This window comes from Crocodylus siamensis, chromosome 2, assembly GCF_052110815.1.
Source record: "Crocodylus siamensis isolate JL-2025a chromosome 2, ASM5211081v1, whole genome shotgun sequence".
Taxonomy (NCBI): Eukaryota; Metazoa; Chordata; order Crocodylia; family Crocodylidae; genus Crocodylus; species Crocodylus siamensis.
The window spans coordinates 185,526,834-185,755,002 of record NC_143396.1 but is presented as its reverse complement, the minus strand read 5'-3'; the positions used below and the strand labels follow the sequence as shown (position 1 = coordinate 185,755,002).

General features: G+C 43.0%; 3 protein-coding genes and 2 non-coding genes across 11 annotated transcripts; 1 reads left to right on the top strand and 4 right to left on the bottom strand.

Moving 5' to 3' along the window:
- Window positions 1-17,615: 17,615 nt before the first annotated feature.
- Window positions 17,616-21,512, bottom strand: RPS13 (ribosomal protein S13). Its single transcript, XM_090032587.1, has 6 exons — window positions 21,390-21,512; window positions 21,217-21,265; window positions 21,012-21,090; window positions 19,682-19,851; window positions 18,458-18,558; window positions 17,616-17,694 (listed from the first exon to the last, which is right to left on the bottom strand). Exons 1-6 carry the CDS (start codon window positions 21,410-21,412, stop codon window positions 17,661-17,663), a joined length of 456 nt encoding a protein of 151 aa, XP_089888713.1. The 5' UTR covers window positions 21,413-21,512; the 3' UTR covers window positions 17,616-17,660.
- LOC149871477 (small nucleolar RNA SNORD14) lies at window positions 17,972-18,064 on the bottom strand. The gene has a single exon (XR_016440876.1). It is a non-coding gene; the product is annotated as a small nucleolar RNA SNORD14 (small nucleolar RNA).
- Window positions 19,944-20,035, bottom strand: LOC149871476 (small nucleolar RNA SNORD14). Its single transcript, XR_016440870.1, has one exon. It is a non-coding gene; the product is annotated as a small nucleolar RNA SNORD14 (small nucleolar RNA).
- Window positions 21,513-28,826: 7,314 nt separating the features above from the next.
- PIK3C2A (phosphatidylinositol-4-phosphate 3-kinase catalytic subunit type 2 alpha) lies at window positions 28,827-129,317 on the bottom strand. Of its 5 annotated transcripts, XM_090032582.1 has the most exons (34): window positions 129,070-129,144; window positions 121,508-121,546; window positions 107,273-108,450; window positions 92,333-92,439; window positions 89,462-89,619; window positions 84,658-84,778; window positions 77,713-77,824; window positions 76,446-76,525; window positions 76,264-76,324; window positions 70,165-70,299; window positions 63,664-63,706; window positions 63,361-63,577; window positions 63,152-63,274; window positions 60,909-61,076; window positions 52,881-52,989; window positions 52,366-52,508; window positions 51,063-51,251; window positions 50,248-50,341; window positions 49,680-49,774; window positions 49,131-49,311; window positions 48,492-48,596; window positions 46,849-46,941; window positions 45,957-46,086; window positions 42,543-42,679; window positions 41,475-41,644; window positions 39,385-39,541; window positions 38,856-38,965; window positions 37,995-38,202; window positions 35,802-35,926; window positions 34,588-34,705; window positions 34,408-34,489; window positions 32,101-32,210; window positions 31,721-31,846; window positions 28,827-31,012 (listed from the first exon to the last, which is right to left on the bottom strand). In XM_090032582.1, the coding sequence occupies exons 3-34, from the start codon at window positions 108,383-108,385 to the stop codon at window positions 30,830-30,832; spliced, it is 5,103 nt and encodes a 1,700-aa protein (XP_089888708.1). In that variant the 5' UTR covers window positions 108,386-108,450; window positions 121,508-121,546; window positions 129,070-129,144; the 3' UTR covers window positions 28,827-30,829. The 5 variants fall into 5 exon arrangements, with proteins under 5 accessions (XP_089888708.1, XP_089888710.1, XP_089888707.1 ...); XM_090032584.1 differs by lacking the exons at window positions 121,508-121,546; window positions 129,070-129,144 and adding an exon at window positions 129,216-129,317; XM_090032581.1 differs by lacking the exon at window positions 121,508-121,546 and having other exon boundaries at window positions 129,070-129,189.
- Window positions 129,318-170,595: 41,278 nt separating this feature from the next.
- NUCB2 (nucleobindin 2) lies at window positions 170,596-225,884 on the top strand. Of its 3 annotated transcripts, XM_090032578.1 has the most exons (14): window positions 170,596-170,747; window positions 172,216-172,248; window positions 187,742-187,885; window positions 189,625-189,732; window positions 194,110-194,236; window positions 200,152-200,255; window positions 202,600-202,785; window positions 203,635-203,725; window positions 206,086-206,144; window positions 208,870-208,962; window positions 210,102-210,191; window positions 210,727-210,897; window positions 211,202-211,283; window positions 221,641-225,884. In XM_090032578.1, the coding sequence occupies exons 2-14, from the start codon at window positions 172,240-172,242 to the stop codon at window positions 221,763-221,765; spliced, it is 1,389 nt and encodes a 462-aa protein (XP_089888704.1). In that variant the 5' UTR covers window positions 170,596-170,747; window positions 172,216-172,239; the 3' UTR covers window positions 221,766-225,884. The 3 variants fall into 3 exon arrangements, with proteins under 3 accessions (XP_089888704.1, XP_089888705.1, XP_089888706.1); XM_090032579.1 differs by lacking the exon at window positions 172,216-172,248; XM_090032580.1 differs by lacking the exons at window positions 170,596-170,747; window positions 172,216-172,248 and adding an exon at window positions 181,244-181,380.
- The last annotated feature ends 2,285 nt before the right edge of the window (window positions 225,885-228,169 follow it).

Here is a 228,169-nt window from a genome sequence, read left to right as displayed (position 1 = left end):
GGTGCGGTTGGCCTTCCTGACTGCATCCCCACACTGCCGGCCCATGTTCATCTTGGCATCAATGATGACTCCAAGATCCTTTTCCGCCTCTGTACCGACAAGAAGGAAGTTCCCCAGCTTGTAGGTATGGTGCCGGTTGTTCCTCCTCAGGTGCATCACTCTGCACTTGTCAGTGTTGAATCCCATCCTGTTCTCATCCGCCCACCCTTGTAACCTGTCTAGGTCCGATTGTAGCCTATTCCTCCCTTCTAGAGTACCCACATCCTACCACATCTTAGTGTCATCAGCAAATTTGAACAGGGTGCTTTTTACCCCCTCATTCAAGTCACTGATGAAGATGTTGAACAGTGCGGGCCCGAGGACCAAGCCCTGCGGAACCCCACTGCCCACGTCCCTCCAGGTCGAAAACGACCCATCCACCACCACTCTCTGGGTGCGGCCCTCCAGCCAGTTGGCGACCCAATTGACTGCGTGGGTGTCAACACCACAGTCCCCCAGTTTGTTAATGAGAACAGGGTGAGAGAGAGTGTTGAAAGCCTTCCGAAAGTCCAGGAAGACTATGTCCACCCCTACCCCCGCATCTAAGGATTTGGTGACCTGATCATAGAAGGCCACCAGGTTGGTCTGACAGGACTTGCCACTAATGAACCCATGTTGGTTGCCCTTAAGCATGATCTCCCCTGCTGGCCCCTCGTGGATATGCGCCAGAAAAATTTTCTCAAAAAGCTTGCCCAGGATTGAGGTAAGACTAACTGGCTTATAGTTTCCCGGGTCCTCCGTCTTACCCTTTTTGAAGATGGGAACCACATTGGCCCTCTTCCAGTCCTCTGGCACCACACCAGAGCACCACGAGTGCTCATAAAGCCGTGCCAGGGGTCCCACAATGACCTCAGCCAATTCCCTTAGTACTCTAGGGTGGAGATCGTCTGGACTAGCTGACTTGAATACGTCCAGTCCCTTCAGAAGTTCCCTAACTAGTTCCTCCCTTACCCTTGGCCTAGGTGTGCCTCCCCTGGGGCCTGAGGGGGGCCCAGCAGAGGGGGTGACTGTTCCGGTCCCTGCTTTGGAAAATGGAGGCAAGGAAATCGTTAAATATGTTGGCTTTGTCATCTGGTGTGATGACCAAATTTTCTAACGTGTCCTGCAGGGGCCCCACATTACCCGGAACCTTCTTTTTATCCCCTATGTATTTAAAAAAGGACTTCTTATTGTCCTTAATCCGGGAAGCTAGTCCCAGTTCCATCTCTGCCTTGGCCTTCCTGACTGCCCCCCTGCATCCCTGAGCAACTGCAGTATAGTCATCCCTGGTGATGGCCCCTCCTTTCCACTAGGTATACTCCTCCCTTTTAGCAAGGAGACATTCCCAGATGCTTTTGGTGAGCCATGGGGGTTTGTGTGATCCTCGTTGGGATTACCTTCCTTTGGGCTTGGAGGATCGTCTCCTTAAGGAGCGACCACTCTCCTTGGACACCTGGCTCCCCTCCCCTCTGGGACCTCAGCGCTTCCTTGACTATTCTCCTTAGCTCATTGAAGTCCACCCTCCTAAAATCTAGGGCTGCTGCCTTGCTGCAGGCCTTTGCCACCTTGCGCTGGATTCCTGGTCAGTTTGCTCCAGGGATTAATAACCCCATGGTATCATCCCACTTAAAACTCCCCATAAAAATGAAAAGAAGGAAAAAGAGAGGGAGAGGAGACGAAAGGAGTCCCAGATCCAGACATTGTCTCACTCCCCTGTATCTGAGATTTTCCTTTTACGTAGCTCCAACTCGCTTCTCCAGTGAAGAGGGGAGAGACCCCCAATGGGGAGCAGTGCTCCTCAGTTGGCCTTCAGCTGTACAACACTCAGCAGCCCCCAAGAGAGAAAGAAGGCTGAGCTGAGAGTCCCTTACATACTTTGGTATGACATTGCTCTGGTTTTTCCAATCAGGGCTTGCCCTTCTTCAGCAACTTTCTTAGCCAGTTAATTTAAATGACTTTAAAAAGAACATTGCCCAGTTCAGCTACTCAGACTAGGGGTCTGATCCCTTTCCTAACATGACTGAACCCCATCCTCTTTTATTTACAGGGTGGAGTTTTAAACAAAAGCCACAGGTATGGGGCACCACAGGGAGTTTTACTGCCTGCATGCAGCCAGAGGAGAGATGGCCAGAAACACAGGAAGCACACAGAACAGAAATACATACAGCAAAAACAGATAGAAAACAAAAAAATACAAGCCTATTTAAACTCAAACAAATTACCCAGCAATGTAGAAATTAGAACACACTTTGGAGTACAAAATGGCTTGTACAGTTTGTGTGGGTTATACCTCCAAATGTAGTGTTTAAAAAAGAAAACCTCCTGTTTTTTAAGGTACTCTCACAATTTTTGGGAGTCTGGTTCCTGTGTGGGGCCTTTTTTAGTTCTTTTTTTTTTTTAATCATAGCATTGGCAGTACTATTTATATGAAAACAGGATGGGGGCATACTCTGTTCATTACTCACAGTGAACCTGAATGCTTCAAGAATGACAAGTGAGTTTAGGGCTGCCATCTCTGGTCCTTATGAAGTAACTGCCTGATAATAAAGACTTCTTAGAAATGGTCTTCTGCCCTCTCTTAAATTACTTTTCTAATTTAGAGCTTTAATAACTCAGCCCCTGAAAGAGAAGCATTAAAGGGAGATAATGAAAATTCTTTGGATCCTGACCACTAAGGTGATAGTTCTGAGCTTAACTGTGGCCTTGTACAGACATTCAGTTTCTCCAGGAGAAAAATAACCTGGGAACAGAGTTAAATCTCTTCCAAGAGAGTTTCTGCTTGGAAACTGAATGCCTGTACATGCTGACATCACAGTCTGACCACATTTGCAGTCTGGGTTAACCAATCAGGGCTGCCCGATGCACTTCTGCCATCTGTTGCCAGGCAGATGAAGGGAGCTTGTAGAACATATCTAGATGTGTGTGCGGGGCTTGGCTGCACAGTGTTAGCGTTGCAAGCTCTCCACTCTTCAGGGTGTCAGGACTCACATGTCAGAGAATCATAGAGTCATAGAGAAGTAGGGCTGGAAGGGATCTCCAGAGATCATCTAGTGAAACCTCCTGCCTGAGGGGTTCATCCCAAGGGGATCATCCATATCCAAACCACCCTATAGAAACCATGTCTATACATATGGCTCTGGGTAAGTTTTTCTACAACAGGAACACACCTGGGAGACTCCCAGAGTCTGTGACTTGTAGTTATTCTGCAGTGTGGTTCCTATGACTCAGGAGCCTTAAGTGCTACTGGGTGATGCTACCTGTAGAGGGACCTGGGCTGAGTGGCTACACTGGGATGGGGCCCATGTGCCACACGCTCAGCAGACTTCTCACTCTCTTATTCTCAAATCTCACTCACCACAACTTGGTGTAACCATGAGAAAGGTATCAGGAGATGATACTTGATTGGAGAGAGAAATGGCTGAGACTGGCGTGGGTTACGCTGTCTACAGATCTTCCATGGGGCTCCTCCTACCCTACACCCCACCCCTTTCCACTCCAGTGTTCCTGTTGATGCTTGATGTGGACATCTGGCCATACTGGGCATCTGGCCTCATTGTTCAGGCCAAAGAATCCAGAACAGAAAGAAAACTGTGTTTCCTGGAGTCAGCGTCTCTCGGCTGGGCAGGTCTGGGTCATCAGTGCATGGCCTACATAAGGAAATAAATAAACCAGTCTAACTAAAATATCAACATCCAAGGCTGCTTCAGGCCTTTCCTTGGCCTGGTAGTGCATCTTAGCCACCTTTCCTCAGGCAGCCTAAGTTCTTCAAGTTTTGCCCTGTACATAAGTTCAGCCAAAGTGAGCTGGTCCATCCTGGGCTGAACCCTTTAAGTAAGGTGGGGCCAGGAGTGTCACAAGCCCTGGAGTAAGCCTTAAAGGTACCTGGAGTAAGCCCTAAAGGTACCTGACCCTCCTGTGGTATAAAGATGGTCAGCAGCCCTTTCAGACAGCCATGTTGATCCAGGTCATCTGCCTCAGGTCTTCTACCTTCAGGTAGAAATGTGACAAGCCAGCCTTGCCTGTGCTTGCATTCCCCCATCCTGGAGCTGGTGTGTCCTTATGTAAGGCATTCCGGGTTGGCCTAAGTCAATCCAGACCCCTGCTTGCTCCCACATGCTCTGCTGCCACTGATAGGTGCTGGGAGCTCCAGATGGGCACAGTATCTCCTTCACCTGTCACCTCTAGGCCCTAGGTGATGCCTCCTGGGCCAGCCACTTGCTTTCGTCCCAGGCTGCGGCCCATGCCCATGGGGGGCTGGGGTTCTGACCCCATTCTGGGAGCGGAGCCTGGGGGTGGTGGTGCTGGCTGTGCTCTAACAGCCTGTCCAGCAGCACAGCAGAGCATGCCCTGAGTGCACAGGCTTGCTGTTTCTTCATGAGCCCGGCTAAAGATCTGCCGCCTGAGGAGTGTGCTAGCTGCCCTTGCCCCAGTAAGTACAGGATTCATCCTGGCCCCTTCTACACTACTTCAGGGAATATGTGGGAGGAATGTGCTGTGTCCTGAGTGCTCAGAGTTGGTATCTGAGCACTCAGGACACAGCTTGCCTTACTGATTGTCTTTACCGCTAATTCTTTGGAAAGCAATCTCTGTAGATTAGTTTATCCAGCCTCAGCTTCACAGGTAAGATCCCACTGAATGCAACAGGAACTGCATTTATATACAAGCAGCAAAGAACTTAGCATTTGATACAGGGGCATGCCCAAAACATTGTTTTCCCTGTTCACCCAATCACTGCCTGGGCCAAATTCATCTCCCATAGTCCCTTAACTGTTGTCTCTTCTTGGAGGGCACATCTACACATTCAATTCATGTGACTGAATATACTCCAGCTCAATTTGAGCCGGAGTATGGAGTAAATTAATCCCAACGTCATCATCTACATGTCCATTTAAATGCCACATACGTGGAGATGGTAATGCTTTAGTATGTAGCAAATTAGTCTTCTGCTCAGTAGAGCATCTTATGTAGATGCACCCAAAAAGTCTTGGAGGAAAATGCTCTTGCAGAGCTGAGTTAAGTGCTTGCAAATGATAGATGCTGTTTAAAGGAATGTTGCAGACAGACTGGAAATGGCCTGTGCTGTAGATCCAGCCATTACTAAGGAGGTAGCTGGATACACTTGCGTTTGTTAAGTCTCACAGAACTTCCTAAAATGCAGGGTCAGACATTACTGCAAACACAAGAGACATGGCAGCCAGGAACAGGCTGAGGGTCTGAAGCAAATCTGGGCAAACCCTTTATTTTGGGGCGTTAGAGCAGGAAGGGGGGTGGGGAATAATAAATTTGCCCAAAAGTGCAGTTTTGGGAGGCATGACTTTGCCCTCCACGCAGAGTAACAAACACCCTGCTTATTTAAAGGACAATTTCTGCTTTGGAGCCCCATGGTATGAGAGGTCTCCACTATTAGACTTTGCAGGTCCCCAGGCTAGACTCATGTAGTACCCAGGGTTCAAAATATGGGGGGGGCTTGTAGGGGCTGCCCCCCCCCACATAAGAGACAAGAGCCCCTGGCCTACCCCATGCCTTTCTAAGCAGCTCAGGTGGCAGTGGCTCCTTCTGGCTGCCACTGCTGCAGGCCGCCTTCCCCCCCCCCCAAGAGTGGGAGTGTAATTTGAACACCTGGTAGCGCCACACACAAAGGCTGCCTGAACGGAGGCCATGAATGCTAGCTTAGGATGCTACGCAAAGGGATGTAGGAGATAGCTCACAATGAACCTGCTTGTCACAAGTTAAACATAGGCTTCTCATGTACAAAGTATTATGCTCATGTCACAAACATAAAATGGACTAAAACCTTTATCTCAAGATGCACATTGAGAAAATTCTATAGCTAGCCTTCAGACTTGAAGAAAATACCTTCCTTTGGCTATTTTTTTGACAGAAGGTGGCCCTGGCTGAGGAGCAAAGCAAAGGTCAAGAAATAAGGAGACTCAGACTGTCTTCCTATCTCTGCCATTGATTTGTTATGTTACCTTGAGCAAGTGACTTTTTCCTGTTTGTTCCTTTGGTAAAACTGGAATTATGTTTCTTATCTGCACATTTTGGTGCCAACTTCAAGGCAAATGATTGACTTTACTGGGACTACATTCATAACTGCATACTTAAGGGTTTTTTTTGCTGAATCGAGGCCACAGAAAGCAGTCAGAAAAACCTTGATTTGGAAATCCTATGCACACACCGAGAATTAGAATTTGGTTTATAAGCCTGCCTGGATCCAGCAAGTACTTTCAACTGAGTGTTTAATATTTCAGGATACTGCAGACCAGGATCGCTCTGCACTACTCTTTAATAATGAACACTAAAACAATATAAATATTAGAGGAGCCACTTGCTATTCCATGGAATAAAAAGTTAACTAGTTCTTGTTTTTGAAGAAGCAGGTGCTCCTCTGGTCAAACGCCTGGTTACCTGAAGAGTTCTGAACTTCTGTATGTGGAAGGATCATTAATCACTCCAACGCAGAGCAGTCAGAGCCCCTGCGTGTTTTTTGTTAAAGCTTATCTATCATCAGTATCTGCAGTCTGACTCTTTTGATTACAGCCACTTGGAGACGAGCTTTCCAAGTGCCGTGGGGAGAACAACCACCTAATTGTCATTTAAGACCAAACACCACTGCAGCAAGATGTGATCCTGTTGCTCAAATACTATTGTTTCATTACAGGGCCCAGGCTGCTGCAAGGGATGGAAGCTTCCCAGGTCATAATTGGACCTCTGAAGCTAGTTTTTGGGTTAGATCAGAAGCAAGGCTGAAGGGGAACCAAATCTTTTTCTTTCAGAACAGTGTCTAAGCTAGTTTTGGGACTTGGAGAAACTCATGATGTCACTGCCATTAGTGACAAGACTGACATTTGCAACAGACAGAAGAAAGCCAAGATGAACATTTATAGAGGTACCTAAAGCAACCACAGTGTCTACAGAGGATCTATAAGGAGTTTTCTCCATGAGGTTCCTATTTTCTCTCTAGTTCAGGGGGCCTGATTTGGTATGTCCAAAGATGGGGTATATGGAAGGACAAAGGGACTGTGAGGCGCTCCACTGCTGGTTGAAGTCTGCCCTGAATAGAGACCTGCTCCATTGCCCCATGAGCATAGTATGGACCAAACCACAGCTCAGATTCACATCCTTTCTGCCCCTCATGGAAGAACTGAGCTGAGCCAGTCCTCCTGGTGCTGCTGCACTCCCTTGTATTGACGAAGGATGTCGTTTCCTCTTCCAACTGTGTGGGAGAGGGAGCTAGAAAAGGACAGCAGCTACTTTCACTTGTGATCCACAATGAAGATAGCCTGCATGTGGGAATAAGGAGGGCACTGGATGCGCCCACCTCCTGTGGGTTCGCTGGTAAGCTGGATCCCAAAAGAGCGTTCCCTGACTCCAGTGAGCAGCTTATGTTTCTCCCAAACAAGCTTCTTTAAAAGTCTATTTATTGCTTCTGTCTACAAAACTGAGCCCCGCTGATATAGAGCTCTCACATGGCGGCTTCTACCTGTAGACCTCAAAACAATTCTGCAAGGGGGGGGGGAAGAACCATCACCCCATTTTACAGATAGAAAAGATGGAGGCACAAGGAGGTGAAGTGACTTGCCCAAGGGAATCCATGAGATCAGTGGCTGAACTAAAAACAGAGCCCAGCTCTCCTGGGCCCCAGACCTGTGTAATCCTAGTGGGCCTAGCATAATCTACTAAATTATAGTTCATCTCCATAAATTGTGTTTGTCACAAAAAAGTGAACAAAATGAAACACACAAGTCCCTTAGAAGGAAAGTAAACTACCACACACCTGAGCCTGTAAGCCGAATACCCAGCAGCAAGATTTCTGGCAGCATCTGTGGGAGTTTTCCTTTGGCCCAGTCCGTACAGTGGGGGCTGGTTTGAAGTTTTTCAGCGGTGGGATCAGTGAGATTCCTGCAGAGCTCATACTAAAATATCCTGTGTAAATCTCTGCTAATTTACTCAGAGATGAGTATAGGCTCATCAATTTTTGGATTGAGGATTTTTTTTTAAATAAAATCAAGGTAATGGGATTAAATTTACTGCTTTCTCAGGGGAGATGTAAAAATAAAAACCATCCTGAGGAATTTAAAACTCACCTTCTTTTAGCACTTAGTGCTTCCAGGCAATCGGCCCTATGACCAGAAAGTAATAGATTTGTTTTATATGAGGGTGGTTCAGAAACTAAAGGCTGTTTGAGATGAAGCCATTTTGTGTGCAGTGAGTGGGAAACTGGGAAACTACACAGCAGCAGGGAACAATGATAGCAGCATTGTTAAAACACACCCATTATTTATGATTATGTGGAGAAGTGATGTGGTTCACTATGATCATTGTGCTCAAAATGGTTTTATTTTGAAATTGCCGTTACTTTCTGAAACACCCCCATATAATATCACTAGTCTTCACCATCCTGTATCTCTAGTTCATTTTTCCTCTTTTTAACTATAGACAACTGTATCTTGCTCATAGACTTACTGCTGGCTTTTATGTAGTACTAGCACTCTGAACACTTACATATCCTCCCTGCCTACTCAAATGAAATTAACAAAAAAGACTCTCTTTTGTCTTTGCGTGAGATGGAGATCACATTTGGTAACTTCCTAAAGCAAAAGACTGAGTGGTTCTCAAATGTTTTCCTACTGCGATCCATTTGCAAAGATCCATAGCCTGTTCTGACCCATAACCCCCTGGCCCTGCCAGCACCCAACCCCCAGTCCCCTGCCTCCATGGGCCATATGCTGGTGTCCCTCACTCCTGACCCACAATCCCCTGCCGCCCCAGGGGCCTCCATCCCACTCAGGCCAGAGCACAGGGACTCCAGCTCATGCGAGCAGCAGTGGAGTGAGTCCGGCCTCAGGATACACTGGAGGGAGGAGGAAGAGAGGCCTTTGGCACCGCCTCTGCCCTGGGCTGGGGCTGCCACGCTGCACCAGGCAGCCTGGTCATGGTCCCTTCCACCCCCGGAGCAGTCTTTCCTGGCCCCCCTACCCCCACGAGCATGGGCACTGGGCTCAGTGCCACCAGCCCAGCCATGTAGCTCTCCCCCACCTTCCTGCCTCACCAGAAGGGGCAGGCACCTTCCCCACCATCCCTCTGCCCTGCTGCAGCTTGACCCTTTGAAATTTTCTTGCAACCAACTTTTGAGTCATGACCCACAGGTTGAGAAACGTTGATCTAGCTCAGAAGAACAGGAGATGGCTTTATTAACTAAGGTTTGTAACACTTTTGAAGAACATTGCGTGTCTGGGACTACAGAAATATTGTGTCTAGCTAAAAGTGTAATACAGACATATTACTGGAGAGAGAAGCTTTATTGTCAACTGCGTGGGGCAATGGCCTGGGAACCAGAAGACCTGGACTCTAATCCTACTTGCTTCCACATGCAGGTGTCATGGGTCACAGTGAGGTTCTGGAGAAGGTGGAGTACTTCCCAGGCCTGGGAAGCCATCTCTTGTAGCAGGCTGACATCGATGAAGAAATCCAACATCGCTTCAAATGTACAAGCACAGCCTTCAGACACCTGAGAAAATGGGCGTTCAGAGATCATGACATCGGATCCGAAACCAAGCTCATGGCTTATCAAGCGGTTATGATCCCTACCTTACTATATGGAGCTGAGACATGGACAATGTACAGGAGACACCTCAAGTCGTTGGAGAAGTACCATCAACATTGTCTGCAGAAGATCCTTTGAATCCAGTGGGAAGACAGATGCACCAACATTAGCATCCTCTTGCAAGCAAACACCATGAGCATCAAGGCTATAATCATCCAATGTCAACTTTGCTGGGCTGGCCACATCAAACAGATGTCCAACTCCAGACTCCTAAAGCAAGTTTTATTTTCCCAGCTCAGTAAAGGCGTACACTCAAGAGGAGGGCAAAAAAAGCTCTTCAAGGACATACTCAAGGCCAGCTTGAGAAATGCAACATCACATCAAGTCATGGGAGACTATTGCCAAGGACTGCCCCAAATAGAGGAAGAGTCTGCTGTAAGAATCTCAGTGTTTTGAAACCTTACAACAGGAGATGGAAAAGCAGGAGCAGCAGAAACAATGTCACAGACCGAATCAAGAGTCCAGTTATTCACCCACAGTTGCACCCAGGATTCCTTTTTACCAAAGACCCCCAAGGATTGGCACGGCCCCTTGTCCGATTTGGTATCAAGTGAACTTTAGTAGTAGGCTTATTTCAAGATGATTATCCTTGCAATATGACCTGGCAAATGGTTCCTTAGACATTACAGCAGCGACCTTCAGTGTTACTGGCCTCAGATCCTCTGCTGGGTGTGTGGGATGTTAGTTTCAGGATTTCTTGTTACTCAAAGCAAGAATTCCATGGCTGCTCCCGTCTCCCCAGGGTGGCAACACAAACACACACTGTCTCTGTCCACTATTTTTGTAACTTCCTTATCTCCAATCCTCAAGTTTCTAACTCATCTGTTTAGATAAGGTACTCCAACCCTATTCCGTTTTTCATTTTCTTTCCTTTTAAAGAAGCAACTGTACCTGGTTAGCCCACTGTACCAATCACAGCACTCACTTTCCCAGTGCCTTATAAGGCACTCTGTACAATTTAAATTGCTTAGTCCTGGGAAGGCCTACAGTTATGCTAAGAGCCTGGGCATAATTCAGTTTCCCTGTTACACGCACCCCATGTGCCCAAGTTGCAACAGAGTCTGTCAGTCCTAGATCGGCCTCATCAGACATCTTTAGACCCACAGATGAGACATTCATGGAAAACAATCATCCGTGAGCAGGAGGGATTGCCAAATGAGATCAGGATTCACTCCAATTAAATTTGACGTGTGGGATGAAGCCAGTGTAAAAGCACCATCAGGGAGCTCAGAAACATGGTCAGTGTCAGAGCCAGGAATACCAGGAACATGGGCAACTCACATCACCTTTCTGTGCTTCATTTTCATGCCGCTACTGAACCTGTAAATAGGAGATGACCAGATTTATCTTCCTTTGCAAAATGTTTTGAGATCTCTAGATTACATGCCATGTAAGAGAGCCAAGTTGTATTATATCTACTGCCTCAGTAAGATTAATGTTTTCTAGTTCTAGATTTGTTTTTGCTGTTCCACAGATGTCAGCAAGCATGGGGGGCCAAATTTAGTTCTGAATAAAATGGCAAAAAAAGTTTTCCTCTTACCCAGATTTCACTTGCCCAAATTTTGGACGTATCCAAGTTCTCCGTGTGCTACAGACTCAGTGAGATAAGTTACTCAGATGATTTTCTACTCATTTTCTTCAGCACATGTGATAACTTACCTAAAGCAGAACTGATTCACTGTTTGACAGTTTACTTAACCTGAGCTTTTTAATAGCTTGTCATTTTCCCCATACAAAATCCAAGCCATTCTCTTCCTCCTCCAGAGCAATAATCGGGATAAGGGATCTATGGTAATGACTAATCTCTACCATAAAAAACCTGCAAGAACCATAAAAGAGATGGATCCCCGACAGCCCTGCACAACTTGAAAGCTCTTTTTTGGCTCTGAAGAACAAGAATTTTAACCTGAAAAAAGATCCCGAGTAAGGAGTCTCAAAGAGAATAAATGATAAATCCATACAACAGCCCAAAGGCATTCACTAGAAAGCCCAGGTGACCTTTTAATGTAGGCACAACTTCTGCCTCAGGTGCAGCCAAGAATAATTAGTCGTCTCACTATGTCTCAAGCAAACAGGTTGAAGTAACAGGTCACACCTCACTTGCTTTTGTGAGTAGCCATAATGTAGCTCTCTCAATCATTCCCCACTAGCTGCAGCTCTACAGAGCTGTTACCATTGACAGTAGCCAACAGAATGTGTAACAGTGCTATTAACATTAACCTTTTACATCAAGGGACCTCCTGTTACTTGATCTATGCCGGCTAATGTCTTTAATAAATCCTACTGGTGAAAGAGAGCAGCTCATCCTAGCCAGCAACACTGTTCATTACAGGATCATCTATTTCCAGAACAGTACTAGAGGAAAAAAATTGTCCCAAAACAGTTTGGAGGGAGGAGAGACTTTGCCCATGAGATCAAAATACAGCTAAAAAAAAAAAAAAATCAATGGGAAACAGAATCAGGGCAACCAGCAACATGTGCAGACATCCCATTTCTACAGTGAGTATCAGCAAAGCCTTCCCATTGCCACAGCGTGTGCTGGCAGAGGGGAAAACAACACATTGTTATGTAGATTCCACAGTTTTTTGCAAGGGATTGCCCAGCAACGGAGCAAAGCTTTCACTAGATGGATTCCAGCATTGAAAAAGAAACAAAACAGTTGTGGGACCATGCAACAGCATTGGCCCAAACTACCACCACTGGTAACCCCGGGAACTCGGAGCACAATCTCACCGCCACTTCCATCAATGGAAACAGAAGCAAAAGCATGCCCTGGAGGTACTGGGAGGTGCGTGCAATGCTTTTCAATTACCCTTCTGGGTGAGCCAGATAAGTGGCGCTGGCACCAGGAAGGAAGCCGTTGATCCCACACCCACCTGTCTAGAAGTGCTGGCGATAGGAGGAGCCAAAACCCAAACTAGCTCTGAGCACAGGGGAATTCACAGCTCTCATGATACATTCTGAGTTGACTGGCAGATGAGTCCCATTTTATACTCTCATTTATTAGCTAAGAATTACCTAATTCCCCAAAACAATCAGTGATCGGTTTGCCCGTTTGAAATCATTGAGTATTAATCCAATCTGAAGATTACTAAAGGACCCACTAGCAAAAATCAGGTTTGCAAATGCTTTCCTTGATCTTCTGCACTTTCCAGAGAAAGCAGAAGAACATAATTTAGAGCCTTGCCTTTATAAACCCCATTAATCTCCACTTGCCCTGTCTGGTTGTTGCAATTATCAGATTTCCTGAGATTGTTTTTAATTATTATTTTGGCAGGCACAAAAAAAAGTTTACTATTTTTCAGAAGGGCAGTGGCAGCAATACTTTATCATTGAGATCATCTGTGTTTGTGTTTCCTTACTCAAAATAAATTACTGGAGAAAAATTCATCTATTTTTCATAGACAGACTTATAAATGGAGCTCTGGCCAACTGTAAAGATTTGGAGAGATTAAAAAGCAGCCTCTCAGTTGGAGGAATGATTTTGTGTTATTTGTCTTCCACAGGGGAAGCATCCTGAAACAAACAATCACAGGCCACGTCCAGGATAACAGCAAACAAACGAATATTGAAACACTCAAACACTACACACATTAACCAACTGTGCCTTCTGTGGGGAATATTTCTTCTCAGAAGACCATGCCCTCTTTACTCTATTAATGACAGAGATATTTGCATGAGTATCAAGCAACTTCTGAGTGAGTTATAGCGATGAAAGACTTCATGCTTTGCAGCTACTGAAATGGTGTCTCAAAAGTAGACAGGTGGTTCAGATTTTCCAAGAGCTAGCATCTTCCTACTCAAATCCAGACTGAGCCATGGTCACCTCATTTTGCACCCACTACACAGCACTGTTTCAGTACATCGGGTACCACCTGTCCAGCAGCAATAGATTCTTCATGCTTTAGAGAAGAAAGCGTTCACCTCCTGACCAAATTAAACCATGAATGTCTTCATTGATGCTATACCAACTTGTGTACATCACCAAGTACGTCCGAGACCACTTCTCACAGCTCTTGGTGCCGCACCTCTGAATCTGTTCCACTGAGAGGAACAGATGGGAGGACTTAATTCCCCTGGCCCCTGGGACTGGTGAAAAAGCACTGGAAGAACAAGTCTCTAACAAAAAAAGGAGGCAGGTTACCAGTTTGAGTGACACTTTGGCTCAGAGCCAGCCAAATTGGGTCTAAACTGAAGAAAGACATGTGCATGCAGTAGGAAGGATAAGGCCTGTGCGTAATGGAAGAGAGGACTGAAGTCCCCTGCCACTCTAAGCTCTCCAGGTGGATAGGGAGCGGGACTTTGCAACCGAAGCCAAAAGGGCCCCAATGCCCTGGTGTACCTGTGGCCACATATTTCCTTAACCCATCACTATTCTTCCCCACTGAGTGCACCCAATCAATTGTAAACACTATGGATGATCAGAAGTTCCCCTGAAACACAAGCAGCGATCAACTGATACTTACATTTGGTTGTTTACTATGTAGCTCATACAATGCCAAGTGCTGGTCCTAAAAAATTTTTAATTTTTAAAAATAAATTACATGACAGTAAGTATCCTCTGCCATGTGATCAGTACTTGAACACCTGTGGAAAACAATACACACAATCTTTTTTAAACTTATCATGCCCATTTCCAATCATTCCAAAAATACGTCTAAATATAGAATTAGTATGTACAAGCAAACCCTAAGGTAGCTTGCAAAGGTAAGTGGATTTAGGAGGTTTTTTTCCCTTTCGACTGAAAAACTGGCTAAGTAGAAAGGAAATTGGCTGGGAGAGGGGAGATTCCACACTCCTGAGAAGCAACCAAAAGGACAGGTCCAGGAGAGGGAATTTGTAATTCAAGGCGGCTAATCCTAACCCTGAAGAACATTTCAGTTCGGTAGGGAAACAAGCAGGGAATGGTGTTTAGGTGTTTTAAATGTGGCAGGCGCCAACCTTTTTGGCAGATGTGCTACAAGATAAACCCTGCCCCTTCCCCAAGTGCCACTCCAGTCCCATTCCCAATCCGCTGTTCTGCTTTCCCCTCCTTGTCTGCCCTGTTGCTGTTCTTGCCATCTGATCTATTGCTCTGCTCTCTTCTGCCCACCCTGTCTTCTGTTTTTTCTGCTCCCTGCCAGGTTTGCTGCATGCCACACAAAGTGGCTGTACATGTAACTCATGGTACAGGTTGGCCACTCCTGCTTGATTGGTTTGTCAAGATCTGTGTTGCTCTTGCTCTGGCCAGATGGAAGAAAGGGTGACTTTAGAAACTGCTTGCAAAATCTGTGCTTATTTGCTTCAGCTAGGACCTGAACCTAAACCCTAGAACAGGGGGTGGGCAAAATAGGGCCCATGGGACAGATTCAGCCCACCAAGGCATTTAATTTAGCCCGTGTAAGGGACTGAGGGACCCACCAACCCAGGCGCAGGGGGCAGCTCAGACCATGGCATGTGTGGCTGGTTTTGCCAACCTTTGTGTGCATGGTGTGGCAGCTGGACTGGGCTTCCCAGCAGCCCCCGCAGTAGTGACTCACACTGTCTGGCTGCTACTGCCAGTCTGCCCTGGAATTAGTACCAAAGAAAGCGGGTAGGCAGGGGACCCGTGAAGACTGGCCTGGGACCATTGCAGTCAGGGCACACTCTGCCAAGATGGGGCCGCAGGCAGGCAGGGAGTAGTGTCCAGGATCACGGGGCCGTGACAGCTCAGGACCGGGGCCCAAGGTAGAGCCTTGATCCCTGGATCCCCAGAACAGGCATCTGTCACGGAGACATGCAGGGAGCGGATTGAGGCTCTGCCCAAGACTGGCCCATGCTGTCACTTTTCTGTGATCCATGCCTGCCTGCCTACCAAACCCCATCCACCCAGCTGAACATGCCCTGCCCATGGTGGGGGGGATCCCATGGAGACGCTGCTTACCTACCTGCTCCATCTGGTGCCCCTGGCTGTGGGTGCAGGGTAGATAGGACCAATTGCCCTTTCCCTCCTCATTGCACTGGGCTGGGTCAGCACCCCTCTCTCCTCAGCTCACAACAGAACTACTTATATGGCCCTCCAGTCCAAATAATTGCTCATCACTGCCCTAGATCTAGGTTGAAGCTAGGAGACAGAATACTCTTTACTTACTAGCCCAGGGGTTCTTACCTTTTTTGGACCCTCAGAAAATGCCAGGTCTTAGTTTTCACTCACACTTTCATAAAAATAATTCTTTTATTACAAAGAACTCAGAAAGTCCAAAATAGGTGAAAATGTTTTGACACTACAAATGTCTATATGATCTCTCTGGTTTTATCTTGTGAATCACATTTACACACCTAGCAAAAGCTAACATTGCACAGCACCCCAAAAAGATCTTAAGTCACCCCTAAGTGCCTGGTTCAGAACCACTGTGCTAGCCAGCTGTAGTCAAAAAATACACACCCCAAACATACTAGAAACCAAGGCAAAGTCTGGAAGATTGTATGAACCCAGCATCTTAGGACCCCAATAGAAAACTGAAGTAGTTCTGTGACATGGAATGTTTTATGAGTGCCAGAGAGAGCTAATCTATCATGGATTGAGACTACTGGCATTTTAAATCATCAACAAACCCATATTATGCTCACCCCCACAGAAGCTAGTTGTATTAATCTATTCTTCCTGCTTCCATAGTCAGTTGTCACACCAGAGGTCAGTAAACTTAACTTCTCTAACTCCATCAGCACTGCAGGTCCCCATCACATTTCAGGTGAAGGGGCTATGTGAAGGAATGAGGCTACATGCTGCACACAGGAAGAATTTAATGGGCCTTACAAACCTCCAGAAACTGTTTTTTCCCCCTCTAGTACCACCTATATAGAGATCTCATAACACCAGAAGCACTAGGTATGCCTCATGCAACCACTTGGGGCAGCAAGTCCAATACAGTATATGCATTTACCAGCCCTTGTAACCAACAATTGCATTTGTAACTCAAAAGTACACTTGCTATAAGTAGAACATACTGCTCTTCTAAAATGCAGCTAATTCTGACATAACAGGGTCAGGCAGGCAAACAGCAGGTTTAGAAAAGTTGTGAGAGAGGATATCAGCTATGGTAGGATTGAATTTATTTTTTTTAAAGCAACATACAAGGCTAAAACTACCACATGTCCAATAGGGGAAGAATGCATTAAATCAGGGTTCGAGCTACAATGGTTTCTCTCGTCTCCCCCAGAGATGATCACTAGCTCTCATATGAAATCAATAGGAAGAAAAAAAACCCCTCTCTAATAACATCACCCAAACCCCATGTTAGGCCACATACAAAAGGAAAAACAAATCTTTCCTTACCTGTAAATAACATGAATGCTTATTAGCAAATTTAGTTTATATCCGCTATAAGTCAATACACATTACAGCTGCTTACAGATGCAACTCTCCACCCCCAACCAGTGTTTTACTGTACAACAGAGCCCAGCACATGCCCCAGACGATCACATTAGTTGGACCTGGCTCACCCAACATCTGTATCAGTTGAGTGCTTTAGTAGGGCTTTTTCGTCGCTTTTATCCAATAGCCAATGGAATCAGCTTCAGATAAAAGCATCCAAAAGCCCTGCTGAAATGCTTGATCTATACAGACATGGCAGAGCCAGGTCAAACTAATATGTAAAACATGTTCCCCACTCCCTCCCTCTTAGCAGTCTATGTTACTAATCATGGACTAGAGAAACTGGACTTAGACCAACTTTCACTGGCACCACAAGCATGTTGGCAGCTTGTCAGTCTCTGTTCCGTTAAGCACTTCTGGTTCTTAACACTGACTGGATGGAGGGCAGCAGGAGCTCCACTCCAGATGCTAGATTCCATAAGAGGCTCACTTACTGAAGAGTGCCACGTATTAGCCAAAGAAAACTGGTACAAAATCTGGCTGACTACTTTTTTCACCATATTTTAATAGGACCTGTACCTTCCGTAAGATATATGGACCACTTCTGAAGCTTGTAGGTGTTTATTAAATGCCAAAAATTAAAAGCAGACACAGGACTTTAGTTATGTAACTTTATTCTTTTAAAGTAAAAGAAATCAACTCTTATGCGACCAGGGCAGAAGCTGTGGATGATTCACTGAAAAAAAGAAAGATAAATTAGTTGCTGTGGCAGCTACTCAAAACAACTGCCAAAAATCCAACCTCAAACCAGAGCCTGACAACATTAAAAAAAAGTGTCAGCGTTATTCATTATATCCTCAATTATCACCTACTCACTTTCCTTCATTCCTCTCACTGTTCTAAGGCTGCTCTCTTGAAACACAAGCGAGCTGTATTCTTCTTTTCATGGCTGTGCCATTTCAGCATCAGCAACCTTCAGCTTATCTAAAGTTACACTTTCCAAAACTAGAGGCTCACTCAGACATCCAAGGAAGGTTTAGCCAACACTAAGGAACAACTTTTCTGGTGGAAACTGCAAATGGTTGGAAAGTCAAACGTCACAGTGAGCAACCTCCATTTTTAAACAAAACATGCACAGCTGACATATGAACAAGGATGACAGGAGGTTTCAGACTCTGCCTCGTTAGAGATGCTTAATACAAATAGAAAAGATTCCACTATTATACTGTAAAATGTTACTCTAACATACAAACTTATGTTTGCAGGATAAGCCCGAATTTAACTCCACTCTGCTATTGGCCATGGATTGTCCAGCATTTAAATATAGTCAAATTTGGACCACCAGCTACTGCTCTGCTTCCTTATTTAAGTATACATTGATCATATAAAAATGCTATCCTAAGATTTCGAGCTTTAACTTCACTATCAACTATGGGGCATGGGGAGCCAGGGGGGATTCTCCATAGCAAAAAAGGAGGAAAAGCCAATTAAACACTTACTACTTCCAATTGGGTGGTAGCACTCTCTTGGTCTTGTAGTAGCGAGCCAGCCTGTGAATTCTGCTCTCAATCAGAATCAGGCGGAATTTAGCATCTTTATCCTGACAAAACAAATAAGAAACAGTCAAGTAAAGAATTTCCTCTTTGGCATCCAAGATAGTCTATTTACAAGATAAGCTTTAGTGAAATCCAAATGTCCACTATTGTACAGGCTGGTATTTCCCACTTTTAGATTTTAATCCTGATCATGAGACACACCAGCCTAGTCAGCTGAAATGCATATGGATTCTCTGTAAAAGCATCAATAACTTTGAGACCAGCATTAACCTGGAAGACATTATCTACAACAAAAGAGCTAGTTTTTATTCAGGCATGCCATTTACATTTTATTAAGCTGAATAGCCAAGTTTTCCTCAACTGTACTGAGAATCTCTTCTCAGTGAAGTTGCTCTTCATTTACTTCTCTGCAGAACAGAGGTAATGATACCAAACACTCTCTTAAAAACAGCTCTACCAACTAACTTTGTAGGAGGTGGGTGGCATTATTTAGATGCCTGAACTTGACTTCCACCTGGAATCAAAACCAGATCTTTAGCTTATAAAACTAAATTTTATCCTGAAAACTTGCAACAATATCCAAACAAATAGACAAACCAGGTTTATCTTCGATATCAATTTCAGTTGACAAAAAAGTGAAACCACAAAAACTTCCATGCACAAAAAATAAAAAGAAGTTTTTAAACTAACAAACTAGCACATGTAGTTTCTAAGTACCGCAGCGGTACTGAATCCAAAGACTTCTGCGGCTAGCAAAGATTTTTAGGACATCTTATTTTCATTTGTCATAATGTGCCATATTTGTCACCTTTTGCCATACAAAAACCACTAGTCGTCAGGGCAACATGCACATAATGCGCTTTTAAAAGCGCCCAGTGCTGCATCTCATGTTTGTATAAATGGTAAAAAGCACATCAGCACTGAGAAAATGGCAGCAGTGCTCTTTTGACCTAACACATCGAAGGTGTGTTAGTTTCAAAGTGCACCGCTGTCATTTTCTCAGCGCCAATGTGTATTTCACCATTTATACAAACATATGAGATGCAGTGCCGGGTGCATCAGTCTGCATGCTCCACAGACTAGATAAATCAAGTCTGCTCCAATGTGCTGGATTTCCAGTCCATCAGGGCAGACAAAGGTATGTGTATAAATGCTGCAGCAGCTTACTTTTCTGTTCCTCTCAAGATGTTTGCGAACAGCAACGGCCTTCTTGATCAAATGGTACAGATCCTCTGGAAGGTCTGGAGCAAGTCCTTTGGATTTAAGGATCCTCAAGATTTTGTTGCCAGTGACAAAACGAACCTGGGCAACACCATGAGAATCCCTCAGGATGACACCTAAAATGGACAATCAAGTTTAGATAAAGGAATCTTTAAAAATCAAACAAGAAAACAACAACAACAACAACGAGCCCCACTATTCCACAGGCTCACTCAGACATCCAAGGAAGGTTTGACCAACACAAAGGAAAAACCTTTCTGGTGGAAACTACGAATGGCTAGAAGACAATCATCACAGTGAGCAGACTATTAGGAAACATTGGATCCAGAGAACTTCACTGACGACTCATCAATCCACCTTATTCTGTAGATTAAGAAATATTGTATAACTTACTATTGCATGTTTATGATAGCAAGTTATGTCATACAGTACCATAGAAATAGGTCTTGTTAAACCAGCTTTTCCTCTGTAGGCAAAAAAACTCTCTTTGAGATGACGCATATTTTTGAGATTGTTGAACTTAACGTACATGCTTCAAACAAAATACTTAAGAGGCAAAAAAATAGGTTTTGAGATGTAAGTTTGGCAGGGACACTTTACCTAAAGCTTGTCAAATTAATTTTAGTCCAAGCCCACTACCACTATTTTGAAGGGTGGGATCACTTATAGGATACGGAGGCTGGCTGGAACACAGCAATTATCACGCTCCAGCAGACCCGATTCATCAAGTCTGCTCCAACATACTGTAATTACAGTGCATCGGAGCAGCCTCCTGGCTCACGTACAAGCACTTTACTGTAGTAGCTTAAAAAAAACAGACAGACAGACGAGCAGAGGAGCATGCCTAACTGCAATGGACTTAGATAGGGACAGGAAAGTGGCCTCTTAAGCAGATGGCTCCCTGCACACACTTGGCCTTTATTTTTTTTTTGCAACTTAAGTTTCTGAGAAGGGAGTTTACCACTTTGGATAGCAAAGCAACAGCCACAGGGACAGGAAAGCAGACTATCCCACGGTCAGATCAGTATGGCCCGTGGGGGCATTCTGCCTTCTGTAGAAGCAGGGGACAGGGGCTCTACTGGGGACCACTGAGAGCATTTCACCCAGGCAGGATATGGTCTGCCCCATCCCCCTGATTTCCCCGGGGCAGAAGGGTCACAGGAAGAGGTGACATGAGGGCTAGGGCGGGGCTGGCCCTGCCTCGAGATCTTCTCCCCGTGGCCCCCTCAGCTCCGTGCCCCGTGAGAGGAGGATGGGTGCCGCACACGGCCCTTACCGATCTGCGAGGGCGTCAGCCCCTTCTTGGCCAGCTTGTAGATCTGCTCCTTCACGTCGTCCGACGTCAACTTCAGCCACTAGGAGAGACCCGAACCAGCTGCAGCCACGACCCGCCAGCACGTGGCAACCTCCCGCCTTCCCTCCCCGCTCCCCAGGGCGCGCGCGGGGCGGGGCCGCGCCAGGGCACCCGCAGCGGTACTTACGGTGGGGACGCTGCGGCGGTAGGGCAAGGCCGACTGCGACAGGCCCTTCCTGCGGGAGAGACGGCGAGCAACATGCGTGAGGCAGCGAATACCAGCCGCCCCCTCCCCCCACTCCGGCTCCGGCCCCGGCCCCGGCCCCGGCCCCGGCCCCCGCCCGCCGGCCGCAGCCTCACCCCGGAGCGTGCATGCGACCCATGATGGCGCCGGGTAGCAAAAGAGCGAGCGGAAAAGGTTCGCGGCGTCTCCCCCTGGCCTTACTTCCACCGGAAAGAGCGTCACAGCGCCATGCCACACCCCTTCCTTCAACCGCCTCCTGCCGCTCGCCCCCGAACGAGACTACAATTCCCAGAGGCGACTACGACTCCCGCCATGCCCTGGGACAACCCGCGGAAGGGACCCGCTCCGCCTTTAAGCATGACCTCAGGGGCGTTCTGTATAGCTGGGGTTGGGCCAATCAGAGGCGACGCAGGGGCGGGTTGGACTCGGCTGGCGCCGAGCCCGGGGGAGGGAGGGGCACATGCGCGGGTGACCGGCCCGCCAGAGCAGGCCGTGCGCCTGCGCGGCGGCTCATGTTGCGTATCAGTGCCGGCCGCAGGGAAGCGCGGGCGCCGGGGGGGAGGGGTGCACGGAGCCCTTGCCTCTGGCTCTGTTGCAGCACGCTCCCTGGGACCCGTGTTCCTCTCGCTGCAGCTTACGGCTGCCTCTGTGCGCACACGTATGTGTGTATGGACGTGTGCGCACAGGCACGTGCAGGTGTGTGTGCCTGTGCCGGCACGTGTGTGTACGTGTGCGTAGGCGTATGTGCACATATTCATAGCTGTTCATCTACATGTGCACCACCCCGCTGCTTGAGTTAGCTTGGAAGGTGCAGCCATCCCCTGCCTTCTCAAGAAAACAGCTCCCCTTCCTGTGGTGTGCCCACCCTAGTGTCTGCCAGGCCGCGGCCTGTCCCAGTAATTCGCCACAGAGGGTTAGGAGCTGGCCTCCTCCAAGGGCCTGGGCGGCGGAGGGGCTGATCTCCAGGACATGAATTCTTCCCAACCTGGCCAGCGTTGTGACACCTACAGAAATGTTCAGTTTGTTTTATTCAAATGTTTCCCCCCCACTGATAAAGATCCTGACATGGTCTGAGCACGTTGGGTACTGCGCACCTGAGAGATTGCCAGCTGAGCAGAGGATTCTACAGCAGTCGCATGAGTGGTGGAAAGAGGTAAAGGAAGCATCCAACATGAGTGCGTTTGGAGATGGAGACTTGGGGGCAAAGGACAAGCATCGCCGCATGGGAAGTCCAGGTTGAAGTTCCTTTTCTTGCAAACCAGTAGCAACCACCTGTCTAGAGAAGGGAAGTCAGTGCTTTAACGTTGTGTCTTAGGGCAGGCCTGTCCAACCTTAGGGTGACTCCAGGCTGCCCATGGCGTAGGCCCTGCATGGGCAAGCACACCCTGTTACTGCTACTGATCCCTCCCCTCCACCTCTCCTCCCTCCACCATGCTAGACAAGCCTCTAACACTGCCACCCTGTGGGGGCTTCACCCCCCTACTGCCTTATCACACAAGGGAGCCCCACGCCTCAGGAACACCCTTGTAGGGTTACTATATTTCCAGGTCCAAAAAAGTAGGTCCACTGTTAACTTTCTAATCCGTAAATCATAGAAATAAAGAGAGCCTGTTTGTCAGTATGAGAATGCACAGGGTGTCCCGGCCCACTGTGCTAGGAACAAAGTATACAGTAGCAGTAGATATAAGCAGCAAATCCACATGGCTAATCAGTGTCATAATCCATTTTTTCACTAAAGTGTTTCACAGTGTACTACAGAGATGGGATCTACGTATGCACAAGAAGCTTATCTAGCCATTCACCTTCAAACCTCTGCATGTCAGTCACCTTATTTCAGCTGTGCTATCAGTATGAGACACAATGCTAATAAAATGGTTTTGTAGGGACCCAAACCTCAAAGCCTCCAAGTGCTCATGGCTCTGGGAAATAGTATTAATATGGTGTACACAAAATCGGAGCACATACTATCATTCTACTCTGTTTGAATGACTAGTACTGATTAACTTGGAAAGAGAAACCACAGTCTGAACCCTATATAATCCTCAAGTCCAGTGCTTCATCACTGCTGAGGTAAGTGGAAAGGGGATGCTGAGATAATATTAGATACATCTTTACTGGGCTTCCCTTTGCACCTTACCTAAACACGTTGGGAGAGCACAGGCAGAGTTCTGAAAGTTCAGAATACAGAAAGCATTACAGAGTTAAACATCAGGGCTTTTCTGTGTAAAACTATGACAAGCAGGTGTTAATAGCTTCCATTCACCTTTCAAAGAGGGCAATATACAGTGTCTTAGGAAAACAAATATTCCCCGCATGGTACCGAGAGCATAGTAAATCGTATTTAGAACACTGAAAAACTCCTAAAGTCAGTTGAATATAAATTTACTTCTGTTCTTGATACAGCATTTCTGTACTGTTTGTATTACATATTTAAAATGATATGCAAGGTTTAAACACAGCATGTATACTCCTATGTTTTGGCTCACCCATTTGGCTTTCCAAAGACGATTTCTTAACCTGTATAATGTGGCCATGATATATAATGCATGGTGATCAGAATACATCAGATCCTGAGAAGAGTGGCCTCAGGATTTTTCCTTATACACCACAAATTTATCAGTAAACAAATAGGCTGTTTACTGTTATTGGTAGCACTGCTCCAGCTCTTTGGTTAATGAATAGCCTATTGGTTCTCAGGTGGTGGTGAAAACAGAATAGCCCTCCTAACAGACACAGGACCAAGAAGTGTCTATCAGCCAATCTCCCCATGCACCAAAGTCCTCTGACCAGGAAGTCTGCCTAAAAGAGAGCACCAGGTTCATCACCAGTGCCTACTGTCAAGCACTTGATCTTCAGTAGGACCCACCACTGACATAATATGGACAGGTGTGAGTCTACTGGCCTCTCTTTATAACATTTCTTTTCAACCCCATGCTCTTGATCAAGTTTTGGAGGTAACAATGTATGGCCTGCCATAAAAAAAACCACTCATGAGCCATGTGCCGTATCTGGATAATTTTGGTCCCCTCTAGATGAGTTATCGTATTTATTCAGTCCTGTCTCCCTGCTTCTGTCTCTTTCCCCCTCCTTTGGTCCAAAGTTGAATGCTGTAGTGTAAAAACTTGGTTGTTACATAACCACGTCTTATGTAGTTACCAAACGTGACCTCCGACAGACCAATGGAAGAATCAAAATGAAAAATCATTGTAACAAGAGAAAGCCTTACCGTTCCCACTGTTAGCTTTTGCAAACCCAGCTGTGCGTATTAAGGAAATGCCCAGTACAGACCGCAGCCCCATACTCAGTGTCCTGCAAATAATGAACTCACAAAACTCAAGACCATCCTGCCCTTTAGCCCATTTAAAAGTTCATTCTAAAGTTCCCAGTCAGAGCTGCTTGTGGTCTCACAGAGCTGCCACCCAGGAGGGCTCCTCCAAGGTGAAGGATAAAGGAACAGCAGGACTGATACTGTGTCACAACGTGGCACAAGGTTCCTTTACAATGTGCCCTGACTAATGAATGGCAGTGCCCAGAGTACAAACAAATGGGGGAAAGGTCCTATTTTCAAAGCAATCATATTGCACTTCAATGAAGATTTCTCCCCCCAAAAAGTTTTAATATACACACCTGTACCGGGGGTGGGGGAGGGGTGACATGCCAGCGCCCTGCCCATTTTGTTGCCCCTCACTGACAAGCCACACACCCCCAGCCCTGCCAGTGCCCCTCACTCCCAAACAGCAGTATCCTGCCCCCCACCCCTTGCTAGTGCCTCTCACTCCCAATCCACAGCCCCCTGGTTCTGCCAGTGCCCTGCATACTCAACCCAGTCACTTGTCCTATCCCCTATGCCCCTCACTCTTGATCTGCAGCCCCCTGCCCCCCTCCTATCCCTGTCAGTGCCCCTCACTCCCAACCTGCAGCCCCTGCCCCCCCAGCATTGCTGGCATCCCTCTCTGGACCTACAGCCTCTGCCTGCCAACCCTGCTGGTGCTCACTTGCAACCCGCAGCCCCCTGGTGCTGCCAGTGCCCTGTACATGAGGCAGCCCCTGCAACTCAAGAGCCTCTGCTCCCACAGCCCTGGTGCCCTTCACTTCTGACCTGCAGACTCCTGCCCACCCCAGCCCTGCTGCAAGAAGCAGCTCCCACAGTGCAGGTGAGCCTGCTCTCTCTCCCTCTGTTTATCTGGCTTGCTGGAGCCCGCACGGGGAGCACGTGACCCCCAATAGCCAGTCACCTTGCCCGCTGCTCCCAGCTCAGAGCAGCCAGCCCTGGAGAGCAGAAGACCTGGATAGTTGCTGTTATTTTAAAAACCTGCTTGGACACAGCACAGGAGACCAAAAAAAGAAGACATGTTCAGGAAATCCCAGACAGATGATAACTTTATGCAGGCAGCAAATTCACCAAGCCTCCTACCATGCTGCCCCATGCTGCTGCCGTAGCAGCCAGAAACTGGGAGCAGCAGTGGTCAGGGGGGAACCCAGGGGCAGTGTATTAGCCCATTGAGGGCTGGATGTAGGCTTTGTGAAGCTTTGCTTTTCATTAAAAGCACTGAAAAAATTAGCATGTTAAATTCATCTTTGGGGATAAACCCTTGAAAAACAAATAGGTATTATATTACAATAGCCCCTCTACACATGCAGGTAAAGGCATGATGGGATCAGATGTGCAATCTACAGTCACAACTTCTGCCATGCTACACATTAATGGCAGGAGGCACAACTGTCAGGTTGCGCATCAGATCCTAATTGTGCCTTATCTCAGGCTCCCCCCCGTGGCACTGGCAAGAAGCTCCTGTGGCTGGGAACCCCTTAGCTGAGGGTCTCCCACCTGCAGGCATGCTTGATGCAGCCCTGGGCTGAAAGACACAGCTGCCATCGAGCCTTAGGGGTTTCATGCATCCCTGGGACTGGAAGATTGTGCTAGCCAAACCCTGCTGGGTTCTCGCACTGGGAGGCACACTGAAGGAACCCCATGCCTGCAGCTATGGGACTTTTGAGTCCTAGCAGCTGAGGTGCTGCCAGGACCCAAAGGTGGTAGCTGCTCGGGTTGAGTCCTCTCAGCCATGGGGCTTCCAGCCTTGGCTAGGCATGGTGCACCCATGTGGCTGGGAGATCAGTTAGCTGACAGGGCTCTCAGCTGCAAGGGGGACCCTGCTTCACATGCAAATTAAAGCTCAATAGCAACCAGCTATAAATTTAGTACACATTTTTTGAGGTCTAACTTTATAGCTGGTTGAAACGTTTTCTGGTGTGATAGCTACTCGTGTAGCTGGTTTCAAGGTAATTCTGCAGTTAACCGGTTAATTAAAGAAATACCTGTAACATGTAGAGGGGACCTAGCAGTTGTCTGCTTAACAAAGTTATGCTTGTTTTATTCCAACATTCTCCTAAAAAGATCCTGACCTCAATTATGGTAAAGGAGTGGGAGAAATGCAAGAATGGTAATAAAGTATTGCCACAGTCTGAAGCATTTCAAGAATCTTTACTTAGTACTGAACTATCAGTGTTGCCTTCTTAATTATGTACTTTGCTACTGAAAGTCAAGCCACACAATTTAGTTCCCACTGATTTTAAGCGATTAAGGCATTTAAGAACACTTCTTAAAGCAGATGGAAGATCAACTAAGAGAAGATGCATTGACTTTAAGAGAAAAACAAAACAAAAACACACACACACTAATGCATGTAGTTTTAATTAAAAAAAAAAAAAAAGCAAAGCAGTTCTGAATGAGAGATAAAGGAATCCATCGTTTGTCAATCAATTGTAGCCTTTGTTTTTTTTAGTGTAGGGGATACAATATCCTGTCTCTGCTGGATATCTATTGACTGCAAATGTGCTGTGGAATATTTTTCTTCTGATATACTCTCCATCATTTAAAAATATCTAGATCATTCCAGTATTTCTCATGTAGAAATACTCTCTTGCATTTTATACCAATGTATCAGTGAGACCTCACATGTAAGTCACCAAAACAGTGAAAGAAAAATCCTGCTGCCAAAATTTGACATCCTTAAGGCTGTAACAAAATATGCATGCAAACAGATCACTTGCATTGCTTTGGACTTTTCATTTAGATGTTCATAAAACTTCCTGCAGTAGTATTAGGTATAATGTAATACCAACATGCTGAACACATCTCTTCTGCGTTTTAGCCATGTAGTCAAGCGCATCATCCCATAGTTGGAATTTTCAGTAGTTGGAGACAACTCAGTTATAACCGTCAGTATACCTCCTTTTGGTTACCAAAGGAAAGAGCAGTAGGACTGTGACTTCAAAAGCTTTCAAAACTCTTGGAGAGAGGAAAGAGACAGCACAAATTCTTTATTTCAGAATAGCATTTAATGTAATTGTAGGAGAGCTGAGTCACATTATGAGTCCCATTCATTACAGGTCGGTATTTGATGGCAATATCATACATCTTTGTTAGTCATTAGTATAAATCCAATTATTTGGTTTTGTAGAGATATATAGATAATGTGAGGCAAACTACATATTTGCTCCCAGTGAATTTCATCATCTATAAAACATCTGCACTAGGTAAGTCACAGTTTGAGAACAGATAATGTGCCAGGAAAATAATTTCCTATAGACTGAGTGGTGCAATATTGCCTGAATATATTTTCATTCTATTGAGCATGCATATTCTGCAAATACCAGAAATAAGATTTTAATTTAAAAAAAAAAAAATCCACAATACTAAAGGCCTCGCAGTCACTTTAAGGCAAGATACTGATATTTCTACAGAACCTTATTTTTTTAAAATAGAGAAATTAACCTTTTATCAAAAGATCGCACATGCTTCTAGATACAGGAAACTTTAGATCATAAAAAGGCAGTAATAAAAAATTCAGTGCAAAGTCCTAAATTAGATTATTTAATAGACAAAAGGAAGAGGTCACTGTTTGTAGAGCAAGCTGTTCTCAAATATCAAAACAAGGTCTGTAGAGAAAAATTCTATTTCTGGCCGCAGGTTACATGTGTTGCATACAACAGAATCCTTTTATTTGCATTAAACAAGGTATGCAAAGCTGCTAGAGTGTGTTCATTGCAACATAGATTAAGATACTGGCAAATTTAATCCAGATTGCACTATGCTCCTTTTTCCAGTTTATTTTGAATTCACTCCTTTGTGGATGTAATATGTTAAAAGGTCAAGTCTTCATTGCTAATTTTTTTCCTAATCCATCCAGAATAGTGCAGAGAGGTGCAAACTTGGTGCTGTTTCACAATGTTTTTTTCTGGCAAGGATTCAAGACAATTTCATAGACCAAAAGCCCCACCAGACATGATCCTAAAAGTGTTGGCCAAAGTATATTTGCCAAAGGGAAAGGAAAGGCACAGAAATGAGTTGCATTATGAAGAACATTGCTAAACAGAAGTTCAGGACAAGTGCTAGCAATCATACAGTACTACGCATCTTCTAACCAAAGTCCACATGACTGTTAGAGTTGCAAATACATTTTTTAAAAAACATTACATAATGTAATGCTTTTTAATGTTATGTTTTGTGCTGTAAGACACTGTGCTGTAACAGACTGCAAAAAGGCAGTACATATTGCTTTCATTTTATTGAACAAATGTAACATTTTACAAAAACAGTAGTCTATTTTTTGTGTCTAAGTAACTCGTGGTTCTGATGGAATGGAGTTAAGTCTCAAAAACATCAAGTGAGCAGGAAATACAATCTAGTTAGTTATAACATACATTTAGTACTATTTACATGCTATATAGTAAATAAAAAATTGTGTCAACTATAGCAAATCAAACTCAGATTTTGGATAGTGTTAGCTAAGCTCCCATTAAATAACCCAATTCTAAGAATCAGAAAAGTGTCGCTGGCTTTTTATTGTAAATCATTTTTACGAAACTGGACTGTGAATATTTTAGGCACCAAGAGATTGAAGTATATTTTTCATCTGTTCTTTTTCTTTGGTGGGGCAGAGGGAAATCAGTCACTCTGGATTGGGGGGGCATTACTAAGGAGCATTTTAATACTTGGGAACTAAAAGATTGTCCATTTCTGCACTGTCACCATTACAAACTTTAATGATCTTTGCTAGTGACACTCAGTGCTGATAGTCTATTATTGTCACTTCTTAAGAAAGTGTTTCTGCTTTAGTGCTAAAAACGTAGCGTGCCATTTAAACTCTCTTCATACAACTGTCAAGAGACAGGATTATGGTCACCCTAAAAAAAGTGAGTTTAATAAGAAACATATGTATGTGCAGTACAAATCACACCCAAGTAACCAATTATTTTTATGGCAGACAGCAAACGGGCATTTGTATTCAATTCTCACCCTGAAATGTTGTTATCATCATGTAGGAAAATAACATTTATCATGCTCTTTGGAAAGTAAGGAACAAAACAATAATAGTAAGAATCACATTTACCACAAGCTCCTCCATAACACTCTGCTAATGTAACTCATTCTAGACTTGCAACTTACCTGCTATTTCAGCCATGTCTCTCAAGGAGAGACTATCAATTATATCGAGTTGCAGGGCAATAAACAAGATGTGCACAACTGTCATTTTGGACCCAGAATCTGAAACCCAGGTCTGGCACTCACTTATTGCACTACCTAGATCCTGGGAATTTAAAACTTGTTTTAAAATGTTGGAAAGCCTCATGCTTATTTGACATTGCACTGCATTCAAAGTCTTTAGCTAGTGCTCACAAATCATTAATCATGAAGACACAAATATTTCACTTATATAGATGGGCCACCTTAATCATGGTTGGTGTAACCTAAAAATATCTGGAGACTGAATTTTCTGAAGGAAAAATTCAGTAGGAGCTGCAATTTATCATATGAGAATATCTGCCCTTTTCAGTGGGAAGAGTTAATTACCCTTAGTTAATAGGCATAAGTTTTTAAATATCAGAAATGAGGTACAAAAGAAGGATTTGAATTATAAGATAAGGCACCATTATTTACAACTTCCGTTATTGGCACTCATGCTGATGTCTCTTAGAAAAGCATGACTCTCGGGATTAAATGCAAGGCTGAAGAATAGTTCCAGCTGTTCCGTCCAAGCTTCATTTCTGACAGTCTGTGCAACCTCTGACATTGTACTGGTTTCTGCTGCTGCAATGACTGCTGAATAGTGGGCATGTGGTCCTAAAACAACCCATCTTTCTTCTTCAGTGTTCCATGGCATCATCTCAGGTATGAAGCAACACAGGTAACAAAAATAAGTGAAAAGAAAAACCCTACTATATCCACAGGTCAAGTGATTAAATGTGGTTGAATTGATACAGCAAAGTCAAAGTATTAACCTGACTATTCTGTGAATGGTTTAAAACCTTTGTTTACCCGCAAATATTAAGAAATTCATTTACATTAATGCTGATATTGTCACTTAACCAGAAAACAGCAATGCAATCTAGAAATCCTGTAACTGAAGCTTTGTGAAGGTTGGTCCAACATACTTGTTGAAATGTAGTCTCTTATTTAAAATGTGCAAGTTATTTTCAAGTAGGAAAAATGCACAAAATACAGATGAGTACAATTGTTTCAATTCTGTTATTATGCAGGTGCAGAAATTTGAGTTCACAGATATGGCACGGCAGTCAGTCGATACCATTTAACAGTCTCCTTGCTCAAGTTGAAATCCTTCAAGGACAGAGTAATTCCACCCAGAAAGAAATTCTCACGCAGCGATTCTGCGCTAAGCACACTTAGCTGAAGCACCCTCTGTTTTAGTGTCTCTATGCTGTATCCATTGTACACGAGCTGCACAAAAAACAAAAACAGCAGCAGCTGAAAACTAAGAGTTTGCTGATTCTCTAGAAGTCAACTGCTGGCAGGGGGCCAGGGGATTGATAGGTGGGACATTAATTTGGCTTCCACAGTTGGTAGTGCACCTCTGGCAAGACTGAGCCTCACTTTACCCTGAGTGTCTGCTGCAGTGGTGTTGTATAAACTTAGCTGCCTTCAATAGCTTGGGTGGAAGATGCCATCTATGATCAATACAAAAGCTTTTAAACCTGACTGTTGCCCCCAGAAGTTCTGAGCCTCTACAGCGAATGAAGTGACGTAGATTACAGCCCAGGCAATTTCTGGATTTCAGTTTAATCTGCCGAGCAATATTTAAAATTCAAGGTTTTTCCTTCCTTCCCCTCCCCCTGTTTCCAGAGACTTGACCCTGGCCTTGAGAAGCTGTGCGACTTCACTTAAAATGACTGCTTTAATGTGATCGTGCTATTAAGATTTTTTTGGATTGTATGTTTAAATGGAAAGGGGTGGGATTTAATTCAGAAAAACAGGTGTGTGCATATTTTTAAGATAAAAAGCTTTCAGAGGCTAGTCCCTTCTCTTATATACATTTACAGATATGTATTTGAGACTGGAATCCTAGGTTTTAAAATAAGATTGTAAATACACACTGATGACCACAAAAGAAGGTTAAGGGATCTTTACTGGGGGGACAGATTATTTTACCATTTCATTGAACGTTGGGTTCCTTGTTTTCCGTGAGATTTTGGTTTTGCGTTTAGATGTTTTGTGTGTATCTGGAAGCAAGTATGTTTTAACATAGGGATTCGGATCTGCACCATCTTCTGTGACCTGCAAATAAAGCATACCAGTGAGTGAGGGTTTTTTAAATTTTTTTTAAATACATATCAATTTGTTTTACCTTCTAAAGCAATACACAATAAAAATCATGCTTAGCTCAGATTAATCATGAACTCTTTGGAGAGTTAACTAAAAACAGATTAGTCTTGGGAAAAATACTTGCAAAGGAGTGTCCTAACATACTTAAACCAACTTTTCATAAGTGGTCACACAAACATTACATTCCTGATTTCTACTTTACTTACCAGGTCTTTAATGTGCATCACCATGATAAACAGAGTGCCGTTTCTATACGAGATGGACAACTTTACTTCTCCTCCCACTCTGCCTGAGGTAGGACTTGATGGACATTCATCTAAAAAGACGTACAGGTATATTTCTGTCTATAATATTTAGAATGTGCGTTTTAACAGGAGTAATACTGTGCTACCAAATTATTGAAAATGGACAATACAAACACCATTACATTATTTCTGGTTTTATTTTTGATAGTCTCAGTGTACCAGGAATACCACAACACCCAGCCTCCAACCCAAATGGTGACAAGGCATGGAATCAGCTTAAAGCATGGGTCGGCAACCCCTGGCACACATGCCAGAGTATGACACACAAGGCCATTTTGCTCAGCACGCCACAGCCAACCCAGACTTGGAGCCCTGGCTGCTCACAGCAGGTGGCCAGGAGGCTGCAGGCCCTGCTGCCAGCAGCCTGGGCTCTGTGGCAGGCATCCAAGAGCCTGCAAACAGCTGTGCCAGACTCTGCAGTGGTAGCAGCTTCATGCACGTCTTGACACACATGGCTGGGAAGGGGCTTGGGGCAGTGCAACCCCAGCCCCTCCCCAGCTATCCATCACAAGGTGTGCACTTAGCCACCACTGCCAGGCCTCCAGACCCTGGTGCAGCTGTTTGCAGTCTCTTGGCTGCTTGCCTGCCACAGCTGGCCCAGGCTCTGGGCAGCTGCAGCAGGCAGGCTACAAACAGCTGCACTGGGGTCTGGAGCCCCAGCACTGGCTGCATCCTAGCAGCAAGTATGCATGCAACTTACAGTTTCATAGTTTGTAGAGTCAGAAGGGACCTGAGCAGATCATCAAGTCCGACCCCCTGCCATGGCAGGACAGAGTACTGGGGTCAAACGACCCCAGCAAGGCGATTAAGACAAGACTAGACAAAGACCCCCAAGGTAGGAGCCAGCACCACTTCACTTGGAAGTTGGTTCCAGATCCTAGCCACCCTGACCGTGAAGTAGCGCCTCGTTATATCTAGTCTGAATCTACCCTCTGCCAGCTTGTGACCGTTATTCCTAGTCACTCCTGGTAGCACTTGGGGGAACAGGGACTCCCCCAGTGCCTGCTGGTCCCCTCTGACTAGTCTGTAACAGGCCACTAGATCCTCCCTCAGCCTTCTCTTGTGGAGGCTGAACATGTTCAGCTCCTGTAGCCTCTCCTCATAGGGCCTGCCCTGCTGCCCCCTGATCATGCAAGTTGCCCTCCTCTGGACCCTGTCCATGTTGTCCACATCCCTCTTGAAGTGCGGCGCCCAGAACTGGATGCAGTACTCCAGCTGTGGCCTGACCAGTGCCTCAGAGGGGGAGGATCACCTCCTTGGACCTGCTTGAGATGCATCTGTGGATGCATGACAAGGTGCGGTTGGCTTTCCTGACTGCATCCCCACACTGCCAGCCCATGTTCATCTTGGAGTCAACGATGACTCCCAGATCCTTTTCTGCCTCTGCGCTGATGAGAAGGGAGTTCCCCAGCCTGTAGGTATGCTGCTGGTTCTTCCCTGCCAGGTGCATCACCTTGCACTTGTCAGTGTTGAATCCCATCCTATTCTCATCCGCCTGCCCAGTAATCTGTCCAGGTCTGATTGCAGCCTGTTCCTCCCTTCTAGCATGCTCACATCCCCCCACATCTTAGTGTCATCAGCAAATTTGAACAGGGTGCTTTTTACCTCCTCATCCAAGTCATTGATGAAAATGTTGAACGGTGCGGGCCCAAGGACCGAGCCCTGCGGAACCCCACTGCCCACATCCCTCCAGGTGGACAATGAATTTGGGGCTCGGGCAGCACCACCTCAGCCCCTCCTCCACCATCTGCCTGGTGACACCCATGCAGCTGCTGCCAGCAGCAAGGATTAGGCCCCTTGTGGCTCCCCTGCCTCTGACATATCAAGTTGAGGCGTGGCTCTAGTTTCGGGTATTTGGCATTCCAGCCAAAAAGATTGCTGACCCCTGGCTTGGAGGCTGAGTGTGAAAGCTTTGATTAAATTTCTTTGATAAAAAGGTAAAGCACTGACTAAGCAAGAAATCAAAACACATTGCACATAAAGTTTATTTATATCTCACTGAATCCACGCAGTATAGGATTTATACTTAATGATATTTTCAGAAGTAAAAATAGGAGACTTGGTATGACAAGTGAATATTTTCTGAAGTGGAAGTTATCAAACTAGAATTGGTTGAAAATAATTTTACATTGGCCAATACTGAAGTCCTTTACATTATATATTGCAGTCACCCAATTTACCACCTTACAAAAAAAGCTATATATCTACCTGCATGCTTGGCTATTCCATCTATTCCTTCAGCTTTATCATCACGAAGTAAAGGGTGGAAAAAAGTGTAAACAAGATCACACTGAATTTGGGGAAAAAAAAGTTACACATTAGTTTAAAATGTATTAAAATATCAGAGTTGAATGTTGAATTTCTTGAAAAAAATCTTTCAATATTCACCTCGGCCACCTCTGCTGAACCATTCATCAAACTTTGTATATAACTGTTTAGCTCTACTTTTCTTTTGGCTGCTACTTCCTTTATATGAGTTCTTCCCAGAACCATCTTGTTAGGAAAGCTGCAAGAGAATGACAGAATAGATTTTGCTGCTGAACTCTGATGTAGTTTAACCACACATTACATCCCAAAATGTTGATATCTATTCTTGATAAGTGAAGTCATAAATTGATACAATGCACATTCATTTTATTAAGTTCAATCTACGTATTAATATTAAGAAAGCACAGTTGTAGCCAGCACACAGAGTGACATTAGAATACATGAAGGTTGCAAAGTCAAGCACTTCAAAGTTCAGAAACGTTGGTATTAAAGTTGCCTGTGCAACCCCTGGCATTTGAGCTATAGAGTAACCAGCAAAAGTAGTAGATGGCTGTGCTTCATGAATAGCAGTCCTAGAGGGGAACGAGATATGGCCAATGTGTTTTTTGCTGTTATTTGCTGCCAGTTGTGGCATGGTGAGACTTGGGGTCTTGGGTTCCATTCCACACTTCAGGGGTGTCCATTCCTCCTAATGGGCACAGGCCATCGACATGGAATACACCCAAGTTGGACCCTTCTTTTTCTCCCCAGCTTGTCCCAGTCCCATCTTCTCCCCCCTAGCTCCTTATATCAACTCTATTCTCCACACATCAGGCTCATCACCCTAGTTCAAAACATTCTCACCCCTCTGAAGACCCCAAACTCCTCACATTTCCTGCTCCAACCACAGCTTCTCTCCCTGGGTTTCCCATTTAATCAGTGTCCTTCTCCACTCTGGTCTCAGTGTCTGACCAACCAGTCCTAGTTCTCCCCTGGCTTCTGGCCATGACACCCCTTTACCACTTTTGTCACCCCATTAAATTCTCTTTCCTTCCTATTCTCACTCCAGTTCTACTACTCTCTTCATTTCCAGCTCTCCTCTCCACTGCGTTCTATCTTTCTAACTGCCTGGATTTAGCAGGAGCGGAATGACAACTCAAGAAAGGCATTTCTTTGTGCCCCGAGTTCAGGGGACCCAATTTAGAGCAGTTCACAACTGCAATTACTGGGAATGTCCTGTTCAGCTCCAGGCTGCAACATGCTTGGTATGGATGGAATCTTTAGGGAAGATTGCTGTGAAACTCCAGCAAGCTTCTACTAAGCACGCAAACAAACATTAAGGACTTGGAACATACCCTGGTAATTTCCAAAGAGGAAAGAGAATACCAAGTTTGTTGTGGAATTCCTGGAACTCATCAAATGTTCGGAAGACAAATGCTGGCTCAGCTTGCCCTTCTCTCAAAACTCTCACAACATAGATCTGCCAAGAGAGACATAATATTTACATATTTTAACATCTCTTCCTCCAGTAAATCCTTTCTGGTGCAGTATTTGCATTCCAGGACCAAATCAGTTTTATTAGTAAAAACTATTATTTCTGGTAACACATTTTTTGTCTATTATGCACAATGTATATCCATGTATTAATCACAAAGGCTGAGAAAAATGCTAGTTTGATTCAACTGTTAGTACTTGTCCTTTCTAAGTCAGGAGGTTATGAGTATACATCTTCCACTAGGACTTGGGTGTGGGAAGACATACAGGAAGCCAAATTTAGTGTGTCAGTGCAGATATAACTTGCCAGAGATAATTTCCTATAACTTCAGAATGAAGGATCATCTATAGTTTAAATTCTTTCAGTACATTTAGGAGCTTTGTGAATCAAATAGTTAAAATCATTTTTGGAGAGATTGTTTATCAAACAGTATTTTACTCTATTCCTATCCAAATCTGACTCTTGGGGTCTATAGCATACCCCCTGAATTGCCCCATACAGCCCAATTCAAAGTGATTTTGACCAGACCTATTTTTTACCCTACTTTTTTCTTTTTCTTTTTTTTTTTTTTAATAGTCTATCCTACCCAATGTAGGAATGTCACCTCCCCTCAGTTCTCTCTTTATATGAATCTTTTCTGAACAGTACTTAATTCCAGTCATGACAGCTATTCTTGTTAAGCTTGTTATGCTTATAACATCCATTTTTACATCTACATCAGTGAATCAAGACCCTCCATTACACTGCACCCGGTTTGTGCCATGGCTGCTCATGGCCCAGCAGCATGGTGGCGGCCCCAATGCATCATGACTAGATCAGGCTGTTCTGAGCAGCTCTGTACTGTACCTGGGCTGCCCATGTGCACCTCTGCTGGGCCAAGGGCAGCAGGGGCTGGGTCACTGACACCACTCTGCCCCCCTCCCAGGTCAGGCTAGTCATGATCCATTGTGGCAGCCTTGCACTGCTAGGCTGTGAGCAGCCACAGCACAAACCAGATGCAGTGCAGGGCAGCATAGGGCTGCGTCCAGGGCAGAGCCACAATCTGCCTTCTGCATGTCCCTACGATGGGTGCTAGTTCCACTGACAGTGGCCAGGCACAGCTGCTTCCTATGGAACCAGCATCAGTTGCAGGGACGTGCAGGGAGAGAATCGTGGCTCTGTCCCAGCCCCAGCCCCAACCCCAGTCACTGCCTTTAAATCCTGGCCCTCCCCACCCATCTCACTCCTAGACACTGCCCCCCCGACCTGTCTGCAGCCCCATCCCAACTGCCCAGCTGAGAGTAACCTGCCCACCCTGTCTTAGATTCTAATCCCTCCACTTAGAAAAAACCAAGTTCACCCTTCCTGGAGAAATCAAAGAGAGAGGTGGTTTATTCTGTACATTCATAGAGCGCTACAGTACAGAATACTGAAAATTTTATTAAAACCACAAATTTCCACTTATAAAGCACCACTTCTTCCCCCATCAACTTATTTCTGGTCTCTCCTTCAGAAGAATACATAAGGTATGTGAAAATTTACATTTATACTGTCTTTAAAAAAGGGGGAGGAAGAGCTACTGCTTGGAAGGACACAGCAGATGCTATGCTGTAACTGCCGCCGCATCAACATAAGCCTAGAGTAATAGAAGTGTGCTAAAATCACCCCAACAGTGATCCTGGTTGATGCAGAGTTCAACCCAGGGCAGTTCTACTCCAAATATACATTTGTCCATATCCATAGTTCTATAGTTCAAAGAAAACAATATATTTGGTTGATATAATTAGTGGAGCTTATGCTATAATGCTTTAGTTCCTTGACAAGAACAGAATTAAGTAGCTGAGAATTACTGAACCAGTTCATGCTGAAATACATCTGTGTTTAGGATATTTTTTCAGTTTGTTTTGGGCTTTTGGAATCCAATTTAGTAGTCCAGTAGAATCCAGTTCACTGGTCAAGATAAGAATTGTTTTCCATGGAAGAAGGACATTTGAACAAAGCAAACAATGGTGAAGAGATATGGCAGTAGAAGCAAATACAGACTGAATTTTCATATTCAACAATATCCACTTACATAATGTTTATCTGGGTTGTACCTCTTTTGGTATGTGAACACAGACACTGCCTTAATTCGGCCATCTTGTTTGAGAGAGTACGTTTTGGGAGAAAATGAGAGGATGGGCTCATCATTGGAAGGCAGGCCTGAGAAACGCAGTTGAGCCAAGTTGTGAATGAAGAAGTTGAACTTTGTGGCAACGCTTCCCAAGCTGGATTCAATCAGCCTGCAAAATAAGAAAATATCTTCAAATATAAGAGCACAGTTACATACTCTGAATGCACAGCAATTTTGTTTTGTCAGTACACTACATTCCAAGAATGAAAGAAATAAATGAAACCCTTACTGAAGGCCTCAACATTAAATTTAGACTGAAAATGGTCACTGATCCCCAGTGACCATCGTACCTTATTTACTGAGATAGTATACATATTAACCAAATTTGACTACTGTGCATTCCCAGAAAACTCAACCATTTCTCTGTAAGAGGGTTCCGACTTGATATAACTTTAGAAGTCTTGCAATAAGCATGGAATCAATTTAGGGCATCTCTATTTCATTAACTGCAAGCATTATGGACAGATAAGGCTGAATATAGTGATTGACCTTTTAACGCATGCATTAGAATTTTCTGTATTAGATTGCTCACTTAACACACCACAGGAGCATTTTAACACAACACAAGTGTCTTTGAAATTGAAGTTAGGTATTCAACTCAGTAATGGATAATATTATTTTATTTTATGATTAAAGGAAAAAACTGTAATATTAATGAACTTTTATAGCTAAGTATTTATAGAACACTTTATTTTTATTTTAGTATCATAGTGCAGAATTTGAACAATGAGATTGTGTATTCAAGTTCTGTTTCACTTGTACCTTGTGAAGAAAATTGTAGCTTCTGCATCTGTAGTTTGGGGTTGTAGAGCATCCTGCACATATTTTAAATCCTGAATTCCAGTTAGCTCTGGTAACCCGGAAGAGAGCATCTACAGAAAGAAACAGAAGGTTACTATATTTTCACAATGGAAAATTAATTAAAGATTTTCATGTTTAAATACCACCACCATTTTGCATTTGTTAAAAATAGTTAAAGTTTTGAAATTCTTTAGATGTTACTTTTGATTTAATTTCTAGGTGAAATCTGTAAGTACTTTCTATTCTTAATTTTCGTGGCCCAAACAAAGAGAAACCAAATCCAATCTCAGTTACAACTGTTCCTGGCCTTTCCAAGGAAGCACTGCTAAGTTGCTGATTTATAGCAGCATGTGGTAAGAAATGCTGGTGTATAAGAGCCTACAATTTAGGATTTTCAGTGCAGATTTGATCCGTCAAAAGTAACTGGGGATTTAAAATACATGCACTGGGAGTTAAAACACAAGAACAGTGAGCAATAAAACATTATTACCAATGAAAGCAAGTTAAGAAAGAGGTTTGCACGTTTCCTTATTAAATTGTATGCTTGGCAGCACAGATCCACAAACAACTGGAAACGAATAGTAGGTTTTTCACCACCATTGATGACATAGGCCATATCTGATGTTAGCACAAAAGGAGCTCGATCCCTGTTTAAAGAGAAGAAACATTAACATGTTACCGTATTTACTTGAACACAAAATGAGCCTTCCTCCCCCAGTCAGCACTGGAAAAAAACCCCTCAGTTGCATACAAGGAAGCTTCATTAAATACATTGTCTATCTTTAAATTGCTGGCAAACCAGCATGTGCTCAGCAATGAAAATCAACTATGAAGTTGATTAAATGCAGCCATCACTGAACATAACAGTCAAATACATAGCACATACTAGGCAAATATGATGTTTTGCACAAAAACGTGTGGTTGTATACACACACACACACACTTTTATATATTTTTTTTCCTATAAACCCAAAGGGTACCAATGTCTGTAGATTCATAATGTAGAAGTTAGAGGTAAGAAGTTTAACACAATTTTAATCAGTAACACACTGAAGCCCCTGGCAGATGTTAATTTAATCCCACAATGGGGTCTGAGAAATTTTATCCCTGTCCCAACAATCACATGTCCTACTACACCAAATGTTCAAAGTCTACCATGCATGGTAGTTGGGATCTGGAATAAATTCCTCAGATCTCACTGCATGTTTGTCAGGATGTGCAGCTGTCTATATGAATTCTAAGGTTCAGAAAGCTCCCAGATCCCCAACTGCCTGCACCACATACCCTGAAATGATACTTGTGAAGACAGCCACATTCATGCTAGTGACACAGGCTGCAGGGGATGAACAAAACTTCACGGACTTGTCAGCCAAACATCTGGCTACATGGGTGCAGCTCTACATGTCCCCACATGTGGGTACAGCTTATCAACTCATACATGGGGACATTTAAAGCCATGCCACACAGCCTGATGCTGGAATGCACACTACACATTTGAATTTAAGTGCAATACAAGCCAGCTGGAAAGATGTTCCACATTAAATGAAGCATTAATGTTACATGAAGTGTGGAACATCTTTTGGGTCGATTTGCCGCTTTATTGCGGGATGTATTGGCTGAATGTGCAGCATATCACCAGCACAAGGAACTAACCAAATGTGAATTCTGTTCTTTACTTACCTTTATATTGACAGTAGAGGTGTACCAATGTATCAGTTGCATAATGGATTGGCACCGATGAGGGAAATTTACATTATAGGCTGTCAGCATATTTTGCCTGTTATAGCTGATAAAGTTCTCCAATAAATAATTAATTATGCCATCTGGCTGGGGCCCCCATATGCCTGGGTTCCCTTGGAAAATGGTGCATTTCCCCTTGCAGGTGGGCAGCATTCTAGCCTGCAAGGAGTCCTGCGTGCATGTGGCCAGGAAAACAGCTGGGCAGCGTGCTTACCAGCTCCCTGCAGGTAAGTCTATGGAGGGGAAGGGGCAATCCTGGCAACTGAGGGAGGATAGACAGAAAAAACGAGTGTGTGGGCAAGTGTATTCACCAAGGAAAAGCTATATGCTTTGCTAATCCAAGCATAAGGATTTTTTATACCAACTCATTGCTGTGCTACACCTATAAGACTACTATAAAAGGAAACTAACCACAGTTATACTGTAACGTGGAGATAAGTCATTTCAAAAATGAAAAACACCCAGCTTGAGACAATGCCATCATCCTTCTGAGAAAAATCTAATGGACAATGATTGAGGGGAACAACTAAGTTAAAGTCATGAAGGTGCTTTACTTGAAAATGCAAAGCACAGTCTGGAGAGGCAGCCATTTTTTACTGAAAATAGGAAGGCAGGGAGTTATGGCCAGGAGTTTACTACAACAGGGAGCCAAAACATTTGAAATACTAGACGTCATTACCAGGGAACTCAGAAGGCTTTTGGAAATCATGTAGTTCCAGGAAGTCACTAGTTTCCACTCTGAGGATAGGTGCTGACCAACATGTAGATATTAAATCCTACATGAGAGGAATTGGAAGTTGGCTCACATTTTCAAAAAAAATGTTTAGTCGTAGAAAATACCTTTTAAAGCTACCGAACATCTGTGCGTGGCCCAAAAACCTTCCAAAGTCAATATGAAACATATGCCCTGTGCTTCGAAGCATTATGTTGTCATTGTGACGGTCACAGATACCTAATACATATGTGGCTACACAGCATCCAGCGCAAGAATAGATGAAGTTTTCAGAAGCCTGAAAAAAGCAAAAAGGTCATGAGCTGAGTATGCCCTGAAAAAAAATCTTAATTCAGGGTACCATCTATTCAGGGTTTATTTCTACCAGTGGGGCTAAAGGCAGCTGCCACAGCCCTCAAGCCTTTTTTGTACTTCAGTAGTTACTAACTTGAGAAATATTCCATACGTCTTTCACTTGAAAACAACAATCCATTCAAGAGTTGTTAAAAGTGAAAGCTGGTAACAAAGAAAAGGTTGTTTAGGGAAACAAAACAAAATATATTTGGCAAACTGTATAGCTTTGTTACAGAATGCTGTACCCAAGGAAAACAGTTATTCACACGTCAAGCGGCAGAAGCCAAATGGAATGGAACACATCTCCTAAACTAGGGGTTCCCAAAGTTTTATCCCTGAAGGCCTATTTCAAAGGGACAGTCTTATGGCAGGCTGCAAAGGGGCGCATGTACCGCATCTGGTCTGCAGGCCACACTGGGAGCCCCCATTCTAAACGCCAGTTAGAAGTGGAGATCATACTTCCCTATCTTAAATTTGGAATAAATGTTTCTCTTTTACATCAAGTAGACATTACAGCTTCTTACATCTTAACAACTTAATCCTGAGCATTCAAGTTGCCATTTTCAGACAGATGTCTTTGCAATTCTACAGTCAGTCTTGAATTACCAATTTTCTGAAACTTACACAGCACACAAGATAGGATTTTGCAAACCTTTAAACACAAATATAATCTGCACATATGAACCATATATTTAGGACTCTTGGACAAAATACATACCCATCCCCACACAGACACACATTCATTCTTTCAAGAGAGTCAGAATAGAAACTGAAATTCTCTTTTAAAACGCAAGATTTACCCTTTTAGAATCTTCAACATTACGAATACTATTGGAAGTTACCTTTTCATATTCTTCCTCTGTAGGATTATATTTTCGCAGCCATTCCGCAAGTGGTTTGTCTTTGAAAGATCCTGTTACTCCATATTCCACTTGAATTTTCCTAAGTGTATCTGAAGCAGGAACAAGCTCCACCATACCTTTATTTAAAAAAAGATTGTAGAAAATATTTACTTGCAATGACTTGGGTTTAAATCTTGTTCCATATAACATCTTCATTCTAATTTATTATGAAGCCTCTTTATCTGATTTTACCAAAAAGGGCCCAACTCCAACGCAGAATATTTGTAAAAACTGAACTCTAAATCTGCTACGCCTATACACAGAAAATTAAATGAATATCACCAGTAATGAAACACATCCAAATTCATTTGCTTTAATTAAGGTTGATCGTATTATTTCGTAAATTCTTTGGTCTCGAATGTTAACTGATTATGTACAGCAAATATTGGTTATAATTAATGTTCTTCATTTAGGGAACTTAAGCACTTGTAAGAAAATGCTGGACAAGGATGGGTAGCTCTAAGAATACAGTAGCCTGAAAAGTGACCAAAACAGGGTTACTTGTGGCTCTGCAGAGGAAAAACAATCTATTACACCACATGGGACAAAGCTCCTTCAGCCAGAGTACAACTTGGGAAATAATCCCCAGCTGGACAGTAGGGATTCATTTTGCAGAGGGTCAGAAAAAGCAGTAGGCATAAGCAGATAAAAATAGAAGTGGTTTTCTGTTTTGTATCCTTCCAATTCTTTAAATGATAATACTAGCAGTGAAAAGGAAAAGTAAGGCAGTGACATACAATGTAATCTAGTGCGCTATTTTAAACTAGCTGAAACCTGCACCACATTTGGGATGAAATACTTTTTCAATAAAAATTTATTTAAATACAGGATTTTTAGTTATCCTTTGACCAGATACTTTAACAGAATCAAAACTTATCACCCTCGAAAAAGCTACATAAGAGCCGTCTGTGCGTAAACGCAGGGTTAGAAATATATATACATATTTTGTTTACAGTCTGACTTTGTGACTTGCTTATAGTCATAGAATAAGAGGGTCCTTGTACATGCGACTAAAAAGGCCCTTTTACATGAGGAAATTGCCCCTTTTAGTGGTTTATTACACAATTAAATAATTAAAAAGGCAATTAATGTACATGTTCAGCGGCGTATTTCAATTTAAATGACTGGTTTACGTAGCATACTAAAACACACCCCATGTATTTCAGTTTGCTACATTAACAAATTACAGTAATATTCCTCATGTATACAAGGGTTCCTATCCAGAGAATGTGGCAGGGACAGTGCACAGGAAGCCTGGGTTTGACTGGGGAAGCTCGGGCTTGGCAGGCTTCCAGTGCCCCATGCACTGTTCCCGCCACCTTCTTGCTGCCAGCGCACCCAGCTGCCTTCCTGCCACCTTCCTGGGGCAGCCAGCCTGTTCCCAAGTGGTCCCAGGCAGCAGGGACAGTGCACAGGGTGCTGGAAGCCTGCCAAGCCTGAGGTTCCCTAAGCATGCCCAGGCTTCTAGTGCTCTGTGCACCATTAGATCATGCGGGTGCAGCCTGCGAGCTGGGGCTGCACCTGTGCAGCTAGCACCCCGCAGCCACAAAGCAAAGCACCAGGCCCCCTCACAACTCAGCAGTTGTGCAATCCCACGGCAGTTTGCGTGGGCAGGTTCTACTGGGGACAGGGAAAAAGTAGTGAGGGGTCCGATTCCTGCCCCACCCCCCAGAGCCTGCCTGCATCTCCTGCAGCCAGGGAGCAAGCTGCTGGTGGGTCGCACAGCCGGAGCTGTGGGGGACCCAGATGCTTCCCTCTGTGGTGGCAGTACCCCTCCCCCCCCCCAAGCAGCATCCACCCACGAGCACCCTGCCTGGGCAGTCCCAGGGTGCACCACTACCACAGAGGAAGTACCGGGGCCCCCCTCGCAGCTCAGAGCCTACTAGCACTTGCCCCCTGGCTGCAGGAGAGATGGGCAGGCTCGGGAGTGCGGGTGGGGGGCAGCAGCAGAGAAAAGGAAAAAAAATTTGGACCCCCTCATCACTTCCCCCCCCCCCCACTTCTTTTCAATGGAGCCTGCCTGTTCTGCAGCAGGGGGCACCGGTGCTTCATTCTAGCTCCGACTTGCCTGCATGTTTGAAGTGCCTCAGGATCTTTTATAATAACATACTTATTATGACTGTCCGTAGCACTCCAATTGGTTGTTTCAATAAGCATTGTGATTGGCTGCCGAGACAATCAGAGAGTGCTCTGGACAGACAGAATAAGCCTGTTATAGAACAGTGCCTTCTGTATAGCCCAGAAGCAGATGACTTGACAAACAGGAATTTATTCTTAGCTAAATCTCTGCTTTTACCTGGATGCCACTATAGATAATGGTTAAAAAATTGTCATTTGTGCTTTTAAGGGGACCTAACCCAAGCACTGCTGAGAAAGATATCCACACCTCCTGACCTGCGAGTTGCAGATTCTCAGAACTGTTCAGGTCCACAATACATTAGTTCATCTGGTCAACTTCCGCAAATTATGTTCCATTAATTTAAGGCAATCAGGACTTATAGCAGAGAATACATCTTATTAGACCAACAACATTTTTGGGAAAAAATTCTTTAATTGCAAGCAAAATTAAATTAAAATTAAAGAAATCTTTTATTAGACCAACAAGATTTTTGCAAAAAAAAAAGCTCTCTCCTACAAGTCCTGATTGCCTTTTCCTCTAGACCAATATAGCTACAACCTGGATACCGTTAAATTAAGACATTTAATGCACTCAAATTCTGCAATCCAGAATGAACAAAACTTTAAAAAGAAAAAAAAAGTCTTCATGTTCCCCATGTAATATTTTACGATGCATAATATATATTTTTAATTGAATGTGTTAAAACAGGCAAGAATTATTTTTAACCTGCCTTCTGGTAAGTTTGACCAGCCTTTTCCACTGACACCATGAACAGCTGTGTCAAAGCACTGTAGCAGTTTGACTCTGACCTAAATAGGTTTTCTGAAATTATTTGGGAATAATTAAAACTGCAACTGTTCCCCTTCTCTTTCATGTTGAAACAATAACTAGTTTCTAGTACAGATGTCTGTACTGCATCTATTTTAACTGTTTCCATGGGTGTTTTTGTTCTATTAATCTCTGACAGCAGGGCTTATAGGGAACCTCAGTCTCAACAGCAGAAATGTTTTAAAACATAGCTCTAACAGGGACTTCATTAAGAAATTCAAAACAGTTTAATCTGAACCAAATACTTCTACCCCCAGGTGGTGAGCTTCTTTATGGGAGCTACTGATGGCCTTAATTATTTAATGGGTCCATCTCCAGGGAGGAACCTGTAGACATTATGCCAAAAATATGAGTGCAGCTCCTGGGAGGAGGAACAGGGGAATGCAGTGCTTATTGGGTTACTGTACCTCGATCTTTTCCAGTTGAGAGGCACTTAAAGATAACCATCCGCAGGTCCAGCCCCTCCTGCAGCCAAATCTTATCCATAATCTTTATCATTTGTAAAGCCAACATATCTTGCCGTAAGTCTTCTCCAACCTCACAAAAAAACAAAAACAAAACAACACACCTTGACAAAAGGATACACATTCAACAAAACTGAACTTGACAGGTTATGTTCCCTTGCAAGAAATAAATTATCCTTAATCAACAACTGACTTGCTTCCTTTTATCTGTAAGTTTATAAAAAAAGGACAAGTGGAAAGCAATGATGGAGCTTTTTACAGCATGTTCAGACATTAATTTACCCTTATGATTCAAATTTGAAAGAACTGTTCTTGTTACAATTTTTACTTTTTCTCCAAGAATGGGCAAGGGGCCACTTCAAAGGTTAAGGTACTATTGGAAGTCTTTGAAGATACAGGTTCAGTTCTTAATTGTGCTATAGACTCCCTGCATGACCATAGGCCAGGTCACTTGTGTCTCAAAGTTCCCTCTTTATAAACTAAACTATTGCTCCACTGAAGTGTATCATGAGAATAAATGTAATGAAAATCAAGGAGTATTTAGGTTATGGCCTTGAGAGGGGAAGGGAGGGGGGATTATAGAAGTACAACTGAAGTCTCCTACAAACACTAACGAGTCTTATGAAATTTGTTATTTTCATTCATCCAGGTACTTTTTCCATACTGAATCTTGTAAATCAGTTAAACAAACAGCATAGCTGAGATGCTGCTATTAGCCTGCAGATATAAGTCAAAGCTAGTCACTATTTTTGGAAGTAATTAACCATCAAAAAAAACCCTTGTAATTCTCCCCCCGCCCCCCAAATACACCAGGAAAGAGGAAAAAACCCCATACCTTAAACATTACATTAATTTCTTCTCCCAGTGGATCTGCATTCACCAATGCAACTTTTAGTGGTACTGCATTAGAACTGAAGAAGGAACATGCCTGCAAATGAATTTTAGGTTAATTATCATTTAGAAAGGCAACTAGTAAAATATTTATTAACACTCACACCAATATTAATAGTTTGTAAATGAGAAATTTGGGAAATATTACTAATTGTGGCTATTTAGTTACTAACATTTCATACATTCACACATTAACAATGAAAGCTCTGAGATTACTCGAGTAGGAAAATTAACATAAAGCGGTATCTCTATGGTGTGTAGTCTTGTACTTCCATTACTTCTGGAGTCTCAGAATCAGTAAGTAAAATTTGTTTAAGTCAGACCAGTAGGACTTTTCAAATGTGTTGAAAATATGCATAATCTACTACATATTTAAAAGAAAATGGATTTTAAAAGTCTCACTTGAATAATAATTTGAGTGCTACATGGCATGACTATTTTCCTGAGGTTGTCCCATGTATTCTCAAATGTATCCTTGCACGGTTATACACAATCAACAAAGTCTTTTTTATTAGCATATGTGTTTTAAAAATGAAACCATTGTTACTAAATGTAATACACAAATTATGTGAAGTACATAAAATCTAAAATAAGTCCGTCTACCAAGTATTAGCACACAACAAGTTAGTGCTCCAAATGAAAAATAAGAACAAACTAAATCAGCTGTCTCTCCTAAAATATGCCAGATACCATCCTATTATTCTGAGTCTGGTAACATAAGCGTGCCCAAAGCAAGCAAGTCCATGATTCTCATCAGCAGCAGTCTACATAATTTAGGTACCTCCACTGGAGTCCAAGGATCCAAACATTTTGGGGTAGAGGATGAGCATTCCCTGAACGGTCCCAAATTCTAGAATTTACTTCATTAGCTCAATGCTTAGTTTTACAACCCACAAATATGGTACACAGTTTCTCAGGCTTTTTTGCCATGGTGATTGTGGGGAATGTACCAGTATATGCTTACTTTGGCTAGGAGCCCTTGGGCTGACATTTATTACATTTTTGTACAGAAGCCAGTAGTGGAAGGTGGGGACTTTTCATAAGACTTAAAAATGAAGAATGAATAAAAACAGCCATGCAAATTTTAAGAGGTCTTTACAGATGGATTTAGTGCTGCCTCTTTATATTGTAGACTTGCAAATGTACAGAGAATACAAGTTTGGAGCTTTCACCACATCTCATTTGAGTATGCTTTTTCTGGGTTGTGTAACAGTAGAGTTTTTAAATCTACATTCTCTCCCAGACAATGCTCAAGAATATTCAGTTTGTCTGCAGTATCCATCTGGTTGTTAATTTATGATGAAATTGTATCATACTTTTTCATCCTTCCCCCTCAGGATACCCAAGATGACATAACAGGTTTTTATGATTCCTAGATTAAGGCCTCATCTCATTGTGAAATAACTAATCTGAAGGATCTTTGTTTCTGCTCAACTAATTTAAGTGTGTGTTAACTAATTCTAAAGTTTTACACATCAACCAATATAATCTGCTTTTCTACATATCAAATACATTTTCTACATACTGACTGCTCTTCCAGAATTTGCAAGTAGGCAATACTAGTATCAACAGCTATTAGTGTTGTACCTTAACATTTAATTCTTTTGCCACAAGGCTGGGATTGAGAGGCAAACGGCATTTGTTCCTTAGGAAGAAAGACTGCATACGTTCCATGCCACTTTGCAGGACATTCTGCAGACAAAAAGCACAACTGACCTTAACTGAAACATCTAAAAGGAAATTTTAAACAAAGAAATTAAGGCAGAAGAGTGAAGAGCAGGACAAATACCTTAATTCTTGAAGCATGTTGCTGCTTTATTTCTTATCCTAAACAGCAGGACAGTCCTAACACTATGCTAATTAATTTATTTCTGTATCAGCCAAGCTAAAAGTTACTTTAGTCTATAGAATTTTAATTTCATATTAATGGTAAGTAGACAAGGCTCTATAAGTTTCTGTGATGCAATGGGAAACATTTCTGCAGCAACACCAGTCTATTCCACTGCTGACAAATACCTTCATTCCCATCATTACTAACTATAGCTCTCAGTTAAAAAATTAGACATTGATAAAAAATGTTATGATTCTCAATATCTGCTGATGCTTTCACTGTGTTTTATGGGCTTTTATATTTAAATTTGAGAACTGTATCACTGGGTAATGAAAGCAGAGTCAGCAGTTTTATCCCTCCGCACAAATAGTATTTAAAAAATTAAGCTTACATACCTGCCTAGCAGATCCACTGGCTTGCTTTACTTTTTCTGCTGCTGTTCCCAGAAGCTGCACCAGTTTGGTCTGCTTCTCCAGCTCTTCCCTCAGCCCCTTCCCACATATTGAGAGGAAGGCACCAAGAATAATCTTGTACCTTATCCCAAACTTTGGATCTTGTAAGGTATCCTTCAGCAGCCTAAAATATCAGGTACTCAGGTTAGATTTTTCCCTATGAAGTCACATTTTCTGCAAAGTAAACATTTCAGACTGAGCTCAATAGGAAAGCTATTCAAAAAGCTATTAACAAGCAGCACTGCATAATACTATATGCACATCTGAGATTACTGGTTTACAGGATCTAATGAAATCCTGAAAGACAAAGTCACGTTGCTTTCATTAAACAAAGCACCACTTCGGTTCTACATACTCTTCAGAGGCTGCAACACTTGTTGATCTATTACATATTCATGTAATTTTGTCACTGAAACAGCAAATCATTTGTTACAGTAAAGTTGATATATTCAGAAATACATTATACAAAGGAACGAACAGATAAATTCTTACCAATACAAGTAGTGTGCTATTTGAATATTTCCCAATGCCCGAGCTAAAATGAACCTGACCAGAGCACTGTCCAAGTAGGTTTCATATTTCAATGCCTAAACACAACAAAAAGACAATTAAAAAAAAGACAATTATTTTCCAAGTTTCTTAGGTATTTAGTTTTAGGATTTAAAGTTACATGGTGACCAGAGATGTAGGGGCTCAGTAGAATAGCAAATACACCCTAGAATTTATAGCAGTAATCCAATAAGATCTGTCACAGTTTAAGTCATGAAGGAACTAATATAAAACCATACCTGAAGCTTCAATGCCATTTAAAAAAAAAGCGACTGTTTATTAGTACAGAGAATGAAGTCCAACACATACAGAAGATGTTGTATAATTTGCTTATTGTTCTACGCAATCCAATGTGTAAAGAGGTATTTAAGTCCACTAAAGATATGACTCCATGCTTCACCTGTCACTGATTAGTAATTAAAATTGATTATACACATATTGTGAAGACAAAAAACCCCCCTGTGAAATACCGGATAAAACCTACAAAGCAAGCAAGCAGTTGGTTCCTTACCTGTACAAACTGTGGGAGGAAGTCTGCTAACTCATCATCACTTATTGCCTCAATCCAATTAACAGCTGTAGTTCGTACTTCCTGATCTGCAAACCTACAAGGACATAAACAATTTTTAAATCATATATTTACTGAAGTGCCAGGCAGACATGAATCACCACCTGGTTTTGACAATATGACTCTCTCTTAAGACAGTATCATCTTGGGTTTAATATTGGTTAACCAGGCTGCTGTTCACATACTACCGTTTAGGCTGCAATTAGTAATCTCATTTTAGAAAGTTACAATGGCAGATGCGATTAAAGTCTGTCAAACTAAATAGTAAATATTTTCCTTCTTATGGTTTTGTAACAGTGTATATTCTAGTATATGAGCTAGATGAGAGGAGCTTTTAGATAAAGTAGACAGAAACATATTATGACATTTTCCAGGAGAAGGGCAATCAGAAAAATCTCTCTATGAATGAGAAAATAGGTCCAAAACAGATGTTTAAAAACTACTTTGGTAAAAAAAAAAAAAAAAAATTCTGGGCAGTTTTTTTAATCTTCTATCCATGCAGGTCAAGAGGGAAGACAGTTGACATGAATGGACAGTAAACAAAAACCAGAATGTGCAGTAGAGTTGGAAGTTAAAAGCATTTTGCAGAACAATAGAAAATGTCCAATCCATAGCTTTAAGAATTTATACAGGGACTTACCAAGAAGCATGTTATTTGTGATAGTGCAAAACAGATGGAAGTTTTAAAAGCACAAGTATTTAAAATATTGCTGGAATGCAACAGTGTGCATTTGTTCCTATTCACTGATTCTACTTACTCTGAATTCAGTAGTTCCAGTGCAGTCAAAGGAGGTAATGGAGGCCACTGCTGAAGCAATGAGTATATTTCAGGAAGGCTTGCACAGTCCCAGTGCGGGGCACTAGCTAGTATTTTTGGTAAGCTGTTTGTGCATCCATGGCAATAATGTCGTTTCTCCCACAAAAACTCTTTATCTTCCTTTGACAGGCTGTGGATAGTTCAAAAATCACATTTTTTTAATATGGTCATGCTGAATTGCAAAAACACTTGCCAAAGTAAATAAAATAAATCCCTTCTTCTGGGACTGAATGCAGCTTAAAAAAGGTGCTATCTGCTACCTAGAAACTTAATGCAGCCACAAGATGGATAAAATATTAGAGAAGCAGAGATCAGTACATTGCTACTCAGAACCCATTAGGTCAGAAACTGCAAGTGCTAGAAAACTTTGCTTTATGTTGAATCTAAACAGAACTCTTCATGCTACACTATAGCTTAAATTCAAATACAGATAAAACATAGCAAAATGCTACTTCCCAAAAAACACATGCCGGACCATTAATTTGCCATTACTGTGCCATAACCCAAGAAGCTCTAAGCAAGTACAGAGGGACAAAAAAAGAGTTTAATAGCAAGGGAAATGTTATGGCATAAAGCTGAGAAAAGTACAGGCAAATTTTAAGATATCCCCACCATTTTGTGAATATTAGGACCCTGGTGGACAACACATTTAAGATGTTACTGACTGGTTATAATCACATCTTAAGTAGTAACTGGCTCACATATTCATTCAATTAATGGTGTAGTAAAACAGAGAATAAGCCACAAAGTTATTACACAAAAGGCGTGTGATAACTTTGTGGCTGGTTCCCACCATGCTTTAAATTGAAGACATGGCACTCCCATGGCTAGAAGCCCCAGCCAGCTGACTGGTGCCCCTGGCCATAGGAGCTTGCTGGTACAGAGGGAGCCTGGAAATCGAGGAGCCCAGATCATAATCCTGGGATCCCCCTGTACAAGCAACATAGCACGATTGGGATGTGACCCCTGGTTGCACAATCTTATCTCCTGCCATGCACATATGGTATGGCAGGAGGAGAGACTATTGGAATTGCAGATAAGATCCCATTGCACATTTAATTAAACATCTGTCAGTGGCTTTATAGTTCAGAAGCTCTTGGCAAAGTCAGTCACAGAACTTCAACTGCATTAACACTTCAGAGCAATACATTTCATGAAAAAGCCTATGTACTTCATTCCTCCTCCTCCAAAAAGTCGTCTGCATGTCCAAAGGTAAAATAAAAGATAAAGCAGACAAAACATACCCCATGGTGCTGTCTTTTGAGAGAATGGCCAGAAGTCGCTCCTTTACAAGTTTTTCCAATGTTTCTACAGAATGGTGTACAGAACTGTTTGCAGCTTGGGGAATTTTATATACAATATCAAAAGCCAGGAAAGGAAAGTCAACCTAAAAAAAGATAAAACGGCTTAGTTTCCAAAACACACAAGAATACTTAAAGGAATCGAACTGATAGGGGTTACTCCCCAATTTTTTGTTTATTAAACAACATTACTTCCCCAGCTCTGAATTATTATTGCATTAGAGCTCAAGGATCACTGTTTTATACTTGTATTTTGGTTTTATAAAAGATGCAACTATCTTTCCTTCTGCCTGAAGTTAGGCAAACACTACAAACTACTTTTGTCTATTGCATGATAAGTTACCCCTTTTTCCACTACATACCTCCTATTACTAGTGACAGATAATTCTCAACTCTTTCAGCAATGAAACAAAACACTCAAATTGGGGGACACATTTAAAAGATCACATACACACTACCTGCAATACAATTCTTTCCATAAGATTTCCTCTTTTATGAGACATTCCTGATGTGGGACTCTTGTGTGAAGTCCAAAGGTACAAGAGCTTTGTTCCACAAGTCAATACACTAAATGGCAAAACAAGAAAAAAAGCATACTCTTTCAGTAGGCATAGAGAAAATTAAAAGAAAAACAAACATGAAGCACATCAAACATCCATAACAAAGGAGAAGGTAGCTCAAAAAGTACTAATCCGATATTAAACAGGTGTTGTTTAAATGGATTGTCAATGGCTCCCTCAAGGTAATACAACACAATGGGACAGAAACATGGGACTGAAAGAGGCCTCCCAGATCACCAAGTCCAGTTCTCTGTGTTCACAGGTAGTTATCCACTAAGGTCCATGCACACACGGGGCCGGGGGGGAATCTATTCCACACATCTAAATCACATTTTTTCCCCAATCCATCCATCTCCCCCAAACCAAAAAAAATGCCACATATAACGAGCATGGAGCAGGAGATACAAGGGCACCACCAATACCTTGCCACTGTAGTGTTATGAAAACAGTTAGGTTAAACATGCTTATATGATCCTAGGAGGTTGGCAACACTCCACATTCCAGAGAGAGGCAAAAAAACCCCAAGGTCCATTAAGCCAAGAGCACATCACATTTTATATGGTGCTCTTCTTTGAAAGGGAGACCTTTCATTGCAAAAAGATGCTCTGTATTTTAAGTTCCTGGATTCAGCAGAAGTGGCCACTGTGATTTTGAGTCATGAAGCAAAGAATGTGATCAGTACTACCCATCAATTCCACACTATTCTATCATTTTTTCATTTGAGTATTTTTCAAGTTCTCCAAACCACTTGGACTTGTCAACTGCTATTTGGGCCAACAGGTCCCAAACACAAAAAAGCTGTACTAGTGAACAACTGAAATCCACCCCCCTCCCCCATCTCAAACAGAAAAAGTGACATTGCAGTCAAAACAAAAATATGATACAAGCAACAAATAATGGCAGTAGGCATGGAGCATGATGCACAAGATAGTACTTTTATGATTATTATCCAAGTTTCAACAGCATGCTGGGTATTGTACAGAAGACAAATTCTTGCCCTTGGAGTTGAAAGTGTTATGTTGTCAATAGAATCCAATCTCATTAAATACTGGTTGCAGATCAGAGCTTTAGCCTGAGATGTACATTGGTTTTAGAGGCAGTGATAGTTCATTAACCTGAAGTTTAAAATGCAAGAAAACTTGCTTGATGTTACTGAAGCAAAACAAAATGACAAAGAATTACTTGAGTTGCTAAATGCTTTTTCAGATATCTATCAGAGCCATACATGGTTTTTATCAGACATGGAAAGCTGTATCCTCTCCAAACACCTACTTCATCATAAGTGCTCCCGATCTGGTGCTAGATTCTCTCACGGCACAGTAATGACCTTTGAAACGTCAATGTTCTAATTAAGTGCAATTTTTAGATGCCACTTGTAAGTTGATGTTATTTGGAAATGCAGCTGGAACATCTGGCTTGTATCCCTCAACCATTTTGCCCTGAATTCACTCTTATTTACTGATTTATTGCCAGTCTCTGCTGGCATTTCTATACCTACCATGAGCAAGTTCTTCATCCAGCTTTGGCTCAACACTTTCGATCTTTGTGTTTTATTAAGCTGAAACAGTTCTCTCATCCACACCTAAGAGATGTAGCCCTCTCCCCGCTCTTCAGATATTACTAGATTTTTCTCCGTGTTGAACAACATTAAGTCATATTTCAATCAACAACTTGACATTCAATTGAAGAATTCTCTCACGCTATAAAAAACCCAACAACCTAGCACTGCTTATGTCATCGGATTACACAGTATAGGATTCTCTTCTCAAAAAGGCTTCATGCCCCTAACCTAGGGAATCTTCCAAATGACCACCAAACTGCACATGGAAGTAGAAGCACTGCAGTTTGAATGGTCCCTTGTTGCCACTAGCAGCAGTGCCAGTTGCTTCAGCCTGAGAGATGATGTCAGGTGTGCCTGGGAACTGGCCTGACAGTTTAAGATAACAGAAGTGAAAGCTAACTTAAGTTCATTTGCATCACTCAGCTGCATCCCAAAAAATTTTGAATTTGGGCCAATGATTTCACTGATACCAAGTAAAATAATTTAGTAAACAGTAAAGTATCATATTTCCATTCCAGCAAAAACTCAGGAGGATATTAGGCAGCAACTGCTAGCTACCTCTAAAACCAGGTCTAGATAATTTGCATTCAAGAGTTTCAAAATAGCTGTCTGAGGAGTTCTTTGGACTATTAATGTTCATTAAGTTCAATAAAAGACATGTGCCAAGCTCTGCACTTAGGATGGAACAATCCCATGCACAGTACAGGCTGGGGGCTCAGTAGCTAAGCAGCTGCTCTGCAGAACAGGCCCTGTGGGTTACAGTGGACAATAAGCTGGATGAGCCAAAACTATTCCCTTGTTTTGAGGAAGCCTAATACCATACTGGGCTGCATTAACAGGAGTGTTTCCAGAAGATTGAGGGGAAGCGATTATTCCCTGTATTTAGCTCTAGTGAACCCATATTTGGAGTACCGTCTCCAGTTTTGTGTCCCCGACTACAGAAAGGATATAGATAAATTGGAGACAGTTCAGCAGAGGGCAACAAACATAGTTGGGGAACATGAGGAGAGGCTAAGGGAACTGGATTTATTTAGTCTGGAGAAGAGAAGATGGGAGTTTTAAGAACAAGCTTCAACTACCTGTAGGACATTTACAAAGAGGATAGAGCAAAACTGCTCTGAGTAGTAGAACAAGGACCAACGGTCTCAAGTTGCAAGGTAAGTTTAGGCTAGATATTAGGAAAAACTCTCACTAGGAGGGTAGTAGAGCCCTGGAACAGGCTACCCAGAGAAGTTGTGAAGTCTCTATCCTTAGAGATTAAGACCCTGGATAGACAAAGTCTTGGCTGGGATGATAATTATATAGTTGGGGATGGTCCTGCTTCGAGCAGAGAGTTGGACTAGGTGATCTCCAGAGGTCCCTTCCAGTCTTATTTTTCCATCATTCTATGATTTCTATGGGCTCCTATACACATGCAGGGAGCTTGCACTGATGTGCTGTAACAGCAGGGCACTGGAGCAGACCTAATTGAGTCTGCCGATGCATGGAAATTAACACACTCCAGCAGTCTCCAGCATCACATGCATCAGCATCTCCACTCTGAAAAATGGTAGTGGGATGCTTTAAACTAAAGCTCATTGAATGGTCTTTAGTTCAAAGTGCCCCACCACTATTTTTCAGTGTGGGGATGCTGATGCAGGTGATGCTTTGGGTGCTTTTAAACAACTTAACTCTCGGAGCTGCATTAATTAAAGTGCCCCTCCCATAGCACATGTATAAATGCCCTATGATTCTATAAATCAGTGCCAGTTAATATGAATATATAGGAAATGGATTTTTGTAAGCTTGCTATCTTTTTTAGCTATTGTAGGCTTAAGAGAGGAAGGTAATAGTGTTGCTTCTTAATTGTGTAAAGGACCTGACTTGATACTGCAAAGCATTCTGATTAACAGGCTAGAACGATACAAAATGAACATGGTATGTGCTAACTAAACACAAATACATCTTAAGGTTATTGTAAATGGAGAATCAAATGATTTTTGGCAAGTTACTGGAAAGATCATTTTCTGGTTCTCTATTATTTAACCTATATATAGGACAAGGGCCTAAATGTCAATGGCTGGATCCTTCACAAATCAGTGACCTGTTATAAATGATTAGGCAAGTAGTAAATAATGAAAAGAACAAATGTCAATGATGCAAAGTAATCTGAATTGCTTCGTGTAGTGCACATGAACAAACAATATGTATGTTAACAGACAATCAGTCATATCTAGAAACAAAGGATATAAACCATCCCCACAAGGGGGAAATTGGAGAAGTATCTTTCTGAAAAAGATGGGGGGGGGGTGTCTTCCTGGACAGTGAATTGAACATGAGCTGTCAGCACAGTACTGTGATCAAAAGGACTGCATACCAAGAGAATTTCTAGCAGGACTAAAAGGAGATTGTCTTTATTTAAGACTTGTCTAACCATTTCTGAAATATTGGTTCCAGGTCAGGTATTTATAATTCAAGGAGGATATAAAAAAAATGGAGACAATCAGAGAAGAGCCATACAAGTAAAAGACTGGAAAATATGCAGTGAGAGACTCTGGGAGCACAACCTATTTAGCTCATCTAAGGAAGGTTAAAGGGGTCACTTGAATAAAAAATGGGTTACTGCAAAGTAAACATGCATGTGGGGATTTACAGCATGCTAGCTACTCCATCTAACTTTTATGTGCGTGATATTGACCCCTGGTAAATTAAAGTTAATCACAGATATTCCAGAGGAAGAAACTGCTGAAGATTAGTTTTCATTTATTACAAGGTAAGAGCATATACACAGAAGTTAATCACCAAGTAGCTGGCACAAATTCCCAACCTCATTCATCTTCCAATAACACATTTGTATGCCCATGCCTACAAGCATTAAATGAGGAATATATTTGATAGTTGGTTCTTCAGTCTAGAGGACAAAGGCCTAGACTTCATTGGCTGGAATTTGAAGCTAGACAAGCTGAGCCCCCTAAACCTGGAAAAAATTCTGAGAACAAATAAATATTGGGAGTTGGGGCTGTGGAGTCAGTATGGAATATCTATCATTAAAAATTTTTAAATCATATTCTTTTTTAAAAAAAATACACACACACACACACACTCCAGATCAAACAATTAATTCACAAATTTCTATGACCCGTGTGTGCCACATTGGAAGTAAGACTAGCCAAGTGGTTCTCAACTTTTTTAAACTCAAGACAGCCCTCAGAAAATGCCAGCTCTTAGGTTTTCACACATTTTTACTACAGGTAGCAGGACAATTCTTCTGTTGTAAAGCTATCACAACAGATCAGAAGATGTGACTTTCCTATTTGAAGTCTTTAGTTTTATCTTGTGAATCATGTTTACGCATCTAACAGTGCTAACATTATATTGTATCCCATAGCTCCCTTGAAAGGATCAAGGCACCCCAGGGTGCCTCAACACTATGCTTGAAAGAAAATAAATAAATAAAATAAAAATCAATGGGTCAGATCACATTGGTCCCTTCTGGACTTCATGAAGATATGAAGTTGCACGTTTATGTTTATTTTTAAACATTAAGGCTGTTTTATAATCAAATCTTTCACTGGTTTGTTTCCTTCTACACTTTAGCCGAGCTCTTAAATCCTTTAATCTAGATTTTAAAAAATCAAACCTAAACTTCATCAAAAAAATTATGATGTAGACCCTTCATATTCCCACTTTTAAGACCAAATCTACTAGATCAGGAGTGGGCAGATATTTTGGGCGGAGGGCTGCTTACTGAGTTTTGGCAAGCCATCAAGGGCTGCATGACAGGCAGCCAGGGGCAGATAAATATTAATTTCCTAAATTTTTTTTAGGGGTCCCGAGGGCCAGATAAGGATGGCCTGGTGAGCTGTATCCAGCCCACGAGCCACATTTTGCCCACCCCTGTACCAGATGGTAGCGTCTGTTGAAAGACGCTCTATGATCCATCATGAAAATTTCAGTGGAATGTATGGGTGATGGCTCAGCCACCTCTCCCTACCCCTTGAACAGATGATGAAGAACTCCAGTTCTCGGTAGTCTCTCATTCACCTTACTTTCACAACTTGTTTTATTTTCAGTTAAAGCTGCCACTTCTCTTTATTAAAAAAAAAAAAACGGGATCAAAAAATATGCCATTTGACAGAAACGCTTTCTGTTCTTTATCAGTGAAGGTCAGCAGGTCTCTCTCAAAAGCCCTTCTGAAGTAGGAGGTTCTCCATGCCTAGGGAACCAAGTCATGCATCACACCCCTGGAGATTCACTCAGGTGGTAATTCATATTACTGGAACAACCTGATTGAGATGAAGTGTCACCATGTCTAGCTCATGTCTACCTCAAAACAAGACCCTGGATCTCAGCCAGTTAAAGTAAGGGTGGAAACTAGGGATGTGAAAGGTTAGACGATTAATGGATTAAGTCATTTGACTAATAAGCTCAGTGATATAACTAGTTAGCATACCAATTATTGTCTAGCCTTGGGCAGGCAGTCTACCAGGGAAAGGGGGATGGGAATGGCAGGAAGAAAAGCTACCTGGTACCCCAGGAGGAATCAGAAGGTGGCAGGGCAGGCAGGAGGGAGGGAGGAGCAAGGATTAGTACCCATAGCCTAGGAGGAAAACAGCAGGCAGCCTAATGACTCAAGCAGTTAGCTGCTCATTCACAGATGCTCCCTCCCTGCTTGAGGCTTCAGGTGGGCTTGTATTGTCTGGCTGGGTTTGCCACTGTCTCCTCCCCACCCCTTTGTCTTCTCCTCCCCTCCACTCCCAAAGGACCTGGGGGAATGAAAAGCAGCCATCTGAGCTGCTGTTTTACTGGCTAACCATTTAATCATTGTAATTGGAGGAGGTAAAGTTAATTTTTTTAAATGATATTTACATCCCTAGTAGAAACAGATGTTACTTTTGGTCAACTTTGTGCTAATGGAAAAAACTGTGATAGTGGTGGTAGGCCACAAAGAGACCAAGGCCATGCAAACAGCCTTGTTGCACTACAAATGCCCAAAATTTGTAGCTGTAACAAAAGGTGGTATTAATTTGTGCTGCTGTTTAGCAGCAGATGTTTATTTGGTTATTTGGTGGGAGAGCCAAGGTAGCCTGGAGCTGTTTGCACACTCCAGCTACCACAGGCAGGCTTTGGGGCCTTGAGGGAAAATAGGAGCATTTCACAGAAAAAAAATGTACAAGAGAAAATCATATATAATTTCTAAACAGCCATTCCCTGCTCCTTCAGCTTCTGTTTTAAAGTTCTGGGAACATTACAAGAGATAGTTTAATCAGTGGCATGGTGTCCCCCAAACACTTTAATATAAGCATAATGTTATATCAGAAAAAAATATCTGAGAAGGCCCCCTTTTCCTTGCATCTTGAGAATACAGTTTTTGATTATGATCTTGATAAAATAATTCCTCCTGCCTGAGTAAATTGTTCTTAGATAAACAAAATGAAATTTAGTTGCACTGGAGGGAAGGCCACTTTTCTGAAAGAATTTAGATACCTTGGAAAAAGAGGGAAGGTCTCCAATAGCTAAAAACTAAGCACCTTAATACATGTATTCCCCCCGGAACACTGTGAACAAACTACCAAGTTATTTCCTGACCAAGTTGTTGTTTTTTAAAAAGCAAAGTTGTTCCCAATTTTTCTGCCCAATATATGTATTGAATTTTTTCAGATGCACTTTGGCCATCATACTTGTTAGTCAAATGCCTGCTGTGGCTAATAAAATAGCACTCAGTGAGGAATGGTAGACAAAGTCACCTGGGAACACACTTCAGTATATGTAATCTCCTGGGTAGCAGATCCTATAGTGAAGGCTAGTATATTTCCCCTTCTCCTTATTGTGCTAGGAATGTAAAAATTACTGCCATTACATAGGCTGCTGCTACTATACCCTAATTTACCCACATTTCTAGGAAAAAATTACCAAACAGAATTATCATTGAGTTCACTCTTGATCACTCCGCTATGAATTAGAGTATGGAGACAACTGAACAGAAGCATGATAATGAGCAGATTTCCTTGCTATTAAGTTTCAGTTTTGCAGTGAATCTAGAAGTATCTTCTCAAAGTGCAATGGACAAAGCACTACCATAGTCTTATTGTATTCAACAGATTGGCAGAAAAGCAGTTTCTGTATCGGAGGGGACTGCTTAAGTCAAGGATGGGCAATTATTTTGGGCAGAGGGCTGCTTACTGAGTTCTGGGAAGCCATCGAGGGCCGCATGACAGGCAGCCAGGGACAGATGAATATACATTTTCTAAATTTTTTAGGGGCCGCACGAGCCAGACAGGATTGTCTGGCAAGCCACATCTGGCCCCTGGGCCGCATTTTGCCCACCCCGACTTAATTCCTGCTTGTATACCAAGTAAGTTCCTGTAAACAACTCAGATACTTACCGCCTAAAATCAAAGAGAGGTAAAGAAACCTGACCCAACATCTCTGGGCCCTTTCTCTGTTTATTTGAATCAGGAGAACTTCCACTATTTTGATTTAATATTCCAAATAGGGTAAGGCATAAGATAGATTCCAACGGCAACTGTGAAATCTGGATAGGAAAAATTATTCTGTAAAATAAAGAAGTATATAAAAAAACCAGTTAGCTACATAGCAAGTCAACTTTGACAAAATAGGTCTCATGTAAATAAAGCAGATGTTTAAAAGCTAATAAAAATTAAAATCTATTGACCCTGCAGGAGCAGAAAATGGTACCTGTAAGAGGAAGGCTAACTAAAAGAAGCTTAAGAATGTACAATTAAATTCAATAAACAAGTCATATTTACACAATAGATACCAGATTTATTTGATTACAAGACAAGGTCCACCACCCCCGCTATTTAACATATGGTAAAAAGCCCCCACTTTACAACTGAGCACAAGGCAGTGGATGGCAGAGGGTTAGGGCTGGAGTCAGTCACAACTGCCGACTGCCCCCAGCTACTTCTGCATGCCCAGCAACTCTTACTCCTGCAGCCACCAGTTTCTCCCCCCTCTCCCTCTCTGCCACACTCCTCACCTTTGTTTCATGGCAGCAGGCTCTGTCCTCGCTGCAGCACAGAGCACCTACTCCTGCCCAGACCTGCAGTAGCAGTTCCAGCTCTGTGCCACTGTTATGAGGCAGGGCTGGAGCTAGGGTGGCCACTAGTCCTGTTTTATATGGGACCATCCTGTTTTTAAACTCTTTGTCCCCTGTCCATTTCTAAGTGAGGAGCAGACTGCAAAAAGTGGTTTCTCAGGTTACTGGTGCAAATACACATCAATCATTTGTCCTTGCAATTCTATTGGCTTTGCCTACAAGTAGGGTGGTGCACAAGCATGAGGTGGCCTTTTTGCTGTGGCCCTGTCCCTTCCTGCTGATTGGCCAAGGAGGTTGCCAAGATCTTGTATTCTGGAGATGCATCAACAGCCACCCAGGATGGAAACTTCTTGTGCGGAGCAAAGGGCGGGGCAAGATAGGAGGAAGGGGGACAGTGATCTGTGGGCAGGTAGGGGAAATAGGAGAAGGGCAGGTAGGGGAAACAGGAGAAGGGGTGGGGGGGAGAAAAAAAAAAAAAAAAAAATCAGGACAGATTGAGGCTACAGGGGGAGCAGGCACAAAGGAAGAAGTGATAAGGGGGAGGAAGAGGGACAGGCAGCAGGGGGCAAGCTGCCTGCCTCTCTGCCTGCCCCCTATCAGCTGTCCCTACTGTCTCCTATCACCTGCCCAACCGCCTTCCCCAGTGTCTCTTCCCACACCATCTGCCCCATTACTGCTACCCTCATCACTTCTCCCCCACCACCTATAGTAGCCGGGGGAGGAATTTAAGATGATCCTCCAATAATTAGATTCCATACATGGAAAATTATAATAAAAGTTATACATATTCTATGTATAGAAAATACTTACTGGGGTGTGGTGTCTTAAATCCCAGGCTGTTCTGTATTTGGGCAAATACTGTATTGTTTTTCAACCTGGAATTTTTTTGTTTGTAGTTTTCAGTTCTATATGCCACACACCACTTGGCAGGAGCTTACAGTCATCCTATTCAGTTGGTTATAATTATAATTAGAGACCTACCTAAATCATGGCAGAAGTGTGCCGTCAGGAGGCAAAAGCCACAGCATATATAAAACCGCAATTTTTGCCTCCCAGCTGATCCAGCAGTAAACAGTGAGCAGTGAGGCTGCTGAGACCCCTTGGCCAATCAGTGGCAGGCAGGGAGGTTGGGATGGGGAAGAGGCACAAGGCAAAAAGAACTAGATTTAAGGAGCTGCTGTGCATTACACTTCCATCATGATTTAGTTAGGTCCCTAAGTTAGGTCCCTAGTTATAATAAAACCTGCCACATTAAATGACCTGTAAAATCACCCTATCAGAGGCCACTGGGATCACCTTATCCTGGCTTTTTTTTAAAAAACAAAAAAACAAAAAACTTTCAGCCTATTAACAGCAGACTCCATCACACCCGGCCCTTTAAAAACAGTCAGGCATAGTGCTATTCTAACTTATGCAAAGCAAACATGTCAAATTTGTTATCAGAGTCTACGAAGAAACTGCTAAATACTCAAGACAGCTGGAGGCTAGAATAACCCTCTCAGAGAAGTACAGCTTGAAAGAAAGACACTGGAGTATTTTAAGATCAGTTTCATTAAAGTCACTTACAGTTCATCCCATTTAATCAGATAGAAGAAATTTTTGTATGTGCCAACTTTCTTGGACTGCACAGGCTTAAATAAATCTTTTCCATTGTGGGTCAGAGAGCAAACCAAGTAGTATTTTTCATAACTGGAAAGGAAAAAAGTCATTTAATTAAAGTAAATCTGAAATAAATGTTTACAAAAGGTACATTTTTAGTTTGCTAACTGACTTACTTAGAAATCCAGGCAGGAAGAATTCTGTGAGCAGCAAATATCGTGAACTGGAGATGCTCTGTCGCAGTACATGCTTCTTTTGTGCTTCGACTATTCTTTGGAGTGATTGCTGCAGAACTGCTGCTACATGAATGCAAGTGGAGTTGAAGAAGAGCCTCAACTGCTCTAGTTAACTGGTCTACAGCCACCTGTACAGGGTTTTCGGGCTGCAATGAACCTAGATTATAATACATCTTTAATGCATATCTTCTTAAAACAATAATCTAAAACAAACTCTTCAATAGTATTAAGTACTTTACTTACCAACTGAACTCTTGTTAGCATCATCACCAGACTTTAAAGATACCTGCGCAGTAAATTATGACAGATTTTAGAAAAACAGCAACTTGTATGTAAAAAATCTCTTAGCTGCTATTCATCCCAATGACAAGCTTTCTACGCCAAGTACAATATGACTGTGTGAAACACTGGGACAGATTTGGGCCCCAGCTGTGGCCCTTTGCATTACTCTAAACACAAAAGGCCCATAAAAGCTACTTGAAGGGAGTATTTCAATATTCAAGAGAAGTTAGCACCAGAGGACAATATGGTCCAATAAGCTATGACTACCATAACTGTCTTGAGGGAATGTTATTCTTAAGTACCTAGGCTGCTCTCACCATTTAGGTTAAAGTAACTTAAATTGCTTTAAAACTTTAGGAGACCTACAGCTGAGCTACACTAGAGAATCAGGGCTGTCAGTCAAAGTGCACTGACAGGAATATAAATATAGTCAGGCTACTACTTACATTTCTATGAAACAATTTTGTTCAAAACAAATACTATCTTTATGGAGGAGCAAAAAGTGCTATTTCAAAGTTGTTTTTTAGGTCTCCAGGAGAGACGTTTTACTATAGCTTGTTCTTTTTTATTCAGTGAATAACTCAGGAGATTTACGGGGAGTAAAATCCTTAATTCCAGTGTCCAATCAATGATCCCTTTTAACAATGTGTGTAAAAGTCAGTGACAGGATGCCATATATACATACTCATCTTCCATAGAACATTGCCATATTATTTGAAAGTAGTGTTGTTATATCAAGAAAGTTGAGAGAAGCATCACATAACAGCTACAGTGTAGTTGTGTCACTTTCTTTGAATGACATGACAACCTTTGTGTGAGACTGCTCAGGTCAAATTCCAACCCTGTCCCGGTTTCATACCATGCTAGAGTTTTAAATAAAAATGCTTCTTGTCTTAAATTATTAGAACAGACAACGAACTGTTTAACTTCTGAAATTTAGCTACTTCTGGAACAGGCTGCTAGATGTAGCTAAAGCAGGTTTCTATATATCCCATGGACCCCCTCACAGAGGTATGAAGTAGTTTAGTTGTATACTAGGTGCAAAAAACCACATCAAGTGAAGCTGAATAAGATGCAGATTCCATTGTAAATACATGCGGAAGTTAAGATGACTATCACCATTAAAAATCTAAAGCTTGAAAAAGATGGGTTTCTACAAGAGCACTAAAGATATCTTTAACTGTGGAAAGACTTCCTTTCTCCATAATATTTGGAGGCCTTTGGATAACAAGTGCTATTTATGTACATGCCATCTCTGATTGATTTCCATCAGAAAGTCAACATGCAGCACCCTTCTATCAGGCTCTCTCTGGAATACTCCAACACCAACATCTCTCTCTCTCTTTTTTTTGTTTTTTTTTTTTTTAATACACACACACAGGTCACTATCCAGAATGGTACAACAGAGACCACAATACACAAGAAACCCATGGACCAACATACATATCTGCACAGAACCAGCAATCACCCTAAACGCACCAAGAAAGCTGTAATATACAGTCAAGCCCTCCAATATGACCAAGTTTGCATTGGGAACACCCGTGATCATCACCTCAACTTTCAAAAGGGCCTTCACTCAAAGAACACCCCTCTAAAGATATAAATTGCATTTCTGAGAGAGCCACCCAAATATCACATGAAGAATTGCTCCAGTACAGAAGAAAAAACCAGTGATGTGCAATTCATGGGGGTTATGACATAGCATCCCTCCCTGGAACCTATACAGAAAATCCTCAGAACAACTGCAACTCATACTAGAAGGAGACCCAATTCTCAAAGATCTTCCCAAAACCACCCATCTTATCCTTTAAACAAGCACTGAACCTCACCAACTTCAAAATCACCAGAAGCAAACTTCCTACAGCTCAAAACGCACCGAATGGATCAAAACTAGGGCTGTGCAGAACAGCTCTGTTCTGTTTCAACTTGCTTTTCAACAGAACAGCATTTTGTTTTGCATTTCATTCCAATTTGAAACTGCTGTTCTGTTTCATTTTGTCGAAACAGTTTTGACACTGTTTCGATGTTTCACCCATAGGCTATAAACAGGGAAACACGAAACAACCTATAACTTTGTCATTTCTAGCCTGATTTGGATGCAGCTTGCAGGGATGGTAGGCCCTTCTGAGGCCACAAAGCCTGGCAAGTTTCAAGGAGATAGGTGCAGGGGTTCAGGAGAAACTGCACCTCAAGCTGCAGACAAGCAGAACTCGTGACTTGGGTGACAGCGTGTGTTACGGCGCAGTGGGGTGACAGCTGCAGGCCTGCTAGCCCCTGCTTAGGCTACAAAGCCTGCCAGCTGTCAAGGAGATAGATGCAGGGTTTTTGGCGCCCTGCACCTCTGGCTGCTAACAGGCAAAACTTTTGGGGGGGGGGGGGGGGTGTGTGTGTGTGTGTGTGTGTGTGTGTGTGTGTGTGTGTGTGTGTGTGTGTGTGTGTGTGTGTGTGTGTGTGTGTGTGTGTGTGTGTGTTAAGATACACCCTCACCCAACTGACACCAAGGCCCAAAGTAGGGCAGTTCAAACAAGGCTGCTTTTTATGCAGCTTTTCCATCCCTCCCTAGAGCACTAGGATTGGAAGGGACCTCAGGAAAGGATGATGGTCACTGGCCAGCTACAGTCAGTAATGAGAGCACTCCTTTCCCCTCCCTCTCTTTACTTTAGTTTCTATTTTCCTGCAGGCAAGCCCAGCTTGAACTTTGAAAGGCGAAATGTTTTGACTTGCCTTGTTTCATTCTGAGGCTGTTTTGAAGCTCTCCGCTTCATTTCAATTTTGCTATTTCTAGCTCAAAATGAGTCGAAACAGCTTGAAAACGAAACTGACAGTGAAATTTCGCACAACCCTAATCAAGACCATGCCAGAACAAGAAATATAAAACCTGCCAACATATGTCCATCACCCCCACAGTTACTATCCCCCACAACAGAACCATCACCATTCCTGAATCTTATACCTGCACCTCCAGAAATGTAATACATCTCTCATCCAGTGCACCAAATGCCCCAATGGAAAATATTTTGGAGAAACCAAACAACACCTGTGTACCAGAATGAACGCACAATGAAAATCTATCAAAGACAAGAATACACAACTACCTGTGGGAGCACATTTCTCACAAGAAAACCACACTCTCCAATCTCAGTTCTAATCCTTAAAAGGGAATTTACAAAATACCTTCCAGACAAGCCTACGAATTTCACTTCATCAATCTACTGGATACAAAAAATCATGGACTACATATAGACATTGGATTTATGACACATTACAACCTGCCTGACATCCAACTCCTTAGGTAAACCCTCCACTTTTTTACCATCTGTTCTCATTCCCTTCCCCCCACCCTCCTGCCTCATCTTTTGACTAAAACCACTTTCATTTCCTCTTGCACCCCACAACTCTCTCTCACCCACTGACCACCTCAATTTACATTTTAACTGACTGGCTTTCTTGCATATATATTGGTCTCTGGCTGTTTTACCACTCAATCCAGGAAGAGCAGAGGCCATCTGCAGATACTTCCTCAGCCTGATGAAGGGTGTTTGTGCTCGAAAGTTTGCTAAAAAGAACTTTCCCAACTATTTGAGTCGGTCTAATAAAAGATATTGGATTAGGCAAAGAACTTTGTCTATGTACATGCCAAGCACTACTAAAACATAATGTATAAATTTTATGCAAGGATCTATTTACTATCTCTTTACTTTTGTGATAGCTGCCATTAACCACTCATTCGAAATTTCAGACTCCATTTTAGGTACAGTTTGCATAGAAACAGTTAAGTAATTTCTAGTTATTACTATTTGCTTGTGCAAAAGTGAACATTCACCCTTTCTTGGAAAGCACAGTCCAAATAGACATTCATTATAAGATAGTGATGGAAGAAATACAGACACTTTGTTAACTTTTACTGTGGGATTGTAGCAAAACCCCCAGTTTTTCTTTTTTTTAAAATGCATTCCCCCACCTTCCAACCATTTCTGACTTTCTCTTTCCCTCTCTATTCCCTATTGATAAGTATAAGTAAGCTAAGATGTAGGATAAGCTTTAACATTTTATTTCAGGTAGTAAGTTTTATTTTTCTCTCCCCTCTTTGCAAATAAGTACCCTGCTATTTTGATATAGATATCCACTGTTTTGTAAATGATAATTATTATGTTTGTATTGATTTTTTTTTTTTTTTACTGCTTTTATATTGTGTAATTACTGTTTTAGGCCTAAATATGTAAGTTAGCATAAGTCATGTCAAGTCTCCATCTTATCCCCATGCCTGGTTGTGTAACCTATGACTCATACTACGCCTCCTATGTAACTTGGTTCTTGAATGAATGGGGATGAATGAAGGCGCTTCAGAGACAATGGCAGTAGGTCTAAAAATAGCTCCCTCTGAATAACTGAACCATCAACATCAATACCTGGACCAACGACCCAGCCCTTGGAACCACCCTCAGCATTCAAGAAACAAAAGATGAGGCAACCCACCATTGTGCCAAGGCTGCACATGCTCAGTAACAATACCTGGAGCCCTCTAGAACAGGACTGACCTTGCGTGAATAGGCCCTCCCACAGGAGATCAGAGATAGTCTGCCCCATAAAAAGGGGTAGTGAAGACTGACTCTTTGGGATGCCCTCTCCATCTGGACCAGCACCATGCCACACCACCTATCCACCCAGAGATCCTGCTGGCAACAGCCCTCTGGACAACACCTACTGGACAAAGCCCCTTTCCAGCCTGAATAGGTAGCTATCACCCCCACTTCTTCAACCAAGGACTTGGACTCTGTTTCTCTTCCCTACCTGGACTCCAGCCCTTCCACTGAGTCTCTTTCTCCTGCTGCCATTGTGCGTGCATGCGTGGTCTGTTTAATAAACCTGTTATTTTGAAACCCCAATTTGTGTTTTTGTCTGTTTCCTGACTGTTTCCCCCTTGCCACCACTTATCTGGCTCCTCCAATCTAAGCTGCCAGCCTCAGTTTTCTGCCCCAAGCTCCCCAGTTTCTGCCTCTCTCTCTTCCCTGGCTGTCTCCTACTTGCCACAACTTATCTGCACCCCCCCGCCCATATCTGTCTGCCTCAGTTTCCAATCCCAATCTACCTTAAGTAACCCCAAGCCTTAGTTCCTCAGCCAACTTCTCCCTAGTCCACCAGTTCTAATCCTGGTTCTGGCAACTTTCACTCCCTACACTAACTCTCTCTCTCACCTTAACCTTCTCCCAATTACCCCAAGAGCCCACACAGTACCATTTAAGTTAGGCACTCACCTGTGTGTACGTTCATGCATGCTTGTATGTATGTGTGTGTCCAAGTGTGTGTGTATATGCATGCACCCAATCAATTTGTGTGTTTGTATACGTGTAACTGTGTCACACCCTCCTGTCTAACAGTGCAATACTGAGATCCTGAAAGTTGGCCTGACCCCACAGGGCAACAGGATCACAAATTTAAGTGACAGGTTATTTTGAAGATTTTTCTCCCTGTCCATCAAAAGCCTACAAAGCATTTGAAATGGATTCCATAACCTCTTGAGGAATATTTAAACTGTGACATTAAACAAGCTATAGATTTGCTGCCTTCCCTGGCAAGAATTTTGCAGATGAGGCAGTGGCTGAAAGGTATCTGCTGTGTTTTGTGGAAGACTCCAGATGAGCATGGCAAACTTTTCCCATCATCTTGTTAATAAATCTGGGAAGGTAGCTAGAACACAGTGGATGATATTAGCCAAGTGGAACAATAGCAGGAACAGCTTTACAAGAAGTCTTTTTTCTTCGTTTTGTTTTGCACAGTACTTAATTTTTTTTAATAAAAGATTTTTAATCCAATGAAGATGTATTTGACAAGGTCTGATTTGAAAATCAGCTCCACAGAAAATATGTTCGCTATAAGGTAGCTTTATTTTGAGAATTTGCACCATTTTGGAGGTTCTTTGGTCAAGCATTCAAGAATCAAAAACTTCCCTGCAACTTTCAGATAAAATTGGTGAGGAATGCAACTCAGTTCCAGAATGCAAAAGATGGTTTAGGATTTAAAAAAAAATTTAATACAAAATCCATTGGTATCAAAGGTCAGAAAATGAAGGCAAATTAACCTTACTGAAGTTTTCTGCAGAACATGGATTAATCCCAAGAACTTTACTCAGATTAATGCACAAGTGTGGCAAGCACAATGGATGCTGTCTATCAATCAATCTCATTATCATGCTGCACCAACATGTGCAAACATTTTCACAAATCACATTTTGAAAAATCTAAGACTGTTTAAACAGAACAAGGAGGCAAGAGTACACCACTGATGCAAATATTTTTGAGAAGACTGAAGAGGGAGGTTATTAAATCAAGCTATTAGAAAAGTGTTAGCCTACTTCAAAAGTTACAGGTAGCTTTAGTTATTACTTTTTTCTTTTCACCATTTGTAGGTATTTTATCAAAAGCAGTTAATCTGTGTGAAAAAAGGTGCAACAGGCATGCTTACCTCAGTACTCTTACTCCTTGGAAGATTAACAGCCCTCCTTAGCTTCTTTACAGATTCTGTTATTGCTGGAGTTTCTACACCATCCAATGTACAACAGATCTTCCTGACGCTCTTAATTACATGATCTACTTGTTTCTAGAGGTATGAAAGAAAAGTCAAAGTTATGGTCTTGATTTTGTCTACAGAAAGTATTACTGTTTCAGTCAACACATGAATATTTTAGAGGAAAAAACAGTAAAAAAAACCAAAAAACAAGAACTTAGACATTATCAATAGATATCACCTTACAGTAGCCCTCCAGAAAGACTCCCAAATTTTTAACCATCAGTTTTAAGAAGCTGAACATAAAGAACAACAGCAACCTCTTCAAGTTGGTTATGGCTTTGTTATCAAAAACGCTTTTGCATGGTATCAATTTTAGTGCAGTCTCCCAAAAAGAGTTTGCAAACCTTCTAGCTACGTTATCTTTCTACTTTGTTTTATAGGGAGATGTGAATACCTTGTCACAAAGTGTAATTAGGCCATATCCTCAGCTGGTATACACTTATGCAGCTCCAAATTAACGTATTTCATTGAATGTAACAGACGGATTGTACTACATGAATAAAGCTGCTATTCAGTTTTAAAGTGTGGGCTCAACCTTCAGACTACAAAAATGTATCTTCATAAGATAGTGATGGGAAACAGTTATTTTAATATTCATGATGCTTTAAGAACAAAAGCTCATATAATTGCATTTTAGGTTGTTTGTTCTCTTTGTGCTAATTAAAGAAACTGTTAGGAAATCTCAGCACTTTAACAACTGACAGACCCTACAGGTGTCCTGAAGAAAGATATTTCTCTTTGGCCATATTTGTCATCTGATTGGACTGCAGATGCACACAAAAGCAGCTTTAAAAAGTTCTACTTTGGTCTAGTATGCTATATATTTAGATCACAGTTGAAAAGGTTGTTTGGTAGGAACCTAACTGCTATTTGTAGATAATGCTGCAGCAAATTGTGATTTTGGTGAATGTATTGTAAAAAGACAGATACCCACAGTCAATACTTTTGAAATAAAAAAACATTCCCATTATCAGAACATACAAAGCATATTCAATTGTAGCATATTTCAAAGGCAAAAAAACATTTAAATTAGGTGCCTCTAACTTCCTTTTCCCCTCATTCGAAAAAACCCCTTCAGTTTTAAAACCCAAAGACATTCTAGAAATTCTTACAGAAACTATTATCTTTCATATAGAAACTGAAGTCCCTATTCCTTTACTTTTAATGAAAGCATGTATTAGTTGGGAAATATTTTTTGTATTTCCATACTAATGCTTCAACTTAAGACAAGACAAGCTTGTTTTCTAATGATCACTTACAAGTGTTTGTATCTAAATGCAAGCGTCTAATACCGTAACTTCCTGATAAAATGTGAATATTAAGACATCATGTACCATATAGAGAGTCTCATGACCATACTTTGAATGGATAGTAAACTTGTTTGTATTTAAAAGCGTTCATATTTAAAAGCCCCCTGGGCTTGCAGGGGCATGATGAGCTTCCACCCATGCGTCTCACACTGCTGCCAGACCCAAACAAACATTATGATTTCATAGGTATAATGGAGACCTGGTGGGACCCGACATATGACTGATACATAGGTACAGAAAGCCTACAGACCTTGGGAAGAGGGGTTGGGTGTGTAGCCCTCTATGTAAAGGAACAGTACACTTCCCTTCAAACCAAGGTTAGCAACCAAAGAGGGCTTCTTGAGACCCTCTGGGTTAAAATACGGGGAGAGCATGCAGAAGGGGATGTAACTGTAGGAGTCTATTACAGACCTCTCAATCAAGAGGAAGAGCTGGATCATGAATTCAATAGGGAACTGGATGAGGCTGCACGTTCCTGATGCTTGGTCATCATGGGGGACTTCAACCTCCCCGACATCTTGTGGGAATTGCACACAGCCAATCTTACTGGTTGCATAGCTTCCTCACTTGCACTGATGAGCTCTACCTAACACAAGAGGCCTATGGACCGACTAAGGAAGAGGTACTGCTGGATCTGGTTCTGGCCAAAGGGGCTGATTTAGTGAGCAATCTGAGGATCAAGGGAACGCATGAACTGATCACCTTCTCTGTCCTATGCAGAGCGGGCAAATCTCTCAGTAAAACAGAAATCTTCAACTTTGAGAAGGCTGACTTTCACAACCTCAGGAGACTGGCCAGTCAGGCACTAAGACACCATGGTCCCTTAGAAAGGGGAGTCCACGAGGAATGGTTGTTCCTTAAAAACCCAATCCTCGAAGCACATGGAAAGTCCATTCCATCCCGCAGGAAATGCAGGTGGCGGGCTGGGGTACCCACTTGGCTTAATAGGGAACTTTTGGACCTCCTGAAGCTGAAAAGAGAAGCCTACACTAGATGGAAAATGGGAATCACCAAAGAGGACTACACAACACTAGCTTGCACCTGTAGAGAGTGGACCAGATAAGCCAAGGCAAGACCCAAACTCAGGATAGCCATGGGAAATCAAGGACAACAAAAAGTCTTTCTTTAGATATGTGGGAAGTTGGAGAAAGAACAAAGGTAACATTGGACCCAGGCTATATCAAATGGGGAAGCTGACATCTGACACTCAGGAAAAAGCCAATCTCCTAAATGATTACTTTGCATTAGTCTTCCACCCGCCCAAAGGGGTCACACCCTGTTGGACAGGATGCAAAGCATCCAGAAGATGAGAGAGAGTCCCACAACTGATGTAGATCAAGTGAGGGAACACCAAGAGGCTCGACATCCATAAGTCCATGGGCTCAGATGGAATGCGTTTGAGAGCCCTGAAGGAGCTTGTGGACATCAGAGTGTGCCCTATGGTGAAGGTATTTAAGAACTGATGGCACTCAGGAGAGGTACTGGAAGACAAGAAAAGAGCCAACATGGTCCCAATCCTTAAGAAAGGAATATCAGGGGAATTACAGGCCAAATCAGTCTGACATCCATCCCTGGAAAGATCCTGGAGAAAATCATTGAGGGCTCCATCAGCAATGGAAGGAAACTGAGCGCCAGCCAACATGGCTTTGTCACTGGAAGGTCTTGCCTGACCAACCTTGTCTCCTTTTATGACCAGGTGATTCATTGCCTGGACAAGGGAAATGAGATTGATGTCACATCAGGATTTCAAGAAGGTTTTTGACTTGGTCTCCCATGATGCCTTCATGGTTAAACTGGAGAACTATGGCCACAATCCTCTCATGGTCTGATGGCTAAGAAACTGGCTCTGGGGTCAGCCCCGAAGAGTATTAACTGACGGGAGCAAATCAACATGGTGCAAGGAGACCGGTGGTGTCCCTCAGGGCTCAGAACTCAGGCCAGTACTCTTCAACATCTTCATTAATGATCTGGATTCAGGTGCCAGATGTGGACTGGCAATTTTGTGGATGACACAGAACTAAGGGGCAAGGCAGTCACGCTGGAGGACAGGGTGGTGATACAGGTCAACTTGGACAGGCTTGCAAGGAGGGCGGACCAAAACCTGATGGTATTCAATGTAAAGAAGTGCAGGATGCTCTACTTTGGAAGGAAAAACCATCAACATACTTATAGGCTTGGCAGTGCTATACTTGCTAGCACCACAATCAAAAGAGACTTGGGGGTCTTGATTGACCACAGGATGAACATGAGCCACCAATGCGATGCTGTAGCTGGCAAAGCCAACCAAACTCTGGCATGCATCCACTGATGCATCTCAAGCAAAAACCAGGGATGTCATCATTCCGCTTTACTCTGCCTAAGTGAGGCCACAGCTAGTGTACTACATCCAGTTTTTGGCCCCACCCCTCCCTCCTCACTTCAGGAGGGATGTGGATAAGCTTGAGAGAGTCCAAAGCAGAGCCACCTTAATGATCAAAGGCTAAGAGAGCAAGCCTTATGAAGAGAGGCTGAGGGACTTGGGACTCTTCAGCCTGGAGAAGACAAGGCTCAGGGGGGACTTGGTGGGAGCCTATAAGTAAGGGGCACGCACCAGGCTCTGGGAGAATAGTTGTTCACCAGGGCTTCCCAAGGGATAACAAAGTCTAAAGGCTACAGACTTCTGGAAGGCCAATTTAGATTGGACATGAGGAAAAATTCCTTTACAGTTCAAGTGTCCAGGGTGCTTGTCCTGCAAGCACCTACTCCGGACTCATTCAAAAAAGGAGCCTAGATGCATATCTTGCTGGGATCATTTGACCCCAGCAAACTTCCTGCCTATGGCAGAGGGGCTGGACTCAATGATCTTGTGAGGTCCCTTCCAGCCCCTAATGTCTATGAAGTCGATTAAATCTATATTTGGAGGAGATTTTCTGTAAATGCATAGGCAACCATCTAAAGTTAGTATGGAATAAAAGAACCTCTTGTCCAAAGATTAAATTAAAGTTGGAGAAGGTACTGTATTTTTTTTTTGAAGACCAAGAATCATTTATCTTAAAAAGTGCACTTTAAAAAGCTGTAAGATTTTAATATAGAAAATAGTTGTGTTTGTACTCTTTTGAAGTGGGATTTTTAATTAACTGATTTCTGATAGAACTAGAGAGATCCCAAAATGATCTGAATAGAATAGGTTAAGTTTAAGGAGGTTCTCAGAACACAATCAGAGACAAAGACAATATAACTATAAAGTTCAGTAACTGCTGTATTTGCATTAGTAGGCTGTATATTCGCAAGCTGAAGACATGGAAACATTTCATATCAACATTTAGCCAAATAAAAGGTGACAATACTTGGATCTAGTTGTACCCCTGAAAGAAATACATCTTTCATCTTTAGCAAGACTGAGTAAAGCACATAAATCTGAGCTGTGGTAGTAAACTGCCAACACTCCTCTGATTACATGCTTGGATAAGTACAACAAGCTAAACTGAAGCAGTATTGGAATAGCTAAGACAACAAATCACAACCAGCATCAAGAGGAAGCAACATCTTAGACCAGCAATGCTTCTGTAGCAATACAGAATTCAACACCACTGGTATAAGTGCATTTAAAGCTGTAGTGCTTAAAAAGATGTTTAAGTAACAGAGCTAATCGCGTGTTTAGACTATACATTCCTGGAGAAGTGATAGGCACTAGCCTTGATAAGAGAGTAAGTGCACAATTCCTAAGATTAAGTAGCTGCATCAAGATTGATCCTTTAAAGAAAATTACTGGGTCTATTCATAAACACAGTTCTTTTACAAATGGAATGACTCCTGGTGGCTTCTTATAAGTAACCAAGTTAAACAGTCTTTTTTTTCCTTTTTTATAGAATTTAAGAAACCTATATTTGTTCATTTCCTAACAGAGCAGATTACCTAGGATAAATCACATAAATAACTAAGCTTTAACCAAAAGCTCACAGATGGCCAAAAGCAATGTTGAGTATTCAAAACAGAACTCACTACTAGTTTTCTGGAGCACGCCTTGATATCAAGTATGACCTTAGCAGGGGGGCAACTACTACCTTTTGAAACCTCTCCAAAAAAAAAAAATATGCAAAAAGGGAACTCTGATTAAAATATGTAGCCTGCTACTTGCTTGTATTTTGATTTACTTTAATTTTAGAATTCTCTCTACTAATAAAACACTCATAGCTAGAATTGTAGTTTTTTTAATCTATCTTTACTTGTTCAGTCTTCCAAGAAATGGGAATAGTGACATATGATTAAGATTAGCATTAAACGCCCCTTAATTGACATCAAGAAATAATATTTGGCCCACCTCTTTTTCTACCCTAGCAGTGTTTATAAACATACTGGGGGCGATTATTAGTTTTCACATAACATTTAAAAAATACTCGCCCATTTATTCTGACAGTAAACAAGATTTTACTAGTCTGACTACACACACACACTAGGAAAAAGACAGGAAAATATAAGATCTGAAAATTTAGAACAAGAGATCCAGTATAATCGAGGATACCTGAAGGATCCCATTAGTTTAGCTGCCTATATTTCATTATTTGTCTTTTTGTAACTATATGGATTTAGTAGGTTTCTTCTTTATTTTGATTGCAGAACATTTTTCTTATGACCTGAAGATGACCAGTTGGGAACCAAGGAGGAATGGAAAAAAAAAAACCCAAGAGAAATGCATACACTTTACCTCATTTTTAAGAAACATGCCAATTTGATTGTGGTATTCCTTTAGCTCTTCATCAGAATGCCTGGAACAAACATTGGACACAAGTTTTCAGTGTATTATTTTAAGATTAAGGACAAATATGGTTTGCTTAAATGAGTAGCAGAGGGCTTGAATCACAAAGGCTGTTAAAAACACAAACTTACCTTGGAATATTTTCTCTAAAAGTCTTTTCTGATTGACAGATGTATTTTGTTATATGTGTAGGTGTCCTATCATCTTCTTCCTAGTAATAAAAAAAATACTGTTTATTCAATCTGGTTGCCACTATTCTCCTTAGTTTCCATTACCATGAGGACATCTCTCCACCTAATCTCTCAGGCGCTTGAGTTACTTTTGGACTGAGTTAACAGAAAGAGATAACCTATTTCCTGTCCGGCTGGTTTTCCACATTAGAGTTATAAATAAATAAAAAAGAATCTTAGATTGAGCATGAGATGCAGAGACTGATATACAGAACACCCAAGCCAAAAACATTAAAAAAAAGGATGTGTCCAGTTGAGTTCCTAATTCCTTATTTAGTCATTTCAATGACCTGACTTTTTAAGAGGTACCCAGCAGTGTCTATTGATTTAATCCACCTTTCATTGCATTTAAATAGCATCTTCCATCTAAAACCCTTAAAGTAGTCTGAATGCCTCAACATGCTTTTGAAGTAGGAAACTATCCTCATTTTACTGATTGAGCCACTGTTTCAATTTACCAAAGTCACATAGGAAACCAATTTTTCAACCCTGTCTTAGTCATAATACCATTACTTCTTGCTTCTATAGGCACAAGTGAAAAATAACAGGACATTTTTGCAATCAGTTTTTCCATGACAATACTTGACTCGAGGTTAGGATCTGCAGTTCACAAGAGCCATATTAATATTCATTTATTCACTATCTACTGTTCATGAAATTCTGCAATCCTAGCTTTTCTTTGCTTGGTTTCTGTAAATATCAATCAAGCCAATTCAACAGCATTTATATTTGTGATAAATACAATGCAAAACAAAAGGCTTTCTAACCTGGGGAATGGGCATGTGGAGGATAGGGGGTTAGAAATCAGGGCAGGAGAAGATAGTGAGTGAAAGAAGGCCACTTAACCCCTTACAAACCATCTTGAATTCTCTCAACTCATAGGGGAGCTACACACAGTACAATGAGTATTATTAGCTTATCTATTTAAAGTGATGCATAACTGAATGGATTAACAATTGGTTATTCATGTAATTAATTTATATAAATCTCAACACTAACCATGACAAAATCTGATATTAATTTTATTTACTTAAGCTCCTACAGGGGAAATGAGAGTTAAAGAGCTCTGTAAATCTTTGATAGCTTTTTACCTTCCTCAGAAACCCCCCCCACGTTCAGCCAAAGCAGCTGGATATCTTAATAAAATTTGAAGTTCACATATACTTACTGTTCGTGCCAGATCTCTGCACACTACACTATGGCTCAAGAGCTGCAATTTAATCTCTGCATCCCATTTTCGACAGTTCTGAATGTATTCATGACTTCCTACACAGTGTTTGCTGTTAAGATAAATACTTTAGTTACCCACAGTTTCAAAACTTGCCCATTTTCATGCAGCTGAAGTATTCAAAGCAATCCTGCTTTGAACACCTCTCATATCTGTATTCTCTCAAAAAAAGGCTTTGAAAAATCTAGGTTAAGTTTCTGAATCCAGCTTTCAGTCCTGCAAAAAAAATATTTGAATTAAGCCATACTACACTTAAAATTATACATAGGTTCTGTAATAGGATAAGTAGCGTTTAAATGCAATGGCTTTCAAAACTCTAGTAGTATAAACCGTTATAACCACAAATTCCAAAATTAACTAAACAGCATTAAAACAAAGCAGCCAGTTTTGTTTTGCTGGTTTTTGGAGGGGGGGAGGAGAGGGGGCGTTTGTTTGTTTTTTTTAATTCCTTCCATCTGTCTTTCAGATTCATTTACCAAGTTGCAGATACATACATGAATGGAAGATCAAAACCATGTTAACTTGTTACTGTAGCCTAGGGATAGGGATTTTGTTTGGCACGTGTGCCTCAGGACAAACAGCAGGGAAGTGACCAGGCTGCGCCATCACAACAAGGATCAGGCCCCTTACAGCTCCCCTGCCATCTCTTTCTGGAACACCAACTTCTTACAAGTTGAGGCTGAGGGTGTTTTTTGCCACTCTGCCCAAAAACATTGCTCACCCCTGCTATAGTCAAGATGTCCTAAAAGCCTGAATCTAAAAACTGCTCATGTTCATGGCAGAAGTTATGAGAAACAGCATGCTCTCATCTAAGAGTTTCCTTCTATAGTAGCACGTGAATGTGAAGATCACTGAGTTACAAACATTTTCTAACCTCTAAAACAGTAATTGGCAACCTTTTCAGGTTGGGCCCTGGAATGACCCAGTCTGGGTCACAAATGTGTGGGCAGTACAACCTGGCTGCCATTTTTCCCCCCCCATGACAGCCCAAGGAGTGCAACTATTACCAAAGCCTACCACCACCATATGCAGAATAAGTCACACGTCTCAGTGCCAGACCCAGCAGCTTTAATGGCTAATCCAGTTCGGCTCTGGAGAAGCGAGAGATGCGTGGGTGAAAGCCTGCCGTGTCCCTGCTCTCCCAAAGCTCCCCAGAGACCCCCCAGCAGCCCTGGAGCCCCAGCTAGAGGAGCTCCAGGCCACAGTCCAGAGATTGAGTGCCATCAGGGACTGTGAGCAGGAGACTGACTCCTACTGCCAGGCCCTTCTCCCCCGGGAGCCAGAGGGTAGACCATGGTCCCCCTCCAAGACAAAGGAGGACTCCGGGACCTCCCACTCAGTCCAGTCAGGGGCATGGACCAAGGTGGTCAAGGGCCCTAAGGCCTGCCGCACCAAGGCCCCTGCCCTGCCAGAGCTTAGCAACAGGTACACACCTCTTGCTGCTCCAGCAGAGCCTACTGAGTTGCCAGCTCCCGCAGGCAACACAGGCTCAACTGCAGCTACCACCACCACTCTCCCCAAGACAAAACATAAGGTGTTTGTTGTGGGAGACTCCATCTTGAGGGGGTAATCTGCCATCCCGACCCCTTAGCCCGGGAAGTCTGCTGCTTCCCCGGGGCCTGCATCCAGTACATTGCAGAAAGGATTCCCCAAGCTCCTCCAGCCCACAGACCACTATCCCATGCTCCTTATTCGTGTGGGCACCAATGACACGGCTCGGAGTACTCCCAGCCAGGTCATGAGGCGCTACAGGGATTTGGGAGCAGGGCTAAAGTGTCTGGGAGCACAGGTGGTGTTTTCTTCAATCCTTCCAGTCTCGGCATATGGGCTGAGGAGGGAGAGGAGGATCCACATAGTGAACGAAAAACTGCGGCGCTGGTGTCATCTGGAAGGCTTTGGCTTCCATGACCACAGCCCGCTCTTTGGCAAGAGAGGCAGCAAGCTGCTGGGAAGAGATGGCCTCCACCTCTCTCCGTTGGGGAGGAGGTTCTTCTCAGCCAGACTGGCTGACCTGCTCCACCAAGCTTTAAACTAAGCCTGCTGGGGGACAGGGGGACTACTGCCACTGCTGGCCCGCTGAGCAACCCTTGCAGAGCCAGCAGGCCAGGGCACTTAAGGGAACCCACCCCTGCCCCAGCCCTGGTACAAATCTGTGGGCAAGGCAAGAGCCCCCAAGGGGACACTTGTCTGCCTGTACACAATGCCAGGAGCTTGGGGAAATAAGCAGGAGGAGCTCGGCTTCCTGCTTAATGCAAAAAATTATGATGTCACAGGGATAAAGGAGACCTGGTGGGACTCCACCCATGACTGGACCTTGGGTATAGATGGCTATACCCTGTACAGGAGGGATCGTGCAGATAAGAGGGGCAGGGGTGTAGCTCTCTATGTTAAGGAAAGCTACACGTCCCTGCAAGCTGATATTGGCAACCAGGGTGGACAACTGGAGACCCTCTGGGTTAAAATCCATGGGGAACACAGCACAGGGGACACAACGGTGGGAGTCTACTACAGACCTCCCACCCAAAAGTCCTGAGCTTGAGCAGGAGTTCGCCCAGGAGCTGGCTGAGGCTGTATGCTCCAGGACCACAGTTGTCACGGGTGACTTCAATTACCCGGACATCTCGTGGGAGGATCACTCAGCAAAATCCGAGTGGTCGCAAAGCTTCCTCTCGTGTGTGGATGACCTCTACCTGACTCAAGTAGAGTATGGGCCAATGACAGGTAAAGTGCTGGTCAACCTGGTACTGGCTACTGGGGATGACCTAGTGATCAATGGGAAGCTGCGTGACAGTGACCACGAGCTGATCACCTTCATCATCCACCATAAAGCTGGAAGTCAGTCAGCAACACGGAAGTCCTTGACTTCAGGAAAGCTGACTTTTGACAAGTTCAGGAGGCTTCTCTGTGAGGCCCTAAGGGACCACAACCCCAGGGAGAGGGGAGTTCAAGAAGAGTGGTTGCTCCTCAAGGGAGCGATCCTCAATGCACAAGCTAATTCTATTCCATCTCGGAGGAAAGACAGCAAGAGGGCACAGCAGCCCCGCCTGGCTCTCCAGGGATCTAGCAGACCTCCTGAGGCTAAAAAGTAAGGCCTACAAAGGATGGAGGATGAGATTCACCTCTAAGGAGGAATATTCTGCACTAGTTCGGTCCTGCAGGGAACAAACCAGGAAAGCCAAGGCTGCAACTGAACTCCAACTAACTCTGAGCATCAAGGACAATAAAAAGTCCTTTTCTAGATATGTGGGGAGCCAAAGGAAAAAGCAAGGGCAACATTGGACCCCTGCTGAACCAGATGTGACAACTGACGCCCAGGAAAAAGCCAACCTATTAAATGGGTACTTTGCATCGGTCTTTCATCAGTCCCATGGGATGCCCATGCCCACCATGGGACAGGGAGGTTTGGGTGAGGGAGATCCCCTGCCCTCGTAAAGGAACACCTTGAGAGGCTGGATACCTTCAAAGTCAGCCAGCCCTGACAATCTACACCACAGGGTACTCAAGGAGCTGGCAAGCATTATAGCCCAGCCCCTGACACGGACCTTTGAAAACTCCTGGCGCTCTGGTGTAGTGCCCAAAGACTGGAAGACCACCAGTGTGGTGCCAATCTTCAAGAAAGGGAGGAAAGTGGATCCGGCTAACTATAGGCCCATCAGCCTGACTTCTACTCTGGGGAAGATCTTAGAATTTATTAGAAAGAGGCTGTCCTTAATGGACTGGCCGGTGCCAACATCCTAAGGGATAGCCAGCACAGGTTTGTTGCCGGTAGGTCTTGCTTGACTAATCTCATTTCCTTGTATGACCAGGTGACCCATCACCTGGACAAGGGAGAAGAGATTGATGTCGTATATCTTGACTTCAAAAAAGCCTCCAATCTGGTATCCCAGGATCACCTATTGGCGAAACTGGTCAATGGTGGCCTTGGGTCCACCATGATCTGCTGGCTTGGAAATTGGCTCAGTGGTCAGACCCAAAGGTAGTAATTGATAGAAGTCACTCATCATGGTGTCCTGTGACCAGTAGGGTCCCCCAAGGCTCTGTCCTTGGACCCATATTGTTCAACATCTTCATTAATGACGTGGACATTGGAGTCAGAAGCAGACTGGCCAAGTTCACCGATGACACCAAACTTTGGGGCAAAGCATCCACACCTGAGGACAGGCGGATGACCCAGGATGACCCAGACAGGCTCAATCGGGCAGACAAGAACCTGATGGTGTTTAACACTGAAAAAATGCAAGGTTCTCCACCTTGGGAGGAAAAACCTGCAGCATCCTTATAGGCTCGGCAGTGCTACGCTGGATAGCATTATGGAAGAAAGAGACTTGGGGGTCATCATTGACCATAAGATGAACATGAGCCTGCAATGCAATGCTGCAGCTAGTAAAGTGACCAAAACCCTGGCTTGCATCCATAAATGCTTCTCAAGCAAATCCCGGGATGTCATTCTCCCTGTGTACTCGGCCTTGGTGAGGCCGCAGCTGGAGTATTGCATCCAGTTTTGGGCTCCACAATTCAAAAAGGATGTGGGGAAGCTTGAGAGAGTCCAGAGAAGAGCCATGCGCATGATCAGAGGTCAGGAAAACAGACCTTACAATGACAGGCTGAGAGCCATGGGGCTCTTTAGCCTGGAAAAGCGCAGGCTCAGGGGTGATCTGATGGCCACCTATAAATTTATCAGGGTGACCACCAGTTTCTGGGGTAACACTTGTTCACCAGAGTGCCCCAAGGGATGACGAGGTCGAACGGTCATAAACTACTACAAGACCCCGTTTCAAGCTGGACATAAGGGAGAATTTCTTTACTGTCCAAGCCCCCAAGGTCTGGAACAGCCTGCCATCGGAGGTGGTTCAAGCACCTACACTAAACACCTTCAAAAGCAAATTGGATGCTTATCTTGCTGGGATCCTATGACCCCAGCTGACTTCCTGCCCTTTGGGCAGGGGCCTGGACTCGATCTTCCCAGGTCCCTTCCAGCTCTAATGTCTATGAAATCTATGAAATGGGCCAGATGTGGCCTATAGGCTGCCACCCCATGATCTAAAAAAAGTCACACTATTTCATATACTGACCTCTCTTTTTCCGAGATCAGCTCACTAAGGATTCAAACAGGAGAAACAGAATTTAGGCCTGAGAAAGTATGTTAAGAAACATATTAGACACTTACACACATGCAGGGAGCCTGCTCTGACACTGGAAATCTAGTCTGCTCGAGCACATAAACTGACATACTCTGGCAGCCTCACATATCATGTGCATCAGCGGCACAGTGCTCTGAGAAAGTGGTGGCAACGCACTTTGAACTAAAACACATTCACAATGTGCTTTACTGCAAGGTACACTGCTGCCATTTTCTCAGCATGGGGATGTGCTGTGTTGCTGCTGCACGCAACGTGCGGGGGTTTTAATTAGTGCCACTTGCTAATTAAAACTTCTTGGCATTGCATCAGAAGCACATGTAAAAATGCCCATTTTGACTATTCCCCCCCCCCCAAGTGAAGGAATAAGCATGTGCATTAGAATAGGGTTGTTCAATTAGCAGCCTGTATGCAGCTCACAAGGGGCTACGTTGCAGCCCCTCTGGCTCCAGCCTGGCCACTGCTATCCTCCTTGCTCCCACTGCAGCAACAGCCAGAGTCTCAGGGCTCCACCACCCTCCTCCAGCTTTCATTGCTTGTCCCCTGGAGTGGTACAGCCCAAGTAGCTGAGGATGAACCTGGTGCTATGCAGGCACTCAGTGGAGCCATGATGAAGGGACGGAGAGGGGTAAGCATTCATGTGATGCAGTGGTGGGATGCCTGTACAGGCACGTGATATATCAGGCAAGGGGCTTCCACAAGGTGCAATGGGAAGATGCCTGTAGTGTGCAGCCCTCGGGGGCCCATGGGACCCCCGGTGTGGCTTCTGCTGGTGCATCCTATGAGGCATTTGACCCCCACCACTTAAAAGTTGCTTTTCTTACATTTAATTTCAGTAAGAATGCCAACTATGACTTCCACTTTGACCAACATGGTTAGCTTAGAGTCCAGGGCTGCACCATGGCACCCGAGCCACCTTCACAGCTTAATATCTTGCAAATGAGTCCATGATTCTACAGCGCAGTCTGTTTGGACCATCCATGCTACAACAGTCTGATCCTTTTACAGCATCGTGGAACAGCCACTCAGGCAAAAAGGTCTTTATAACTCCAGAACCTGGAATATGTTTTGGTTATAAATTAGATTTTATTAAACTTGGCTGAAATGGTACAAGCAATATGCCAGCCCCTATCCACCACCAGTTTCTAATGAATGAAATATAAGGTTTGGGGTAGCAAAATAAGTCAAGTGCAAAAGCAAGTCCCAAGAGACACAAAGTACTTGGCTATAAAAATTAAGTGAATTCAATGCAAGCAAGTACTGCCATTCCAAAAACTAGAGTGTGTTGTCTATTTAGCAGACAGACAGAGGTAGCTAACAGTGTTGGAAAAAAGATATTAAAGAATGTGCTCGAGTATATTTCTATACATACTCCTGTCTCAACTGTGATTTGCCAACTTCAAATCTGGCAAACAAACTGCTACTGTGACCAAAATAGTAGAGGCTCAGAAACCACTAACTTTTACAAGGTTACTTTCCGAAGGAATTAAAAATAGAAACTGTACAGATCTCCAAATTATTTAATAGTGTGAAAGCCTAGTTAATATAGGACAAACAGATCTACAGACAAATAGGCACTTTAAAACAACTCCCCCCCCCCCACTACAAAAGGAACTAATGGTATTAGGACTAAGATATTAAAGTTAATTTGCAAATGTACTGTTATATATCAATGCATAAGAACAGGCTTTCTAGTAACTCTGATTTAGAATGAGTTAAACATTAATAAAGATAAAAGTTTACTTACTTCTGCAAAACTTCTTCTCGGCCACAGACTTTCAGGATATAGCTGCCAATATCCACTTCATTCAAGTCATCATGTACCCAGCAAAGTGCCTGCATTATTATAAGCTCAACAGGAGAACTCACTGTTTAGAAGAAAACCCAAACACATCCTGAAGTTAAATATCAATTACTGCAACTTCCTCCCTGTACATCTTAACTAATTTGAATCTAGCTGCTTACTGTTCCTGTTAGACAGGATTTCTTTTTATACAAACAGACAATATTTTCCTAAGAGATAGAGAGGCAAAAATTTATGGAGGCTTATCTCGATACATTAAAGTACAATACAAGAGACCTCTCTAATCTATACATTCTAAAACATATACCATGACACCACAGATGAATTACAACCTTCTGGCTATTTCATAAGGTATAGAAACTACATAATAGGAAAGAAAAGAAAGAATATTTTATCAATTAAAGTTTAAATGAATACCACTGGCATCTCAAGCATTAGGCAAGACATGGATTATCCAAATTAGAATCCTCTTAGGATAATCATGACCAAATCTGAATAAGAATTTTTACGAAGTGGCCAAAACTGCAGTTCTCATCTATAGGGTTCCTTTTACTGGGTGCACTGGATTAGTCCCAACATTGAAGAGAAGTGGTAGTCTAAATAAAAGTTCCCTGAAACATCTGTATGTTATTTTGTTTTAAGTACATATAGATCCAAAATGGAAATTGTTCAAGAACATCACAAGAATTAGTTAAAAAACCCAAAGACAAAAAAACCCTTAACATTTGAGAATGCAACTAAAAATCCAATAAGGTCTGGTATAATCTTGCATCACTGGCTGACATTTGCATGAATCAACTTGTCATGGCATACAGAGTATAATTTGTGCATGATAACACAATATGCAGTAAGATGCAAAGACAGCATAGCATAACAAACCTGTTTCCTACCATGAGCTGGTCATTACAAAACTATAAGAGTGTTGTTTATAGTTGAATATTTGGTGGAAAGAGCAGAAATCCAGGTACTTGGAATATAGTTACTTAAAAAGGGTATCACAATCAGAAACCATTATTTGATGCTCAATTTTTTTTGCAGCAGTATATGCAGACTACAAAGAAGTTTGCCCCGTTTTGAGGAATTCTTAAAAGTAACATAAATTTAGGGTAAATTGTGGAATCTACACCAGCAATTTCAAAACAAAAGTTAATTTGTGATGGGTGGTTTAAAGTGTGTTTTATTTAGATGGTATCTTTTTATGCTATAAAAATATATTTAACAAGGACCTCATACAGTACAAGAAATCCCAGTGTTGCTTTTACAAGGGCAAAAGTTGAAGTTTTAATTCCCAGAATTCAGATAACTTTCCAGATGGTTTCTGTTAGAAAGAACAACTATTTGTGCATTATACTAGACAGACAAATATTTTAAAAGTACCAGCAGTAAATGCTATCTTTCATTCTTTCACATAAGCACCCATTCTGTCAGCTACCAAAGAAACTCAGATCATAAGCTTTTTTAAAAAGCACGCATCTGTAAAATTGATGCAAGAAAATATTTAATGTGTAACACGGTACATCTAGAGAAACACTCATCTGTTTCACATATTAAGCTGCTGACACTAAGTTTCACAAAAAAAGTAAAGCAAAAAAAATTGGATTTAAGGAATGGGCCTTTAAAAAACAAAACAAAAAAAACACTGTCATCTGAATGAAGTCTTTGTTTAATATTAAAAGCAGTCAGCAGATTTCAGTTAACATGCATTGCCACCAGAGGTTTTCATTGTAGCCACTGTTTCTGAACAAAAAGTTCTTACCCTGACCATGTTTCTAAAGCACTGAGAAATCTTGACAAAACCCTCCTACAGACCTTGAAGAAAAAGCATCCTGATGTGCCATCTTAACTCTCTCACCCAGTTATCAAACCAGTTATTTCTTCTATGTAAATAAAAACTATAGCAATGTATTAAATGGATTATGTTATTTATCTACATTTTCCCCCTGCATTAAGAATGAGGAAAAATTAGCATGGCAGTTACCTTTAAAAGATAGACAGGGGAGCCTTGGCCACAAGAAGAAAAAATTACTAGGAACACTAGAAGACGTAAATTTTCATGACAACCTTTTTAGCAACAAGTTAAATCTAATTTTGTTAGCACAAATGTGTTAAGAAACCAAAATCTGGTATAAGAGAAAAAAGAAATGTGTTTTTGTTGTTTAAGCCAAGTTAAATAAATAATAAACAATTAAAAACGAACAATAAACTTTAGCTTAAAAAGCAAGTGAGGGAAATGTTTTAAAAACATTAAGCATAATAGCATACATTTGCAATTACTACACAGTTTATGCAGATATTGTAAGTAATTTTGAAATATCTTCCTGTGCAGAAAATATAAGTGCCTTATCAGAGCAACATTTGTATGCAAGTATATTGGTGGTACAGTCTGACACCTGCTGCTACAAACAGCAGAGGGAGCACAAGATAGTTTTGCATTATGTAACTGAGCTAAATGCTTCAGAAACAATGAGTTATTTAGAATATGAAAGATTTAACCTCATCTTCACTGAATTTAAGAGAAAGAAAATACTTACAAAACTAAGGTAATCCACTTGACTGAATTTCCCACACTTAAGCAGTATAATAGTAATAGTACAAGTCCCCCCCTCAATTTGCTGGGCATGACTATGAAATAAATTGACTTGGAATCCCTATTACTATTTCTGTGTTTGCACTGTCGTCTGTATCGTTTGGCTGCATAAGGAATAGCTCACTTCAAATGCTGCCAACACATTTTTTCTTTTTCTCCTTAATTCTTCAGAGCTGAGAAAGATTTGGCCCATGAAGCTCCTGGAGAAAATGGAGATGCAGGGGTGGAGTGAGCAGGGGCAGAGCCCACTGCTGAACTGTAATGTACAGAGGCCCCACTGGGGACACCTGATGAAGACAAGTCACTTGTGTGAATGCCACAGTCACTTGTCCTGCTGTCAGAAGTGGGTCCAGATCCATCCCACAAGGAACCTCTAGGACATGGGTGGGGAGGGAAGGTGGAAGGGGCAGAGGGAAGCAAGGGAGTTTCACACCCCCCACTATAGTTCATAAACTCTCATAAGAACTCAAAAGGGGAATATGCCTATAACTGTGACTTAATCCTTTCTGGCATACCTCTTCTCATAAGGATGAGCAATTAGCTTTAACTTATTTGCTTGTCTGACTAAAATAAAAGAGAAATCTCAAAATGAGTTTTTAACCTTACCCTATGGAAAAAAAATTAAAAAAAAAAAATCACAGTTAAAATTGTGTATGTTGTACACACCGATAAAGCCTATCCACTTACCTTAAATTTGATAGTTCTAAATCTACATTTAGATAGAAACCAGGAAGGCAGAAATTTTCAAAAAGAATTTGTGCAAGTATTTCACACTTAACCTAATGCTTCAGGCTTAATTACCATATTTACTTGATTAGAAGACAAGTTTTTTGCCTCATTTAATCTTGAGGGAAATGCCCCTTGCCTTACAATCAAGCACAAGGAAGCAAGAGGGGAAGGGTGGGGAGAGAGGCAGCTGCTGCAGCTCCGGCCCCAACCCAGGGTTGGGACTGGAGCAAGGACAAGAGACACAGCTGGTATCTGCCCCCGCCCTACCTCTTTATGCTCTGCCATTCCTACCCCACAGACCCCAGTCTCCCCATCCCTCTCCCCCTACTTTCCCTCTCTCCCCACCTCTGCTGCATTCCTTGTTACCTTTGCTTCATACCTGCAGACTCTGTCCCTGCTATAGCTTGAGGCTACATATGGCAGAAGCAGCATGAAAAAGGGGAGGCAGGGGGAACAAGGGAGCCTCTGGGCAACCTGGGGCTGCAGGGCAGGGGAAGGTGGGAATCTAGGTAGCAAAGGCAAGCTGCCTGCCTGCTTCACTGCCTGACCCCAATCACCTGGCCCATTACTGCCCTCCTTAAATCACCTCTCACTCCACCACCTGAAGTGGGGGTGGGGGCAAGATGCAAACAAACTGAAGATAGTCCTCCAATAATAAGAATGAATACATGGAAAATTATAATAAAATGTATAAATTTTCTGTCCATAGAATGTAATTAGGGGGGGTTGTCTTATATTCAGGGTCATGTATTCCAGTAAATCTGGTACTCCAGGAAGAGAACCCCCCCAAAAAATAAACTTATTCTATCAAATGGAATAAATCAAAATTCTTGTTGCCATGTGAGCCCTGAGGTATTAGCACCCATTTAATGACTAAAACATCTTCTAGAATACTGTATCCGATGACACTGGCAGGTAAATAGCAAAATTCTCCAGCAGCCTTTTTTTAAATTAAGGAATCATTTCCTTCAGATAATTACATACAGCTGCCACAGCTACTCCACAGCAGTAGAGAAAGTAATTGGACTATGGAAAAGAGCACTGTAACAGTTTTCTATTAGTCGGGAAGCATTTGCCTCAGCTAAAAAGAATCAAATTCTTAAATTTGTACAACTGGAGAACACTTTGCAGCATGTACAGGTGACAGAACCTTGTTAGTGAATTAAGGGATCCTTTTGGATTTGCATGTAGATTTAACTTATACTTAACAACATTTGTTGGCTCACCACCACCACCACCACAAGAAGGAGTTGTCATTGGAAGGACAACCTAACAGTACAATTTGATTAGGGGGAGAGGGGAGACAAGCCTGTAAGCTATTGCTTTTATTTATGTAAGCTTAAGAGAGCCCAAACTTGCACAGGATAAAGGAACAAAGACAGTAAATTAATTGCCATCAGCTTAATAGTTAGCTATAAAATGGAAACATACCATCGCAGGTAAATGTCACTGGCTGTTGGAATCCTTCAATTTCTATTGAAACCTTGATGCTGGCACACTCTCCACTTATATTTCTCTGTAGCATGACAGGACTCAACACAAAGCCTGGATTTGTGCGCTGATTGGTATAGGGGAACTTGGTCCGCAACCTGTGAACAAAAAGCATTCAATTTATGAAACACCAAGTAAGAGTCCATGTCCGTAATGTAGAAGAACGTAGTTTTCTGAAAGCAGTGCCCAGACCGAACAAACATGAATTACTTTGATTCTTTGCCCAAGCAGGATTACAGAAAACATTTACCCTTTCTTTGCACCACGAAATGGCCTTTTAACAAGTACAAAAGAAGGGGGAGGACTGCACTGACCCAAACCAGTAAGCAGTGGGTGCTGGAGCACATCTCTCAGCTTTGTTGGCCACTGCAAACCCAGCCAGATGGGGCCATCCTGGATCGACTCCCAGTACTTGCCATGTAGTCCCCTGCTGTACCCCCACAGGGGACTGAGGGGCCCCCTGTCCAGGTGCTGGCCCACCTTGAGGGAGCTTCCCCCTCAGAGAGTTCCTTGAAGCCTGAGTTACCCAGCCCAGGCAGCTCCAGGAAGCCAAGGGAAATTCCCTCTTTTCCCCTTCCCAGCTGCTTATCGTTTCAGCCGCTGCCACAGAAGGGAAGGAGGGAGGAAGGGAGAATCTCCCTACATTCTCTGAGGTTGCTACAGGCTATCCCTGAGACTGGCAGTACCCAAGGCAAGCAGTGGTAGGGTTTGGGAGGGGAAGCTCCCACAAGGCAGGGGCTCCCTGGTGTCCCCATTCTGGACTGCAGGACCAGGCATGCAGCCCAAAGGAGTTCTCCCTCCCTCCTGTGGCAGTGGTTGAAGCTATCGGCACCTGGGAAGGGAGAGTGGGGGGGAGAGTTCCCCTCAGCTTCCCAGGGCAGCACCTGCCTGGCTAGGGGACCCCTGGCCAGAGTGGAGGAAGCCCCCTGAGCTGAAGGCTCCCTGGTGCCCACACCCAGGGGCCTTGGTAACTTCTTCCCCCTCCCTTCTGTGGCAGGAGCTAAGCCAAGCAGCTGTGCAGGGGAAGGGGAGGTGGGGAATTCCCCAGGCTCCCCCTTACAGTGGGGAGGGCTGCAGAGGGGTAAAGAGTCCCCTTCACAGGGTCTCCCCCCCTACCCCCCCATGTGTTGTGTAGACCTGAACTAGGAGTGTCAGGAGGGGCCGCTCCCATCCCCCACCCCACAGGCTGATGGAGACAAGAAACCATGCTGTGCAGCCTCTACCTGCTCAGAAGTTGGACAGAAGTTGGACTTTGAATCCTAGCATCTTCGCCTCAGTATCTTATAGCTACAAGTTCCACAGGCTATCTAGGCAGTAAAATTATTTTCTTTTTTGGCCAAGATACATTACACATCCACATGGTATGATCCCCATTTATATTAAAAACAAAGGATAACAATAAACTAACAATAGCTTTCTTAGGGCTCACCTCTTTGCTAAAACAAGGAATTTCTAATATTTTAATCTTATATTGGATTATAATAGCACCTAAAAAAAGGTGCTGAGTGATTTCTAAACTCAAGAAAAAAGAAGTCCTGCCAGTATAGAGTCTTCCATGTCTCTAATAGTTTGTTTTGTTGTTTTTATCTTCACTGTTTTTGCCTTATTCCTTTTGGAATGAGGCAACTGTAATGAATACTTTATTTCATGGGTTGTCAACCATGGGTTAAGTATACCTCTGGGGGCACTTGGGAAGACCCTAGGGGGTATGCGTGAGCAAGTGCGGATGGAGTGCCACCTCCTACCACCCCACATTGCCACCTCCCAGAAAGAGGGCTGGGGGGGAGGGAGGGGCAAGCTCCAGATGAGCAGCTGCAGGTGCTGCTAGAGTAGGCACAAGGTGCTGGACAGGGGAGGAGAGCATTTACATCCTTGCTCGGGAATCTCACAGCACACTATTGTGACATCGCACAGCCTTTAAGAATCACTGCCTTAGTAGTTCATAGGAGCAGAAGGTTAGAAGGGACCCTCTGGATCCATTGTATCCATTCTCCTACTACCGTACACGTCACTTTCAAAAACCAACCGAGCACTGATCATATTCGTCTGAAGGAGGCTGTTGCAGCAAATGCCTTTGTCTGGAGTTACTGATATAAGGGATAGGTTGAGAGAAGTCAGCTGGGACAAGAAGGTGAGTGAAGAAATTTGAAGGACACTGAAAAGAATGAGGAAAGACAAAGAATAAAATGCAAATACAAAGTAAGTACAGGATAAAAGCCAGTGAGGTGTAGGATATGGAGAGAGTAAATGCGGGGTGTCAAACTCAGCCGCCCTATGGGCAAGAAAAGTGGTATGGCACCAGTCCAGGGTGGATCAGAACTGTGGACCCCACTGCATGCCAGATCCACAGCACCTGCTCTGGAATTAATGCTGCATGCAATACCCCCCTTCCTTCCCCTTGCTCCACTTTTCCCGCCACTAGTCCAGGGCAGGTGTTACTTGCAGCATATGTCAATTCAGACCAAGAGGCAGCACCAGGGGCCAGATAACCACTCACAGGCTGCATCTTCAATAACCCTAGAGTATGCCGATGAATCAAAAAATGCAAAAAAAACAAACTGTGAACTTAAGCCTATTACATAACATTGTGCCAACATGTTACACTGTATAAACCAAGTTAGAATAAACTGATGGGGGGGAAAGAGACATATACTAAAGTTGGCCTAAAGCAGCCAAATACTAGGACCGGACCTGTGAATATTACTTTAAAAATGTGTTATCAAGTGTGATGTTTTCAATAACAATAGCACACAATGCTACTTAGCCATTTATTTATTTCTGAAAGCTAATTTGAATTCAGTAGTTTCTTACTTTGTAACTGCTTGATAAAAAGCTGCCATTTCTTGGTTCTGCCCTTCAATTTCTTGGAGAAGTGCATTTCCTGTTGGCAAGCTAGTGGTCCCATTGTCTTTCTGCAACTCAAAGATAAAAACAAAATTGTACAAAATAGTTGAAAAATATTGCTAGAAGTCCCCATAAATGCATTCCTTTCATTAGCAAAGATTAAAAACTAATTTGAAGTTTGCTAACTTTACATTTAAACTACTAAGTGTGTTGTTACAGACCTATTACAGGGCCATCCAAGTCTTTAAGAGAATGTAGCAATTACTAAACATTCCACAGTTATTTACAGTCTTGGATATTCAACTCCATTTTGAGGCAGAAAGGAAGTGGCAGACACAACATTACAGTTATTCTGCAACACATGCCAGGCGGTAACTTCAACATGGACAGCCAGAGAGGTAGAATCAGAAATTAAGTATGAAAGGCAGTTTCTACATATAATGAAGACTGTGGGCATTTCCACGAGTTGAGCCCAGCAGCATCGAGCACATCCCACTCCAACCTAAGAGTGCACTGTGGTCATAAATTGCAACTGCCTTAAGAAAAAAATAGATGAAAATAAAATGTAAATTTACACCCAAGTGTTTGAATCAGCCCCACTATACTGAAACAGCATGCATGCAGGATAGTGTTTGTTCTGAGAGCATGTTTGAGCGACAGAGATGCATCATGTAAATCCTGGATGCAGCCTTTACAGGAGCCAGGAACACTAAGAGGCTGTCTGTTTTCTCAGTTTGTGCTAATGTAGCAATATTGTTTGGTTTTCACTTTCCTTCAGCTGAGGGTATTTTTCCTCACCCCACTATCTGATGGTTTTCCTTTGCAGCTAATAAGGCTTCAACAGGAGATTTTTAGGTGGTCTGGTTTCCTTTGCACTGGTTAGACAATGCAAAACAGAAAGGAAAAAAAAGGCAATCCGAATCTTCCCCTAACAATTGTGGCTCCTTATCTTATTTGAAAGAAGTACAACTCTCAGGTATGCCACTTGTCCAGTCTGAAGTGAGGTACAAGTCAGAGTGCTAAAATCCGTTCTGATCCAATAAGAAAAAACACTGGAAAATCCAAAATAAAAAAAGATCATTGGGAACTGAAACAGTATTCAAAATAGGTTACTGGATAGGAGAAGATTTTTTTGCAGGGATAGAAGACTTGTTTAATCCTTTTACCTTCTTTCCAACACTGAGTACAAATGAAAGAAGAAATGCCCACCAAATCTGTAGTTACTCCTGAAGGAGATCAAAACACTTAAGACTCACAGCTGAAAATATTTAAAAAAAAAAACTTCAAAATTTGTGGTTTCTACCTCAAACTTGTAAGTACTTTGTTGTGGAAGTAGATTCTGAATAAAGTATAAAAGAATGAACATATGAGTCAGTGGCACATTTTCCACTGATGTAGTAAAATCTTTGCACAAAATAATGACAGCTGTCATTATTTAAGTCTGGGTCCAGAAATCTTAATTCCTCACTCTGCAAGAAAATGCAAGCTTGCTCATTATAAGTGGATAAAGCCAATTCATATGCTTTAATAGGGTTAAGTTGATAGCCTTCTACCAATTATTTTAAAAATCACACATTCGATTGCAAGATAAAGTGCATATTTATACCACATGATCATAACACGGAAGTACTGTGCTACACATTTACTAGATTATTCGGTGTAAACAGCATAAAACTTAATACAAATAGTTGATGCTGTTCAGTGAAGTTAGACCAGGGGCAGGAAATTAATTTTGTCTTGAAGGCCACTTAATGAGTTTCAGTGAGTTGGCAAGGGCCACAAGGGTAGCCCTGCCCCTTGGTTACCATCTTGGGACCAGAAGTTCCACCCTTAACTCCTGACCTTTGCCTGTAAGTCCCACATCTCGCCCCCAGAAGTACTCCTTTTGGGAGGGGGAAAAAAAGCTAGGGGCTGTCATCTTGGAACCAGAAAAAAATAAAAAATAAATCATATACTAAAAGTCAAACACCTATTATTAAATAATTTGCCACAATCATTTGTATTTGCATAGTGTATATAGGATTGCACAACAGCTCAAAAATGGTCTTGCTCCTCTTGTGTATGGAGTGTGGTTGGGTGCATGTATGTGGAAGGGCATTGTGAAGGCAGGGTCTGGGTGAGAGGAAGGGTGGAGGGATGTGGGACCCCCTTACACACACTTCCCACCCATAGCGCACAGCCTCTGCTGCCAGCAGCAGTGGCAGCAGGCAGCCAGAGCACAGGGCACTTGTGGCCTATGCAGGTGTTGCTGCCCAGCAGTGCATGGCTCCAGCCAGAGCTGTATATGGCAGCAAGGAGCGCAGCCAGGCCAGCCTCCCGTACAGCACGGGGCTCCCTGCGGTGCATGTGCAGCTCCTGGCACTCGCACAACACTAGGAGGAAGCCCCACGCAATGGAGCCAGCTGCCTTCCCCGCTCCCTGCTGTGGAGGTCCCAGAACTCTGCCGGAAGTGGAGGGGAGCCCTACCTCCTGCTTGAGTCCCAGGCCCCGCCCGTGGCGACAGGGAGCAGGGAAGGCAGGCGGCAGTGCCTGCGTGGGTTACAAATGCCCCTAGGGCCTGCCTGCTGCTGCCGCCAGCAACAGGGGCTGTGCATCATGGGGTCCCCACACCCCACCCACCCAAGCTCCATGCTTCTTCTGCCCTCTCCCCCCACCTAGACACACACACTGTGCTCCTGCCAGCCCCAGCCATATGCTTCCTCTAGCCCCCACCACCCCTACCAATTCCCTACCTGCTGCCCAAAGCAAGCACTGCAGCAGGGAGACTAGGAGGAGCCACTGGATGTCAGGGAAACCAAGGTACCCTGCAGCTGCAGCAGCAGCCCTGCCCAGAAGCTGCACGCTGGCTGGGCCAGGCCCTTCCACCCACAAAGATGGGAGCAAGGTGTGGGCTGGGTGGGGTACAATTCATTGGTGGCCACCTATGAGCCAGATGAAATTGCCTGGTGGGCTGTATTCTGCCTGCCCCTGAGTTTGACAATGCCTATAAGAGACTGTGTGTGTGTGTGTTTGAGGGAGAGACCCATCCACTGGCTTCTACTTCCTGGAAAAATGTAACTATGCTTACTGGAAATATAGCCCACCCTGTGGACTAGCCCCCATGCCACTCTCTGGCCTACCAGGCAGATGAGTTTGAAACCCCTGGCTTACTATTCATATTCTGTATCTTACTGGCTTTTTTCCTATATGAACTTTATTTTGTGTTTGCATTTTTTTTCTTCTCCTTCTTTCCTCACTCTTCCCAGTGTCCTCCAAATTTCTTCATTCACCTTCTTGTCCCAATTGACTTCTCAGCCTACATGCATATGCTACATTTTGAGTAAATAAAAGCTAATAAATGGGTGTCAAGGTGGTTTCACTACAATATTACTTAACACTACCTTGGTCCATCTTACCCGCACTACTGCATTATTCTAGGTATTTTTAAACAGAGATAATAAAATTTTACAAGCAACACTAAAGAATACAAATTGTTCTGAAGTGGAAAAATCCCCTCATATACAAGTAAAGGTCATATTGCATATATGTATTCCATATTTTATAGGTCCAGGAGGTTTTACTACAATATCACTTAACACCGGCTTAGTCTGTGTTGCCTCTGCTATAGTGGCCCAAAGGAAACTAGAAGCAGGAAACTAAAACTTTTTCACTTCAAAAATCAGTAGTTACACTGAATATTTACAACCTGGTGGATTTTTGATAGCCTGTAAAATATGCTGAAATAAATGAGAGTCCCAATTTCACTTGTCGTGAATGAGCACCCACAAGTCTTACACAAATGAACTGTATAACTGGTGTCTCCAGTGTGCCACAAATTAAAACAGCATGTAGACTGGGATGTAAAAACTGTTCATTAGATCAATGGACAGGTCAGAACTGAGCCCAATTAGAAAACACTGGAATTTTGATACTGAAGCTGGCCTTGTCTTGCAAATAAAGGAACCAAGTCTTCATTTCTGTTGTGTTACTCAGCTCAGTTCGCATACATTAAGGCAATCATGTCCAAAGAGCCAAAAGTGACATTCACCACATACACTTCTTATACACCTTGCTTGCTAGCCTTAAGTTACTCTAAACCACTCGCTGTGTCTGCTTTAAACCACTCCATGAACTATCAGGTTCAGATCCTGGGGTGAAACATTCACAGAAAGGAGACTACAACAAATTTATATGCTGCATTAGTCCTGTTGCAGATTTATTCAGTCCAATTAACGCTAGCTTTTATCTTGCTGGGATCCTTTGACCCTAGCTGACTTCCTGGCCCTGGGGCAGGGGGCTGGACCTGATGATCTTTGAGGTCCCTTCCAGCCCTAACATATATGAAATCCATGAAAAAAAAACAAACCAAACACTCAACTGAAACAGCCTGAAATCAGACTTTCCAAAAGTAACCTAACACCACCCTCTTAGTGCCACATTTTTCCTCCCTATGCAGACAATATGAGAAGAGAGTAGCATGGGATCTTCTATAGAAGTCGCTGGCCCTGAGCTTCTCTTGCATGACCTAGTTATATTACTCTTGGAGCTAGTTTATGCTGACCAAGTATAAGGTCTTCAGTTGCTTTGGCTAGGGACAGAAGCTACATATAAACAGGTTTAATGTGGTCTGAAACTAGTTTAAGCCTGTAACAGGAAGAAGTTCAGTGCACAAACTGCCTTCAAAATGGCTGAAACCAGTTTAAGATCAGCCTGGCTGGATGTAGTATCAGACTTAACTGATTTAGGTTAAACAGGTTGATAGAATGTCTGTCCCAGATCCCTATGTTAACTGAGAAATAGGACAAATTAGTGAATTTACATTCCACAGCCAATTATCTTTTTATAAGTTATGGGAAAAAATCCCAATACATCCACAAATCCAAATCAGATGGTAGTACAGTAAACAATTACTATATTTACTTCAATCCACTAAAAGATTTCCCCCCCTCATTCAGCATGGGGAGGAAAAAAAACCCTGGTCTTGGATCCAAGTACAGAAGTGGAGGCAAGGGGACAAGGAAACAACACAGGTGACTGTTGTGGCTCCAACTTCAGCCCTGAGCCCAGGTCAGAGCCAGAATCAGAGTCATAGTAGCATCTGCCCCAATCCCCTGTATCCTCTTCCTCCCCTCCCCTTACTGTCAGGTGCAGTCAGGCTCCAGCTCCCTTCACTCCTGGAGCACATGGAAACACTGTCCTGTGCCTGGCCATTCAGCAGTGCCTCAACTCCAGGCTCAGGACACTGCTCCATAGTTGGGCAGGAGCATACTTGCATGTTTTTATGCCCCAGGAGGAAATGGAGCCAGAGCCACATCTCACAGTAAGAGGGAGAAAGATGAAGGGGGCAGAGATTATGTAGGCTACCGGGGGAAGAAGCCTGCCCCTCTGCCACTGCTCTCCCCACTGTAGCTGTGGAGGATATGAATTTAAGATGACCAACCAGTAATTAGATATACATCTAGAAAATTATAATAAAACTTTTAAGTTTTCCATGTACAGAATCTAATTATTGGCAGATTGTTTGAAAACTTCAAAGTAGTCTTGGATTCAGGTAATCACGGTACATACATTTCACTATTTATTCATATTCAAATACTGCATTCCTTCATTAAGTTATTCAAGTGCCCATTTTACTCATTTCAAACAGTATCAGCTGTGCATTAAACTGATCAAGTGAGCTGACAAAGTTCATATTTCAATAAAGTTTAACTTATAAACATGCACAGACTAGAAAACTAACAGTAAAAATGAAACTATGGTGAAGACTAGAATGTCTGCAGTTCAAAACTTTAGCGTCATGTATTTACTTTGCTTTTTTCCTCATTACTGTGAGCAGTTTAGTTGTATGGTTTGATCTTAAAAAGTCTGACTCTCCAATGCCTGATGAAGGGAGTTTGTGCCAAAAAGCCTGCAAAGAACAATTTTTTCACCTATTTAGTTGGTTTAATGAAAGATAATTTACCCAAAGAAACTTGTCTGCCTATGTCCTTAGACCAACACAGCTACAAGCAACAACCCTGAAACATACATAATCCTTAGGCTCTTGGCCAGAAAAATATTTTTTTTAAATTAGGTAATCAAGTCAGCAGAATACAAAACTAAATAATACATATGGAAACAGGAAGTAAGCAAACAAGTGGAAGGTAAACCCATGATAAAAAGTACAACATGCATTATGTCGACTCCAGTCAGGAAACATAGACCGTTAAGTTAAAATCAAAGCTACTTCCTCACTGGTTTAAAAGTGACAGAACACTATGAGCCATTTAGTAAGAAACTACCCAATACAACTACGTTTGGCAGAATTTGATTGTTATTTTTTAAAATAAATTTTGACAACTAAAAATTGTTGTTTATTTTTAAGCATTTATACTGATTTTTAATCTATTTGAATATTCAGCTTGTGCAAAGTTAGGGATGTTTTTCAATTTTTACTGATTTAAATTTTCAGGACTGCTCAAAGTTAAATTTCCATAAGTTTCAATTATTACTGCTGGAAATGTTTTCCCTTTGGTCTGTGAGTGTGAAGTGAAGTCAGCCTTTATTGATGTTTATTGATTAAAAAAAAAAATCTATATCTATATCAAAACCTGCCAAGCCCCAAGTATTTATTTGGTGTATTTCCTTGTTTACAACATGTACCGAAATAAGATACGCACCTTGTTTTGAAAAGCAGAATGAAGACAGGGTGGGGAGGAGAGGAGGTTCCTGGTAGCGATTAGCAGCAGCAACAGCAGGTTGAGAGCCAAGTCAGCTCCTTGTTCTACTTCCTGTGTGCAGACTCGACTTTTGGTTTCCCCCAGTAAGCAGCAGAAACTGCTCTTACTATGTCTCGCATAAAAAAAGTGTGTACAGGCATACCTCGGAGATATTGCGGGTTCGGTTCCAGACCACCGCAATAAAGCGAATATCACAATAAAGCGAGTCACACGAATTTTTTGGTTTTCCAGTGCATATAAAAGTTATGTTTACACTATACTGTAGTCTATTAAGTGTGCAATAGCATTATATCTAAAAAAAACAACGTACATACCTTAATTAAAAAATACTTTATTGCTAAAAAATGGTAACCGATGGAAAAATGGTGCCGATAGACTTGCTCGACGCAGGGTTGCCCCAAACCTTCAATTTGTAAAAAACGCAATATCTGCGAAGCGCAATAAAACGAGGTATGCCTGTACTCCAATTCAGTCAGTAGCTGGGGTTTGTTGTTTGGTTTTGGGGTTTTTTTGTTTGTTTGTTTTGGGGGGGGGGGGGAGTGTGTTGTATGCAAGAAAATACAGTATTTATTTGATTTTTATGCTATTTTGCCCATCAAACGCTCAAGGTATTGCAGGGGGAAGGGAGGAATTAAGTTTTCAAAAAAAGTTATCTTGCAGTTACTGTACCTTCTAACAAGCTGCATTCTATAAGCTATGTCAGGGCTTTTCAACCTTTATTTTAATAAGTGTACCCCCAGTGGCTCCCTTTTCAATAAGTTTACCACTGACAGTGGTAGTGCTGGCTAAATGTGGAGCAGGGGGTGGGGAGCAGTCGGATGTGGAGCGGGGTTGTGGCGAGCAGCAGGGCGGCAGCAGCACAGCGTCTGTGCAGCCCTGCTCTCGCCCCACCCTGGCCTTGCTCCTGAGGCAGTGGCACAGGGTGGCAGCACTCCAACCCTGTGTACCCCTAGGACCTTTCAAAGTACCCTCAGGGGTACACATACCAAGGGTGGGCAAAGTCTGGCCCATGGGATGGATTGGGCCCGCAGCAGACTCCATTTCCCAGCAGGCCCTACCCGTGTCATTGCAGCCAGCTTCCATGGAGACCCCAGAAACAGCAAGGCAGTGACAGCATGGAGCCAGGGTTTCCACAGAGACCAGCCCCAGCAGCACTGGTAGCTTGGGCAGGGTGCTGCTCCAGGACTGGGGTCTTGTGGCAGCAACAGTGCGGCCCAGAGCCAGGGCAGAGCCACAATACATTGCCTAGACAGGGGCATGGAGGCAGTGGATTGTGGCTCTGACCCAGCTCTGGATGCCCCATACATGAGTGCAGCTGCAGCACAGCAAGCTGGCAGCCAGGAGCACAGGCCGGCAGTATGGAGAGTAGCGTCCAGCTAGTAAAGTCTACTGGGGGGAGGGAAAATGGCATGGGGGGGGCAGGTTGAGGTCCCCCGTGGTGAGGGAGTGGGGCAGGTGCTAGCCAGTCAGGGTGGGGTGGGGGATATAGCTGCAAGCAGCACATCCAGAGGATGCGGCTCCTGCCACTGCATGCCCCCCAGATGGTTGCGGAAGGGGAAGCCAGGACTGCGCTTGGGGCAGCAGTGGCATTGTGAGAAGGGCTACAGCCACCCCAAAATTCACCCATCCCAAGCGCAGCCCAACCCAATTCCTGCTGGGCAGTGCCTGCCACTGCCCCTGCCCCTGCCCCAGCCCCACTCCCTCCCTCACTGCAGGGGCCGCAATCTATGCCCCCAGCCACATCTCTTCTCTCCTCCCCACAACAGACTTACCAGCCGGATGCTACTCACCAAGCTGCCAGGCCATATATCAGTAGTTGGATCGGTATCAGCTGATATGGCTCGTTAAAAAAAAAAACAAAACAGCCATTGGTCTTAGCCCCAAAAATCTACCGGTGCAACCCTAAAAATTATTTTTGGAACAGATACCAAAGGAAGTTCTAAGTAGGGAAAATAGATCTGCAACATTAAAGAAAAAGTCTGGAAATTGTGCCATTAAGGCTAAGTACAAACATTTGGGGGCATTAGGGGAAGTTAAATTGGTTCAAAATGGAAGCCCAATATCACCCAAGTCAGGATGAGGGGGAGGGTGGCAGGGGGTTGGGGTCCAGGAGGCATAACCTACAGGGTTTTGACAAGGTCCAATATAAAAGTTTGATACTACATAGATTCAAGTTTATATTATACTGGGTTCTGAAATTTTTAGACCCATTTGCATGCATGGAACTTCTGTGTAGTTACAGGTTTACACTGATTGTGGGTCACTGAGACTAAGTTCATAAGTATAAGATCAGCACTGTGATGAGCCAAATTTAAATGAAGCAGTTATTTTGAACCTCCCCAAATGTCTGTACTTAGCCTAAAGGAATGGGGAGGGGGGGAGGGGGTTGGAGAAAGGGTGCTAAAACTATCTGGACTCTGCAGCACAAACAAGAAATAAACTTAAAAGGGAACCAACAGCATGAATAACCACATCATGACAGACAACGACAGAAGAAAACAGAGAACCTACAAGACAACGGAAATAGGAACTTGTGAATAAAGCAAGCCCTGCCTTGAAGATCAAAAAGCAAGTGAAAATTCTCCTGAAGCAAGCTACGTTGGCTTTTATAGAGGACACCTAAAAAATCCTAAGAGCAAAAAAAGGTTGTTCAGCCATAAAAATAGACAAAGGAAAACAAAACAAAATGGGCTTCTTATGCAGTTATGGCAAGATTTTAAGTCAGGGCTGTCCAACTTCTAAGCAGTCAGGGACTGCATGGCCCATAAGCCACACAATGCTCACCCTCAGCTTCCCAGCTACAGGCTCCCCCACCGCACCACAGTGAGTGCTCTGGGCCACAGGGTCCCACAACACTACAGTTTATGCAACACTGCATCATCTAGCTCAACCCCATAAGGCAGGAGCACAAAGTAGAAGCTGGATGGGGAGGTGGGGCAGGAGAGAGCCCCCAAATAGGAGGATGAGATCATCTCCACCACAGAATTTTGAGAAGCACTAAGACATGAAACTGCAAATATGGCAAGAACCTCTGATAAATATCAAAGTTTGAGGTATTACTGTATAGTTGTAGAATAGCAAAACATTTATATACTTACTATAATCTCAATGGTATGCAAGGTTGTTGAGCTAAGTGAAAAAAGTAAAGCCATATAGGTAAATGGAAATGGGAAACTGCAACATGGGCTTAACAAAGATGGATCATACCAAATTAGCCCAAGCTCTTTAAGAAAAAGAACTAAATTTTCTAAATAAAGAAATGTAATAGCATATATTATATTCCTGAATACAAGATATACACCCAATTTCTAGAAGGCCCCAAAAAGGAAGGAAGGTTTTACCTTGGAATATGGTTAAGTACCTGATATATGGAGTCTCCAGTGGTGGGAACCAGGTACCACAGTCTAGGAATCTGTGAGCTGGAAGCCATAGGACATCCCAACCCCATGTGCTGGCTTGGTCCAGGCATGGTAGAGCCAACTAGATGAGGCTCCAGAGTAATGTCCCAAGTACGACCCAGAATCAGCATGCAGTCCCCAGACTCAGTGTACTGGATTCAATTTGGCATGTGGTTTCAGCAACAGGCCAATCATGTGTGCCAGCATGGGTCCAAACATTAAGTGGAGGAGGAGATATGGAAGTAGAGAAGAGGAGCAATTAAATGCTTTCATTGCTCCACACCAAGTGTCTTGACCGACAGGGAGGCCTTTTCCTTGTATACAATGCACACCTCAGTTTCCCCCAGCTGGTTTTGGGGAAGATGTGATGGTTTATATGTGAGAAACTACAGTAGATATGATCCAGATTTCAGCAGAACATTCTACACTGTCAAATAGGAAATAACTACTTATGCTGGAGAAGGTAATAAATTGATATAGGAGTTTTAAGATGGGCAAGGTATCCAAGTTGTAGCCATATTGTTCTAAGGAACTTGATTAAAAGGAGAAGTGGCTAAAAGTTGTGTTGAAAAGGGAACCATCAGGCCAGAAAAAGGTTTGTAATGAGTTTCTCAAGGATTGGTCTTGGGATAGATCTCATTTAATTTTGATTAATATCATTCTCCAAAAAGAAGGAACAGGCAAAGGGCTGAAAGTTGGAAAGCATAATTCATAGGGAGGAGAATCCAAATGCCATACTGGAAGAACCAGATGACCAGAACTCAGAAGACTATGATGATGTCAGAATTGATACACAGACATGCAAGGTCATACAGCATACTAGTTGAACACGGAGTGGCTACAAAATCACCAATTCGATGCAACAGTGAAAAAGAACAGATGCTATCTAAGTTTTCATCAGGGAAGATATTCTCAGGAAAGATAAGGAATAACTGTACAAAACACCAGCAAGGCCTAACATGGAAAGCTGCATACAAAATTCTGGTCTGCATATAAAATACATGTTCAAGATAGATATTTCAAATAGGCACAGGAGCAGAGAAGGCTACCAGGATATCAAGGAAGATAAAGTCCATCTTATGGGGGGGGAAAAAGCAAATGAGAGCGCACATTTTGGTTCTTTGGCCTAACAAACAAAGGCTGAAAGAGGATGATTTTAGCTACAGGATAAATACTGTCACAGAAACAGGTGACCATGAATAAATTCAGGGTGGAAATTAGAAGAAAGTTTCTAATCATCTCCAGCAGTGATGTTCTGGAACTTGGGCAGTGGAGGCAAAAAAAAAAAAAACCTACCAGTACAAAATGGTGCTTGTTCAGCTTATGAAAAGGATACCTCATGGGATAGCAGTGGTTGAACTTAATAACCCCAGAAATCTCATCCATCCTGATGTTTAAAACAGAGAATAGATCTGTTGACATGGACGATTAAAGTAAGAAAAAAGTTAAATGTTTAAGAAATCCAGCTCCCCCTCTGTAAAGCTAGCCTTGATACAGGGTCTGGAATTATAAACAGTATTAGGCATGAGACAAACATGTTGCATCTTTTTCAAACCTCTACATCCTTGCAAAAATAAAATAAAAAATTGATGGAAAAAACCTGCACTCCTGTAGTTAGTCTGTTTCTGAAATAATGAGAGTCAGCCCAGAACTGCAGGAAGCACTAAATTGAAAGACCAGGAATTTTACATCAATGGAAAATTATTTTAGCTACTGCCTGTATGATGCTTTTTTTCTGGAAAGCCCACAGTTTGGGCGTTAGCGAAGACATCAGGAAGCAAACCAAAAAATATCCTTGATATAACCATTTTAACTATCCAACCTAAGTCTAAGTAACATGAGCAATGCAGACTTATTGGTGGGAATTGGAAAGAGAGCTTCCAATAACCCCAAGTGAACAGATCCTCCAGTCAGTCTTGGCTGCCCATGCCAACTTGTGACAGCTCCTCCCATAGGACCTTATGGCTACTGGCACTGGCTGGATCCAACTGAGGAGTCCTGCATAACAAACCCAAGAGCTCACTCCAGTTCTTCCTAGATGTTTGGACAGGGGATGCTATTCAAATAGTTGCACTGTAAAATACCACCCTTCCCCCACCACCAAAAGCACTGACATTTTGTGATCCTTTTTTTTTTCCCTGCCATCATTCCCCTACTAGTTTACAGTCCTGTCCTCCATTTCTCTTCAGAAGCTGCAGCTTCTTGACAGGAATGAAAACAAATCTCTCAGTGAACCACTGCAGAAGTAACTGGTTAGGAAAGCCATTCTAGACACAGTAAAACTAAAGTAGTGGCCTTCTTTAGAGAACTCATTAACTCTGGCCAGTGCACGGTCCTAATAGGCAAATGTGGAACAATCTACACCCTCACAAGCTCATAAAAGGTCTCATCCCAAACCTCAATCAAAACAGACTTAAGCGAAGACACTGGCACAAGCTAACCCTTTGGGCTGTGCAGGCCATATATTGCTAACCTCTGTCCTACCAGAGGAAATTTTCTATGGCAGTGTTTGATTTCAGCAATTTTAATATCATTTACAGGCAGGTCCCGCTTAGCACCCTTAATTGGTTCCTGAAAAACTGAGCCTTAAGCAGAACTGAAATTATCTGATGACCCAAGATGGCAACCACGAGCGTTATAGTGAAACTTGCTGAACGCTAAGTGAAATCAGGTATCAATTTAAAATGACCATTATAGCAAAATAGCACTAAGCAAAACTGCGTTAAGCATGGGTTGCCTGTAGTCAATACTTTCATATTCTTAGTAGTTTAAAAGACAGACAAATATCAACTCTTTAGTATAAATAGGTATCTTTTGCTATCCAAGAACCAGGGCTTAGGCAGAAATAATACTGTGTAGGTAACTGATATTTATGTTTTCCAATAAGCCCTCAAACAAAAACAGGAAAAAGGAGATATGAAATTCCTACTTTCTTTTTTGATACATCAAGGACCTTTTCACACTTATTTTATATATTATAACACAATAAAGACGCAAACTTAGTATTTTCCCTTTGCAGGCATATTATGCGATATTATTCCTTTAATCTAGCTTCTTTCATTATAGTTCACTTAATCACACAACACTACTGGTATTAGAAATATGGCATTTAAGTTTTTAGCAACCCAGCAAACCAGAAGGATGTAGTTGCTGGTTTACATTAAGACTTTGAGCAAGTTTTGACCGTTCACAGCTCCAGTTAATTTAAATGGGAATTGTGGGTGCTCAGCAACTCTGAAAGACAGGCCAACAGCCTACATCACAGCTGTCCAATTTGAATAGCTGAGGGCTGCATGCTGTACTGGTCACAGACTCCATCATACAAAATGTGAAGGCTGCACACTGCAGGGGCCATGGTCCCTGCAGGCTGCCCAGGACTCCCATCACATAGGCAACAGGGTCCATCGGGTGCTCTCCCACTGTGTCACCTTACTCCCGAGACTTGTGGGCCACCAGTTGGACAGCCTTGGCCTACATTAGCAATTGCGTTCAATGCCCTGTCCTCCTCATCACACCCTTTGACTCTACACTGTGTGTTGCCTCAGCACATTTTTACCACAGAAACATTATAATATATCATTGCTCCATGGCATGCAAATGATGTCTGCATACAGCAAAATGAGTGTTCCTACACAACCATGAAAGTGGTGAGGGAAGCAATGTTTATTCCACAGAGACTGCAAGTTTTAATTCTGTTGTTTCTAACAAGATATTTAGAAGATTAAAATCTACTGGTTAGAGGCCTGCATTTGAAAAGGTCTACAAAAACAGACCTGAAATGTGTTTGTTTTTCCTTTTTTAATTCCCCCTTTTTTCTCAGTCTCACTATGCATATCTAGTTTGTCGTCCTGCTGCATTTACTGCTTTGTTCAAATGAACAAAGTATTATTTGGCATATATATATTATTTGGCATATATGTAACCAATTTCTAGTCGTCTTCTCATCCTTTAAAATGAAACCATATGGGATGCATGAGCAAAGTATTCCTATTGCAACTTAAGTATCTAGTCTTAGTTTTCTTTAAAATGAGGTCATAGGAGATACACTAGGATTTTTTACCGCTTCCTCTCCTCAAAACGGTCTTTTCAAAATTATACGTTCTGGGAAAGAATCAAGAGATCTGGCCATGCTTGTGTACACAGTCTTCTTTTCCAAGCAATGCTTTTAGTGCACTTCAAATTTTAAAGAGCAGTTTTGAACACATTCAGCTTTCCCTACTTAAGGCTAAGTGAGCATATTCTGCCTTGTTAGAATTTATCAGCTTATTACAGCTGCAGGGATAAGCTTTACTTCAACTAAAAAGGAAGAAATGCAATAAGATTATGGCAGCTATTCACTACTGTAGCCCTCCAGGTTTTCTTCCTGCACAGAGGGAAATATGATACACTTACCTGTATATAATGCTCAAATACTTTTGCTCCAGAAGCAAACAGAACAGTTTGACCACACTTGTTGTTAAGCAGCATAATTATGGAAGTCAAGTTAGTAACAAGATTGCAAATACCCCACCATGATCATCTTTCTATTCTGGGATAATGTTGGTGAAACATTCTAGAACTTCTTTGGCAAACCACAAAGTTTACACTGGAGCAATTAGTTTATTTAAAACCCCCTAATAGCAGTGCTGTAGATTCCAAAATTTGAATGCACATAGTCTAGTGGCTACCAGCTTATTTAGACATTTGTCTCTGCCCACACTTTCACATATTAAGAAGAAAGATAAAGATTTTTATCCAAGTCTTTCAAGTCACTGCAACCAATATTTACTAGTGTAACAAACAGTACAATTCAAAATACTGATTTACTATACCTGTGGTGTTTGGCCCTGTAACTTGGCAAGCTGAGTTGTTCGAATGTTTAAGGACTGGCTCCTTGTAACAGTTGCTCCAGAAGCAAGCTTCCCATTAACTTTTCTTTCAAGGTGACATGTTACTAGTGATCTTTCTTCTAGTAGTACAGCATCCCAGGGATCTTCGACAACCGAAACGGAAGTCACATTTCCATCATCCTCTGTTTTATACAAAGTCTCCACACCATCCACTTTTGGTTTACTTAGAGGATCCAAGTCTAGCCAATCAAATTTACTAATATCACCACAGTTTTCTGAATCTGACAGATTAGGAACTGCAGATTTAATGCCAGTCATATCTAAGTCAGTGTTTAACTTCCCATTTTTCAAGAATTCTGAGGTTCTGGCAATTTTATCAAACAAATTTGCCATTTCAGGTGTAAGCACTGGACAATACAAAGGTAAACTTCTCTGCGGATGAAAAGGTGCAGCAGCTGATAATGGATATGAAATGTATTGGGACCGTCCTGGAGGATGGAGATAGACAGGTTCTGCTGACTGATAAGTGGACATACTTGGATGGAAGCCATTCTGAAATACACCAGCTTGTTTATTGTGAGAAGCCACTGGGTTAATAAGAGGTAAAGTGCAAGTCACTGGTCCAGGTATTCCAGGTGTCCACTGTCCTCTTTGACCTGTAGGCTTAAGATACAGTTGTGAAGAAACCGATGGGCTCAAAACAGGAGTTGCTGGTAAAGCAGGTACTTTACTAGATTCAAAACTGTCATCCAGAAGCAGTTTCTCTAGTTCAGCACGAGAAAGTTTATCTATGTCAATGGAACTTATTTTGCCTTCCCCCCTTTCGGCATCAGACTCTGGGAACAGCATGAGATCATAATCTTGTTTATTATGAGTGTGTGCTTTATTTTTGGTGCTGCTTAAGGAACCATGAGTTAGTTTATTACTAATTGTTCCTTTCTCCTTTTGCATCTTAGCTAGTGCCTCAGCTTCCATTTGTAATGCCTCTTCTTTGTCCACATCTTTTGTCCTTGTGATCCCCAAAGAAGGTGATGACTGCTGGTTAAATCCATTGCTATCAGATACCTGAGCCATACCGTGAAAACAGAGGTCCATTTAAATAGTGAACCCTTCTTGTAGGTGATCTTTGGACCGTGACTATGAAAACAGATTCAGCAGATCTGTAAAGGGAAAGAAAAATGTGCAAAGGCATAATTTGTACACTTAACACATAACAGACGAACAACAATTTAAGCCATTAAATATGAACTAAGCATTATATATTAGCCAAATTTCCAAATTATGCAACTTTAAGTTTCTAAAAATCAAGTTTTCTTTTGGTTATCCTTCCTGACAGAACTTGTGCAAAGCTAGTCTAAACTCTTCTATTCACCAAGACCTACCTATTTTTCTTGTCAGTTCTATTATGCAATTGTTCAAAGAGTTTCCTTTGACTCTCCGAAACAATCAACTATGAAATCACCACTGTAATGCTAGGAACAGACATTTTAATTAAAAGGAGGAATGCTGGCTTGGTGGGTAGGCTAAGAATGAAGACACTACTTTGTCACGTGTGATCTTGGACAACTGATCTCAGGGAGTCTTGGGTATCCAGGAAACAGGGATGTAAGTCACTCTCATAGGTATACCGTGAAGATTAATTAAGGCAATACAAGTAACAAAGAGCTGGTTCTCTTGATACATATGGTCAGAAGACTTCTAATTTATCACCAGTACAATGCATAAGGTAAAAATGATGCACATCAGACTAATAATTACATTGTATTATAACATGAAATACCATAGTTACACTATTTCTTGCTGAAGGCTTTTTATTCTTTTAGATGCGTTTCATCCTATTCAGACATCATAATTAAATACACCAACAATAAACTGTTTTTCATGTTCAAGCAATGTACATATTTACATATGTTTATATTAATCCTCATAATGGCCCATGAAAACAGGTATTAGCCTTAGGAGACAAAAAGATAAACTAATGGAGAGAAGCTAAATCCAAAATTAAACAGCAAGTAAGAGATATTGGCCAGAATTTCCAATTCTAATCCTAAGCATTATTTATTGGATAATGTCTCCCTAAGGCTATCTAGTAAACACTTGCACCAGTTTAGAAGTTACTGCAAGGTTCCTCTCTGGTCATGTGCGGTTTTCATTCTTATGACAGTATATCTATTTCCATGTTTCACAGCAGTAAAATGGAAAAAGTACTGCTGGGTTCAAGACCTGGAAAAATCCCACTAACAGCCCTAAGCTGTAATGCAAATGGCAAGATACAATTACAAATGAGTTTCTACAAAGAAGTTATACAAACAGCAACAGAGAGCTTCAGGCTTTTTTCTTTTTTAAAATGGTACAACCTATTATTGCCACAAATCCAATTTGTTTCCCGTTTTTAGCTCTCCAGAACATATAATGTACAGATTAACTTTTATCTTACATTAGAATTTAGTCTTCCAGGATAAAATCAAAAGGAAAATAGGTAAATTAAAATCAGAAATTTTACTTTGGGGGGTGACTGAGGAGGGGACAAGAATGGATTTTTTAGTACATCCATTTACAACTCAAATTAGGGGTTTCATTACACCCATTTAATTTTAGTGACCAAAATGTTTGAAGGAAGAAAATTTTTGCTTAAGGTTCTACCATCCTCATGTTTCAGGTGAAGACTGAGAAGAAACATCAGCATCAGCACTGTACAATATTCAGCACAGCAAGATTGACATTCCTAATACTTCTGTGGTAAGAAAGAAAAAAAAAAAAGATGTTTTTTAAAATAAAAATCAGGTCCTACTTCATATAAAACTGCAATGAAAGAGTTGGGTTTTTGTTCTTCTTTACAGACTAACCAGACTGTAAACACCTAGAGGATCACCACTTGGTAAGTAGTAATCAAAATGGATCCATAGGAACACGCGACCAAAATCAACCTTGTCACCTTATGGTAGCTTCTTAACTAGTGAAAAAGCCTACAGATGGGAAACCCTTCCTCAAGGCTTTTGACACCATCTCCATTAAAATTCTCATAAACAAACTAGGGAAACATGGTATTCACTTAACTACTGTTATACAGGTAGACAACTGGCTGGAAAACCACATTCAGAGTAATTAAAACCGTCTTCCAAAATGGTAGGCTGCATCTAGTGAGATTTTGTAGGAGTTTCTCCTGACTCTAGTAGTATTCAATATTTTCAGTAATAAGTTTAACACCACACTGGACAATGCACTTAAAATTTGCAAGTGATACCAAGCTGGGACGAGATCATAAGCATGTTGGGAGGTCAGGATTAGAATTTAAAGTGATACTGAAAACGATAGGAAAGGGAACTGTTCTCAAATAGCAAAGATGCAATTCAATGAGGACAAGTGTAAAATACTACACACTTGATCAGAGGTCTAGGAAAAATTACCCATGAGAAAAAGGTTGAGAGAACTAGGATGGTTTACTTTAGAAAAGAGAAAATGGAGGGGAAACATAAGAATCTTCAAGTATGTAAAGGGTTATTGTGTACAGGGCCTAGGGCAAGAAATAATGCATTAAATTATAACAAAGGAGACTTAGGTTAGACATTGAACTTTCCAACTATAATAGTTAAGCAATAGCTACCTTCCTAGGGATACTGTGGCACCTCCATTACTTTTCAAGCACAGATTAGACCAAACACTGATCATGAAGGACTTGGGGACAAAAGAAAGGGACTGCATCAGCAGTTTGCAACTGTTTCAAGAAGCATGCCACAATGCCCCAGCTTGTGTCCATGGCTGGCCAATCTCAGGACTTGGCCACTGTCACCATTCTCACTTCTTTCTGTTGCTGCAGATGATGTGGCACTGTGTGATGGATCTGGCTGATGGTGTATGTTGCCAATTCCCAGACTAAGTTTCTCAAGATCCTTTCCAGCTCTATTTTCCCCATGATTTTCATCAAAGATATAAATCAAAGAAATAAATTTCCAGATAAAACTGTTTCTTTAGTACAGTACAACCTCATAAATCCAGATATCAAATACCTGGCACTTTTTAACATCACTAGATCACCCAATCTACGCTAGAGTGGGGAGTAGTGGTGGCCGGTCCCTGAGCAGCAAAGGGGGAAGCTTGCACGCAGCAGCTGCCGCCGCCATCCACCACCCACCACCCTGTGCAGCTGCTCAGCATGCGGCTGCTGCTCTGGAACCAACCACCACTACCCCCACTCCCACCCTCCAGGACTGGCCACTGCTCTAATTTAAAAAAAACCCAGAGTTTTCAAATTTCTGGCAGGTGCTCGGTCCCAAGCATTTCAGCTTCATGAGGTTATACTGTATTTCCTTTTGCTTTCCCATTCAAGCTATTATTTTACATTCTACTCAGCTTGAATATAGACTGTTGATTTGACTTCAGGTACTCTCATGGTGTTTAGATGGACAAAACCCCAAAGAAATGCTAAAAAAAAAACACTACAGTGAAAAACCTATAGTATTTGTGAAAGATATTCCTCTTTATATTAGATTTAGTAAGTCTCTCTCCAGCAATACCTAGTTTCCGAGTTAAACTCGTGGATGCTTAAAGGAAAGTTACATTGATCTTTCCAGCTACAAAGTTTAAGTAGTTTATTCCGGAACTCAGCAGTTTGGGCTTTGTCTACAATAATAGCAAATGGCGTGCCTGTGTTCTACCACCAGTGGCAGATATATGAATCTCCATGCTTATTGTAATCCACTGCTTTAAAATGGTACACTTTTATTATTTATTCACACTTCAGGAATAATTGTTGCAATGTCTGTTTTGTGAATGAAGTGTGAATGCCAGCAGGACTGCTACTCACAGCGCATATGCAATTAACACAAAGCAATAAAGTCCAGCACTTATTGTGCCGGACTTTATTGCTCCAGGGCACCCTATTTAAATGTGCACCTGGGACTGCATCACACTGAGCCTGCTCAAAGCCTACACATGCAAAACAAAATCCAACCTTTCAAATCATCCAATGGCAATTTAAAATAGATATGAAGCTTTAGTTCTTAACTCGCTCCTACCCACAAGGGCTAGAAAGAGGAAGTACTTTGTTCTTCTTCTTTCCCACATCAGAGAATGGACAGATGTATTCAAAGAATGGATAGATGTCCACTATTTTATTTTTAAGCCAACTGGTACTGTTTAGGCCTCTTATAAAGAACTTCCCCTCCAAGATTGCCTAAGCAATAATAGTATGAAATTGGTATGGTTTTCAACAGTTTTAATGATGCCTGAAACAGACGATTATCAGAGCTTGAGAAAACTATCAACACTTAAGTCAGATTAACTAGTACTATTCAGGGCTCTCTAACCACTAGCAATCATATCCATTTCACACACAAAAGTACTATGCAGTCACTTCCCAGTGTTCCCACAGCAGTGGGAAGAGCTTCCTGTGGCTTTTCCTGCTGTGGCAGCTCTCCATGCTGGCATCACAAGAAAGTTAGCTCATCTTGCTCCTCACTACAACAGGGTCCCATCAGGACTGTATACCAGTTCAGTGCAGCTAGGCAAGCTGTCAAGGAGCCAGCCCCTCTCCCTCTCTACTCCCTTGGAGTGGAGGACTACGAGACACTGGAAGGTCCTAGAGATACCCCCCGTAACCTTACAAGCAACTATAAAGTTACATGTAGTGCTACAGAACACAGAAATTCCTCTTTCAGAGGTACTATTTTGTAGCACTTTCTTCATCTATCACTAGAAACAGCTTGAAGGGCTGCACATTCACTTTACATAGTGCTATATGGGAGTATTTACTGCTACAAGTATAATGTTCATGGCCTCATCCTAACATTCTCACTAGCAGCAACACCAAGGCCAGCTGTTTAGGCTGTTTTATTTAATGATTTAGCAAGTTCAAGAAATAATGGATGTGCTAATAATTTTAATGCAATTAAATAAAATCAGCAGTGACTGCACACTTGGACTGAAAAATAATAAAAAAACCTAATTATATCCAATGCCAAGGCAGAACAGAAGTATGTAAGTGGTTGTCTGAGAAGTTCCCTTCTATTTTTGTTTTTGCTAGGTAGACATTCTGTCATTGCACTCATGCTCCATTTGATCACAGTATTTTAAGTTTACCCTCACACAGGATGTTCAAAAAGCCAAACCAAATGTCTGAACCTATTCTCAAACTTTGTAACTGGGTTGCAGTTTCTAATAGTTTGAAAAAAACCCCAAATAAACAAACCTGCACTTAATATGACTCCAATAGCTTTAACAGGACCTATTTCCTGTATGCCAACATTTTAGTGGTACACTCATATATCCAAGTTAATATTTCCTTGATAAGTTAAGACAAAACAGAATGTTCAATTAAGGTTTGAATATCAACTATATATCACTTGCTAACTTTTACTTTAAAAAATTAAAAAACCAGAAGAAAAAAAATCCTATAGCTTCACTCTGACATTTCAATTTGTAGCTAACCAAATTCAGAAATGGGCAATTAAGAGAATCCAGTTAAAACTACTGCAGTATTTGCAAACATAAGATTCAATGATCAGAATGAGACTAGTATCACTGCTGTTGCGAGTCATATTGTCTAAATATCCCTGAAAGATGCAAGATTGTTATTCTGCTCACAGCTTCTGCTATCTAGCCAACACTACAATTTAGTTTTCAGCTGTTTGCTTCAAGAACACAATTCTCCATTTTAGTACTTAAAGAACATTTGTCATATATTTCTTTTACAAAACTGAATTTACTGTAACAGTAATAATTATCCTCGTCTACTTTGCTGATTTCCGTTGCGTTTGAAACTGAACCATCACCCGAGTACTTTGTGTATTTTTAATTATATTATGGTATCTCTAGTAGTAGTTGTATACAGCATTTCCCCCAATGTTTGAAGGATGCAGACTAATGGATAATGTTATGGATTCATTTCAGATCTAATTGCTAACTTAGAATAAAAGCATCAGAAAAATACTTTATCTGGTTTCTTTGTTTTATGCTTCTGGAAGAAACTACGATCACCACCCTGTACCCAACTTTGAACTACTGCCATGCTTCCAAAAGGGAAACAAAGGAAGGCAAGGGAAAGGAAGCAGCAGTCATCTGAAAATACCTCCTAGCTAAGTATTATAATATTAACTAGCTGAAGGTGCCAGCATTTATTCACAGAATGGAACACAGTCTGCTAGGAATAAAAATGTGAAAAGCAGCATAAGAGTGGCTCATCCTGTATTGCCCAAATCACATAATCCTCATGTTGTACCTAGAGAGAAAATTCTGTGAAGTTGGGGAAAGCATGCCAGAAAAAATCTGACCTTCTAAGTCAAATCTGCAACTTTTGTACCTCTCCACCTACAGCCCTGCAGTGTTGTTGTTACTATCAAAAAGGGGGTAAACAAAATGGTCCAACTCTGTTCCTTGTCTTTGGAATAAATAGAAACAACATATAAAACCAGAATTTCACATACAAGAACTTTCAAAGATATAAACTGCTTTTCTGTAATAAGGATTAATCCATCCCTTACACTGAGAACTAGTAAACGTATTTACAGGGCATTCTGCTATTTGGTTAGATTTATAGTAAACCCTACATCTGCCAACTGTTACACAAGCTTTTTCATGGCTCCAATATAAGTTCTCCCAAAGCAGTACTTTTCCCTTATGTAACTCTAGGCACATATTTTGGGCAGAGTAAGAATTTAGTTTATTCAAGTTATCTTCTTATGGATCAGTTTATAAGAAATTTTGATTTCAAAAGCAGCTTTAAAGCATTATTGACAAGTCAAGAAGCTACAAAGGAACCATGACATTTTGTCTCCTACAGATAAGATCTACCAAGTAAGAACAAAAGATTTCCCCAGATCAGAACATTCTGGGTTCTCTTGGCCTAAAGCAACAATGTTAAATATTAATTTAAGTACACTAAATTCTAAAAGGAATATTGCCATTAAGAATGAAGCATTACCAAAGAGGATTACTCTGTACTTACCCACACCTGTAGAGAGTGATTGAGGGAAGCCAAGGCATAAACCGAACTTAGGCTTGCTACAGGAATCAAGGACAACAAAGAATCTTTCTTCAGATATGTGGGAAGCCGGAAAAAGAACAAGGATAGTTTTGGGCCCCTGACAGATCCAACAGAGCAACTGACTTCCAATAGCCAAGAAAGGGCCAAATCTCCTAAATGACTTTTTTTGCATCAGTTTTTCATGCTCCCAGGAGGATCAGACTGTCACGAACAGCACAAACCAATCCAGGAGCAGGCAACAGGCCTGAACCCCCCCCCAAAAAAACAAACAAACCCAATGCTGACCAGGTGAGGAAACACCTTGAGGAAGTGGACATTCATAAATCTGTGGGCCCAAATGGAACACACCCAAGAGTCCTGGAGGAGCTAGCAGACATCATTGCTTTCCCCTTGGCAGAGATATTTGAAAAAAATCGTAACACTCGGATGAGATCCCAGACGACCAGAAAAAAAGAGCCGACATGGTCCCTATCTACAAGAAAAGGGAGGAGGGATGACCTGGGGAACTATAGACCAATCAGTCTTATGTCTATCCCTGGGGAAAACTGTCAAGGGTTCCATCAACACCAGACTGATGGACGGTAAGCTTCTGAATGCCAGCCATCTTGGCTTTGTGACTGGCAGATCATGCCTGACCAACCTCATCGCCGTTTATGACCAGGTAACATGTGCCCTGGACAGGAGATGACATGGATGTCATACCTGGACTTCAAAAAGGCCTTTGACCTAGTTCCCCATGATGTCCTCATGGTTAAGCTGGGGAACTGTGGCCTTGATCATCATACACCTAGGCAACTGGCTATGGGGTCAGACCCAAAGCATAGTAGTTGACAGAGGAAATCAATGTGGCACAGGGTGACCAGTGGAGTCTCTCATGGCTTGGTACTTGGGCTGGCGCTCTCTAACACTAAGATGTGGGGGGACGTGGGTACATTGGAAGGATGCAACAGGCTACAATCAGACCTAGACAGGTTACAAGGGTGGAGAATAGGATGGGTTTCAACACAGACAAGTGCAAGGTGATGCACCTCAGGAGGAACAACCGGCACCATACCTACAGGTTGGGGAACTCCCCTCTTGTCAGCACGGAGGCGGAAAGGGATCTGGGGGTCATCATTGACTCCAAGATGAACATGGGCCGGCAGTGTGGAGAGGCAGTTAGGAAGGCCAACCACACCTTGGCATGCATCCACAGATGCATCTCGAGCAGGTCCAAGGAGGTGATCCTCTCCCAAGGATGGTGCCCTCTATGCTGGAGTATTGTGTCCAGTTCTGGGCGCCACACTTCAAGAGGGATGTCGACAGCATGGAGAGGGTCCAGAGGAGGGCCACTCATATGATATGGAGACAGCAGGGCAGGCTCTATGAGGAGAGGCTACGGGACCTGAACCTGTTCAGCCTCCAAAAGAGAAGGCTGATCTTGTGGCCTGTTATAAACTAGTCAGGGGGGGATCAGCAGGCACTGGGGGAGTCACTGTTTCCCCAAGCACCACCGGGAGTGACCAGGAATAACGGTCACAAGCTGGCAGAGGGTAGGTTTAGGTTAGATATCAGGAGGTGCTACTTCACAGTCAGGGCGGCTAGGGTCTGGAACCAGCTTCCAAGAGAAGTGGTGCAGGCTCCTACCCTGGGGGTGTTTAAGAGGAGGTTAGATGAACATCTTGCTGGGGTTATTTGACCCCAGTATTCTTTCCTGCCATGGCAGGGGGTTGGACTAGATGATCTGCTTAGGTCCCTTCCGACCCTAGAAACTATGAAATTATCTTAATGATCTGGATTCGGGAGTCGGATGTGAACTCACCAAGTTCGTGGATGATACCAAATTATGGGGGAGGGTGGTCACACCATAGGACAGGCTGGGGATACAGGCCAACCTGGACACACTCAAGGTGGGCCAATCAAAATCTGATGGTCTTCAATGCAGGGAAGTGTACGGTGTTGCACCTCAGTAGGAAGAACCCTCAGCATGCATACAGGCTCGGCAGTGCTATGCTCGGTAGAACCACAACCAAAAGTGACTTGGGGGTCTTGACTGACCACAAGACGAATATGAGCCACCAATGTGATGCTGTGGCTGGCAAAGCTAACCAAACTCTGGGATGCATCCACCGATCCATCTCAAGTAAAACCAGGAAGTCATCCTCCCACTTTACTCAGCCCTGGTGAGACCACAGCTGAAGTACTATGCCCAGTATTGGGCCTTCCACTTCAGGAAGGATGTGGAGAAGCTTGAGCGAGTCCAGAGGAGAGCCACTCATATGATCCAAGGCCTGGAAGGAAGGCCGTACAAGGACAGGCTGAGGGACTCTGGACTCTTCAGCCTGGAGAAGAGAAGGTTCAGGGGGGACTTGGTGGTATCCTACAATTACATAAGAGGGGTACATCAGGACATGGGAGAACAACTGTTCACCAGGGCTCCACAAGAGATAACAAGGTCTAACGGCCAGGAAGGCCGATTTAGACTGGATACAAGAAAAATGTTCTTCACGGTGTGTGTGTCCAGGGTCTGGAACAAACTCCCCCCAGAGGTGGTGCAAGCACCTACTTTGGACTCCTTTAAAAAACAGGTGGATATATTGCTTGCTGGAGTTACTTGATTCCAGCTGACTTCCCACCTATGGCAGGGGCGGGCAATTATTTTGGGCAGAGGGCCACTTACTCAGTTTTGGCAAGCCATCAAGGGCTGCATGACAGGCAGCCCAGGGCAGATTAATATTAATTTTCTAAATTTTTAGGGGCCCCACAGGCTGGATGAAATGGCCTGGTGGGCCATATCTGGCCCCCGTGCATTTTGCCCACCCCTGGTCTATGAAAAGCTAAGAATTAAATTTATTCCAACGGTTAAGGTAAGGAATTATTTCAAGACTGCCAACATGGAATATTAAACTTCTAATTTAAACTGAATACCTCAAAGGTGCAAATTAAATTTCTTAAATCACGTAAACTCATTCCTAGAGAAAAATCCTATTACCTCTTTTTGAATTAATCGCACCATCTGTCTATGTTACTATTAACATCCTTTATCTATTTATGTAGTTACACAAAAATTTCATGTGAAAAGAGAGACACATTTTATTAATATTATTTATAAACTGTTTACAGCGTGGTACACAATAAATAAACTCAAGCATGACATATACGTTATTTAGTGTCATTTTAAAAAGAGGAACTTTACAGCAGCCAGCAACTGGACTGTGCAATAAGCTGCCTAAAATTCCAGCACTAAATACAGAAGTGATGATAACACATAGGCCCACTTCCAACATTCCTTTTAAAGTACTACCTTGACAAACAGTAGCCAGTTTCCTCAAGACAAAAGGGGCTGTTTTTAAATAACTCCCAGCACTTATCTTGCTCTTAAAAGAACATAAAATCAAAACTAGTATACTTGATGAACATCTAATGATGGCCTAGAGGTTGAATGTAGAAAATGAACTGACTGTGTCGTCAAGAAAAGGCAAAGAAATAATAATTCTACAATGTGGAAGAAACAACTTAAGTAAAGTGAAATATAGCAACCACATGCAGGGTGAAGAATACTGGCCAACTAGCAAGAACTTTATAGTACAACATTCCCCATAGCAGGTAAACTCCTTAAAAAGCAGCATAAAAAAGGTCTGATGTTCAAAAGATAACCTTTCACCCTTACAGATTCCCAGATTACTAAAAACTGAGAAACTATCAACCAGGTGCTTCAGCATGAAAATCTACAAGCACATGATGATTGCTTATAGAAGCACTAGTTTCAAATGGAGATTTTAAAATAGTTTAAGGGACAAGGATGACAATACAGGCATGATTAGACAGGCTAAGCCAATAGTTCTCACCCCCTCCATAATTTTTTAGAATTTCACTGAGTCTCATTTAAGAACTACTTTCATTCCTATAGTGGACCCTGTGACATCTTTAAAAAAAAAAAAGTCTCCTGGGGTGGCAGAGTAGGCAGAACCTTTCCATAATGTGCTTTTTCTGCCATCAGTCTGTACCTGAGGGGTGAGCATGTTGCTCTTGGATATAAATGCCAGCAACTAGAATCACCCTTTCCCACAGGACTTACCTCCTTGCATACGGGCTGGGCATTGAAGTGTCCTCACTTGAGAATCACTGGCATAAGCAAGCAAGATTCTGAAGGTGGAATCACTGCAAGGGGTTTCTTATGCATGACAAAATGGTTCAGCCTGCCCACCCAGGGCTGCTCCAACCTGGCTCAATGTGCTGTGCGTGGAGAGGCTGGCTGGGGCATGAGGGCGCTCTAGTGTGGGGCTAGCCAGAAGGCAGCCCCACACTGGGATGCTGACGTGTAGCTGGGTCAGCAGCTACACATGCATTGCTGAACACAAAAACTCCATGGCAGGATAGTACTTATATTTACAAATACTATCCTGCTGCAGAGTTTATCAGTTTCCTGCGGCTTAATAGGATCACAAGTCTAGATGCCAAGACACTGCCAATATGTTGACTGTGGAGTTAATTAGGCAACTCTGCGGTAAACATCTCAGGTAGATGTGCCCACCATAGTGCAACAAGTTAGACTGTAGCTGTCTCTCCTATACATCAAGTGAAGTCATTGAACTATACCTAGTTTCCTTGCAGACAGGCCTAGTATTTGTCTTTTTACAGTTTTTTAAAAAGCCATGCCTGCATATTAATTCTTAGGTTTACTGATGCATACCTTTCTTCTGCACACACCTTATCTTCTCCCCCAGATGGTGGGTATTATTCCCTAGGATGAGGACTTTACTTGCTTTGGGACAATATTTCAACAATTTATCTACATTCATCTTTTGGTGTCTTCAAGAATTACTTCTGTTCCAAGGTTTTTGCAATTGGGACGTTTTAGTAATGAAAGAACTGCCCTAGCAAGTTAGCTTTCTACAGAAGAAAAGGGAAAGAAAAACAAGATGCTTAAGAATTTCCACCAAATTTTTGGAATTTGCAGGAAAACTCTCTTTTCCTGCCTCCAAACCAGAAAGTTTGGGCAATTTTTTTCAATACTGAAGGAAAGTGCAAGTTCTAGGAACTAACAGTTAAGAACACATTTGAAATCCAAAAACAGAGAAGAGAAGATAGTGAGATTCATATTATTCAGAGTTGTGAGGAAAAAAGGAAGATGAATTGTTAAGCAAGTTACACAGAGATAAATAAATGCAAATGTTTAAGCCAAAACATGGAGGAACTATCAGAAACTGAAGAGATGAGAAGAAAAGAACACAGGACTCTCCATGAACATTGACTCAGGTTAAGGGAAGTGCTGTTGATACAAGAGAAATATCTGCCTTTAGATACATTTTAAGGGGCTGGATCTATTTTTAAAATATAAAATTTATGACTTAAGTTAGATTTGTTAATAACATTTTTAAAAATGTATCTAAATTAATTATTTTTGGAAATAAGAATTTGTGAAATTCTAGAGGGGAAAAAAATCAATTTAATTTCTAAAGGAGCTCTTCACCCAACACTTAAAAAAAAATGTATTTTAAAACCTCTTTTACTCATTTAAGCAGTTTCTCCCATGTCACTTTGGGAGTTTTCCTACTTCTATTTTTCTAACAGATCCTTGAAGCTACCTTACATTTCTTAGTGTATAAGAACAGACGCTTCTATCTGCAGTAACATCAGGAACACAGGTCTCCTACTTTCACAGTTATGAAAGACTGGTTCCAAGAGATTTCACATTAAAAAAATTAAAGGTAAGAGTTGAACTGACAGTTTTCTAACAGCACATCTAGAAAATTCAGAAACTGACGTCGCATAAATTTAAACTATAAGTCTACTCAAATATATTTCAGCCAAAGACAGTACCATGGTTTACCTGGTGCTGATCCCAATCAACACCAGTAGGCCAAATAAGTAACTTTTATATACTTTCTACAAATTTATTTTAAAAATATAGGACAGCTAACTCTAAATGAAAAACTGAACTCATTCTACTTCAGTTTGTTCCTGTAGAGGCCTGTCTCCAGATGACAGCTATACTGGTTTAACTGAAGGCATACCATATTTTCCCTCACATAAACCCACACCTTTTGCCTAAAGCCTGTTGGGGAAGATTGAGGTATGCATTACATGCAAGGAAAAAGACTCCCCTGGGTCCAGAAATTTGAGGGGAGGGGCAGAGTACTGACAACATTAACTATGCCCAGCTCCCAGCCCACTCTCATGGCAGTTTCCCCAGCTGCAGCAGGTGCCACCCCCCCCCACCACCATTCCAGAGACCCCAGACCTCTAATACTTACCCATACTCCAAGAAGCCTTTTTGTTTTCCTTCTTGGGGCCTTCCAAAAATAGAATAATGCAGTCAAAGGTGTGTAACATTCAAGAAAACACAGTACTTTTAAAACTGGCACACTAGTGTTCATTTCTGTCAACTGGGAAAACATTAAAATCCTAAAAAACCCTGCCTGTAGGGAGGGTGTTGCACCTCCTTATACTGGTTATAAAAACTGATTTATGTTGAACAGATGCAACACATCAGCATTCTGACAGGCTTCAAACTTTCAGGGCAGGTAATGTTTATGAGATCTATGAATAGTCTAGCTTGGCTAATACTTGAGTGGAAAAAAAAATCTCCAAGCCCACACCTAGATAATGCAGTACTGAAAATTCAACAGATGTTATAACCAAATTAAACAGAGAATCAAAATATTGTGGTGCTGGATAACTGGTGAGGGGTGCGCTATCTGAAATAAAAAAAAAAAATCAAGGTCCTAAGAATTTCCATAACACTTTGCAAAGGACAAAGTACTGAACTCAGTGCCCCAGCCAAATTCCCACATGGGTAACTGTTTTCTACTGGGATTTCACCTACATTTTTGAGAGCTACAAAGTCATCTCTTCCCTTCTTAAATCGTTGGTTTCCCCCCATTAAAAATGTCAGCCCACTCCAGTGATAGTAATACCAGTTTTACTTTTATCCACATCTATGGTTTGTGAGCTCCTTTGAGATATTTTAAAATGAAAAATACTAGCTTAAATATAGAGTACTACATAACAATTTATAATGACTACTTTCAATGCATATTTATCCTTTATTTCATGTTATGAAAGCAAGATGTCAAGTCACCTTAATTTCTCATCCAATACACAAAATGCTGCTCCCTTGGTCAATTAATTGGCCTGCAAATATGCTACCTTTTATAGATACAAAAAGAGTTCTTCAAGTATTGAGACAAACATACACATTTGCCCTTTTAATGGCTATTACTGGAACATTAGACCAACCTCCTTCCTTTTGTTTACTGCTTCCTGTACATAGAACTCTTCCCTATTCTGTTCCCAGGACCGCTAAAACTGTACCTTTGATTCTGTTCCTACACAATGCTTTCCCAGTTGAATCACCAGAAGCAGCAGCATCATAGTGAAACTAATGGCATCCTAGTCTGTTGCACTTGGATGCATTTCACGCTACCACGCCTGTTACCAGCACTTCTTGGCAAAGTCTATGTGGCAACAGAACCAAATTCCAATATTTCTTCTGTAGAAGCAGTCTCTCATATCCCCTTTCAACCTCATCTCTGACTGCACAAAAAGAAGCTATGCTCCACAGTGTTCCTTTCTCTTTCATCCAACTTTCTGCATTTCTCCATACCGCCCTTTGATTGAAACAATGTGTGAATCAACTGCTCTCTTCCAAAGGGCAACTGAAAACCCACATGTTCTCCAAAATATTCCAGGCAAACTACATCGTTTCTGCCCAATGTTATTGAAAGAGCCAAATATCCTCTGCTATTGAAGAATGAGCTTTATATTTCACACTTGCAAGTAGAATTTCAGTCCAAAATCCAATCTTTTATTTATAAAGAATGGCCAATTATCTATTCAGCATCTTATATGAAACCAATCACTATGAGCATACCAGGTAGCCTATATGATTTGCAAAGACTCTTCCTATGATATGTACCTGGACTCCTTTCCAAACAGGGCACTGCTACTATGCCCAACCCATAGCAGCAATATTACCAATAGAGCACTGATGTTCATTCAGTGTAGATTTGCTAAAGGTAGAGAGCACTGTCTACACTAGCACTCCCACCATTCCTAACACAAGCAAAAAGAAACAAAAACCAATTATCTGATTCAATAAAATAATTCTATTCTTAAAAATGTAAGTATGTGTCTTGATCTACTCTATACCATGACCCTTCTGCATTCAGCTGTTCAGTACAATAGCCACTTACTATATTAAGCCAGAGATGCAAGAGGGTGCAGATGCACCCCTCCAATTCCTGCTCCAACCAGACTTTAAAACAGAATGCCCAGGAGGGGCAACAGCACTTCTATTCAGGCAGTGCCGAGATGACTTCATTGTTCTACCATTTCCCTCCCCCCCATTCCTGCTAATCTCTCTTCACAAGGTGTTAACAACCCTGTAACTTTTTTAATGGTCTTGATGTTCCACTACTCAAAGTATCATTCCTCCTGCAATTCTGCTGTTAGCCCTTCCTGGTTATGTCTCTATTCTATTTCACAGCCCTGCAAACTGTTTTCAGTTCCAGCTAATAGCCTTAACTCAGGTGTGGTAATCTCAACTCTGCTGTAGAAATTACTAACTGTGAAGTACTGGACGCAGGTCAAGACTCAAGGCGGCTAGATTTTGCATGATGAATTTGAATGAGACATGCACTTAACTATAATGCCTGTAAGACAAATGACACAATATCTTTGGATTATTTTGCCTAACGTATTGTCATTTTAAAAAGACTTTATGTGCCATCCAGCAAATTCCAGAATGAGCACTCATTTATTTTAAAATGTAAAGATTTACATTTGCTTTGATCTTAAACTGAATGATATAGTAGTGCTAGCTTTCTAGCATATTAGTAAAGCATCTAAAATTCTTTTTAATTAGAGAAAACTGTCACCTAATATATGTGACCATGGGCTACACCATCTGTACCCCACCCCATTTCAAAGTCTTAGAACCATTTATGAACAAGGCTCTTTTCAGCAGCTCTTCTGTTCTTTGCTGCTGCAGTTGTTGTAAGGTACACTGAACCACATAAAGAAAACAGACAGAAGGACACCAGTTCAAGGACAGCAGATGTTGAATAGCCACAGTCCTTCCCTGAATTTCAGTCCATACATAGTAGTGCACCAAATCAGACAAGACAGACCTTGCAATAATAGTTAAATGTCTTCTACCTCTTCAGCAGACAGTGTCCTTCAGGCAAGAAGTTTACCCAGTGGCTCAGTTACAATAAGCAGATGCTACAAAAGTCATACAGCCTTGTATTCCTATAAGTGTTAAATAGTATTTTGGCAATGAACTCATAGAAAAAGTACACAGTTTAGTTACCTATTACTGAACATTCAGTGGCTGTGAGGTATGCTGCATATTCAGCCATTTAGACTAGTTTTCTGCATCATACAATGCAATACAGAACTGGCAGCGCAAGCGTCAATACACTGCTTTGCTACTGTGCCTCAGTACTACCTACACACTGACACAGGGGTCACTTTAAAGTGAAGTGTACATTGGCTGTTATGATTGTGATTGGTGCCTTTGCTAAGATTGCTAATAAAAGTACTCATTGCCACACTGAGATGTGTGCTACAAACTCATCTGAGACTAATTCTTTTCAGCCAGGTCAACTTACAGTGACAACTTTCTATCAAGTACTAACATCTGTAAAATATCCCAATGCAAATGCTGTGCCATTTCTATTCACTGAATATGGGTTACAGACTACAAAGGGCCAATGTTTTTCATATCATGCAAAATTAATGCCAAAAACCCTATTAACTATATTAATATGCAAACTAGATTTCTTCTTCATCCTCTGTTTAACTTACGGGATGAGTTACAGGGCTTGCAGGCAGCTATTTAGAATAAAACTTTGCACATTTCACAGGAAATGATTACAAGATTCTTCACACCTTGGCTCCGATCTACAACATGCTTAACAGTATAATATTGAACTTTTCCACAAAAATTCTATCATGTGAGCTTTCAAAAGCAAATCTTTATCTCAAAACATTTACAGAAAGTGTAAGGTCTACCATTCCAAGTACATTTAGAAAACACTTCCTTCTTCACTTACTTGCCAAGGCTGGAATGCAGACTTCTGCATTCCCCCATAATCACTGATACCACAAGCACCACCCCATGCATAAAGTAACAAGCAAAGCTGTAAAAAGGTGGCTGATGTCATTGACAATTGCAGATAAACAATGGAATTGGCAAGTAATTAAAAACCCATTTCCGCTTTCTAAAATGTATTTAGACCTGGACTACCATTGCCACAACAGAGTTCTGGTCTTTAGCAAGTTCTCATTAAATTTCTTGTACCTTTCTCTAAGCATGGAACTCTAAGAAGACTTGAGTTAATACTGGCACCTATAAGTGGTGCTAATGGAATTTTTTTATTTTAGTAAGTTAAATCCTACAATTTTATTTTACAGAATTTGATTTTCTACAGACAAGACTAATCTGACTACATACTACAAGTACTGCTCACTTAATATCGTCCCAGTTAATGCTGTTTTGGTATTACGTCGCCAATCTATTAAAAAACTACTTGTTTAAAGTCATGCAATGTTCAGTTATAACATTGTTTGGTCACCACCTGCTTGTAGGCAACTACTCTGATGTAACTGGATTCACTTAATATCATTTCACTTAAGGTCGCATTTTTCAAGGAAGTAACTATGACATTCAGCAAGGAGCAACTATATATTGTTACTCCTTAAGTATATTGTTACTTGTAACACTTTAAAACATAGTTTGAAAACATGTGCTGTATGTGGCAAAAGCTCAACTATACATACCCATTACTTTCTGATTGGATTTTAGTGAACCTCACACTAGGAGTTGAAATGAATTTCAAATGCAACATTATGCGTTCAGATGACAAAATGGGACCACTAAGAAACCTTGCCAAGTAGGGGAGGAAGGGGGAAAGACTACAAAAAAGGATGGAAGGGAACCCTTGATTTCACCAGCCAGTTCTGGACAGTAAATTATAATCCTGTATTGTGATAGGATTAATAGTTTTAATTTTACTTGCTGAGTGGGATGGCAGAGATACTTAGCTCAATTTAACTAGTAATCTAGGATAAGTAATACCATCAATCTGAAAACTAGTCTCTTTAATAGGGAAAGATATATTCAGTCCTGTTTCAGGTACTACCTCTGCTTTTGTGGTTTCCTGCCTTCTATATTAAAAACATGTTTTGCTTCTTGATTGCTGTTAGAGACCCACACGAAAACAGAGGAAAGAATAAAGAGAAAAGACTAGAGTCCTAGATCCTACATTTATGTACGAGGACTACCCATAGTGGGGAACTTTTATGCAACATAGAACCCCCAAGAATAACAGAAGTAATCCGTGAGGATGCAAACACCTGAACAGGCAGATCAATTTGCAGAACTAGAATTTAAATTAAACCCAAACTGACAGTAATAGTAAACCAACTGGACAGAGAAAAACAGCTTTCCTCTAACTTGGAGAAGATGCTTCCTAGGTTTTATTACAAATAGCAGCAGATAAAAAATTCTCAGACAGGAAGCATAACTTTTGACTCGCAGTTAGATTGCCAAACAAAAATTCAATACCTCTCCAGTTTAAAAAGCAAGCATTCATTTCTTTTTTTCCCAGATCTAATCTACTCTTCAGAGCCATTTTTCATTCTGTGCACTTTTCTTGTCCCATCACTCATTCCTATTACTCTTTCCTCATCTCACTTGGCTTCGCTTTCTCCTGGTTTTGAGTATCCCTTCACCCATTTTTGAAGACTCCAAAAAAGAAACCCAGTTTAACAATTTCTCTCCCTCTCAAAACCATCATCATGGCAACCTTTCTTCTGGCCCTGTGGCTGAAAGAAAGTGACAGAGGAATAAGCAAGTTGCCTCTCCCAACAATGCAGCACAGAACTCCATTCTAAACAAACGAGGTTTGTTAGTTGATCAGCTTTTTCCCTCTTATACAGTTTATTTCTTCCCCCTTGGTTTCTCCTCCCCATCCATTTTCTTTAATCACGTACAAGTCTGCTGCTACTGAGGATGAGCTATAGGCAAAAGAGAACTACAAAAGCTCTTGAATCTTAACTAGTGCACACAAATTGACTCCCCAAGCTTTTCTCTTCTTCAGTTTCCCCAGGATAGGAAACTCCCTCACACAACCAGATTAGTCAGGTTTACACCTTAATATTTCTATCATAGTTTCATAGTTTCTAGGGTCAGAAGGGACCTGAGTAGATCATCTAGTCCGACCCCCTGCCATGGCTGGAAAGAGTATCAACAAACAATCCCCCACAACTTGCAGTTCACTATTTTTTTGGAACATAGTTAAATATGGTGCTCCAGAACATAATTCATTACCTCTTGTGTCCACCTTCAAAGTGTTATTTTCTTTATCTGTGCTGCTTATTGCTAACATCCTCTTCCCTGCCTCTCTCCTTCTCAAGGAATTGGGGAAAAAAACAAACCCTTATTTATTCTTCAATAATTACAGGTGCATATTCCTTATTAGGACATTAGTACTAAACAAGAAGTATATAAAAACATTTTTTAAAAATGCCATTTACTGGGTCAGATGAGATCGGGGATGTTGAAAGGGAAAGTGAACTCAGTATGTCCAAGGTTTTGCCACCCCCACACTATTCCTCTTCCACTTGAGACATGCAGACTTTAAAAGGTCTAGGAAGCTCTGATTCAGAGGCTGTGCCCCTAATTCCCACACTCAATAGCTCCTGATGCCCCTTTCCTCCACAAAACGGCCCGATCCCTTTCTGAACATAGCAGAATATGTACAATCCAGTCCCACATGTCCAGAAGTAAAAAGAAACATTTAAATACTAAGGTATTTTCCAAGTCATCAGAAACAAGGACACTAAAGAAAAAGCTTAGGCTAAAAACAAACAGATGATCCCTTCTCTTCTGGGATCCTACAGCCTCACAAGCCCACTGTCCCACCCCTGCACCTGGGAAGTACCTGCCGACCGGTGAGATAAGATTTTTCCCAGCAGCAGTTAGCTCCTGCCTAGGAAAGCTGGGGGGGGGGGAACACAATCAAATCAGCCCTGCCCTAAGGATTTAAGTGTGATATTTGAACCACCTCCTGCGGGCTGGAAACAGAGACGGCAGGTTTGCTTCGGATCCGAGCTGCCTGACCTCACGGTGAGCTCCAGCCCTTCCAGCCACAGGGGAACTACCCGCCAAGGATCCCAAGCTGCTCTTTCAGCCCCACATGTAAACAAACAGCAGCTTCCCGGGTCCTGTTTGGAGGAGTGTGAAACCCCACATGGTAGATTCAGTCTGTGCCCCTTTCTAGCCCAAATGAAGCTGCTCCCAGCCCAGGCCCAGGCCAAACTTCCCCTATGATCCCAAACGCACCCCTGCCTCGACAGCCCCCCCACACGGGCAACCTGCCCAGCCCAGCCCAGCCCCCCAGGAGACTTCAGATGGATGGCACCAAAACAAGCAAGCAGCAAAGCATGTTTTTACATAATACAGATATATGTATGTATATTTTTTTTAAAAGGCAGGAAACCACAACAGCAAATGTAGGTGCTCGAAACTAGACTGAACGCCTGCTTCCCTCGGAAAGAGGCGAGGTTTCAAGCGGGTGGTATTTCTTACCCTGAACCGCTGATTACATGACGATTTAAATATCCCGGTTGGCAAGTCACATTAAAACCATGACCCCCACCAGGATTAGCGTTTGCTGGTGAAGTCAGCGCACGGCTGCTGGTATCTCAGCCCCGTAATGGCGCGGGCGGGGGGGAGCGGGAGAACCAGGGCTCCCGGGCTGCTCCCCCTCCCCCTACACAGTCCCGCCCCGCCCCGGGCCCCCCTCACCTCGGCGTGCCTCCGCCGCAGCCCCAAACCCAGCCATCGCCCACGGCCGACGCCGCCGCGCACAACGCAACGGCCGAGCTCCAGAGCCAACGGCCGCTCCGCCCCGCCCCACCTCCTCCGCCCGGCCCCGCCCCTCCCTGCCTCACCCGCGCGCTCACTTCCGGCCCGGCCCAGCGCCTGAGTAGAGCAAGGGATGAGATCTGCGGGGAGCGGGCGGGGGCCGCGCATGAGAAGAAAGGCTGTGGGCGGGTCCAGCAAGAGTGGGCGGGGCCAGCGTCTCACGAGAAAGCGAGGGCAGGGCCAGCGTGGAGTGGGCGGGGCCCGCGCCTGAGGAGAAAGGCGAGGGGGTGGGGCCCAAGCCTAACGGGGGAGGGGGTGGAGTTACGGGGTTCTCACTGGGTGGCGAACGGCGTAAGTTGTTTCTGAAGGCCTCGGTGAGATCACAGCGGGGTTCTTACGTCATGGTTCATTGCACACGTCTCTGGCAGTGCCCGCGTCACTTGCCCTCTGGCATCAGGTGCCACGTGAGCCCCGGCTGTCCAAGGGCCGCAGCCCTCACTTTGCCCTCGTGCTGGAGCCCGGCGGTGCTGCCCGGCCGGGAGCGGGGAGGGGGCTGGTTTACGCGCCGCCTGCCTGAGGCAGCACTGGCAAGCGGCGCATCCGAGAAACCCCTCTTGAAGCACGAAGGCACAGGTTCAGGGGGAAATGCCCCTGTATCTCTGTCTGGCACCCACGGTTATCGGTCTATGGCCATTCAGACGTGAGAGACACGAGGGAGACGTGTATCCAGTGTCGTACTGTGTCGGATCTTGCTCAAAAGACTCCCTTTCATTTCAAAGCATGTGGCCAGTTTGCCCGTACTGCTCAGAAAACTGGATACTGCTGTGAAACTGAACTGCCATGTGCCTGATGAAGGGTGGTTGCGCCACAAAGCTTGCAACGAAACATTTTTTCCAATTATTGAGCTGGTCTAATAAAAGATACCACATCTACCCAAAAACCCTTGCCTGCCTATTATTGCCTGATCCAAAGAAGTTTGAGAGATGGTGGGGGGAGTTGTTGTTCTTCCTCAGTTCCTCTTATTAATGATCTTATCTACGAAAGAACATTTAGATTACTGGAAGCTTGCACAACAGCAAAAAAAATGTGCTTCTTATGAACTGGAATTCAGCAGCAGATACAATAAGCTTCCTTTATTGCAGGCTGTGGAGGAAGGGTACAGAGTGTGCCCCTAGGGAAGAGAAAATAAAGCACAGGAAACGGTTGTGAATGAGGCTTAAACAGAATCCCATGGAGCTTACAATTTCTAATTGCAAAACAGTAAATATTTTAAATCCGTTGTTACTGGACAGGCTAATATTTTTTAGGAACAGCATTCTCTACATAAACATGCACTTCAAATAATTTTACAAGCTACTTCATAGGCTCCCAAATGACCAGTAGCTGGTAATGTTGAACCTTCCCGCCTTCTACAATCAAAAAGAAATAAATTGTTTGGCTTGGTTTGGCACAGTCCTCGGTGTCTGAAGAGAACAAATAATTTGGTGTGCCGTCAAGTGTATTACAAGTGGCATTTGGGGGAAAGCTTAGATAATCGCTTCTTAGCCTCTTGTGGGCAAAGATCAAGTGCAAAGGCACAGTGTGCTCTTTAACAACGTATCCTTTTGCGTTTCATTGATCACTGCTGGATGTTGTAAAAGAATTCCAAAAAGAATGACATCATCTTCCCTCAGCGTTAGCTTTTGTCACTTGCAATGAACAAATGAGTCAGCGCATGACTACTGGTATTTTAGCCTGATAACAGCAAACTTTTGACCTGTCTGGAAAACCCTGCCAACACACATAATCCAAATGAGATGGTACATAAAAACCAGTCAATCTAGGCACCACAATACCTACAGTACTTTAATAATACTGAAGAAACAACTTGTATTATATTTTTCCAATATTGCTAACATATTTAATGACACGATGTAGGCATTTATCACTTAATCCCTGGTTCTGTGTCACTAAATCAACAAGAGCCTTGCCATTCACTTTAATTTACATATGATCAAGATCTTGAGGCCTGATATTTAAAGCACTCTGCACCTAGAACCTCTATAAATCGAAGGCTTCCAAGACTAAGCTTCCAATTACTCTGCATGTTAAGCACTATGAAAATGCTAGTTTGCATTATCGTAGTTGACCCAAATGGTTAGATTGTTTTCTGGGCCATGCAGGTTTCATAGTTTCATAGTTTGTAGGGTCGGAAGGGACCTGAGCAGGTCATTGAGTCCGACCCCAGGCCATGGCAGGAAAGAGTACTGCGGTCAAATGACCCCAGCAAGGTGTACATTTAGCCTCCTTCCCCAGGGTTAGGAAGATAAATTGATGATGGAGTTGAATGTTTTTTGATGTATTTGTGTTACTTTACAAAGAACGCATGAAGAAAGTTTCCCTGAACATAGTAGGAATTAAACAACATGAGGCAATTTATTTTCTCCTAATTCCAAGCCTTTTTTTAGTCAGTACTTTACAGCTTTTTCTCAGGCCAAGCACCACACTGTCACATTTTCTGGCTACCAATTCTGAGTCCTTCTGTGGTGTCTCTGCTGCTTTCTCACACATACATACACACAACTGCAATTAATTGCTTCTATCTCCTATCCCTGCATTTGGTATAGGACCTGTAGAAAAATCCCTGGACTACACGACTCGGTCACTGACCAGGTTTGCATAGGGTAGGTACTCGTTCCTCATTTAATTTGAATGAAAGGTATCTATCACACCCAGCAACTTCAACGAAATGGTGTGAATGCCCTACCTCCAGCACAATAGCATCTCCTAAAAGTTTACAATTTGGAACCAGATCATATATGAATCAAGCAAGTTAAACATAAAAAAGGACCGACTGGCACTTTCCTAGTACAGTCCTAGTTTGAATACATATCAATAGGATCTTCTGTGACCATTTCTTGGGAAATTATTCCTATTCAATACAATAGGTTTCACTTTCAGGAAAGTTTTCTACATTATTTCATTTCATCCTGTCATTTCTAATTATATAACCATCCATTCTAATCTTGAGACATGTTTAAAAATGTGCATTCCTAAGATGTATAGGAGTTTATTTCTTTGTATTACCTTGGACTAGCCCATCAGTGGGGGACAGTGATCATGAAATGATCCAGTTTGCTATTCAGAGGAAGGTGGGGAGGGTAACTAGCACAGCACAAATGCTTGACTTTAGGAAAGCCAATTTTGACGTGCTCAGAGTAGTAGTCATGGAGGCACTCGCAGCCCAACGTGTAGCTAGTTTGGGGGTCCAGGAAGGATGGTCCTTCCTCAAAGAGGCTGTCCTTGGGGCACAGCAGAATGCAATTCCACTGCACAGGAAGGCAGGAAAAGGGTCCAAGAAATCTTCATGGCTGAGTGCAGATAGCCAGGCTGGCCTGAGGGCAAAGAAAAAAGCGTACTGGTGGTAGAAGCACGGGACAGGAACAAAGGAGGAGTACACCTCCCTGACCAGAGCTTGTAGGGATTTGGTAAGGGAGGCTAAAGCAGCACTGGATATTAGATTAGCTTCTGGGATTGAGGATAACAAAAAGTTCTTTAAGTATATAGGTAGCAAGAAGAAGTCTTGGGGTAACCTTGGACCCCTATGAGGCAGGGCAGGGCAGTTGGTGATGGATGCGCAAGAGAAGGCAGAACTCTTCCACAAGTTCTTTGCCTCCGTGTTCCTGTCTGCTGACAATGGGGTGCTCTCGGGTGGTAGCATAGAGAGGCCCAGGAAGGATGCGAGTCCCCCGACTGTTAGTTCAGACCTAGTTAAGGATTACCTGGAGGGCTTAGATATGTCCAAGTCGGCAGGCCCAGATGACCTTCATCCGCGGGGGCTGAGGGAATTGGCTGGTGTCATGGCGGAGCCATTGGCACGGCTGTTCGAGGACTCCTCGTGCTTGGGCCAAGTCCCTGAGGACTGGAAAAGGGCCAATGTGGTCCCTATTTTCAAGAAGGGGAGGAAGGAACAGCCTGGCTACTTCAGGCCAGTCAGCCTCACTTCTATCCTAGGGAAGGTCTTTGAAAAAATTATCAAGGGCCACATTTGTGAGAGCCCTGCAGGGGAAGTGATGTTGAGGGGTAACCAACACGGGTTCGTGCCAGGCCGATCCTGACTGACTAACCTGGTCTCTTTCTATGACCAGGTAAGAAAGAGCTTAGATGGGAAGGAGGAAGTCGATGTCATCTTCTTGGACTTCCAGAAGGCCTTTGACACAGTGTCCCACCCAATTCTGGTGGGCAAGCTGAGGGACTGCAGCATTGATGAATGCACAGTCACATGGGTGGCAAACTGGCTCTAGGGGTGCACCCAGAGGGTGGTGGTGGATGAGTTGATGTTGACCTGGGAGGGTGTGGGCAGTGGAGTCCCCCAGGGCTCGGTCCTTGGGCCGGTGCTGTTCAACACCTTCATTAGTGACCTGGACGAGGGTGTGGAGAGTACTTTGTTCAAGTTCACTGATGACACCAAGCTATGGGGTAAAGTGAACACACCGGCAGGCAGGGACCGCATCCAGGCAGACCTGGATAGGTTAGAGAAGTGAGCGGATCTGAACAGGATGCGGTTCAACAAGGACAAGTGCAGAGTCCTGCACCTGGGGAGAGGGAACCAGCATTATGGTTATAGGTTAGGGGCTGGCCCTCAGCAGCACAGAGGCAGAGAAGGATCTTGGAGTCAGGATTGACTCCAGGATGAATGAGTCGCCAATGCGATGAAGCAATAGGCAGAGCCAACCGCACCCTGTCATGCATCAATAGGGGCATCACTAACAGGTCCAGAGAGGTCTTGCTCCCCCTCTGTGTGGCACTGGTCAGGCTGCAGCTGGAGTACTGTGTCCAGTTCTGGGCGCCGCACTTCAAGAGGGACGTGGAGAACCTGGAGAGGGTCCAGAGGAGGGCCACTCGTGTGGTTGGGGGCCTCTGTGACCAGCCCTATGAGAAGAAGCTGAGGGACTTGAATCTCTTCAGTCTCCGCTAGAGGAGACTGAGGGGGGATCTTGTTGCTGCCTACAACCTTATCAGGGGGCACCAGCAGGGACTCGGGGAAAGTCTGTTCACCAGGGCCCCCTTGGAGTCACCAGGAACAATGGCCACAAGCTGAGGGAGGATAGGTTTAGGTTGGATATTAGGAATAACTACTTCACTGTAAGGGTGGCCAGAGCCTGGAATAGGCTTCCCAGAGAGGTGGTGCTCTCACCTTCCCTGGAAATCTTCAAGAGGAGACTGGTAGGCACCTGGCTGGGGTCTTATGACCCCTCCCCTCCAGTGCTCATTCCTGCCCATGGCAGGGGGTTGGACCAGAAGATCTGTCTAGGTCCCTGCCCACTCAGTGATTCTATGATTCTATGATCATTTCCATTGTTTTTAGATAACTCTAAACATGGTGTTGTGTGGCTCTGTGTTGATATCCACATTATAAATGTCCCCTGATCTGTTATTATTAGATGTACTCTGAAAGTGGCAACAGGCAGTTTTTAGAAACTGTATTTATGTACATGCAATGCTACTTCACCAAGAATCCTTTTTTTTGAGCCAGTATGCACTGACAGGCAGATCCAACAAAGGTAGTACTGCATCCAGATTGGTAACTACTTAGTATAAGAAGCCCAGCTTAGAGATAGAACAAAAATATCTCTTTCTTATATGAGCTAATGAGAGAAATAAGGACACAGCCTGAAGGTTTGTTTATAAATGTATAAGTATAATACATTATGCATGCCTTGAATGAAGGAATGATGTCAGCCTTCAAGTATGTATCATACAGGAAGTTATTGATGTGAACATTTCACAAGGTATACGACTCAGATTCTCATGAGTGTCACTGTTTTATTACTCTGTTTTCTGTGATATACTGATCAAATATCCTAATTGTTCTGTACTTTTTCAGGGATCATTTTGCAAACATGTAATGACAGAGGCATGGAGAACATATTGTAGATAAACTGGCAGTAAAAGCAGTTCCTTCATTAAATAAAAATGGAATTTTCAAAACACACATACATGCACAGATACACATAACTTTTTCACTCTAGACTTCCTTTGAATAATGGAAACATGTTTTGAATAATAACTCAGGAATTGCTATGCTCACAATCCTTGACATTTTGGGGACACTTTACAGGTACTCATGCTTGGTTCTCACCTATACTTTGGTGTAAGCTGAATATTTATTTTCCTTTGGTTCTGTCTCCTTGCTATTGTGTTACCTTCTTTTGAATATCTGAATGTAGTTATATTGTAGGAAAATTCATGTTGGCATTTTCTGATATATTATTTACAATTACAAATGCAGATGTGTGAATTTGTAATTAAAGAAATGTCCAGTTCCGTTGAAGTATAGTAAGAAGTATAGTAAGTTAATAGGGTGAGTTCTTTCTACATTGGGTAGTGGAAGTTAGATTGCATACATAATCAGTTATTTTGTGACTTGCACATTCATTATTGACTAGCATATTATTAACACAGGCAAAATACAGTATCTTATAACACGCTATCACAAGTGTATGCCATATTGTATCAAACTTCTAAAAAATAAACATTTAATAAAAATATCATATGCAAGAATACTTTCATTGGTTTGTGTTCTTATCAGTTCCTGTCTGCAAATACTTCCTGGTATGTGGCTTTAATTCTTGGCTTAAAAACGGAGAGGTTTCTATCTCCAGATTTATATCTGTATTTTTTAAAGCCACACTACATATTTGAGGGTATTTAATCTGGGCAATCTGTTTTTGTCCATTATATAAGTAGGAATAGCTGTAAACCTTATATTTGGATCAATGGATCTGTCTCTGAATTTCTTATGCTGATAGCTGGCTCTGATCATTAAGGTTAGGCCTAGCTCCTGCTCAGTATAGTTTCAGGTTCATCCACTTCACAGAGAATTTTTGGCATAAAAGTGTATAAAAGCAAATAACATTTTGCAACTAATTATATTAATACTGTTATAGCTGATAATACATAGTAGGGCTGGAATACTGTAGCTGTCAACACATCTAGGAAATATGCAAGAAGCAAGATTTTTATGGTGATATTTTTTATTGGAAAAATTGTATAGTTGGGAGAGATGTTAGACAAGGTTTTGGCCACAAAGTGCTCTTCTTGAGAACGTTGAAGATGACAACCACAAGCTTGTCTAACATCTCTCTCAACTATACAGTTGGTCCTGTAAAAATTGTTTCCAAAAAGCATTGCTTCTTGCAACATGATAAATCTATTCACCTTGTAAGTGCTCATCTTCAGACAATATTTAAGACACAATTAAGATTTTGTGCAAGTCAAATTCAAAAGGGCAAACTGCATGCATAACAAAATGTATTTATGTTAAGATAGATTAAAAATAAAAACCTATAAAATTATTCTTCACTAGCTTTTAATCAGTTATTTATAAACTATTCCAGTAAACATGGTCTTAACTGTATTCTCTGCATGGCTAGAAACTTTTAATTAAATAGTGAGAACAAATTCCAGTTCTAGTGTATGTCAGAACACACTAAACTGATGGGAAATTTGTAATAGTGACATACTGGGCATGTCTACATGAGATGCTGGACTGCCCAATGGCTGAAAAATACTGTGCAGTAGTTCATCACAGCATGAATAGTGCTAAATGCTACTGCGCACTATTACTAGGCTACTGCATAGTAATGTCACCAGATACTGCACATTTATTTAGTGCTCACTAATGCAAGTACTAAATAAATACACAGTAAGGACTGCACAGTAACATCTTGTGTAGATGCGCCCACTGAGTATTAGGTATCTCAGCCTGTTTCTGCTGAAATGCACAGGAAAGGGGAGCATAATGTAAAACACCTTATGTACTAACACTAAGATGTAAATCAGTGGCTGGGAACAACTGGTTTAAAAAGATGGGGTCAGATCGATGGAGCAATGCTGATTTATGCCACGTGAGGATTTGTCCCAGTACAGTTTTGGGGGAAAAAACAAAGATTTGGTGCAATGTTGTTCTTCATCTGTTTGTGTAATTTCCATCTAAAGGAAAATAAGGGTAAATCTTGGTTTTGAATAATAAAATAAAACATATTGCTTTATTTGTTTGATTATTTGTGTGAAGGAAAGGTGTTAAGGTCCATACAAGTAGCTGGAGGATCAGGGAATCATTCAAGAAAACTATAAGATTCATTTACATTTGAACTAATGGGTGTAGAATCCAAATGTACATAAAGTAATTTTATCCTTGCAGAATTAGATATTCAGAGCATTTATTTAAAATAGTTTGAAGAATTATTAGCTAAAAAGGCATAATAGGTGCAACTGACTAATTTAAGTTGAAATCATATAGTCCTAGCTCTTATTAGCATTCCTCACATGAAGGTAAGCAAAATTTAAACCTTAATATATTTGTAATAGGTTTGTTAGGACTAAAAAAAAATAACAACTCTGTAAAACAATTTTAATGTAATTCCTGCAGAGGGAGACAGGTTGGTTTTGGATTCCTAAATTAAAATAAAAGATTGCCTTATTTTATCAAGAATATGCTTTAAGGACATTTGGGTATTTTCATTAACTAATCTCTTTGAATACCTTTTCTTGAGTCATCTTCAGCTTTGTTACTAACATTCTTTTTGCTTGCTCTCCAAAGTGACTAAATATTTGTTCAGGTTAAATATCTGGTGCTTACAAGTTCAGCTGTTTATTCAACAGAGTGCTACTGTTAATGACAGTGTTGGTTTTCTTTTGGGAATATGAAGCATTGATACCAGGCAGCTTGGCTGAACTGGAAAATAGTTTGTGATTATACCATGTTACAATCTCATTGTTATGCAACAAGGTTCATAGCTTTTATTAGCATTACCGCCTGTATGTCTGTCTGTCTGTTTGTCTATCCATCCATCCATCCATCCGGGGCCTTTATACAACTTATCCAAATGGTAGACATGAGAGATATTTGGGTTGGCCAATAGTGAGATGTATTATGAAGCAGCAAAAAAAGTAAAATCCTACTACGCAGTCAAAACAGAGTACTGTCGGATTCAAATGGAGGTAGGTTTAATAGAATGAACATTCTCTTGAATATTTGCATAGGTAAATCACTTAGATGTTTACATACACGAACACTCTTTTGTGAACAGTACATTGCCATATAGAATTATAGGACCAATACTGGGTAACCATAGGAGTTTGTCCTCATTTTGCGCAATATTTAACCCAAATAATTTGCCTCAAAGGATTACTAAATTGAAAGCTAGCGGCAAAGACAAATAATTAAATACTTTTATCCTACCTCTTAAGTAATAACTAGTTAATTGCCATAAACTTGAATTATAATCATCCAGCTCATAAGGCTTTTCATGTTATTTGCTTTTTCAGATGTTTCAACTTAAAAATGGCTAATAAAGCTATGACTAGAACAGCAGCTAACTTGGACAGCAATGAAAGTTTCTCTCTCCACTATAGAGATGGGCAGAAAGGTACATTACTTAAGGGCTCTTATTAAGAGTGCAGCTTCTAGAGTGGAAAAACTTTGAATATCGCATTAGAACTGTAAGAGTGGCAAGTTATATTTAATTACACAAAAAGCTTTGCAATGACCTGCAACTTAACAGGGATATAACATTAAATATTTTATATACTATATTTTTACTTTGTAAGGATTGCCAACACAAAGATTATCCTTGGGAAAACCTGGTGGAGGAACTGTGGACAACAGGATGCATAGCTTGGAACACATGCTATGAAAATAACACACATTTTTTGGGCACAAGTAATTGGCATAATTGGAAGGCTATTGGCAAATTAGGAATTAAAATTCCAATCCTAAGAAGTAATGCTTTGATTAGACACAAATAGACACAGGATGGTAAAACCCAGTGCTGATTTAAAAAAACTGGCTCAAATGATCTCTTCCCACAGGAAAAAAAATGGCAGGTGTTTTAGTCCAAGATTTCTATGATGAATCCTTTGCTGAGATATAAACACATGATTCCATTGCAACAGATTGTCATGGAAAGGGGTCAGGGGTTGGGATAGGACTTAAATTCTCTTGAGAAAAAAGCTGCAGTGGCCATCTTCAACCATTCTGATCCCTGGATTTCCACAGGAGACCAGAGTCTATACTCAAATGTTGCAATTCCAACCTGCTGTGGCCCATTTTACCCAGCTAGCTGATCGAAGCCCCTGTCATTGGTGGCATTACTCCATTTTTGGCTTCGTTCATTTTCTTAACCACTAAAACTCAGTGGAAATATTATTAACAAATCCCAAAGTTTCTTTGTAATAAGTGTAATTTTAATCACATAGCATTCATTTCTGTAACAAAAGCATGATATCATGCGTATTCAATGTTTTATTCAAAGAGAGGCTAATGTTCTTTTCCTTATTCAGATTTAATGCAGCAATAAGCTTGGCCCTTAACCCCTGTAATTTTTTAGTTTTCACAGAGGATTTAAAAATGTGCAATATGATTCCAGTAGTTCAGCCGCAAAAGGTAATTTTTGTGGTTGGGGTGAATTATTCAAATTCAGCACTGATTTTTATCTAAATGGTTGTTCTGAAAACAGTAGAATTAATTTGAACAAATGAAATGCTCTTCAGGGGGCACATCTACATAAGACGTGTTACTGTACAGTTGCCTAGTTTACTGCACAGTAAGTGTGCGTGTCTACATGTGTGCACGCTTTCTGCACAGTAAAAACCCTTAATCGTGATTAAATTTGCATTTGCAGGTAGCAAATTTAATCACAACTAGTTAATGCACAGTAACTCACATGTAAACACAACCCAGGATGCTGTCCTAGGCCTGACAGTCCCATTCATGCCTGCTGGTGCCCAGCCCCCATCCCTAGGTCCACAGGTTCCCTGGCAGCCACCCACCACCCTGCAGCAGGGCCCCTGCTTGGGCCTGGAAGGAGGTCCTCTGCCACCTCAGTCTCCATCCTGGGTCCACCACCACCCAGCCCCCCTGCCTGAGCCCAGGTCTGCTGCTCATCCCAGCTCCACACAGGCGCAGTGCCAAAGCAGCCAGCAGTGGGGACAGGACCACAAGCCAGCCCTGCTGGCCATGGACAGTCCCTAGCAGTGGGGGGAGCTGCCCACACCAGAGGACCAGCTACTGCTGTCACCCTGGGGTGAGCCCCCCACCCACCACATGCACCACGGCACATGCACCTGTGAGGAGACAACCAGACACCAAGGTGCTGGCCATCTGCCCCCAGACTTTGTCCCCTAGACAGCCCCACCCCACAGCTTCCCACTCCAGGACACCAAAAACCCCTCACTTTGTAAACAGTTTTCACTGGGAAGAGGGTTTTTTCTTGTTGGTGGATGGGGTGGGTATTGGAGGGGTTCTGTTTGTTGGGGAGGGAGGGGGCTTTGTGTGTTGAGTAGGGAGGGAGAGAAGTGGGGGTGGTGATGTGAGGGGAATAGAGACTTGTTGTTCACATACGTATTTGCAGTGGGAGCGGTGCTGAGGGTGGGAAGGGGCAAGGGGGTCTGCGGGCAGCAGGGCAGGGGGGCTAGAGCATGGAGTGCAGAAGGAGGTGGTCAGCTAGAGCCTCCTGCACCCAGTGCCCTGGCCCCTGCTGGGGTGTACACAGCTCTCCTGGTACTTCAGCAGGGGGTGGGACCCATGGCTGTCACTACCACCACAGTTTATGATCCAATTGCCAGGTGTCCTCTGCTCACCATGCCTTCTTTGCCCAGGCCTCATGGAACAGCTCCTCCTGGGCCTTGCAGATGTTATGCAGCACACAGGCTGCAACGATGACCCAGGGGAATTTGTTCTCAGTGACCTCAAGGTGGGTGGTGAGGGAGCGTCAGCAGCCCTTGAGGTGGCTGAAGGTGCACTCAACCAGGGTGTGGGTCTGGCCAGGCACCAGTTAAAGTGGGCCTGGCAAGGGTCAATGTGGCTGGTGTAGAGCCACATCAGTCAGGGCAGGAGCAAGTAGGGAGGTTCCCTGATGAGCACAGATGGGACCATGATGGCACCCAGCTGCAGGTCTAGCACCCCTGGTGTAAAGCACTTGCTCTCCAGCAGCCCCACCAGTCCAGAATTCCGAAACACATAGGCATTGTGTGCACTGCCCACCCAGCTGGTGTTCACATGGGTGAATGTGCCCCAGTGATCCATGATGGCCAACAGAAACATGGAGGGAAATCCTCTACAGCTGTAATAGGGATAGCCTCTGTGGGATGGGCAGGTGACTGGGAGGTGGGACCCATCCAGGGCCTTGATGCACTGGGTGAATTCCAGTGCCCAGAATCCTGCCACCACCACCTAGGGGTCGTGGACATGGAGCACATTGTGCCCCAGCATGTCCTGGAGAGCCTGCACACCTCCAATATGGCTTCTTCAGTGGTGGCCTTACCCACACCGAACAGGTGTCCAACATACTGGAGGCTGGCAGGCGTGGCCAGCTTCAGAAATGCTAGGGCCAGCTGGGTGTCATTGGGAAGAGCCGGGGGCATGCTGGTGTCCTCCTACTCCAGGTAGGGCCACAGCTGCTGGAGCAGATCCCAGGAGGTAGCCTGGGTCATACAGAAGCTGTCCAGCCACTGCTCATTTTTCCAGGTCTGCTGGATGACATGCAGCCGCTAGTCCCAGCTGGCATGCTGGGCCCAGACTCAGTGGGGCTGGAGGCCCAGGAGGGCAACAGCGACCCTGGTGGTGGACTTCTGCAGCCCCTTCTCAGAATCCTTGGTGGCGGCAGCTGTGCGGTGGTGGCCCTGGGATGGCAAGCTGTGGGCAGGTAGGTGGTTGCTGGGCATAGAGGAGCTGGGGGGCGGTGAGTTGGCCATGGACCAGGTGGTGGTCAAAGTGGCAGGCCAACAGGGCGATCACAGTGGCCAGCAGGATTGCAGGGCACTGGCTGTTGCTGCCATGGACAGCGGCTGGAGCAGCCATAGCGTGGGGAGGCAGAGTAGCCACAGAGAGAGCTGCCACATGCTGCCCCTGCACTTGGCACATTGCTCCTGGGCAAGAAAGAAGCTAGCTAGAGAGTGGGGCTGGCTTTTAAAGATGGCTGCTGGGTGCTGGCAGCTGCAGATGGAGCCTGGAGCTTCCCCTGGTGGCTGCAGGGGCCCATTGCAGGGCTGCCAGGACCTGGGAGCAAATTTTCTCCCTAATCTTTCTGTGTGTAGACACCCACCCAAAAACCCTTACTCAAGTAGCTTACTGCCCAGTAAATCTAGGCTGGAGTAAAGGCATGTGTAGATGTGCCCATGTTGGCTTATTTGGTAAAGCAACTTGTAATATTAATTAATTACATTTGGTTTATTGTTAAACAGGACTTAGAGCTTTGTCCTTGCTGTTTTTATTGGAGCATAGAAAGATGGCCATAAACCTTTGGACCAAAAGCTTCAGTTCTTACCAAGTCCTCATTCAGCCAGAACTCCACTGGGAAAATTTACTGTGTAAGGACATAGAAATTGGTTCCCAAGATAAACCATTAGACAGGATTCATACATATTACCTGGCTTCCAAATAATTTAAAATAAAGCTTGCACATGTGTGTATGTCTGTGGACACACAAGTGCACTTAATAAAGAAATTTAAAAATTGTGTTTACTAATATGCATGCCCAGTTCCAATCTCAGCCCCAATGCTACAAAACATTACCTATGTTAGCAGTTTTCACTCATAAGAATAGTTCCATTTAATATAATTGGAATAATGTCATAACCAGTAATTCCCCACCTCCATAAAGACTTGCAGGAGCAGGTACCTGAGTGTTGTTTACACTCACCCAAAACTAGTCACACAGGGCTTATCCTGCCAAATTTCTTGTGATCCATGGTCATGTCTCTACAGTAACGTAAGTGTCACATACAGAATATGGAGAGACTCTGTGTTCATCATGACTCATAGGAACATATGAGGAGCATCAACAGAATTCCCAAACCCAAGGTTAGTACTAAGTGTAAAGTTATGTGTGTGTTTATATATATAATTACTACATTGTTTTAAGTGGTAGTTGGTCTTTGCTCAGAGGCAATATCAAGGGAGCAGCTGAAAAAGACCGTAGGTAGAATTAGCCCATGAGACTATGAAATCGATGTTGAAATAGGCTTATTTTTCAAAAACAAGTGCTGCAGTCTGCACTTCACCAGCTGCCTGTGTTCATACCATAGATCAGTCTTTTTTCCAACGACGTTCTATAGAAACGTGGGGTTCCATGATATGTCACTGGAGTTCTGCAAAGAGATTGGGAATAATGGCAGAGTCAGCCGGTAGGCGGTGAGCTGCCATTGTGGGACTGGGTTGTTTGGCTTTTCATCAGGCTTTAGGACAGGGGTTGAGGTTCTGTGGCAGAAGAAGTAATATGGAAGTGTTCCAGAACTTCAGGCAGGAAAGATTCTTTAGGTAGATGTGAAATGTTTTATTTAGACCAACTTCCAAAACTTTAGGAAGTTTGAAAACCACTGCCATAGATAAACATAATAACTGAGAGAGTAGACTGATGAGTCTTTCAAAATTATATCATGAAATATTCTTCAGTGCATCACTTTTAATTAACTCCCAAATCTTTCAGGAAATGAATTACATTGTATATATGCCACTTAAATGAATTACTTTGGTTGCTGTACTATGCATTCTTCTTGTAGGGATCCAAAGTAATTTCCCCTGCAGATCATGAATCACTCCGCAGTTTACCGGGGTTTTAAGCATTGTGCTACCCTACCTACCAAATATGGTCCTGTTTCCACCTAACTTGATGGAAGGTCTGTGTCTGCTTAATTAATAACAAGATATTGTTTGTAGACTGGTCTGACCAAATGTCGTTTTCACGTCACTCTGTTGATATCAGTGAATGAATTAAGCTACAACATTCTGTATTTTACTGGTACCCTGAAATCCTTGACCTTTTGCAGATTATGGACCAAAATAGTTATCAAAACAATGAAATGTTGGCCCTGCTACTTGTTCATTCATATTCCTTTCATGAGATCATCTTGTCCTCACTAGTATCACATGTTATTGAAAATAAGCCCAACTATGTCCCAGTCAACAGATTATGCAAAGTTTAAACATTTAACAAAAATAAATATCTCCTGCCTAGTACAAAAACCTCAACAGTTTCACAACCTTTAAGTCAGGAAAAAACAAACAAAACCATCTGCCAGGATCTCTCTGTTTAGAGATATATTTTTAAACAACAGTTAATGATTTTTTTTTAATTAATTGAAAGTAAAAAAGAATGAGCTGGCCTTATGATTGTACTCTGCTCTGCCTGGCAGAAGGGTAATGTACATTTAGTTCCCCAGGAAGTATCTAGTATTGCTCAACAGTGACCCTTCTGTCTGACATAAGTAACCTATAAAGGTTAAAAAAAAAACCCAACCAACGATGCTTGTGCCATTCTTTTGTTTTGCAAAGCAAACGACCTATAAAGAAGTCACAAGAGGATATTTATTCTAGGATAGGCATTTTTTAAACCTTGGAAATATTAGGAAAGTCACATCTAGTATTTCTTGTTTTCACTGGACAACTCTCTGGATGCCTCAGAGTATGTGTTTTGTGCACTCTTACAGCTTAAATTAAAGGATACAGTTTTGAACAAAGGTGTAAAATGCTAGGCACTAACATTCAATCAGTATTAACTAAACTAGAGTGCCGAATATTTTGATGGAAAATTCCTTTCTTTCAGTTATTCAGTCTCTAACCTCTTGGCTCTTCTGATGTCACAATTTCACCATGTCTTTAGTCACCACAGAATCTTCCAGACTAGATTAGATCTGGATAACCAATGTAAAAAAAAATCAGATTTTTGTCAGCCTTTTAAAACAGCAACAAAATATGATATATCATAAATCAAAAGGAAGAATAAGTCCTAGTTTTACCTTTTAAAAACTTATTTTGAGTATTTTGACAAGCTTGAGCACTAATCATTGTCATTCATTGCTGGCCAGAGGATAATACTAGGGTGGCCACCGACACATCCCCAGAATACAGGACATCCCTTTAGTGAGGGGGCAGGACCACCAGCCCCCTTGGCCAATCAGCAGTGAGGGGCAGGGCCACCACAAAAGCCAGTCAGCAGCAAGGGTGGGGCCATCACAAAAAGACTGCTATCCGGTTCATGAACTCCATGCCAATGAATGCATCACTCCCTGTGAAATGAAGGAGAACAAGTGGTAGGATCAGCAGCAAGGTTGTGAGCCTCTGCAGTTCAGCCAGCAGGGAGCCTCACCTTGCTCTCCCTGCATCGGGATTTCACATAGCCACAGCTCTCCCATTCTCTCCAGACAATTCAGCCTTGAGAAAACGTGGCATAGCAGGTGGGAGGGTTGAGCACCCCCTCCCTGCACTGGGATCTGGTCTCACTCCAGCCCAGCTCCACACTTGGGAGCCAGGGGCACATACTGCATAGGGACCTCACCTCCTTCTCTATCAGCATTCAGCACAGAGACTGGGCACCCAGGAACCTGCCCTGGCCACGTTGTGGTCAAAGCTGGGTGTAGTGGGGTCGGTGGGTGTTGGATGGGTACAAAAGACAGTGACAGGGCCCGGGCACACCTGCACATGCCCAGCCCAGAGTCGGGGAGCTCAGGCATGCAAACAGTGCATCAGCTCTTGCTGTGTCTGCACGTGCATTGCAGCCACAGCTTCTCACACAAGCCCAGAGGGTCCAGCCTCTGGAATCCTCTACCGCCCTCCCTCCCTGCACCTTCTGGCTGTGCGCTGCCCTACCTCTAGGCACAGCCAATAGAATTGTGAGGACAAATGATTGACATGTATTTTCACTAATGAACTGAAAAACAGGACTTTTTACAGTCTGTTCCTCATTCAGGAATGGACAGGGAACAAAGAGTTTAAATGCAGGATGATCCAGTATAAAACAGGACCAATGGCCACGCTAGATGGTTCCTATGATACAGAGCCTTGAAAGGGCAGGAGGAGGAAAATTCAGGGGTCAGAAGGACTTATGTACTTTTCTCATCAAATAATAAATCAATGAAGAAGTTACATCATAAAGTCAAGAAAGAAATAGAGGTAAAAAATATGATAGATTATTATTCAGCATATCTAAAAGGGTAATAACTAAATTAATTTAAAAGAAGTTAAAGGTAAAATGTAGGCAGAATATTAGGAAATGTTTCCCAAGGTGATTTTATTAGCACAAAACCTTTAAATCAAAACAAAAGGTAACATATTGCTTGGGAGATTTCAACTAGCTGTTGTCAAACACTAAGACCCAAATCTTATTTTGCTCCTAAGGCACCTAAGTACATGGGCAGATCAAGGAGAAGAGTGAGGGTGGGGGCACAGCCACCTGCCCTTTGGCTGTGCAGTGCATAAGCAATGAGCTCTTAGAGCTCCTGGCTGGTCATCGTGGGGAGTCCTACAAGACCTCTGCATGTGTGAGTTCACTAACTGGCTGCCGTGGGCATTTGTCAGAGCCAATGCTTTCATGAAGCTCCAGAGCTCAGGGTGAATGCTACTGCTGTACGCTCCTTCACCCTTTTCTTTGTGCTCAGTTTGGGGTTGGGAAAAAGAAAGGGTGAATGTGAGCAGCATTTCCCTACTAGTAGGAGTCTGCGCTGACCAGCTGATGAGATAGAGAGCTCATTGCACATGTCAAACACAACAGAAGTGGGGATGCAACTGTACTGATTTATGTGTAACTTCTGTCCCTAGCCTAAATAACCTTAGTTCTTTCAGCCTTTCCTCTTAAATCTGGTTTCCTAGGTCTTTAATCATTTTTGTTGCTCTGTGCTGGACTTTTTCTAAATTGTCCACAACTGTCTTGAAGGGTGGGACCCAAAACTGGACACTTCAAATGTAAATCGACAGATGGGCAGATAGGTTCTCCTCCCCTTCACAAGTTTTTGTGACTTCTTGTAAAATAAGAATGCTAAGGTAATTGTTTCAGGTGGAATGAAATATGGAGAAGCAATAGCATAATCTGCAGGTAATATAATCCTTGCTGGCTTTAAAACAGCTCATATTTTAGTTTTTTACTACTTTATTTAATGCTTGATTCAGAACTGTTTAATTATAAACCTGCTGAGTTTTTTATTGGTAATCCAAGAGTATCGCTTAGATGCACTGTGTTTAAATAACACATAAGCATAAATGAATGAGTCTTGCCTTGGCTTATTTTTTGTCATACCATCAGTATTTTCAGCTTCAATGAAAGGATCCCAAAAAGCTTTACAAATATGGGCTTTATTATTCACAAAATACAAATGAGGAATATGAGACAACAGTAGATAAACATCAACATTTTTACTTGAGATACTCAGAGCTACACAAGAAGATCATTATTGCCTCAGCCAAGTGGTTGTAGAGCAGCTTTGCAGCCTGCTGGGTGATTATTCCTTTTCTCTGTCTTCCTTCTGCATAGCTCCTTAGCTCACAGTTCAGCTACAATGGCTGTACACAGGGATCCAATTTATCTTTATCTGATGGAAAAATCATTGACTTACAAATAACTGAAAAGTTACAAGGTTGATCTGCATTTCTTGTGGATACAGTGTCCTTTGCCTAGTAGTTGGACTAATACAGTAGTCAAAAGGGGAAGTTGGGATTTAGTATTCCATTTGGTTTAGTCAATATCATCACTAGAACTTTAGATTACTATTAATTCATTAGATTTCTATGCTGTCCTCTTCAAAAAGGCTTATGGCAACTTACAGTAACAAAGTTAGAAAAAACAGATAAAATAATACAACAAGAACTCTTTTTAGTAGTTCAAAGTTGGAAAAAAAAAAGGACATTTCCAATATAATTAAACAAAAAGAGTACATGCTAAATGAGACTGAGGTGCATCTGCAGGTGTGAAAAAAAGGGGTGCACACATTGTTATTTATGTAGGCTGTATACAAACATGGGCATTCTCTCCCGTTGCGGCCAGGTCTCCCAGCTGGGCCCTTCACCTGCATTGCATTTGGGCCCACCTCGCCAGGCCCCTCGTGATTCTAGTGAGCCTGTGCTTGCCATACATCACACCTCCTCACCTACCAGAACACTATTTTTTAGGAAAACCACAACACTTAAAAGTCAGTCTGAGGAGCAGGGGACTTCCTGGAGTAGGTGTAACAAATCCATGGGGCAGGCTGGCTAAAGTGGGAATTAACTGTGGGAAGGAGAGGGGTTTGGTTTGATAAAGCAGAGTGAGAAACCCATAAACCATCACTGTCACCCTAATCCTAGATCCTAATTTGAAAGTCACTGCCACATCCCACTATACAAAGTGAATCGCCTCTCGTACTATAAGCCTCTGTGAGATAATAGTCTCATTCTTGAACCCTGATGAACTAATACTTTTGCAAACAAGTGATTTGAAAGACCAACTGCTTGTCGAATGGCAAAAGCTAGGCAGATGTGCCAACAGAGGTAGAGCTTATAGTGAGAGCTCATCCTTAAACTAGCATTAATAAGCTTTTCTGGTCTTCTGATTTTAATCACAATCACTAAGACTCTGCCTATTGATGACTGAAGCAGTCCCTGAAACTCTGGAATTGAAAAAATATTGTATTCCATAGAGAAAAATAGGGAGAGATCAACTTGAGTGTAAGATTTTACCTTGCTTGGCTAACTGTGTCTTCCGCTGGAGGATGTAAAAAGAACTTACAAACATTAACTACAAAATCATTCCAGCACAATCTTGAGGTCAACAATACTATTATCAAAGTTCAGTTGGGTAAACTGTGAGTCTGAGTGCTTAACAGCAGGAATTCAGAGAAGAGCATCCACACTTCCAAAAATTAGGCCGCAAGCAATATTCCAAGGTCACAGAATGAACCATGGTTAAGAACAGAATGCAGGTGTCCTGGTTCCCACAGTCTGTTCCCACAACCACTAGGCTGTTCTCCTGTAGGTAAAACAGCTTACGCTTACTCCTAGCCTAGATGACTTTTTCCTGAATGGCTTAAGAAATCTTCTTGATCTTCGAATACCTTTCCAAATGTCAAGCCAACCTGAAAATTCAGTGAGTCTCTTGAGAAAGATCATTATAATGATATTATTCCATTGTTAGATTGCTTGAATGAAACAATTCTTAGATAAGCATTAAATTACTCCGTCACCTGGATTTACTGGGATATAGGTTACCTCATTTTACAGGGTCAAAACAGAAACTATCACTATCAAAGTCCCTGCTACTCATGAGTAAACATTCAAAAGCAGTAAACAATAAATGCTGTTTTATGCTAAGAATGGAGTATGCACAAAAGGGAATATGGTACATGCATGCCAAAGAGGACTCAGAGAATGACTAACATGTTGCAAACAAGGGATTTCAAAGACAAACACAATCCTAAGCTAATGGCAAATGGCAGACATATGCTAACAGAGGGACAGCTTAAAGTGTAAACATTTTGAGAATCCTCCCTTAAGCTGTATGTCCTTCTGTCCTCATTAAGCACAAGGATGAGATCTTTGGACTGTTCTCGCGGATGAGGATTTGAAAAAAATCTGACACACATTTGATTAGTGGGCACACAGAATCTCAAGGGATAATGTAAGAGGATCTTCCCAGATGCAGCCTACCATTAAGCTTGTATCACAAAAGTCAGAACAGTCCTGTGTCTATGAGACAGCAGCTCCCTCCTAAATACAATGAACTCAGTCCTGCAGTCCTTATTCAAAGCGGATTTTTTTCTCAGGACTAGAAATCAGGCCTTATGATTTATCTGAGCAACTAAGAAGAGTGGACAGCAACCAACAGACCTGTGGGATAATTTCAGCTGGAAAATTTCTTGAATCTTCGGAGAACAGCATCAAATACAATAAATATATATAGCTATGTTGCAATGTTTGTCTCCATTTCTGCAGATAGAGAGATCCTACACCTTTTGGAAGCAGCGTGTTTCTCTGTGGGGGCGGGAAAGGCACTGTTTTGGAAGTATTTGCAGGAGAAGTCTGTATCTATAAGGCAGTATTCTGTATGTTGTTGCTCAATAAGACTAGAGGTAGGTATGAACAGGCTGGAAAAAGGCAGACACAAAAGACTCATTGGATGTGTCTACACAAAACACTTTACTGCACAGTACACTAATCACTGTGCAGCAAAGCATCACCGTGTACCCGAGCACACATTTACTGCATAGTAAATTAGTCTACTATACAGTAAGCTACTATCTGTAAATACAAGTAGTAAACTAACTGTGCAGTAAATACTGTGCAATAACACATGTGTAGACACTGACTGGGAGCAATCTGGGTCAGTGTAGGCAGCAGGAGGCCAGAGGGGACAGGGAGCTCTCTGTCTCCAACTCTGGTGTTGATCAGCTCCCTGGTTCCCCCCAGGACCTGGATCAAGCATTGGGACTGGAGACTGCCCTGTGTCCGGCCTCCCAGGAGGAGCTGGTAGGTTTGGGGGCTGGGAATCCAGCTCTTGCCCACCCCACAGAACAGCTCTGTGAGGTGAGGAGATGGCTACTCTTAGGAGCAGGCAGCAAACTGGGAATCCAGCCCTTGCCTGTCCCCTGGAACAGCTCTGTGCAGAGCAGAGCTGGTTGTTCTGGGGAGTGGGCAGGGACTGGGAGTTCAGCCCTCTCCTGTCCCCTGGAGCAGATCTGCATGGCGCAGAGCTGGCTGCTCTAGGGAGTGGGTGGGGACCTAGAAATCCAGCCCTCACCTGTCTCCTGGAGCAGCTCCATGTGGCACTGAGCTGACTGCTCTGGGGAGCAGGCAAGGGCTGCATTCCAGCCTGCACGCACTCCTAGTTTCATAGTTTATAGGGCTGGAAGGGACCTGAGCTGATCATCAAGTTCGACCTCCTGCCTTGGCAGGAAAGAGTACTGGGGTCAAACGACCCTAGCAAGGTGTACATCTAGCCTCCTCTTAAAGACCCCCAGGGTAGGAGCCAGCACCACTTCTCTTGGAAATTTGTTCCAGATCCTAGCCACCCTGACAGTGAAGTGGTGCCTCCTGATCTCTAGTCTGAATCTACCCTTTGCCAGCTTGTGACCATTATTTCTAGTCACTCCTGGCAGCGCTCGGGGGAACAGGGACTCCTCCAATGCCTGCTGGTCCCCTCTGACTAGTCTGTAAACAGTCACTTGATCCCCACTCAGCCTTCTCTTGTGGAGGCTGAACAGGTTCAGGTCCCGTAGCCTCTCCTCGTAGGGCCTGCCTTGCTGCCCCCGATCATGCAAGTGGCCCTCCTCTGGACCCTCTCCATGTTGTCCACATCCCTCTTGAAGTGCGGTGCCCAGAAATGGACACAGTACTCCAACTGAGACCTGACCAGTGTTGCATAGAGGGGGAGGATCACCTCCTTGGACCTGCTTGAGATGCATCTGTGGATGCATGACAAGGTGTGGTTGGCCTTCCTGACTGCATCCCCACACTGTCAGCCCATGTTCATTTTGGCATCAATAATGACTCCAAGATCCTTTTCTGCCTCTGCACTGATGAGAAGGGAGTTCCCCAGTCTGTAGGTATGGTGCCGGTTTTTCCTCCCCAGGTGCATCACCTTGCACTTGTCAGTGTTGAAACTCATCCTGTTCTTCTCCACCCACCCCTGTAACCTGTCCAGGTCCAATTGCAGCCTATTCTTCCCTTCTAGCATGTCCACTTCTCCCCACATCTTAGTGTCGTCGGCGAATTTGAACAGGGTGCTTTTTACCCCCTTGTCCAAGTCGCCGATGAAGATGTTGAACAGTGCGGGCCCAAGGACCGAGCCCTGCGGAACCCCACTGCCCACGTCCCTCCAGGTTAAATAAGACCCATCCACCACCACTCTCTGGGTGTGGCCCTCCAGCCAGGTAATGACCCATCTGATTGTGTAGGTATCAACACCACAGTCTCCTAGTTTTTTAATGAGAATGGGGTGAGAGACAGTGTCAAAGGCCTTCCTAAAGTCCCTGGAGCAGCCAGCTCCGTGCCAAGCAGGACAACTGCCGGCAACCCCTGTGCCCCCCCTACCCAACAGGAGGCTCACTGGCAACTGCCCTACACCTGGAATAGCTCCCAGTAACCCCTTGCTGGGCAGAGGGCTTGCTGGTAGCTGTGTATCCCAATGGGCACAGGGCCAGGAGAGCTCTGCCTGGTGCAAGGGCAGCTCTCTCCTGGCCCTATGCACATTAGGTCCCCTTCCAATGTGCATGAGGCCAGGAGTTGGCTGCTGCCAGCAGAGCTCTCCTCTCCCTGCCCCATGTTCCTTGCCAGCTCCTGGACTAGCACCTGGGAGAATCTGGAGCTCCCCCTGGCTGTTGCAGGGGGACTGAACAGGGTGGGAGCAACCCTGTACCGGACTGTTCCCATTGGAAGCAAATCTGGTCCCAAGAGGGAGCACATGTAGACATGTTCCTGGGAAAGCTTACTGTGCAGTATTTTACTGCGCAGTAAGCCTACTACAAATTAATATCACATGAATGTGCACCCACTGATGTATAATTCTCTCCTCATTAGGACCACAGGGTCTATTCTAGTTCTTAAACTGAAAAACCAAATCTCTAACTGCTCCAGGCTTGATCCTGCAGTTGCAACATAGGCAGGAATCCCACTGGTGTCAAACTGAACAAATCAACTCTGTAAGACAGGAGTAACCTCTCTATCACCGAACTGTTATGAGGCTCAAAGGATAAAGTGGTTTGAGATCTGTTGAGTACAGCTACTCTGTTTTGTAGGGACTCTTGTGGAAGGAGGTGAGCGGGAATACGAATGTTTGCTTAAAGAGAACAAAGCTGCAAGGACTAAAGACAAATGTGTGTGTGGATAAGAGTTCTTGCTATATTGAGCTGTCTTAAGGCAGGTAAGTCATATCTATGTTGCTTCTGTTCTGAGCCCAGAGCTGAGGCTGGGAGTCAAGCACAGTCTACTTCCTCTCACTCTACACATGATGAAGACCAGAGTAGATGGCTTAGAAGTATCCTCAACATATGTCCCATTGTTGTCCAGTGCTCATGAGGCACAGGCAAAAAGCCGCACTGGGGTGCTTGCCCAGGACCCTCTTAGCTATCTATTCTGCCTAATTGCTAGGGTTGGGCACACATTGAATGAGTGTGAGTGGGCTGTGCTGGACTTCTGGAGCATGTCCCCATCAGTGGGAACATGCATTTCTCTGAGGACAAACAATATGTGCTGCTGCTGCTTGTCTCTGGGAAATGCATGTGCATGTGTGCTCTGGCATTCAGCATGTTGCCCTCAGTGGGGTAGGGGAGGCTGGCACCTAGGCTGGCCTCAGCAGCCTTACCGAGGGTCCTGAGGGCCTCTGGGGGCTACAGCTGTAACAATCTGGCAGCACAGAGCCTGCCCCATTTTAATGCATGTTTTTTTTGTCACTGGGATCTCCTGGTGTCAAACCCCCTCCCCATGCTGCAAATTAGCAGTGTGGGAAATGCCTGCATGTGCAGCATGTACAGTGCCACAGATGGGTCTGCAGTACTGCATACCGCACATCTGTGCTTGTCTGGATATACCCCTAGAGGTATTTCCAGGTTCAGTAAGGAGGCTTTATAGATGTGTCTAGATTATTGTTGGAGACTTCTCATACCTTATATTTCTGACAGTTACAGCAAGTCCCCACAAGAACATGGGATGCATTTGTAGCTATCTTTAGTAGGTAGATACTGGAAATAAGTAGAATCAGCACCATATGACCATCCATTTCTGTACGTCTCATTTATTTGTCCACAGGCCAGTTTCTGAACTTCTACTCCACAGGTTACACCAAGAGACTTGGGATCACAATTCTGGGCTTTCATTCCCAGCTTGTTCCATCTTATAGACCAAGTATGACATTACTAACTTTGTTGTTGCTCAGTTTACTAGTCTGTGAAACAGATAATATATCTATCATTTACAGAATTACTGTAATGCTTAACTCATATTGTAAAGCTCTTTGGATTAAAGGCATTTCTGAGCACAAAGTAAAAAGATAGTTAATCTGCATAATATAAAATAATCTCTTTATAAGCTTGCTTTTAATTTAATTTATACTTCATGCCTATTCAGGAAAACATGCCTTTACAAGTGACATTACATGCTTCAGTTCCAGGAGCTCCTTTATTTTGTTTCTGTAAATGTTTTTTGATGTCTTTTCCCTGTTGTTGGTGTGTTTCTCTCAGGTTACACTGATTTGCTGTTCATGTCAGCAACAAAACTTCTGTACAAATTATGTATGCTTGCCAGAATTAGCAGTTAGACAGTACAGTAAATCTCTATACAGATTTTCAGACTTTTAGAATAAAGCTAGTGCTATTCAAATTATGTCACATACATGTGTCAGCTTCCCCGAATCTGGATTTCCAATCTCATTTATGTAATATTGGGTTATGATTTATTTCCATTCCTTTATATTGGTGGAGTTGTATGTTTTAATTTTCTGGCCACACAGCTTGGCAAAAGCAAGTAAAGTTAGAGCAATGCTCCCTCTGTTTTTCCCTCTTTGTGCAGGATGAACAGCTATCAGAGTGCAAGCTTAATTCCTATTAAGTGTTTTGTGAGTGGGGAAAAATGCACAGAAATCAATGTCAAACAGACAGAGTAAGACTCAGGAGTTGATATCACATATAAGGAGGAGTAAAAACAAAGGGAAATAAATCCCTAGCCATTTGTGCGGGCTTTATGTGGGTCAATGTACAACGGGCAAAAGCCACCCCTCCCAGAACAACACTTATAGGAACCTCATTAAAATTCTGCCAGAGAACAAAAGGAATGGTTGGATTGATTTCCCTTCCTTAGAGATGATTGATCCTTGGACTTCATAACATACCTCTGCAACAAAAAAGTTGCTCCGGTGATGGAGATAAACTAGTTTAGAATAGTTAATATTCTAAAAAATGCAGGAACAGACAGAGCTCAGGGCCCTACAACAAAACCCTCCCTCCTTGCTCAGCTCAAATTACATACATAAATGCTGTACTGCATAGTTCCTACACTCGGCATTTTTTTCAGGAACAGCACATTTCCAGCAAGGACACTTAATGTGTTTTTGTCAAATGCTGTTTCCTCTCTTCCTGGTTATAGGAAAAACCCATCAATAGAGCCTTCAGTTTCTCATCAGTCCTCTTGGTGAATACATACTTTGCAAGCAAGCTGGACTGCTGGTTTCTCTGCTCCTAATTTTCAATATCATTTTGTAAATAAGAACATTATCATTAGTCCACAAATAATTGTCCATAAACTTATGTACAAAATATTAATGTACTGAATGATGCACTGGACAGTAAAAGGATTTCTGTGTTGTACAGTATTTGAAAGGGTTATCTAAGAGTCCTGAAATGCCTGCTTGTAGTGAAATGCTTCAGATGAACTAATTCTGAAAATTGATGCAAATTATCTAGAATACTATCAAGAAGACAAACCCCAAACCAAACCAGAATGCTGACTAGAATTTCTATACACTGGGTAAAGAAAATAAAAGACCACACTTGCTTGTAATCAGTGTTAAATCCTTGAATTCCTTGGTTTCTGTACTTTCCCTCCAGCACAGCATGTGGCACTGTTTTAAATGACGATGTGGATGTACTATGCAGACACATGTAAGAATTGAACCTTTCCAGAAAGTCACGGAAATATCTTTACAGTTGTGTGAACTGTTATGCCTCTGATATTAGGGAGAGGGAGAGTACTTGCACCTCTGATTCATGGCTCCCAAGGAATAGATGCCCTGTGGCTGTGGGTATATACACTTTTTTCCTTTCCTTTCTTCCTGAACATGAGTTCAGTCTTCAATAGCCTATGATTTACCAAAGTCCACAGTGTATTTGACTAACTTGAAGTGCCTGGTGTGGGTGGAGGGCTTGGGCCCACACTTTTCGGTTCCCAGGACTGGGGGTACATAATGAAGGCTATGGGTAAGTAGGGAGTGAGGATTACAGCTGGTTATTAGAAAGAAAGCTTTTATTGACCAAGCAAAGCAAAGGAGCTCATTCATAAAAAATGCCAATAAAAAGGAGAAAAAGAGGGGGTAGTTGAATTCTGGCTTCATACCACAGTGCTAAGTTACAGCAGTTTGTTGTGGGGGTTAGGAGCAATGCAGTATGGGATGCCTGGAGGACTGACCAGAACCATGTCACAGAAATCTTGGTGTCCATATACAACAAAGAATTGGTTCACAGCAGACCAGTTCAAATGTTTACCTGGAAATTCAAGTACTATTTTGAATTGTTCCAGATAGCTTCAAATCAGTGTAACAGGCTTCAAGTTTAATTGGTATTGAAATTAGTCTAAGTGTTATGTGGGCCTATGCCCATGGATTCAAGTTTAGGATAACACCAATCCAAGGTCTGGTCTTCAGAGAATGTTTCTAATCTTCTACAAAGTACTATACCAATTTATATAATTTTTTAGCAAAGAAGTAAATGTAACAACTTCCTCATTGGACTTGACATTTGAGGTTGTTATTGCTATGTCTTAAGTCACAAAGCAATAATTCAGTTATGAACAATATTTGGTCACATAAAGAACAATTTTAACAATGAGGAACTTAGCACAACATTCCCTTTAGTTACCATTTATCAGTACATAAACGTATACCAAGTGCTTCACTGATCAAAAAGATCACATTTCAGTTTGGAAAAGTTTACACTCTAATTCTGTAATCAGACCTGCATGGATGTAAATGCAGGACTGAGACTAAATAAAACGAGACAGACAAAGAATGAATAAAGAGGTTATGATACACAATTCATAATGTGGTTATGTTAGTCACACACTTTATTAATACCAACTGTTTTTATTTTTATTCCCCACCTCACAGGTGGGTCACCCATCAGAGGTAGTTGTCAACCTCCCTGCTCACTGTACCCTGTACTTCGATGTGCATCTGCTGTTCTGCCTTGCTCACACTTCAGATTTAAGAATGAAAGAGCCAGTCAACTGGATTATCATTGTACAAGTATATCCAATAGGAGAAAAGTTCAGATCATTCAGTTTTATACACCTTCCCTCTCTCCTTCCAATGCCTCCTTAAGCCTTTTTCTCAAATATCACCTCACCACTTCCTACATCTTTCCTTATTTATATTATAAGCTTTTTGAAGCTATGATCACATCTCTTTCAGTGTGTATAAAGGACATTGTATTTATATGGCAAACCACCCATGTCATAGCAATTTTTATCCTTATCAAAGTGAGTGAACATCAATAATAAAAAAACCTAGCTAACTGCCCATCAGGAATGATTGTAGGGGCAGGCAGGGACAGAGCACCACCAGCGCCACCTCCAAGGAGCCGGGGGAGGTGAGGGGGAAACTTGCATGCGGCAGTTGCCGCCATCACCCACCACCCTGTGCTGCTGCCGCTCTGCATCTGGCCGCATGCCCCCCCCGCCACCTCCCCCTCTGCTCCACTGCTTCCCAGGAGCAGGAAGCAGAAGCTTGCACATGGCTAGACATGGAGCGGCAACAGCACAGGGCAGTGGGTGGTGGTGGCTGCTGCCGTGTGCAAGCTTCCCCCTGCCCGCTTGTGGGAGGTGGTGGCGGTATAGGGTGGTAGGTGGTGGCACTCCATCCCCACCTGCCCTGCTCATTGTTCTTGACAGGGATTCTTGATGCAGCACTGGCTGGAGCCATGGCCCCCAAGAGCATTATGAACACACAGACAGATAGACTAAGCCTTTTACATAGATAGATAGATAGTGTAAATACACAATTACTATACACACTTACCTTCTCTTCCCCATTTTTTTTGCTTGACCAAAAGATGTAAAAATCTTGATTCAGCAATCCAGTCCTATTCACCAAAGCACTTCAGCACATTTTAACTTTAAGCACATTCTCAAAGTTATACACATACTCAGAATTAAGCATGCACTCAAATCTACTGATTAGCTGGGATAGATTTAAGTATGTGCATAAATGCTCTGCTGAACTGGGTAACAAAAATTTCTGCTTTCCCATATACTCCAGAAACTGATAAATTCAGATCATTGAAACTTCAGAAGAACTAAGCAGTATCTATTTCATAGATTTCATAGACATTAGGGCTGGAAGGGACCTCGGGAGATCATCGAGTCCAGCCCCCCACCCAAAGGGCAGGAAGTCAGCTGGGGTCATAGGATCCCAGCAAGATAAGCATCCAATTTGCTCTTGAAGGTATTCAATGTAGGAGCTTGAACCACCTCCGATGGCAGGCTGTTCCAGACCTTGGGGGCTCGGACAGTAAAGAAATTCTTCCTTATGTCCAGCTTGAAACGGGGTCTTGTAGTAGTTTATGACCGTTCGACCACGTCATCCCTTGGGGTGCTCTGGTGAACAAATGTTCCCCCAGATCCTGGTGGTCACCCCTGATAAACTTATAGATGTCCATCAGATCACTCCTGAGCCTGCGCTTTTCCATGCTAGAGAGCCCCATGGTTCTCAGCCTGTCGTCGTAAGGACTGTTTTCCTGACCTCTGATCATGCGTGTGGCTCTCCTCTGGACTCTCTCAAGCTTCTCCACATCCCTTTTGAATTGTGGAGCCCAAAACTGGATGCAGTACAAGGGGAGAATGATGTCCTGGGATTTGCTTGAAAAGCATCTATGGATGCAAGTCAGCGTTTTGGTCACTTTACTAGCTGCAGCATCACGTTGCAGGCTCATGTTCATCTTCTGGTCAATGATGACCCCCAAGTCTCTTTTTTCCGTAGTGCTAGCCAGTGTAGCACTGCCGAGCCTATAAGGATGCTGTCTTTTGGTGTGGATGCTTTGCCCCAAAGTTTAGTGTCATCACATGATGAGTGACTGCCATCAATTACTACCCTCTGGGTCTGACCACGGAGCCAATTTCCCAGCCAGCAGATCACGGTGGACCCAAGGCCACCATTGGCCAGTTTCGCCAAGAGGTGATTATGGGATACCAGATCGAAGGCTTTTTTGAAGTCAAGATATACGACATCAATCTCTTCTCCCTTGTCCAGGTGATAGGTCACCTGGTCATACAAGGAAATGAGATTGGTCAAGCAAGACCTACCCGCAACAAACCCGTGCTGGCTATCCCTCAGGATGCTGGCGTCGGCCAGTCCATTAAGGATGGCCTTGTTATTTCATAGATTTCATAGACATTAGGGCTGGAAGGGACCTCGGGAGATCGAGTCCAGCCCCCTGCCCAAAGGGCAGGAAGTCAGCTGGGGTCATAGGATCCCAACAAGATAAGCATCATTTACTCTTGAAGGTGTTCAATGTTGGTGCTTGAACCACCTCCAATGGCAGACTGTTCCAGACCTTGGGGGCTCGGACAGTAAAGAAATTCTTCCTTATGTCCAGCCTGAAACGGTCTTGCAGGAGTTTGTGACCGTTCGACCTTGTCATCCCTTGGGGTGTTCTGGTGAACAGACGTTCCCCCAGATCCTGGTGTTCACCCCTGATAAACTTATAGGTGGCCATCAGATCACCCCTGAGCCTGCGCTTTTCCAGGCTAAAGAGTCCCGTGGCTCTCAGCCTGTCATCGTAAGATCTGTTTTCCTGACCTCTGATCATGCGTGTGGCTCTCCTCTGGACTCTCTCAAGCTTCTCCACATCCTTTTTGAATTGTGGAGCCCAAAACTGGACGCAGTACTCCAGCTGCGGCCTCACCAAGGCCGAGTACAAGGGGAGAATGACATCCCAGGATTTGCTTGAGAAGCATCTATGGATGCAAGCCAGCATTTTGGTCGCTTTACTAGCTGCAGCATCACATTGCAGGCTCATGTTCATCTTGTGATGACCCCCAAGTCTCTTTCTTCTGTAGTGCTAACCAATGTAGCACTGCCGAGCCTATAAGGGTGCTGCAGGTTTTTCCTCCCAAGGTGGAGAACCTTGCATTTTTCGGTGTTAAACACCATCAGGTTCTCATCCGCCCATTTGCTGAGCTTGTCCAGGTCAGCCTGGATCACCCGCCTATCTTCTGGCGTGGATGCTTTGCCCCAAAGTTTGGTGTCATCGGCGAACTTGGCCAGTCCACTCCTGACTCCAATGTCCACATCGTTAATGAAGATGTTGAACAGTATGGGTCCCAGGACAGAGCCTTTAGGGAACCCACTGGTCACAGGGCACCATGTTAATAAACTTTTCTAAGATCTTTCCCGGGATAGAAGTCAGGCTGATGGGCCTATAGTTAGCTGGATCCACTTTCCTCCCTTTCTTGAAGATAGGCACCATATTGGCCTTCTTCCAGTCTTCGGGCACTACACCAGAGCGCCAGGAGTTTTCAAAGATCCGTGTCAGGGGCTGGGCTATGATGCTCGCCAGCTCCTTGAGTAACCTGGGGTGTAGATTGTCAGGGCTGGCTGACTTGAAGGTATCCAGCCACTCAAGGTGCTCCTTTACAAGGTCAGCATTAATGGAGGGCAGGGGATCTTCCTCACCCAGACATCCCTGTCCCCTAGCAGGCATGGGCATCCCATGGGACTGTTGAAAAACTGATGCAAAGTACCCACTTAATAGGTTGGCTTTTTCCTGGGTGTCAGTTGTCCCATCTGGTTCAGCAGGGGTCCAGTGTTGCCCTTGCTTTTCCTCTGGTTCCCCACATAACTGGAAAAGGACTTTTTATTGTCCTTGATGCTCAGAGCTAGTTGGAGTTCAGTTGCAGCCTTGGCTTTCCTGGTTTGCTCCCTGCAGGACCGGACCCATGCAGAATATTCCTCCTTGGAAGTGAATCCCATCCTCCATCCTTTGTAGGCCTTTCTTTTTAGCTTCAGGAAGTCTGCTAGGTCCCTGGAGAGCCAAGCGGGGCTGCTGTGCTCTCTTGCTGCCTTTCTCCCGAGATGGAATAGAATTAGCTTGTGTATTGAAGATCGCTCCCTTGAGGAGCAACCACTCTTCTTGAACTCCCCTTCCCCTGGGGTCATGGTCCCTTAGAGCCTCACTGACAAGCCTCCTGAACTTGTCAAAGCCGGCTTTCCTGAATCAAGGACTTCCGTGTTGCTGACTGACTTGCCAGCTTTATGGTGGATGCAAGCATTTACCTTTAAAAAAAAGTATAACATTTAAGAAATCTGAAATTTGGTAATTTGTGTGTCAATAGTTAACTAAGTCACCCTTTAACAGGATTTTTTTTTAATTATGAAAGTTGTACCATAATTAAAATGCTCTCTTTATTCTCATTCGTCCTTTCTTCTCAATTATAAGCTAAAAATGCATCTTTTTTCTTTATACCACCAAGAAATACCTACATCGTCTTCTATCATTTTAGATATGAGAATGTGTGGTGTTGCTTTAAATCTTGAAGAAGCAGCCAGGTAGGAACATGCTGGGAAAGGCAGAAACAGACAGAAAAAATAGCTTTAGATAATATGTTTTTGGGGACTGGGAACATTTTTCTCTTGTGTCTGTGTTGCTGAACTCTTTACAAAATAGAATCCTGATCCATAACTGTCTCTCCCAGGCACTGCTGTAATACAAATAATAAATTATAATAGTAAAGATAACCATTTCCATAATTTTAATAACATTCTTTGTTCAGTGATATGAGACAGTGAATAATGCCCATAAATCTCCAGGTTAAATGTGGTGACAAATTCTCTTCATTAGGTGCAATGAGTTGATACTAGCAAGTTATGCTCCACATTTTTGGCTTGGCTCTGTCAACATCATTTGGAAGATACCATATTTTCTCACATACGGCACACACCTTTTTTTCTAAAAAACATCAGGTGGAATTTGGGAAGTACATTTTAAATGAAGAAAGACCATAATAGCTTAAACTGCAGGAGCCTGGGGGGTGAGAAAGGGGAAGAGAAAGTAACATTGTGCATGGCGGGGCGGGCGATAGAGGGAGGGGTGGACAGCGACCCAGTAAGCATGCTGGACTCCCTAGCTGCTGACTATGGACACATTCCCCCCACCCCCCCCAACAGATGCTATGCTGCAGAAGTTGCTACTGACTCAGCAAAAGCCTCTCTCTTAGCATTCAGGGATCAGCTCTAGTGAGCAGATTCATGGGGGTGCAGTGGTGCACCCTCTTTGATTTCTGCTCCAAACAAACTTTAAGACTAACTGCCTGGGAGAGGCAACAGTACTTTTATTCAGGGAGTGCTCATTATCATCTCCCTGATTCCTATTAATCTTTCTTCACTCCACAGGTGTTAATGCCCCTCTATCCTTTTTAATGGTCTTGATGAAGCCCGACTGTAGAAGGACTGAAAACACCAGTCCTAAAGAAAGGCTAGAGAAAGAAAACAAATGTTCTCAGACCGCTTCTAAAAAGGATAGCAGGGGATATGTGAGGACTTGAGCACTGTTTGTTTGAAGCTGAACTGCACTAGGGGAACATTGTCGACTGAGAAGCTCAACCCACACCCTGCAGAGCAGGGTCCTTCAGCCCACTGGGCTCCCCACAGTTGTGAAAATTGGCACTGGGGGAGTGGTGGAAGCATTAATTTCTGCTCCCCTGCTACTAAATTTCCAGACCTATGGGGAGCCCTGAAGGCTGGATAGCATGGCCCTGTGTGCTATATCAGGTACGTGGGGCTGGGGGAATGTGGGGCCCAATCCAAGTGCACAGGGCCAGGCCAGGGTGGTATAGGGCCCAATCTTGGTGCAGGGAGCCAGGGTAGCACAGGCCTGATCCAGGTAGGGCCAGCTCCTCAAGGGCTCTGGCCTGCAGACAGGTCCCATACCACTCGTCCAGACTGTGGGGCCAAAAAGGTTCCTCTAGACCAGGGATAAGCAACCCTCAGCATGCATGCCAATTAGTGGCATGCGGAGACATTTTCTTTGGCATGCCAGGAGTTTTGAGGAAATTGTTTAAAAAACAAACAACACCCTCCCCTTCTTCTTTTAAGCTGCTGCTCTGGGCTCTCTGGAGCAGCCACAGGTCCCAGGGACATGGCAGGCACCGCAGTGAAGCAGGGAGAACACAGGCAGGGACACAGTCTGCGTTCTGCTGCCTCATCCCCTGTCCCAGGACTGCACCGCCCAGCCCGGCCCAGGGCCCTGGAGGGGAGCCGCAGGTGGGTGAGGGTGGGGCTTGGGTAGGTGTTGCAAAGGGCCTCTGTGCTGGAGGCTCCCACCCGGCTCAGCCCCATGTGCTGTCTACAGCGGCTGTTTCCAGGAGGCTCCTGCGGCCAGGTCCCACAGCTGGGCCTTTGCACTGGGGGTGGCACCGCCCAACTCATGCTGTGCCTAGTGCACAGCCAAGCCCAGAGCCAGGAGCCCCCTGAGCCCAGTGTCTTGACCCAGCCAGGCAGCATCTTTTTGTGGGCAAGGTGGCTGTGACCCATCCCTGAGGACCTTGTGGGCCAGGCCCCACCTAAGGTGCCACTGGGCTCCTCTACCTGCCTGTTGTGGCCCGAGTCTGTTGAGCCCTCGGGAAGCCACTCTCCTCCAGCTGCTGCTTTCCCAAGGGCTCCAGGATGGCCTGCCTGCAGCAGCTCCCTCTACGCCTGCTTCTCCCTGCACCACCTGGACCCAACCCTGGCACTTGATGCCCTGGTGCTGCCCCTGCCTGGGTAGGATGGGGCATCTGTCTGCCCAAATCCCAGCTGGGTCCTTCCTCCCAGCCTTGGGCCTAGGCTCCCCTCTGCTCTGGGACCATCAAGGGGCGGTCTGAGCACCCCAGCCCCAGTGGCTGTTGCTGGGGTGTCACTGCCACCTTCCACTGGACACAGCCCTGCACCACTGGGCCCAAGCCACAGCTGGTAGCAATGGGAGATGTGGGCAGCAAGGGACACACCTTCTCTTTCCTTTTTTTCCTCTTTCTTTGTCTCTCTTTCTCTCCTCTCTCCTTTTTCTCTCTTCCCTCTTTTGTCTGCTCTTTTCTCTCTCCTTATGTCCTTTTCCTTCTCCCCTCCTTTCTTTCTTTACTGCTTTCTCTCCCTTCCCTTTTTCTCTTTCTTTTTCTTTTTCCTGTCTCTCCTCTTTTTCTGTTCTCTCTCTCTTTCATCACAACATGTTTAACAAAACAAGAATACACAAGAACAAAGGTAGTATATGAAGTTTTATTTAGTACCTCCAGGTTTGGAATGTTTAAAAAACTTGGTATTTACTGTAAAAAGTGACATTTATGATTAACTATATTAATATGCAGCGTGTCCTGCCATGTGGCCCCTAGCCTGGTTTTGGTTTTTTTGGCATGCTGGCACTCTAGCACCTTACAAGGTAGGCACCGAGAATTTTTTGGTGCACTGGCCAAAAATGTTGCCTACCCCTGTTCTAGACATATGCTATTTCTGTCTGCTTTATAGTGGAGTTTAAGACATACTTATTATAGCTCCACTGAAGTTACTCTTTGTGGTTCACATCTCCCTAGTAAGAGGCATCTCCCTCCTAATACTTAATCAGTCACAGTTCTACTAGTTCATGCAGCATAAACTCATACTATCAACAATCACTGAGGGACTGAGTGGATAAGAAGAAATACTTCTTTATATTTCAGTTCCAACCTGTAAGTACTGATGAAAGTGCTTATTGTCTGGTAGCTGCTAGGTGGCATATGGAAAATTTGGCAGTCTCAGTTCTGTTCTGAGCAAACAATTGTGCATAAAAACCACAAAAAAAAAACCAACAGAAAACCAAACCAACAAAAAACCAAAACCCAAAAAACAAACCCCAAGCAAGTAGCTACTAACTGGCCCTTGACATGTCAGTAATAGCAGAAAAGCCATGTCTGTAACTGCAGGAAGGATGGACTCTTCTCACCTACTAGTGGTCTCTACTTCAGGACTGAAGCACACTGGTGACTTACTTGGCTGCTGCTCTATTCCATAAATAGGAGTATGAAAAGAAAAAATATTTTAGCAGCTGTAGTAGTTTGGAGAATTTATCATAATATGAGCATATTTAGCATCCCTCCTTAGTTTAACTGCCAATGAACAGGCCTTTCTTAATCTTTCCTGACTGCATGATATAACAGTAACCACTTCGGTTACAATATTGCAACACTTCTCACTACTCAAGCCTCAAAGGTACCTGCCTGTTGCAACCCAGGTCAGGGTGTTTTGGATATTTAATTTTGCTTTTCATTGGCTAAAAAACAAAACAAAAACACTCCCCCCCCACCTCGAGTACCTCTGAAACCGTGTGGAGATCAAAATTGGATATGGAACAAAAACTAGACAGGCTGAAAACTGTTGTAAATAAGAAAGTTTACAGCCATAGTGGAGGCAGCCAATGAAGGAAGAATCAATGTTAATAAGCGTAATATTGTTTTGTAGCCAGCAAGAGAAGATAAACAGTATAGAAATTAAGATGTGAGAACATAAACTGTTTTGATCAGTGCACTGAAGAAGGTCATTTTTAATCTTGTTCATTCAATGTGCAAAACCATTTTTTGTCTTGAATCCAAGCATGTTCTGGGCTTGTCTATATACTCAGAATTTGGCTGAAATCAGAGTCCATTGAGCTAGCATAGATGCATCTCCTTGGATTGCTAGTGTAGAAGAGACCCAGGTATTTATTACCAGGTGCTCTAAACCTGCTCCTAAAGGACTTGGTTGTCCAACTGGGGAAAACATCATCTGCAAGGCCCCATATTGCAACCATTAGCAAGTGAGAGAGACTGGTTTCCACAGAGGTTCTGTCATTATAATGAGTTGAACACAAGCCCAAACTGTCCTTGTAATCAGGTTAAAAAGTCCCAGTTGTGCTATAACTTTCCACTGTGCCCTAACTAGGTCAGGGGACAAACATGTTCTAAGCAGGTCACTTGAGTCAGTACAGCCAAAGTACAGAAAGAGCCTTACATATTCTCTTTTCTGCCTGAGAAGAGAGAACACAAGCTGTTCCACAGAATATATATGCCATGATACTGTTTCAGTGCCACATAGCAATGGTACCCTTCTGCTGGTGACCCCCGTGACATCCACAGATTCCAGTTACAATGGGCTGCTGGTTGACAGCCCTCATTTGCTGTGCAACACTGTTGCTTCAGCAGATAAAAGCACAGGGTTACAAATTAATAGGCTCCTCTAGACCACAGATTTAGAAGGACTGGAACATATAAAAGATACTTAAAATTCCGCCATTTTTTAACAGTCCATATCAGATGTACTATTTAAATTTTAAAACTATAGGTCATGTTTAATCATTATAGTACACATAAGAATACAAGTTTAATGCATGTTTCAATATTGGATTCATAACAGATTACAAGTTATAGTGCAATTGAATTTTCTGATAATGAAAAAAAAAGAACCATATTTAAATTAAAAAACACTTTGAATATCATGTTGCTGGTGATATTTTCCTTGACAGGTCTAGACAGCTCTGAACTGTTAGTTAATTTGGGGTTTTGTTTTAAGTTTTATGGTATAGGAAAGTTTCATTATATAAAGTTTATTCTTCTACTCTTCCTTCACATAAATAAAGATGAGGCTACCAGATACTTTAAAGCATGGTTGCTCAGCTTGGGCCAGCTGGCCAGATCTGGCCCATAGAGCCATGTAATCCAGCCTGTGGTGTTCCCCTGGGTCCAAAAATTTGGCAGCTAGGGAGTGGCAGCAATTAGTTGCTGCTCTCCTGCTGCCAAGTTTCCAGGCCTGGGGGGAACACTGCAGCCTGAATAGCATGCTCCATATACTAGAACAGGAGTGCAGGGCAGTGTTGGGGCCTGTTCCTGGCACATGAGACTGAGCAAAGGAAGCTTGTTGCCGGATTGGGGCGTGCTGGCCCAGGTGAGGGTGAGGGTGAGGCTGAGGGTGGCATGAACCAGACTGGAGTGTGCAGGGCCGGCTATGGGGGGGGGGGGGGGGTAGCAGTGGCTGGTGGGGCCCAATCCTGGCACATGGAGCCATGCAGTAGCAGTGCAGGGCCCAATCCAACCCATAGACTGGCCTTGCACCACTCATCTGGCCCATGGGGCCAAAAGATTAAGCACTACTGTTTTAAAGAAATATTGACTCTCAGTCCCTATTTTCCTTGGGTATCCAATCCCCCTGACCACTTTTGAATATCATGCCCGATTTAAATAGGTTACTGTGTACAAACCCACTGTCTTGTTCTTTTTATATCACTTTGCTAAAAAACTCACATTTAACTTAGTTGTGTTGCAGAAACACAGCAACATAAAAATAATTCAGTCAGTCTGATAAAAATTTTGCACTAATCTGCGCCCTACAATAAAGAACAAGTTCACTCCTATAGAAATTCCAGTTGAAAAAGACCATTCAAAGAATCTTGTTTCATTCCAGAAGTAGGTATAGTAATTATATTTACTTTCCTAATTTTAATGTGTCTACACAGAGTTATCCTGAGTAACACCAAGTACAAAAACTTATTGTAAAACAGGCATCCACAAAAGCAGTTAATCAGTAGCAGTTGTTGCACTTTAAATTCTTACCCTATTTTAATCCAAACCCCCACAATTCCACCCCCAAAACAAAAAAACAAAACCTTACAAAAACAAACAAAACAGACAGAAAACCAGAAAAATGGACAATTCCATTAGTTAAATGAGATCCTCTTATTTGTGTAGCAGGAGATGATAAATAATAGAGAAACATCCAGGATTTTTCATAGCATCATAGAGAAGTGGGCTGGAAGGGACCTCCAGAGGTCATCTAGTCCCACCCCCCTGCCTGAGGCAGGATCTTCCCCATCCAAACCATCCTATACAAATCCATTGTCCAATCTATTAGATGAACTACACAGTCAACCCTGACACAACACAAGACATAACACACAGACCTGCCACATGTTACGCAGGGTGTAACAGGGACTCAGGCAGGAGCCCTGTTACTTAGGATAGCTCTGGAAGGAGTGACCCCTGGATGCACCCTGCCAGGTGGAAAGGATTTCACACCTGGGGGAAGATTGGGTGATTATCCCATGAAAACCAGAGATAAAACTGGCAGCAGGACAGTTGCTGACTGCCTTTGGGCACAAGGTGATGAGCACAGGGGTAACTGAGGCCCAGACAGACAGACAGACAGACAGACAGACAGACAGACAGACAGACAGACAGACAGACAGACAGACAGACAGACAGACAGACAGACAGACAGACAGACAGACAGACAGACAAGAGATGTCTGACCTGTGACTTAGAAGGATACTGAAAGCACCTGACTTCTTGGAGATGCAACAGGTCAGACGCAGGGGGACATGGCTGCTGGGGATTGTGCCACTTGGTGAGTGCAGTGAGGTGCTAGGAATTGGCTCAGCAGGGAGCCAAGTAAGAAATGGCATCTCTTGGATGAAGTATGGGGAAATAGTCCCAGACAGGCCCTTACCTTGCCAGGACTACAATCACGTAGGGGATAGCCAGAAGGATTGTAGGGGAGCAGCAGGGAGCCACTCCTGGCATAAGCTGCAATTGATGAATGAAAAATGTGGGGACTGTGTTCCACTAATAAGGCAATTAGTAGCTTAGATTCTTTTAAACAATGTGTCTTAAAAGAATCATCCTGGAGTTTTTCCTCTCCTTCAATGCAGATTACCTTGACCAATGAAGTAATTGGCAAGGTTATTCTTCCTGTATCTGTTACTTTGTAAAATAAATCTACAAATTGAGTGGGCAACATCTAGGTGATATTTATTGATCAGAAACATTAAAGACTCACAGATCTCCTCTCTTTTCTTATTACATCCAAGTCATGGCAGGCAAGTACAGAAAGGAGACAAAGTTATTAACCAACACACTCACACAGGGGAACCATGGCAGCCAATGTCCTGCTTCTACAAATAGTTACTAACACATTCAAGACCTCCCAGGTAGAGGGCCATGCTCCCTGCTACAGAGGAAGTCAAAACTCCCAACAGCCCATACTAATCTGAACATGGGGTAAAATTCCTTTCTTTATTTTGTTCCTTTTTAAAGCAATAAGGGGAAAACCAAGCATCTTATTTCTCCATGACTCCACACATGCACTTCTGTTTGATTCTTTTTCTTGCACAAGAATAAGCAGCAAGCCCAGAAGAGACACTAGTTTGTTTGGTTTTTTTAACCCATCAGATTTAAAGGTTGCCTAATTTTCAGGATGCTGATACTCTGAGGGGGGAAAAAAATGGGCAGAGGGAGGTGGTTATACACTGCCTCACTTCAGGCTACATGGCTAATCAGAAAAATGAGGGTTAAAGGGACCTCAGGAGGTCATCTAGTCTAACTCCCTGCTCAAAACAGGACCATTCCCAACTAAGTCAGCCCAGCCAAAGTTTCATCTAGTCATGTCTTAAAAACCTCCAAGGATGGAGCTTCCACCACTTCTTTGGGTACCTTTTCTAGTGCTTTACTACCCTCCTAGGCATAGAATCATAGAGAATTAGGGTTGGAAGCAACCTTGGGAGATCATCTAGTCCAGTGTTTCGCAACCTGTAGGTTGCAACCCAAAGGTGGGTTGCAAGGATGTCAAAGGGTCATGAACAAACTTAAAAAAAAATGGATCAACAAACTTTAAAAATGTTTGAAGAAAATGTGGGAAACTGACTCTCTCTTTGCAGGCTGGCAGAGTTCCAGCCTAAAGTGGGCTGTTTCAGATCCCACCCCAGCCCCATACACTCATCTTGTGCCCCACACACTGGGGGTCTGGTGCAGTGGGACTGGAGTAAGGGGCACTGGGTCAGGACTGGCCATCGATGTTTACAGATGGATCCTGGTACAAAAAAAGGTTGAGGACCACTAACCTCCTGATCAAAGCAGGACTATATTATCCCAACCAAGGCTTTGTCTACCTGGGTCTTAATGGACCTCCAAGGATGGAGATTTCATAGCCTTCCTGAGTAACCTGTTCAAGTAACTTTCTTGCTAGGAGCACAGTAAGGCTTCCCCAATATCTAACTAAACTTCCCTAGCTGCATCTCAAGACCATTGCTCCTTGGTTTGTGATCTTTGTTTGCCATACTGAAAACGCTACTCAGAGGTGTTGGTTGTAGCCATGTTGGTTTAAGGACATGGACGGACAAAATGCTTTGGGTAGATGTGATTTTCTTTTATTAGACCAACTTATATAGTTGGAAAAATCCTTCTTTGCCAGCTTTCAGGTGCAAACAGCCATCATCAAGTGTCTGTACCCAAAAGCTTTAGGTGATGCTTCCTCTGCTGGAGTGAGTGCAAATCCCCTTCCTCAGAGGCCTCTCTAGACAATTTATGTCCCACTTCTGCATCTCTGAGCCAGTGTCGAGAAGAAGCCGCCTTGCCCTGCCTCCTGCCCTCAGGGAAATCCCATGTGCCTAAAGTAAACAAACAAAAAATAAATCAGACGCCCACAAAAATCGATTCCCTCCAGAAGCACGTGAAAAGCCAGTAGCGGCCTGAAGCGGCTTCTGCAGCGAGAGGAAAGCACAGCCAGAGCTTCCTCCCGCCAGCCCTGGGGACTGCATCTTCTCTGGGAAGTCCCAGTGCGTGTTTTGAGGGAGACCCCCGCGGATGCAGAGACAGCCAAGAGCGGATACAACAAACCAAAGAGCAACACAAGCACCAGAGCCAAGAGAAGAGAGGCAAAACGAGGCCCCGCCCCCCGACAGCGGCCACCGCGGAGCAGCGCCCACCAGCAGGCTCAGCCGTAGCCTCGCCTCCGAGCGCGCCTCGCAAGCCCCACCCCTTTCGCTAGCGCCACGTACCTTTTCTGCGCAACCAAGCTCGGCCCCGCCGCGCAGCCTATCACCAGTTGCCCCTTTTCCGCGCCCAATCGGAGCCCTCCGCGAGGGCCAGGCTCCGCCAATCCGCGCGCCCCGAGGGGCGGGCCCAATCGCTATGGCAATGGGAGCTGGGGAAGCGGGGGGGCTCGGCGGAGAGCGGCTCGTGGGGCAGCGGGAGGAGGGGTCGGTGCGAGTGCGAGTGCAGGTGTGTGTGGGGTTGCCTCTGGCTGCTGAGCCCCCGCGGCACGCACGCGCCTGTCGCTCCCTCTCCCCGGCAGGCAGGGCAGAGCGGCTCGGGACCGGAGGGCAAGGTAACCCCCTGGGGCACCGGGGGCAGGGGGGCTCCCTACTTGTTGCTGCGGCCGGGGCGCAGCTCATGTGGCTTTCGGGCAGCTCCGTCGCGTTCTAGAACCCCGCATTCTAGAACCCCACGTTCTAGAACACCGCGGGGCGTTCCACGCGGCGTGGCACCTGCCCTGGCCGGCCCGGACAGTGCTTCTCGCTAGCGGGGGGCGGAGCGCCCTCTCCGGGCTGCGGACCGGGCTCCTTGCTGCTGCCGCCCCACTGGAGTTAGTGCCCAGCTGGGAGTCTTAGATCATCAGGGCCGGGGGGTACCTCGGGAGGGCACCTAGTCCAGTCCCATGCTCAAAGCGGGGCTGACCCCAACGACATCACCCCAGGCAAGGGTTTGTCCAGCCAGACCTTAAAAACCTCCAGGGATGGAGTGCCCCCCACCCCCGCCTTAGTGTATGCCGTCTGACCCTTTGACATCACTTCCGTGCCAGTTTTTGCCTTTCTTTTCTCCCAAGAAATGAGTTGGTGGTGCCTGCCCATCTCTGCATAAGCAGTTAGCCCTAAATAGGGGGGCTGGGTGGCAGCTACCTCACTGCAGCACGGTGCTGAGGGACCGTTTATTGTGCAAGGGCCATGAGGGCTGTTTTGGCCAATTCTTCCGGCCTCTAAGAGGACCTTGTGAAAGACCAGATGGCAGGGTAATCCAGGGCTGTCAAACTCACCTGGCCTCATGGGCCAGCGTGGCTTGGGGTTGGGCTATGGGTTGGATCAGCTGTGGACCCCATGTTCCCAGCCCACATGCCTGATTCAGCCCAAGCCGCACCTGCTCAGACCAGTTGAGGATGCTGGTTTCAGCGGGTGCTGTGGGCATTGCTGCCAGGGACCTAGCCAGAGCAGGCACTATATGTCCTAGGCACTGTGCATGGTGGGAATCTGGTGCACTGAAAGAGGCAGTGGCAGGGGCTAGATTAAGGGGCATCATGCCCATAGAATCATAGAGAAGTAGGGCTGGAGGGACCTGTCTGAAGCAGGATCAGCCCTAGCCAAACCATCCTGTGCAAATCCATCATTTAGACTCTACATCTGTTAGACACCCCTGGTTTAATACACTGGGCCAAACCGCTCCAGTTGACAGTAGCACTGCTGGACTGTTAAGACAGAACACTGGAGTGTATTGCTATGGCAAGCGAGGCAAGAGAAGTATTTCACAAGGGGAAAAAAAAAGGAGTCATCCTTGTTGGAGAATAAATGCCCATTTTTCCAGCCAGCACCAGAAACATGGCTGTGCGGGGTTACAAGCAGTTTGGATTTGAGACGTGTTTCATTCAGTATGCATGTGCAGGTAGAACTGCCTCTACCCATGACAAAAATGTTTGCTATGGAAAAATAACGTCCAGCATTTTTAAGTTATGTTATCACAGTAGTAACAAGGCTGACACTGAACAAGGAAGGTTTACTCCCTTTTTCTCTTAATCACCCTGACAGGCCTGCATCAAGCTCAGAGTCTAAATGGGGCAGGTGAGCATGGAAAAAACTCTTCCCTGTGATGTGGCAGAGCATCTGATGAGTCACCCCCTAATGCTTACTTAAGGCCAATTTCTGGGTCATCCTCTTCTGTTCCTTACACAGCATCTCCCACAGACAGCAGTGGGTATTTTAACTCTATTTTCACCCCTTCATATTGGCTGTAACATAGGGAACTTGCAAGACTTCATGCAAGCAGCATACCTCTTAAACCAGTGGTGCTCACCCTTATGGCCCCACAGGGCCAAATGAATGGTGTGGGGCTGGGCTGCAGGACAGTAGTGTGCAGGGCCATGGCTGGTAGGCCTGTCCGTAGATTTGTGTAGAGCCCTGCAGACCAGATGACAAGTCACCAGGGGCTGGATCTGGCCGATGGGCCAGGGGTTGAGCACCCCTGCTGTAAGCAATAGAAGTGCACTATATTGACCATGTAGGGTCTCTGCACTCAAAGGCAAGGGCTACATTTGCCCCTTTATATGTAAATCTGATATTAAGACCAAAGAGAGAGATTACTAACTGTTTTTAAAATACAGGACTTGAATGTGCAGATTTATGTTTAAACAATGTGACATCAATTAACAAGATCAAGGAAATGCAACATTAAGGATTGCAGCCTCCCTTTGGTCTGCTCCTGACTTCCATTGCCATTAAAAGTTATGCATGACATTTGTGTGTCTGATTTATTTTCTGTTGAGGGAGGGTCTGATTAAAGAGCAGCTTTAACCTCAGGCACTAAAAAAAAAATCAGATATAAATTTGTTCGTTGCATCTTGATGCTGTAACTCACAGTGTTAGCTCATTTTTATGCAACTTCAAAAGCCAAAGAAAAGATAAGACCTGGGCCTTTAGTAATTTAAGATAGTATCTCCTTAAGGAAATACTTCAGTGAATTGTCCGCATAATACCAGCAAGTGTTAATGCAGAACATTAGCTAATATGAAGGAGGGAACAAGTTTATTTTAAAGATGATATTAGTTTCCTGTGGACATTCTAGGTCAAATGTTGCCTTAAATTACATACATACAACTCCACTATGGCTATTGGGATGGTAGTGCAGAAATAGTGAGGCCTGTTGCATCACACTTCTTTTACTTAATCACAGAAGTGAAAGTATTGACCCCGCGATATACTGACTAAATAGATATACATTATCATAAAGAATGAAAACCGTTCATTGTTAATTTAAAGGCTCTTATCTCAGTTGCTTTACACTGAAGTTGGGTACAACAAAGGTGTTTGTATAGCAATGTCTGGCAGTTCTGTCCTTTTTCTTGTTTGCTCAGCAGTCAAAAAAATTACAGACGCTCCTGCAATACACACATTATAAGGAAGCCTATTGTGTCTGGAGCAAAAGTCAAAGACACCGCATGTCATCTAGTGCCAAGTCCTGCTTGAATGGAAGTCAGTGGCAGAATTCACAGCAACTTCAATGCACAATATAATCATTTGGAGAATGAAATACAGTTGATATACAATACAGAATGTAGTTGATAATTGTTTTAATGTGATAAAAAAATCATCAACTCCAAATGTTTTCCTGCACAAAATAGTATTTGAGTAAATATAAGCCTACATAAACATGAACCTATTTATGACCGACAGTTCTCATCTTTTGTGGTGAGATTTTTAAGGGCCAGGGGTCAGATTTTAAGGGCACATAGATACTTAAAGACTCAGACAGGCTGCTAAGGAGATTTTTAAAAAAACTGAAGAACCTAAATCTCACTGGAACCATGTGAGTTAGGCAGGTAGTCACTTTTGAAAAAACTCATTGGATAACTATGTGCATCTTTAAGCATCTACATACCTGTAATAATCTGGCTCCAAACCCTACTCGTACAGGTAATCCTGCTGGGCCATGTTCTGTGGCCATAACTGACCCAGATGTCTTACTGAGGTCCTGATGAGCTCAAAGTTGAATTTGTGGTGTTTAAGTACGTTATTAAGGAACAGGTGGTATATATTATGTGCGGTTACCGATTGGAACCGCAAGCAATTTTGGGTTGGCTCTGAAGAGTATGTATTATTAGGTTGTTATGTTTGAGTAATGCTAGGCATTTCAAATTAAGTTGTTTTAGATGTCAGTGTTGATTGCCCTGCTCATGTTCACAGATAGGGAATGGACTTGTGCAGTCTTAACTACACAGGTGTTCTATGTAGAGAATATATATAGTACTCAGAACCTTTCTTTGTACCAGTACAAATCCTTACCAGTTCTCCAGAAGTGTTCAAAACAATACTGATTTTGGAGCCAGTTGGTGTTTTGTTCAAATAAGATGCACAAATCTGGCCAACTGAATTCAGTAAGACTACTTGCATATGTATTTGGCTCCAAATCTAAAGGCAAAGCTAATGATGCTGTAGGACGAAACAGTTTTTCTGATCTAGCTTTATTAGGAGGAAGTAACAGTAATTTGTATAAACTGTCTTGTGTAAGACAAAACATTACGTGATACTTCATGAGGTTGCCTATTTCTCAATTAATGAGACAGCCTCATGGGTGTTAGAGTTTATTGTTCAAAGAAATGGTGATAGAAAGCTAGTTGGAGAAAGTCTACCGCACAACATATTGGTATTAGGGATTTTTTTTTGTTAAGTAGTGAAACATTAACATTGTTATTCAGGTACCAAGAAAAAAACAAGCAGGGTGCACCAGTAAAGATTTTTTGGCAGATACCAACGGCCGATTATTAAACTGGCCATATTGGCCGTTACTGATCTGGTTGCTGAAGTGCAGTCCGGCAGCTTGGAGAGCAGAGTCCAGCCAGTAAGTCTTGTGGGGGTGGGGGCAGGGGAAGAAAGAGGCATGGGGGAGGACAGATTGAAACCCCCATGGTGAGGGAAGGAGTGGGGCAGGGGCAGGTACTGCCCAGGTGGGGCAGGTGTGGGGAATGGGAGTGGCTCCCTGCACTGTGCACACCCTGAGGGGGAACAGGTACACTTTGGATTTGTGTGGAGGGTGAGGGCAGGCTGCCTGCTGTGGTCTCTTCCCAGCAAGTGGGGCTGTGCTCAGGCTGGGTGGTGTGGGGCAGGCAGCAGCTGCACTGGGAGGGGGATTATAGGATGGGTTACAGCCACCCAAGAATTTGCCTTAGCTGCCTTGTAGCTCCCCCTCCCAGCACCGCTGCTGCCCACCCCATCCCTGCCCTGGGCACAGCTTAGTCTCCATGCCAGGAAGAGGCCAGTGCAGCCCCCGGCCCCAGCCTGCAGCATTCCCCTCATGCCTTCCCTGGGGGTGTGTGCAGGAGCCACCTTCCTTGTCACCTCCATGGACAATCCACCCCCCTTCCCTCTTCCACAGGCATAGCTCACTAAGCTGCCAGGCTGCACTCCTGGCATGTTGCAGCTGCCTGAATACATGTGGCATTTATCTGTGATGTTATCAGCCACATCGACCAAAAAAAGCTGATTGCCAATGATGTCAGTTTTCCTGTTAATTGGTGCCAATACAATATGGACCGATATATCAGTGCACCTCTAGGTGGTGATAATGCATACAAGGCATCAGAGTAACATTTCTTGAGACTTAGTATGAATATGAATTGCATACAACTTCACAAAATACTTCAGTAAAGGGAGTTATGGATGTGTCCTGTCCCAAAGAGCTTACCACTTATATGTGCACACAGATGTACATAGATACCCCCTTACCCTTCCATTGCTGCTGTCTAACTTTACTAAAGGCAAATAGAAGATGACAAGGAGCTGCATGAAATAGTGGGTTTTAAGAAGATATGAGGGAGGAAAGAAAGCTTTCTATTGCGTTCTATTTCAGGCATGATAGTTTTTATAGGCACTTCATTTTATATGTAGTTCATAGGCTTTGTACTTCTCCAAAGTACAAAAATAAAATAGCCATAGGATGTTTATGAATATAACCAAGAATGATAGCATCCGTAAACCTCTGAGTTGTACTTCTTGCCTGTGTAAATGCTTCTGTCAGGTTTAGCAGTTGTGCATCAATTATGCTAAAGCGAGACAGTGCCATTTTCAGGTCATAAACCTGGATTTATGTGCACATTTACAGTGATTGTATAATGTGAAGTTAGAGCTGGGATGCCCCGATTGTATGTTGCTTCTCCAAAAAGGTTTGTTGTACTGCTACAAGTAGCCCTTGCTTTCAGGATTAAAGCCATGTTTTCCCCCCCATTGGCTAATAGTTCATTAAGAAAATGAAGTGGTCAGGTTTAATGCTTCCAATATTTGGTATTAATAAACATTATGATGTACATTATGATGTACTAGTGCTGAGTTTACCTTGCTATCTTAGTGTCACCAGAACATTCTTTGGAGCCCCTGAGGATATGGTTAGTAATGATCATAGCTCTTTACACTTCCAAATATCTAGTCCTGCTTCACTGAAGTCAGAAGGAATTTGTCATTAACTTCAGTGGGAGCAGGATCAAAGTTGTTGGTGCACAGAATCTTCTTAGCTTCTAGGTTTGGGTTTTGTTTTTTTTTTCCCTGTTCACATAAGCACCGTAGTGGTTTCTTCCTTGGCTGAGCATCTCATTGTAGTTCTTTCTTTTCTTATCCTCTCCTGATGACTAACTGCCCAGTAGAGTGTCTTTGTTTTTACGGAAAGCTAGGAGTGTTAGCTTTCATCGTGAACTTTAATATTTGTAATTTTTATGTTACTACTTTTGTAAATAGTTTTTTTTTTTTTTTTGTGCGTGTACTTAAAAGCAGAAATCTCTATAGTGCTAGAAGGGTAAACAGATAATGCTTCATTAGTTTGGAAAGATAAAAGCTTTTGAGTTGACATCAAATGCTGATGATTCTTTCTGTAATAAAGTTATTTTATATGCCATTGTTGGCATAGTATTCTGTATATTTCCTTTTTTCCCCTTGTTTTCACATTTGTTCCTTGCTTACAAACTTCAGGCCATGTTCAGTGGTTAGCTTAATAAATAGTGCACAAATAGAACATTTTTTACCTCAATGCAACTGTTTTAATTGATTCTCTTGAAAAATGCTGAAAGCATTTGCTTACAAAACAAAGCATATTTTCTTAGCAATTAGTGATTGTGACAGGGGGCTATCTTGAAGCCTGTCCCATTGTCAGCCCACCCACCTGTTTAGGGCAGTCTGCCCACCTGACTCACCTGCCACAATTTTGTTGGAATTAAAGAGTTGTTCCTAGCTGGGAGGCTGCCCATTTAATGCCCTGACGCCAAGGGCATGATACATGGCTCCAAACCACCCCTACATCATGTCCCGTGCTTCGCAGATAGCATCACATACAGGTGACATTTCTCTTGGCCCATTACTGGGCTGAACTCAATCCTGCGCCAAGCCTCTTGTATACTACCCTTAGTAGGGTCACATTCACTCTGCCCCTTTCTTGGGCCTCAGTCACACTGCCCTACTTTGTATAGCCCTTCAGGACCACCCCAGCTCCCTACTCTGTGCACTCCTTCAGGCTTCATTTTTTGCACTCATGGTCCTGATCCCTTGCATACTTTCAGGCTACCCAATTCAGGCCCTACACTATGACAGGGTGTCAGGCCTACTGCCCCACACACTGGGTTGATTCCAGCCTCAGGCATCTCAAACTCAGTCTGCTGCCCACTTAGGCCTCAGGTGTCTGTCAACATGCCTGGATCCCAAGCCTGTCCCCTCTATGAGGTAACTACCAGGTCATGGGGGTTGAGGCTATATGGCACCCCATCCTTGCCTTTCACTGGGGAAGCATAGGTGTGGCATTTCCTGGAGACTGCCCCACCATACCATCCAACCCCAGCAGGGTGCAGTTTTCAGGTCTTACCCAGGACTAGGAACCTCTTCCATCCCATAGTTCCTACCCTGACTTCCAGATGTTCTAGGAGCAGCAGATCCCTGGCTAGGGAATGTTATTTCAGCAGCATCCCTGCAGCAACTGCCCATTGGGTTCTCAAGGCCTGGTCTTATACTTAGGCTTCCCAGCCCTCCACCAATTGGGCAGCCTCCTGGGTGCCATGTGACTACCTGATTGGGTCTGCTCCCACCTGCGGGCTGGTCTGCAGCCTGCTAAGGCCCTTAAAGTGGCAGGGCCCAAAGGTGTGCTGCCACAGTGATTAACCCTTGACACATAATTGTTCTGCTAATGCTTTTCATGAATGAAAGTCTTATCTGGTTCTTTGGCCATGTTTGATTATACCCTTGCTACTTAAATAAAGAACAAGGGTGCAAACTAGAGGCTTTTCTCTCAATGTAAGATAATTTACAAATGGTTTATGCAAATCTGTTTAATTAAGTGAGAATTGCTCTACTTTTGATAATTATCTTTCTGGTCTCTCTCTCTTGTGGTTAGCACATATACAAAGATGATCAAGAGGCTCTGATGGATCCACAAAGGGGCTTGGGTCTCTTAATATTCAGTGATGTGGCATATAACTAACTGTTACGTTCCTAGTCACCATAGAGGAATAAGAAACCCAAGTTAAGGACATGGATATATGAAACAGTGCAAACAATTTAAATGTGGTTTAAACCTGAAGTAGAAAGACATGAAAACTGGTTTAAAGCCATCTGCAGTTGTTCAGAAGTGTACTGGGGCAATCAAGTGCTATTTTGAACAGGTTCAAAGTTATGTGTGGACACCAAGCATTCTGCAACATAGGTCTGGTGGGTCAGTCCTCCAGGGATCCCATGCTAGAACTCCTCCCCCTGCCCTTCCAGCCCTCTCCCCATTTTCTCCCCCACCGTTGCAACTGGCTGCACTGGCATGCAGCTCAGACTTTACTTACCTCCCCTTTTCTCTTTCTTTTGTTACTTATTAATGAATAAGCTCCTTTGCACTGTTTGTTCAGTAAAAGCTGTCTTCCTAACTAGCAGCTGTCTCCTCTCTCTACTCAACTGCATCCCTTTATAATGCCTCTTTAATCCTTCAGAACCAAAAAGTGTGGATCCACGCACCCTCTCCCCCCAGATCCTTCTCATCTGCAAGTCAGGGAGCATACTCTAGACTTTTCCTAGTGCAGGTTGTTGCTATTTATTGAATTCATGTTTAGGAGAGAAGGGAAAGCAGACAAGTGAAGATGCCTCCAGCCACAGGTCACTCATCCCGTGGTATCCCCACAGCATGGATGCAAGCACTCTTCTCTCAGTTGCCTGTTGTGAGGTATGCTGGGCTGGGTGCTTACTCCCATGGCATTTTACGCAACCGTGACAGTTCCTAATCAGTGACACTTTGGAACAGTTCAGCTGCTAGTTGTGTTTGCACCCTTAGATTCATAGTTGTTAGGGGCTGAAAGGGACCTCACGATATCATCAGGTCCAGCCCCCGTGCACTTGGGCAGGAAAGACTGCTGAGGTCAGGTAACCCTAGCAAAGTGTGCATCAAGTCGTTTTTGACTCCTTCATTCTGTGGGCTATCACAATCCCCAGGTCTCTTTTAGTTATGGTGCTGGCAAGTATAGCACTGCCAAGCCTATAAATGTGTTGCGGATTATTTCTCCCCAGATGAAGCACCTTACATTTCTCCATGTTAAACATCATCAGGTTTTGATCTGCCCACCTTGCAAACCTGTATCTCCAGCCTGTCCTTCAGCTTGTACAACAGGGGTGGGCAAAATATGGCCTGTGGGCCAGATGTGGTGTGCCAGGCCATTCTATCTGGCCTGCAGGGCCCCTAAAAACTTTAGAAAATTAATATTTATCTGCCCTTGGCTGCCTGTCATGCAGCCCTCGATAGCTTGCCAAAACTCAGTAAGTGGCCCTCTGCCTGAAATAATTGTCTGCACTTTTGTACAGTATCTGAGGAGAGCTGGGCATGTAGGAAAGAAAGTCATGAAAGTTGGCATGCTGAGGAGACAGACACCTAAGGCAGCCAACATGTAGACTTGGCAGAATTCAATTTTTACCTTTTTATAATTTTGATGGATAATATCTATGTTTATTTTTAAGCATTTATTTTGAGTTTTTATTGATTTAAATTTTCAGGATCGCATGAAATTAGGAGTGACAATTTATTAATTTATTAGTGACAAATGTAACTACAGTAGGACTGCCACCAGCTGAATGGCAGAGCTGCCATCAGGCCCAGCTCTGCTCACTTATAGCTCCCTCGTTCGCTTTGTCACTTCCTCTTCCTTTGTTTCCAGTCCCTTGGGGTTTTCGGGAGTTTGTCCAAACTATAGTCAGCACAGTTCTGTAGGACTGCTCCCCCTGTTGTCTCACGCACTATCAGCCATCATCTTTTTCTTACGTCCCCTTTCTATACATTTCAGTTATTAACGATGGAAATATTTTTTCATTGATTTGAACGTGAGGTGAAATTGGTGTTTATCAGTGTTTACCAATTAAAAATGGCATCCTGCCAAGGCTATCAGTAGGAAATGCTGAGAGCAGAGGTGAGTGCTTAATATAGCAAAATATTCAGGGGACAAGAACTGGACCCTAGGTCCTGTCTCCCAGGTGAGTGTGTAACCAGGAGTTTGGAGTCGTGCTCACGTGTTCTCTCTCTCCCTATATCAGTGGTTCTCAATCAGGGTGTTGTAGTTAGGTGTGCAGACATGATTCACCAGATAAACCTAGAGTTTTCACATGGGAATTCACAGTGTCCAAAACATTCTGACCTGTTGGGGTCTTTCTGAGTTCTTTGCAACAAAGAATTGTTCTTACTACTTTTCTGTATTCGAGCAAAAGAGTAAAAACTAAGAACTAGCATTTTCTGAGGCATGCCACAAGTCTATTGAGAGGTTCCTGGAGTCTAAAAAGGTTGAGAACCACTGTCCTAGATCAAGGAATATTTAATTACTGAGGTAAAATACAACTGGCGGGGGGGGGGGGGGTGCGCACATGCGTACCCATCCTCCCAGTAGTGTAAAGTTTGGAAGATTTGATTTATGTCTACTGAATAATGAAAGCTCACTCCTTTTTGTGTTTTAGTCATAGGACTAAGATGATAGGGAGAGTTGCATTCATATTTTTTCTGGGCTTGAGTAAGGTGGAATAGAAGTAAACTTAAGTGCCTAAAAGGTGACAGGGTTTCGTCCTTTGTCTGTAGCACCCATCACAGCAACGAGGAGCAGAAATCTGACTTCCAAAATCGATTATATGATTTCTTTTTAAAAGGATCATCAGTCAGAAGGGCCATGAAGGCCCATGTTGATGTCTTTTGACAGAAAAGTATTTAAATAAAAGGTACATCTTTTCTTTTTATTTAATAGCTTAATGTCAGCTCTTGGTACCAACCTATTTTGTTCTTGCTGTATGTTACACAGTAGAATGGTTTTAGTGATTCATGGTAGTGATTTTTCCCAATCTGAGCACTGATTCATATCTTAGTCACCAGCTCTTATGCATGCCATGTTGATAAACATAAGCTTGGGCTATGACATGTCTATGCCAGATGACTGTTTTCACTTTGTTAGTTGTTCTGCAAAGCATGTTTCTAACTTTTAAAGCACAATTCAGGTGCCTCAAAATACTTAAAAGCAATTGAGTGCCTCAAAATTTCCCTGGAAACCAGCTATTAAAATGTAGAATTTTGCAAAGTGAGGACATTCCTGTAGGTTTCTGTTGATCCATGGCAGGCCTCTGACAAGTTGTAACTCTTCGTGGTACCCACGTGTTTTTAGGCTTTGGCTAGACTATTAACACAAGTATTGCAATGAGGGCAAATCACTTAAAAAATGTAAAGTGCCTGATCCATGAATCCCTGATCCTCTTCTTTTGATGGGAAACTACCAGAACATCTGGTTTTCAGAAGGCAGATGAGAGGGAAAGGGAGGGAGGGGGGAATCGGATCAAATGTTATCTGATAGCTATTTAAATTGCAGAAGGTGGAATTTTTGAGAGACCCTAACTTGCTTAACTACACAAGACCCACTAGACTAAATAGCCAGACTAAAAATGACCCATTGAGCATCCTATTTAAAATGCCTTTAGAATCTGAAAAGGGTTCTCAAGTCCACGGGTATATATCTACAAACTCTTTTTATCAGGCATGATTTGCACTAACAATATGTGCATCCACAGAATGAACTGGCGGTATAAATCTGAAAGGTTGTGTTGCACGAGCAACTACTTAAAGGTACACGCATTCATAAATGAATATGAATTTCAGTTGTTGATGCAAAAATGCATGTGAAAATCTTGTGGGTATCATGCCGAAGTGTATGTGCATTAGAGGTAGCCCTTCTTGAAAAACTGGATTAAATTATTTACTCTTATACTGTTTTTCCCATATAGGCTGTGTTGACAGTAAACAATTGTAAGATTCATCAAGGTCCTATTACACTGTAAGGTATTTTAGCAAAAATTGCCAACAAAGGAAGCAAATAGAACCCAGATTTCCATTTGTTGCTGTAAATGTCTGGATAATGCCTGTCAAGCCTCATTTCTCTTTGTTTCAGTGCCCTGTAGATTAGGCTAGTAATTGTACCAAACTCACCTTTAGTGTATGTGTATAGATGTGCATCTAGCATTTTAGGTGCTTAAAAGGCTGTACAAAGCAGGTGTGAAAAGGTCCCCATGTAGCAAACTATAGGCCATATTCTGATTTGAGATACAGCAATGTAAATCCAAATTCCACTAACTTTGATTGCATTGATATAATTGAGGGACAAATCTGCCTTTGTTCGTTTCGTTTTCGTTCTTCAGTGTTCCTGCATAGTTAAAGCTAACATGGTTCAAATGTCTCTGATTTCAGTGCTCAACCTGAGATATTTGGCCTAATTTCCAAAGCTTCTGAGCACCCTCCCATGATATTAGTTGCAACTGTGGAAAGAAGTGTCTGGATAAATAAACAGTACACACCAACGATCAAGGCCAGTGATGAAACTTTTTCAGCCTTTGTGATTTCCCCGAGGCCAAGGAGTGAGTCAGTGGCAGAACCAGAAATAGAGCTTGATTTCCTGGCTTCCAATTTCATGTTCCTCCCATGTGAGGAAACTTTAATCAGGTTCACACAGAATCAGTATTAGTAAATTGGGCGTTTGCAGCTTTTGAGAAATATAACATATGTCCACTTACGTAGAATGGAAACTAATGTTATGCTTGTATTGCTAAACATGCATTTGTATATTTGAAAACATCTTGGAGCAAGCAAAGTGTATGTATGTTCAGAGGTCCAAATTGTGTGCTTTATCATAGAAAATGTGTTTTCTTTCAGTGAAAAAATAAAAATACACATTTCTTTATAACCTTAAAAAAATTCAAATGATGCATTAGAGCAGCATTGGCCAACTGTAGCACAGATGCTACAGGTTGCATGGGCAGCCTGTGTGTGTGGCATGAGGCAGACTGGGAAGGGACAGGCAGGCTGCAAAGTAGTAGGATAGAGGGTGGAAAGCAGAGTATCAGATCAGGTGCGGAGCAGAAAGCAGAGCAGCAGTTGGTCAGGGAGTGCAGGCCAGGGAGGAGAAAGCTGCGTGGCAGACTGAGTAAGGGAGAAGGATTGAAGTGGCACTTGGGCAGGGTGTGAGGCTAATTTGTGGCACACCTGCCAAAAAGGTTGGCCCATATTGCATTAGAGCGCATTAGAGGTCCCTTGGCTTTCATAAGCTTTTGCTTGTCTTTAGCTTATGGTCATGGCTTTTCCTAGGATTCCTACTCCCTTGTTCCGTTCTGCTTGTAGGCTTGGGAGAATTCAATTTTTATTTTTTAATAATTTCAGTGCCTAAAATTGATGTTTATTTTTCAGTATTTATTTAGATTTGTATCCATTAAAAAAATTTGGGATTACACACAATTCAGGATGTGGGGTGCAGACAATTTAATAATGACAGTATACTGTTATTAGCTTTATAAAATCGTAGGTCAAAAATCAACACATCAACATTTAGTGATTAAAAAAAATCGACGCTTATCAACATTTAGTGATAAAAATCGAATACTGCCAGGCCTACATATATGTTATTAATATGCCTTCTCCCATCTTTTGAGGATTTTTTAATGGCATTTTCCTCTAACTGAAATCAAACATGCAACCAATTTTTAATGCGGATTAGAGCAGCAGGAGTTGTAAAAATTATGATACATAGTCTTGGTTTCATTTTGTAGTGTGGACTGGATTCTGCTTATCCCCAGGATCCCTGACACTATATTTGTAACGAAGAGTAAAGCAGTGATTCTCAACTGGGCTTCTCTGAGATCCTTTTAAGGATACCGGGGGGGGCGTGTGTGCAAAGAGGATAGCACGTGCAGGGGGGGCCAGGCAAGGGGAGGAGGAGCAAGGAGGTGGTAGTAGGCAATTGTCAATCCTTCTGGATCATGGTATATGCATGAGAAGTCACTAGGACCTTCGACACATGTGCCTACACAGGAATACAGAAGAATGGAGGCTGTCCAGACTTCCTATCTTCCCTTTAGACCCTTAAGACAGAATCCAAAGGCCAGACTGAGTCTGGGTGTCTGGTGGCTTGATAGCTGTAGTTAGATACACGCCTGGGAATCTAACCTGGTCATCCCCCTGGCAGACAAGAAATCTACCACTGAAAGTTTGCAATAAATTAGTTTTTGAAATGGGGTGATGGTAAATTCAGAAAAGTTATGGAGGGGTGGCTAGAGTCTCAAAAGGTTGAGAACCATTGGTCTAAGGCAGTGGTGCCCAACTTTTTCCCCCTTGGGCCAGGTGGATGGTGCTCAATCTGTCTGTGGGCTGGATTCAGCCAGTGGGCCCAATCCAGCTCACAGGGTGGTGAAGGGGGGCCCAATTCAACTAGATGGTGGGGGAGTGTGGGGTGGAGGGGTCAGAGAACAGCCCAGCTGTGACTGGGCCCTACGGAGGAAGGAGGCATGGCCCAGCTCTGACCTGGCTGTTTGGGAGGGACATGGCATTGCCCTGATCCAGTCCTGTGGAGGTTGGGAACATGGCAGTGGAGAGGCGTGGCAATTTTTTTTGCCACTGCCCCTGCCATTAAGTTTGCTGACCTGTGGGAAGACCCGTGGGCTAGATGCCATGGCTCTGCAGGGCCACATTTGGCCTGTGGGCTGGGGGATAAGAATCCCTGGGCTGAGGGGCTGTTGCTGTTATGAGTAAAAGAGTATCTCTCTAATCAGACAGCATTGTTATCTGCAATGCTTGCAGCAAACGTGGTTCAGGTTTTTGCACTTTCTTTTCATTAACTGAACCAATTTGGTACATTCAGACTTATTTTGCTGCCTGCCCGTGTTTGTATGTGGGAGATGTCTCCCATGGTACCTCAGCAGGAGAATAATGTGATAGGAGAACATATCTAAGGAGAGGTGCTAGTAATGTAGAGAGCAGTGAAGTTTAGGAGGAAGAAAGGCCAGGCAGCAAGGTGGCACAGACCAACATACCAGATCCTTTCAACATAGGACAGCAAGATTGCGAAGTGGTAACAGGAAGACAGATGTGCCTATGTAGGTGGCTGTTGGCATAGGCAACATCCTGTTAATTATTGTTGTGCTAAACAGATATTGGCATGACACAAGTCATGCCACTAACTGGTTACAAAACTGCTCAGTGGAAAGCTGTATTTGGGCTGGGTCACAGAGTAGTTGTTCTACCCAGACTGGTGATCATTTTCTTGGGGATGGGCCAGAATGATCCAGTTCAGGTTGAAGGAAGGCTGCAACAAGGATCTGGCTAAGGGTGAAGCATCTGGCCGCTGGACTGTAGTGTGGCACGGCACAGCGTGGCTAAAGCCTTCCACTGCTTACTTGCACCATAGGCTGGATCCAGTGGCTCTGCAGGCCAGATTTAGTCTGTGGGCTGTACGTTGCTGACCCCTGGTCTAATACACATGAAGAACAGGAGGGGAAATTAACTGCAAATCTGCCTGTCTTAGAACTACCTTTTATGTAGTTCTGATACCAGTTTATTATTTGTTTCCCCCCTTACTGAGTACAGTCCTATTGGAACGTGTACTGCTATGTACCTGCTTACTCACGCCTCATGCACAAGAATATTCTAGTGTCAAAGGTTGCTGAGTACTGATGCGTATGAATGCTTGTCTGCTAGACCATCACATTTAAGAAGGTTGGTAGAAACATTTGACTTGATAATTACTATAAGACTCTGAGATGATTCATTTCCAAATTATTTTCTTGAGATCAGGAAGCTGGGCAGAGAGCACTTCAAAATAATTTTGATCACCTTAATTACTGCATATTTTTGTAAGATCACAACATTTTAGTCTCTGATGTTAAGTCATGAACTCCATCATGCAATAGGTCTACAAACTCAGCACAGCCCTCTTGTTTTAGAAGCTGTCAGCTCTTTGCAGAGGGCTTGAAATTATCTCACTGATTCCAGCAGATCAATTCCATTTTATTTTTGAAGGAGGCAGCAAGGATTTTTTTTTTGCGGGGGGGAGGTGACACTTTTTTTCCGTATTACAATTAAAATATCAAGTTGGAGTCGCAGGCATCAACACTAGTTATTTAATGATTTTAACATTGCTGTTTTCATTTAGCTTGTCACTTAAGAGCCATCTAAGGTCAGGCAAAAGCATGAAGGTCTTATGAGTGCTTCATTTTACATCCAAGAAAATTGGCATTGCATGCTCTAATTCTAGCTCATCTCATAAAGATTTGCTGTCACTGGATCTCAATACTTTGTGATAGAATTAACTGCATGGCTAGCTAAATCACTCGTACAGAAATTGCCCTTGTAACAAATATGCTTCTTTTTGTCTGTCTCACTCTACATTCATGACATGCTTATATCTCTTTCTTTGATTTACCTAAGCTAATTATGCACTGACAATATTACATCAATATTTCCAAAGTCATCTGTATCACTGATCTAGCAATGAAGTCTGCAGCTATTTCATCATTAGCAACTGAGCTCTGAAATGAGTAAGTGTCCAAAAGCTGCTTCTGCAGAATATAAAACTTTGTCTTTTAAAGATAATAGCCAAAATATTTAAGGACCTGCCTACAGTACCAATAATTGACAACCTCTGGTGACTATGGCATTTTTCCCCTATTGATCAGGGGAGAACAGTTGGGGAGAGAAAATCTTTATTCCAAAATAGGCAAATATGCCACATCTCTAATCTTTGATCCATCTCCCCTTCATATCATTGTTTTTTTTTATCTCATTAGTTGTAGCATCAGGTCTTTCTTAATACTAATCGATTTTGCGCATCTGTAAAACATCTAAAATCCGTGTAAAGTTGCTAAATATTCTTTCATCCCAAACTATTCTACAGAGTTAAAATACATTGCAATAGAATAGCAGCTTTTTTAGAGCATCTTCATTTACACATGTAGAAGCCAATATCTTTGTAATGCCCCATTCCTGTCCTGACTGTGGTTAAAGTATTAGTTACATTACAAACACAAGCAGTGTAGTATTATTTCCACTTTTGTTGAGACCTACATATAATAACAAGCTGCTTCTTCTATTACATTTTTAAAGTCTTTGTACTTATTTGTGTTTAACCCTATTGGGTTCTTGATAGCAACAGAACAGGTAATTGGTGAGTTATTATTAGTGCATGCAGGCATGCTTGTTTGTACTGAATATTACAGCACAATAAGTTAGTTGATACTTAATTTTATGAGTTATATTTTTGATCTTTTATTTCAGATGAGGTGGACAGCTGTCATAGTACAACAGTGTGTTTTGCTGGTGACATACCTTCTAATTACTTTGGAAGCAGTGCCTATAGACATAGACAAGACAAAAGTGAAAGGAGAACCCCATGTAGAAGGAGAGAAAATAGAAAACCCAGTAAGTAAATTAATTTTAGTAAATGGAGATCATGTATTATGGTTTTAGTGCTTTCCATCTTGAAATGTAAATGCCTTTTTGTTGGAGTTACATATGGAGAGAAAAATAGTCAAATTCTGCACGTCCATGTGGGTATCAAAATCTCAGGTTTAGGCATTTAATATTTGCTTCAGACTCCTTGCTCAGATAGGACTAGCAAGGTAACTAAGGCAGTGCACACAGCTTCTGATGGGATGAATTGCCATTGTTTAATGTAGTCCACTGGGAGAAGTTTATCTTTAAAATAAGTTTTTACCTATTTATCTTTGCCGAGATGAACACAACTCCTAATTTGGTCTTCTAAAGTGAATGACAGAATGTTAGATTAAGTGAACACAGATTTTTTTCAGACACTGAATTTTCTTGGTAACAAAAGCACAATGTCTGTGAATGCAGTAGGTAATCATGTCAAAGAGACGGAGTTAAGACTGTGTGTGCACTAAAGTGGAAAATGAATTTTTGTCCAAAGTGTATGTAACAGGTTTTAAACAATAATATTATTTGATGCTCACTGCACAGCAAAGTACTGCTATCATACACAAAATCTTGGAAAGGGCTCATTCTGTTCCCAAAACGGTTTCAGTACCAGCAATCTGGACTCCTGGAATTGTTCTCTTTGCTAAAAACTCATAGGGAAAACAATGGATGTAAATGTAGCCTGATGCTACAAGAACTTTGTCCAGCTTGTGAAAACGCCCCTTTTTCACAATCTGGATTGTCTGTTAAATCCCCAGTAATGCAGTTCTGATACCCTGCACTTCCATTAGGTTCCCCCAGTCTGATTTACTTGATATTTAGAAGGCAAGCAGGGTATTGGACTCACATTCCTTGTGATTGCTTCTTTCAACATTGGAAGTGGGTGGAGAGAGGGAAGGAGGGAGGGAGGGAGGGAGGGAGAGAGATTTTTTTGACTTTTTAAATCTTTATTACACAAATATTAAAATCAAATGGTGCAAGTTCAAAGTGTATGGCCCTCCCAGGGGTCGATGATCATGAAACACTTGGCAGCGACAAAAAACACCATGTCACTGGAGTTTGAAACCCACTCTCCCATGCCCCTCGACAAGCTGTCTGTCTTCCTTGCAGAGGGCCACCTAGATGGCTCAGCACTGGACAAGGATGTCTGCATTTTGTTGCAAAGTGAAGTATCCAGATTCACATTTGACATGAACCTGGACCAGGAAGTGGAAGAGGTGGAAGACGTGGAGGGTGTCATTGGAATCAGCCAAGAGGGAGAGAGAGAGGTGGGGGGAGGTGTGGGTGAAAGAGAGAGAGAGAAGAATTTTGGGTAAATGTATCAAGTGGAAACTCAAAGCTTTTTTCCTCCTTGGGGGAACTAAAAGGATTTACAGAATTCTGAATCGCTTTGGCTTATTTGTCTAACAGGTGAATTATAAAAGCTCTCACAGTCTATTTGCATGATAAACCCCAACGGGTGTGATGTGCATTTTAACAGCTTTCTCTATTCCCCTGTCAGGTGCCAGAATAAAGCACAAGAATTTAACTTGTTATATTTTGTACAACTGAACAAAAACACAGAAATTCAAGTTTTATTGCTGATGCTTTGCAAGGCAGAGCATTATACCTTGGATGTGGCTGAGGTTTGAGATTCAATGCGATTTTTATGTAATCTTCAGACTTATATGAAACAAAAACATGTAACAGCGTATTTTCCTGAACTACAACTTTTTTTTCTAAAGGATACTGGACTTTATTATGATGAATATCTCAGGCAAGTGATAGATGTCTTGGAAACAGATAAGCATTTCAGAGAGAAACTTCAGACTGCTGACATAGAGGAAATAAAGGTATGTCAAAGATCAACAGCATTTAATTAACAGCATTTAGACAACTACAAATCATTGAGATTTTAAGACTTTAGCATATTGAAATTCATTTGTTTTACTTTTTTTCTTTTATGTTACTCTTCTCATTTGCCTGTATTTAAATTATTTGGCTAGATCTTTAGGTCTGTAGCTATAGGACAGAGTCCCTGTTTTTTAAAGAAATGGTGATGTTGGATATGGGAACTATATATTTCAGGACAGAGTTTCTCATTTGCTTTCTAGCTCAGGGGTGAACAAATTGGTGGATTCAACCGGCAGCCAGACTCCCATTTCCTAGCAGCCCCTGCCCTTGTCACTGGGGGTTGGTTTCCATTGAGATCCCAGCAGTGGCCAGACTGTGACAGCATGGGCTGGGGTTTCCAGGTAGACCTGCCCCAGCACTGCTGGCAGGTGCGCCGTAGGGCAGGGACCTGCTTCAGGTCTGGGGCTGGGATCTTGTAGTGGTGACAGCGTGGTCCAGAGCCAGGGCAGAGCCATGATCTGCTGCCTGCATGCCCCTCCCATGGTGTGTGGGCTGCAGATCATGGCTCTGGCCTGGCTCCCGATCACGCTGTTACTGGTGCAAGGTCCCAGACCCTGAGCAGCTCTCTGCCCAGTTGCACACCCTGCCAGCACTGCTGGGGCCAGTCTCCATGGAAACCCTGTTTCCGTACTGTAAGGCATGGCTACTGCTGGGGTTTCCCTGCAAACCAGCCCCAGTGACATGGTCAGGGGCTGCTTGGAAATCCCAATCCAGCCCACGGGCCAGACTTTGCCTGCCCCTGGTATAGCTACTATAAAGGAGCTAGAAGCAGATTTCTTGCTTCAGGAAATGCATGTTAGAGACTCTCCCCCAAAAGAGAACAGGAAGACTTAGAGTAATTTGAATTTTTGAATCAAAACTCAGTATTCAGTTTTCACAATGGTTTGATGACATTGGCAAGTACTAATAGTACAATGGGGGTCTGATCCCTCATCTCAAAATTGTGTGCCCTGCCTTGCACATGTGGCATGGTAGGAGTCATGATTGTTGAGACTGAGGTTCAGATTCCATTGTACCATTAAATAAATGCTTGCCAGAGACTTTCATGTCATAAAGCTAAAAGCTTACCTCTCACTTGTTACTGCTGGTCAGTCATTCAGAGTATTGCAAAGCCAATCACAGAAAGGCTCATCTACCCTCCAAGAAGAAAATAATATGCAACTCATTGTGGTGCCCTGTGACCAGTGGGGTCCCTCAAGGCTCTGTCCTGGGACCCATCCTGTTCAACATCTTCATTAATGATGTGGACATAGGAGTCAGGAGTGGACTGGCCAAGTTCGCCGATGACACCAAACTTTGGGGCAAAGCATCCACGCCAGAAGATAGGCGGGTGATCCAGGCTGACCTGGACAAGCTCAGCAAATGGGCGGACGAGAACCTGATGGTGTTTAACACCAAAAAATGCAAGGTTCTCCACCTTGGGAGGAAAAACCTGCGGCACCCTTATAGGCTCGGCAGTGCTACGTTGGTTAGCACCACAGAAGAAAGAGACTTGGGAGTCATCATTGACCACAAGATGAACATGAGCCTCCAGTGCGATGCTGCGGCTAGTAAAGCAACCAAAACGCTGGCTTGCATCCATAGATGCTTCTCAAGCAAATCCCGGGATGTCATCTCCCCTTGTACTCGGCCTTGGTGAGGCCGCAGCTGGAGTACTGCGTCCAGTTTTGGGCTCCACAATTCAAAAAGGATGTGGAGAAGCTTGAGAGAGTCCAGAGGAGAGCCACGCGCATGATCAGAGGTCAGGAAAACAGATCTTACGATGACAAGCTGAGAGCCATGGGACTCTTTGGCCTGGAAAAGCGTAGGCTTAGGGGTGATCTGATGGCCACTTATAAGTTTATCAGGGGTGACCACCAGGATCTGGGGGAACGTTTGTTCACCAGAGCGCCCCAAGGGATGACGAGGTCGAATGGTCACAAACTCCTGCAAGACTGTTTCAGGCTGGACATAAGGAAGAATTTCTTTACTGTCTGAGCCCCCAAGGTCTGGAACAGTCTGCCAGCGGAGGTGGTTCAAGCACCTACATTGAACACCTTCAAGAGTAAATTGGATGCTTATCTTGCTGGGATCCTATGACCCCAGCAGACTTCCTGCCCTTTGGGCAGGGGGCTGGACTCAATGATCTCCCGAGGTCCCTTCCAGCCCTAATGTCTATGAAATCTATGAAAGTGAATACAACATAGAAGAGAAACACAAAGGCTGCTTACAGACTTAAAGGAAAAAAAAAACATACCTAAACAATGCTTTAATTTAAACTTGGTGCACCCCCATGCCAAGCCCAATGCATGTCCAGAAGAGGCATCATATTAGTTGGATCTGGCTAGCCTAATGTCTGAATAGATTGGGCACTTCAGCAAAGCTTTTTTGGTACTGATTTAATCAGCTATTAGATAAGAACTGAAAAGCACCATTGGAGCACATGGTCTATGCTGACACTGTGGTCGAACTAACAAGCTGCCTCTTCCAGTAAAGCACTTTCTTTTTCTTTTTCTTTCCCCCCACCCCGTGTCTGTTGGTACCCAGAAAGTCTGACCTGTCTTGTCTGCCCTGCCTTGATGTAAAAAGAAGATGGAAAATTGCAGGAGATTGCCCGTTTAATGCCCTGATGACTAGGGTGTTATACACGACTCTGAACCTCTCCTTTACCCTGTCCCATGCCTCACAGATGGCATCCAATTCCACTATTACTCCCCCAGCCCCTTAACCGGACCACACTTGGCCTCAGGTGTCCTCAGACATGCCTGGGCCTCCTGTTCCCTGACTGAGGCCTCAACTATGGCTACTCTGGTCAGCGCATGTGCAGTCCTTTAGGCTCCATAAGACCCTACTCTGCCTCCTCACTGAGGCTGTGGGTCCTTACGTCCCTTAGGCCTCAGGTGTCCGCAGGTGTGCTTGGACCTCACTCCGCCTACAGCCCACTTAGGCCTCAGGTGTCTGTCAACATACCTAGATCCTTTCCCAGGCCCCACTCAGTGGGCTTGGGCCTCTGTGCTTTTTTATTAGTGTGTGCTTTCCTAGCCTTTCCCCTCCAGAGGTTAACCACAAGGCAGCGGGGTCTGAGACTTTCTGAGGCCCCATACTCGTCCTTCCCTGGGGAGGCACAGGTGTGGCATTTCCTGGAAGCTGCCTTGCCACAAGCAGCCCCACCACACCATCCAACCCCAGCAAGGTATAGTTTTAGGTCATTCCCCAGGACCAGGAACCTCCTTCACCCCTATAGTTCCTACCCTGTCCTCCAGGTGTTCTGGGAACAGCAACTGCAGCCAGGTATTGTTCTCCCTGCAGCAACTCCTGGCTCTAGTGCTCAGGGTCTGCTCTTATTCTCCAGCAGATAGGCCCTCCCTCCAATCAGGCAGCCTCCTGCTGGCCATGTGACTCTCCTGATTGGCTGTGCAGTTTTCTGCAGGCTGCTCTGCTGCCTGCTTGGACCCTTAAAGTGGCAGGTACCAAAGGTGCCCTGCTACATGGAGGATATGAGATTGAAATGGATTTCTTTCCTTTGCACAACTCAACTACATCAGGCCCTACTCCAAGCAGTACACTAGTGTTCTCCTTTTTTCCCAGCCTCTCACCATGATCACTTCTCTTAAGCCCTATTTCAACCCTGCATTCTAGCTGGCTACTCCAGATTCCCTCATGGACTGGCAATCAGTAGGGGATCAATGAGGGAACTTGATCTAAAGCAAAGAAACTAAGTCTGTGGAGAAGAGAGCACTACAATTAAGATCATATGGGGATTTAGGCATCTATCTTCCTTGAAATCAAAGGGAGTTAATCACCCAAGTATCTTGAGGATCTGTACCTAAGCCTCCATTCCTTCTGCATTACTTTTTGTGTCTGGTGTTGCAGCTAGTGCTTATGGCACCATATACACAGTGCAGTCCTTGGGGCTAGCATCAGTCTTTTGAATCACACTGGTAATGACTGATGGTGTGCTAACTGCTCCTCAGCTCTTACAGTTACCAGCAAGAAGGAGGAGCCTGCTGCATCATGTGCGTCTGTAGGTCCTCGTGGACCAGAAGTTGAGAAGAGCTAGTTTAGAAAATGTCAGTTTTGAAGAAATCTTTGAATACAGATATCAAGTGGTGCTTTAGGTCTTGGTTTAATTATGGTATGTGGAGCACCATAATGTTTAAAACATGTTTTTGTTCAGGGTCTTTCCTTGATTTTGTTTCTGTAAGTTTGTATCCTCTCTCTCAATAATATCTGAGATGCTTTTGATGTTGATAAAGACTTTAGTATTGCCAGAGACTGCCGAGAGTAATCCTACAACTGCATGACTGTCTTACATAAATCATTTACTCTGTTAACAGAATGGAAAGCTAAGCAAAGAGCTAGATTTAGTAAGCCACCATGTCAGAACAAGACTGGATGAACTGAAAAGACAAGAGGTGGCAAGGTTAAGGATGTTAATTAAAGCTAAAATGGATTCCATTCAAGGTAAGAATACAAAGAAGAATTTACAGGTTGGATTAACTTAACATATGGGTCTATAGCAGAGAGGGGCTCTGAATCCTTCAACTGGATCTTTCTCATAACAAATCGGTATTAATAACTAAACTAAGCTGTAGCAATGAGTGGGTCCCACTTCACATTCCTTAGCTGGAATAGCACTAGAAAATGACCCACTTCTAGGAAATAATGGAGAAGAGAGAAAACATCTGTCTTACAAGTTAAAAAAGCAATTGTTGCTAGCATTTTTAGCTACAACCACTTTTCAGGCATTTCTCTCCACCAGCATAGCAGTTTCCACATCCCTCATTTAGGATTAGTAACATGACAGAATTAAATGTATCAAATTTCACTGTTTGGGCATTTTCTATGCACAAAATAGCATTTTTGAAAATGTGTAGAAGAGTTTCTTTAGGATCAAGGAGTTCAAATCTGTTAAATTTTCCTCCTCTAAATTTTCATTCTACTACCAAAGGTTAATTTTCAGGTTTATGCCAGTAAAGTAAAAATTCAGCTCAAGGGGAATTTTTTTTATTGATTTACCAGTTCTAAGTACCAGAAAACTGGTATTCGGAATGATTGCTTTCTCATCTATACTTATACCATTACTAATGCAGTTCTACAGTCTACTCAATAGGCCTTCATTTTAGGGGAAAAAATGTCTGATTTCCAGCAAATATAGTCAGTATCAGTTTGTTTGGCAAGTGGTGCTGTCTCCCTTTTTTGTCCAGTGCTGTAGGATTAAATTATAAATGGCAAAATTAAATAAAAAAAAAAATCCAGAAACACTTGAGAACTTTTTAATAGGTTTTTTCTCAGAAAAAAAACCAAACCTAAAGATCTGGGCAGAATTGGTTTCAAAATGCTTTACTACTTTGTAAAACTAACAAGCTGTAAAAGAACAATCCTCAGAACACCCCAGCAAAGAAAAAAGATTAATCTATCTGTATGTTAGGAGCTTGATTCATTCCCTTTTCAAGTCAAGGAAAGGCTTCTACTGAGTTCAGCGGGCAAGGAATTAGTTCTTAGACTTGTGAATATTTTATAATTTGAGTACTATGGCCCCTGCTAGGGGTTAATTTAATTGTGTAATGGGATCTGAAGAATTTTATCTGAGGATCCCCCAAAACACATATCTTATCATGCCAGAAGTTTAAAGGTACAGCATGGCAGGACACGCTGTTTTGGGAATCTGGAATACAATTCTTAAAATTCCTTTGCACATCTGCTGGTGCTCAGGGAACCTGGCACTGGAGAGCAGTTCCCCACTACTGCATCCTTGAAACTTGCTGGCATATGGGGAACAGCTCAGCTGTATGCAGGCTTTAAACATGTCATGGCATGGGGACCCAGCATTGGGGAATGACTCTCTAGTGCCAGGCCCCTTGCATTTTGGTAACTTTTAAATGGGTATGTGTGCCGCTCAACACGGGGTAGGCGGCCTCTGATGCAGAGCTCCCTGCACATTGACAAGTTTGAAGTTTGCAGGGGCAGCAGCCCTGCACTAGGGAGCAGCTTCCAAATACAGACTCTCTGCACGCCCTTTAAACTAAGCAACATACCAGACATTAAAATTATTTCAGGAAGCTTCCTTATCAGTGAGACATAGCTGATTTAATTTGGAACTTTTCAGACGTGGATTTGTAAATTTTACTGTGGATTTTTGCTGTTTTTATTGCTTGACAACTTGCCTGAATATCTGGTGTGTTACAAAAAAATTGTGTGAAACTCATTTTTAACTTGCAACAAAAGTAGCATCTGAAGAGGGCTTCTGTTTCTCTTCCCTGGTACTAAAACATTGCCAGTGAGCCTAGTCTGGAGGTGGACAATGGGTTATGGGTTACTCATACCAGGAAAACCCCAAATTATTTTAGGAAAGGTATTAATTTTACCATCTTTTAGTTTAGTGCCTATTCCAAATGGTATCTCCAATACACTTAATGAAGATAAAATAGGATCTTGGAGATATTTTTCTTTCTTTGAATAAAGGTTCCTATCCAGAGAGCATCGTAACCTATCACACACATGCCTGAGAACCACAGTTCATTTTTTTTCTAATACATACATTGGGGTGTGATACTACGTTTCTAGGGCAGGCAAAGCTCTCATACAGAGCTCTAGCCAAACTAGTTAAGAGCAACTAATAACTATAGTAATGTGGCTAGTAATCCTATGTAAGCGGTGGCTAGCTGTCACTGCCTCAGAATATGAATGTTATTGTGTCTTGTACTGTATAGTTTGTACTGAAACTAAAACTATGGACAGATGTTACATTTGTAGCACTACATACATTTGTATGACTATCCCCAAAGCACTACAAAGATAGTGCAAAGTGCTACAAACATGTTCGTGTTTGAAACAGGAAATTCTCTGTAGTTGTATGTTTTGTACTGCCACATGTGATGTCCATTCAGTTATAGGAGGTTGACGGTGGGGAGTTCAGGCTTTTTGTGATAGCTCACTGACAGGTTTCCTTGGTGAGGGGAGAAAAGCAGCAGCCCCCTCTCTCTCTGTCTGACTAGAGAGCATGCCATTGTGGGAACTCTGCTGTGCTCCATTTGGGGGGCTGTGTATGTACTTCCATCCCATGTAAGATGTTTTTTAGCACTACAAAGTGCTAAGGCACTTGTAGTGCTACAAATTACAGCTTGAATCATCTAAATGGAGATGAATATGTACCATATATATTTACCAGTAGAACAATGTTAGTGGTTGCAGTGTCATGAACAATGCAGATTGTGATGCCACTGATTTAAATAGGAGCTGCAAGCTTTTCTGTAAATCAAGCCACTTAGGTCTCTCATTTCAGGTACCCAAGCTTGAAAAATTTGCCCAGCATGTATAATGCTAATGGCCTTGTTTTCAGAAATGCTGCATGCCTGGTAATACTGTTGTGGCCCATGTGAGCTGTCAGCCGCTTTGAAAATTAGGCTTAAGTGTGCACTTAAGAAAATGCTTTATCATTTCTTTTCAGCATATTATCTTTAAATACTTTTTGATTGCTTAAAATTGTTGGATTCAAACCTAGAGAAAGCATATACTCCTCACTGAGATCTATGTCTTACTTTCCAGTTTAAAACTGCAGCTGGTTTGGTTTAAACCCCCCCCCCCAGATAATAGTTTAATGGATTATTTGCTTTTATCCTTATTAATCAAACATAACTGAAGGGACTTATTTTTAGAAAATAAATAAACTCTCCATGAAACAGGATATTGTGCATTCAAACTCATGTGTGCACATGCATTCCATTGTTTTAGAAATATCAAAATGTTGAGCTTGGGAAGAAGGCAAGAATTGGACATTCTATTTCACAAGGGACCACTGGTCAGCAGGTTATAATCATGTGAAAACAGTTAAAATGGAAAATATTTGTTATCATGTGCAATTACTTTGGTAAGCAGCCTTAACAGCTGCCATAAAATAAATTCCTAGTTCTGTACCTGTTAAAAAAATTCTAGAGCCATCTTAAATTGCACGAAATATGTATATTGTGCTGTTTAAATTGCCTTTATGCATTTTGCTTGTTAATAGTTTTTTCTCAGGAACCACATCTAACATCTAACATTTCAAACTTCCAATTTGATTTCAGATAGCTGCCTCTGTTTTTTTTTAAATAAATATTTGTTTTTCTTTCCTTACAAATGTAGATCAGGTGAAAACAAGGACCAAGGATTTTTCTGTTTCTGTTCAGTGCTGGGCCAGGGGTCCTGTTTTTTGTCTGGCCAGACAGTAGCATAAGATGTGAGCAGAGAGAGAGTGGGCAATGGTTAATCACTTCTTCCAGTGCCCCATATTCTGGAGTTTCTACTGGTTTAGCCCTCAAATTAATTTAGAGCAGTCTAAGGGTAATTATCCTGGCTGTTATTATTTGGGACTGTTAAAGCTTTCTTCAGGTACTTTATTTGGAGCATTATGGCTGCTTTCTACTGCCAGATAAAGAAAATAAATGAAAACACATGTTGATGTGGTAAGGTCTTATCATAAGCGTGTTACTTACATTACTCGCTATATGAGATCTTGAGACTGAGCCTTAAACATACATACAGGCTACAACAGCGTCTGTCATGTACTTCAGAATCATGGGGGGAAGAGTTCAATGGCTGGGAGAGAATAAGGAAATATTTCTCTGATTAGTTAATTTGGAAAACAACATGTCTGTAGCTATGAGAGGTTTGAATGTTAGCACTGGGACTAGATGGATTTGGTGGGCAGGCAGGCAGTCAAAGGCACATTATAGATGTGGACTTTCTGTATCTTTTGCTGTTAATAAAGCATCCATAATATGAAGGAACCACATGAACTCAGTGGAATGTGAATAACAACACTTATTATCTATATATAATATGCAAAACTGAACTACAAATACATGCCATGGCTCTAGCAGTGTCTGGTAGCTTCTGAAATGGAAGGCAGTCTGGCCCAGCTAAGTTCAAACTATTTAAAAAGACACTGCCCGATTACAGTTCCCTAAGGGATTTGCTGTATAATTTGGCCCTGTAATTTTTCAAAAGACTGTAACCATGGCAGAGGGGGTTGCAAACCGTTACACAGAGCCAGTCCCTTTGCCTTGCTCTGTCTCCATTTTCCATTTTGTCAAGTAGGGAAAATATCACTCCCCCTATTTCACAGGGGACAATATATATATTAATGATAATTGCAGTTATTGGAGTAATGTGTGTGGATCATTGTGATTCTAAAGTAATGGGGACCATATAAGTACGATCAAATACAGAGAGCCTTTTGCCTGTAACTAACAGGAATGAGTAAAACATATTACTACATTTCTAAAAAATGTTTTACAACATATAAAGGAGGGAATTTAATTAGGCAGAAATTATGATCTCACAGTAGAGGAATGGTTGTTGGAATATGCAGTGGCCAGTGTTTGCTGGCATATGATAATAAAAACACAGTGAACAGTTTTGGGAAGAATATCTTCAGTTCACCAAAGGATGACAAGCTGAAGGAGACACTTCCCCAAAATGTTTTACTTGGATTCAGTATTTCCATTTGCCAAGACATCTAGTTGCCCAATCAAAAATTGATAGCTTTCTAGAAATCATCAGATAATACTGTAATGCATGACAAATGTATGCTGTTCAAGATAGTAATATTCAGTGGGTGTATTGTCCACAACGACAGTAGCACTTAGAAAATGCCATTAATATTAGAAGTGCTTAATGCTGTCTTGAACCATGCATGCTTATATTATTGGAGGCAGTCTCTAGAGAAGAGAAGCAGGGAAATATTTACAGCATGATCTTTGCACACAGGGGCTGACTCCCCACTGCCTTTTACCTCATAGTCACGTGCAAATGGGATTTAAACTGTTGCCTGTCTAATTTGGTATGTTTTTACATACACTTTGGCCAGGTGTAAGTGACTTTGCAAGGTGCTAGGCAATCAGGGAATTGGGTTCTGAGTGCCTCTTCAGTAGGATGATGAGAGTCATCTTGACAGAAACTCCCCTCATGTCTAATCAGGTGCCCTGTTAATATGTTGGTTTATGCAGATTAGAAATAGCATGCCATTTATGCACCTTTTGTAGTACTTAAAATGTTTGTAATAGCTGCTAGCTAAAATGCAAGCTTTAATTTCTACATGTTGAAATTACAGTGTAAAATGTAACCTTCCAGCATGGTGGGAGGAGAATGCAAATTGCAAGGGTCCACTGAAGCTTGCGGATCTTTGTCAAGCAGTACTATTCTGTAAGCATTGCTATTTTACCTAATGCCTATTCACCAAGTGCCTGTTCAGTCCCTGGGGAGCCTTCAAATATTTGCAGGCAACATGTTCATGTATGAAAATGTTTAATGTCCAGATTGCTATCCTTCAAACTTATTTGATGTGGTTTGTATTTAAAATTAATGTGCTCAAATATATTTTCACCTTTTTCTTTCAGACACTGGCATAGACCATCAAGCGCTTCTTAAACAGTTTGAACATCTCAACCATCAGAATCCTGACACGTTCGAACCTAAAGATTTAGATATGTTGATCAAAGCAGTGAGTATTAAATATAAAATATTGTAGATGTCCACTTGTTGTTGATTGTTTCTCTCTGCAGTGAAAAGCAAATCCGTTCACTTTATATAAACCAATCTTATTCTGAATGCCACGCAGCTTTTATTCTCAAAGGAATGTTGTTAGTTCTTTTATGTACCAGAAACTTCTGTGCCATTGGCATGCACTAGCCTTAAGAGACCACTTTTTTTTTTTCAGGCAACATCTTGTAGGGTTCTCATTCACATGCTGGTGTCAACAGCTTTGGTAGTAAAATTTGACTTTTCAAGGGCACCTATAGTTAGTGAAATTTTGCTAGATGCTCATTATGCCTGTAATATGTTTTCAGTCTTGATTTTTACTCCCAAATAATTTTTTGCTTGCCACATAATGCCTTTAATGTAAGCTAATAACTACTCCTGTGAAGGTGATCAGGTGAATTCCTGGACCTATCTTATATAGCAGAGGCTGCAACATCTCACCGCAGTAGTATTTCAAAGAACTTGTGGTACAAGTTGCTTCCACTGAGGATCATTGTGCATTTGGTCTGGTAGAGAGTTCATATCAACCATGAGCATGGTTCTTGTTCAGTTGACATCTTATCAGAGAGAAACAATTTAGCAGAGTGCAGCATGGCTTTTTCCAACAGTTGCAAAATTATGCCTCCCACAGAAAACAATTTAAACCTCAGATTCACAGCACACAGAACTGCACAGCTGAGATTAGAGTCTGATTGAATGTATTATTCCAAAGACTGTGGTGACTTATGTTTGTTTTAATTAGCTCCCCTTAATTTACTCTGGAGAGATTGTTTTTTTTAAAGCTTCTTGCCATTTATGAGCACAATTTTAGGTATATATTTAGGTGAACAGGGAGAAAGGAGCAAGTCTTTAAACTGTTCCATTTTTTATGTTTGTGTTTTTTTAATCAGCTGAAATAGTGACACAATTTACCAAATATTTCAGGAGGACACTTTCCTCTAGATTTGTTTTAAAAACGTGGGCCATTTAGATAGGAAATAAGTGAACAAACAGTATCAGGCAGAGATGACCGTGTTCTAGAAGAGAGAACATTAAAATGGTATACATCCCTTAAGACCTAAAAATCCCAAATGGAAAACTACCCACCTCCAAAACTCTTCTTACAGTAAGCATACCTCCAATAACTAGTCAGTAAAGTCAAGTAATTCACATGATAATACATGCTAGCTTACACAGTTCCATATGATTATGGTTTACCTTTGGGCAGTGATTGTCAACCAGGGTGCCATTAAATCGTTTTATCAGTGCTATAGGGTGTTGCACAATATTAGCTCCACATGCTGCAGGGGGCGCTGCTTGGGGAACAGCATGCCTTACTACATGTCTAGCCAGCAGGCAGTCCCCATTCTGAGGCACCCTGTGCCCCAGCCAGCCAGGGAGCAGTACATGGAGACACTAGGCTGCCTGCTCCCCCATCTCCATGCGCTGTGGAGCCCCTGTGCTGAGGCACCCTGTGTCCCAGTCAGTTGCTCCCTGGCTGGCTGGGGTGCAGCAGAGGCCTGGTGTTGAGGCATGCAGAGACAGGAAAGGAGCCAGCCCAGGGCTGCCTGCTCCCCTGTCTCAAGGCACACTCTGCCCCAGCCAGCCTGGGAATTTCTGGTTGGGGTGCAGAGTGCCTCAGCGCAGGGGCTTTGCAGCACAGAGACAGGGGAGCAAGCAGCCCTGGGCTGCCTGCTCCCCCATCTCCACAGTGGTCCTGGCACACAGCACTTTGGCGTGCTTTGCACCACTTTTTCTCAGGGTTTTTTTTTGCTACTGGGAAATCCCAGTAGCAAATTTTGCCCCAGCACTGCAGATTAGCTGCATGGGGCACAGTTTAGCATGCAATGTGTGTGGTTTGTGGCGCCACAAACTGCATGTGCCTGCGTGTCTGGATGCTACCAGAGATTTCAAATAGGAATCCATTTTGTCAAAAACATTCTAAGTTCTTTGTAGCAGGAGAATCAGTCTGTTATTGGGATAATTATTTGAGGAGTGTATGCTACGATTTACAATTATGTTAATAGTATTATCAGCATAGGAGATGCTGAACTTGAATTAATTGATTGTTAGCTCATGTATAAGAGGGGACATCTTAATACTTCCTCTTACACTACTGTATGGACAAGAAAGACAAAACCTAAGATGCTAGATTCTGTGAAAGTGACTGGTTTTGTTAAAACAGGTAGAATGGGAAGAGTGAGGATCCCAGGATGTTAAATGTATGTTTGGCAGATCAACGGGAACATGACCAGCCTCACTCGTATTTCTAAGCATATTAGTTTTAAGCAAGATGGTCTCTTCAGCATAAGTGTTTCTCTTTGTAGGCTACAAGTGACCTGGAAAACTATGACAAGACACGCCATGAGGAATTTAAGAAATATGAGATGATGAAAGAACATGAGAGGAGAGAATATTTGAAAACGCTGAATGAAGAGAAGAGACGGGAGGAGGAATCCAAATACGAGGAGCAGAAGAAAAAACATGGAGACCACCCTAAAATTAATCATCCTGTAGGGACAGAGTCTTGTACAATTCTCTTAAATACTTTGCATACTGATAAACAAATGCTTATAATGAGAGAGGCATGGATAACACCTTGGTCATCCTCAGTGCTCACCTGATTCTGCATGCCTCAACACCAGGGCTCTGCTGCACCCCAGCCAGCCAGGGTGCAACTGACTGGGACACAGGGTGCCTCATCATTGGGGCTCCACACTGCAGTCAGTCTTACTGTTGACTTTCTTTCTTTTTTTTGGTTGTCCCTACATTTTGGACCCACTCTGAAGCCTACTGATGTTAGTGGGAGCCTTTTCCCATTTGAGTAGATGCAGAGAGAGATCAATGTCAAGTGCATTGCAGAATCTTATTCTACCTACCTGTTATCTTTACTGTTTTTGATATGTAATTATGTTATATATAAGCAAAATGCTAGTTCATAAAGAAGGCAGAAGTAATTCAGGAGGAAACCAGGAAGGCACTTGAAGCTTTGAGGATTATTCATTCCATCCTTGCTTACAGCAGTCTTCCCTCCAGGCAAGGAAGGTTGACTGCAGTTCCTTTGAGATGCAGCTTTTACATGAATCTGTGGAGTTGTGCAGAATGATGCCTCTAAGTCTGAGCATGCTACTTCTATGACACTCTTAACCCCTTTATCTTCTGGAAATATAAATTGTGAACCACAGCTGGTGGACATCAATGGGAAAAGACTCTCATTAACATCACTAGGCTTTGGATTGGTTCAAAAGGTTGGGGCAACTGAAAAAAACCCCAAAAAACAAAAAAGAGAAAATTTAAGTCCAGGTCACTGTAATGATGTGATCACTTTTTGAGCTATTTTTCTTTTTGTATTCTGTTGACAGGGTAGCAAAGACCAACTGAAAGAGGTATGGGAGGAAGCAGATGGGCTAGATCCTAATGACTTTGACCCAAAGACCTTTTTCAAGTTACATGGTAAGAGCAATTATATATGATTTAAAGATACAAGTGACTCCTGCATTCTCTTCTGCTGAGAATGTTTCTTCAGAAAGTTTGTTATCATATGCTATGAAGAAATGTTATCATACAAGCTGTTTGAATGAGTCTACAAATATGGAGAGGATTAAACAACCTGTTTTATTATTTCCAAATTGCTCACGCAAGAGCACTCCAGTATGAAATCATAAGGAGCTTCATAGGGCAGGGGTTGGCAATCTATGTTCTATGGCGGTGTTTCTCAACCCATGGTACACATACCTCCGGGGGTACGCGGGTGCTGCATTTTGGTCTTTTCCTGCTTGGGCTGGAAGTTCTGGGCACCACCCCTCTCGCCGTGTCCAGTGCACCGGGGTTTTCACTCCCCAGTGTCAGGGTGCCAGGAGATGGGGAGGGAGGCCTTGCACAGGCTGCTTTGACCTGGGCTGCAGTGGAAAAAGTGGGACTCGGCTTGTGGCAGTGAAGTCGCAAGTGCCACGGTGGGACTTCTGGTTTTGCTTTTGCCATGTCAGTTGGCAGGGGGTATGTAAGGTACCAAAGGTTGAGAACCACTGAAGTCTATGGGACGAATCTGGACCATGGAGCCCTCGGATCTGGCCTGCAGATGTGGTGCTTTGGCAATTGGTTGGGGCTTTGGCTGCAGGTGCTTTCCTCATGCCACTGTGGGCAAAAGCACTGGCAATGGGTGGGTCTTAGTACCCATGGACCTGTCTTTGATCTAAGGTGGGTCATTCCAGCCTGTGGCTGGAAAACATTACCTAACACTGTCATAGGATATTTGTATGACTGGGTCACTAAACTGTCAAATGGGATAACGTTCACAATGTTAGTTCTTCATACATTTATGCTCCACTGGTAAAAGCACAACACTTGCATGTGGCAAGTGGGACAGTGCAGTTATGGAAAGGGGCTGTCCTTTTTTGCCGTCTTAGCAAAAAATGACCCCCTTAGGATGAACAAAAGAAGGTTGTGGGAATGAACATGCAGATTCACCATCTCATTCCAGACCAGTATCCATAGTGCTAGTCTCCTCATTGCTTCAATAATGGCAGTGGAGATATCAAGCTCCTTAAGACTGTAATTCTTTGAAAGAAAATAAAATCAAATATGGTTGCTTCTAATATTTCTAGTTAGTCTGCAGCCAGCAATTGAAACCGTGGGACAGAGGTATAAGCTTTCTCAGTCATCCTAGTAAGGCATTCAGTTTTAAACATAATTACATACTCTTACTTCTCAACCTGGTTAAATGCTTCACCACTGAAGAGCTGCATACAAAAATGACATTTGCTCTGTGCAGCTGGCTAGGCCCAGCAATAAGCTGGCAGTTTGTTTTAAGTGACAAGTTGAACAGTAAATGGAGGAAACTGGTTTTTACTCGCTCAGCCCACGTAAGGGAAAACAATGCATAAATTGCAGGAAATGTCAACTCACAACTCAAGTAAAGTACTGAATGTTATGGTTTATCATTATGTTTGAATTTGTTGTGTAATTTAGTCACAATGCTTCATGATAAATGTATAAAAATAGTAGATTTATTTTTTCTTTTCTTTTTCTAGAGATCTAGATAGATACTTCCTGGAGAGCTGAATAACCTCTTTCATAGCAGTTTCACAGAAACATAAATAACCACCTTTTGCCATTGAAAGTTATATATTAAAAACTTTGATGCAGCTAGCCTAAATTACAGTATACGCATTTATTTAAAGTAGACTAGGCATTTTCTCTTAAGCTCAGAAGTACATTTCAAATATTCATATTAAAAATGGATAGTCATGTAATTTGAATCATGATTCCACAGTTACCAAATATTTCAGGTATTTCCATTTTTGTATTTATCAGCCAAACCATTCAGCAGTGAATCTGCCCTGAAGCAGGTTTACAGAATTCTGAAGATGTGGAAATTTGCTTAGAGAAATTTCCATATAGTTGGCCAATTTTTTCCTACAAATTTTTGTTGGCCCTGAATATATTTGCAAATCTTGGCTAAATTCTGATACCTTACTTATGTTCAGCAGCTTTTTTGCACAGTCCCATTGTGACCTTTACTCATGCCTTTAGTTTTCATATTCGAGAGGTAGAGGAATCTCTGCAGACTTATCTTATCAAAATTGAATATTCAAGTAACCAGAAATGGCAGTTCCCACCAATCAAGGCCTGATTTAATGTTAAGTTGTATAATTTCCATGTCAGATCCTGTATCCAGCATTTTATTAGATACAGAGTTTAAGCCAGTCTAGGTTATATACAGGCAACTATTTATTTGACCCAGTGAAAACTGTTGCATTCACAATTTTTCTGTATTCATTAAAGTTGTATTTTCAACTACTATACCTTTATAGATGTCAATAATGATGGCTTCCTGGATGAGCAAGAATTAGAAGCCCTGTTTACTAAAGAGGTAAAAAAAAAAAGTCAGAACATTTCAATTCATTCAGTAGATTGATTCTTCTCCATTTTAAGTGGATACTGGTTTTGTTTTGACTTAACTACAAATAAAGTCACACATCAAACTCCAAGCATCCTCAACATTCATTAGAGGCAGGTCCTGTCAGACCAACCTGGTGGCCTTCTATGACCAGGTCACCAAATCCTTAGACGCAGGGGTAGCAGTGGACATAGTCTTTCTGGACTTTCGGAAGACCTTCGACACGGTCTCTCACCCCGTTCTCATTAAGAAACTGGGGGACTGTGGTGTTGACACAGGGAGGGCTGCACCCAGAGTGGTGGTGGACAGGTCATTTTTGACCTGGAGGGATGTGGGCAGTGGGGTCCCCCAGGGCTCGGTCCTCAGGCCTGCACTGTTCAACATCTTCATCAGTGACTTGGACGAGGGGGTAAAAAGCACCCTGTTCAAATTTGCTGATGATACTAAGATGTGGGGGGATGTGGGTACCCTAGAAGGGAGGAATAGGCTGCAATCAGACCTAGACAGGTTACAGGAGTGGGCGGATGAGAATAAGATGGGATTCAACACCGACAAGTGCAAGGTGATGCACCTGGGGAGGAAGAACCAGCACCATACCTACAGGCTGGGGAACTCCCTTCTCATCAGTGCAGAGGCAGAAAAGGATCTTGGAATCATCATTGATGCCAAGATGAACATGGGCCGGCAGTGAGGGGATGCAGTTAGAAAGGCCAACCACACCTTGTCATGCATCCACAGATGCATCTCAAACAGGTCCAAGGAGGTGATACTTCCCCTCTATGCGGCTCTGGTCAGGCCGCAGCTGGAGTACTGTGTCTAGTTCTCGGCGCCGCACTTCAAGAGGGATTTGGACAACATGGAGAGGGTCCAGAGGAGGGCCACTCGCATGATTGGGGGCAGCAGGGCAGACCCTACGAGGAGAGGCTACAGGACCTGAACCTGTCAGCCTCCACAAGAGAAGGCTGAGGGGGGATCTAGTGGCCTGTTACAAACTAGTCAGAGGGGACCAGCAGGCATTGGGGAAGTCCCTGTTCCCCTGAGCACTGCCAGGAGTGACTAGAAATAACGGTCACAAGCTGGCAGAGGGTAAATTCAGATTAGATATCAGGAGGCGCTACTTCACGGTCAGGGCAGCTAGGATCTGGAACCAACTTCCAAGTGAAGTGGTGCTGGCTCCTACCCTGGGGGTCTTTAAGAGGAGGCTAGATGAACACCTTGCTGGGGTCGTTTGACCCCAGTACTCTTTCCATGGCAGGGGGTCAGACTCAGTGTTCTGTTCAGGTCTCTTCTGACCCTACAAACTATGAAACTCTTTTAAAAATGATCTAACTCGATAAGGAATGGAGAATCCACTGGTTAAGGCACAGGGCTGGGACTGTAGAGGCCTGGAGTCCGCATCCCACTTTACCAGAGACTTTTTTGTAACCACATCCCATTCGTACCACAGACCTGGTATAATCACCTTAGCATCTTGCAGCTTTTCTGTAGGGCCTACCTGCCTGCCCAGGACTACCACTGAAGAAACAAACCCAGCCCACTCACTGCTTCACATTATATACACCCAAGCCTGGTATTTAGGCTAGATAAATAGCGTAGAGTGACTCTGAGTGGTGTGGAGGGTATGCCTGGAGTGCATATTCTGGAGTAGGGGTGTCAAAGATCTGGCCTACCAGCTGGATCTGGCCCGTTGAGCCTTTTCATGTGACCTGTAGGGCTCCTAGAAGGGCTGGAAATGTGGGGGTGGAGTGACTGGGGGCTCTCAAGAGCTAGAAAGCCTGAGAGTGGTGCTGGGGGATATATCCTAGGCCACTCAGGGACAGTCTTGGTTTTCCTACTATATTTTTTCTTTGGGAGGGAAAAAAGACAAGTTAACGCCTTAGTTAAAAACCCAGTAATATTCTTACCACCACCCAGCCTCAAAAATGTCCTTACTTCTCCTTGGGTCAGAGACAAAAGGTGGGGCTTAAAGCATACATGCAAAGTGAACAAATTCAGGCTGGTGTGGATCAAAGGAGGAAATGAAACCCAGAAGCACACAGCCCTAGTGGACTACCTTGCCATAGGTCTCCTCTTACACTAATGGAGTTGGAGTATAGTACAGGGAAAGAGGCAGCCTTTTAGATGGGAATGTGTCCACCATCACCTTAAAATCAACTCTGAAACGTATTGTACAGCCAGTGCAAATCAGAGGTCATGCTGGAAATGGGATAATGCTTTAACGAGTGGGCCACTTAGTTCAGTACCAGCTATATGCACAAATCTTGTACCTGAATGTGTGGAGGCACACTTCTATGCCTAGGTGGAGCCCTGCAGAGGTCAGTTAGGATTCTTCCCCTGAGGCAATTACTAGGTCAAAACCTGAATTCTCAAATGAATTTTGAGAGTAATCTCCCATTGTAGGTATTGAAGTAACTACAAATATCATCCTTTACCATTCAAAAACTCACTTTCTGCTTACAATATTGTGTTGAAATAAATTATTTTTTTACACTTTTTGTGGCAAACTCCTCCCCCCACAAAAACGAAACCCCTCCAAAAAACTTAGCTAAAATAAAACATAAAAATATGCCAATTTTAGGACTGGTTCAAATTGGTGATACTTTGTTGTTAAGCAGTATTGCCCACAATTTTCCTAAATGTGTTGCAATGTGAATGAGCAGCTCTTTCTTCCAGCTAATGTTTGATACTTTTATTTCAGCTGGAGAAAGTCTATGACCCCAAAAATGAAGAAGATGACATGGTAGAAATGGAAGAAGAAAGGCTAAGAATGAGAGAGCATGTCATGAATGAGGTGTGGTCAGAAATGTAATGTTATCTGCTCATTTGCACACGTGTAGTCCTATTTTAGTGAATAAGGTTGTTCAGGTACAACAAAAGGGAAGTCAGGCCATTGTATTGTATACAACATTTACTGACATTCACTTAATTGCAATCCTTCAGCCACATCCTGTCCTCTCAGAGACGTGCCTGATCAATGGATGAAATTGCTTGGAAAAAACCTTTTGTGTTTTCTCCATGTCCTGACCTCAAGAAGGCTAATATTTTGGAGTGGTTTGTGGCATGGCCTTTCATCCCTACAAAGGTCTGCAAATTCACAGAAATTACTTGTGAATCCTAGACCATGCTGTAGAATAGGGCTAGCTTTTGCAATGATTCCTCCTTGTTATATCAGTTATCATAGGTCCAAGTTGAATCATTTTGCCAATGCTCTCCTGCAAGCATTTCATCCTTGTTTTGTTTTAGAAGTGTTCCAACAGCCCCAAGTGTCAGCCTATGACACTGAAGGTTCATGTCGGTTCTTACAGTTATTTCCTGTAGAAATAACTGTAAGAACAGGGGCAGGGGAACAGGAGTGGTGGGACAGGGAAAGGATAGGAAAGGCTGCCGCTGCTTAGAGTGGCTGTGTGTCTGCAACAGTTCCAGTCTGCTGTACTCTGTAGGCCTGAGAATTAAAGATGGGTAGCTGTTAATCTGATGGCAAAGCAACTGTCCCATTCTTCTGGTACAAGCCACTTGGTGTCTTGCTATTTTAAACCCCTCCAATTTAAAAGTAGCAGTTGCTGTGGTTTATAGATAAAAAATTTGTACCAGAAAAATCAGTTGTAAAATATTTTGTCAAAGAAAATTTTGTATGCCTTTGAGAGTTTCTGTTAACTCATTCTTGGCTTAATATTAGGACCGTACATAATATTTTCAGGGAAATTTAGAAACATTAACTAATCAGATGATTAGCTTTTATTTCAATTTTTTGAAATTGCATTAGGTTTTTGAAAAAAGAACTGAAAAACGTTGCTTTTTTCTTATTCAAAGGGTCCATTTAAAAATGAAAGGGCTAGTTATGAAGTTCCTGCATAAATGTAGGCTCAAAGCCCCAAAATTTCTTGCAATCCATAAATATATTTTCTTCTATGTCATTTCTGCTTTAATTAGGTTGACCTCAACAGGGACCGATTAGTAACTTTGGAAGAGTTCCTAAAAGCTACAGAGAAAAAAGAATTTTTGGAGCCAGATAGCTGGGAGGTAATTATAATGTATTCAAAGTGGAACATACTGTACTGTTTGTTATCATTGGTCAAACCAAGAAACGAAGTGGCATATCTCTGATTTTCATGTTTCCTCCTTGTCTTTGGTATGCGTGCGTGCTGTGGTGTAAAATGGTTTAGTTTAATAAACATGATCTTTATGTTCAAGAACATAAATAATAGGTCTTGCGCCAACATGTGGATTACATGAAGGCTTGTTTGCACAGGTCTTTGAAACATTAAACAAATGCAGGCAGTTTGACTGTAGGTGTCTTTAAATATGGATGGGAGTTTCATTGGAAGCATGAGAAATAATTCCCTGAGATAAGCAAAAGGGAATATCTCCTTATTCTTGAAAATAAGTTGGAGGGATGAAGTCCTTTCCAGTGGCATGTATTTTTGGAAGTATCAAATTGAAATTTCTTGCATTGTCAGTTGGCGAATGTTCACTGTGAAGATAACTAACCTCCTCTCAAGATGTATTTTGCTCATTCTTGTGTAAGGCTCCTATCTCTGTGGCATTTTTCTTGCAGACACTGGATCAGCAGCAGCTTTTCACTGAAGAGGAGCTAAAGGAATTTGAAAGCCATATTTCTCAGCAGGAAGATGAGCTCAGGAAGAAGGCAGAGGATCTTCAAAAACAGAAGGAAGAGCTACAGAGACAACATGACCAGCTTCAGGCTCAGAAACAAGAACTTCAGCAGGTGCTGTCAAAACAATAGGAAGATTTGTTCCCTTCCATGAGCCATTGTTTAAATTTTAGAGACAAGTTAGTACTAACTCTGCTTCCATGGATAGTTTAGACATGAGGGCTGCAGTTAAATTGTAAACTAATTTTTATACCACAGTGTGGGAGGTATGACTAGACAGTGTCTCTCAACTCTGTTTCCATTGATGAAACTCAAAAGTACAGTGTACATTTTGCCAAGAGACACTCAGTTATGCAAAATAAAAGGAGGTGGAGGCTATTGAGCTTTAACACTCCTTCTTTTTATTTTTTCCTATCAGGTTGTACAACAGATGGAGCAGAAGAAGCTTCAGCAAGGAAATCCTGCATCAGGACCAGCTGGGGAACTGAAATTCCAGCCTCGTATGTAAACTGCATGATATTATGGATACACATTTCAAAGTTTTTAAAAATCCTTTATTTCTGGGGAAACTAGCTTGCTTGCAGTGATCTGTTTTGGAGAAGATAACTTAGACCATTGTTAGTAAACTTTCACACTTTCTTCTTAAAGAATTCCAATTGGATTGGAAAAGCCACAATTCAAACTTGGCAGCATGTGGCCCAGAGAGATGGGGTTTGCCATCTTTTGAAGTGAGCATGTTTGGGCCTTTCATGCTCTGCACATGTCCTGAACTTTAGGAGGTTCTCAGAGCATCTGAGACAGGGAAAGATAGGGCACATGCAGATAGCCAGCTTCTGACTGGTATTCTCTGAGTCTCCATTTGTGCGGTTGAAACTGGCTGCTAATGCATGAGCCTTCACTGTCATCCTTGTATTCCTGCAGTCAGTTCTCATCCTCCACACACTCTGGAATAGAGCAAAATGTTGATTCCTGAACCCTTTCTTGAACTACAGTTGACTGTGTAGTTTTGCCAATAGGTGAGACAGTGGATTTGTATAGGGCGATTTGGCTAGGGATTGATTCTGCCTCAGGCAGAGGGTTGGACTAGGTGACCTCTGGAGGTTCCTTCCAGCCATTTCTTTTTACAATTCTGTGGCCCCTACATGTTACAAATATAATGTAATTATCTGGTTAATTGTACAATTAACTGGTTAAATGTGCAGTTACCTTGAGACCAGATACACGTACAAAGTAGCTATCATGCCAGAAAAAGTTCCAAACAGTTATAAAGTTAAAGTTAGACCTTGAAAATGTGTACTAACTTTATAGCTAGTTGCTTTCAAGCAGTAATTTGTACGTGTAGCAGGGTCTCTTCTGTGGCGGACAGCTCCATCAGCTGTGGGCTCCCAATCGCAGGGATGCACTGTGGTTAGTCAGGACTGGAAAGGATGGGGACCCTCATCTCCAGGAACTGCCAACTCTGTGTCCCAGCAGTACCCTGCAGCTCAGAGTCCTGCACCTGCAGACATGGGAGTCCTGCAGCATGTCTTCCTCCAGTTGGGTCCTGGCAGCCCCTGGGCACACTAATCTCCCAGCCCTGGGAGTACATGAAACCCCCATGGCTGGGCGATTATGGCTGCCACGATCTTAAAGCCATGGGGTGTGTCAGACCCAGGATTGGGCTCCCCCATGCACTGGCAATAAGGTGCAATGTGATTGAATACATAGGAATCTACTTAAATCATGTTTTTGCATTTTTGGGGGAAAGCAGGAAATCCCCGCTTTCCCTGAAGAGCAGGAAAACACCCTTCCTGTCTGAAATTGACTTGAAATCAAAAAGAAAAGAAAGCTTACTGGAGGTGAGCAGCAGCTAGCAGGTACAGCGTCTCCCAGCCAGGCTCAGTTATTGAGCCCATCAGCATGCTGGTTAACCCAGTCACTAGGCAGCACAGGAGACCAGGAGGATTTAAAGAGACAGTGCATGCAGCACAGTGAGCTGTGCTGCAGCACTTAAGATCAGGATCTGCCATGGACCATGTGAAGCAGTACCCTTCATGTAGATGGTGGCAAATTGTTCTGTTCAGCATGTAATGTCATCCTGGATCTGACCAGAAAAACAGTGTTGATGAGCACTTGGAATCAGAAAGGCTATGCTTGGTGGGAGGGGAGCAAGCTGTGCAGATGCAGGAGGGTTAAATTGAAATAGTGAGAGCTGGTGGGGGGTGGAAGAAGGAAACCAGTGCTCATTTTACACTGGTAACCTGTCCAACAGTCATCCCCCCACTCCCAGTTTTTTTTTCCACCCCCACTGGCTCCCACCTCTTCAGGTTAGCCTCCTTCCCTTAGGAGGATTTTTTTTCTTTTTCAGGAGCTGTATTTTTGAATGTTGAACACACCCAGCCACTTGGCTCTCAGCCAATGAACAGCATGAGGGGGAGTGAATAAAAAATGACAGCCACCTGAAAATAATTGGCAGCTGGCATGATTTAAGTAGATGCCTATAATACGTGATCCTGCAATCATACCTCCTGCCATGCATGTGTGAATTGGGTATTAGGTCCCATTATGCCTTTACCTGAAGACCTATAGGGTCCCTAAGATTTTATGGTATTACTTCCTCTGAGTATTTCTCCCAGAAAATTTTTGGGTGGATTTCTCTCTCATCATTCTAAATTAAACGTGGAAGAAGTCATAGATTCATAGATTGTAAGGCTGGAAGGGAACTCGGAAGATCATTGGGTCCAGCCCCCTGCACCAGGCAGGAAAGACAACTCAGTTCAGGTGGCCCCAGCCAGGTGACCATCCAGTCTCCTCTTGAGGATTTCCAGGGTAGGCAATGGTACCACCTCTGAAGGGAGCCTATTCCACAGTCTGGACACCCTAGCTGTGAAGATGTTTTTCCTAACGTTGAGCCTGAAAGAGTTTTCCAGGAGTTTGTGACCGTTACTCCTGGTTTTCCCCTTGGGTGCCCTGGTGAACAGATGTTCACTGAGCCCTTGATGTACTCCCCTGATATAGTGGTAAGCTGCTACCAAGTCCCCTCTCGGCCTTCTTTTTTCCAGGCTGAAGAGTCCCAGGTCCCTCAGCCTTTCCTTGTACTGCTTGCCATGCAAGTCTCTGATCATATGGGTGGCCCTTCTCTGGACTCTCTCAAGCTTTACCATGTTCTTGTTAAAATGCAGCACTCAGAATTGGACGCAGTGCTCCAGCTGGGGTCTCACCAATGCCGAGTAGAGCAGAAGAATCACTTCCTTGGTTTTGCTAGAGATGCATTGATTGATGCATGCCAGAGTATTATTTGCCCTGGCTACAGCGTTGCACTGCCAGCTCATATTCATGGGGGTCTGTTATTACCCCCAGGTCCCTTTCATTTGTAGTGCTGGCCAGTTTGGCACCACCAAGCCTGTAGGTGTGTAGGGGGTTGTTTATCCTCAGGTGGAGCACTTTACATTTCTCAGTGTTGAACTTCACCTGGTTCTGACCCACCCAACTTGCTAGCCTGTTTAGATCCACCTGTATCTGCAGCCTATCTTCAGGTGTGACCATGCTTCCCCAGAACTTGGTGTCATCCGTGAACTTGGCCAGTGAGCTCTTCACCTCCACATCCAAATCATTGATGAAGATGTTGAATAGTACTGGACCAAGCACCGACCACTGTGAGACGTTGCTGGCCACTTCACCAGGATGACTCTCTGGATCCTACCCCACAGCCAGCTTTGTACCCATCTGAATTTCTTGCAGTTAAGCCCACAATCCTCCGATTTTCTCGTGAGAGCATTGTGAGATACCAGATCAAAGGCTTTTTGGAAGTCAAAGTATGCAACGTCACCCTCCTCTTCCTTATCCAGGTGGCGAGTTACCTGATCATAAAAGGAGATGAGGTTGGTAAGACAAGACCTGCACATGACGAAGCCATGCTGACTGTTGTTCAGAATCCTACCTTCTGCAAGCTTATTGCACAGACTCCTTAATGAATTTTTCCAGGATTTTCCCTGGGATAGAAGTTAGGCTAATTGGCCTATAGTTACCTGAGTCCTCCCTCTTCCCCTTCTTGAAGATGGGCACAACAGTAGCCTTCTTCCAGTCCTCAGGGACCTCCCCAGAGCATCACAAGTTTGCAAGTTTTGCCAGGGGTTCTGTGATGACTTCGGCCAGCTCCTTCAGCACTCTCAGATGGAGTTTGTCTGGTCCTACTGACTTATATATGTCTGTTTTTTTAATTGGTCATGCACCAGTTCTACAGCAATAGTAGGAAGGTGGTCATTCCTACCCTGCTCATTCTGTACTCTGTCTGGCATGATTTCCCATTTGGCCTGGTGAAATACCAAAGTAAAGTAGTCATTCAGGAGTTCAGTTTTCTCCTGAGTGCCGGTAACCAGCTCTCCTGAGTTGTTGAGCAGTGGCCTCATACTCCCATTTGTTTTTCTCTTGTTCCCTAGATACCTAAAGAAGGATGTCTTGATGTCCTTGATTCCCGTTGCTAATTTGAGTTCAGTTGCCACCTTAGCCTTTCTAATCTGTTCCCTACAAGTTCTGTTGTATAATTCTCTTTGGGGCCTGTCCCAAGCTTCCATTGTTTGTACGCCTTTTTTTTCTTTCTTAGGAGGAGCATGATTTTCCTGTTTAGCCAAGAGGGCTTCCCAGCCCTTTAGGTACCTTTCCTCCACATGGGAATGGACTTCCTTTGTGCTTCAAGAATTGTGTCCTTAAGGAATGACCACTCTTCATGCACTCCTTTCACCTTAGGTCCCTGGTCCCACAGCACTACCCCTACTAGTGACCTGAGCTTGTTGAAATTCGCATTTTTGAAGCCCAAAACTTCAACCCTGCTATCTGATTTGTCTGCCTTGTGATGGACAGTGAACTTGATGGTTTCATGGTTACTGTTGCCCAAGCTTCCCTCTGTATTTAAGTTGGTCACCTTTGGCCAGAACTAAGTCTAGGAGAGCGTTACCTTTGGTTGGCCTGTGCACGATCTGAGCCAGGAAGAGCTCTTCGATGTAGGTCAGGAAGGAATGCGACTGATCTGACTTGGCCGAGTGATCCTCCCAAGAGATATCTGGACAGTTGAAGTCCCCCATGATGACCATGTCCTATGTACACGAGGCCTCTCTCAGTTTTCTGATGAACTCTAGATCAAGTTCCTCCCCCTGGCTTGGTGGTCTGTAGTATTCACCTACAGTTAGGTCTCTCTTGCCACATTCCCCCCCCCGGCATCTTGACCCAGAGAGTTTCAAACTGTTCTTCTTTGGAGCCGATGTTGGCCTCCAAGGAGGTGCACTGCTCCTTTACCTAAAGAGCTACACCTCCACTTTTCTTCCTTACCCAGTCCCTTCTGTACAGGGCATAGCCCTCTCTGGCTACAGGCCAGTCATGTGAGGAGTCCCACCAGGTCTCTGTAATCCCTACTAGATCGTAATGCCCACTGGAGAGCAAGAGGGATAGCTCCTCCTGCTTGTTCCCCATGCTCCTGGCATTAGTGTACAGGTTTTCTGTGAGGCTGAAGGAGAACTATTCCCTCAGCTCCCACAAGAGTGGCTCTCCTAATGTCCATATCTATGGAGCTTTCTTATATGATGATCCCCAGGCAAGCTTCAGCCAGTGTTTCCGCGTTCCCCAGCAATCTTAGTTTAAAGTCCTATCTAGAAGGTGGGCCAAGATGACTGGCCCTATCTAGAAGATCCCTTAAGAACAGGACTTACCTCTCCGTGTGAGGTGGATGCCACCCCTTCTCAGGAGTCCTCTCTCTCTCCCCCTGAAGTGCACACTGTGGTCAAGGAAGCCAAAGCCCCCTTGGTGGCACCACCATTGGAGTCATTGGTTCACTTCCTTGATGCATCCTTCCGTCCTAGGACCATGGCCTGCAACTGGGAGCACAGAGGAAAAGACTACCCGGGCCCCCGACCCCTTGAGCCCAGAGCCCTGGAGTTGCATGTGACCCGGTCTGGATTACTCCTAGCTGTCTCTTTTGTTCCCACATGGATGAGGAGCATGAGGTAGTGATAGGGCCAGACGAGCCTGCAGATCTTCTCTGCGAGCCCCAGGAAGGCAGCAGACCTCACATGCTAGGGGGTCTGGACGGTAGATGGGTCCTTTGGTGCCCTGCAGGAGGGAGTCCCCCATCACCACCTTATGACTCCTTTTGGGGGTGGCAGTACACTGCTTACTATCCTCCTCCTCTGGTGTCACCATTGGAGCCTCCTCGTGCGTGGGGAGGGGAGCATACATGTTGTGCAGGACCAGGGGAGGGGTAACCATGGCCTTGTGTTTCCTGGAGCATGAGGTGACCATCATCCAGGTAGCTCCAGGTGGGCCTTTTTGGTTAGCCTTCTCGGTGGCCACCATCTCTACTTCATTCCCTTCTTCCTTCTTTTAGAGAAGGGCATGGCATTAGTCATCAATGAAGTCTTCGTGGGCCCTGATGGTGCATAGCGAGCAGACCTTCTCCTTGAGCTCATGCACCCGGCCCTCCAGAGGCTCCACTGGAGAGTGCACCCACCCTCATGCTCAGCTACTAGCAGCTGTTTCAGGCAGTCCCCGCAGTCCCAGGCCAGGGGCTCTGTCTGGGTGAAGATCACAGTGGTGCCGGGAAGTCTTACAGGCAAGTCTTCCTTGAGCAGCTGTTTCTGTGCTAACCAGCTAACTCCAAGCAAGTGGTAAAATAGATATGCATATATAATGAGATTTCAGTGCTGGATATTTTATTTGCCCAGTGAAATTGTGAAAAGTTTTCGTTTTTCTCTATTTAGAGTCTTTGCCCACATGGCTTATCAGCCAGGTGCCTTCTTTGTTCATGTCCTTTCTTTTTGAGATCTGGATATCTCTATGCTAGTAGGATCCCAGGAAAATAAGCATGTCTGAGACACCATCTGTCTCCTTCCAGACATATATATTCCACTTTTATCTCCTCATACTCAGTACCCGTTCATTCCTACCTCCAGTCAGCTTGCGTCCTTCTGTTTATGTGCTTGAGGATCTGCGACTCTGTAGTCAGCTCCAGAATTGACCAGGAAGCAGGGAAAATAGACGTAACAAGTTTTTATCTCTGCTGCAGCTTCAGACTGTGAGAACCAACTAGGACCACACAGGCCAGGGTTATGCATTAGTGTCAAGTTCTCCAAGAGGGGAACACATAGATGTATGGGTCTTAGTATTTGGTACTTATATGGCACCTAATATTTTCAGCAGATTGTACAAGCAAATCAGACCTCAACATCCTTCCTCATGTGTGCTGCGTCCCAGGGTAGTGGTGCTCATTGTTGGCTCCACAGTTGAGCGATGTGGGACTGATCCACAGGTTGGGATTGGGCCCTGTACCACCCCTGCCTGGCTGTGATCAAGCTCTGAAGCCACCCTGCACCAGGATCAGGCCCTGTACCACCCTGCACACCACATTTAGTATGGGCCATTGCACACAGGCCTTACCACAAATCTGTGGGATGCCCCAAAGGCCAGATGACATGGCACTGGGGCTAGATATGACCCATGGGCCAGGGACCAAGCACTCCTCTCCTAGGGGAAACAGAGGGGATACACATCTTGTCGGAAGTTGCATTAAACCTGGAATTAAAACTTGGACATCATGGCTTCTAACCCTGTGGCCAGTTCTCTAGACTGTGCTGCCTCACTTCCATTATCATTAGATTTCAGAAGAGGTGATCAACTGTTTTTCCAATCCTGGATCCATTATTGTTTGTACTGCAGGAGTGTCAGGGCAGGACAGGGTCAAATAGGACTAGGTTTTGTTGCTGATTTGTTCTCAAAAGATCTGAATGAAATTATGTACAATTAGAGCTAGAGTTCTTTTCCTTACTGGTTCTTTTCTTTACAAGAAAGAAGACTAACCTGCTGCCTCTGGTCTTAGCCAACCAGCATTGGAATACATAGTCCCAGGAGAATGTACTTAGGGTCACATACTTGCTACTAGCAGCCAGTTTGCCTTTCATTACAGTCCAGAGAGGGTGATAGGTTTTCTGAAATCCATATTCTTGAGAGAGATACTGCACCAGTAATTACCATTCAAATTCCCTGGACTATTTATTAGGGGACTAATGGCATTCATGTTCCAGTCAGAGTGGGGAAACCCTCAGATTGATTTTTTTTTTTGGCTGATTTTGAAATTTGCAGTAATTACTGATGCTGTTTACATTGTTCAGTGATAAATCGCTTACGTCTCCATTTTGGTGTAGAACAAAATTAGTATCTTGACATAATATATTTTGTTGGCTGCCCTTATATATAAGAGGTCACTCTCTCCACCAGACTGTAATATAAAATGTTGGACTACTGGAAGCCCTAATGCAAAGCACATTTTGCCTACTATGGCTAAAGATACATTTTCTTCGAGAAAGCGTCCCCTGCCAACTACTTAAAAAAAAAAAAAAAAAAAAAAGTAAGCAGGATTCTCTAAAGGCTATAAGACTAGTAACAACATTTCAGAATACCAGTCGGTATATATGCTCATTGGGATTGACATAATATAAATGGTTTGCTAAAACTGTTCAAGAATATCCAATTCAATTAGAGGTGGATACCTAATACCTTATATAATGGCTGGCATTTCCAAATATAGCTATTTCAATTAAAAAAAAATAAAATAGAACAGCCCTTTGCACCTCTGAAGGCATATATTGCCTAATGGGTAGCCCACTGGATTGGGACCCAGGAGACCTGGGTTGAACTCTACCTCTGTCACTGCTTTACTGGGTGACCAGGCCAAGTCATTTCCTTTTTGTGCCCCATTTTTCCAGTCTTTAAAATGGGAATAGAGATACTGGACTCCTTTGTAAAGAGCTTTGAAATGTACTGGTGGCAGGTGCTATGTAGCGGCTAGGAGATACTAACAGATACAAAACCTTGCTGTACATAAAAAGACTTTTAAAATGTATTAATGGCATTAACTTCAGCAAAAGTGTGATCCTGTTCTGGAAAGTAAGGTGCCGTATTAGATATGAGCAGGTAATTAGACAAGCGATCTCCGCATGTTTGATGCTGGCAATGTGAGGCTATTCATACAAATTGTTCCTGCCAGCTTTTTGTATGAAACAGGATTTTCTTCAAAAAAAATCACAAGTTAGAAACATTTTAAAATTCTCACTAGTGCATAGCCAGTGTGTATTCACCAAATTATTTTTGCTGAGAATTTGAATAGCTGGTTTAGCCAATCTGCAGCTGTAAGATACTTCACCAATGGGAAATGAAAGAAAAATACATTTCTCTTTCTCTCGCTTTCATTTCTCTCTTGTATATAGAAAGTCTGACTGTTGCCCTGAAGTCTCCACCAAACTATAAAAGCTGATGTTATACAAGGGTAGGTGAGGAGATGATGAATTTGCAGAAATTACTTGTTGGCACTATGGGAGTAAAATTAAGTCACTTGTTCATGTTTTCAAAAGAGTATTAGAATTAGGGGTCCATTTAATGGGACATAATTTAGAAAAGGCTAATTAAGCTAATATCCAAGGCATCAAGTTGCTAAATAACATACTGGACAGAACACTTCATAGAGCAAAGAATGCGTGGAAACTGTGATCCAAAAGAAGATTCGGCATAGTGACATGTGTTTATAATGTAATTTGGATACAGTGGTCTTATTCCTTGTGATATTTTCTCCTGGTCTATTGCTCAGATACAAAAATCTGACTGCTTCCATAGGTCAGACCCAGGAAGCTTTTAGCAATCAAATCAAGTATTTAAAAAGGGATAGTAAGGAGCTGTGCAATGTTTTATTATAAACAAACTTTTCCTTTTTTAATGTAAGGTTAAGGAGTTGTTTTTTGTGTAACAGAATACAACAGCATGGAGCTGGAATTTCAGCTCAACACGTTCACATCTCTCCTGGCTGACATAATTCATGTTTGTCATGTACACAGATTTACTCACATGCAGAAGGAATCTTCAGAATAGTCTACCTTGTACCTATTAGAATCCATTAAATGCTTATATTAGGAGAATGTTGATGGTTAAAGCAGTGACACTATATCATATTTACATTTAAAAAACCTCTTCTTTGCTGAAGTTGAAGACAGAGACTAAATAACCTTTAATCTTAAATTGGCAAGGAGAAGAACTGAATGACCTTGAGGGTTTTTATATGTAGACTGTTTCTTTCCCTTCTTGCAGTGTTCCATCCTCTCTCTCTCTTTTGAAACAGTATTCATAAGGATCATTTATGTAGACTATTGCTGCTCTTAATTACAGTGTTTTTCTTTTAATCTGGTCAGTCCCTGTTACATTTCATTGTTGTGATGTCTGAGCATTGCTGTTCCAATTTTGCACAGCATTACTACTTTATCTCTGCCTATAAAGCATTTCATACAAAGCAGATCAAGTGACATCATAGATGCACCATTTACTGAACTGAGAAAAGGACAGTGTAACAGACCTTTACAGCTTTTAGTAAGAGTAGAAACTGACTTATACTAATTCACATAATTGCTATGTAATATCAGGGCACATGATACAAGTCATTTCCTGGGCAACATTAACATTTTATTTGAGGAGTTCATGCTACCTCTCCCACCCTGCAGTCCTAGCCTGCTTGCTGTCTCGGGCGAGAGCCCCAGGGGTGGATTCTATGGGCACCCAATCCTGGACAGGCAGTGAGGCATCCCATCCCCGTAGGGCTTCATTGCCCGGCCAGCAAACCCGCCCTGTGGAAGAAGCACAGGGGAGCCACTAGCAAAGGCCCTGCCTCTGCTGTGCTGTACCCTACTCCTGCAGGGAGTTACAGGTTTGGAGTTGGGGGGGGCAGCTTTCCCTTGTGTTTTGGCAGGAACTGTGTGACCTGCATTGGAACATTCCTATTCTATTTCTTTTTCAGTTTAGAACTTTTACTTGCGAGACTGACACTTTCTTGGTTTTTCTTTTGTTCTGCAGCTGAGGAACACCCAGCTGGAAACGCACAAAACCATCCTGCAGGAGGTGCTCAGCCTTTACCACCAGGACACGTGCCAGTTCAAGAAGCAGCTGCTAGAAATGATCATGTTCAGATTCACCCTTAACCACTGTGCCTCAACTTTATACCGTCTTTAATATTTTGTGGGTGGGGACAGGGACTTAAACAAAATCAGAGTTCACATCAGAAATATCAACTCTCCACTTTCTTCCCCTGAAGATGATAAAGTCATTGAGAATGTTACATTTACAGTCTAAATTCTGTTGATATGTAAAATATGGATGAATTCTCTCCAGTGCATCACTGACCAAGATAATAAAGAGGCTACTTGCAGGCAAACACTGGGGGAGAAGGATAAAAGAAGTTTAAAGCAGCTATCTCCTTCCATTCTGTAAGCAAAATCTCCCATGCAATAGGAGTTTGTATTACCAAGAGTTAGGTAGGAATCAGCACCTTGCTCTTGAGAGAAACGGAGAACTGGACTATGGATCAAGTTAAGTTCTCTCTGACACAACCTTTTTCCAGAAGTATGAAACAGCAGACTATGGAAAAGCTAGATCTGTTGATGGAAGCCTTCAGTTTTTAGCATAGCCAACTCCTTTTGGAAGTGACACCAAATAAAAACAGCTTCCTAGGATTAAATTCAAGAAACCTGCCCTTTTAAAAAATCTAGTCACAGCTAAGAATTAGAGGGCATGTCTACACAAGATACTTACTATGTGGTAGTCTAATAACACTGCGCAGTAGCATGCTGGTCAAAAACCATGCTAATAAGCTACAGTGCAGTGTTGTTAGGCTACTGTGCAGTTACCATCATGGAAAAGCCATGCACATTTAGTTAGTACTTCATTAAGCAAGTGCCAAACTAAATGCGCAGTAACTACTGCACATTAATGAATGTGTAGACATGCCCACAGTGAATAACTTTCATGTTTACAGATGCCTAAGGATTTTGCTATAAGCCTTCCATAAAAATGCTGTATTGATGGGGTATTATTTTGAACCATCCTCATTGTTAAAGATGAATACAGCTACTCATCTTGCCTAACAGGCTCTTGAGGCTGTACTTTTGTCCCCATTCCTTTCACAACATGCCAGCTGCTCTCAACATTTTGCATGCTGTTAAATGATCTTTTTATGTTGATGAAAAATATTGCACAAAATAGAAGGACTCGTTGTCTTTTTCTGTGCCAATTATCCTACCTCTTGTGATAAAAACCTTACTTTCCAAATCCACTGTGTGTTTCAACAAACATTTCTCAGACATGACATTTTGACTCTTATTCTCACTTTTTCTACTGGTAATACCCCTTCTTTTTCAACAGTCAGTATAACCATATGAAGTCTCCTGAAACAGGCACAATAACTGATCATATTGTTCTGGTATCAGTACCAAGCTAGCTTCCCCAACATAAGCCAAAACCATAATTTGTAAGCCATCTTAAAATAATTTGATTTTCCTGTGAATTCTGGGAGAGAGAATCCTATGGAGTGGTCTTAACTCTTGTATTTCAGGCTGAAAGAGTGTCTTAAAACCCAAACAGGTCTTTTACATGACTATTTTGATAGAATACTAGTCTGAATTTGTATCCAAATGCACATTTTGGGAGGGATGTTTCAAATTTCCTTCCCATTCTATAACTACCTGCTAACAGTGTCACTGTAGGGGATCCTGTCACCTTTAACACTAAAGCATGCAAGCAAAGCTGTTTCAGAGAAATGTTCCTTTCATAGTTTCATAGTTGGTAGGGTCAGAAGGGACCTGAGCAGATCATCAAGTCTGACCCCCTGCCATGGCAGGAAAGAGTACTGGGGTCAAACAACCCCAGCAAGGTGTTCATCTAGCCTCCTCTTAAAGACTTGTGTTTTTTCCAGTTAGTGTGATGGATGTGAATTACTAAAAATTATACTATTTATAAAGCTATTACTTTACAGAAAAAAACATTAAGATACTGTAATAAGTGGGCCATCCCAGGGCTGGTCCAGACATTGGCTCAGACACTTGTCTAGGGCAGTCTGCCCACCTGCCTTGACTGCCATGCCTTTGTTGTAGCTGAAGATATTCCTAGGCAGGAAGCTGCCTATTTAATTGCCTTGACGCCAAGGGCAAATAGCATTTGGGGAGGTGTGGAGCCATGTATCTGCAAGGAATAGGACATGGCATCTATATCCATCATTACTCTCCAGCCCCTTAGCTACGCCATCACACCCCTCCCCCCCACCTGAGGTTCCTATCTTCCCAAGCCCCCACATTGGGGCTTCTGGGTCTAATGCTGCTTCGGCCTCATGCCTCACTTAATGGGCCTAGGCCCAGTCTCAGGCCCCTTTCAGATCAGCCTGGACCCTACCTCAGGCCCCCCTTCAGCAGGCTTTGGCCGTGTTTTTCTGTCAGGCTGTGCTCCCCTAGCCTTTCCCCTCCACTGAGTCATCTGCAAGGCAGTAAGGGATGAGGCTTTCTGGTGCCCCATACTTGCCCATCACTGGGGGAGGGGAAGCACAGGTGTGGCATTTTCCAGAGAATGCCCTGCCACAGGCAGCCCCAGCACACCATCCTCCCCAGGAGGTGTCATTTTAGGTCATGCCCCAGGACCATGAACCTCCTCCTTCTCCACAGTTCCTACCCTGAACCTCTAAGCTGTTCTGACAGCAGCAGTTCCAGCCAGGCAACATTCTCCCTCTGGCTCCTTGAAGCAATTACCTGCTCTAATGCTCAGGGCCTGCTCTTATTCTCCAGTAGCTAGGCCTTCCTTCCAATCAGGCAGCCTCCTGCTGGTCATGTGACTCCTGATTGGCAGTGCAGACACCTGTAGGCTGCTCTGCTGCCTGCTCAGGCTCCTTAAAGTAGCAGGCACAACCTGTGCTCTGTCACAGATGCTTGTTCCAGAACTTCTAAGGAATTGGGCATCCTCCATTCCCTATTAATGTGTCTTTTGGTAGTAGGGAGCATAGTCATTCCCCAGTTTAACTGTAAATGACTTGTGCCTCCCATTGGAAAACTATTCCATATGGTTTAAGAGCTCACGGTCAAGATATTTTTTCTGATAAATTAGATTTCCTCCATTTTATTTTAATTGCCTTTGTGCTTCAGGTCCTTCCTTGTTGACATTTGTACTATTCAAAGGCTCTTTACATGAAACACTGACTATTTGGTCATTTAGCGCTAGTATAAACAAATACTAAATGACTGCATAGTAACTTGAGTTACTGTGCAGTAGTGCCAACAAACAGATGCTGACTGCAGCAGCCCAAGACTGCTGTGCACTAGCATTGTATCATGCTTTCTGCCACAATGATCTTGGGCGACTGCGCAGTCAGCGTCTAATGTAAACAAGGCCAAAGAGTAGTAGATCTTCAAAGGGGAGTAAAATGGTCCTTTAAGTCATCCCTTAAATCAATCCGTCCAGCTCTTTAGCCCTTTCCTTTTTGGTTTGACAACCATTTGATAACATTTCTCTCTGGAGTCTGAATTCCCTTTCTGTAGTTCCATCCCTTTGCTAGGAATCCCTCTGTAATGAGCTCCAGGGCTAGTTGCAGACAGGATCAATGGAGTCATACTGTCCAGACTCAAGATACACTGGGACCTTAGTGTGACATGGGGCTCTTCCAAAGGGTAGCTTGGACTTTTGATCTGTACGTTTATAATTGCAATTGGGCAGTTCCTCCAAACAGTTCAGGAGAAAATCTACACGGGGAGTCTCAGGGAGTTTTCCTTTATCCCCTGCTTGCATATGAAAAGGTGATAAGGCCATAAGTGTTTGTACAGACCCAGAATGAAGGGACTGTAATCCTTGTTTGAGATCTTTTAATAGTGTTTAGTCTTCTGGCCCCATGAGCCAGGTGCAGGGCTGGTTTGTGGACGAGATCCTGTACACAGGATCTGTCAGTGTGGGGCACTGGCTCCACCATACGCTGGCCTGATCTAGTGCTCAGGGTCATGTCATCCAAGTTGCAGGGCTCCTTATAGGTCCAGAAATTTGACTGTTGGGGAACAATGATTAATGCTACCACTGCTACCCCACCACCAAATTTCCAGACCTGTGGGGAGACCCACTGGGGCAGAGGATGAGTACCACTGTCTTAGCCCTACTCTAAAATGAATGTGCCCTTTGTATTACGTCTCTTTCATCACACGTCTTTGCATTGCATGTCAATTCAGTGTTTTTGTGTATAACGCAGTATTGACTGTCTTTTAAATGATTAATAAAGCTGAACCTGCCACAAATCACTCATGCTCCCAATGGTACATGTACCACTGGCTAAAGAACTCCTTTACTCAAATGTAGGATATCTTTTTTCTTGGTTTTTAGGGTACATTGACCCACCGTGCACCTCTGGACAAATTCGGTTTCAAGTGCTGGATCTGTTTGACATCCAGTATATGTGACTGTAAGAATCCATGTCTTTTTCTGCTTTACAGAAAGGCATAATGTAGCTTTTTTCCCCCCCACCTATTTATCTTTAGTCCAGACCCTTGAACACCTAACTTTTTATAAAGTATGCGGTAGCTAAGTGTTGAACCTAAACTCTTCCTTTCCTTTGTGTATGTGACACCCAAGTCTTGCCAACCTGCAGGGGAAGCTGGTATTTTATTGTGGCCCATCATTTTTGCAAAAATGTCTCGAGCTGCAGTGCTCTATTTTATCAGTAGGGTGCAAGTAGCATGCAGTTTTCCATCTATTCTTTTAGCCCTTACCTGAAAAAAGAAAATCTCTTCATCTCTGGATGGCTGGATCAAACTCCAGAGCTAGTGACTAGTTAAAAGTTAGTGCTGATGACCCTTTACCCTAAATGTTCATGTAAATGTTCATGGAAGTAATGAAGACCAACATCTTCAGCGGTACCTACCTAAATCCTATTGATTTGAATGGGAGTTAGTTGTCTAAACTAAAAACGAAGCTGTCTAATCTTTGAGACCTGAGGCCAAATTCCCAGTGGGCAGTTGCCTATAATGTAGAAAGTCCCAACTTAGAAGGTTCTTTTCTTTGCAGTCTGCAACTAGGTTAAGGACCCAGAGACTGAATTTACTCTCAAAAGTTGCCCATTCAGGTAAGGGTTTGGCAGGGCTATACGGGACAAGTTTGCTCTATGACTGTCTAGGCCAGGTGTTCCCATTCTGGAGCTTCTCTCTTGAGGTTCATTCATCCAGGGCATGGTGCACCACTATTTAATTCACTACATAAAATTAAAAAAAACCAAACCCTGTTTCATGTTGAATCTCCTTCTGTCAAGAACTTCTGCCTTAGAAAGAAGTTGTGCAGTGAAGTGTTTGGTTAACTTGCTACTTGTTCCTTGCCTTGGTGCTGCTGCTTTCTGGATGAAACTACTGGAGATTCCTGCATGAAAACGGACTGAAAAAGTGTTCTCTGCTTCCAAATGTGTATATCTCAACCAAGATTTTGTCATTTTGACTGATGCATAAACTGCGGTTCGTTTCTCTGGAGGCTCGCAAAAATCAGACACGCACTCAGCAGCCGGCATAAAAGGTGTATTTGTTTGCAAACAAAGGTCAGAGCAGAGTCAGGTACTCAGATTACTCTGACCAAGCATTGGTATTTGCAAGTGGAATTTATCTTCTCTCTCCTGAGCACGTGTGCAGACACCGGAACTCTTACAGCTACTTCCATTTCATACAAGCATACATGTAGTTACATCACTACATACATCGCATGTATAGTATAATTAGCTACTTAAGTATGCAGGGCGGAGGGGTAAATATGCATCAGCTAATTAAGCATGCCCAGAAACTACAACAGGTTGCCAAGAGTTCAAATCCCAATGCCAAAGTCAATTGAATTCCAGCTTCTGTAATCAGCATGAGAAAGACTAGGGAGAAGCCGGGGGAGGTAAGAAACCTTGGGTAGCATTCCTTTCTATCAAGAGTGAGATGCAGGCTGTGCATTTCTAACATTGACCACAGAAGTTCTGGGAAGCTCTGCAAAATTACAAAGGCTGGACTAAAAGTGACTGTTGCTGCTAAGTTAAGGAAATGGAAAACTGTTGGCTTCTAAAGCAGCAGTTCCCAGCCCTGGCTTGCGACCCACATGAGGGTTGTGGGGGCAATGCCAGCGGTGCTGAACACACAAGATGAGCCGCCTCTGTCCCAGAGCTGCCGCCACTGCTGCACTCTGCTCCCAGCGGCAGGTGGCGGGGGGGGGGGGGGAAGGTTGGGAACCACTGCTCTAAACCCTCAAAAAGTGATCAGGGGCTGAAAAGGCAGGGGCTGCTGCTCCTTTGGGGACCCACTTTGCTTTTGAGAGCCGTTTAAAAGATCACTGGGCACATCTACATGTTCATTAAGGTGCCTTAAATACTGTGCCTGACAGAGTACTAACTAAATGCACAGTACCTACATTTCCTGCGAATAGAGCCAGCCCAGTTATGTAATGACACTGCACGTTAGCCTAATAACACTGCCCGGTAGGGTCTTAGCTCGGTGTTGCCGTGACCCGCTACTGCGCAGGGTTCGTCACACTAGTGCGCAGCGTCTCGTGTAGACATGCCCACGGAGCG

Coding starts and splice junctions, on each gene's coding strand:
- PIK3C2A (XM_090032584.1), bottom strand. CDS start 108,385: ATGGACCTCTGTTTTCACGGTATGGCTCAGGTATCTGATAGCAATGGA. Junction 89,620..92,332: donor TTTTATCAAGCAGTTACAAA/GTAAGAAACTAC, acceptor TTTTGTTCACAG/GTTGCGGACCAAGTTCCCCT. Junction 61,077..63,151: donor CTGATTAAATGGGATGAACT/GTAAGTGACTTT, acceptor TTTATTTTACAG/AATAATTTTTCCTATCCAGA.
- NUCB2 (XM_090032578.1), top strand. Junction 200,256..202,599: donor TAGATATGTTGATCAAAGCA/GTGAGTATTAAA, acceptor TTCTCTTTGTAG/GCTACAAGTGACCTGGAAAA. Junction 208,963..210,101: donor GAGAGCATGTCATGAATGAG/GTGTGGTCAGAA, acceptor TGCTTTAATTAG/GTTGACCTCAACAGGGACCG.
- RPS13 (XM_090032587.1), bottom strand. CDS start 21,412: ATGGGTCGCATGCACGCTCCGGG. Junction 21,266..21,389: donor GGTCGCATGCACGCTCCGGG/GTGAGGCTGCGG, acceptor TCTCTCCCGCAG/GAAGGGCCTGTCGCAGTCGG. Junction 18,559..19,681: donor ATCTTGAGAGGAACAGAAAA/GTAAGCTGCTGC, acceptor TTGTTTTGTCAG/GATAAAGATGCTAAATTCCG.